Source organism: Microcaecilia unicolor, chromosome 2, assembly GCF_901765095.1.
Source record: "Microcaecilia unicolor chromosome 2, aMicUni1.1, whole genome shotgun sequence".
Lineage (NCBI taxonomy): Eukaryota > Metazoa > Chordata > Amphibia > Gymnophiona > Siphonopidae > Microcaecilia > Microcaecilia unicolor.
In genome coordinates, this window is record NC_044032.1 from 552,384,412 (window position 1) to 552,672,769 (window position 288,358).

The window sequence follows — 288,358 nt, forward strand, 5'->3', positions numbered from 1 at the left end:
GCCAGGGAGGAAAGGAGGGAAGTCCAGGGAGGTGATCAGCCATTATTGCCGGTGCAGCGCCTTCACATGGAGGTGAGAGGCGTTGTGAGAGAGACAGTTGATTGCAATAGAAGATACTGTAATCTAGTCATCTTGTGTAGCTACCAATTAATGGTTACAAAGGTTATATTGAGTCTAGCTGATCACTAAAAATCTGTTCCGTTTTTAAGCACATGGCAACCTGCAACTCTTGCCATTATTTGTGGGACTCTTGCCTAGGCATAAAAATAAAGTTACATATGGCCTAACTTGTATCCTTTTCTACAAATCTGAAAAACAAAACACAAAGCCCAGAGTGGTTTGTGTGTGTAAAAATAATTTCATGTCAATAAACTGTCATGATTGCAATGGTCAGACTTTTTACAGCATAGGCTCTGGTTCCGTGAGGCTGCAGTTAGTGGAAGTCCAGAACCATTTCTTGGTCTCTAAAGAAAGGAATCTTGATATATTAAGTCAAACTTTGCTAGGGGGGGGACAAGATGCCTATGTAACACAGATGCTTATGTGTTTTTATAAAATAGGCTTCCAAATCCAGACCCAAAACAGTACATATATGCAGGGCCAGCCCAAGACAACATGCTGCCTGAGGCGGAGCTAACATGCGCCTCCCTCTCCCCCCGAGATGCTGCCCCCCCGGGTAGCATTTACATCGTCATGTTCCAAACCTGGCAGCGATTCCCATACACTGCCCTGCCACCGACACCTGCCTCTTCCCTTTACTGCTGCTGCTTGAGCCTCTGACTAAACAGGAAGTTACATCAGAGAGGCAGCCGCAGTAAAGGGAAGAAGCAGATGCAGGCAGGGCAGCGTATGGGAATCACTGCCGCTGCCAGGTTTGGAACAACACCGTGATGAGGTAAAATGCCACAAAGGGGGAGATGCCACTCCTGAAGAGTGCCGCCTTGAGGCCCCCACCTCAGGTGGCCAAGTGGACAGGCTGCCCCTGCATATATGCCAAATAGGTACACACCTGTCTGAGGCAAGTGTAAATGTGATATAGATATGTGGAGTACAAGCACACAACTCCACCACTACTCTGCCCAAACTATGCCCCCAGGAACATCCAAGCAGAGTGCATGTAAAGACACACCATGCTGGTACATATCTGTAAATTCATATGCTGCTGTGTAATTTTATTTAAAAAGAAAAATAAAAAGCCTTTACATACAGAACAACCTTTATAACATTACCCCCAAAATAGCAACAGTAAGTTGTTAGGTTTGTAATTAAGCAAAAATCTAGCAGGCTGTTAGCAAATATGATTTTCTTAAGTTGACAACCCTGCCTGATCCAAAATGTCAACTTCAAACATCATTGAAAAGGCACACCTATAGGTCAACAGGCAAACGGAGACCTGCTATAGCTATGGACTGACAAAAGCCCAGTTAGATCCGTTTTCTGAAGAACAGTCATATCGCACATTTACAAATTCTTTCTTTCCCAAATCCAGCATGAGTGTATTCAACATCCTAGACAAACCTTCAACCTTACACCCTCCTTTAAGGCTTTAATATAAACAGGATGGAGTCGGTTCAGAGGGCGGCTACTAAAATGGTCAGTAGTCTTCTCAATATGCATATTTTGGAAGAAAGGCAGGAGAGGGGAGATATGCTGCATAGGTATTTAAATATCTCATTCATAAATGCACAGGAGGGGAGTCTCTTTCAATTAAAAGGAAGCTCTGAAATGCTGGGGTACAAGATGAAAGGGGATAGACTCAGATGTAACCTGAGAAAATGTTTCCTCACAGAACGGTGGTGAATCCATGGAAGGGCCTCCTGGTGAAGATTACAGCAGTATCTAAATTCAAGTTGAGCTTGAACAAGTACATAGGATCTCTAAGGGAGTGACAGGGAGAGTAGATGGCATGGATGGGCAGCGGTCATATAGTCTTTGTCTACCTCTTTCTCTGTTTCTATGTCATAATTAAACTGAACATAATTATCCCAATAACATTCGTCCTGTACAAATACATAATAAAAAATCATACTTAACTTTGTATGTATGGGTGTGCCCACTCTCACTTCAGGTAAAGGGCGTGCTGTTGGTCCTTTGAGTTTAGTGAGATTATCAGGACCTACTGTTTTGTTTTTGCTTTCACTGCTGCAACCCTAAATAACCGCCTAGTGTTGCCTAATGATTGAATCAGACGTTATCACTTTTTAAACTTTAATCACTACAGCGCGGGGCTTTGATCATCTGCCTGTAAACGTATTACTTTGGCAACACATGAAAAGTTATCATACTAGTGAAGTTAATTGAATACGTCTCCACCAACATAAATAGAGAGAAAGCAAAGGACCACCCTGACAAATTTAAATCCCTAGCTAGATGAAACAGAAATCCATATCATTTGCACATGCTTGGACACTGTACAGTCAAGCTTTTAATTCACAAAGATCTACAAACGCCAATATATAGGGTTGTGAACCCTAACTACAAAAAAAAAAAAAACTTCCAGCGATCGCAAGTTTCTGAAGCAAAAGGAGCTAACCATAGCCTGCTACTCACGTACTTGCTTCTTCGCAGATTCAGGCTGCACCTCTGAGGCCATATTGCTTGCTCTATAGAAACTGACGCTGGCTGATCTGGTAAGTTACTGGCAGCTACAGGCGTTTAAACGCAGCTGCAGCACCCTTGTTTATTCCAAGGCGGTATGAGCACACGCCACTAATAAAGTCGGAAGAAGAAGCTCTAGCGAGCATGCGCAGAGCAGCGAGTTCAGCTCCTTTTTATTATCCCCTCCCCTGCAAAGGTTTGCTTGGCTTGCGTGTGTACAAAGTATGATCAAAGTTGAACTACCGTGCAGAGCGGGGCGTGGCGTTTACAATGAGGACTGGGACCAGTCCAGAACTCTGCTCCGCGTACGTCCATCATGCCTGCCGGACTGGGGGGGGTTTCGAAATATTTTTTTGCTTTACTGCATTTTATAACTCTTTTTGTAATTTCATTTAACAGCCAATAGTAGTTTTTTTTTTTTTTATTCAGCATATGACAGCCAAGCTGTGGCACTAGAGAAGTACGCTAAAGATCCGCGGGATCCACCTTTTACCAGGACAAGTGTGCTTGTGCCTTCTTTGGCACACCCATCTACAAACAGCATTTTTGAAATATGAATTTCTTTTCTTCAGTACCCCCCCCCCCCCCCCCCGTTTTGCTTTCAGCAGTATATTAAGTAGAGTGATATGATAGTCATGCTACTCCACTTTTAAAGATAATCAACAGAAATAAAATAAGTCTGAGAAAAGAAAATAAGATGATACCTTTTTTATTGGACTAACAATACATTTTTTGGTTAGCTTTTGAAGGTAACCTTTCTTCTTCAGATCAGAAATAAGCAAATGTTGATAACAGTATACATAACTGAAACATTAAAGCATTCCAATGACAGTCTCTCAGGAAGAGAGTGGGGTGGGTAAGGTGAGAACCATGGGAGCTGGGTGGATGAGAGCAGGGCCGTGCCGATGCGGAAAGTGGGGTAAGCACCGCAGGGGGGCGCTATCCTCTGGGGGACGCCGCCGCTGACGTCAGAAGAAGGCGGGGCAGTGAGCAGCGAACAAGGGAAGGCTAGAGACGTCGGGACTGGGAGCACCGCCTCCTTCACTGACGCTGCGCTGCCGGAGGAAGGTAAATTTAAAAGAAAAAAAAAGGAACGGGATCTTGGGGGGGGAGAAGAGGGCGGGCAGTTCCTACATGGGAGCGGGAGGGCAGGGGAGAGAGGGGAATCGCTGCCTTGGAGCCAGGCAGGTGCGGGGGGGGGGGGCAACTGGTAGTCTGCAGGGGGGGGCGCCAACTGGTAGTCTGCAGGGGGGCGCCAGAGACCCTTGGCACGGCCCTGGATGAGAGACAGGGAGAGATGCATGGTGATAAGAAGGCAGTGGCGTACCAAGGGGTGGGGGCGGTCCGCCCTGGGTGCACGCCGCTGGGGGGGTGCTACGCGCCTGTTGGCCGAGTCCGCTCGTTCCCTCCCTGCTGCTCCCTCTGCGCGGAACAGTTTACTTCCTGTTCCGGGGCAGAGGGAGCAGCAGGGAACGAGCAGACTCGGAGCCGACAGGCACGCGGCACCCTCCCCAGCAGGCAAAAATGCACCCGGGGGGGCGTGTAATTTTGCCAGGGGGGCGTGCTGCACCCAGGTGGGGCGCATCGGCAATCCGTCCCAGGTGTCAGCCAGCCTAGGAACGCCACTGTAAGAGGGTGACAAAGCAGTACAATTTTAAGGTTTACAATGGTCTGGAAAACCCAGATCTTTGTTAAGTCCTGTCTGGTGGGTGTCAAAATATTTAATCATTCCTTGATTTTTTTTTTCTTTTAGTATTCTCACCATAAAAGCATTGATACAGTGTTCCAGTTTTGTAAAGTGCTGTCCCACAGTTTCTGTTTAGCACTGACATTTTTCATATGATGTTTATGTAAATTAAATCTCTTCTTTAGCATCTGGCTTGTTTCTCCAGTATAGCACCCTTCTTCACACTTTTTACACTGAATGATATATAGCACATTGGAAGATGAGCATGTGAAGAATTCCTTTATGTTGAATATTTTTTCTGTGAAATGTGATGGCACAATTTGCAGCTGGATATTTTGAGTTTCTATCCGGAGCTTGCTTCTCACTAGTTTGTGTTTTAAGTTGAGTGGCTGTTGGAAGGCCAACACTGATGGGGATGGGAATATCTTTTTCAGTAGTCCATCCTCCTGCAGTAGTGGCTGTAGATTTTTTATGATTTTTCTCAAATTTTCTAGCTCTAGGTTGTATGTCACTACAAGGGGGATTCTGTCTTTGGCTTTCTTTTCCTTGTACTGTAATAGGTTTTCCCTGGGTGTTTTAAGGGAAGAGGCAACATTCTTGGAGATTATTTTGGGGTTGTAGCCTTTTTGTTTGAGGATTCAGTCAAGATTTTGAGGTGTTTATTTCTGTCCCCTGGGTCTGAGCACATACGGTGATATCTTGTGGTTTGCCTGTGCATAATGGATCTTTTTGTATATGAAGGGTGGAAGCTGGAGTTGTGGAGGTAACTGCATTTGTCTGTATGTTTCCTGTATATAGATGTTTATATATAGCCATTGCTAATTTAAACTGTGGTATCCAAAAAAATTAACTTTTTCTGAGTAGTCAATTTTAAATTTGATTGTAGGATGGTACGTACTGAAAGACAGTGGCGTAGCAAGGGCGGGGCAGTGGGGCGGTCCGCCCAGGGTGTCAGCAGGTCGGGGGGTGCTCCGCTCCTGCTGCTCTCTCCCACCCTGCCTTCAAAAACAATTTGTGAAACGGAGATGCAGGCAGGCAGCACCTCGTGTCTGCCCTGCTTGTAAAACAAGTAAATCTCCTCGTCGGCGTCGGGCCTTCCCTCATTGGGTCCCGCCCTCCTCTGAGGTAACTTCCTATTTCCATGAGGGAGGGACTCAATGAGGGAAGGCCCGACGCCGACGAGGAGATTTACTTGTTTTACAAGCAGGGCAGAAACGAGGTGCTGCCTGCCTGCCTGCAACTCCGTTTCACAAATTTTTATTTAAAGCAGGGTGGTGGAAGGAGAAGAGGGCGGTCTCTCCACGGAGTTGGTGGTCAGGTCGGGTCAGGGGTGGTGGGTGGGGTTGGGTTCCGATGGGAGAAGGGGTGGGGTGGTGATCCAATGGGAGAAGGGGTGGGGTTTCTCAGATGGGAGATGGGAGAAGGGAGTGGGGTTCTCGGATGGGAGAAGGGGACTGGGGTGGGGTGGGGGGGAGAAGGGAACTGGAGAGGGGAGGGGGTTCTCGGATGGGACTGGGGTGGGGAGGAGACGGGGTTCTCAGATGGGAGAAGGGGGTTGGGGTTCTCGGATGGGAGAAGGGGACCAAGGTGGGGTGGAGAGGGGGTTCTCGGATGGGAGAAGGGGACTGGGGTGGGGGTTCTCAGATGGGAGAAGGGGGCTGGAACTAGGGTCTGAGAAGGGGCCATGCCTGGGGCTGGTGGGAAAATGGGGCATGCGTGGGTCAGGTGGGAGAATGGGTCTGGGGCTGAAAAGGGGGGCCCTAACACAAGGCATGTGGATGAAGGGGGCTGGAACTGGGGGCTGATAAGGGGGCTAGTACCGGGACTGGGGGCTGAAAAGGGACAGGGGCTGAAACTGTGGGGACCGGGGGCTGAAAAGGAGACACGGAGAAGTGGCTGGGGCTGAAGCTCTGAACTGGTGGGAGAAAAGGGCTGGGGTTGAAACTGGGGGCTGAAAAGGGGACAGGGAGAAGTGGCTGGGGGGCTGAAGCTCGGGACTGGTTGGAGAATAGGGCTGGGGCTGAAACTGGGGACTGGTGGGATAATGGGGCTGGAACTGGGGGCTGAACGAAAAGGGGCAGAGAGAGGGGACAGATCCTGGATGGAAGGGGGAGTGAGAGGGAGGGCAGACCCTGGATGGATGAGAGAGGGAGGGCAAATGGTGGATTGAAGGGGCAGAGAGAAAGGGCAGACAGTGGATGGAAGTGATAGAAAGGGCAGACAGTGAACGGAAAGGGGAGGAGAGAGGGCAGACGGACAGATGGTGGATGAAAGGGACAGAGATAGAGGGCAGATGTGGATGGAAGATACAGCAGAGAGGGCAGACATTGGATGGAGGGGGCAGACACTGGATGGCAAAGAGAGAACGAAGACAGATGCTGGATGGAAGGAAGACAGTGAAAAGAAGATGAGGAAAGCAGAAACCAGAGACAACAAACTGTAAATGAAATATATGTTTTTATTTTTTTGCTTTAGGATAAAGTAGTATTGTAGCTGTGTTAATAAATGTTTATAAAAGAACATGTAAACAAGGTAATCTTTTTATTGGACTAATTTTAATACATTTTAGCTAACTTTTGTAGAACAAAACCCCCTTCCTCAGGTCAGGATAGGATACTGTAACAGTACTATACTGTATTGACCTGAGGAAGGATGTTTTGGTCTCTGAAAGCTAAATGTATTAGTCCAATAAAATGGTATTATTTTATTTTCTATATTTGTTTTATTTCTATTTGTTAATTTGTAAAGTGGTGATTGGTACTTGTTAGTTTTTTCAAATTTACATCTGCTGTCTTTATATTTTGCACAATACTAGGGGACATTTTCTGTTTCTGTGGTGTTGCATTGTATGCAGAGTCTGGCATCTTGGTGGTTCAGTTTAATTTTTGTCTAAATAGAAATTTTATGATTACTTATTCTATAGTGGATTAGGGTGTATCTATGTTTGTAAAAAAGACATGGCTTTCAGTTGGCATTGACTGTGCAGGATCGACGATCTGCACTTTTCTGTCTGGTTTCATTTTACAATAGGTGAATTGATGTTCTAGTGCTCAATGTAGTGTTTAAGATGCTTTCCTTTTCCTTGTGTGATTCGTAGAAATGACTGCTTATGGTATGGTAGAATTTCTTTATAGGTCCTGAGTGTTTTGTATTCTCGGCATGCCTAGTACTGGATTTTGGAGGGGATGTTAAAAATGACCGGCCCCGGGTGTCAACTACCCTAGCTACGCCACTGCTGAAAGAACTGTAAAATAATTTTAGAATTTCTTCCCCCTCAGTCCAAATCATAAAAATGTCATCAATATACCGATATTATTTTAAGAATTTAGTCTATGTATTCAAAAATGTCTTTTCCAGTTCTGCCACAAAGAGGTTAGCACATTGGGATGCCGTCCTGGTGCCCATCGCAGTGATTATGATTTGCTGATATATATCGTTGTTAAATTGGAAATAGTTGTGAGTTAGAATAAATTTGATTAATTTTGTAATAGCTTCCAGTGAGTTTTGGTGGTCTAGGGCAGATGTTTTTAGAAGTTTATCACATGCAGCTATGCCATCTGCACGGGGAATGTTGCTGTATAGTGATTCTACATCCATTGTGACCAAAAGGGTACCCCAGTAGTAACTGCTTGATATTTTTTTTAATTTGTTCAAAAAGTCCGTGGTGTCTTGTATGAAGCTGTTTGTCTTGTGCACAAAAGGCTTCAGAATTCCCTCTATAAGTCCAGATATTTCCTCTGTAAGTGTGCCAGTACCAGATATGATTGGTCTACCAGGGTTTCCAGGTTTGTGGATTATAGGTAGCATGGAGAATGTGCCCACAGAAGGATGTTTTGGTATGTTTTTTTTTTCCAGACGTGGCTGTACTTGTTTTGGAAGTGTTTTGATAAGATCTTTCAGCTGTTTTGTATAATCCAGTTAGCTTCCTGTAGTATGTATGTAGTAGCTCCTCAGAAGGAAGGGATCCCCAGAAGCTTAGCCGGTGGTGGGAGGCAGGGTTGGTGGTTGGGAGGTGGGGATAGTGCTGGTCAGACTTGTACGGTCTGTGCCAGAGCCGGTGCTTGAGAGGCAGGGCTGGTGGTTGGGAGGTGAGGATAGTGCTGGGCAGACTTATACGGTCTGTGCCAGAGCCGGTGGTGGGAGGCAAGGCGGGGATAGAGCTGGGCAGACTTATACGGTCTGTGCCCTGAAAAAGACAGGTACAAATCAAGGTAAGGTATACACACAAAAAAATGGCACATGTGAGTTTATCTTGTTGGGCAGACTGGGTGGACCTTACAGGTCTTTTTCTGCCGTCATCTACTATATTACTATGTTATGTATTGTTTGAGAACTGTCTGTGTCCTTCTTTGATGTATTTTTTTGTGTGTCCATAATCACCACAGAGCCTCCTTTGTCTGCAGGTTTGATGACAATGCACTGGTTGTTTTGTAAGGTTTTTATGGCCGCTGTTTCTGGTAGAGTAAGGTTGTACAGAATTTATCAGCAGTATATTGGTATTCTTCTTGTTGAAGTTACAGCAGATTGGTGGCAACAGCCCTTTTAAACAACTAAGCAAATTAATCTGATAAGGACAGTAGCAACTAGTACCAGAATCTGGGCATGGAATTTGTTCTTTCTGTGCTGTGTAAATCTACTTTGCTGTTACAATTGTTTTTCTTTTAGTGAGGAACAATCTTGTTTTACTTCGGGTGAAAGGGCTTGGGGTATTGAAAACTTCAAGAAAAGGGAAAGACTGTTTCTCCCCACCTCCCCTCTCCCCCACCACAAGCCTTAATCACAAATCCCGCCTCAAATTTGTTTCCCACTAGTTTCCTACAACATTTTACTTTCTGAAGTTTTCCCTTTTTCCTCTAAGCATTTCTGGTACCTGTTGGAGCTGTAAGAAAGAACAAGGGTGGACTGTACAGCATGTGCACTTAACTTTCAAAGTGAAACTGTTAGTGTGATACATTCTTTTCTTTCCTCACTTTTCAGTCCTGTGCTCTGTGGAAGGATTGTGGGAGCAGGTGAGGAAAGGCTGATGTAATTCATACTCAACAAATCACAAGTCATGTGCTCTTGCATGACCCTTATTCCTCCCCCACCCCAGTACACTTGGTTTAAGTTCAAGTTCAAGTTCCATGACTTTATTTGATATACTTCCACAGGGCTATACCATCAAGGTAGGTTACAATTCATAACGTAAAATTCAAACATAATAGAAAATAAACTAAAACTGTGGAAGGAAAGTATAGAAAGCATAAAGCAAACCTCCTGTACTGTAGCTAGCAGAAGAAGCATGGTATCCTTTATGTTTATCCCACGCATGTTTGAATTCCGTTACCGTTTTTGGTGGAAACGAAAACGGTAACGGAATTCAAACATGCGTGGGATAAACATAAAGGAATTCTGCTCAGAAGGAATGGATCCTAAGGAGCTTAGACGAGATTGGGTGGCAAAGCCGGTGGCGGGAGACGGAGATGGTGCTGGGCAGACTTATACGGTCTGTGCCAGAGCCGATGGTGGGAGGCAAGACTGGTGGTTTGGAGGCGGGGATGGTGCTGAGCAGACTTATACGGTCTGTGCCAGAACCGGTGGTGGCAGGCGGGGCTGGTGGTTGGGAGGCGGGGATAGTGCTGGGCAGACTTATACGGTCTGTGCCCGGAAAAGGACAGGTACAAATCAAGGTAAGGTATACACAAAAAGTAGCACATGTGAGTTTATCTTGTTGGGCAGACTGGATGGACCGCGCAGGTCTTTTTCTGCCGTCATCTACTATGTTACTATGTATCGGCTACAGATAAAGGGGCTTATTTTCAAAAGAGAAAAACATCTCAAAAACAGCATAAAATGGCCTTTGGACATTTTTCGGAGAAAAACATGAAAATCACGATTTTCAAAACTGAGATTTGAGAGGTTTTTCTCTGCAGTGTGTGCAAGGCACTAGGGGACGTGTTGGGGGAGGGATTTGGGCATTCCCAAAACTCAGGACGTTTTTCTGCCATAGGGGAACAAAGCAAAAATGACCAAGGCTAAAAGTTAGATGGTTTGGTCTAGACATATTTCAATCACAACTAAAGTCACAAAAAGGTGCCCTAAATGATCAGATGATGATTAAGGAATGACCCCCCCCTTACTCCCCCTGTGGTCACAGACCCCCTTCCCCCAAAGATGTGAAAGAAAAGTACATACCAACCTCTATGACAGCTTCCGATGTTATAGCCAGTCCTATTAGAGCAGCAAGCAGGTCCCTGGAGTAGCCTAGTGGTCGGTGCAGTGCACTGTAGAGAAGGGGACCCAGGCCCATATCCCACTCTAACTGTTGCACTTAAGGTGGAAACTGTGTGCCCTCCAAAACCCACCAAAAACCTACTGTACCCAACTACACACTACTACAAAAGCCTTTATGTCTGCAGGTGTCACCTATATGTACATATAGTAGGTTTTTGGAGGGCTCACCATACAATATAAGTGGATAATGGTGAGATGTGTACCTGGGACCTTTTATGTGAAGTCCACTGCAGTGCCCCCTAGGGTGCCCCATTGCTCTGCTAGGATGTCTGTGTGGCCAGTCTACTAAGAATGATGCCCCCCCCCTCCATTCATCCCAATGGCTTTTTGTGTGTGTGTGTGTTTTCTCTTGGACTTTGTCACAGCCCTTTCCAAGGTACTCATTGTTCTGATGTTATTTCTCCAATCCGTTTGCACAGGCATTTTGTGGGCGGCAGAATTCAAAATGTCACCAAGTCTTCCCCCCCCCCCCCCCCCCCCGGTACAAGCAGCATTTGTAAATCCCAAATCGGTATCCAGTCTCTCCGGGCTTGTCTTTATGCCCCTTGATTTATTTTTCCAGTCACGGGGCAACCAAATTTATAATCCAAAAGACAACCCAAAATTTGTAATCCACAGGCAAAGTCCTTTCTCCACTTTTGTTCGCACAGGCCTCCCCTTCAGGCAATCAAAACTGTAGTCCTTAGATAACAAATCTCTTCCACACTGTGCTCACAATTGCCCGATATCTGGGCAATCCTTAAATAACAAGGTTTTTCCAACACTTTACTCCCAACACCCCACGTTGAGTGCCAGTTTTATGTAACCTGGATCTTGTCCCTTGACTAATTCGGGGCAGCAACAACCCAGACCTGAGTCAAAGGGAGAACTTATTTCTCTCTCAGTACTGTATTCTGTTTCCACTTAGCTCATCATTCACACAGTCACAGCTTTCACCCAACGTGCTTGAGAGTGGGTCAATGGTCCGGAATAGAGATCCGGAGTATTGTGAGGTTGAAAAAGACCCAAGATGGCACATCTCTTAGTTCACGAGCAAATGTGCTCCCTCTCTCGCCAAACATTTATGAGGTTGCTAGCAAATCTAAGAGATACTATAATAAGATGTTGCACCGTCATGGCAACTGGGCAATTTCGAACATGTACATTTGGATCATCATCCCTTCAAGGAACATATTGAAATATATGAGGTACATCGATGATATATTAATTTTGTGGCATGGCAAAAATAACACTCTTGAATCCTTTTATAACTTGTTAAATATTCAGGATGCCAATCTGAAGTTTAAGATCAAATACAGTCCAAATGAAATAAAATTCCTTGATTAAAAAAGAACGACAACCAGTTTATAACCACAATTTACAGAAAACCTACAGACCGTAAGGCTTTCCTACATTATACAAGTTATCATAATACAAGTCTCAAGAAGAATTTACCCTTGTGCCAATTTCTCTGGTTAAGAAGAATTTGCTCTGACTTTACAGATTTTACCACACAGGCAAACATGTCAGAAAGATTTCTTAGTAGAGGATATTTATTTATTGCATTTGTACCCCACATTTTCCCACCTATTTGCAGGCTCAATGTGGCTTACATAGTACCGTCAAGGAGTTTGCCCAGTCGGCTGATAACAGATACAAGGTTGTATAGTGATCGTATGAGTTATAAGTGGAGAGTTGCAAGGGATGAAGATTGCTTGTTGTCCAGTACGATTATAGTCAAGCAGTGTTGCTGGGTGAAGAGATTTACGTGGGGTCATTGGGGTAGGCCATTTTGAAGAGGTTGGTTTTTAGTGATTTCCTGAAGTTCAGGTGGTCGTGCATTGTTTTCATAGCTTTTGGGAGGCCATTCCATAGTTTTGCGCTTATGTAGGAGAAGCCAGATGCGTGGGTTGTTTTGTATTTCAGTCCTTTGCAGTTTGGGTAGTGTAGGTTTAGGTAGGATCTTGACGATTTGATTTTGTTTCTTATTGGCAGGTCTATAAGGTCTGTCATGTAACCTGGGACTACGCCGTATATGATTTTGTGGACTAAGGTACAGATTTTGAAGGTAATCCGTTCTTTGATTGGGAGCCAGTGCAACTTTTCTCGAAGAGGTTTGGCACTTTCGAAGCGTGCTCTGTTGAATATCAGCCTGGCTGCTGTGTTTTGGGCGGTCTGTAATTTTTTCATGAGTTGTTCCTTGCAGCCCGCGTAGATTCCGTTGCAATAATCTGCATGGCTTAGGACCATTGATTGTATTATATGTCGAAAGGTTGCTCTTGGGAAGAAAGGTTTTAATCGTTTGAGCTTCCACATTGAATAGAACATTTTCTTTGTTACTGAGTTTACTTGGGTCTCGAGAGTAAGGTTGCGATCACGTGTGACACCGAGTATTTTCAAACTGTCCGAGATAGGGAGGGTATGTCCTGGAGTACTTATGGTTGTGAGTTTGTAATTGTTATGTTGCGAGGAGAGGATGAGACAATGTGTTTTTTCAGTGTTCAGTTTTAGTTGGAATGAGTTATCTGTTAAAATATATCTCCACTTATTATTAAAAAGCACAAGCAAAATATAGACAAGATCTTTTACAACAAGAACCATGAGAGATACTCCAGACATTGTTTGTACCCTCAGATTTTTATTTCTGGCTCATCAGAAACAGAAAATTATATGCCGCCATTGGCACATTTTGGAAAATCACAAATGTTTTAGGAATAAAAAACTTGTTGCGTTTGCATACTCTAGACAACAAAACCTTAAAGAGAAGCTTGTGCCCTCTACTCTACCAGAATTGAAGAGTGGATCTTTTTGGGACATCAGAAGTGTGGTCATTGCAGTGTTTGCGGACACGCTTGGGAAACATCTGTCTTCATACACCCTGTAACACAGAAAACATACGAATTACATCATACAATACATTCATGATGTATTGTAAGCCACATTGAGCCTGCAAAGAGGTGGGAAAATGTGGGATACAAATGCAACAAATAAATAAATAAAATAAATACATCCAATTGCAAATCTTTACAAGTATTATACAATGCCCATGCCATCTATTATATATTGGAAAGACCAATAGGATGATCAAGACTTGCATTACAGAATATCGGCGCTGTCTCAATCGCAATATTACAAACGTGCCCATAGTAACACATTGGAACACAGCAAACCACTCTATTGATGATCTCAAGTTCTTGGTCTATAAGATTTTTACATTGAACTGGAGAAGAGGCAACTTGGATAACTTAGGTCTGAGGGAAGAACAAAAACTTAATACTACATAGTAACATTGTAAACAACAGCAGATAAAGACCTGTACGGTCCATCCAGTCTGCCCAACAAGACAAACTCATTTTACATGGTATGTGATACTTTATATGTATACCCAAGTTTGATTTGTCCTTGCCTTTCTTAGGGCACAGACTGTAGAAATCTGCCCAGTACTGTTCTTGTACTAAGTTCTGAAGCTAACATCAAAGCCCCTTAAAAATTACACTCCAGCCAATCCCTATCTATTCAGTCACGATCAGGGCGTAGACCGAAGTCTGCCCAGCTCCTGTTTTTTTCCAATTACCGGCGTCACCACCCAATCTCCACTAAGATTCCATGGAACCATTCCTTCTAAACAGGATTCCTTTGTGTTTATATAAAACAAAAAGTGAGGAGAGTGGATGAGGATATCAACAATTATATATTTATTCACTTAAAAAATAAAAAGTTAAAAAATAACAATGTACATAAAAATGACCCGACATGGCCGTGTTTTGGCCCAATGGCCTGCCTCAGGGGTCTTTGTAACCTAGGTTGAACAATGGAACAAATAAAGAATATTGTTACAAATATATCATGAACATGAATATAATGAGTATAACAACAGACATTGCCTGAAAATATAGCATAGATGAACAAACATAGTTATCTGTGACTCATTCAAATAATAAAAGTAAAACATATATGTGAAGTTTAAAAGGGTTTTTTAAGGAAAATTATGTATGGTTAAAAATTATTATTATGAATTATAAAAAATTATTATAAAAAATTATTATGAGAACGCATGATTAATACTTTGAACAATACATCTTTGTATTTGTACTAGAATTTATGATTAAAATTGTATGGAATAATATATTATAAATATTTAGACACGTAATATTCTTAATACATCAGATTGTAAAAATGAACAATGTATTTATATACAAATACTAAAAAACCTTTTTAATTAAAATTGTATGGAATAGTATATTATAAACATTAAACACATGAATGAATGCTTTGAATGCATCAAATTATACAAGTGAACAATGTATTTATGCAGATAATGAAATTAAAGTTGTATAGAATAGCATATGAATATATGTATTTACAGAAATTATCTGTTTATAATAAACATATATTAATCTTCATGTCAAAATCTAACGTGAATATAATGAGTTAATTATGCCCAGATTTTAAAATGAATGAATGAGTTATAAAGTACCTCGGAAGATGTAACATGGAATGTGTACTCCAAGGGAAATAATGAGACACGAACCTCTCAGGTCTGTATGTATAAGAAGAATTGATAAAATTCAGGAAAATGTGAGAAGATGTTAAATGAAACAATAGAAGAAGTATATATTGTGATAACATGTACCTGAAAAGGCGTAAATGTGAAACAGCACCGATATATAATAAAACATTGAACTGGAAAAACTGAGCTCTAAGTTGAGAGATATTAAATAAGTGACGATAAATGTTATAGACTCTGTAGTGAAAACTGAATGTGGTGGAATCTCTGTATATGAACAGAAAATTCTGTGTATGAACTTACTAATGTTATATTTAATCAAACATGTAGAGGCTTGGAGTGACTTACCTCCTCTCTTCAAAAAGATATATATGAAATATATATTAAAGAGCAGAACGGACTTGTAATACTGCAAAAGAGATAAAAGAGTAAAACGAACTTATAATATTACACAAAGAAGCAAAAACTAGTTATAGTGCGAGAAAGAGACGTGAGCTTATGATAAAGTAAAAAAATGACTTAATTTGGTAAAATGGTTAAAAAACGTAATTTGATGGGCACCAAAATATCTGTTCTAACATCTATAGAATCGAGTTTATTGATGATATATATATATTAAGGACGCTGGGATCTCTATTGTGACATCGACTGAATCGATGCTACTATGTTATTTATATCTTAGCAACCCTTAGAATCTGAATCATATTAAAAATATATAAAAAGATATCTGTGTCAAATTGTCGGGAGTCTATAAACAAAAAGTCGGGAGTCTATGAACAAATATGATCTTCAGTAGAAATTTTTCAAATTTTTCAAAGCGTTTATTTAATGTGTGCTACGATATTGATGTATGAGTTCTAAATCTTTAAAAAGTTTTAACTATTTCAAAGTAACAGTGGACTGTTAACCAATTTGGAAAATTATATGCGTGATAATTTAATACCGAAGAGCGCAGAAACAGTTCTAGATCTTAATGCTTACCTCCTCTCCGAAGAGATGTCTACAATTGTGAAAATATTGGAAAATGGCGGTGATGTCAGCGTCTCTTTAAATAGATGAAATGGAGGAAATGACGTTTTTCAAAAATAGGAGGGAAAGAGTAAACGTATAATTTTCAATTAGAAACAACTAATCAAATTAAGAAAATGAAGTCAAGCTAAAATTTACTTAATCACGCTTGTTTTAAGGACAATGAAATGTGTTATTGCTATTAGCAAAGTAAAGGAATGTGCTAAACAAAAGTAATTATATATGTGGGGAGTCAACAGGTGGCATAACCATAAATGTGGTCATAATGGAAAACTAAAAGATAATTATCACCCACTTTAGATGATTATTAATGAACGTATGAATGCATGGTATAAAATGGTTTGAAGTGTTAACATTATCTGACTATTGAATAATTAGTAATAAACATCATAAATACATGGTGTAAAATGGTTTGGAGTGGCAACGTTATATAACTATTAGATGATTAAGTGAAGAGACTGAAATATAGTGTATTTGGGTTGATGAAAAGGATACTATTTGAATTGAAGAAGATGGAAGTAATTGTTGAATGGAATATAATGTGGATAGGTGAAAAATAATAATCCAAGGCGTATCTAATGAGTATGATTCGGTTTGAGAATCGTTTAAACTGGAGTAATTTGACAATAAGTAAAATTGAATTTTAAAAGGACTACCTGTGTGAAGAAAACCTAAACAGACTTAACTTCTCTAACTTGCATATAATGAAAAGATGTGTGTTAAATGGGCTAATGAGGGGAAAAAAATGGGCGTGTAATTGCACAAATTTATGTACCTGCAAATGTGAAATTATAAAAGATAGGACTGGAATATACTAAATCGCATTTGTTTTATGAAAAATGATATAGCAATTAACAAAATAAAAAAATAAAAAAGGTGCCCATGATTGAAAATAAAATGAATACTGTCGTAATCGAGAACTGTCGTGATGGAAAGCTGAAAAGTAATTATAACCTACAATAAATATTTTAAATGCGTGTATATGAATTTGTAAAAAAGCTACTACTTGAATTAAAAATAATATGTTTGAGAAATGGAATAAGCATTAAACGAAATATAGTATGAACAAATAAAGCATAATTCATATCATGCCTAATAAATATAAATCAATTTGAAGATAATTTGAAAATGATTTGGAACTGGAATGGTATTGGATTTTAAGAAAACTAAACGTATGAAGAAAAAACGAAACTAACCAAACGTCTCTAACTGAAATTCATAAAACTGAAATTTTTTTTTTTTAAAGGGAATGACTGTTTGAAGAAAAAACTGTTTGGAAATAAACAGAGCGAACATGACATGTGTAGCTTAAATATTAATGTAAAAAGGCTCATAAAAGAATAATAATTTATCAAAACTATGAAAGATAGAGCTATCTATTTGTTGATTTTGAATGTGGTATAGATTGTAAAAAATGAATCCCATGGGGTGTGTATAAAATAATGAAATTATATGTGAGATAGTGCAAAAATTGTATTATATATATGTGTGAATAGAAAATTGTGAAAGGTGAGCAATCTATTTGCACACAAATCTATCGTGATGTGAAAGTGACCTGGTGGGATGGGGGAAATGTGTGTGAGTAATGTGAAGAGAGAAAGAAAATAGTAATGAAAATGTTTGAATGTAGAAAGAAAAGAAGAACTTACTAATGTATTTGAAAAAATAAAAATGTGAAGGAGACTAATGAAAAAAGGAGTGCTATGTGTGAAAAATTATGATTATGAGATAATGTATTGTAATATAATGTACAATGAAATAAAGGTCTATGAAAAATTTTTTGGAGGAATAGTGATTAAAGCTAAAATATGGAAAATCTTCCTATGAGTGTGCGAACCTCAGATAACAATTCCAGCAAAATAAACCCCATATCGCAATGACATATAGTTACAATGAAATGTTTACAAAAATACATTGTAATCAATTTCTGCATTAAGTCCATTAGGGTGTAAACTGTTGAACAGAAAAATAAGTCTTTGCTCTTCTCTTAAGAGAATTGAGTCTAAATCTCCTTTGCGCCATTTAGGGATAAATTTCCTAAGAACAAAAAATTGTAAATCTTCTATGGAATGATTGTATGAAATCCAATGTTTGACCAGAGGTGCTGATACTGTTTTACGTTTGATACAGCTTCTGTGTTCTATTATGCGCGTTTTCACCTGACGCTTGGTTTTACCAATGTAAATCTTCTTACAAGGACAGATGATGGCATAAATGACATAATCAGAGTTGCAGTTTGATTGATGATTGAGAACATATTGTTTCCCCGTCTGGTGATCCTCATAATGTGTGATGTTCAATGAGTGTTTGCATACAGAGCATGTACCACATGGATAATGACCGCTAGGTCCCCTTTGATTTGTAGATATTTCAGGTAATGTTGAAGGTACAAGAATTTCTCTTAAATTTTTGTTCCTGCTTTGTGCAAACACAATGTTTTTTTTCTCTGAAGCAGTGGTGTATCTCTAAAATAGGCCAGAATTTTTTGATGTTTTTTTTGATATCGTGTGATAAATGTGAAAATTTGAGGACACATACAAGGTCCGGGGGTAGCTTGGTCTCTGCCGGTTGTAACAAAGTCTCACGTTCTGTAAAAAGTGCTTTGTGGTATCCTTTCTTGATGGTTGTTTCTGGGTACCCTCTGTCCAAAAATCTTTTGCGCATAGTTTGTGCCTTTTCTTTAAAATCACCAAGATCTGTGCAAATTCTTCTCAGTCTGAGGAACTGCGAATAAGGAAGATGCTGCTTTAAAGTGTTTTGGTGAAAGCTTTGGTAATGTAGATATGCATTCTTGTCTGTAGGTTTACGATACAATGTGGTGGTAAATGAATAAGTGGATTTTTGGATCTGAATATCTAAAAAGGGAATTGAAGCTGAGTCGTAATGCATTTGAAATTTTAGATTTGGATTTCTGGAATTCAGCCATGTGTGGAATTCTTCAAGACGTTCTGATGATCCTTTCCATATGATGAAGATGTCATCTATGTATTGTTTGTAGAGTCTGACTTCGTTCGTAAAAGGATGTTCTGTAAGAAAAGTCTCTTCAAAGTGTGCCACATAAAGATTGGCTAAATCTGGAGCCATGGAAGCCCCCATGGCGGTGCCTTTAATTTGTTGAAAAAATGTTCCTTGAAAGGCAAAGAAATTTTTTGTAAGGGCTATGGTGGCCAATGCTAGAATGAATGTATTTGGAATACGACAAACATCAGTTCTACCTTTCAATGTGAGATCTATTACAGATAATGCTTCTAATTGCGGAATGTTAGTGTACAGAGACTCTATGTCTAGAGTAACTAAAATTGTGTCTGTGAGATCTCCATCGAAATCGTGTAACAAGTTAATCATGTGGGTAGAATCTCGGACATACGATGCAATTTTTGGTACAAAAGGTCTTAAAAAGTGGTCAACAAAAATGGACAGAGGTTCGAGTAAGGATCCATTTGCGGATATTATGGGTCTGCCTGGGGGTTTAACCAAATTTTTATGTATCTTAGGTAATGTGTAGATAGTAGGAATGGTTGGACTTTCTACTAATAAAAAGTCTTTTTCTTTTTGGGTGATGTATCCTGCTGTGTGCGCAAACTGAACTATTTCTTTGATATCTTTCTGTAGATCTTCAGTGGGATCCAATTTCAAGGGAAGATAATATTCTAAATTGTACATCTGTCTATGAATTTCTGCTATGTAATCTTCTCTATTTTGCACAACTATGCCTCCTCCCTTATCTGCTGGTTTTATTACTATTTCATGATTGTTAGATAATTCTCTCATCGCTGTCTTTTCTGCTTTTGTAAGGTTATGATATCTAGGAAATTTAGTTTTTTCTAACTTTGAAATATCTGCCAGGATACACTGTTGGAAAGCTTGTATTTGTGGATCCATGTTACCTGGTGGACACCATTTGGATTTCTTTTTAACCACTGAATTTTCTATGTATGTTGTAGTGGATTCTGAAAAAAATAACGTTGTTTGCAATTTCCTTATAAATTTATGTAAATCAATCCTAGTTTGGAACGCATCATATTGTGCGGATGGTACAAAGGACAAACCTTTTTGTAATACAGAGGTGTGGTTATTGTTGAACATGAAATACATGAAATTTGAAAGATTAAAAATGGGTAAGTCTTTGGCCACTATCTCATTGTGTTCCAACCTCTGGCTCTGCCTCTCCCCCTGCCTCTCCCTCGCATGGGGGGGTATTGCCTCTGTGAATATTGGTCTCTGTGTTGGATTGAGTCTTGATCTAACTTCCTTTTGTCTCTCGCCCATATACGGTCTAAAAAAGACGCTCTTCCATTTTCCTCATGGTTTATAGCTGGACTGCTAGGAGGTGAAGTAAAAAACTCATCGGAATCACTCCTGATGCGTTTTTTACTGCGCAACTCAGTAGTATAGTTCAATGGCTGTGTTGTGGAATTGTGTGGTCTAGCATTGTGCAAAGGAGCAAAAGGACGACTTGAGCTGCGTGTACGTGATGAGGACATAGGGCGTCTGAAAGATTTCTTTCTGTCTCTTGCTTTACCCCACGGGTATACGTTGCCCATACGGTAGTCTCTCTCATCACGTTTAAATTTGTCTTTTTTAATTTGTTTATCCCATGCATGTTTGAATTCCATTACCGTTTTCATCTCCATCACCTCCCGCAGGAGGGCATTCCACATATCCACCACCCTCTCCATGAAAAAATACTTCCTGACATTAGTCTTGAGTCTGCCCCCCTTCAACCTCAATTCATGTCCTCTAGTTCTACCGCCTTCCCGTCTCCGGAAAGGTTCGTTTGCATATTAATACCTTTCAAATATTTGAACATCTGTATCATATCACCCCTGTTTCTCCTTTCCTCCAATGTATACATGTTCAGGTCAGCAAGTCTCTCCTCGTACAGTTTGCAATGCAAATCCCAAACCATTTTCATAGCTTTTCTTTGCACCGCTTCCAGTCTTTTTACATCTTTAGCAAGATACGGCCTCCAAAACTGAACACAATACTCCAAGTGGGGCCTCACCAACGACTTGTAGAGGGGCATCAACACCTCTCCTTTCTTCTGCTGGTTTTGCCCCTCTCTACGCAGCCTAGCATTATTCTGGCCAGGGCCTTCGCCTTGTCGCATTGTTTCTTCACCTTCAGATCCTCCAACAACAACACCCCAAGGTCTCTCTCCTGAGTCGAGCTTACTAATCTCTCCCCTCCTATCCGGTATCTCTATTTTGAAGAATCGAAGAAATAGAGAATGTATTTAATTGTACACATGGTCAAGGGGAGCACCTCATGAGCAAAAAGAAAAAAAAGACAAGCAGTAAATGCAAGTACCAGTCAACCCGGGACAATAAAATAACAACAGTTACATCTGGAGAGATAAGTAACCCACTCCTACTAATTAGTCAATTGATAGTACAAGTTTGAGGCAGTAACACATGTGGTCATCAGAATGTAATATAAGTCGACAGGGAGGAAGGGAGGTATAGTGCTGTGATAGTGGTTGCTGGTGCAGGTAAAAGCGTTATTAGCTCGACAACTAAGCACCTGATACTGAGCACTATTATATATTTCACTACACAAGAGGGTTGTGAATTTTAGTTTCAGAAAAATTTGGGTTTCCATAGAATGAACAAATGAATTAAAAGGGAAACTGAACGATAATACATCCGTCTAGTATATTAATTACATTTTAACTGCCAGAACCGCGACCATTCTTCTGACGTTCGCAGATCCCTTCTCATCGTTTCTACTCCCTTCAGAGTATCAACTCTATTGGCTATTTTTGTGTCATCTGCAAAAAGGCACACCTTTCCTTCCAACCCTTCAGCAATATCTCCCACAAATATATTACAGAACTAGTAAAAAAGGCCCGTTTCAGAAAGCAATGAAATGGGCGCTAGCAAGGTTTTGAGCGATCGCTGGTATGTGAGCCTTGCTCCCCGCCCTTATGTGCTGCAGTGCACGTGCCTACCTGCACAATGATGGGCAGTTGCAGCGAGTCCTTGGTGATGCTGTGCCCGCATTTCTTGCACGAACGTTGGCCGCTCTTGGCATACTCGGCCCGGTAGAGCTTCTCGCCTGCCTGACAGTCCTCCATGGTAATGGCTGCAGGATACAGCGGAGGAGAGGAGGACGCAGACCGTTGCCCCTCGCTGGCGCAGAGCCGCCTCATTGCTGCAGGCCGCCGAGCAACGGGTTGGTGAGGCAATGCCATTCATTCAGTGTCAGTGCTCCGCCCTCAACGTCATCACGTTGTGACGCGAGGGCGGGGCAGACACTAAACCGGATATCTATGCCACCTCAAGTTTCCGGCTGAGGCTTCATTAGAACGTTGGAGGTGCGTTTTATATATACAGAGATAGGCCCCAGCACTACCCCTGAGGAACTCCACTGCTCACCTTCCTTTCCTCTGAGTGGATTCCATTTACCACCACCCTCTGCCACTTGTCAGTCAACCAGTTTCTTATCCAGTTCACCACTTTCGGTCCTAAGATCAATCCTTTCAGCTTATTCACGAGTCTTTTGTGGGGGACCGTATCATAGGCTTTGCTGAAGTCTAATTAGATTACATCTAGCGCACGTCCCTCATCTAGTTCTTTGGGTCACCCAGTCAAAAAAGTCAATAAGGGGAAGGGGACTTGATATACCGCCTTTCTGAGGTTTTTTTTGCAACTACTATATTCAAAGCGGTTTACATATGTTCAGGTACTTATTTTGTACAGGGGCAATGGAGGGTTAAGTGACTTGCCCAGAGTCACAAAGAGCTGCAGTGGGAACTGAACTCAGTTCCCCAGGATCAAAGTCCACTGCACTAACCACTAGGCTACTCCTCCACTCATTTGGCAAGATTTTCCTTTGGTAAAGCCATGTTGGGTTAACTATCCTTTCTTTCAGCAGCGACTCCATTATTTTTGCTACCACCGACGTGAGACTTACCGGTCTGTAGTTTCCCACTTCTTCCCTGTCTCCACTTTCGTGAAGAGGGACCACATCCACTCGTCTCCAATCTCGCGGAACCTCTCCCGTCTCTAAAGATCTATTAAATAAAAAATTTTCAGTCCTTTGTGCCATCGTGTACATATTTTACACTATACAAGTGCACCCTCTAGTGGCATTAAAAAAAACTGTTTCCATTTTAACAGTACCTGCACTCTTCCTATATAATAATTCTCACCTCCAACAGGATGTGCTTGGGACCGTGCCTGCCGGAAGTGGTCTGCTAGGCAGGCACGCACTGACCTCAGTGACATCAGTGACAGACAATTTGGCAAAGCAAAACAATCTGAGTGCTGGCCATTATGACACAGGGTTGATAGGAGAGTTTTAAAAGACTGAAGGAACCGAAAGTGTTAAATGGGGAGATGGGGGAGTTCTGAACGACTGAAAGACATGAACATTTGGGAAAGGAAAACAATCTGAATGCTGGCCATTAGGACACAGGGTAGATACGAGAGTTTTAAAAGACTAAAGGAAATGAAAGTGTTAAACTGGAGAAGGGGGGGGGGGGGGAGTTGTGAATGACTGAAAGACATGCAAATTTGGGACAGGAAAACAATCTCAATGCTGGCCATTAGCACACAGGGTACATAGGAGAGTTTTAAAAGACTGAAGGAACCAAAAGTGTTCAGGGGGGGGCAAGTTCTGAATGAATTAAAGAAATGAAAATTTACAAGAGGAACACAATCTGATTGCCGGGCATTTGTACACAGGGTAGATAGGACACTAAAAAATGAAGGACGTGAAAGTATTACATCTTCGGGGAGGGGTGAGGAGGAAAGAGGTGGGGTATCTGGATACTGGGCGTTAGGGCCACGGGGGTACATAGACTTTTGAAAGCCTTAAGGAACCCAAAGTGTGGGAAGGAGGAGGAAAAGGATGGGAGGGAACGGGGTGAGGGGCATTAGGAACAGGGGAGGGGGCCCTGTCACACACTCTCATTCTCACACACACACATACACTGTCACACAGACAGTCTCACTCTGTCACACACCCGCACATTCACTCTGGCTCTCTCTCTCAAACATACACACTCCCAGGAAAACCTTGCTAGAGCCCGTTTCATTCGTTCCAGAAACAGGCCATTTTTACTAGTTAATATATGCAAGCCTGCAAAGTTTGAAAGCACACGATTCATTTCCTCATGTTCAGTTTTATGTTATCTTTTTCCATGTTTTGAATACCACTGGTACTTTCTAATATTCAAGCTCACTTATTTTAGCAGTGTCCCTTTGAATTCATCAGTATTGTCGCACGATCTTTTAAAAGTTTTCTCTTCCTTCTGTCCACACACATGCGCTAATTTTTGGTGCTATTTCTGTCTACTTTAATCTTTGTTGAACACAATTTAATTTGTGTAGTTGTGGGGTAACAATTAGCCCTAATTAATTTCATCCAAGACTTCATGGGTCATATGACCTGGCTTCTTCAAAGACATATCGAAGGGCAGAAGAACTGATCATCATCGCTGCTTTCACAATCTTTGGATTTAGGTAGCTGCTTCCCTCCCCCCCCCCCCCATAAAACTGGTTATGTTTGATTACTGCCTCTCTCATTCAGGATGTGTCCGTCATTTCAATTCCCACCCCGAGGCAGTCCGTGGCCACTTCAAACTTATTAGCGTGGGAAATATGAGGCACACAGTAGACGGTACAAACGGTGCCCCGGGCAAGCAGCAACTGGTACAACCAGCTGGCGTTTCGGTTCAACCTGTTGCTGAATCCGCCCTCTCGCTTCAAACCGGTTTCGTAAAACAGGAGTGATTGCAAAGCCCCAGCGGCAAGGACGCAATATCCGTGTCAGACTATAAGACAAACAAAACCAGCCTCAGATGCAACTTGTCATTGCCGCCCTCCCATCACGCCACGCCTTGCCCTCTCTTACTGCCCATTGCGGGCATTTGACCGCCCCCTGTGGTTCTTCAGCAGAGGACCCACGAGACTCGCGAGAACTGAGCCCGACTGCAGGGGGCGCCGCTGCTGGATTACTGCACCTGTCTAGGCTGTGACGAGAGTCTCCTCCACCACCTGCTTCTCCTCAAATATACCAACCAATACGGATAACGAGGTGCTCCTTACCAAGGAGGTTTTCATTCAGTCTCCTTGCACCTTACAATGAGTGCACTTTGGAAAGAAGTCTTGCTGGAAACTCTTCTTGGTATGCTACTTTTACTTTTTTTTTTGTCTAGCAGCAATATCACGTATGGATGTGGGTTGTAGATGCAAATTGTATATAATTAAAAGCATATATTTATGTAGTTTTGTTTGCATTTAATACTTAAATAAATTAAAGAGACTTCTTTATAGGTATGAAAACTAAAAGAGAACCAAAGTTGCCGGTAGCTAGGAAATCTTTAAACTGCATTTGAAAAAAAAAAAAATTTTTTTTACAAGGGTAAAACTGCTGTTGCTTTGGAGACAGTTGTTAGATGCCGAAATAAGTTGCAGACTAAATTTTAGTGATGGTAAATCATATCGGTGTTGTATCCGCAGATCGGCAAAGGAACAAGGATAAAGTAAGAGTAACAGGGCTGAAGGAGCTTCAGATCTTCAATTACCACGTTTTACTAGACTAGGGCTTCTCAACCCAGTCCTGGGACACAGCCAGTCGGGCTTTTAGGATATCCACAATAAATATGCATAAGATTGTTATATATACACTGTTTCCCTTGTATGCAGATCTAGTTCATGGATACTTATGGGAGATAGCCTGAAAACCAGAGTAGCTGGGTGTGCCCAGAGTACTAGGTTAACAAGCACACAGTAGGAGACACACATTGTTTGGTACTGATGACCTTCTTCTTATCTACCTTACAATAAATCATTGCAAATAAGAAATATACAACAAAGCACGTTTTTTTTTCTGTTGTAAGGATGAGAACTTTCTGCAAAGAATAGAAGTGAAGACCTGCCAAATGATTTTGGACCAGTCAGGTGCACAGTGAGGGGCAGTGCAGGAGTAAGAGGATTAGGCTGTGTGAATCCAGTCCTGTGATTGGCTGAAGCTCCTTTAGTGGCTTATGGGTATGAATGAAATTAGTTGACAATAAATACATAGAGGGATAGGTCTTATCAAACTGTACCAAACATTTATTTGGCTGCTCTTAGTGCTCAAGGCATTTGGAATGCAAGACACCTGACTGATACTGCCCAAGGGTTCTTAGAGCTCGGCTTGTGGCTTTCAGGAACTTTGTTGGAAACTTTGCTAGTATTACTAAATACTCAGATTATGTTAAGGTCCTGCTAACATTGGAGACTCTGTCTAGCAGATGGTGTGCTTGCAGTGCATTTTTGTCCCAACACAAGACACAAGCCAAATATAGTTCTTTATAATGTGGTAATTTTGAGAAGGGGGTCTCGTACAGTAATGGAGTTTGTCAACTTTTTCTTCTAGTGGAAAGGCATGAAATAAGAACAGCTGTTTGTTGGCTGTTGTTTCAACTTTCCACTCTGCTGTGCTGGTTTTGTAGAAGGCTGCCAAAATGTGCATTTCTTTACATTTCCTGGAAGAACATTCCAGCCCTTGCCCCAGAAAGATGCCTGTTAAATCTAAATAGGAGTTGGTTTATTCCCAGAAAGTAGTCAAATAGAATTGAAGTATTTGTTTTTCTGCAAGGAAGTATAAATTAAAGGGCAAAGTTTTGTGTTCGTTCCTCAGAGGGGGAAGAGAGACAGAAGGAGAGAGGCACGGGGGTTGCCAGTCTAACCCACGGCTGTCCCCTGGGGCACAATGTGCCCATAAGAAGAGGGATAGATCACTGGGGAGATCTGATCTTCAGAGGAGAAATGAAACTGCTGCCAAAATACAGCCCTGATGGAGAAAGGATTAGGAATCTGGGGAGCAATGGAGCTGATGGGTGCTGATACCTTAAAAGGCCAGAAGGTAATGCCTTACTGGGGTCATTGCAGCTCCTTGTGAATCTGGGCAAGTCACTTAACCCTCCATTGCCCCATGTAAGCTGCATTGAGCCTGCCATGAGTGGGAAAGTGTGGGGTACAAATGTAACAAAAAAAACCTGCCTAAGAGAAAGGGAACACTATGGAACATAGCGCCAAGAGAGCAGGGGCGTAGCCAGACACCCAGAAGAACCCCACCCAGTCCTACAGGTGATTTGGTCTCTCCTTCTCTCGTCTGCGTGCCATATGGTCTCAAACATCCCCCCTCTCCCGCATACCTTTTAAATAGCAGATTTTCACTGGCAGTGAGCAGCAACTAATACACACTGGTCATGTTGGCCCTACAGCCCCACTGCTGCAACTTCCTGTTTCCTCATTGGTGGGAATATGTCAGAGGGAAGGCAATGGGGCCGGTGTGAGCAGTATGTATCAGTCACTGCTTGCTGTAGGTGAAGATCTGCTATTTACAAGGTATGCAGGAGGGACAGTTGTTGGGAGTTTTCAGCTAGTGGGGCTTCGGAATCCCTGCCAACCACATCATAGATATGCTGGTAGTGGGTGGGCCTAGGCCCACTGTTACCACCCATCTCGGCTGGATGTGCTCCCAGATACCTGATTGTTGTAGTCGTGGCGAATATCCAAGGAACACACACTCGCAGCCGAGGGAGTGGAAAAAATAAACTAACCTCGTCCTTTACTCTCAAAGAATAAAGGTGGAAAAGAAGCTAAATTTAGGATTTGTTCCTGAACTGGAAGAACCGCACCGCCAGATTTGCAAATTATCTTTTTCTTTATTGAATACAAATGCAAACAAATTTTCATTCAAATAAACTCAAATTCACAATTAGTGTGTGGCTTAATAGAACTACAATAACATATTCAACATTCAAATGTAGTTTTACATGTATACCCTTAACTTTTTCTGTTTCTTTCAACAAAATCACCTAAAAAGGCAGAAAAGGACCTTTTCAGATAAATATTTAAATTGTCTTTTTATCAAAATCAGATATTTGTTTTAATACTCTTTCCTTGCTATTGATGTCAGAATTTGAGTCTTTATGGGTATTATGGATGTTTGTGCAAGGATCTCACTTGAATCCAGAACACTTAGGCAAGTCAGGAAAACATGGATTTTTTTTTTTATATTTGATGTTGTTCTGTTCTTTAGTTTTCCCTTTAAGATGTTGTGAAAAAAAATAACATATTCCTTTCAACACCCTTGGCAATGTCACTTAGCTGTAGTTGAATTTATTTAGGTGATGTCTTTCTTGCGTTGGAGCTCATCTGGAACCCTTCAGAGGATGACTCCCCCAGATTTCTTCTTCCTAAACCTCACTTATAAAGAAAATAACCAGGGAAGCAAAATCTTAAACTCCCTGCTTGTCCAGGAACTGACTCCACTCTGGTGACAATTAATCAGTTCTCAATACTGTGGCCACACTCTCTAATTGAAATAAAATAAGTTAAAGGAGTACTCACTTCACAGCCTATTTCTCACTGTTAATTCCCTATTATAAACTGTTGCAGAAGAAAGCTTTTGCACTGCATTCAGGGATCTCACACAGTAACCCATTCCATATTCAAATAGTAATACAACATTCCATCTCACAGACTTCACATAAAAACATAACATTTCCCTGCAGCTATCAGATCAATCTGGAGAATACAGCACACTCATACAAAAGCAGTGCTTAATCTGCCACCTGACAAACCTTGCACTGAACTCAGAGCACTCACAAACAACACACCTTTCCCCACAGACACAGCCTAATAGCTTCTTTCTCCAAATAACAGATTCACCTTCAATTTCCCCTAAATCCCCCTTTAAATTCTAGCACATTTCTTTCCCTGACACCCTTATAGTTTCTCTCACTTAGTATAACTACCAGCAGAAATCACAGTCTCCCACACTCCTGTGTCTCAACTGTTTTTCCCTATTCTAAAAAGAGTAGGCAGCCATGTGTCCACTTAATACCTTAGTATACAGACTCTCATGCCACAAAATTGTAACTTCACTTTTTATCTCTTGGAACCCAGTTATATCTCTGAAACACCCTTCACACTCACCTCAGCTCACTTTCAATATCAAAGTACCCTTTTTCAATGTCACTTATCTCACTTTAAACTCAGAAAACATACTTTTCTTAGATTTCACACACCCAGTAAACATTTTATTCACTCTCTCTCCATGTTCAGCCCTCGTCTTCAGTTCACACATCTCCCTAGCAACTCACCCCCACCCCCTAGAGGAACATCTGACATCACTCAACCAATCAGCTTGTCAGGAAAAGACAGGTTTTATTCTCTGATCTGTTTTAGAATCTTGGCTGTCCCTTCCCCCCATAAAAGTTACTGCAAAACTTCCTATATAGAGAATTTTAAAGTCAAATTTTAACCTGACTTGTACCCAAAACAGCAAGGAACATTTTATAGTACAATCCCCACTTAATCATGGTTTATTTCTTGAAAAATAAAACCATATTTAAGAAACATCTCACACTTTCTTCAGCTAACTGCATTAACAATTCCCAAACTAACTTTAAACCTTTTCCAGCCAGCAGCATCCACCAAAACCCTGGAACTGCCCCCCCCCCCCCCCCCACCCAGAGCCCCAGGAAAAAAAACATTTAATATATGTTACCATATATTACACCACCCTTGGCTACGCCACTGCAAGAGAGAGAGAGAGGTGTGAAAGATCTATAAGCATGATACAGAGAGCAATGCTCAGAGGAAACCAATGCTCATAAATCCTTTGAAACTTTTTGATACCTTTTTTTAAATCATTTTAGTTTGTTTTTATGGATGCTTTGCCTCTTGTTTTCCCAGCCCCTCTTTTGTATCTATCTGTACATTCTTGGAGAACCTAATTAATAGGAATTTTATTACAATTAAGAACAATTTCCCAGCCATGTTTTTGCTTTTGACTTTATTGTGCCTATCTAATATTAAATCCTATTGCTGAAGCCTGTCATTAGGGGACACCTTTGATGGTCTCAGTGCATTGAAAAAGGTTTTTGGGAGATTTGATGTGCTTTTAGCTACAGATTCTAACTTTGTGCACCAACTTTTGAGGTCAGAGGTCATACACTCTACTAACCTTAGAAAAACAACGCTTCATTAAGCTGAAGGGAGAGAGATTGAAGAAATAAGGAGGAATAATTCTTTATGGAGGAAGTGTAAGCAGTGGCGTAGCCAGAAGGCTATTTTTGGGTGGGCCAATGGGTTGGATGGGTGGACACTAGAGTTGCCAACTTTTTGAAAGAGAAATAGTCACCTAATGCACCCATGCTTTGTCCCTACCCCACTCCATGCTCCACCTCGCTCCCAATTACTTCAGTGAGGGTAACAGTGCAGGCTTCAGTGGCCAATTGAGAGCTAAGGGAAATACGAGAGACTGCACTCTTCTTCAGCCCCCATTAAACCACAGTCCTCCAACACACAAGTGGTATTGAAGCCAAATACATTCCACATCTGGAGAACCTCCTGGCCTTCCACCAACAATGGATGCAGCTTAGAGCAGGGACATTTCCCCATAAAACTTGCCATACATAGAAATTTTGGTAATCTCAACAATATACATATTGTAAAGTAATTAAACAAAAAATCTATAAACAAAAAGTCACTCAGAATCTAGAGCAAATCTACCATGCCAGCACTAACTTCCAAAACAAGGATCCTACCTATGAAAAGGTAGTGCCCTAAATAGTACAGTGGGACCCTAAAATATTGATACATCCGATGTTTTTTTGTAGGAAAAAAGATGCCGATACTCATTATGGGTGGGGTCACCACATATGGCTCCACCCCTATGATAGCCACACCCCTTATACCAGCCATGGCGCATATAAACAGACATAATTGAAAATATTATACTAGTATAGGAGAAAAAAATAACGTGATTTTTTTTTCATTTTTAATTCTGTAAGCTGTTACAGCTCCAGTATACTCAGTGCAAAATAAGACAGCAGTTGTAAATTCTCAGATTGGACATACTCCAAAAACTAAAATGAAAATAAAATGATTTTTTCTACCTTTGTTGTCTGATGACTTTGTTTTTCTATCCATATTGGTCCCAGTCTCTGATTCTGCTGCTCTCCATCTGTTCTCTTAACTCCGTTTCCAGGGCTTCCTTTCCATATATTTCTTTACTTTCCTCCTTTCTTCTTCATTTCTTGCTCTACATCCATAAGTAAAGCTGGGTCCTCCTCCATGGAATTGACTGGAGGAGGTATAACGTGGATCCAGCTTTTGCCTATTTTCTCCATATACGTGCAGTTTTTCTTCTCTCTTCCCTTTCCCTCATCTCCATCCATGTGCATCTTCTTCTTCTTTTTCTTTCCTCCCCTCCATCCATGTGCAGCATTTCTCCTCGCTCTTCCCACCCCTGTATCCATATAAAGCAGTAATTCTCTCTCCCCTCGCCTCCATTCAAGTCCAACATTTCTCCTCTCTCCCCACCAACACCTCCATCCATCCATGTCCAGCAATTCTCCTCTATCTCCTGCTCTCCTCTCCATCCATTTCCAGCATTTCTCCTCTCTTCCCTCCCCTCCCATCCATGTGCATCACCTTCCTCTCTTCCCTCCCCTCCATCCATGTCTAGCATGTCTCCTCTCCCCTGCCCTCCCGTCCTATGTCCAGCGATTCTCCTCTGTCCCCTGCCATCCATGTCCAGCGACTCTTCTTCCCCAAGCCCATCCTCCTCCCAGCCTGTCTTCCTTATCCACTGCCTGACAGCGAAGCAATAGAAAGGCTGCCAGCGTCTGACTCAGCAGTGTGAACGGTGCAGCTATTGAGAGAGGCTGGCATATACAGAAATCCAAGGTTGTATTTTCCTACAGACAGCATAGGCTTTTGTTACTTGTTCTATAGCAGAAGTTCAAATTTTAACTTTTTGGAAAGGGACCCCAGAGTGGGAAGGTCCACTTTAGACGATTCTAGATTTGACTGACTGAAAATGGGCCATCTTCACCTTCGGTGGAATTTATACCCCAGTTCTCCATAATCAAATGTTGGAATGTGTCCTCTCATTCCCCTACTTGGGAGCTCTGTTTACTGATCCAGGTCTTCCCCATTCAGCATGACTATAGTGTAAGGGCTGGAGAAGGGAGTAAAGCAATGCTCTACAACAGTCTTTCCCAAGTCTGGTCCTGTAGTACTCCTTGCCAGGCATGTTTTCAGGATATTCACAATAAATATACATGAAAGAGATCTGCATATAATAGACGCAATGTATGCAAATATATTTTGGATATCCTGAAAACCTGACTGGCAAGGGGTAACCCAGGACTGGATTCAGGAAACACTGCTCTAAAATGTCTGCCCAGCCACACACTGCCCCCCCCCCCCCCCCCCCCCCAAGCAGGCAGGCAAGACTAAACAGGGAGACATTAATTATTTCTGTCCTGATGTGTCCACTTTAGCCTCCTATTCTCCTCCTCACATCTTCCCATCTTGTATCATCAGGCAGTGAGGAAAAACAGGACGGGAGGGGATGAAACAGACCCAGCTTAGCCTGTGGTTCTTTTATCCCTAGGGCTGCTTTATCTATTAGGCAAACTAGGTGGTAACCTAGGGTGACACCTTCTAGGAGATGAAAAAGAACTGAAGTCAAAGCAAAATAGACCCTTATAACCACACAGAAAAATGTCTACTTGTGCTTTTAATTCTTTTCTACTACTACTTTCATTTCTATAGCACTACTAGACGTACACAATGCTGTAAACTGAACATGTAAGGGACAATCCCTGCTTGACAGAGCTTACAATCTAATCAAGACAAACAGGACAAATAGGGGAATTTCTTAAGGTGGGAATGATAAAACAGACACAGGAGTAGTATACATCACATGCATTTGTCAAAATTAATTGATTTTGACAGGTGACTTGCCCACTTCTGGGTTTTCAGCCAATCAGAAGGGAGGACACACCAAGCCACGCCCACCCCATCACCTCAGATAATGTCTTGGCTGTCCCCAAACCCTGCCCCTTTGGGTGAAGGTAAGGATTCCACAGGTATTGAGGTAGCCTGAGTCCCCGCCAAAAGAGAGGATTCCACAGGTATTCAGGTCGCCAGGATCCCTGCTGAAGGAAAGGATTATGCAGGTATTGAGAGAGCCAATGTAGATGGCTGCCACTACTGTATCCATCATGTCACTGTCTGTTACCACAACTAGCGTCCATCTTGGACACACAGACTGCGGGCTTCTGCTCCTTTGTGAAAGGAATTGAAAGCCTAACGAGTCAGCCCCCCCCCCCCCCCCACACAGTTTCTTATGCAAGCTAAAAACAGAGGAGGAGAAGGTCAGTCGGTCTATTATTTTGTTTTAAAACCTAAAACTGCTGTTATTCAGTAAAAACAGCTTTGAAAGTAAGTACAAGGTATCCTTTAGAAAGAAAAAAAATATAAGAAAAAGAAAACAAAATGTCTATTTTCTTTCCTATCAGAAAAAAAGGTTAATCTGAGCATGCGCAACTAAATTCCACTGAGGCTACAGAGGGTGATGCCAGTTTTTCTTTTTTATGTCACTTCCCATCACATGACCCCATCCAAGATGATGGCTAGTAGTGGTAACAGGAAGTGATGTGATGCATTCAGTAGGAAGCCATCTTGGAAAATGGGTGTGGCTGTGAGGACCCTTCATGACATCACCAACAGGGGTGGGGCTTAAGGGGGCAGAGCTCTGCAAAGAGGTGGGGTTTAGGTGGGGCTATGCAAATAAGTTAGGCAAAAGGGGCATGGATTGGGCGGGGTCAAGACATCATATCTGGTAACATCATCTGAGGGAGTGGGCATGGCTTTGGCATGTCCTCACTTCTGATTGGCTGAAACCCGGAAGTGAGCATGTTACCTGTCAAAATCAATCAATTCTGACAAATGCAGATGAGGTACACTACTCACGGGTACTGAACAAGTGAATAGGAGTTAAAAGTGGCCTTAAAAAGGGTGGGTTTTATTTGAAGACAGAGCTGGAGCTTGACCTACTGATTCAGGAATTCTATTCCAGGCATATGGTGCATCAAGATAAATGGAACAGAGTCTGGAGTTGGGCAGTAGAGAAATGTATAGATAAGAGAGATTTACCTGATGAATGAAGTTCCCAGGGAGCACTGTATGGATAGATGAGAGTGGAGAGGTACTAAGGAGATGCAGAGTGAATGCACTTGTAGGTCAATAAGAGGAATTTGAATTGTATGCGTAATTGTGTACGGATACGATGAAGTGACTTGGGGAGAGGGCTAATATGAACATAATGACACTGGCGGAATATAAGTCATGCAGCAGAATTTTGAACAGATTGAAGGGGAGAGAGTAGAGTCAAAGATGACCCCAAGATTACGAGCTGATGAGACAGGGAGGACAGAGATAGAGAATGGGGGAAGAGGAGAGAGGGGTTTAGGGGGAAGATAAGAAGCTCAGTCTTGGCCATGTTTAGTTTCAGAATGCGGTGAGACATTCAGGCGGCAGTGTCAGACAGGCAGGCTGGCTCAGACTTGGGCCTGGAGTCCTGCTGAAATTTCTGGTGTGGAAAAGTAGATCTGGGAATCATCAGCATAAAGGTGATACTGAAAACCGTGGTAAGAGATCAGAGCACCAAGGGAAGAAGTATAGCTGGAGGAAGGAAGAGGCCCCAAGACTGATCCCTGATGTATACCAACTGATAATGGGATAAAAGTGGAGGAGGATCCACTAGAGCATACACTAAAAGTGCAGTGGGAGAGAGAAAACCAAGACAGAACAGAGCCCTGAAATCCAAATAGGACAGCATATCAAGGAGTAGGTTCTGATCAACATTATCAAAAGCAGCAGATAGATCAAGAAGGATAAGGATGAAATAGAGACGTTTGGATCTGGCCAGGAACGGGTCATTGGAGACTTTAGCAAGGGTGGTTTTCAGTTGAATGTAGAGGGTGAAAACCAGATTGAAGTGGATCAAGAATGGCTTGATATGAAAGAAAGTTAAGACAATGGTGCTGAACAGCACCTTCAAGTATCTTGGATAGGTGTCAGACTTGTGAGTTCTTGTACCAAGTAGAGTGCTGCTGAGCCCGGTACTTAGACCAGGTTCTGCTTGGCGACCAGACAACCCTGGGTTTCACCAGCGCTGACCGCCGTTCCCCAGAGGTTGAGCCCCTAGGTGCGGGCGTTCTCCAGGACTTACGAGATGGAGCTGGAAGTGGGGTGGTGAATGTATTGGCCAGGCAGGCAGCAGGCAAGAGAGTGATCCAGGTACAGGCAAAGTCAATAGGCAGGCAGGGGAGTAATCCAGGAACAGGCAATGGCAGCAGGCAGGGGAGTAATCCAGGCACAGGCAAAGTCAGTAGGCAGGCAGCGGTCAAGAGGGTAATCCAGGCAGCAGGCAAGAGAGTAATCCAGGCACAGGCAAAGTCAGGCAGGCAGCAGGCAAGAGAGTAATCCAGGCACAGGCAAAGTCAGCAACGAGGGACAAGTAGATAAGAAGCAAACTACAGAGCAAGTAACACCTACCAAAGTAGAAGCTGAAGCATGGAGTCCAGGAGGAGCTCAGCTGATAAAGTGCTGGCGTCTGACATCAGCAGGAACCAGCAGGGAGAAGGAGCACAGCCATAGGACATGAGCAGGGTAAGAAGGAACCGGAAGACCAATAGGAGAGATGCAAGGGAAGCCAGGCAGAGAGAGAGCAGACACAGGTACATGGAAACAAAGCAATTAAGGAGCCTTGAACCACTGTTCTCTGAACAAATCCAGAGAAGAACTACACACACATGGCTCAGGGCAGTGCCAGTCAAGTATGCGTGTCGATGGGACCCCACGCAGCCCGAGGACACCGCTTGCATTGAAGTAGGGGACATGACAATAGGAAAGGGAAGGGGGGGGGGTAATAGTTGGAAGGGAGGTAGGGTCCAATGAAGGTTTTTTGTTTTCTTTTTAATTGAAGAGTGGTGTAACTACAACATGTTTGAAGGAATCAGGAACAGTTTCCGTGGAAAGTGAAAGATTGACGATATGACAGCTAGAAGGGATGAAAGATAGTGCTGAATAGATGGGTGGGAATAGGATCAGAGGAACAGGTAGTCAGTTTGGAGGAAGAAAGAAAATGTGCAGTTTCCTTTTTAGTGATTGCAGTGAAGGAGGATTGACAGAATGGACTGGAGGAAGGAGAGGTGGAGGTGACTTGGTTGAGAATTCAAGGTTAATAATGTGATCCTTATGAAAGTACTCAGCCATAGTTTGAGGAGAAAGTGAAGAGTGGGTTGGAGGTAAAGGCACTTTGAGGAGAAAGTTCAGTGTGGCAAGGCTTTGAGCCAAGAGAGTTTGTCAAATGGATGTAGTAGTCCTAGTTGGCAAGTGAAAGAGCAGACTGGAAGGAGCTTATGTCGGCATGGGATTTGAGCCAAAGGCATTTGGCAGATCAGGCATAGGAACGAAGGTAGTGGATTCTATAGGTCAGCCAAAGGATGAGGTTTGGCACGCCTTACAGAATGGGGAATGGGAGGAATGAGAAAATATTTCTCTTCCTATAATACTGTTCTCTCATCTGCTCTGAATAAAGCCTCATGACAGACTTGGATAACATAGTGATTGAGAAGAGGGATGAAATGCTAATGGAGAGAATGCAATAGTCAACAGCCTGAAAATTTCTAAATGTATAGGTGGAGACTGGATGGGACTGGAGGGGGAAGGGTGTTTTGTGTGAAGGTTATAAGGTGATGGTCAAGGATGGGAAGAGCTGAGGTGCAGAAAATGGAGAGTGAGCAGTTGAACAGAAGACAAGATCAAGATGGTGGCCATTTTGATGAGTTGGGGTAGTGGAGCATAGCTGAAGATTAAAGGAGGATGTTAAAGCAAGAAACTGAGAGGCATAAGAGTCAGAGGGATCATTAGCATGAATGTTAAAATCCCCAAGAATGAGGGAAGGAGATGAGAGTTTGAGTATGATGGAAAGCCAGGAGTCAAAGTAGTGAGAGAGGAAGAAAGGGACTTATCGAGGGGGTCAATAAATCACTGCTACTCGGAGAAGTAGAGGAGTGAATAGACTGATGGAGTGGACTTCGAAAGAAGAAACGCAGTGAGACTAAGTGGAAGAAGAGGTTGAAATCTACAAGAGGGTGAGAGTAGTAGCCCAACACCACCTCTGTGGCCAACCAGGAGAGGTGTATGGGAGAAAAGGTAACCTCTATGACTCGGGGCAGCAGGTGAAGCAGCCTCTTCAGGGCAAAGCCAAGTCTCAGTTTGTGCAAGCAGATGGAGAGTATGAGAGGGAAAGAGGTTGTGGATGTAGAAATGCTTGTTTGAGACAGAGTGGGCATTCCATAGGGTAGAGAATGACACGGGGACCCGCAGTAACAGCGTGGATGGGGACAAAGTCCATGAGGACAGGGACAAACTTTGTCCCAGTATCATTTTCTACTTTGAAGCCTGTTAATTAACTGGACTGCTATTTATGTTTGATACAGACAACAATATTTTGATTTTTTGGAAAAACATGCTGGCCACAACTAGCAAACTTTGCATGGAGGATCCTGTACATCCTGCTACTAGCACATCTTCAAGAAAGACATCTTCTATTGCAGGAAGGACCGTGGAAGACAGAAGAGCTAGACTGAATCCTGAGATTGTTGATGACTTCTTATTCATCCACAGATTAAAGAATCTTAACAGTGCTTCATAGGGCATATTTCTTCCCTTTAGGGCATAAAAAAATGGGTTGTATTTTGTGCCCCTGGACATTTTAACAGGGTGGATTAGGATTCTTTGGGGTAGTAGAAATCAGCTATTGTTGGGGTTGGAAGGGTAGAGGGTGGTGGTGAGGAGGGTTATTATAGCTGTTCACTGTTGTTGTTTTTCTATTTGTAATTCATACAAATAGATGCACAACATATTGTTTTTATACTTTAATAAAAAGATTTAAATATAAAATCACAATGGTTTGAGGTTTCTGCAGATGAGGACAGAGCCCATGGGGATGGTGCCAGGGCCTGTGGGGATGGGGCAGGGATGGAGACAGAACCCATGGGGACAGGGACAAACTTTGTCCCCATGTCATTCTCTACCATAGGGCACACAAGAGAGGCATAGAAGAAGGAGAGAGGAGAGGAACAGAAATTAGATTGGAGACATTGCAGTGTGACCTACACAATATGAGTGAGAGCTGATTTGGAGGACCAGGATTGGGATCGATATCCCTGCAGAGAACAGGAGAAGGATTAAGAGAGTATGGAGAAGAGTAGGAGAGGCATGATGAAAGTGATGAAGATGAGATGCATTCAGACAGAATGGAGAGGGATGAAAGGAGGAAAATGTTGAGAACTGATAAGGGAGAAGACAAAAGGGAGGGTGAAGTGGTAAAAGCAGAAGGTGGGCAATGTGGTCTTGAGGCATACAGTGGTTTCAGATGGAGAAAGAGATTGGGAAGGCACAGTATCAAGAAGAGAAATAGTACTGGAGTCATTGGTAATAACAAAAAGAAAAAATCTGTAGAGAGAAATGGCACACTGCACCTACATACAGTGGTGGAAATAAGTATTTGATCCCTTGCTGATTTTGTAAGTTTGCCCACTGACAAAGACATGAGCAGCCCATAATTGAAGGGTAGGTTATTGGTAACAGTGAGAGATAGCACATCACAAATTAAATCCGGAAAATCACATTGTGGAAAGTATATGAATTTATTTGCATTCTGCAGAGGGAAATAAGTATTTGATCCCCCACCAACCAGTAAGAGATCTGGCCCCTACAGACCAGGTAGATGCTCCAAATCAACTCGTTACCTGCATGACAGACAGCTGTCGGCAATGGTCACCTGTATGAAAGACACCTGTCCACAGACTCAGTGAATCAGTCAGACTCTAACCTCTACAAAATGGCCAAGAGCAAGGAGCTGTCTAAGGATGTCAGGGACAAGATCATACACCTGCACAAGGCTGGAATGGGCTACAAAACCATCAGTAAGACGCTGGGCGAGAAGGAGACAACTGTTGGTGCCATAGTAAGAAAATGGAAGAAGTACAAAATGACTGTCAATCGACAAAGATCTGGGGCTCCACGCAAAATCTCACCTCGTGGGTTATCCTTGATCATGAGGAAGGTTAGAAATCAGCCTACAACTACAAGGGGGGAACTTGTCAATGATCTCAAGGCAGCTGGGACCACTGTCACCACGAAAACCATTGGTAACACATTACGACATAACGGATTGCAATCCTGCAGTGCCCGCAAGGTCCCCCTGCTCCGGAAGGCACATGTGACGGCCCGTCTGAAGTTTGCCAGTGAACACCTGGATGATGCCGAGAGTGATTGGGAGAAGGTGCTGTGGTCAGATGAGACAAAAATTGAGCTCTTTGGCATGAACTCAACTCGCCGTGTTTGGAGGAAGAGAAATGCTGCCTATGACCCAAAGAACACCGTCCCCACTGTCAAGCATGGAGGTGGAAATGTTATGTTTTGGGGGTGTTTCTCTGCTAAGGGCACAGGACTACTTCACCGCATCAATGGGAGAATGGATGGGGCCATGTACCGTACAATTCTGAGTGACAACCTCCTTCCCTCCGCCAGGGCCTTAAAAATGGGTCGTGGCTGGGTCTTCCAGCACGACAATGACCCAAAACATACAGCCAAGGCAACAAAGGAGTGGCTCAGGAAGAAGCACATTAGGGTCATGGAGTGGCCTAGCCAGTCACCAGACCTTAATCCCATTGAAAACTTATGGAGGGAGCTGAAGCTGCGAGTTGCCAAGCGACAGCCCAGAACTCTTAATGATTTAGAGATGATCTGCAAAGAGGAGTGGACCAAAATTCCTCCTGACATGTGTGCAAACCTCATCATCAACTACAGAAGACGTCTGACCGCTGTGCTTGCCAACAAGGGTTTTGCCACCAAGTATTAGGTCTTGTTTGCCAGAGGGATTAAATACTTATTTCCCTCTGCAGAATGCAAATAAATTCATATACTTTCCACAATGTGATTTTCCGGATTTAATTTGTGATGTGCTATCTCTCACTGTTACCAATAACCTACCCTTCAATTATGGGCTGCTCATGTCTTTGTCAGTGGGCAAACTTACAAAATCAGCAAGGGATCAAATACTTATTTCCACCACTGTAGCATCATTTAAAAAAATTAATAAAAATTCCTATCGAACATCATCAATAATTCTTAGAAAGTACAACTTAAGCAAGATAGGCTCTTAAAACATTTTTTATTTAAAAAGAGCTTACAAAGCGACCAGACCTCCAGAGGTAACAAGTTCCACAGCAACGCCACTTGATATACTTTCTGTGGTACAACCAAAGCAGTTTACGTATTTTATATACAGGTACTTTGTGTCTCTAGTGGGCTCAATCTAAGTTTTGTACTTGAGACAATGGAGGGTTAGGTGACTTGCCCAGGGTTACAAGGAGCTACAGTGGGAATTGAACCCGCTTCTCAGCCCACTGTTCTAACCATTAGGTTACTCCTCCACCAATGAGTGAGGATTAATGGCTAAGGAAAAAAAGTTGATATGTTGATATGAAAGTTCTTTCCCCATCTTCTAGGTCAAAAGCAATCCCAGGGTTATGATAATGCAGAAAATACCAGGTATACCAATCCAGTTCCAGTTGCTGGCCCAGAGCTTAAAGCATGCCATCGTGGATGTAGATGGCACATTTGCCTCCCTTGCCTCCCTTCCCCTCTCCTCTAGACCCAACCAATAGAGGCAGTAGAAGGAAGTTAGCACGGGGCCTGTGAGCACATGCACACTCACAACTAGGATGACAAGAGTGAACCATCCCAAACAGTGAGATTATTAGGTGGTGTGTGCAGGGTATAAAGCTAGAAACACTAACAGTGCCTTGTGAAAGTCTTCATGGCCTTATACAATTTTCATATTCTGTTGTCTTTAAAAAAAATTTCATTGAAAAAATGCACTACAGTAAGTTTGTTTCCCTGATTTTCACAACAATTCTACATTTTCAATATGAAAAAACAATTATGGAAATATTCATTCCTTGTCATGAAGCAGATGAAGCCATTACGTATGGGTTGTGTCCATCAACCAGCAGGGGGAGATAGAGAGCACTCAACTTTTCATAGTGCCTCATGGCCAGCTAGCTCCACTGCCTGTTCAGTATTCTCTATCTCCCCAAGCAGGGTGGCTGCAGCTTCTTCGAGCTCCATCAAAAATCTGCCTGGGGGTGGCTCCTGGCTTGCCAGTTGTTAACCGGGGTGTTAGAGGCTATAGCAGCTTCACTTTGAAGGCACATAGGTCAGCCCTTTCCCTGCCTTACCCATGCCCCCGTGGATGTGGACATATTAGCTTGCTTTTCCCTGTCCTTTCCCACTCAGTGGATGCAGGCACATTGGTTCGCCTTTCCCTGCCTTTCTCACTTATCTGAGCCTCCGGAGTGTTTTTATTTACCTCTTTTGCCTCTGCTTTCCTCACAGCGTTAAAATAAATAAATAAATAATTAAAGTCACGTCGCGCTTTAGCGCAGCGATCTTGGAAAAGAGGTTTTTTTTTCTTGAGATTCTTCTGCAGGACCGGAGCTGTAATACTCGGTCTAGTGAGGTAAGAGTGTTTTCTGGGTGGGCCCGCGATTGGGACGTTTTTGGCGTGAATCACCATTTTTGAATTTTACCGCTGTTTTTGGTGATGGCTGCGGAGACTGTAAAGCGCTGTTCTAAATGTGGCAAGCGCAAATCAGCAGCGGAGCTCTATAATTCGTGCTGTACAGACGGTAGTGCTGGCCCAAGCATGGCGAGCGGCGATCTGTTGCGCTCTGAGCTGGCAGCGGATGCCATTTTGGATTTTCCACATGGCGCAGCCTCCGTTGCGATGGAGAGCCCTGAATCCGGGGGGGGGGGGGTCCTCTGAGTGAGGCTAATAATAGAGCTGATAGCCCTGGGCAGGATCGGGGCAGTCAGAGAGCGGTTTTCTCCCCTGATTTTGTTTTAATGCTGCATAGGGCGTATATGCTTAAAAGAGCTCTTCCGCAGGGATCTTTGGCCCCTCTGCCTGCGCCCCCCCCCCCCCCCGGTGGATCCTGGCCTTTTGGAGTTGGCTTTGCCTGTTTCTTATCCTCCTGATAAACGCAGAAGGGCTAATTCCCCTTCTGAGTGTGGGCCCCCCCCCCCCCCCCCCGTGGTCTGGCTATGAGGATTCTGAGGGGTCTGGCAGAACTTCTTGGTCTGAGGAGCCAGAGTCGGGTGCAGAATTGCCACAGGAGCTTGATGATCCGTCTGTGATGAGGATTTTCCACCGTGAGGAGCTGCCAGCGCTTATTTCAGATGCCTTACTAGCACCCTCGATTGAAGATCCTGGGAGTGGCACAGCCTCCTCTGTTAATCCAAGGATGGCTAGTACCAGAAAGCCTGCTCAAACCATTCCTTTGCATGACTCCATCCAAGAACTTATTTCGGCTCAATGGGCTGACCCGTTTGAGTGAGGAACATTTGGCTCGCTTTGCAATGCCTAAAGTGGATGCCCTGGTCATGGCTGTGACAAAGAGAACTACCCTCCCTGTTGAAGGAGGTGTTGCCCTGAAGGATATTCAAGACCGCAGGCTTGATTCAGCTCTGAAGCGGTCCTTTGATTTGGCAGGTCTCGCTGTTCGGGCGTCTGCATGCAGTTGTTATGCTGCTAGAGCCTGCCTGGCTTGGTTACAGCAGGCAGTGGAACAGCCGGGGATGAAGCGGAGACCTTATCTGAAGTGGCTCCGCGGATGGAGTCGGCCTTGTCCTTTTTGGCTGACGCCCTTTGTGATATGGTCAGAGCTTCGGCTAAACAAATGGCTGTAGCAGTGGCGGCTCGCTGCACTCTTTGGCTACGACATTGGGTAGTGGACATGGCCTCTAAGCAAAGGTTGGTGAAGTTGCCCTTTCAAGGCCTTCTCCTGTTTGATGAGGAGCTGGAAAACATTGTTAAAGGCCTGGGGGATTCCAAACCTCAGCGCTTGCCTCTAAGGGTCAGGTGGTCCGCTCCTCTTACAGACCTCGCTTCCGTGAAACTAGAAGGTACCGCCCGGGGCGTGCTGCTGGGTTCACTTCGCGTGCCCGCTTTCAGCAGAGAAACTCCTTTCGCTCAGACAAACGTTCCGCAGCTGCCGGTTCAAGGCCTGGAGTTCAGGGGCGACCCTCTCAATGATGGTGCGCCGGCCCCCTCCTCGTTTCCTGTCATCGGAGGAAGACTTTCCCTCTTTTTCGAGGAGTGGGCCAAAATCTCCACAATTCAGTGGGTCTTGGACCTGATTAGAGACGGATACCGAATAGAATTCGATGCCCCGGTGAGAGACGTGTTTGTGGAGTCCCGATGCGGTTCTGCCACCAAACGGGTGGCGGTAGAGGAACTTTGCACAGTCTGTGCCAGATAGGGGCTGTGACCCTGGTGCCTCTCGCCGAACAAGGTCTAGGCCGCTACTCCATTTACTTTGTGGTGCCACGAAAAGGTGGGTCTTTTCGCCCGATCCTGGACTTAAAAGAGCTAAACAAGTCCTTAAGAGTGCGGCATTTTCACATGGAAACCCTGCGCTCAGTCATTGCGGCGGTACAGCCAGGAGAGTTTCTCACGTCTCTGGACCTGAAAGAAGCTTACTTGCACATACCAATTTGGCCCCTGCACCAGAAGTTTCTGTGGTTTGCGGTGTTGGGAAAACATTTCCAATTTCGGGCTTTGCCTTTTGGCCTCGCCACAGCTCCCCGAACCTTCTCCAAGGTAATGGTGGTAGTAGCTGCCTTTCTCAGGTGAGAGGGTATCCGGGTTCACCCGTACCTAGACGACTGGCTCATCAAAGCAAATTCAGAAAAAGAGAGTCATCTAGCTACAGCCAGAGTGGTTTCAGTCCTTCAGTCTCTGGGCTGGGTCGTCAATATGGCCAAAAGTTACCTGATCCCCTCGCAATCTCTAGAATATTTGGGAGCCAGGTTCGACACAGCCTTGGGCTATGTGTTTCTTCCCGAGCAAAGGCGGTGCAAGCTTCAGAATCAGGTCCGTCTGCTCCTGAGGATGCCCCGCCCGCGAGCTTGGGACATTGTCCAGCTGTTGGGATCGATGACGGCCACCTTGGAAGTGGTGCCATGGGCGAGAGCTCACCTGAGACCTCTACAGTATTCTCTACTTCAACGATGGTCTCCAGTATCTAAGGATTATCAGTGCAGACTTTCTTGGCTCCCTGCGGCCCGCCTCAGTATGGAGTGGTGGCTCTCGGACAGCATGTTGCGGCGGGGAATGCCACTGGCGCTCCCCGATTGGTGCCTAGTGGTGACAGATGCCAGACTGAAGGGCTGGGGCGCACATTGCCAGGGGAAGCATGCCCAGGGTCTGTGGATGCCCGATGAGTCGGAGTGGTCTATCAACCGCCTGGAGTTGAAAGCAGTGTTTCTGGCTCTTGTGGCCTTTCAAGTAACCCTGAAAGGATTGGCTGTCTGGGTGATGTCGGACAACACGACAGCAGTGGCCTACATAAATCGACAAGGCGGCACTCAGTGCAGAGCTCTAGCCGCGCAGGCCGAACAAATTTGCCTCTGGGCCGAGCTGCATCTACAGTCCCTGTCAGCAGTTCACATTGCAGGTCAGAGCAACGTGCAAGCCAACTATCTAAGCAGGCATCAGATCAATCCAGCGGAGTGGGAACTAGCAGACAATGTATTCCTGCAGATATGTGCCAAATGGGGCAAGCCAGTGATGGATCTTATGGCGACCATTTCCAATGCTAAAGTCCCGTGCTTCTTCAGCAGACAGAGGGATCCTCGCTCTGCCGGGTTGGATGCCTTGGCTCAACCCTGGCCCCTGGGCTTGCTGTATGTCTTTCCTCCGTGGCCCTTGATAGGGCGAGTGCTCCTGCGGATTTGGCTGCATCCAGGAGAAGTGGTGCTCATCGCCCCGGATTGGCCCAGGAGGCCTTGGTATGCGGACCTCCGACAGATGCTGTTGGAGGCTCCCTTTCCGTTACCTCTGGTTCCGCACCTGTTGTCACAGGGTCCGGTGGCCATGGAGAACGCCTGCTGCTTTGGTCTTATGGCATGGCGATTGAGAGGGCGCAATTGAGAGATAAAGGCTACTCAAATAAGGTAATTTCCACTCTCCTGCAGGCCTGTAAGTGCTCCACTTCTGTGGCTTATGCCAGGATTTGGCGCCAGTTTGAAGTCTGGTGTGTTTCAAGAGCGCTTTCTCCGTTGCGGGCTCCTGTCTCGCCGATTCTGGAATTTTTGCAGGATGGTGTACACAAAGGCTTGGCCTATAATTCCCTGCGGGTGCAAGTGGCAGCATTGGCCTCCCTGCTTGGCAAGGTTGAAGGCGTGTCCTTAGCTGCTCATCCAGATGTGGCATGGTTTCTTAGAGGGGTGCTTCGGCTCCGTCCTCCCGTGCGGGCACCTTGTCCAGCTTGGAACCTGGGGTTAGTATTGAAGGCCCTTCAGGGGGCTCCCTTTGAACCGCTTCGGCGTGCTTCAGAGAAAGATTTGACACTGAAGGCTGTCTTTTTAGTGGCCATTACCTCGGCGAGATGGGTGTCAGAGACCCTTTTCTGCAATTCTCAGAGTCAGGGGTCACGGTTCAGACCGTGCCTTCTGTATAATTATGGTACAGCCAGAGACCCCCCCCCCCCCCCCCACTGGAATGGTGGCGGGCCCAGTCATAGAGCTCAGGCCATTACAGACCTTGGCTGAGTCAGAAATCTGATGGCTGACATAACTGGGAGCTTACTGGAAAAGTATGGCCTAGTTTGTAGCCCGGATTGAGGCCTAAATAAGCTAAATTAGGAAAAGTTAGATCAATAGATATGGAAACAAAATGGAGGATTTCAGCACAAAATGGAAGCCGTATCTGTTACAAAGTGGAATTTTCTCTAATGTAAGTTAGAAAAACAAGTTGAGAAATGAGACTTTCCTGTGAGCAGGATTGTGGTCACCCATGGTGTGAGAAAGGAAAGGTGTAGCTGGATGCAGGCTCTTGCTTAAGATTTGTGGTCAAGCGAGCTAAAGACAAAACCATGTTAGCAAGATAGAAGCTACTCATTAGCATGAGCCAATCAGTGACAACCATGACATTAGCATAGATCCAATCAGGTATATCTACTGTCATATTATCCATATCCACCTATAAAAATCAGGGTATTTCCTGGTTTAAGTTAGAGAGAAAAGGGTTGCCACTCTCTCTCTCCAAGGGAAACCAATGTGTCCAGCAGAATTGACAAATTACCTAATTGCTTTCCCTTGTAAAACCTTTAATTGGTAAGAGAAATTATAAAAGATTAGGAACTAATTAACACCTGTTTGCAGCTGGATTATTATATTCCTATAACTAATTGATTGTACGTGCCTGTTGTCAATCACTGATTTGACTTGTACCTTGGCAAATAAACTCCTCATTCCAAATGATGATTTGTGGACTTCAATTTATGATCAGAGGCTGTAAGTATAAATGCTTTTGCTGTATCAGGCTGTCTTTCACTGCATTGTATAACTTGTGACATAAATCCAGTTTGTCATAAGGCTGGTATCTTTTCCTTAGACCTAACGTCTCCCTTAGTGGCAATTCCTTTTAGAACTTCACAACTCCTTGATTACCCCAGTACTAGTGCTATTTAGAGATGGAGTCAGATTTAAGGTCACTCCAGCCTTCTTGGGGGGCTCGGGACCCCTCAATTCACAACATTGGTGACCCAGCGTTAGATTTAAACACGCCACCAGAATTTTTGTCAAAGTGGGGGTTGATTATAGCTCTTGACTAAAATTCTGTTGTTGTTTTATCTTCCAATTGAATGTTGCCCTTACTGACATGACTTTTGGCTGAATTTATAAACTGCTGTTTTATTTTTGCTTTCTAGTCTCTTTCTAAAACTGTTTCTGAGACTCTCAGAATTAAGATGCTATATTTGGCAATCTAATCTGTTGCCCGGTTTCGTTAAAACTCAGAGACAGATTTTTTTTTTATGCTGCAAAAAACAGCCTGGTAGATCTTATCGTGTTCCACAATGTGGTTATAAAGTTAAAAAAAAAAAAAAAAAGTTTGCTTCTTTTCCCTTAATAGAGGAGTTCTCAGTACTAAATCTTATCTCTATTTCTCCTGCGTAGTCCCCTTTTTTTTTTTCCTTTTTTTACTGCGACATTTTTTCACTTCCCCTTTTTTTGTTTGGGCGGTTCCCTCCCCATATCTAGTAGGCATCTCCGTGATTTTTTTTTTAGTGACTCTACACTGTTCATTGCCTGTATTTAAAATTGGTTTCCTTTTAGTTTTTTTTTTTTTTTTGCAGCCCTATGTTACCTAACTTAATTTCTAAACTTTTTTTGTTGTACTCTGTAGAAACTGTTTCTAAGATGCTCATTATTGCTTGGCAACAGTTTCCGCTACTTGTTTCCTGTTTCACTGAATTTGATGATTGCTTGTAACATTTAACCCTTGGCTGGTGATTGTTTTAGCAGTTTTTTCAGCAGGTACCTAGCCGTCCTTCATATTAAAACTTTCTTCTCTTACTTACTCTCCTCCAGCACTGCCCCTCCCTTCCTTGATGGTTGCTCTGTCTCACAACTCTCACTCTAGTGGTTTTACACTTCTTTCCCTTGCTATTCCTTAATTCAGCTTAAATAAGACTTGCTCAACAGGGCTTTCAAACTTTTTTTGTGTCTCTTCTCTCTACTTATGGACTACTTATTGATTGGTATGTCAAATCCTTTTCTCTGGGCTATCTGCCAGCTTTTTACCCATCGTTAGGTTTAGCTCAGCCCTATACAACTGCTTACTCATTGGTTCGCTACGGTTGTCTGTCAATTTTCTTTTATCCCGCCCACTTCCCCTCTTACAGTGTGTCATTTCTCTTTGAGACTTCAATGCTAGAATAGCAGTACTCACTTTTGAATTTAGATTTGTTGCCAAGCTGCAAAACTTTTTTCTTTCCTTATTTATCCTACATAGTTTTCTTCTTTTACTATAAGTATAACTGCATGAATGAATTTATTTGTACTGTTTGCCCTTGCATTGCAGGCTTCCTTACTGTCGGCTGTTCCATTCTAATGTTTTTGAGTTTCCTTCTCGTGGTTTGTTGAATTGAAAAATATATTGTCTAGTGAATGATGAACGTGGAATTTTTCACATTTTTTTGTTCTGGCTAATGTGTTCCAACTAATGGCTCCTTTATGGTTGTACCTTCCCCCATGAGCTTACATGTGTTTAGTTTTGCTTTAAAATATTTCTTTTTTATCCTCTTTTATTTTACCACCTCTGAAGTAGGTTTCAGGGGCTCTTCCCTGGGATATGCTATACTTTTATTATTTTCTTATGTACCAGTGTTACGCTATAACCATTGGCTTTGATACCGATGCCTGGGGCTTACACCCATCTGAGGGTCAGAGACCCTTCGATGGATGATGGTATCTCAATTGCTAGATTTTGAGCAGAAATTCCATTCCATTTTTCGGAGTGGCCTGCTTCCACTATTCTGGATTATTGCCCACATAGGAGTTACCTAGTACAGATGCGCACTGGGGATATAAAGAGACGTCTAAAATCCTTAAGTTGCAATTGTGGACTGGTTGACTAGGGCCTTTTAAATTTTTAGACGTATATTTAAGCATCTATTGGGGGGTTAGTGACAGTCTGGCGAGTGTATTCCCATTCTCCTAACCGGTGAAGACCCATCAGATCACTGCCCTTCGATTGTAGGGAACTTATTTTCGCCGTTCTCTGAAATCTTTCAGGGCAGTGGCGTACCTGGGGTATTTGACACCCGGGGCCGATCATTTTTTAACACCCCCTCCAAAATCCAGTATTATACATACTGAGAATACAAAACACAACAAATGTCATTCAGGACCTACATTGCAATTCTACCATATCTTAAGCAGTAACTTCTACGAGTCACACAAGAGTGTACCTAGGAAAAGGCAGCATCTTAAACATTGCAGTGAGCAGTAGAACATCAAACATCTGTTGTAAAACTAAACCAGCAAGAATTGTACAGATCATCGATCCTGTATAGTCAATGCCAACAGAAAACCATGTCTTTTTCACAGATACAGATACACCCTAATCCACTATAGAATAAGTAACCACAAACTGGTTTTAATCATTGTGAACGCCAAGACCTGCTAGCGAGCATTAGCAGTATAGAAATTTTTAAATAAAATATAAACAATATAAATATTTAGACAAAAATTAAACTGAACCCCAAGAAGGCAGAGTCTGCATACAATGCAACACCACAGAAACAGTGATAGTGATGTATGTCCCCTACTACTGTGCAAAATATAAAGATAGCAGATGTAAATTTGAAAAAACTAGCAAATACCAATCCTCACTTTACAAATTAACAAATAGAAATAAAACAGGAAAACAAGACAATACCATTTTATTGGACTAATACATTTAGCATTCAGAGGCCAAAACCTCCTTCCTCAGGTCAATACAGTATACTGCTATTACAGTATCCTGTCCTGACCTGAGGAAGGGGGTTTTGGTCTCTGAACGTTAGTCAAAATGTATTAAATTTAGTCCAATAAAAATTACCTTTATTTCCATTTTCTATTTATAAACATGTATTAACACAGCTACAATAGTACTTTAACCTAAAGCAGAAAAAAAATAAAAAATCTTTTATTTACCTTTGCTGTCACTGGTTTCTGCTTTCCTCATCTTCTCTTCACTCTCTCCCTTCCATCCACCATCTGCCCCTTCCATCCAGTGTCTGCCTTCTCTCTCTCCCTGCCCCTGTAATCCAGTGTCTGGCTTCTCTCTTTCTGCCCCTCCATCCAGCATCTGCCCTCTTTCCCTTCCATCCAGTGTCTGCCCCCTCTTTCCCTTCCATCCAGTGTGTGCTCTCTCTGTCACTGCCCATTGCATCCACCGTATACCCCTGTCTGTCCTCTCTCCCTGCCTTCCAACCATTGTATGCGCTCTCTCTTGCTTCCATCCTGGATCTGCCCTCTTTGTCTCTGCCCTTTCATCCTTTGCCATTTCTCTGTCTTCCATCCAGGGTCTGCCCTTTCTCTCTCTGCCCAATCCATCCACTATCTGCCCTTTCTCTCTCTCATCCATCCATGGTCTGCCATCCCACCCTTTCCCTTCCATCCAGGATCCCTCCTCTCTCTGTTTCTGCCCCTTCCATCTGCCCTTCCTATCCCTTCCATCCAGAATGTGCCCTTTCTCTCTCTGCCCCTTCCATCTACCATGTGCCCTTTCTCTCCCATCCATCCAGGATCTGCTCTCCCTCTTTCTCCCTTACATCCAGGATATGTCCTCCCCCACCCCCATCTATCCACCATCTGTCCTTTCTGTCCATTCCATCCAGGGTCTTTCCTCTCTACCTCTCTTTCTCTCTCTGCTCCTTTCATCCACCATCTGCCCTTTCTCTCCCTTCCATCCAGGGTCTGCCCGCTTCCCTCTCTCCCCCTCTCTCTGCCCCATGTTCCATCCACCATCTGCCCTCTCTATCTCTGCCTTTCTTCAATCCACTGTCACAGTCTGCCCTCTCTATCCTTTTTACCGGATCCATTCACACCCCCCCCCCCCCCGATGCTGCTCCTCCCGCTTCAAACTATTAGAAAAAAAATAATAAACCAAGATCGCGGGGCCTTACCTACTCGTGGCTGCCGACTGTGCTCCAGAACTGGAAATGACGTCAAAGGGGCGGGATCGGCAGCCACGGGTAGTTTAAACCCAAACCCTGCAAGCTTCCTGCTTTTTCTACCGCTACGCTACCGCTGCTAGGTGAGAACGAAGCAGCAGCAGTGGCGGTGTTAACACACAGGGCTAGAGGCTGCTGGAGGAAGGCGCGGGACCATCCTGCTAGAGGAGATGGAGAGGCAATAGCGGCAGCAATTTGACAGGGGTGGAGCAGAAGAAGGGTGCGCCGCGCGGAACCAGCCAGAAGGGAGGCAGGGTCGATGGCCCAAATGGAGGGACTGGAGCAACGCGAGCAGAGCACCCCCCGCTGATTTGCACCCGGGGCGGACCGCCCCCACCGCCCCCCCCCTTGGTACGCCACTGTTTCAGGGGTTTTAGCTTCCCCCGCTTTTTGGGGTTTCATTATGGCGAGTGTAATCCCATACCATGGCGAGTGTAATCCCATGCCAAATTCATGGCGAGTGTAATCCCATGCCAAATTCGTGGCGAGTGTAATCCCATATCATGGCGAGTGTAATCCCATATCATGGCGAGCGTAATCCCATGCCAAATTCATGGCGAGTGTAGTCCCATGGTCAATTTCTATAGAAGCATACTCTGGAGGGCAGTATTTTTAGAGTAGGATACATATACTAGCTGACACTGAATACTTTGTAGTTTTTGTTTCTCTGTTAATGTCACCTGCGGTCAAAGCGTGGAGCTTTCCGCCAATTGGTAATTTTTATTTTGGGTCCCTTTGTAGGAGCACATTAGCAGATGCGTGAGTATGATTGTGTTATGTCTCTGCATGTTCTACTATCAGGATAATCATTGCATGTTTTTGTAAACTGTTAGCACATTATCATTTCTAGGTCTCCCTGCTATCCCTGAAGCTGCCTTTTGAACCACTGACCTTGTACCAGGTTCTAGGACTGGTCAATATATATATTATTACTCCAGTTCATTTTTCTATAGCAAATTACAGGTCTGAAGCTTATTTGTAGACCACTTGCTCACTAGGTCCCGTTATTATACATATTGGGTGATGTTGTTCACTACCCATTATATCATATCTTCCTCTCCGCACCCAACACCAGATACTGGTGATCTGACATCTATTCAGATCTCTGGTAAGGACTTTCTGAAACAGACCTTTCTATTTTGCGGTTGACCTCCCTATGCCACCGAGAGTTCGGAAGGGCGTAGTGATCCCGCCAACTGTCCTCTTTCTCAATTGATTTTCTGCGCTGGAGAGTACATTGCACGAATCGTGAGTATATTTTCATTTATTGCATGTGTTACTATTAAGCTTGCCGTTGTATACTTTCATGGCCTGTTGGATTAGCTCTAATTTAAATGTTTTATTTTACCAAATTTAGGATTAAGATTTTGTCCTCAATACACAGGGACACCTCTGTATGTGGGACAATAACTGTGTGTGTGTATGCGTGTGGTTTTCCTTTTCTGTCTGTGTGCTGTGACTTGTGATTGGCTACTGGAATATTTATTTTTATGTTTTTTGTTTTGAAACCCTAAACAATTCCTTAACCGTGCACAATTCCAATGATTGGTTTTGAACTACATTTAGAAATATCTCGCTTCATCTTCTAAGCTTTAAGTTTTCTACGTATCAGGATTAGGTTACTGTTTTAATTTTATGTCTGTATGTTCCTGTGTGTCCTGTGGTAAATGGCATAAACTAAACCAGCTAGATATTAAGGAATCATCTCTTTAGTTTTAAATTAGTGCTTTAAGGTTACTCCGCGAGATTGCCTATCAACTGCAGTGGTAGTAAATCTCAAAGGAGTGTTTTTTTTCCAGGATTGTATATTATTTCATTTAAGCAATGTTTGTTTGATTTGTGACATGATATTAAATAGATTGTTGTTATTTACTTCCGGTAAATTGCTTTCACTAGAAATGCAAGGACTTTTTAGTTATAGTAGCTATAAATAGATTAAGGGTTTTCGATAATTCATCTTTGTTAGCTCCGGTACTCACATCCGGATTCTAAATCTGGATAAGACAGATAAAATAATAACCTTCTCCTCTTTCCTCTCCTGAAGTATTAATTCTATGAAGACTAATTAAACCAGCATGAAGTTTTAATACGAAAACTTAAACTTAGTTTTTATTTTGATGTATAGACCTATTTTCAGTCACCATAATATCCAATGCTTGCAGTGAGCAGTAAACTCAAATTAGACACAGGAAGCACCGTTATTTCGTGATTTCCTTAGGACCGAATGACATAGATTAACCCTTGTAGTTCTTATTTTCTCTAAAGTTCATTTTTACAAAAGCTTTGAACTCAGTATATGATACAGGAATTCATTACGTGTTTCAGATTTTTAATAACTAGAAGGGTTTTTCTATGATTCTGTGTTATCCTTGCTACTCTTTGTTTAGAATTCAATTTACAATGTAGGCTTACAAGCTGTTCCATTTATTATACTGGTCTATATGAACATATCCTACTGGTCAATTTGTGCATTTATTGCATTAATAAAAATTATTATTATATCCTTGAATTTTGAATTTTACTAAATGTAATACCGGAAGACTGGAGGGTAGCCAATGTTACTCCGATTTTTAAGAAAGGTTCCAGAGGAGATCCGGGAAATTATAGACCGGTGAGTCTGACGTCGGTGCCGGGCAAGATGGTGGAGGCTATTATTAAGAATAAAATTGCAGAGCATATACAAAAACATGGACTGATGAGACAAAGTCAGCACGGATTTAGTGAAGGGAAGTCTTGCCTCACCAATCTAATGCATTTTTTTGAGGGGGTAAGCAAACATGTGGACAATGGGGAGCCGGTTGATATTGTATATCTAGATTTTCAGAAGGCGTTTGACAAAGTGCCGCACGAAGACTCCTGAAGAAATTGCAGAGTCATGGAATCGGAGGTAGGGTATTATTATGGATTAAGAACTGGTTGAAAGATAGGAAGCAGAGAGTAGGATTGCGTGGCCAGTATTCTCAGTGGAGGAGGGTAGTTAGTGGGGTCCCGCAGGGGTCTGTGCTGGGTCCGTTGCTTTTTAATGTATTTATAAATGACCTAGAGATGGGAATAACTAGTGAGGTAATTAAATTCGCCGATGACACAAAATTATTCAGGGTCGTCAAGTCGCAGGAGGAATGTGAACGATTACAGGAGGACCTTGCGAGACTGGGAGAATGGGCGTGCAAGTGGCAGATGAAGTTCAATGTTGACAAGTGCAAAGTGATGCATGTGGGTAAGAGGAACCCGAATTATAGCTACGTCTTGCAAGGTTCCGCGTTAGGAGTTACGGATCAAGAAAGGGATCTGGGTGTCGTCGTCGATGATACGCTGAAACCTTCTGCTCAGTGTGCTGCTGCGGCTAGGAAAGCGAATAGAATGTTGGGTGTTATTAGGAAGGGTATGGAGTCCAGGTGTGCGGATGTTATAATGCCGTTGTATCGCTCCATGGTGCGACCGCACCTGGAGTATTGTGTTCAGTACTGGTCTCCGTATCTCAAAAAAGATATAGTAGAATTGGAAAAGGTACAGCGAAGGGCGACGAAAATGATAGTGGGGATGGGACGACTTTCCTATGAAGAGAGGCTGAGAAGGCTAGGGCTTTTCAGCTTGGAGAAGAGACGGCTGAGGGGAGATATGATAGAAGTGTATAAAATAATGAGTGGAATGGATCGGGTGGATGTGAAGCGACTGTTCACGCTATCCAAAAATACTAGGACTAGAGGGCATGAGTTGAAGCTACAGTGTGGTAAATTTAAAACGAATCGGAGAAAATTTTCTTCACCCAACGTGTAATTAGACTCTGGAATTCATTGCCGGAGAACGTGGTACGGGCGGTTAGCTTGACGGAGTTTAAAAAGGGGTTAGATAGATTCCTAAAGGACAAGTCCATAGACCGCTATTAAATGGACTTGGAAAAATTCCGCATTTTTAGGTATAACTTGTCTGGAATGTTTTTACGTTTGGGGAGCGTGCCAGGTGCCCTTGACCTGGATTGGCCACTGTCGGTGACAGGATGCTGGGCTAGATGGACCTTTGGTCTTTCCCAGTATGGCACTACTTATGTACTTATGTACTTATGTACTTATGTACTTGTCTCCTGCTTATAAAGCTGCTCCTCCTCTGTAATTTAAAATATACTCTAAATTGTAAATTGATTCCTGGGAATATATAAGCTTATTTTTAGCTATCCCTCTGAATGTGAATCTTGATATGCTGTCATAATTTAGGGCCCAAATTGTGAAAGCATAGAAAGGATCAGTTTAGAATTTAATATAAATTTCATTTTCCAAATTGGGTCTGAACTATTACAGAGGACTAGAAGTTATTGTCCTTCTCATTTGACCTATTTAAACCTTGTAAAGGTCACATGAGGAGGCCTCATAGAAATATATAGTTTTTACATCTTTCTTTTCTGATATTGGCTTTTCTCTATCTCTCTAAATATCATATTAAAAGCTGTATTTTCCTGGAGCAGACTCTGACCACAATGTTTCCTCAGACTCTGCTGACTTCCTGTGCCAGCAAAGTCTAATCTACAGAGAAAATTGTTTTCTACTTGTAATTTGTGATTTTATATATTAAGTAGAGAGGTGTGGTAGCCGTGTTAGTCCACTCTTGGGGGTTGTCAGTGGAGGTCAAACAGAATGAAACATGGAGAAGAGGGTGGGATGATGCCTTTTTTATTGGACATGGCTTGATGCATTTCTTGACTGGCTTTCGAGGGTTGCCCTTCTTCCTCAGATCGGAATATTGAAACTACGCTCCACCTACTGGTGCCCCAGAGAGCTACTCACATCTATGTTTCTCTGTCTAGTGTTATTGCTGATTATTTTAATGCTAAACATACTGAGTTTGGGAAGGTTCAGGCAGTACACTGAATCTTGATCATTGTTATCCACCAGAAATATGTGTTTTCAATTTAATGATCCTGTGCTGAGATTTGACTACTAGATATTACTTCTTATATCAGCTCTATTTATTAAGTACTGTAGGTTGACTGAAGACTGCTAATCCCATTCCTGATCTACCGCCTCCATTCCAGTTTGGTACTTCTGCTACCACTGACCTCTGGCAAGAAAAAGAAGCGCCAACTTCTCCAATGAGAATTTTCTTTTGTCCAAATGATGTCATTAATTTAGACCTTCTTGGTTATGCTCTTAAATATTCTATTGTATTAAATATTTTTGCAGGCTGCTCATCTTTTCCAGAACCTACATGGCACTTTACGTATGAGCTCTCTGTTACAACAGACAGCGACCGTGATTTCAGAAGATACTTCCATCACCTGGACTCGTTATGAGTTTTAAATTTCTGCACATTAGTCTTCTACTTTGACTATGACTATTTCCTAAGCTACCCTTCTTTCTGAATCATCTAACTCGTAAGTCCTGCTGGCCTCCTGCAGCTAAGGGCCCAACCCTTGGTGAATGTTAGTCATCACCAGGGGCGTATCTGCGTGGGGCCTCAGGGGCCTGGGCCCCCGCAGATTTTGCCCTGGACCCCCCTACCGCCATCAACCCTCCCCCGCTGCCGTTCTTACTTTTGCTGGCGGGGGACCCCAACCCCCGCCAGCCGAGGTCTGCTTCCACCTGCCGCTGCCGTAAAAACTTCTTCTTCAGCCGGCGGGGGACCCCAAACCCCCGCCAGCCGCCCCGCGGTGTTTAAAATTCATCTTCGGCCTCCGTGGCCGTGCTGCTGTGATAGGCGCTGTTGAAATCCACTTCGGAGTCTGACGTCGTTGTACGTTGTAAGTGCTGCGACGTCAGACTCCGAAGTGGATTTCAACAGCGCCTATCACAGCAGCACGGCCACGGAGGCCGAAGATGAATTTTAAACACCGCGGGGCGGCTGGCGGGGGTTTGGGGTCCCCCGCCGGCTGAAGAAGAAGTTTTTGCGGCAGGTGGAAGCAGACCTCGGCTGGCGGGGGTTGGGGTCCCCCGCCAGCAAAAGTAAGAACGGCAGCGGGGGAGGGTTGGCGGCGGGAGGGGGGTGGAGTCATTGGTGGCGGTGGGGGCTCGGCGGCGGCGGGGGGGGGGGCTAAAATGTGCCCCCTCCCTCTGGCTCTGGCCCCCCCTACCGCCGGAGTCCAGATATGCCCCTGGTCATCACAGGTGAAGATTCCATACCTACTGGCGATAGATTGCAACGCATTGCCTGTGCCTTTTGACTATTTTTGTGCACCATATTCCTGACCCTCCATACATCAATAACTTTTTATTGTTGTTTTTTTTGGTACCCTTTTCTTTTGTTCCATATACTTAACTATTGTTATTTGATCATCTTAGTAGTACTTACCAATCTGTCTTGCACATTATGCAAGCCAGAAGTGGGGATACATTCTGCAAATCCCAATTCCTAGTATTAAGACTGTCACTTCTACTGATTCCTTGCCCAAGTCGCTGTGAAAATCCAGCCCTGTTAGATCTTCCAGATCTCCGTCCAGATTCTTCAGCGCTTCCACCGCCTCAACCATGATCGATGAAAGAGAATTCAGAACCAACTGATACTTAATTAGAGATTTACTGTTGCTGTTTATGGACATTATAGACTCATATTTTGTTTTATTTCCAGTTTAGCAATAATCCTGATTGAAAAGTTCAATTTTATTTTGTTTTTTTGTTATTCCCTTTCTAGCTAATGACACTCTCTCTATTATGAATGGACAGTCAGAATTGGACTATAATTGTCTTTATTTTCTCTTGTTGTATTGGTTTTGAAACTCTTTTCTGCCATTTCTGTTTATGTAATTTAAATTGAAGTTGATATTGCTCAGATACAAGGGTAACATCAAACCCTAATACTGGCTAAGATATCATAATGTAGGTGTAAACCCTGTTAGTATCAACTAGTTATGCATTTGTTTAACTTTGGTGTAGGCATGTCTTTCTGTAGGTTTGACTAAGCTCCAAGTGGGGTAACGGATAAATAAAATGCTTCCCATACTTCCAGGTCATTATGCATATGTCAAGATCCATGCATGACCTTTGTTAATATAAATTTTCCTAGGATTGACCATTTTTGCTGTATGAGGCAACCTCATACTTGCTATCCACTTTTTAGTGCTCATGATTGGATGCCAATGATGAGTAATAGTAAGGTCCAGGAATTCCGACCTGTTTAAGGATTCTGAATACCTACAACCTAAAACAGCCTGCAATCAGAGTACTAACCATATATTTGTTGAGCCCATAAGAATGCTTAATCAAAACCACTATTCCTTCTCAGGACCACTGAGATAGATACATTAGATTATCTCCCCATGCACTATGCAACAGATACAATAGAAGCCATAGAAAGACCTGAAAGTGTTTATTAGTATGATCCACCTGAAATTGCTATTACCCACATACCGATACTTCATGAGATTTTGTAGATGAACTCATGGATTTGTCCCATTCATAAAACCTTTTTTACTACAGGTTTGAGCAAGTCTCAAGAGAGGTGACATCAGGATTAAGGCCCAAGGGGTTGGGTAATATAAAGGGAATTCCATACACCCCAAATAATATATCACCTGAGAATGAAGTTTCCTATCTTGCACCATACCTTCTACCAATTTGTAAGACCAAAACTCGCCCTCTCGTTTGATAGCTTGCCACCTTCTGGAATGGATGATGACAAGCTTGACGAGCTTTGTGTCACCCCTCCCCAGATGGGGTGACAAGTGGGGAATGTATAATTATGGTACAGCCAGAGACCCCCCCCACTGGAATGGTGGCGGGCCCAGTCATAGAGCTCAGGCCATTACAGACCTTGGCTGAGTCAGAAATCTGATGGCTGACATAACTGGGAGCTTACTGGAAAAGTATGGCCTAGTTTGTGGCCCGGATTGAGGCCTAAGTAAGCTAAATTAGGAAAAGTTAGGTCAATAGGATTGCGTGGCCAGTATTCTCAGTGGAGGAGGGTAGTTAGTGGGGTCCCGCAGGGGTCTGTGCTGGGTCCGTTGCTTTTTAATGTATTTATAAATGACCTAGAGATGGGAATAACTAGTGAGGTAATTAAATTCGCCGATGACACAAAATTATTCAGGGTCGTCAAGTCGCAGGAGGAATGTGAACGATTACAGGAGGACCTTGCGAGACTGGGAGAATGGGCGTGCAAGTGGCAGATGAAGTTCAATGTTGACAAGTGCAAAGTGATGCATGTGGGTAAGAGGAACCCGAATTATAGCTACGTCTTGCAAGGTTCCGCGTTAGGAGTTACGGATCAAGAAAGGGATCTGGGTGTCGTCGTCGATGATACGCTGAAATCTTCTGCTCAGTGTGCTGCTGCGGCTAGGAAAGCGAATAGAATGTTGGGTGTTATTAGGAAGGGTATGGAGTCCAGGTGTGCGGATGTTATAATGCCGTTGTATCGCTCCATGGTGCGACCGCACCTGGAGTATTGTGTTCAGTACTGGTCTCCGTATCTCAAAAAAGATATAGTAGAATTGGAAAAGGTTCAGCGAAGGGCGACGAAAATGATAGTGGGGATGGGACGACTTTCCTATGAAGAGAGGCTGAGAAGGCTAGGGCTTTTCAGCTTGGAGAAGAGACGGCTGAGGGGAGATATGATAGAAGTGTATAAAATAATGAGTGGAATGGATCGGGTGGATGTGAAGCGACTGTTCACGCTATCCAAAAATACTAGGGCTAGAGGGCATGAGTTGAAGCTACAGTGTGGTAAATTTAAAACGAATCGGAGAAAATTTTTCTTCACCCAACGTGTAATTAGACTCTGGAATTCGTTGCCGGAGAACGTGGTACGGGCAGTTAGCTTGACGGAGTTTAAAAAGGGGTTAGATAGATTCCTAAAGGACAAGTCCATAGACCGCTATTAAATGGACTTGGAAAAATTCCGCATTTTTAGGTATAACTTGTCTGGAATGTTTTTACGTTTGGGGAGCGTGCCAGGTGCCCTTGACCTGGATTGGCCACTGTCGGTGACAGGATGCTGGGCTAGATGGACCTTTGGTCTTTCCCAGTATGGCACTACTTATGTACTTATGTACTTATAATAGATATGGAAACAAAATGGAGGATTTCAGCACAAAATGGAAGCCGTATCTGTTACAAAGTGGAATTTTCTCTAATGTAAGTTAGAAAAACAAGTTGAGAAATGAGACTTTCCTGTGAGCAGGATTGTGGTCACCCATGGTGTGAGAAAGGAAAGGTGTAGCTGGATGCAGGGTCTTGCTTAAGATTTGTGGTCAAGCGAGCTAAAGACAAAACCATGTTAGCAAGATAGAAGCTACTCATTAGCATGAGCCAATCAGTGACAACCATGACATTAGCATAGATCCAATCAGGTATATCTACTGTCATATTATCCATGTCCACCTATAAAAATCAGGGTATTTCCTGGTTTAAGTTAGAGAGAAAAGGGTTGCCACTCTCTCTCTCCAAGGGAAACCAATGTGCCCAGCAGAATTGACAAATTACCTAATTGCTTTCCCTTGTAAAACCTTTAATTGGTAAGAGAAATTATAAAAGATTAGGAACTAATTAACACCTGTTTGCAGCTGGATTATTATATTCCTATAACTAATTGATTGTACGTGCCTGTTGTCAATCACTGATTTGACTTGTACCTTGGCAAATAAACTCCTCATTCCAAATGATGATTTGTGGACTTCACTTTATGATCAGAGGCTGTAAGTATAAATGCTTTTGCTGTATCAGGCTGTCTTTCACTGCATTGTATAACTTGTGACATAAATCCAGTTTGTCATAAGGCTGGTATCTTTTCCTTAGACCTAACATCTCTCTTGGTGGCAATTCCTTTTAGAACTTCACAACTCCTTGATTACCCCAGTCCTAGTGCTATTTAGAGATGGAGTCAGATTTAAGGTCACTCCAGCCTTCTTGGGGGGCTCGGGACCCCTCAATTCACAACACTTCCTTCATGCCTAAGGTGGTTTCAGCGTTTCACCTAAACCAGCCTGTTTTTCTTCCCTCCTTTGTTGCGGAGGAGTTTCCAGATTCATTTGGGCAGTTGCACCTTTTGGATGTGCGCAGGACTCTGTTGCAGTATCTGCGAATTACAAATTCTTCAGGACCTCTGATAATCTTTTTGTGCTGTTTGCAGGTCCTCTCAGAGGGTCTTCAGTGTCTAAAGCCACTATTGCCCGTTGGCTCAAAGAAGCTATCTTTTCAGCATATCTGCTGTCTGGCCGGGCTCCGCCTGAAGCCTTTAAGGCACATTCCACAAGAGCAATTTCCTCTTCCTGGGCGGAAACTGGAGCACTATCTCTTCATGAGATTTGCAGTGCTGCAACATGGGCTTCTAAGCTCTCTTTTGCCCGACATTACAGGTATCGGCCTGCTTATCCGACATTGCTGCCTGGATGTCCAACCGCCACCTGAAGCTGAACATGTCCAAAACCGAGCTCCTCGTCTTTCCACCTAAACCCACATCTCCTCTTCCTCCACTCTCCATCTCAGTTGATAACACCCTCATCCTCCCCGTCCCATCTGCCCGCAACCTCGGAGTCATCTTCGACTCCTCCCTCGCCTTCTCTGCGCATATCCAACAGACTGCCAAGACCTGTCGCTTCTTCCTCTTCAACATCAGCAAAATTCGCCCTTTCCTATCTGAGCACACCACACGAACTCTCGTCCACGCTCTCATTACCTCTCGCCTTGACTACTGCAACTTACTTCTCACCGGCCTCCCACTTAGCCATCTATCCCTCCTTCAATCCGTTCAGAACGCTGCCGCACGTCTTATATTCCGCCAGAACTGATATACTCACATCACCCCTCTCCTTAAGTCACTTCACTGGCTTCCGATCAGATACCGCATACAATTCGATTCTCCTCCTTACCTACAAATGCACCCGGTCTGCAGCTCCTCATTACTTCTCTACCCTCATCTCCCCCTATGTTCCCGCCCGTAACCTCCGCTCACAGGACAAATCCCTCCTTTCAGTTCCCTTCTCCACCACTGCCAACTCCAGGCTCCGCGCATTCTGCCTTGCCTCACCCTTTGCCTGGAACAATCTTCCTCAACCCCTATGCCAAGCCCCCTCCCTTCCCATTTTCAAATCACTGCTTAAAACTCACCTCTTCAATGTTGCTTTCGTGAAATATAGTATTCCCTATCAGACAGACTCTACACTTGTCTTTAGATTGTACACCTGTCTTTTAGATTGTAAGCTCCTTGAGCAGGGACTGTCCTTCCATGTTAAATTGTACAGCGCTGCGTAACCCTAGTAGCGCTTTAGAAATGTTAAGTAGTAGTAGTAGATGTGGCTGCCAGGAGGGATGCGCATTTTGGAGCACAGGTGCTAGCGCGTGGTGTGGCTTGTTGCCACCCTATTTAGGGATTGCTTTGTTACATCCCATACGTAATGGCTTCATCTGCTTGATGACAAGGAAGGGAAAATTAGGTTCTTACTATGATAATTTTCTTTCCTTTAGTCATAGCAGATGAAGCCATGAGCCCTCCCTGTATGATTGTCTGTATTGCAGTGATTCTGATTTTAGGTGCTGTTCTTGTTTCCTGAAGTTATATTCGTTCCAGGGCCGTGCCAACACAGTAAGCGAGGTAAGCAACGCAGGGGGGCGCCGACCTCTAGCGGGCGCCACTCACTTGCAAAATCTTTTACCTGAAATTGTGATTCTCCTCTCTCCCCTGCCCTTCCTGCATCAGGAAGTTAAGGTAATCCAGCAGTGCTGAGACAGACACACTGCTCTGCTAAAGCTGCTTCAAAGAGTACAACCAGCAGCTATTTATGGCTTTGGTGTGTGAACAACTTTCATTCAGGGTGAGCTGGAACAAAAGGTCTTGACTTTATGTGTAACACCCCCTTACTGGGCACTCCTGGATTTGGGTCCGATCTGGCTGGAGCCTCCCAAAAGCAGTCTCTTGTCAGTCCCTTACCCGCTTGGCACTCGGTGCCTCCACCTGAGGAAGAAAAGTGTTAGCGGGTAGGAATACCCTCTTCTCCCCCCAGGAAAAAAAATGGCTGTGAACAGGACTGGCTAATAAATTCAGCGAGCTTTATTTATTTACACATTTTTATATATTCAGTTATTATGCACAAACACCAATAGTATTGTCACTTAAGCTCTTAAACCATACACACTCTAGTATTAACAGTTAGTCTTTGACTTAGGTATTCAGAAATCGGAGGCATAGTTCTTCACATACAGTTCAGACCCTGTCAGTCTTGCTTGCCAAGATAGCAGATACTATATACCGTATTTTTCGGACTATAAGACGCACCGGACCATAAGACGCACCTAGGTTTTAGAGGAGGGAAATAGGAAAAAATTTTTTTTTCCTTTTTCCCTCCTCTAAAACCTAGGTGCTCCGGTGCGTCTTGTCCGAGTTCGGGATCGCCCTCCCCTACTCACGTCAGCGATGTTCCCTGGTGGTCTAGTGACGTTGGGGCAGGAAAGAGCCCCCTCTTTCCTGCCCAGCGCGCTGCTCTCCGTCCTCCTCCGTCCTCCTGTATGCTGCCTGATGGTCTTGGCGATATTCAAAATGGCCGTCTCGGCGGCCATTTTGAATCTCGCCGAGACCGTCAGGCAGCATACAGGAGGACAGAGGAGGACGGAGAGCAGCGCTCTGGGCAGGAAAGAGGGGGCTCTTTCCTGCCCCGACGTCACTAGACCACCAGGGAACATCGCTGACGTGAGTAGGGGAGGGCGATCCGGAATCGCTACCTTCGGACTATAAGACGCACCCCCCATTTTCCTCCCAAATTTTGGGGGAAAAAAGTGCGTCTTATAGTCCGAAAAATACGGTAAGCTCTTCCCTGCTGCTTAGTCAGACAGATTAGTGTATGGGTGTGGCTGTGTGGCCTAGATCCCTCTTCAGTGAAGGTGTGCCTAGATGGAGGAACACTGAGATCCCACAAAGAAGCAAAGGAAACAAAAGGAGAGTGAGAAATGGCCCAGGCTGAATCTTAATTTTCTTTCTATGGTCTTTTTCAGGACCAGTCTTCATCTGTTTGTACCAATGTTTGTTGTCCAAGTTATTGTTTTCATATGTTTTATATATATAAAGACTCCTGAAGCGAGCCCACTCCTGAAACACGGTGCTGTGTCGTGTCTTCACCAGTAAACGTTTTACCAGCAGTTTAAGTCTCCTCATTTGTTCCTGGTCAGCCTGGTCCATTTCCCACTCTCCTTTTGTTTCCCTAGATCCATCCTCTCCTTTCCTTGTACCCTGGAGGCCTTCACCCTAGCTAGTCCTCTGTTCAAGAAGGCCTTTTTCTTCTGCCCTGAGCCACACCTGCTCCCAAGGCTGCTGCTTCTCTTTCTGCCCTGAGCTGCTCTGCTCCCAAGGACTTTTGTTCTCTATGTCTTCAGAGAAGCCCTAAAAGGTACTTTCTCTGCTGGAATTCAGACTTACCAGCCTTTATCAAGGCTTTGTAATCAATCACCAGTTCCAGGGTATCTCCTAGAGAGCAATCTCCACACCCAGCCAGCAAACTGACAGCTCACCTTAGAAAAAATAAACCTGTTTGTGTTTTTAAAAGCACTTTAGTAGAATTTCTTCTCTCCCCATATTCTTACTCAAAAACCACCTACAGGTGTTGGGGAGAGGGTCATCAGTTTCCACACTCTCTGCCGTAACAATCTAGATTAGCTCCATTTCCAAGAACTGCCTTGACCCATAATAAGTTAAATGGAGTTTATCTGTGTGTAGTCACAGTAGCTGAACTGATTCAAATACTCCTGGATGTTGCCCATGGTTACCTGACTTCTTGTCATAAATGCCTCCATTCAACTTAGATTTGTCAGGGCAATCAACCTCAGAAAGTTAATGTGTAACAAAAGTTTGAAAGTAAAACCTGATTTGGAAAATATAAATGAGGTGTATGAGAAGTAAGCTTGCAAACTAGTTTGGACCTGTTCCAGATCAGACTTGGGAAGGGCACTATTTCTGCAAAGTTTCCCTCCTCCCCCCCCCAAGGATATCTCTAGTAAATAGGATTCAAGTAGAGTTACCATATGTCCGGTTTTACCCAGACATGTCCTCTTTTTGAGGACATGGCCGGGCAACTGGGCGGGTTTTGCCAGCCTGCCCGTTTGTCTGGATTTGCGGACAAATGGGCAGGTGGGCAGGCCTAGTCCTGTCCTATCCTCCCCTCCCCTTACTGTACTGCCCTGGTGGTCTAGTGACCTCTTCAGGGCAGGAAAGAGCCCCCTTTTTCCTGCCTGGAGCTCTTTCCTGCCTGCAGACTGTTGTTTGCTGACTCCGGTCGTGGCGCCGATTCAAAATGGCTGCTGAGAGTTGAAGCGGCCTCGTGAGACTTCTGCAGAAATCTTGCAAGGTCACTCTCGGTGGCCATTTTGAATCGGCACTGATACGGGAGGGAACAAGACAGTCTCTGCAGCTGTTCTGGGCAGGAAAGAGTCACTAGACCACCAGAGCAGTACAGTAAGGGGAGGGCAGGATAGGACACCCTTAGGGGTGGTGTGAATGGGGCGGGGTGATATGTGACAGGGGGCGGGATGTGTGTTTGAAAGGGATGGGGCAGTATGTGACAGGGGCAGGGGCGGGGCATGTGTCCTCTTTTTGGGGGGAGCAAATATGGTAACCCTAAATTAAAGGGAATGATCTATTTATATTTATCTCACCTTTTCATTGATAACTCATTGCAAGTTACATGCAGTTACAGTAGGTATTTCACTACTGTATTGGAGAAGACCGATAATTTAAGAGCTCCATTTACTAATCTGTTTTTAATAGATGTTAGGGGGATTTGGATTTGGCTCATGCCTTTTCTCAAGGTGAGTGTTACATCCAGGTACAGTAAGTATTTTCCTGTTTGCATAGGGTTTACAATTTAAACTTGTACTGGGGGCAACAGAGAGTTAAGGGATCCTTTTTAATAAGTAACATAGGGGGTCTTTTACTAGAGTTATCTACAGGAGAACCCATAGGAATAAAATGGGCCCTATTGCAGATAACTCAAGTTAATCTTTAGTAAAAGACCCCCATAGTAAGTGACGGCAGATAAAGACCTGAATGGTCCTTCCAGTCTGCTCATCGGTCACACTCATTTTTTTTTAATTTTTATTACATTTGTACCCCGCGCTTTCCCACTCATGGCAGGCTCAATGCGCCTTACATGGGGCAATGGAGCTCCCTGTTCCTGAAGTGGGAATTGAACTCAGTTCCTCAGGACCAAAGTCCACCACCCTAACCACTAGGCTACTCCTCCACTTAACAATGAATGTGATATTGTATACTTTATCACGTCTTTCTTTGGTGTTCTAGCCTTATGTTCCACCTACTGGATTTGCCATCAAAGCCCACTCCAGCCTATCCAAATTTGTCTTGTCATTTGCGGGACCCAGCCCTGTCCTTGGTGCCAGCTACTGAAGCTGCCATTGAAACCCTTTCCAGCTTATCCTAAACCAGATTGCCATATACTGTGATAAATATAGAACATGCCTCAACAGAACCTAGCAGCCATAGGGAGCTCTTATGGTGGAAGACTGCTATAATGACCTGAAAGGAGCCACTAGAAGGGTGCTCAGGAGTAGAAGAAGCCTGCTTAGAGGGGTATCGACCACTAGAGGGCATTCTAATGGTGGAGGCCCTTGTGTTATTTTGTAGAGGCCACTAAGGGGAGCCCTGCTTCAATGATAGCCCTGACTCAGATAGCTGGGGAGAGAGAGGGGTGGAGGTTACCCTTGTGCTAAATAGAAAAGGGAGGGCCCATGACAGAAGGTGGGAATAGTTCCGTTTAGAAGGCAAGCCCATTGGATAAGGTTCTGTACCTTTTCCAGAATATAGGAGGAGCCCAGGAAGGGTGGGGTTGGTAGAAAGCACCCTTTTAAAATGCCTTTCCCCGAGAAGAGAAGAAGGAGTCCTCCAAGAAGAATGACGGATGCCAAGTAACTGATGACTGGATAGCAAAGGAAATGATCTCTAAAGAAAGACAAGGTACTTACCTGAAGTCCAGAATAATGGGAAGGATAAGGAACTTTGATTTGACCACAGTGTGGAGGTAATACTTTGGGCCTTGAAATAAGACTGACAGGATTGTAAAGTTGAAGTGAAGTCCTGTCCAAGGGTGGTGGCTGTTTTTATCTGAGACCCTCATCTCCCAGTGGAGGACTCAGTTGAAGAGAGTGTAATGAATTGTTTGCTGAAAGAAAAGTAAATCCTACAGAGTGGTTAGCAGAATAATTGGAGTGCATTTGGGTTTAGAATGGTTAATTTGCATATCCTGGGGAGCCGCCTAACTGAGTATTGTATGACTGACCCACATGTTCCCCAGTGGAGGGCTCAGTTCAAGAGTGCTTGTTAAAGTGTTTAGTAAATCTAGCCCTGAGTGTGTACCAGTGCCCATGAAGTGACTTGCAAAAAGTCACAAAGAGCATTAATGGGAAAAGTAGGATTTGAGCCATGGCTTCCCAGGATTTCGGTTCGCTGCTCTATCCTTCATTCCTGGTTTATAACTGTTCACACTGATGAAAAGTAGGTCCAGGCAGTAGCCAGCAGGACTTTCAAAATAAAAGTATGCAGTACTTTTAGTTTGAACATAATCCCAGGAAAGGTACCTGTATACCTTTCAGAGCCAACAATTTGGCCAGGTCCAGGAGGGAGATTTTAGGTCAGTGCTGGATTGCTGACAATTATGGAACCTGAATCCTGACTTCAATGAATAGGAATCAAGAACTGCAAAGACAAGATGTGGGGTGCCAGGGAGCTATGTGGAAAAACGCATGCTTGGAATGCTCTCCATTCCAGAAACTTGGATATTTGCTGCTTTTCTAAAACTTTTTCAAAGATTAATCTGGCAACATGGCTGAAAGTAATAATGCTAAATCAGAACAATTGTAATATTTTCCGACATAAAATGAGCAGAAAAGACATCACTGTCCTCAGTCAAGATAACTAAAAGAGACAATAACAAAATATAAGACCTGATACTTGTCAAAATCTAAATCTTAAACATGAGATATGCAAAAAGAACTGGAAAATTGAAAAACTAGATACACATGATTTCATTTTGAAACCTAGAAAAGCTTCCGAATGAAAATTAAGCCGATGTCTAAAAATCACAACTTACGTTGAATATACTATATTGCCTTTATAATTTCTTGGCTGCTGAAAGTTCTGGACATATCTTTTGATCCACCTTTAGAACTTGAGAGAGCGTACAGAACCCCCTCAAGGAAGCTTACTGATAATAAATACCCGGGACCAAGTGTTGCCTAGTCACTGAGGTATCAACATGCTCCTCAAATAAATATAAACAGCAAAAGAATAAGGGCTTTGTTTACTAAGCCGCGCTGTAGGCGCGTAAACTTTTTAGCATGCGCTAACGTTACAGACACCCATAGGAATATAATTGGTATTGTTAGTGCACGCTAAAAAGTTAGCGCACCTACAACGCGGCTTAGTAAACAGGGCCCTAAGATTTCTTCTCTAAGTTAAGAAAGTTAATTCACCTGACTTAGCAAAACACAAACCTTTTCTAGCCATGAGAGCAGATCTAAAAGAACCAAATTTGGTTTCCTTTACCCTCCTAGAATGATAACATCCTATATAATAAAACGCACCTCCAACGTTCTGAAGCTGTGAAAGTGAAGCCTTGAAGCATTCGTGCTCTCTCTAAAGCTGTATCCATCTCCTGAAGTGACGTCCGCGTACTTCCGGGTACGTCACACGCAGCACTGACCAACCACAGGTGGGAGGGCGGGCGCACGGCGGCGATTGGCTCTACCGTTCAGTGGGCGTGCACACTGAGCTGTGCACGGCAGCGGAGGTTGGGCGATTGGCGAAGGGGCAGAGATTTGGGTGGTGTGGTGCTTTAAGGGAAGGAGAATCGCTGGGTGGCTGGAGGGGGGGGGGGCAGGGGAGAGAGCACAATCGCTGGGTGCCTGGAGGGGGGGCAGGGGAGAGAGGAGATTCGCTGGGTGGCTGGAGGGGGGCAAGGGAAAATGAAAATCGCTGGGTGGCTGGGGGGGCAGAGGACACAGGAGAATCACTGGGTGGCTGGAGGGGGAGCAGGGGACACAGGAGAATCACTGGGTGGCTGGAGGGGGGCAGGGGACACAGGAGACTCGATGGGTGGCTGGAGGGGCAGGGGACACAGGAGACTCGGTGGCTGGCTGGAGAGGGGGGGCAAGGGAAAAAGTAGAATCGTTGGGTGGCTGGAGGGGGGCAAGGGAAAAAGGAGAATCGCTGGGTGGCTGGGGGGGCAGGGGACACAGGAGAATCGCTGGGTGGCTGAAGGGGGGGCAGGGGACAGAGGAGACTCGCTGGGTGGCTGGAGGGGGAGCAGGGGAGAGAAGAGCATCGGTGGGTGGCTGGAGGGGGCAAGGGAAAAAGTAGAATCGCTGGGTGGCTGGAGGTGGAGCAGGGGAGAGAGAAGAATCGCTGGGTGGCTGGAGGGGGGACAGAGGAGACACACTCGCACCCAGCAGTCTCACTCTCTCTCTGTCACACACACACTCTCGCACATTCTCTCTCTCTCTCTCTCTCTCTCTCACACACACACTCTCGCACATTCTCTCTCTCTCTCTCTCAGTCAATCTCACACATACGCTCTCAATCATACACACTCCGAGGAAAACCTTGCTAGGACCCGTTTCATTTATGTCAGAAACGGGCCTGTTTTACTAGTATGGAAATAAAACAGCAATGTTCTGCATTCAGAACAAGGTTGCGCAGCATTTAATATGTTAACATACATCGCATTTTCAGGTCAGTATTCCCCCCCCCCCTTTTTTTTCTTTTCCTCCTCCTTAATGATCAGTAAATATAGTACTGTTTTCTCCAGTAGTTGCAAGTATATGCTATGGGCTCTGATATTTAGTGCAGATTGTAGATATTACACCTGTGTATACAGTGTTGCTATATTTGTTTATTACATTGTTGCTTTCTGTGTACTAGTCTGCCTTATTCCTTAAGCATTTCTAAATGCCTGAAATTTAAAACTAAGTAGAGCTGCACCCACATATTTGCATCTGCCAATCCAAAAAGAAAATCCAGTGTCGGCGCTTGGGGCCGATTCTGTTCAATATATTTGTGAGTGACATTGCCGAAGAGTTAGAAGGTAAAGTTTGCCTATTTGCGGATGATACTAAGATCTGTAACAGAGTGGACACCCGGGAGGGAGTGGAAAACATGGACACCCGGGGGAGTGGAAAACATGAAGAAGGATCTGAGGAAGCTAGAAGAATGGTCTAAAGTTTGGCAATTAAAATTCAATGCGAAGAAATGCAAAGTGATGCACTTAGGGAATAGAAGTCCACGGGAGACATATGTGTTAGGCGGGGAGAGTCTGATAGGTACGGACGGGGAGAGGGATCTTGGGGTGATAGTATCTGAGGATTTGAAGGCGACGAAATAGTGTGACAAGGCGGTGACTATAGCTAGAAAGTTGTTAGGCTGTATAGAGAGAGGTGTGACCAGCAGAAGAAAGGGGGTGTTGATACCACTGTATAAGTCGTTGGTGAGGCCCCACCTGGAGTATTGTGTTCAGTTTTGGAGGCCGTATCTTGCTAAGGATGTAAAAAGAATTGAAGTGGTGCAAAGAAAAGCTACGAGAATGGTAAGGGATTTGCATTACAAGACATATGAGGAGAGACTTGCTGACCTGAACATGTATACTCTGGAGGAAAGGAGAAACAGGGGTGATATGATACAAATATTTTAAAGGTATTAATCCGCAAATAAACCTTTTCCGGAGATGCGAAGGCGGTAGAACGAGAGGACATGAAATGAGATTGAAGGGGGCAGACTCAAGAAAAATGTCAGGAAGTATTTTTTGCATGGAGAGAGTAGTGGATGCTTGGAATGCCCTCCCGCGGGAGGTGGTGGAAATGAAAATGGTAACGGAATTCAAACATGCGTGGGATAAGCATAAAGGAATCCTGTGCAGAAGGAATGGATCCTCAGGAGTTTAGTCGAGATCGGGTGGCAGAGCCGGTGGTGGGAGGTGGGGCTGGTGGTTGGGAGGCAGGGATAGTGCTGGGCAGACTTATATGGTCTGTGCCAGAGCCGGTGGTGGGAGACGGGACTGGTGGTTGGGAGGCGAGGATAGTGCTGGCCAGACTTATACGGTCTGTGCCAGAGCCGGTGGTGGGAGGTGGGAGGCCGGGATAGTGCGGGGCAGACTTATACGGTCTGTGCCAGAGCCGGTGGCGGAAGGCGGGGCTGGTGGTTGGGAGGCGGGGATAGTGCTGGGCAGACTTATACGGTCTGTGCCAGAGCCGGTGGTTGGGAGGCGGGGATAGTGCTGGGCAGACTTATACGGTCTGTGCCCTGAAGAGCACAGGTACAAATCAAAGTAGGGTATACACAAAAAGTAGCACATATGAGTTATCTTGTTGGGCAGACTGGATGAACCGTGCAGGTCTTTTTCTGCCGTCATCTACTATGTTACTATGTTCATTTTAATAAATGAAATACCTCAATTTAAATGTACTCAATAGACTTGCTAATCCAAATGGAAGATGAGTTTATACAACACTAAACTTCTTATACTAAACTAGTAAAACAGGCCTGTTTCTGACACAAATGAAAAGGGCGCTAGCAAGGTTTTTCTCGGAGTGTGTGTGTGAGAGTGACTGTGTGTGAGAGTGTGAGAGAGAGTGAATGTGCGAGTGTGTGTGTATGACCAGAGAGAGAGTGAGACCACTGGGTGTGAGTGTGTCTCCTCTCTCCCTCCTGCCCTCCCTCCAGCCACCCAGCGATGCTCTTCTCTCCCCTTCCCCCCCTCCAGCCAACCAGAGATTCTCCTCGCTCACCTGTTTACTTTCGTCGAAGCGGTTGTGTCTTTGAAAGTCCTGCCCGTCTGTAGCCTTCCCTTCGACTTCGTTCCCTGTGAGTCCCGCCTGCTGACGTCATTTCCTCTTTCTGCAAGGGCAGGACTCTGAGGGAACGAACTCGAAGGGAAGGCTATAGACGTTGAGGTTGTGCCTCGTGCTGCTATCCTGTGGTTGGTCAGTGCTGTTTGTGACGAACCCGTAAGTACATGACGTCAATTCAGGAGATGGATACAGCGTTAGAGGCAGCACGAACCCTTCAAACTTTCACTGCCACGGAGTCAGCTTCAGAACGTTGGAAGTGGTTTTTATTATATAGGATATAGATGCTACAAATAAAGACAAGTCAGATTTCTTAAAAAAAAAAAAAAACAACAACAACCATAAAATAACAACCAACCAAAAAAAAAAAAAAAAAAACCCCTCACACAATTACTATTAGAATATTGGTATTACAAACAAAGGTATTGCTGGTGACTTGAATCTCCAGCATGATTTCACACTTGATAGACAATCTAACTGCCATCCTTCAAGATCTAAATCTTGGCTGGCATTACTTGGTTTGATATTAAACCTTAGTGTATTAGATCTGTGGAGAACCACCCATCCAACAGAAAATAAATTATTTTTTTCTCTGCCTTTCATAACACACATACAAGGATTGATCATTTTTTTTATCACAAAAGATTTAGGGGTCTTTTTACTAAGATGCGTTAGTGTTTTTAGTGCGCCTACATTTAGCGCGCACGCTAACCATGTAGGTGCCTATAGGGATATTGTAGGCACGTACATGGTTAATCCATGTACATTGTCAACACGCATTAAAAATGTTAATGCGCCTATAATGCTGCTTAGTAAACAGGGCCCTAAGTTCGTTAAGCATGTATGTGCATGTGCGCACACTACCCATGCACTAAAAAAAAATGTCTTTTTTAGCACTGAGTGCAGAGAATTGGTTAGTGCAGCTGCTTTGCCATGCACTAACTGATTAATGCATGAGCCCTTAACACAAAATAGATGTAATTAGTGCTCACGCGCTAATGGCCATGCACTAATGGGAAAATGAGCGCATGACCATTAACGCTGGAAATAGAAACATTAGCCATTTTACTCATGCTAAGACCACTGAGGGGGAGATATGATGCAGGTCTATAAAATGAGTAGAGTGGAATGGGTAGGCATGAATCGCTTTCCAAAAATACTAGAACTAGGGGGCATACAATGAAGCTACAAAGTAGTTAATTTAAAACAAATTGGAGAAAATATTTCTTCACTTGATGTGTAATTAAACTCCAGAATTCGTTGCTGGAGAATCCTGTAAAAGCCGTTAGCACAGTTTAAAAAAAGGTTTTGGATAACTTCCTAAAAGAAAAGTCCATAAGCCATTATGATGGCCTTGTTGAAAATCTATTGTTGATTTCTAGGATAATCGGCATAAAATGTATTGTACTGTTTTGGATCTTGCCAAGTACTTGTAACCTGGTTTGGCCACTTTTGCTAATTGGATGTTGGGCTTGATGGACCTTCGGTTTGTCCCAGTATGGCAACGCTTGTGTTCTTACGTTCTTACTGTAGCTTAATAAAAGGGCCCCTGAATGACCTCAGTAGCCAGTACCCACATTGCTTCAATACTAGTATCTGATCATGCTGCTATAAATATCTATTTTCTGACTGGACAACATGATTCAATAAAGAAAATCAGTGGAGATTTAATAAGATTGAAACTTTTACAAAATACTTTTTGAATAATAATCCTCCAGGACTGTATGATCCCATTTTTCTATGAGAAACACACAAAACTACTCTAAAAGGTGAATTTATGTGCTTTTCATTGTGGAGTTAAAAAGTGACTTGGTTAAAAATTGGTTGAACGTTAAAAGACAAGGTGGTGGTAAATGGAGCTTGCTCTGAAGATAGGGATGTTATTAGTACAGCAAGGATCGGTCCTAGGGCTGGCTCTTTTTAACATCTTTGTGAGCGATATTGTAGAAGGGCTGTCTGATAAGGTTTGTCTCTTTGCAGATGATTCCAAACTCTGCAACAGGGTGGATACTCCAGAAGATGTGCATGACGTGAGGAAGGACCTAGCGAAGCTTGAGGAATGGTCCAATATTTGGCAACTAAGATTTAGTACTAAAAAATGCAGGGTCATGCCAGGGGCATAGCCAGACTTCGGCGGGAGGGGGGTCCAGAGCCCGAGGTGAGGGGGCACATTTTAGCCCCCCCGCCACCGCCACCAACTTTGATAACCCCCCCTCCTGCCGCCAACCCTCCTCCACCGCCGCCATCTCCGCCGTGGGCTACCTTTGCTGGCGGGGGACCCCAATCCCCGCCAGCCGAGGTCCTCTTCTTTCTGCGAAAGCTTCGTTCTGTTTTTGACGTCCTGCATGTTGTCCATGCAGGACGTCAGACTCACAGAAACAGAGCAAAGCCATCTTGCTCATTGGAAGTCTCCTAAGGTTCCTTTGTTGGCACAGTGGTTAAATAAGCTGTGGTACATTTGTGAGATGGAGAGACTTTGGTCCGCACGCCATCATCCATCTGCCGTTGCCTTCGCTCGCTTCTGCCCGCTGGGATAGCGTGTTTTTATTTTGGCAGGTTTATCGGATGCCCGTTTGCTCACCGAGCCTTCTCCTCTCTCTGACGCCTGTGAGATATGCTCCACACTGCTTGCCTGTGCCGGCAGCTGGTTCTTTTCCCGCTCGTCGTTCCCTGCCTTAGGGCAGCCCCAGACAGCGATGAGGATACGCAGGTACCGGGGAGCGCAGCCACCTGCACCGGAGAAGGAGGAGCGCAGAGCCCGTTGGTGAAGCGGAAAGCAGCACTTGAGCAATCCGGTCCAGTGCCAGAGGCTTTGACAGGGCTCCTCCACTACTGTTCAGAAAACCCAGTACTCCTGGCCTATTTTCTGCGTCTGGGAAAACAAAACTGCACCGTCGCCTTGGTCAGGATGCCTGCAACCAGTGGTGGGGTAGCTTGGCCAGCTCTCTGTCAGGGAAGCAGCTACTTCCCGTATCGAACAGTATGCGCAGTGGTATGGACAATTGCTATGGCAGCCTACTACTCTGGTTCGACTGTGTAGCCTATCTCTTGGGCACCCTGCGCCATCTCTGACTGCTGGCCGCTTCCTACTTCTTCTGCACTTTGTCTGTACCTCCTGGTACTCAGCCTGCCGCTGTTCGCTCCTGCCCGTTCATCAACCGTTGCTCATTACAGGGGCGTCGTTGAGCCTTTTTGAACTCTGTCTCCAGATTGCTAACGTCAGTCGTCTAGGGAGCTGGTGTGGCGGTTGAAGAGCAGCATTCAACGCCATTTGCATTTTGTTGTCCGGCTACTTTACATCTCTTCTGCCTCAAGCGGTTTTAATCGTGCCTTGTTGCTTTCTACGGGTTTGGACGGGTTTTACAACTGTTCCCCATTGTGGATTTCCTAGCCGATAGCTGTTCCAGTCACTCTGTTCCATCCCGGCATCTGGAATTTCCCTCAGACCGGCCTCTCTAGGAAAGCTAACTTCAGAACTGCCACATACTACCTACAGTCCATCCTAACAACATGTCCATGGACCTTTTTATTCTCTAATACCCTTTCCCACTTCCTTCTATCCTATTTTATGTAATTGTAATTGTATATCCACTGGTCTGGCGATTGCCTTATCGGTACATTGTAAGCCACTTTGAGTCTGCATGCATGTGGAAAAAAGTGGGGTATAAATATGCATAAATAAATAAAACTTTGTCCAAGTGGGAAGCTATTTTGGATCCTTTTGTGTCACATTGTTCATGTTGAGCCATGGGCTGCGAGGGGGAGAGTGGTGGGAGGGGGAGTTTAAAGGGGGGGGGGAAATCTTGTTATAAATATTAGGAGAACCTTGTTGTCTAACCTATGTACTGGGAGAGTTTGTACAGCATGTTAATTCGACTTAGAGCTATACGCAATACAAGTTTATTTACATAGGAATGCAACCTGCTTTTTGCATTTTGCTGCACTGTTTGTATTTGAATTGTCTTTCTCAAATCCAATAAAGTCTTCTACAAATAAAAAAAAATGCCAACGCGCCCTAGTAAACATACCCCTTTTGTTTGTAATGTAAAGCATGGCTTTTCTAAAAATTTGTTTGGGGATATACATGTCTTTTTTATTATTTTTTTTTAAGTGCCCTGCTTGATTAGGTAAAAGTAAGCTCAGTCTTCATGTAGTTGTTTTTGGGCATAGTTAGGGCATGGATGGAGATGCAATCTACATGTGTGTTTTTTACATGTAGATGTTTACATCTTCTGAGTAGGTATAAATTTTATACAAAAGAATTTGATAATGGGTTTCACTGTAGGGTCCTATTTTATACTGGATCATAAGTGCTTATAGGGCCTCTTTAAAATGTTGTGACATTTCAGGGTGGCACTCCATTATGTAATTACCCACATAACATATGATACGGTATGTTACACTGTTCGTTTTTGTTCTGTTTTAGGCTATATTTCTTGGTCTTTATACCACGCCTTGGGGCCTATGATCTGGTACTTTCCGCTGCAAACCTTGGGACTCACAGGCTTTGAAGTTCTGGCTATTGCTTACCTTTCTCCCGTAGTATTAATAAGTGGCTCCTTTTGGAAATTAGCCAAACACCGGTATGGCCTTGCTGTGTTAAGGCTAGTTACAGTTGGTAAGTTCTTTATTGGCTTATCTAATAATGTGAGAGCACTCAAATGTACTAATTATAAGAAACACCACCTTCTCTGTCACTGCTTTTTGTGTGGTAAATAATGTTACATATCACCTGTGCTTGTGACGAAAATGTACAAAAATACTTTTCAAACCTTTTAAATAATTGCTTTGCTTAGAAATACAGTCATGTAGTAGATGACGACCAAAGGGTGGAAGTTATCAATGTGGGCTACTGTTAAGGGAAATGGGACTTGATATACCGCCTTTCTGAGGTTTTTGCAACTACATTCAAAGCGGTTTTACACATATTCAGGTACTTATTTTGTACCAGGGGCAATGGAGGGTTCAGTGACTTGCCCAGAGTCACAAGGAGCTGCAGTGGGAATCGAACTCAGTTCCCCAGGATCAAAGTCCACTGCACTAACCACTAGGCTACTCCTCCACTCGTTAAGATGTTAACCCCAGTTATTAAAATGAGACCAGTGCTAAAATAGCCTGTGCTAGTGGTAAAATAAAACTACACTATGAGGAGTGAAGTTACCAAATCAAAATAAACACTAGTATTGTGTTCAGCTATATTCAGTGAACTAAAAAAAAAAAAGGGAGAGGAAAAAGCCTCAGAAAATGCAGGATATTTTAATTTAACGTTTTGTTGAATGAACCAGCTGCATCAATCATCGGCATAAAAACCTCATTCCCAGTTAAGAGTTAGCATATTTTTTTATTTGAATTTTATATCTAAATTTTTTTAAATGGCAAATTCCACTTCATATTCAATTCAAAATACTAACTACTTAGCTTTAATGCAGCATAATAATCACCCTGACACTGGCCACCATTTCGCGGGCCACTCCGCTGCTTCACGGGGTACAGAAAAATCCAGCGTGCTCATCCTGCTTACTGTTTTACTATTTGAGCTGTGCTGTGAGTTGTACTATTTGAATATGCTTAGCTCAAATAAACAAACATATAAACAGCAGCCTGATCTATCCGTGCTGCTGATCCATTACTAGCATTCTCTTCGTCTTATGTTTCCTGATGAAGGAGCTGGCAATACACCTCCCTTTGACCCACCCATAATGGCATCATCTGGAAGGGATTTAAGAGCTTCGGCAAAGTTACCATCTTGACCAGTGCCTCATGCTCTAGTAGTAAAATTGGGAATGCCTTCATTTCAGACAAAGTTGGTGTACTGCTTCCAATCACAATCCTACAATATAACATCAACATGTCAGCACTGAAGTACAATCCCAGGTACTTTAGTCCCATATCTGCCCAAGTCAGTGGAAAGTCGCCTTGACTTTTACATGCACATGGTCTAAACACTGGTAATCTCTTTGACTTTCTGAAACTTATTTGCAATCATGCAAAAGTTCCAGTTTTACATTTCATAATTTTCTTTAAATTTCTGCTAGTATTATTAATACATAGCAGTATATACTGTCTGCAAATAAATTTATCACGTGTCCATGCTTATCTACCATGATACTCTCTAAGGTCTCATCTTGTTGAATCTTTGTGGCCAAAAGCTTCAGGATAGTACAAATATTAGAGACAAGATGCATCCCTACAGGGTCCATTGATCTAGATGTATAGTGTCCACTAGCGTACAACTGATTAATAATTGGGCTGTTGGATTTTTGTATAAAACTCTAATCCAGTTTAGAAAGCTGCCTTCAATTCCAAACCTATGTAGTATCCAAAAAAAGATAGTAACAGAGGACTTTCTTGGGGGAACTTTTTGGCATCCAGGCTTGGTACAATGGCATCTCCCAGTTCTTTACACTTTTCCTGCAATACCCATAAGACTTTAAATGCATTAGCCAAGGTGTATCTTGCCATCATAAAGCCTACATGGTCACCATGGACCAACTCTAAAAGAAGTCCAGTTAACCATTTTGCTAACACAGTTTCTATGATTTTAATGTCCTGATTAAACAATGAAATATGTCCATAGGACCCAACTTGCTCCTTATGTTTTCCAGGTATTGGAAATGATTCATGCTATTTCCCAAAGGGAACCTCACCTTCAGAATTGTGTTCAATTCTGGTCACTGTATCTCAAAAAAAGATATAGCGGAATTAGAAAAGGTTAAAAGAAAGTGCGACCAAAAATCTGCTTACATTGGAGATTATAGCTCACATTTACTTACTTCATGCTTGGATCAGAAATAGCAGTGTTTTATGATGCAGCTGGTAGAAGCTGTACACAAGTAACCAAGCTTGTGAACCTTGGGGCAGGGTATCTGTGACACAGGATAAGAAATGCCCTTCCACCATCCTCAGGGCCAGATTAAGGCCAACTGATGCCCTAAGTAGACACCAACAGTGGTGCCCCTTGGCCCTTCCATTGTTTAACTGACAAGACATTAGACTCTTAAGTGCTGAGAAATATAGTGTATGAAACAAAACATCATATTTACAATGATTAGAAAAATACTGAAATTCACATATGGCAGACGACACTGAAAGAGTTAAGGGCATGATAGCTAGGGGACAAAAAATCTGTGTGGTCCTTCATTCCCACGGTGCCTTAAGTATGTGCCTATTTTGCTTAATGGTTAATCCAGGGCTGAATCGAAGCAAAAGGGAAAAAGCAACTTCCACAGTAGTCAAGCAACAGTCACAAAGTGGAAGGGAAAAGCTTTTTTTTCCCTTCCACTTTGTGACTGTAGACCATGGCTGACCATCCTCCAGATAAAAGTATAGCACATGAAACCTGGCATATAGGAGGAAGATAGGAAAGAAATATAATTTTTATTTGGAAATTAATTTTTGCTTATTTGCTTTGTTTATTGCAGGAAGCATTGCCTCATACCAGGCTCCCTATGCCCTGGTTCGGCTCTTAGCCTTGGCTGCCGGTGTCTCCTCTGCGTTACTTGTTCAGGCTGTGACCTGGTGGTCAGGAACTAGTGTACAAAGGTATTGTCTGTGTATTTATTCATTTATTTATTTATATTCTGCCTTATTCTAATGCAGATTAAAACCGAATATAATCATAAAAACAAATATACAATCAATTTATGAGACAAAAAAGCACAAATATGTATATCAACATAATATAATAAAAAAAAGACATACTAAAATAAAACATAAATGCCCTTCATACCCAAGATCATATACTACTATCAATAATTGGTTCACATAAGTACTTTTCAACCAGCACCCGAACAAAGATCAAACATTCTTACTCTGCTTGTTTGGGAACTGATCTCATTTGGGATCGATATGTCAAGGTTTTATATGGTTGAAAATACTGGGAACAGTGACGCTTCCTGCAGGGTTCAGCTTGGGGTGACAGGGTGAGTTTGGGAATGGGGGTTCTTAAGGGTCTGGGTGGGGCTTGGGAGGTCAATATGTTGGAAGGTGGGGACTAGCCCTTTAGAACGCCCTGAAGGCAGTGGAGACTGGTGCTTGGAGAACACTCTCTGCTCAGTGTTCTGCGGCGGCTAAGAAAGCAAATAGAATGTTAGGCCTTATTAGGAAAGGAATGGAAAACAAAAGTGAGGCTGTTATAATGCCTTTGTATCGGTCCATGGTGCGACTGCACCTCGAATATTGTGTTCAATTCTGGTCACCGCATCTCAAAAAAAGATATAGTGGAATTAGAAAAGGTAGAGAGAAGGGCGATGAAAATGATAAAGGGAATGGGACAACTTCCCTATGAGGAAATGCTGAAGCATCTAGGGCTCTTGAGCTTGGAGAAAAGATGGCTGAGGGGAGATATGATAGAAGTCTATAAAATAATGAGTGGAGTGGAATGGGTAGATAAGAATCGTTTGTTTACTCTTTCCAAAAATACTAGTACTAGGGTGCATGCGATGAAGCTACAAAGTAGTAAATTTAATACGAATCAGAGAAAATATCTCTTCACTTAACATGTAATTAAACTCTGGAATTCATTGCCAGAGAATGTGGTAAAGGCGGTTAGCTTAGCAGGGCTTTAAAAAGGGTTGGACAGCTTCCTAAAGGAAAAGTCCATAGACCATTATTAAATTGACTTGGGGAAAATCCACTGCTTATTTCTGAGATAAGCAGCATAATGTATTGAACTTTTTTGGGATCTTGCCAGGTATTTGTGACCTATATTGGCCACTGTTGGAAACAGGATGCTGGGCTTGATGGACCCTTGGTCTGTCCCAGTGTGGCAATGCTTATGTACTTATGTAACATTGCATTAAGTGTAGGGAGGTAGAGGTCTCAGGTGATACTGGGGTTCTTTCAGGTGATAGGAGGGAGGAAGGTGGATCAGGGCTTATGGAAGGAAGGATAGTGATTTGTAGAGCAGAGGGAAGGAGGGGGTCTGCTGGCATTTTTTGCCTTGAGAGGACTTATGAGTTGCTCAAAACTGGGGTTGTTTATTAAGGAGGAGTTAACATAATGGTTAGTGCAGCAAGTTGAGAACCAGAAGTCAGGGTTTAATACCCATTGATGCTTCTTGGGATCTTGGGCAACTATCTTATTCATTTCCTCAGGTGCAAATTTAGACTGGAAACCTCTGCGAACAGGGAAATACTATAACTTGATTGTAACTCTTCTGGAGCTAGTACTGAAAAGTATGACCTAAATCCAAATCTACAAAAGGAACACACATACTTCAGAGACACACAAACACATTTTGTAGTCTGAAGGGAAAAGGTGAGCCTCCTGTATACCTAAATAACAGGTGAGCAACGAGCAGGACTACACACAAGGAATCAGAACCAGAGGTGTTAAGGGAGATCAGATTGCAAAAGTTAGCGCCATACCATTTTGGTCACTTTTCCTCTGACCTGCTTTCAATCCTTTTATGTTGTTGGCTAGATACAACCTCCAAAACTGAACAAGGAACTCCAAGTGTGGTCTCACCAACAACTTGTGCAAGGGCATTATTGCCTCTTTCTGCTGGTTATTCCCTTTCTGTTGTAGATGAGTATCTGAGTATCCTTCTGGTCTTGGCCTCCACCATATTTTTAGGATAAGCAGCATAAAATCTATTTTCCTTTTTTTTTTTTGAGGAGGGGGGGGGGGATCTGGCTGGGTACTTGTAACCTGGATTGGCCACTGTTGGAAACAGGATACTGGGCTTGAAGGCCCTTTGGTCTGTCCCAGTATCACAACGCTTATGTTTATATATACATTGTTTTACCACCTTGAGGCCCTTGGACACCCTGAGATACCTTTCCTGGTCTGTGCACATCAACTTCTCATTTCCTGTCACATACAGCTCCTTTGGATTTCCGCACCCCAAATGCATCACTCTACGTTTCTTCAAAGTTTAATTGCCAAGCATTTGCCCATGCTTTTAATTTTTGTAGATCACTTTTCATGCTTTCCACTCTGCAGAGTAAAAAAATATATATACAAATGTACTCCTTCCGGGGAACTTCTCCTTGCTCTTTGTCTGGCCAAGCCATTGCATCATGAGCAGATGGTCAGCCGTACAAGGGGGCATAATAAATTTAGGCCTAAATCCCACATCAGGACTCCTGTACTGACTACCCCAACCACAAAACTTGCTGCTTGAAGGAAGAGAAGAATTGTTGCCAAAGAAGGGAAGACATATGAGGTACTCAAAACGGAGTCTGTTCACTAAGGAAGTTAGTCCCTTACCAGGAAGGAGACATTCCCCAGAAAAAATAATGCATTTGTATTCTTTTATTCTGCCGAGTGTGGACATTTCATTGTTATATCTGCCATCCACTTAAGTCTTTAAGTGAAAAAGGTTCAGAACAAACCCAGGTCGATCTTATTTTTGTAGAAGTGGTAGTGCATAGATAAGAGAGAGTGGATTCAGATTCCAAGGGCCTCCCAGTATAACTGGTCCTGACCTGGAACCCTAAAAATTCCATAGAGGTAGGCCTGAAGAACAGAAGAGAGAGAATCCAAAAGCACAGCAGAAGGAGTACTATGGGCCTCAAGAGTTGGTGTAGAGGAACAAATTTTATTAGACCCTTGGTGAGTACGTCTCCATCAGAGGTCAGCTAGATGAATGTTCCAGCAATATTCAACTCAATCAAGTCAAAAATAAATTAATTCAGCATATGTACTGGTCACAAATCCAGAGAGCACCAATATAACATTTGTCAGATGAAACCGATCAGAATGCTTGGCAATGTGAGCTGTCTGAACTCGCAGAGAGAGACCTGAACATTAAAGTAATAATTCTCTGAGTCCATGATGATGCCCAGATCATTTGCCTGGGTGGTGACTCCAAATGTAGTACCTAACATTGTATAGCTATAATTTGGGTTGGTCTTCCTTATGTGTATCACATTGCTTTTTTCTACATTAAACATCTGTCATTTGGAAGTCCAATCTCGCAAAAATCCTGCTGTGATTAAACTACTTTAGAAATGTTATGTTTGCAGATTTTTTTTGTTACGTTTGTACCCCGCGCTTTCCCACTCATGGCAGGCTCAATGCGGCTTACATGGGGCAATGGAGGGTTAAGTGACTTGCCCAGAGTCACAAGGAGCTGCCTGTGCCTGAATTGGGAATCGAACTCAGTTCCTCAGTTCCCCAGGACCAAAGTCCACCACCCTAACCACTAGGCCACTCCTCCAGGTCAGGACCAGTTATACTGGGAGGCCCTTGGAATCTGAATCCACTCTCTCTTATCTATGCACTACCACTTCTACAAAAATTTGGTCACCTTACTTATTGTTTCCATTTTCAGATCATTTCAGGATTGTTAGATTTATAGTTTATAATTAATTGACTGTCAGGTCTATTATTATAAAGTGTAAACATTTAGGCACTACCAAGATACTACCTCAATCAAGCCAACTCCACTCTGTCATCTCACTGGAAAGCTGACTGCGGAGTGCCACAAGGCTCCCCGCTATCACCTACCCTGTTCAATGTGATGTTGATCCCCCTGGCAATGGCTCTCTCCAAATTGGGGCTAAACCCGTTCATCTACGCAGATGACATCACTATCTACATCCCGTTTGAGAAGAACCTGAATGAAATTACCAGTCGGATTCATCACGGCTTTAACACCATGCTTGACTGGGCCAATTCTTTTCGATTCAAACTCAACGCCGAGAAAACGCACTGCTTGATCCTCTCCTCTCCTTATTGCAAACTCTGGCCTCCTGTGCTAATTTCTCCTGAGCTCACCCTGCCTATCTCGTTATCCCTAAAGTCCTAGGTGTCCTGGTTGGTCGAACTTTGTCGTTGGAGCAGCATGTGAACTCTACAGTCCAGCAAATGTTCTACTCTCTCTGGAGACTTAAGCGTATCAAGCCATACTTCCCTCGGGGCGTTTTCCGCAACCTAGTCCAGTCCCTGGTGATTAGCCGTCTTGACTACTGCAATAGTATCTACGGAGGATGTGCAGGTATGCTCCTAAAAAAATTGCAAACGGCCCAGAATACAGCTGCCCGGCTCGTCTTTGGGAAATCCAGATTTGAAAGTTCGAGACCATTGTGTGAGCGGCTGCACTGGCTTCCTGTGAAGGACCGCATCGCGTTCAAGACCTGTGCATTGGTGCACAAAATTAGCTATGGAGATGCCCCTTCCTACATGGACCCTCTTGTTAACCTACCACCCAGGAACTCTCGAAGATCGGCCCGCTCGTACCTTACTCTCCATTACCCTGCTCCCCGTGGCCTCAAATATAAGGCCATCTATGGCTCCTCTTTTCCTTATCTCAGCACTCAACTGTGGAACGGGCTGCCTTGTGAGATCAAATTCACTTCAGATCACCCGACCTTTAAGAAGCGTCTCAAGACCTTCCTTTTTGGCGGAGCGTTTACCGCCTTTTAGCCCACAGCTCACTCCGTGATACCCTATCACACACCCCCTCCTCCTTTCCCTCATCAGTCATCTCTTTCTCCCTCTTGTGGCCCTTGTCCACTGTACTTTATGTTCTTGTATTATGGTTTGTTTATTAACTATTGTACGCTACATTGAGCCTGCCCATGGGCGGGAATATTGTGGGATATAAATGTTATAAATAAATAAATCAGGCTGGCTCTTTCTAGGTCAGGAGTGGGTAATCAGCGGCCTACAAGCAGATCTACCCTCTCCCTTCTGGTCCCACAGGATGGAAAAAAAGTACTTGGCCTAGCTCGTTCAGTACCAGCAATTAAGTTCGATGCTGGTCCCTCCACCAGTTACGCAGATACAATATGTACGGAACACATCAAAGGAGGCATCACCAGCAGGACCTTCGCACATGTGGCAGCAAGGCTCCTTTGCACCGACATTAATTGCTGGTACTGAGTGAGTTGGGCCAGATATTTTTCTTTGGTCTTTCGGGCCTGTAAGAGAGAGAGATCTGGTTATAGTGAGTAAGGGAAAGAAAAACAAGGATTGATGTTGGGATTAGGGGAGGAGGGAGATAGAGATTGGAACCGCAGCACATAGATTGTGGGGCAGGAAAGAGAGCGGGGATTTAGAGAACTCTCTAATAAGTTACATCAAGATTTATTGAACAAACTTAATACGTTCAGGAATACAGTTAAGCAAACTAAAATAAATATAAACGTGATGAATAGGACTACAATCTTAACAATGTTTTGGTCTTTATTCATCCAAAAATATTCTCAAAAGGGGGATCAACAGAAAGCATTTGCTCATTAGGGGATTCTGATTCCAAGTTATAAAGCTTTATGATAAAGGTGGAGCAACCACCATTCAATGTTCAAGGACTTCTACTTTTTTTTTTTCCACTGCGGGTTTAATGCTGGCATCATCAATTCAAATTGAAAACCGTATAAGCCATTCTCCACGTATGCTCCACTTTGTTTTTGGTGCCATTCTAACACAGATGCAAAATTCTCAGATGCATTCTCAAGCCTTTTCAGACTGGAACCTCGGTAAGCTGTTGGAGAGGAAGGGTAGGAGGGAGATGGGGCGGTAGTTAGAGGGACAGGTAGGGTCAAGTGAAAGTTTTTTGAGGAGTCCCTATATAACATTAGCAAAATCAGCCCTTTCCTCTCTGAGCACACCACCCGAACTCTCATCCACTCTCTCGTTACCTCTCGCCTTGACTACTGCAACCTACTCCTCACTGGTCTCCCACTTAGCCACCTATCCCCCCTTCAGTCCGTTCAGAACTCTGCTGCACGTCTTATCTTCCGCCTGAACCGATACACTCATATCACCCCTCTCCTCAAGTCACTTCACTGGCTTCCGATCAGGTACCGCATTCAATTCAAGCTTCTGCTACTAACCTACAAATGTACTCGATCTGCAGCCCCTCCTTACCTCTCAACCCTCATCTCCCCTTACGTTCCTACCCGTAACCTCCACTCTCAAGACAAATCCCTCCTTTCAGTACCCTTCTCCACCACCGCCAACTTCAGGCTCCGCCCTTTCTGCCTCGCCTCACCCCACACGTGGCACAAACTCCCTGAGCCCATACATCAGGCCCCCTCCCTGCCCATCTTCAAATCTCTGCTTAAAGCCCACCTCTTCAATGTCGCCTTCGGCACCTAACCTCTACACCTCTACCCAGGAAATCTAGACTGCCCAACTTGACATTTCGTTCTTTAGATTGTAAGCTCCTTTGAGCATGGACCGTCCTTCTTTGTTTATTTTGTACAGCGCTTCGTAACCCTAGTAGCGCTCTAGAAATGTTAAGTAGTAGTAAGCTGTTTTGATTCTAATGATTTTACTCCTGGGGGGGGGGTTGTTTTCAGATTTTTATAAGTAGTATTGGATGCGGTAGCTGCTAAGAAGGCATATTTTAATGTATTGGACTACACTTTTTGGTCCCTGCAGTCCCCACCTTGGTTTGAGGTGTGTTATTTCACAAGACACAGATTTTTTTTATATTTATGAATAGCTGTCGACAAGAGGCACATAGCTTGTCTACCCAACATTCTAAAGGAAATCAGTCCTGATTAGAGTGTTCTTTTATGTAATACTAGTGTGAAAGGCCCGTTTCAGAGAGGAATGAAACGGTCGCTAGCACCGCTTCCCCCCCCCCCCCCCCCCCGTTGTCTGCGCTGCCACTGTCCCCCTCGCCTTCACCAAGTCGCCGCCGCTGCTCCCCCCTCTCCGTGCGGCCAGCAACTGTCTCCATCCACAGAGGCGGCACGGCACGGTGGTCCAAAATCTTCAAAATCAGCATCAGGGGGAGCGGGAGCAGGCCCAGCAACACAGTCAGCAGGAGAGCAGCAGATTGGAGCTTGTGCTTTGAGATCCTCAGCCATGCCCTGACAATACAGCAGGGGGGGAGGGGAGCAGATCGCAGCTTGCTATAGATATGTGTGGAACTACTTGTTTAATCAAGAGACAGGCAGTTATTTGTGTGTGTTTGCTTTTTTAATTGGGTTTCTGCCAGGTCCTTGTGACCTGGCTTGTTCACTGTTGGAAACAGGATACTGGGCTAGATAGACCATTGGTCTGGCCCAGTATGGCTATTATGTTGCACAAATTGGTGATGTTTTTAACCCTGTTCATTCAATCTTGTAATGCTTTTATTTTCTGACCATTTAATCTATTTACATTTATATTTTAAAACATTAATTTTGAGGTCTAGTTGTAGTTTTATGTGCGCACCCTCCAATTGTTTTTATTTTTTTATATTGTTTTTAGCTCTTCTTTTTGAAGACAAGTACTGTTTGTGATTATTTTGAATAATTTTACTCTAATTGGTAATCAATAGAAATCAAACAAAATTAAAACATGGAAAAGAAAATAATAAGATACCTTTTTTATTAGACATAACTTAATACATTTCTTGATTAGCTTTCGAAGGTTGCCCTTCTTCATCAGATCAGAAATAAGCAAATGTGTTAGCTGACAGTGTATATATCAGTCCCTCATAGATGGTCTAGCAGGGTGGGTAGGAGATGTGTATGGGGACTTCAAAGCATTCCATAGTCTAGCAGGATGTTTGTGGAGAGGGGAGGGGAGGGGACTGATATATACACTGTCAGCTAACACATTTTGCTTATTTCTGATCTGATGAAGGGCAACCTTCGAAAGCTAATCAAGAAATGTATTAAGTTATGTCCAATAAAAAAGGTATCATCTTATTTTCTTTTCCATGTTTTAATTTTGTTTGATTTCTATTGATTACCTTTAAGAGTGGACTAACACGGCTAACACACCTCTTTACTCCAATTGGTAAAATAGGCAGATTTTATTCCTCACTTTGCACTTTTGATGCTATTTTTTGTGTACTTGTACAATTCAAATGTTTTTATTATTAAACACTTATTTGTATATCACCCTCTTTATGGATTATTATCCTTATTTATGTAATATATACATATACTATCTAATTGTATAATAACAGTCTCTGCTTTTTGCCACATTTTATGCTTGTATCCACAGTGCAGTAATTTTGTAGTAGTTTTTCAAATATGTATATATGTTGCCCTTCACTTTCTATATGTATTACCATTTTTTAAAAAATTTTTCTTTATTGAATTTTAATTTTTACAAAGAGTAAACTTTGAACAGATATACCAACATATCCATACCAATATTCCACAAATATATTTCAAATAGACAAAATAAACATTGTCCACTCAAGATAATGTCTTTATATTGGATTATAGTCCACAATATGGAGGAAGGAAGCAAAATTATAAATGCCATTGGAAGATATATATTACCATTTTAGGCACAACTTTTCAGATATACTATTTTTAACATCAGTTCATCATTTAGATATATTTTTAAATGAATGGACAGTCATGTATGTTATCATTTTGAATCATTTTTATAATGTAGTTTTTGTTTTTTTTGTTAGACCCCTGATGCAGGCATGTGTATGCTGAAACACGGCCCTTGTCAGGTCTTTGAATTTAATCTCTTGATTGTTCCAGTCCTGAAGGGCCTGTTTGTGCTTTCTTGTGTTGTCTTTGCTTATGTACTTCCTGACCCTCTCTTGCTACCTTACTTATGTTTGCAACATCCTCACACACCTAGAATTTACTTTGTACTTAAAATAAACAAGAATACTACATCTCCTCCTGGATGTCCTATTGTCTTGTTGAGAGTCAGAAATTATTTAGGTACTCAAAAAATCTATTACTTCAAGCAAGTACGCTTTATCTTAAAGAGGAAAATGCCTCGAGAAACCCCTTGACAGCTGAAAAAGTCAAACTGGGGTTGGACTTCCTCATCATCGGCCCAAAAACCTCTCTCCCGCTGAAGCTAGTGGAGGAGTGGCCTAGTGGTTAGGGTGGTGGACTTTGGTCCTGGGGAACTGAGGAACTGAGTTCGATTCCCACTTCAGGCACAGGCAGCTCCTTGTGACTCTGGGCAAGTCACTTAACCCTCCATTGCCCCAGGTACAAATAAGTACCTGTATACAATATGTAAGCCGCATTGAGCCTGCCATGAGTGGGAAAGTGTAGAGTACAAATGTAACAAAAAAAAAACAAACCTGGGTCCCCAGCGTCAGCGCTAACTCACAACTTCGAGGAGGTGCCAACGTTCCAAGCAACGGGGAACTCGCTGCCATTGGTTGCAGGGGTGGAGCTCTGACCTCGGGACTCAGTGTTGTCTCGAGTTCGAGGGAAGCTGAAAGCTCCTTAATCACGCCAGCGCCCAATCTCGAACCAGTCCCGGAAACCTCACTAACCCTCTGTTGCACCATGAACCGATCCATCGGTCCAGGTATCTGAGAAGGGGTCTGGGGAACTCGGGCAGGCGCCCTTCCTCGTTGTTTAGGCATTGAAATAGAACGATGCAGCAGCAAGCCGCGTTAGTGTGCAGCCATCTTGGAATCCTGAGCCTCTCACTTTCCGTATTTTCAATAGCTTCCACCCCTACCAATTAAGGAAAACCTACCCATAAGTCAATTTTTATGAATACGCCGACTATGCTCTACTGAAGAAAATGTTGAAACATGTGCTATGGACTCGTTTATAAGATTCCAAGATCGTGGTTACCCTAGGTCGGTGATCAAACAAGCTTATTACAGGTTTAAATTTGCTCAATGGGAATCATTGTTGGATTATCAAAATTCATCTAAATCTTCAAGATTCAAGAGACCATTATTATACAATTAGATAGTATATGTACATATTATATAAATAAGGATAATCCATACAGTGTGATATGAATCCCAGGGTGCACCAGGTGGGACAGGGTGCCACCATTTTGCAGATGGTGGCACCCGGAGGTAGGCACGAGTAGGCATTGCTCTTGCCCCTTTGAGATACAGGGCTGGGGAGGCTAGGCCTGAGATGAGTGGGGGGTCCCTTGACAACCAGGGCTTTTTGGGACTTAGAGGGGGGAGAGAGGGGCTATGAGAGTGGGGGGCCGGGAATCCACTAGACCACCAGGGCTTTTTTTTTTTTTTTTACTTTAGAGGTCATTGGGAGGGGGCAGGGGTTCATTAGACCACCAGGTCATTTTTGTAATGTTTGGAGGAAAGGGGGGAGGGTTAGGTTACATTGTGTTGGAAGGGGGGCTGGATTTTTAAGCTGGGTCCGGGGCAAGGAGGCAGGGTGGTTGGGTTGAAGGGAGAGAAGGGTGCCACTAGACAAGTCGCCTCTCAACCAACTTTTCTACAGTGCCCTGGACCTGGCACAAAGTTTCTTTCACTAAATGTGGCTGAGAAACTTTTTATTTATTTATTTATTTATTTATATATATTTTTTGAGCATTTAAATACAGTCTGCAGTAATGGTGTCAGCAGTCACATGGATACCATTTGAGCATTCAGCTCAAAATAATCTGCACACAAACCTGACATTAAGAGCATGTTAACACTGGTGGTACTTTTGAGCATTGTCTTCTGGGCCCCTATCTCTCCATGTGTCCAACTTCACCCCACCTTTGTTCCCCCTTCTTGCCTTCCCCTGCTGTGGTTTGCTAACATCCCCTTGTTCCCTCCTTTCTCCAGCCCATCCCCTCCCTTCAAACTTTCTGCCTTCCTTTGCCACCATGTCTTCACAACAATGAAATGGATCAAGTCATGGACCCTGTTACTTAAGCACTCCATCAGGCTCTGCCAGTCTGCCCCCTTAGCAGCAGGAAGTATGCATCGGAGGGGGCAGGATGTGCAGGTTCTGATAGTGCTTAAGTGTGAGGATCTGTGATTCGATTTCCTTTTATTATGGTGGAGACATGGTGGTGAAGGAAAGTAGAAGTTTTGAGGGGAGGGGCTGGATGGGTGGAGAAGGAGAGATGAGGGGCTGTTAATGGATTGCAGTGAGAGGAGGCAAAAGGGGAATAAGCTGGACCATGTGGGAGGAGGAGTCAAGAAAAGAGAAAGTGGAGAAGCTGGATACAGGGAAGGATAGGGATAAAGAGAGCAGGTTGGCAGCTCTAAGAATGGTGCTGTCAGCAACACTGAGTTCGATTCCCACTGCAGATCCTTGTGACTCTGGGCAAGTCACTTAACCCTCCATTGCCCCTGGTACAAAATAAGTACCTGAATATATGTAAACTGCTTTGAATGTAGTTGCAAAAACCTCAGAAAGGTGGTATATCAAGTCCCATTTCCTTTCCCTTTTTGCAGATGGAAAATAAAGGTGCCAGCTTTCTGTCCTTGTGCATTCCAAAGTGGAGGATTTTAGTCTCAATACCTTACAATATGTGTGGTATAAAACAATCATAACACCATGAGCCTACTAATGCCATTGCTCCATTAGTGGTAGCATTAAGTTTTGGTGAGGCTTTGAAGCAGCAGGGAGGAGGGAACTTATAAAGATCAAGGGAAAGATGAAAGTTGGAAAGTACAACCAGATCTTGGCGGAAATCTTCTAACCACAAAGTAAAAGCAGCAATGGAGTGACTTGTAAAGAAGAAAGTGAATGTCCTCGAGTGGCCTGATTTAATGGCAGTAGAAAATCTGTGGCAAGTCTTGATCCCCAGCCAACTTGAAAGAGCTTAAATTGTTTTGCCAAAAAGAATGGGCAAAAACCATGCCATTCTGCTGTGCAGAGTTGGTAGACACTTATTTTAAATGACTCAAGACTGTTCTTATGCAAAAGGGGTTTCTACAAAGTGTTCAGTGAAGAGTTACGCAGTCAAGACTTTTCAATTTCTTATTCTTCATTGCTTTTTGAATATTTTTACAATTGGTCTTTCATGTTGAAAGTGTAGAGTGTGATGACTTTAACAAGGTACTGAGGGGGCAATTGTATAAATGGAACCTGGGCACTTAGGTTTCATTACGGAACACTAACATAATCTGGTATTGGTGTGCCTGACATTTAGGTGGCTGAAATTACACCAGCCACAGAAATGGCATAAGTGTGGACACCTAAATGTGGAAGCTGCCCATGTAACTTAGAGTATTCTGTAAGTTGCACATGTAGCTGAGAGTCCTACTTATGTCCCACCCCTGTGTACACCTTGTAATGAAATAGTACTTGGGCAGAATATTAAAATATTGGCTTTAATGAACATATGTGTACACGTGTATCAATGTCGGTATTCTGTACGTTCAAATAAATGAACAGAAGAACCAGTTCTCCATCAGGGATGACCAAGAAGAAAGCATTGCTTGATGTTTGTTTTACATACATACACATCTAATCTGGCACAAGAATTCTAACCAGATTTGTGTCAAATTCATGTTCATTCCTTGATGCATCCCATCAGAACCTAGGACTCCTGATGCAGGCATTGTTCTTGAAACATGATCTGTGTTGAGTCTTTTGAACTGCTTTGTTTCTCACAATAAAAGATTCTCATTGAGAATCGGGTCTCCTCGGTCCTTTCTTCTTGGTCATCCCCCTGCGTTATTTCTGCGTTATGCATGATGTGGGCATAAATATAGATGCACTGTTATAGACTTGCTTTTTGAGTAGTTACTTAAATGTGAGTTGACATGTTCACAGATGTTTAAAAAATGAAGTTAAACTAAAATTTTGTATTTTTCTGTTACAGGTATTGCCGTATCTGGGGACACATATTAAGTCAGATTTTACTTGTTTCCCTTCGGATTTGGTATACATCGCTTAATCCCGTGTGGGCTTCTACAACTGCTAATACTGTCATACTGATATTGGGATTCATAGCAACAGTTGATCGCATCAAGGCAGGTAAATGCAAGTAATATGTCATCAAAATCATTTCCTGTTCAGAGTTTGTGTGTGGCCACCATTTAGACATCCCCAGTGCAAACAATTCTATAAAGGGGTGCGTATATTTAGGCGCCTGTAGGGTGCATATATGAATCCTATTGTATACAGGAAAGTTGGTGCCTACTAGTCTAACAGGTAAAATACAAGCATGTAATTTTGGTGCAAATACTTATATCAACCATAGAGCTGGTGTACATGTTCGTACCATAGATTGCTGAAAACTGCATGCAAATTATAATAGTCTCTACTGTGCACCCTGACCATACTTTGCCCAGATTCCACCCACATATATGTCCATCTTCAAATTACACTAGCACGTTTAGGCTTCATTTCATAGAATAGTGCATGGCTGGAATATTGACATTAATGAAAATGTGTACACATATGTGCGTATATGCTGGTATTTATGTGCATTCTTGATGTCTCCTTTATAGAATTACCCCCACTATACAGCCATGTATAACAAAGAAGTCTTGACATCTCCAAGTCACTGAACATTCATTGAGCATTCATTCAAATGTCCTAGAAGTGTTCACCCAACTCTTATTTTAGAACATATCATGGTCATTGTCTACTCTGTCTGTTATAGTGAAGTCTTCTGATAACTACAGATAAACACCTCTAATGTGTAAACTGAAACACCACCTGCCACTTCCTCTAGTACCTTCTCATCTCTCCCATTGCCTATATTGAATCCTCCACTCAGTTTTTGTGCTTTTCTTCTCTGATGCTTCAGCTATACATAATTGATTGAACTGGAATAGTTATCTATTAATAGTACCTGTGCCACAAAAACAAATAAATCTGGGGACTAATATTCAGTAGCTTTTCATTTAAACACCAGTTACTGCAGAAGATAAGGGTTGAAAGGCAAAGAAGAGGTTCCTTAACATTTGGCACCCATACTTGAGCATCCTAACAGCATGGATTCCCGCTGCTCAACTGCATAATTTGGAATTCTAATGCTATAGGAGAGGGGGACCACCATTATTTGAGCCTGCAAATCGGTGGGAAAATGTGGGATACAAATGCTACAAATAAATAAATTATTGACCTCACAGGGGTTGGCATCAAGTATTTAGACTGAACTGTGATCTGTTTGAAATCTAGGAATTTGGTGGTTTAGGAAGTTGATGGGGGATGGGGAAGAAGTCTGTAAAATTGTTTTTTCTTTGATATATGTGTGACATTCTGCTTTGATAGCAGTTTGATACAGTTGCATGACAATAAAGGTATTGAAACATAAATACCAGTTACTGCATTTAAATTAAAACATCTTCAGCACTGATATGTTTAGTCATTGGTGCTGTATGTATTTGGTAAATGCTGACTGTCATTGTCGCTATAATATATAAATTATCTGAAAGCAGTTGAATATCACTTAATGCGTAACTGCAAGGGTGTGTGCACTGGGGGAGGGGCATGAGCATGTGCAGCATTTATGTGAGTAACTTACAGAATATAGTAAATTTACGTTCTAAAATGCCTCATTTTTAGGTGCGTGCATTTATACCTGCTATTGACGTGGAGTAGGTGGATGCCCCTAAATATAGGCATGTAGAGCCGACTTACTCTAGTAATCCATAACAGATGCCATTATAAAATTAGCACTCAATGTACTGCATCTAAGCACCTAACTTTAGCACCCAATAATCATAATAACTCCCTTTTAAAACTTACCTGATAGATTTCTTGTACCCTACAAATAGAAGCCCTACTTATAATCCATTTTGAAAGTAATTTGTACAGAAATCAGTCCTGAACCCCAGACCTCACAAGCCTATTAGTTATCCATTGTGGAGAAGGGCATAGAAAATGGAGATAAAGGTCAATATGTGCAAAATATTTTCCCCATAGACACAAAATGGGTCTGATATATTAAGGATTTTCTTCCATTCTCGGGGAAAAAAGGTTTAGTAAATCAGGCCCAATTGGAACCTAATAGTATAGCTGTCCAGTTTTTCATTTCTACGTTTATTCTTGTTAGGCAGCAATAGCCAAATATTCAGCAGTACATGAACTTAAGGGTCCTTTTACTATGCTAACAGATTTAGCATGCGCTAACTGATAACATGCCCATATGAATATAATTTATTTTATTTATTTATTGGAATGTATTAACCACCTTTATGAAGAGGTTCACCCAAGGAGGTATACAGCAGGTACAGTTTAAAATAAAACTTAGTTTTGTTAACAGCATAACAATAGTAAAATAACCAAGAATAAACAATAAAAGATAAACTTGAAAACAGCAAATTGAAACCTAATAATAGAACTACTGTGAAACAGTATCAAAAATATACACATTTACCTGCACTGGGATTCAAATACCAGAGAGGTAATACAATGTTTGCATAATACTAATGATACGCCTAATAAGCAGGCATTAGAACACTCAACTAACATAGATATGATGCTAAAGATTTTTTTTTGTGACTAGCAAGACAACTTCAGGAACAATAGGACGACAAAGTAATGGAAGAAAAATGTTGCCTTGCTGGTCACACTACTCTTTTGTTTGGCTTCTGCTCCTGTGGCTTCCTTACTGCTAAACATTTTCTACAATATGGCTTACCATATAGTTGAGGAACCAAGAGCAGATATATGATGGGAACAAGGTACTGGTAGCCAGTGTAGCTTTTGCAGGAAGGGGATGATGTGGTCACGCCACTTGCAGCCTTCTATCAGTCATGCTGCAGAATTTTTGAAGGTTGTTTGAATTTGAGGGATCAGAGTGAGAGATGAGTAACACTATCCCAAGATTCCTGACCTATGATTGTAGGGGGAGTTCATACTTTCCAATTTGACGTTAGGTATTTGTCCACAACAAACTTTGACTGAACCCAAATAAAAGGGAGGTTCTATGGGTACCAGACAAAGAATCTCTGTTTTATTTGGCTTCAGTCAAAGTTTGTTGTTGTTTGCCCATTTCTGAGTTGTGGTTAGGCAGGCAGTCAGTTTACTCAGAGCTATGGGTAGATTTGTTACAATGAGTATGAGTAGTTGCACATCATCGGCATAGATGTAGAATTTTGTGTCCGTTGACCAAAGCAGCTCAGCCAGAGGCTTGAGATAGATATTAAATAAAATAGGGAGACAGTATGGATCCCTGTGGCACCCCACAGCCCAGTGCCCAAGGTAATGATGTGCTGTTGCTAAGTTGTTGTCTAACAGGATTTGAACCAAGTAAATACTACGCCACTGATACCTGTTTCTGCCAGTCTTATAAGCATGATGATATGATCAAAGGCTGCTGAGAAATTGAGCTACACTAGTATCGAGGCAGATCCCCTGTCACGATTTCTGTGTAGATAATCAAGAAGGGACACAAGAACTGTCTCTGTTCCATACTCGGGTCTGATGCTAGACTGACATGGGTCTAGCCAAGTATTTTCAATTAGCTAGTTGTTGAGTTGACTGCAGACTGTTTTTCTATAAGTTTTGCCAGGAAAGAAATGTTAGAGGGAGTGTTCTCTTCATTAGCTGGTAGGAGATTTGATGGGACTGTCTGTAGTCCCGATGGAGACCTTTAATTTTGTTGGCAAAATGAGTGGCAAAATCGTTTCTGGTTAGTTGTGAATGGGAAGGCTGGTTCTGTTGCGGAGTTTGCAGTAAGCTGTTTACTATTTTAAATAGCTGCTTGATTGAATTTGCAGCTTGTTCTCTGTGGCATCTTATCATTTAGCACACGCTAAATTCATTAGCGCACCTTAGTAAAAGGACCCCTTGAGTTGTGCTGCAGTTTTCATTTCCAGAGTCACATATTCCTTTACTATGGAATTTAGGTATGAATGCAATTATTAATTGTACTGAATTTCAGATATAGATGGGGAAGAACAAGGAGGAAACAAGCCTGAAGAAATGAAAGAAACGATACCCAGGCCAAACTGGGCTCTGTCAGGAGCAGCCTACGGTAGTTTGATGTTCCTCACGCATTGGATTTTTGGTGAGATTTCACTCGTTTCAAGGTGGGCCGTGAGTGGACATCCTCATCGAGGGCCAGATCCTAATCCATTTGGGTAAGATTTGAGTGAAGTGGTGGTGATGACATTTTGCAAAGACTTTCAAATGGCTCTAACTCAGAACTGAATTCTTACAGGTAGAGCAGTGGGGGTCAGACTTCAACTGGTTTCCTTGTGCAGAATGTCTGATAGATGCAAACCATGAAAAGCAACTATGGCACTTAACATGCTCCCTAATTCTATAATCTTGCGCAGACATTTTCTTGCTTAGTGCGTAGAATAGTGTGGGACATTAATAGAATAAGAGCAGTTATGTACATAGCTTAATTGTTAAATTAGGTGCTAATTAGCATTAACAAACTAGCAATAATTGGAGTTAATTTGTGCAAATTAGCATTACATAAGTATTGCCATACTGGGAAAGACCAAAGGTCTATCAAGGCCAGCATCCTGTTTCCAACAGTGGCCAATCCAGGTCACAAATACCTGCCAAGATCCCCAAAAAGTACAAAATATTTTATACTGCTTATCCCAGAAACAGTGGATTTTCCCCAAGTCCATTTAATAATGATCTATGGACTTTTCCTTTAGGAAGCCGTCCAAACCTTTTTTAAAACTCCGCTAAGCTAACCGCCTTTACCACATTCTCTGGCAACGAATTCCAGAGTTTAATTACACGTTGAGTGAAGAAACATTTTCTCCAATTCATTTTATTTATTTATTTTTTTTGCTTCATATTTTTATTAATAATTTTGCGTCAAACATAAAACAGACAATAAACAAACTATAATAACAATCCATGGCATATACAATAAAAAATCAGAGCATTAGCAGCGTTCCATCCCTAGAAACCAGCAGGAATACGCAAGGTTAGGTAATGACAGGAGATTCTTGACAAAATAAATCCAAGCAGGCCCAGGTCTTTAATACTGACTTAACTCTATGATGTTTGCGAGCCAAAAATCATTTCATACTTTCTGATCACACATACATAGCTCCACCATTCATTGTAATTTAAATGTACATTATTTTTCCAATTGGAGACAATTAAATGCAAGGCAACATCTAATAGGATGTTGAACAATTTCTTATCCGATTCCAAAATAGTGACAGAAGGAGAAGAGGCTCTTAAAATCACTATTTCATAAGAGATTGCTGTGGTCATTGGCAGATGAAAAACAAGACACATTTTTGCCTAAATAAGTCGCCAGTATGCTCTAACGTTCTTACAGAAGAAAACCATGTGTGCTAGTGACCCATCAGGGCCTTGACACGACCAACATTTATAGGTAACACTTTTAGTGATCCTAGCCACTCTAGCAGGGGTCCAGTAGGCTCTGTGGAATATAAAATAAGAGGATTGGGATATCGCCGCTGATTTAGTAGGTCGCAGTGAATTAACCCAAAAGGTATTCCAATCAAAGTCAGTTGTGTCAAAACTCAAATCCGCTTCCCAAGTCAGCCGCAAGGGAGCAACAGCATCCACATAGGAATCTTGAAGTTTCTTATACAAAAGAGATGCCTTCCTTCTACCCGCTGCAATGCTACGACCATAGGCGTAGTTTGACTGTTTCATTTGGGGGGGCAAAGGATGGGGCGGAGCATATTAGCATATTCATTTGCATATATACATATGCAAATGAATATGCTAATATGGAGGAAGGAATTGAAATTTACAGGCAAAATATCACAGATGCACATTTCAAAAAGCTGACATTTCAATTAATATATTCTGAATAAAATACTTTTTTACCTTTGTTGATCATTTAGTTTTTCTATTCGCTTTGGTCCCAGTGTCTTCTGTTTTATGCAGTGTCTTCTTTCCAGTAGGCTTCCCTCTGCTCCCCACCCCTCCCAGTCCCATCCATCTCCTGCTCCTTCCCTCTGCTCACCTCATTTCCCAGTCCAATCCAATTCCTGGTCCTTCCCTCTGCTCCCCACCCACCCCTCCCAGTCCCATCCATCTCTTGCTCCTTCCCTCTGCTTCCCACCCCTCCCAGTCCCATCCAATTCCTGGTCCTTCCCTCTGCTCCCCACCCACCCTTCCCAGTCCCATCCATCTCTTGCTCCTTCCCTCTGCTTCCCACCCCTCCCAGTCCCATCCATCTCCTGCTCCTTCCCACTGCTTCCCACCCTCCCAGTCCCATCCATCTCCTGCTCCTTCCCTCTGCTTCCCACCCTCCCAGTCCCATCCATCTCTTGCTCCTTCCTTCTGCTTCCCACCCTCCCAGTCCCATCCATCTCTTGCTCCTTCCCTCTGCTTCCCACCCCTCCCAGTCCCATCCATCTCCTGCTCCTTCCCTCTGACCTCCTTTCCCAGTCCAATCCAATTCCTGGTCCTTCCCTCTGCTCCCCACCCACCCCTCCCAGTCCCATCCATCTCCTGCTCCTTCCCTCTGACCTCCTTTCCCAGTCCAGTCCAATCCAATTCCTGGTCCTTCCCTCTGCTCCCCACCCACCCCTCCCAGTCCCATCCATCTCTTGCTCCTTCCCTCTGCTTCCCACCCCTCCCAGTCCCATCCATCTCTTGCTCCTTCCCTCTGCTTCCCACCCCTCCCAGTCCCATCCATCTCCTGCTCCTTCCCTCTGACCTCCTTTCCCAGTCCAGTCCAATCCAATTCCTGGTCCTTCCCTCTGCTCCCCACCCACCCCTCCCAGTCCCATCCATCTCTTACTCCTTCCCTCTGCTCTCCACCCTCCCAGTCCCATTCATCTTCCCTCTGCTGCCCCCCCCCCCGCGAGGTCCAGGATCGTGACTCCGTTTACCCCCTCTCTTCCTCCCTCCCTCCGGTGCAGGCAGCAGTCTTCTTCAGCCTTTCTGTGTTCCTGGCAGCGGTAGCGACGTACACGCTGCCTTCGGTCTGCCCCGGAAGCCTTCTCTTCAAGTTCCTGTTCCCACCTATGCGGGAACAGGAACTTGAAGAGAAGGCTTCGGGGCAGAGCTGAAGGCAGCGTGTACGTCGCTACCGCTGCCAGGAACAAGAAAGACTTAGAGAAGATTGGTGCTGCCTGCGCCGGAGGGTAGGAAGAGAGGGGGTAGATAGACACGCTCGTCTCCGTCCACTTCGCTGCTTCCCTGCCCTCTCTGTCTGCGTCCCGCCTTCCTCTGATGTCATTTCCTTTCGGGCGGGACGCAGACAGAGAGGGCAGGGAAGCAGCGAAGCGGACGGAGATGAGCGCGTGCCTGCTTGTTTTTTTTTTTTTTTTTTCACTTCTAGCGCCAGTCCACGTCATCGTCGTTTGGGGGGGCATTGCCCCCCCTCGCCCCCCCCCAGTCTACGCCTATGGTTACGACAGAAGGAGACAAAATCGGAAGGAGTAGACAAAAGAGAGTTAGAGACCTGAAAGGACAAAATACACTGAGCTATTTCCCTCCTTCGCTGTGGATCTATTAAGGAGACATCATATAATGCTGATACAGCATCCGGAGATAACAGAGTACCAGCAAGAAATAAGTGAGATAACAACCATATTCCCTTTCCCATCCACTCCTCCCTTAGAGACCGCAGAAGAACCGTGGGGAAGGCAGAGTTATACCAGAGAGAGACATCCTCCAGCGAACTAACGGTATATCCAAGACCAGTTCTAAATGTACGGATAGTAGAAGCAGAGGCTTTTAACAGCCTAAGACGTTTGGTGTATGGATACAAATCCGTGCAAGGGAGAACACTTAACATAGTAACATAGTAGATGACGGCAGAAAAAGACCTGCATGGTCCATCCAGTCTGCCCAAGACAAACTCATATGTGTATACCTTACCTTGAATTTGTACCTGTCCTTTTCAGGGCACAGACTATATAAGTCTGCCCTGCAGTATTTCCCGCCTCCCAACCACCAGTCCCGCCTCCCATCACCGGCTCTGGTACAGACCGTATAAGTCTGCCCTCCCCTATCCTCGCCTCCCAACCACCACCCCCTCTTCCCCCCAACTGCTCCGCCACCCAATTTCAGCAGGGCACGGATGGACCAAGGTCTCCAATTCATTTTAAATGTACTACATTGTAGCTTCATTGCATGCCCCCTAGTCCTAGTATTTTCGGAATTGTAAACAGACGCTTCACATCTACCCGTTCAATTCCACTCATTACTTTATAGATCTGTATCATATCTCCCCTCAGCCGCCTTTTCTCCAAGCTGAAGAGCCCTAGCCGCTTTAACCTTTCCTCATAGGGAAGTCGTCCCATCCCCTTTATCATTTTCGTCGTCCTTCTCTGCACCTTTTCTAATTCCACTATATATTTTTTGAGATGCGGCGACCAGAATTGAACATAATAGTTGAGGTGCAGTCGCACCATGGAGCGATGCAAAGGCATTATAACATCCTCATTTTTGTTTTCCATTCCTTTCCTAATAATACCTAACATTCTATTTGCTTTCTTAGCCGCAGCAGCACACTGAGCAGAAGGTTTCAACGTATCATCAACAACAACACCTAGATCCCTTTCTTGGTCTGTGACTCCTAACGTGGAACCTTGCATGGCATAGCTATAATTCGGGTTCCTCTTTCCCACATGCATCACTTTGCACTTGCTCACATTAAACGTCATCTGCCATTTAGACTCCCAGTCTCATAAGGTCCTCTTGTAATTTTTCACAATCCTCAGGCGATTTAACGACTTTGAATAACTTTGTGTCATCAGGAAATTTAATTACCTCACTAGTTACTCCCATCTCTAGGTCATTTTATAAATATGTTAAAAAGCAGCGGTCCCAGCACAGACCCCAGGGGAACTCCACTAACTACCCTTCTCCATCGAGAATACTGACCATTTATCCCTACTCTCTGTTTTCTATCTTTTAACCCGTTTTTAATCCACAATAGAACACTACCTCCTGTCCCATGACTCTCCTACAATGTAACAAAGAGAGGGAACCAAGTACAAAAAAAGAAGACCAAACAAAAATACAGCACAAAGGGTCTTTAAAAACAAAAGGGAACACCGTTTTTTTCATTAAAAAAAATCCTTTAATAGTGAACTTTGAATGAAGAGAGACCCGGGCCGTGTTTCGGTGCTACTGCACCTGCGTCAGGGGTCTGCATTAAACATATTACAATAAACAATCAAAAAAATAAAAACACTTAGATAGGAACCAAGAATATCAATAAAAATAGATCTAGATACATACATAAAATATTGTGTATTTCGAACTTGTACCCACTCATTAACAAAGAAATAAGGCAGATGTAAATTGTTTGTTTAAAGATTTTTCATATAAAAATATATTTCATTTAATAGTAAGAACACACATGCAAATAAACTTAGATCAAAAAAAGAAAGTGTGTCTAAGCCAAAAAATTAAAATATGTACACATATAAAAAAAAATATATATATATATATATATATATATATATATATATATATATATATATATATATATATAATATAAAATAGTCAGAACTGCAGTTTAATTATCATCAAATCAAAGAGAATATTATAACGAAAACCTAATAAAAAGGCAGATTATAATGCAATGAAAAACTGTTGTAAAATAATCTACCAAAAAGCTTCTTAAATTAGAACATCACCATCGACAATTAAACCAGCGTTTGAATTAATATTGTGCAATAATAGGAATCAAAAAATGCCGGTAGTTGTCAAAGTATAATTTATGATTAACGTTAAACAAGCAAAAAAGCTGCTTAAATTAGAACATCACCATCAGCAATTGAAACCAACAATTGGATTAATATCATACAATAATGGGAATCAGAATCAGCAGTTGAAACCAGCGTTTGAATTAATATTATGCAATAATGGGAGTAAAAAAAAATGCCGGTAGTTGTCAAAGTGTAATTATGATTGACATAAAACGAACATAATTTAAAACAGTGCAGACAGACTATTATTTGGTTGCCGTCAGTTCAAAGGAAACAAAATGAGGCCGGGTATAATAACGTTTGATATAATGTTAGAATGAAAACGGGACAAAAAACTATTAACTTACCAAAACTAATAATAAAAAGACTATGAACTCGGTCCTGTGTCTGGACATTAACAATATAGAGCAGCGTAATTCTCAAATGAAACAGTAGGCTGCAATTTAAATATATACATAAAGTGTCTATAGTCATATTACGTGAAAAAATGGATCAACGGTGATTATCAGGTTTAAAGAAATAATTAAGATAAGCATGAAACAAAACTTTTGGCATTATTGAATGCAAACATTATATGGGACATTAAAAGATACTATTATTATTATAATGCCTAACCAAATATTTGAATTTTTTTTTAAATTTTTGGAGCACAAATGGAATTGCATCAAATAAAAGAATTGCCATATAACCATTGGTTGTCAAATTAAAAATAAAAAAAACGCATTTGACTAAATAATCAAGATTGACACAAAACGAGCCATTGACATTTTAAATAAAACTGAAATGTGGGGGCGCCAGAAAATACTGTGTTGTCACCGTCAGAGGAAAGCTATCTAATAGCGCTATTGAAGATAAATTTTTCAAAATAATTTTTGGCAACAAAGCGATAGAAGATACTATTAAATAGCATCAAAAAGTGTAAAAAGTCACTGTGATCTAATAGCGCTATCACCGTCAGTTTTAAAGAGACGGTAGTTATCAGGTTTGAAGAAATAATAATTAAGATTGGCATAAAACAAACCTTTGGCATTATTGAATGCAAACATCATATGGAACAATAAAAGATGCTATTATCATTATAATGCCCAACTGAATATTTAAACATTTTTAAAACACAAATTGCAAATAAAAAGATAACTACCGTATAACCATTGGTTGTAAAAAATTTTTAAGTTAAAAAACACATTTGACTAATTAATGAAGATTGACACAAAACGAACCTTTGACATTTTAAATAAAAACCAAGTGTGAAGCACTAGAGAATACTGTGCTGTCAACGTCAGTTTAAAGGAAAGCTATCTAATAGTGCTATTGAAAATGAAATTTTCAAAAAAAATTTTGGACACAGAGCGATGGAAGCTACTGTTAAATAGCATCAAAATAGTAAAAAATCAGTAAATGGTGCTTACCTCTGGATAAGATGTAATGTGAAACTCACACAGCAGCAGCGTAAGTCGTAATGAAAAAAAGAATGCAAAGGCTACTATTTAACTGTGAACTACATAATGACGTCATTTTTACATAGAACGTTTATTGTACTATCATATGAGTTAAATAAAAATATGAATGTGTGGAATTATTAAGCAGATGTATTTCGAATGTAAATTTTGAAAACAAATGGTGGCTCTCTTCAATCAAAGTTCACTATTAAAGGATTTTTTTAATGAAAAAACTGTGTTCCCTTTTGTTTTTAAAGGCCCTTTGTGCTGTTTTTTTGCCATGACTCTCCTCTGCCTGATGTATATTTTTTACCCTCGCAGCTGCTCCTCTAAGTTTTTTTTTTTCCCTCTGTTCTTCTCATTTTATCATAGTCTCCTTTTTTAAAGTTAAACGCTAACATATTTGATTTCCTATGTATACTTACGTCAAAGCTAATATCAAATCCGATCATAATATGATCACTGTTATCAAGTGGCCCCAGCACCATTTCCTCCCGCACCAGATCATGCGCTCCACTAAGGACTAGGTCTAGAATTTGTCCTTCTCTGGTCAGCTCCTGTATCAGCTGCTCCATAAAGCTGTCTTTGATTTCATCAAGGAAGTTTACCTCCCTTGCTTTGCAGTTAACCACGTAACTGCCCTTAGTCTGTGTTCTATAAACTTAGTGCCTAATTTCTTTAGCGTGCAGCTGCTAGGAGGGTGTGGAAATGGGAGGGGCATGGGCAGGTCAGAGGCTGGTCTAGCACTTATGTGCTAAGGTTATAGAACACTGTCAGTTCAGCATGAGCATTTACACCAGCCTTTGACATGGCGTAAGTGCTGATGATTACAGTTAAGCACTAAAATGCAGACTTAAGCTAATATTCTATAGCAACATTTTGCACGCACCTGCTTAGCACCCAGCATTTTAGCACCTAACTTTAGGTGACCTTTATAAATTATTCGGATATATTCTTCAGCTCACACTGAGAAGATTTTAAAATAGAAGATGTTCTGTTTATTTATATGCTTAGCAGTAGCTCAAGGTGAAGTGCATTCAGTTTACTCAGGGGGTCTTTTATGAAGGCGCACTAGTGTTTTTAGCATGCTAAACTCTAGAGACACCAATGTATTTCTGTTGGCATCTGTAGCATTTAGCGCATGCCAAAAATGCTAGCATGCCTTAGTAAAAGACCCCCTTAATATCTGAAGTTGAAACATGTTATTACTACATCTTTCTTTCAGCTTCTGGTATTGAATAAATTGAGGGGGATGGTGCCACCTCATGATTTCTGAACAATCGTGCAGAGCCTGGAGCTAACAAAAATTGATTATTGTAGTTCTTTATATTTGGGTATGTCTTCCTATAGGTTCCGGGTTCTGCAGGTTGTCCAGAATGGGGCAACACATTTTGATTACTGGAATGTCTAGATCAGAACATACTACTAAGTATTTAAAAAAAATAAATTACACTGTCTGCTTGTCATGTTTAGAGTTATGTTGAAGGCTATGGTGTTGATTCATCAGTGTGTATATGGGATTGTTCTTGATTTATTTTTATTTATTTATTAGGATTTATTTACCGCCTTTTTGAAGGAATTCACTCAAGGTAGTGTACAGCAAGAATAAGTCAAACATAAGCAATAGACAATTACAGCAGTAAAAATATTGCAACAACAATACAAAGTATGGCACAGTATGCTACATACAGACTATTGCAACTTGCTTCTCACAGGTCTCCCACTTAGCCATCTCTCTCCTCTTCAATCTGTTCAAAATTCTGCTGCACAGCTAATATTCCGCCAGTGTCGTTATGCTCATATTAGCCCTCTCCTCAAGTTACTTCACTGGCTTCCTATCTGTGTCCGCATACAGTTCAAACTCCTCTTATTGACCTATAAGTGCATTCACTCTGCAGCTCCTCAGTACCTCTCCACTCTCATCTCTCCTTACATTCCTCCCCAGGAACTCCATTCATTGGGTAAATCTGTCTTATCTGCACCCTTCTCCTCCACCGCTAACTCCAGACTCCGTTCCTTTTATCTTGCTGCACCATATGCCTGGAGTAGACTTCCTGAGCCGGTACGTCAAGCTCCATCTCTGGCCGTCTTCAAATCTAAGCTAAAAGCCCACCTTTTTGATGCTGCTTTTAACTCCTAACCCTCATTCACTTGTTCAGAACCCTTATTTTATCATCCTCACTTTAATATTCATTTATCTCTTGTTTGTCCTGTTTGTCCTAATTAGATTGTAAGCTCTGTCGAGCAGGGACTGTCTCTTCATGTTCAAGTGTACAGCGCTGCGTACGTCTAGTAGCACTTTAGAAATAAGTAGTAGTAGTACCTCCTTCTTCCCCCCCCCCCCCCCAAAGATGTGAAAAAAAGAGTATATACTACCCTCTGACAGCCATGCCTATTAGAGAGCAAGCAGGTCCCTGGAGTAGTCTAGTGGTCAGTGCACTATAGATAAGGGGTCCTAAGTCCATGTTTTACTCTTACACTTGTGGTGGAAAGTGTGAGCCCTCCAAAACCCACATATGGGTGACACCTGTAGCCATAAGGGCCATTTTAGTGGTGTACAGTTGAGTACAGTGGGTTTTTGAAGGGCTCACAATACAATTTGATGGTAACGGTGAGATGTGTACCTGGGACCTTGTACGTGAAGTCCACTACAGTGCCTCACTGCTCCGTTGGATGTCTGTATGGCCAGTCTAGTAAGAATGCTGGCTCCCTATACATCCCAATGGCTTGTTTTTCTGTATTTTCCCCTTGGACCTTAATTTGTTTCAAAAACGATAGATGCTCAGAGCATAAAAACATCTAGCAAATGGTCATTTTCGAAACAAAGGTAAGACTTTTTTTTATTCGAAATTCGCTATGTTTGCCACTTGATTTGTGGACGTTTTTAGCAAAACGTCCAAAATCGGATTTAGATGTCATTTCAAAAATGCCCGTCTAAATATTTTTGTTTTTTTATTCAGTTTTTCTGGGATTGAATTTCTAGAGTATATCTGTTTTTCTACTAATGTGTCACTTTCTATGCAAATAACTTTGTTATTCCTATAATAATTATAAAAGGCCAGAATAACATAAAAATGTGTTTTGTTTCAGAGGCACCGTTTTCTTAAGCCTTTCTCAGGGAGTCCTGCTCTCTCTCTCTTCTGTTTCTAGGAGCATTGGATGGCATTTTATTGGTAAGTGCAAATTTGCAGCTATTCAGGTCCTGGAGAAAGTGTTGTTGCTTAGAGCAGGGGTTCTCAACCCAGTCCTCGGAACACACCTAGGCAGTCAGGTTTTCGGGTATGGACAATGAACATGCATGAGAGAGTGCATGCAAATCTCTTTCCATTGTATGCAAATCAATCCCGTGCATATTCATTGTAGATATCCTGAAAACCTGACTGGCTAAGAGGCAGATGCACTAAAGCTTAATGAGCCTTTAATGACCCTCCAACGAGGAAAATTTGATCCGTTGCATGCATCAAAGGGCTTTTACCGAGGAAGCTAGCAGCTAACGAAAACGGAATGGAGACGAGCAATTAGTGTAAAAACCCCATTGAAACGAGATGCACTAACCTTTTCCGATTGCCTTTACGCAGGAAAAAGGCAGGAAATCTAACGAGAGGTCTGGACCTCTCGTTAGGACAGCTCTGTGCCAGGAAAAATCATAAAGTGAAACTTTGAGCCAATCCCAGCGCATTAGCAGAGCTAAAAGCGCTGTGATTGGTCCAAAGGACATCAGAAAACACATCAAATAAAAAAAGGATCGGGAGGGGGCAAGGGCGCTCATCAGGAGCGTCCTGTATGGACGGCCATGCCCCCCCCCCGCTGCTCCCCCCTGTCCGCCACTCCCCCCCCCCCCCACGAGAAAGCGAAATTCTAGCAGCCCCGGTTCCCCTCCCTTCCTGTTCTTCTGTTTTGCAAAAGCTAACTCCGCCTCCCATCATTCCTCCGCCCCGTGCACCCCCCCCCCCGCTGCTCCCCACTTTCCACCGGCAGAAAGTGGGGGGCAGTGGGAGGGGGGGGGCAAGGCCGTCCATACAGGACGCTCAGGACGAGCGCCCTTGCCCCCTCCTGATCCTTTGTTTTTGGATTTTGCTGACCGGGTAGCCACGTGTATGTGTTGTGGCTTTTTTGTTTGTTTGTTTTGACGTTTGCAGCATGCGCAGAGCAGCCAGCAAAACGCTTGGCTGCTCTGCGCATGATTTAGGGGCCGATTACCGATGTGTATTGTGATTCTTTGATACATTGTACGTTTCAATACCGATCTGAGCATGTGTGACTTTTTTTTTTGGTGCATTCTTCGTTTTTTAAAAATCGTTAGGGACTTTAACGATTTTGATTTTTTTAAACTTTTGGTTGCTGCATCTGCCTCTAAGTGTTTTCCGAGGACTGGGTTGAGAATCCCTGGCTTAGAGACATTTTCAAATGTGTAGTTTATAGTTAATTTTGGGAAAGAGTCCTTAATATATATACATTTTCTCCTACTGGATTTCTGGATTTTCTTCTTTAAACTACATGTATACAGTATTGCTAATGACACTTTTTTTCATAGGTTCATATCAGATTCTTTGGAAATGCTGATCAGATGCAAAAGCAACATGTGACCTAGAGAAGTGATGCATTTCAAACTAGAAATAAGTCAAAATTTGAAAAAGGGTAGACCTACTAGAAAATATAGAAAATGTGAGGTCCCAGGCGATATTTAAGTTGGGACCTGCATAAGATACTTATATGGGTTCTGGCTGAATATTGGAAGATATGGAAAACATGAGAAGGGGTCTAGTAAAGCAAGAGGAAGGGTTTAGAGGTTGACGGATGAGATTTAATGCTGCTAAAATACAGGGTCATGCATTTAGGCTGATGATGCAAATTCTCCTGTGCATGTAGACCTATCATTTTCTCCCCCCACCCAGCTTTCTCTTTTCCAAGCTGAAGAGTCCTAACCTCTTTAGCCTTTCCTCATATGAGAGGAGTTCCATCCCCTTAATTATTTTGGTCGCCCTTCTTTGAACCTTTTCTAATTCTGCTATATCTTTTTTGAGGTATGACCACCAGAATTGCACACAATACTCAAGATGAGGTCACACTATGGAGTGATAAGAGGCATTATAATAATCTTTGTCTTATTTTCTATCCCTTTCCTAATAATTTCTGGCATTCTGTTGGCTTTTTTGGCTGGTGCCACACACTGGGCAGAAGATTTTGGCGTATTATCTACGATGACACCTTGCTCTTTTTCTTGGGTTTTGACTCTGAATGTGGATCTTGGCATCAAATAACTATGATCTGCCCAGTTAAGCCCTTTTGAATATTGACGCCATAATTATTTTGAAAGTTTTGCCATCATATTTTCTCGCATATCTTTGTATTTCCAATTAAATTTTGTTACTGGGGAGACATCTTTGATTAGAAGCCATTTTTATTCTTCGATGTGTGAGAAAATTATCAGCAGTATAGCATGGAGGACTTCGAACGGCAAGCTGAGAACCATGGAAGTCTGGCTTTAAATCCCACTGATGCTGCTTGTGATCTTGGGCAAGTCATTTAAAGGGTAATTCTGTAACAGAATGTCTAGAATTAGATGTCCAAAGGACACATGGTATAAGCCTATACTATAAAGGAATGTAGGTGCCTAACTAACTTGGCATTAATGTGCCTAACATTAGGTGTGAGCAGCTATACCAGCCATAGATCTGATGTAAGCAAGAGCACCTACATGCAGCAGGTACACGTGTAACTTACGGTATTCTGTAAGTTATGTTCATAAATGGGAACCCCCCCATTGCCTTGCCTCTGTGTATGCTCCCCTTGCAAATACAGTATATGCTATGTAAATTAAGTACATATTTTCAGAATAGCACTTACAGTAGGGGGGTATACTGGCATACAGATGCTCGGAATGTGCATTTGTTTGAAATGGCCAAGGAAATGTGAATGATATATCCCATGTTTCATGTTTAAAACTACCAATAACTGAGCTCTTTTGCTGTGAAGAATATAGCTCATGCACAGAATGGTGGCATAGCCACCTACCCAGTGGCGATGCACATTGTTGGTGCAGCTGGCGGAGATCCCTGGGCCCCACCGGCTGAAGAGTCCTTTCTGTATGGAGTTCCCTCAGCTGTCTGAACCCTGCAGCAGTCAGCAGCATTCTTCCAGTCGCTGATGCAGGCACTGCCTCCCCCCTCACTTGCATGTATGCTCAGTTCAGTTGGCACCACCACACATGCATGCACAGGGATGCTGGTTGAACTGAACATGTGGGGGTGGGGCAGTGTCAGTGGCTGGATACACGCTGGTGACTGGTGTGGGGATGAGATTTCTCAGGGGACTCCAGAAGATTCTTCACCTGGTGGGGCCCGGAGATCCCCGCTAGCCAAGGTATTATCTTTGTGGGGGGGGGGGGGGTGGACAGAGAGAAAATGCATGGGCCATTCCCACCCAGTCCACCCCTAGGCCAACTCAAAAATTGAGGTCTGGCTACACTACTGGCATAGAAAAATGTACATTAAATACTCACTGAATAGCAACATTATTGGCAAATGAAAAAGAAAACATGAAATTTAATAGTGCACAGTCTTATCAACATTGCTGCTGTGATGACAGAATGAAAAAAGAAACAACAACAAAAAAGAACATTCCTGGAAATAACGCCAGAAATCACACAGAATGAAATACACCCCTAGCACATGTGCAAGTGCACGCATGGGTATGTATATGCCAGTTATTCTGGACACATGCCTCGATGCTCAGAACCAAATGTGGGCGCTAGAGACTGTTAGCGCAGAATGCTTAGAGGCTCTATCACAGGAGAAAATGAGCACGCCAAAGATTAGCTCATTTCCTATTCCCTCCCAATGCTCAGAGAACGGCGCACAAAACAAAGCGACCTTACCACTGATAAAAATAACACCAGCTCAGAGCGTTAGGGTGTTTGAAGAGAGAATTTCTCATGATTCTTTCTTTAACCTGCCAGGTTTTTATATAATTTGGAAGCAGAAGGAAGCCCATGCCAGCCCCTAAGCGCTGGTAGTGAGAAACGAATGTGTGTGAGTCAGAGGAAACCCAAAAGTGAAAGCACACATTGGCACCTGTTTTCTGCATTTAAATATGTGTTCTAAGTTTTCAAAAAAAAATTGAATCGCTTATTTAAAGGCGCAGAAAACAGATGCCAATATGTGCTTCACATTCGGGTTTGCCAGGCACATGCGCACAGGAGCTGAGCTTACCGCAAAACTCTTCTATGCATGCGTCAAGCATGTCCCCCCTTCTTGCTTTCGCTTTTACAGTGCTGTTCTGGCGGTATGGTTTCTGCGCTGTTGGCTTACCATGGCAGTTCTGAGCATTGGCCTGACAGTGAACTTGTAAATGTTAGTGCCTTTTGTTTTAGAAGTACTCCCTTTACTCTCCATTGCCTCAGGTGCAAGCTTAAGATTTATGAGCCCTCTGGTGACAGATAACTACTGTTCCTGAATGTCACATGCCTTGATTTACTACTGAAAAGGTGTAAGCTAAATCCAAATCCCCCTTCCCCTTTTCAAATGCTCACTACAGTTGCATTATTTGCTTTGTTCTCCTTCCAGGGGCAGCATCTGCAGCTGGTCTCCTGTTCTTACAGCGAGAAGGAGCTTTCACCTCGGGCAATGTTCTGGCTGTCTTTACCATGTCCTTGTGGCTACCCTTAACCAGTCGACTGGTGAGCTCAGGCACTCCTGGGAAAGCACTGGGCACAGCCATGCTTTTTTACCTGCTGGAAATATTCTTCTGCGTCTGGTGCACAGCCTTCAAATTTGTTCCTGGAGGCATTTATGCCAGAGAGAGAAGCTACCTTCTTCTAGGTATGTGTGCAGAACCAAAACTGGGGGGAAATATAACTGTTTTGTCCACATTGAAAGGTAACATATACTCCAGGGAAAGAGTTCGTAGCACTGTGGGAGAAACACTGAGACAGGGAAAGCTGTCATAGATGCGATTGTGACTCCACAGAATTACTACATTTTGAAGATCCTTTTGGTATCAGCATCCTTGGCACAGCGCAAAAAAAAAAAAATTCTGAACAAAATGTTAAACCCAATGTTTTAGTGGACGCTGATAGTAATACCAGCTTGAATTTCAATAAACATTTTGGTTGTTTCTTGGAACTGTAACATCTTTGTCAGATCTTCTTCATTGGTCTCAATTCTAGTGTTTTATTTTTTACCTTTTTATTATCTATTATTATGTATTTACTTTGGGAGTAAAAGATATGTATCTTGTATTACGGCCATAAGCACAATTTAAAGAAATACCTGCTTTATATTTTAATCAGTGGCGTTCCTAGGGGGGCTGACACCCGGGGTGGATCGCCGATGCGCCCCCCCTCCCGGGTGCACGCCGCTGGGGGGGGGGGGGTGCCGCACTTGCCTGTCCTTCATTCGTTCCATGCTCCCTCTGCCCCGGAACAGGAACCTGTTCCGGAGCAGAGGGAGCATGGAACAAACGAAGGACAGGCGCGTGCGGCACCCCCCCCCCCCAGCGGTGTGCACCCGGGGCGGACTGCCCCCACCGCCCCCCCCCCTTTGTACGCCACTGATTTTAATTAGACACTTGCAGGATGCTTCTGGTAAAGATCATAATGACAGGAATAGGTGTGTATATGAGAAGTTTGTGATAATCATTTGGGAGTGAAATGCAAGACAGACTGGGATTCTGAAGTGCTTCTGTGATTATAAATGTCACTGCAATAGAATGCAAAGGTCAGAGTGATCTTTCAGGATCATGTTGTTTGATTTGATTTATTCACTTATTATTCCACCTTGCATTAAAATAGTATACAGTTAAAACAATTTATGTAAATTCCTGAAGAATCACCCCAATCTTTTAAATGTATTGTGTTCTTGGTAATCTCTGGTTTCTCAGTTTATTACCAGGGAAATTCTATGCAAAAAAAATTTGGAAATTCTGCACATAATATTCTAAAATTCTGCATTTTTTGTCATCTCCCTCCTTCCTTTTCTCTCCAAATTACTTGAGCGTGCTGTTCACCGCCGCTGCCTTGATTTTCTCTCCTCACATGCTATTCTTGACCCACTACAATCTGGTTTTCGCCCTCTCCACTCAACCGAAACTGCGCTTACTAAAGTCTCCAATGACCTATTATTGGCTAAATCCAGAGGTCAATATTCTATCCTCATTCTTCTTGATCTTTCCGCTGCTTTTGACACTGTCGATCACAGCATATTTCTCGATACCCTGTCCTCACTTGGATTCCAGGGCTCTGTCCTTTCCTGGTTCTCTTCCTACCTCTCCCTTCGCACCTTTAGTGTTCACTCTGGTGGATCTTCTTCTACTTCTATCCCTCTGCCTGTCGGCGTACCTCAGGGTTCTGTTCTTGGTCCTCTCCTCTTTTCTATCTAACCTTCTTCCCTTGGTTCATTAATCTCATCCCATGGCTTTTCCTACCATCTCTATGCTGATGACTCCCAAATCTACCTTTCTACCCCTGATATCTCACCTTGCATCCAAACCAAAGTTTCAGCGTGCTTGTCTGACATTGCTGTCTGGATGTCTCAACGCCACCAGAAATTAAATATGACCAAAACCGAGCTTCTCATTTTCCCCCCCAAACCCACCTCCCCGCTCCCCCCGTTTTCTATTTCTGTTGATGGCTCTCTCATTCTCCCTGTCTCCTCAGCTTGAAACCTTGGGGTCATCTTTGACTCTTCTCTCTCCTTCTCTGCTCATATCCAGCAGATTGCCAAGACCTGTCGTTTCTTTCTTTACAACATCCGTAAAATCCGCCCCTTTCTTTCCGAGCACTCTACCAAAACCCTCATCCACACTCTTGTCACCTCTCGTTTAGACTACTGCAATCTGCTTCTTGCTGGCCTCCCACTTAGTCACCTCTCCCTCTCCAGTCGGTTCAAAACTCTGCTGCCCGTCTTGTCTTCCGCCAGGGTCGCTTTACTCATACTACCCCTCTCCCCAAGACCCTTCACTGGCTTCCTATCCGTTTTTGCATCCTGTTCAAACTTCTTCTACTAACCTATAAATGTACTCACTCTGCTGCTCCCCAGTATCTCTCCACACTCGTCCTTCCCTACACCCCTTCCCGTGCACTCCGCTCCATGGATAAATCCTTATCATCTGTTCCCTTCTCCACTACTGCCAACTCCAGACCGCACCTTTTGTCTCGCTGCACCCTAAGCCTGGAATAAACTTCCTGAGCCCCTAAGTCTTGCCCCATCCTTGGCCACCTTTAAATCTAGACTGAAAGCCCACCTCTTTAACATTGCTTTTGACTCGTAACCACTTGTAACCACTTGCCTCCACCTACCCTCCTCTCTTCCTTCCCATTCACATTAATTGATTTGATTTGCTTACTTTATTTATTTTTTGTCTATTAGATTGTAAGCTCTTTGAGCAGGGACTGTCTTTCTTCTATGTTTGTGCAGCGCTGCGTACGCCTTGTAGCGCTAAAGAAATGCTAAGTAGTAGTAGTCATTTTCTGTGCAGAAGTTTCCCAGTCATAAGCCCTGACCACTTCCCCATCTTATTGCATCTTCAACCATATTGCTCTCCATGTTCCACCCCCCCCCCTCAGTTGTCTCTCACCCTGACTTATCTTGAACCCCTTCCCTTACCCTTTCAAATTCGGCCTCCAGTTTTCTCTGTCCCTTCTCCAGGATGGACATCTCCCAACTTTCTCTCTCTTTGTCCTACTTCCTTATCCCCCTTTAGTCTCCTTCCTCTCTCTCTCCTTGCTATCTGTGGTTCTCGCACCATTCCTCAGCCTTCTGTCTGTGTCCAAGGTGTCTCCCCTTCCTCCCTCTCTCAAGGCACATACCCCCAACTTGCTCTAGCTCCATCCCCAGCCCCCCTCTCTCATGGTACACAGCCTTGATTGCATTGAGCCCCTTATCACACCTGCCCAGGTTGCTCCTCTCACATCGCATGGCAGAAATATGAGGCAAGTCGTTTACATCAGATGGCTTCCCCTGCCGATCTGCTTATTTGAGCCATATGGTCTTCCATATATCCATATGATTTCAAATAAGCAGTTGAACCCAGGCCGACAGATGATGAAACAGCCTGATGCACATGATCTGGGAGGATGACATGGTAAGTTGGTGGTGGCTGGAAGTCTGAGCAATCTGTGGCTCTATGCGGGGGGGGGGGGGGGGGGGGAGAGGAGAATCTGCAAGGCCAGTGAATTCTTTGCAAATTCTATATTGCACAGTGGAACAGAATTCCCCTAGGAGTACCAGGTGGAGGATAGCTAATGGAAATGCTTCTAAATGCCTGACATATAGCTGGCAATTTTAGGGTTTCAGATAGGCACAAATACTAGAATGAAGTTCAGCCAAGGAAGAGTTCATCACAAATGTATCAGTACCTGTCTTTACTTCTTCTGTAAAGTTGGAGACCATGGGACAGAATGTGAGGGATTCATTTGAGGAAGGGGAGGGATGAAAAGCAATTTAACAGAAGAATTGTTGAAAGTTAACAGGACTAGTGTATAAACTAACGGTTGCCAGTTCCAGAAACTTACAGGAACAATAGTCCCTAACCTGATCAAAAACCATAAAGACTCCATCTTATATGATCTATTCCTCTCACCCTTCCTGGATCCCTTCCCTCCACTCAATCCATAAAAAAGATGGTAGGAGGTGCAAGAGGTCAATTGCAACCAGATTAGCTCTTGTGTCCAGCCCCCCAGCCCTCCTCCTGGAATCAGTTCATCAAACAGGGACAGAATGAGAAAACTCTGGGCCCTGATTTGAGAGAGAGCTTAGGCCTCTTCACAGAAACGGGACACACCCCCCTCTACTGCCCCTTACTTGGCAAGCTAATATGTGTAGAAGTACTCTGGCTAAGGCTAAATTTGGCCTTTTGGGCCTTCTGCTGGGTAAGCACTCAAGCAAATACCAGGTTGTGGACTTTCCTCCTCGTAATAATTGTACAATTATTAAATTTCTTGGTTCCATCCTATTGTTGTACATGGATGACTATAAAGTTACCTTTTTGCGTCTAACATTTGTTTTCATATTACGTATTGTTTGTAAATACTCGATCCTCATTTAATTTATTACTACTTAATGTATACTATCCCGCATCACTTTTTATATTGTTAATCACAATATGTTGCTAGCCACATTTAACCTGATCTTTTGGGATAATGTTGGGCTATAAATGAAATAACTATAAGAGTTATATGGCTCCTTCGGTGATTGTGCACCTAGTATTTATTTAGGCTAGTTACATTTGATTTCTCACCTTATTCAGGAATGGCAATGTGAATTGCAAATAAAATGAAACAAACTGCCAGTTTGAAATATTGACAAAGTTCAATGTAAAATACCGCATGATGGCAGGTAAAGACCTGAATAGTCTGTCTAGTGTTAAAAAACAAATTCCATAAGAAATAAATTTCCACACAATAAGATCATTCAGTCTCTGCCTCGATGCAGAGACAAATTGCTAACAGAAATGAAAGAAAGCAAGCCTTGAAAATAGGTAACTCTTCCTGAGAACATCCATAGGTTCATGTCTTTTTAACGTTACTCAAAAGCCTCTGAGAAGTACTGTGTCTCTGTTTTCTAAAGGTGAGAGAATTTATTTCAAGATTAATTTCTAAAAGCACAGTATTCCAAGGTGTTGAACAAACATAACTGACTGCTGACTGTCGAGTATAAACTAATTTTATCACTGAAAGGTAAAGAACCAAGAACAGAGCTTGCTGTGCAGAACAGAGTGTTCTAATACAATGTTTCCCCAAGTCAGTCCTGGAGTACCCTTTGCCAGTCACGTTTTCAGGATATCTACAATGGATATGCATGAGATTGATTTGCATATACTGCCTTCATTGTATGCAAATATTTTGCATGCATATTTGTTGTGGATGTCGTGAAAACCTGACTGGCAAGGGGGTACTCCAGGACTGACTTGGGAAACACTGTTCTAATAGGATTATAGGGAATCAGTAAATCAGTCAAATAAGAGAGACCTATATGATTGAGGCATTGTATCAGCCACTAGAATAGCATCTCCAGAACTGGAGTAATGTTATCTCAGCTATTAACACCAGTTAGAATATGATGGCAAGGATTCTAGAGGAGTTGAAGCCATTTTAAAGCACTTTGTGGTAGCTCTGGTATAAAGAATTAAAATAGTCAATGCTAGTGGTAATCAGGGCATGAATAATGGTGATCAAATCTGGGCAAATGGGGATGGAGCTGTCTAATGTTTGGGATATAAGGGGATACCTAAATTTCAGTTGATGACTTTGGGCTTCAGGCCAGTGTGGATTGCCACAAATAAAGCAGACAGAATTTAATTCCTTTTAGAAACTGGAGTAGTTTCGATTTCAGGGGATTAAGCTTTAACCTGTGGGAGTTCAGCCACACTACAGCCATGTCCAGACAGCTGTTCTGGAGACTACTATAGTGTGGTTCTCAGCAACTGACATGCACAATTGGACATCATCTATATAAACATGGCAGCCAAAACCATAGTGATCAACTTCTGCAATCCTGTTCTTTTTTTCTGAAACACTGCAGAGTGAATCATCCTGCTGCCTCCCACCTACTCATTGGTTTATGACATTTACAAGAAATTATTTACAAGAACTCTTCACATTCCCTTTATTCTTCTGTTCCATCATGGACATGGGCTACCACATCAATAACTCCCACATCCATCCCCTGGGGAAACCCCTTCATCAGAATGTTCTCCAATATAACAAATACACATTCCATTCTCTTTGTGAGTCTCTAGGGTTCTCTACATTCTCCCTCCCTCACATCTAAGTGGAGGAGTAGACTAATGGCTAGGGCAGTGGGCTGAGAACCTGGAGAACTGAGTTCAGTTCCCACTGCAGCTCCTTGTGACCTTGGGCAAGTCACTTAACACTCCATAAACTTTGATTTTTGAGCCCATTAGAGACAGAGAAAGTACCTTCATATATTAAATATAAACCACATTGGCTGTACCACAGAAAGTCTATCAAATCCATGACTCCTTTCTCCTTTACCTCTCACAAAAAACAAGAGTTACAATCTGGAGTAAAACACATTCACAGAGTAAAGCAAGCAGTCCAGATAGTGTTCATAATGCATTCTATCTCAATACCTCTATGGTCTTCGGTTTTCCTCTAATTTCAGTGCTTATCCTATCCTTGTTTTGTTATTGTCTCTGCCCCCATCATTTCTCCTGGGAGGCTGGTCCACTGTTTGATGTAGATCATAAACAGCAGTATAAATAAAAGAACATGTCACTTCCAGCAGGATTTCTCTAGCTTATGATTTATAACTGCTTGGATTTATGAGAGAGATGTGTGTGTTTAAACCTGCTTGAAGGGACAGATGCTTGATTTTTTTTTTTTGTGTGTTACAGGTGGAATAATGTTTCTTATGGGACTGGGTACATTTCATGGTCCAAGGAGTACCTTTGACTCTGCTCTTCAAGCAAGAAGTCGTCACAAGTCATCTTTTAAACTGTGTGAAAAGTACATAAAACTGTGTAAGTGACAACATTCTCTTAGAAGTTTAATCCTCTGTTTCCACAAATGCGTTGTGGAACACTCAAGACAATAATAATAATCTGGAAACTCAAACAATTATAATGATTACACAGTTACTTTTTATTTGATCAATTCAAGATCATTGTAAAGCATTTATACTTACACAGTTAGATTATTGGAACATATTTTATGTAGGCTGTTTGCATAAATCAAGTTTATTGGATATACCGCTAAATCAAAAGCTTTCAAGGCGGTTACAGACTACAGTTGAAAGAAAGTAACAGCAAAACATAATTATTAGACATAAATTTGTATAAGAGGCTGTAGATGTTAGAGAATACTTCAGCCAGAATATTGTGTAATACACAAAATTTGATTGGGTAACCCCACTATTGCAAAAACCTACATTGGTTATCATTAGAGGCCTATACAATTTTTAAATTATGCACATTGGTATTCAGGATATTATATGCCAAGTTCCCTTGTACATGGCTCATTTATTCATATTCCCTACTACTACTTATTATTTCTATAGCACTACTAGATGTACACAGCGCTGTACACTGGACATGAAGAGACAGTCCCTGCTCGACAGAGCTTACAATCTAATTAGGACAGTCGAACAGGACAAATAAAGGAATGATAAAGCTAAGGTAGGAATGATAAAACATGGATACTGAACAAGTGAATAAGAGTTAGGAGTTAAAAGCAGCATCAAAAAAGTGGGCTTTCAGCCTAGATTTGAAGATGGCCAGAGATGGAGCTTGACATACCGGCTCAGGAAGTCTATTCTAGGCATATGGTGTAGCAAGATAAAAGGAACAGAATCTGGAGTTAGCAGTGGAGGAGAAGGGTGCAGATAAGAGAGATTTACCCAGTGAATGGAGTTCCCGGGGAGGAATGTAGGGAGAAATAAGAGAGGAGAGGTACTGAGGAGCTGCAGAGTGAATGCACTTGTAAGTCAAGAGGAGTTTGAACTGTATGCGGAAATGGTTAGGGAGCCAATGAAGTGACTTGAGGAGAGAGCTAATATGAGTATACTGACACTGGCAGAATATAAGTCGTACAGCAGAATTTTGAATGAATTGAAGGGGAGAGAGATGGCTCAGTCGGAGACCTGTGAGAAGCAAGTTGCAATAGTCTGAGAGGCAATAAGAGTGTGTTATAAGGGTTCCTGGTATTGTGCTCAGAAAGGAAAGGATGAATTTTGGTGATATTATAGAGAAAGAAATGAAAGGTTTTAGCAGTCTGTTGAATATGTGCAGAGAGAGGAGTTGAAGATGACCCAAGGTTATGAGCTGATGATAGTGTTATCCACAGAGATAGAGAATGGGGAAAGAGGAGAGGTTGGTTTAGGGGGAAACATAAGAAGCTCAGTTTTGGTCATCTTTAGTTTCAGATGGCGGTGAGACATCCAGGCAACAATGTCAGACAGGCAGGCTGATACTTCGGCTTGGATTCCTGCTCAAATTTCTGGTGTGGAGATGTAGATCTGGGAGTCATCAGCATAGAGGTGATACTAAAAACCGTGGGATGAGATCAGAGTACCAAGGGAAGAAATATAGATGGAGAAAAGACGAGGTCCCAGGACTTATCCCTGAAGTACACCAACTGATAGTGAGATAGAAGTGGAGGAGGATCCATCAGAATATACACTAAAACTACAATGGGAAAGATAACCAGAGAAGAACAGAGCCCTGAAATCCAAGTGAGGACAGTGTATCAAGGAGTAGGTGGTGATCAGTAATGTCAAAAGCAGCAGACAGATCATGAAGGTTGAGGATAGAATAGAGCCCTTTGGATCTGGCCAGGAACAGGCCATTGGAGACTTTAGCAAGCAGTGTTTCAGTTGAATGAAGAGGGCAAAACCCAGATGGAAGTGGATGAAGAATAGCTTGAGATGAAAGAAAGTGAAGACAATGGTGGTGAACAGCACATTCAAGTATCTTGGATAGGAAAGGGAGGAGTGAGATGGGATGATATTTGGAAGGATATGTAGGATTCAGTGAAGGTATTTTTGAGGAGTTTTGCTATGGCATGTTTGAAGGCATCAGGAACAGTCGCAGTGAAAAGTGAAAGATTGATCCTGTTCCCACCCATCTACTTAGCACTATCTCTCCTACTGTCATCCATTTTATCTGTCATATCCTCAGAGGAACAGGTAGTTAATTTCGAGGCAGAAAGAAAATGTGCAATTTCCTGTTCAGTGATTTCAGAAAAGGAAGAAAAGAAGCCAGGGGTTGAAGGACGGTTGACAGAATAGACTAACAGAAGGAGAGGTGGAGGTGACTTGGTTGAGAATCAAATTTAATCTTGTGAGCCTTATGAAAGTACTCAGCCAGAGGCTGGGGAGAATGTGAAGGGGGAGTTGGAGGTGAAGGCACTTTGAGGAGAGAGAGTTCAGTGCAGCAAAGAGAAGAGGTTTTGAGCTGAGAATTTGCCAACTGGATGTAGTAGTCCTATTTGGCAAGTGAAAGAGCAGACTGGAAGGAGGTCAGCAATGAAGTCAGCATGGGCACAGGGTTTCAGCCAAAGGCATTCGGCAGATCGGGCACAGGAACGTAGGTAGTGGATTCTAGAGCTCAGCTACGGCTGGGGTTTGGTATGCCTTACAGAACGGGGAATGAGAGGAGCAAGAGTATTCCAGTGCAGAGGAGATAGTAGTATTATAGGAAGAGACAGCCTCATTGACAGACTTGGATAACATAGTTGTTGAGAAGAGATTTGAAACACTGGAGGACAGAGTAAGAAGGGTCAATAGCCTGAAAATTCCTAAATGTATTGGTTGAGAGTGAATGGAACTTGGGGGAGGGAGTGTGTTTAAGTGTGAAAGTTATCAGATGATGGTCAGACAGGGGAAGAGCTGAGGCGCAGAAACTGGAGAGTGAGCAGTTGGAGAAGAAGATAAGATCAAGACAGTGGCCATTCTGGTGAGTGGGGGTAGTGGAGCACAAGATTGAAAGAGGATGTTAAAGCAAGAAATAGAGAAGCATAAGAGTTAGAGGAATCATTAACATGAATGTTAATCCCCAAGAATAAGGGAAGGAGATGAAGGTTCAAGAAAGAAGGAAAGCCAGGCATCAAAGTCGGTGAGAAAAGAAGAAAGGGACTTATCAGGGGGTCGATCAATGACTGCTACTTGGAGAGGCAGAAGAGTGAATATGAATAGATGGATGGAGTGGACTTCAACGGAAGAAAAGCAGTGAGACTGAGGTAGAAGAAGAGGTTGAAACCTACAGGAGAGTGAAAGTAGTAGCCCGACACCACCTCCGTGGCCAATCTGGCTAGGAGTATGGAAGAAAAGGTAACCGCTATGACACAGGGTTGCGGCTGAAGCAGAATCTTCAGGGCAAAGCCAAGTCTCAGGGCAAGCAGATGGAGAGTACGAGAGAGAAAGAGGTCGTGGATGTAGGAAAGTGTCACGTCTGTGGCCGTGACCCCTCTGACTCACCATATTTCCGGCGGTCAGTTTCTGAGCTGGCTCTTGTCTGTTCTTCCTGGTTTAGTTCTGTCTCTGTGTGCTGGCTGCATTGGATTGTCTGTGTGCTGTTTCCTGTTCCAGACTTCAGCCTAGTCCAGTCCGGATCTTCCGGCCTGCCAGACTTGCTTGTTTTGTTTGAACCTACACAGCACCCATAGTTGCCTGGTGATTGCTGCAGCTGAGCCTCAGCTGCTGCTGGGCTTATTAGCCATTTTGAAACTCTCTGCTTTGCCTTTGCATCACCTAAGGCCCTGGTTTGTTGGTGCTTGCTGCACTTCTGCCTAGTCCAGTTTATAGTCTGTATTCTTGCCTGATTCTAGTTTAGTCTTTGTGTAGCTTTGTGTTCTGTACTGCTTGTTTGCTGTATTGCTTGTTTCCCAGTCTTGCTCTTGTTTGTATATCTTTGTCTAGTGCTAGGTTGTCTGTGTTTCTTGTTCAGGGACTGCCTGGTAGCTTTCAATTCTGTCCCTTGTCTGTCTGAGAGTCCTAGTCTAGTATTCTGCCTAGCCTCCCTGTGTGTTCTAGTCCCTTTGTGTATTCTGCTGGTATCCAGTTTCTGCCCTGTCCGGTAATCCCTGCCTTCCACCTGCACTCAGGGGCTCAACTCCTGAGGAACGGTGGCTAAGTGCAGGTGTAAGTCTAGCTGGTCCTGTCAGAGTTCTGCCTTATCCCTGTGTGGGGTGGTTTTGCCTGCCGCTCCTCAGCAGTGGCCCAAGGGCTCACAATCCCAGTTCCTGCTTTTGAGAAACGTGACAGAAAGTTTGTTGCAAACTGAGCAGGCATTCTACAGAGCACATGAGAAAGGCAGGGAAGAAGGGGGAAGAGAGGAACAGAAATTAGATTAGAGACATCATGGTGTGACCTGCATCGAATAGGATGAGAACTGATGTGGAGGACCAGAATTGGGATTGATATCCCCAGCGGAGAGCAGGAGAAGGAGCAAGAGAGTACAGAGAAGAGTAGGAGAGGCATGACAACAGCAACGAAGGCAAGATGGAGATAGAATGGAGATGGTGGAATAGAAGGAAGGAAATGTTGAAGGCTGAGAGCTGAGAAGGGAGAAGACAAAAGAGATGGTGAGATGATGAAAGCAGAAGGTGGGCAATGTCAGGGCCGTGCCTAGGGTCTCTGGCGCCCCCCCTGCAGACTATCAGTTGGTGCCCCCCCCCCCCCCCCCCGTCTAGCATAAAATGCCATAAATAAGTAAATAAATATAAACTTTTAACATTGAGCACCTGATTATCAAAGGGGACATATTCCAAACACTATAATGAAAATAAAATGATTTTTTTCTACCTTTGTTGTCTGGTGACTGTTTTTCTGTTCAAGCTGGCCCAGTACCTGATTCTGCTGCTATTTATTTATTTTAGTTACATTTGTACCCCGCACTTTCCCACTCCTGGCAAGAGGTGAAAAAAAATCCTTGGTGATCTCTCTATACAAATACAGCACCATCTCTTAACACCTGCAGATACAAAAAAACACAAACATTTCAATAGTCCATGGTTATGAGCTCTGTGGGCTCCTGCAAGGGGGGGAGGGGTTGCGGTTTGTTTGTGTGGATGGAAGCAAATAATACTAAAAACTCCCCGCCCCTCAGGAGGCATGTTGCAATCAAAAGACTCTACCCCAGGCCAGGAAGGATCTTGAGTCTTTACAGCAACCATTTAAAAAAGCGTTAATAAATCAGAAATCTGAGTGGTAGAGCAGAGCCCCTTCCTACCCATGCTGCATAAACTTACTGGGCTGGCAAAGCACGCCCTTGTCAGTGTGTGCATGCTGCTACAATTTTAACTCACCTTGTGGGTCTCAGCTTGACTTTTTTTTGTTGTCCACAACAGCAGGGACACAGTTTGTCACTCAGGTCCATCCAGTCTGCGTGCAATCCACAGCTCCAACTGGTTGAAAACCGGGAAAACAACCAGGTCTCTTTTTTCCCTGGTCTGTGGCAAGTGCATTTCTTTTGGCCAGCTTTACACTCGCAGGGCTGCTCCAGCTGGATGTTCCTGACCAGATGGCGACCAGAAGCAGCCCTCTTCTCCTGCCCCTCGCTTCTGCCCTGCAGCTGCTTGTAAAAGAAACAAATTTCCTTCTCCTCATCGTCTTCGTCGGGCCTTGCTTCTCTCACTATGTCCCGCCCTCGCGGAAAGAGGAAGTTACCTCAGAGGAGGGCGGGACATAGTGAGAGAAGCAAGGCCCGACGAGGAGGAGAAGGAAATTTGTTTCTTTTACAAGCAGCTGCAGGGCAGAAGCGAGGTGCTGCCTGCGACACTGCTTCACCGATTTTTCTTTAACAGCAGGGTGGTGGCAGGAGACGAGCAGCAGGAGCGGAGCACAGCACCCCCCCCCCCCCCCTCAGTGACACCCGGGGCGGACCGCTCCGACCGCTCCGCCCTTGGTATGCCACTGAAGGCAGGGCTGCTGTCAGGGTCCGGAGGTAAACGGCGAGGGTAAGCATGGCACGGCGGCGCCCTCCAGAGGTCGGCGCCCTCCTGCCATGCTTACCTCGCTTACCAGGTTGGCACGGCCCTGGGCAAAGGGTTCCTGCAGTGTACAGTGGTTTCAAGTGGAGAAAGAAATTGGGAAGGGAGAGTACCAAGAAGAGAAAATGTACTGGAGCCATAAGAAGTAACTGGGCGAAAATACAAAGTGTATAGAGAGAATGCTTCGGCACGCAGCATCTGGAGCGAAGGCCCTGAGAGGATCAGAGTGGACCTTGGAGTCACGCCGGAGAAGGCTGTGACGATATACAGATGGGCTGCAAGTCCTCCACAGCACCTGGAAGGCAGCTGGTGGGGAGCACTGGGCACTTCCACCACGCATCTCCCAGCCAAGAAAAGGCTTACCAGGGGTTAGGCGAAGCCAGCATTCCTCCCCCCCCCCCCCCCCCCGAGGGTCACCTGATCTTAGCCAAAAGACACCTGGAAGTCCTGGGCACCTGGAGTGTGAAGGCCCTGGGAGGATTGGGGTGGACCTGGGAGTCACCCTGGAGAAGGCTGTGAGGATATGCAGATGGGCTGCAAGTCCTCCACAGCACCTGGGAGGCAGCTGGTGGGAGTGCTGGGCACCTCCACCATGCCCCTCCTAGCCAAAAAAAGGCTTACCAAGGGTTAGTCCAAAGCCAACATTCCTCCCTCCTGATGGTAGAATCCTGCATTATAGGGAACAATTAGCCTTACAATTTCTGACTGCAACGGATTGAGATACAGTGGATGGGGTAAATATTCAGCTGCAGGGCGGCCCAAGGCAATTTGCCACCCGAGGCAGAGATGAGATCCTCCTCCCTTCCCTCCTCAACTCTCTTCTCCGTGTTTACCTTATTTTATTCTTTTTCAAAAGGCGGCAGCAATTCCCATAGGCTGTTGTGCCACCGGCACTGGCCACTCTACTGTGTCCCACCTCTGGGGAAACAGGAAGTTACGTCAAAAGGTGGGCGCAGTAGGGAGTAGAGGCCAGTGCTGGTAGCAGGGCAGCCTATGGGAATCACTGCCACCTTTTGGAAATAAATAAGGTAAACGTGGGGAAGAGGGTTGAGGAGGAAAGAGAAGAGTACCACTAGAGTTCCGCTTAAGTCCCCCACCTCAGTTGGCCTAATGGTAGGGCAACCACTGTTTAGCTGCCAGTGCTGAGCATTTTGCTGACCACCAGCAGCATTATTCCTGGATACTCAATGCTGGGCCATGTCCAGGGTTCAGCATTGAATATCCGGTTTATGCAGAGCTGGCTAATGCGTAGCTAGTTGAGTCAATATTCAGAACTTAAGCATCTATGGGTTACTGTATAAAGTTAAGACTGTGTTTTATGTGGTTACCCTGGCCAAGTGCTAAGCCCCTGGAATGCCCCCAAAATGGCTGGCTAGTTTTCACTTAGGTGCTAGTGGCGATAACTGGTTTAGGTGCCACTGAAAGTTAACAGATGGCCAGTTAAATCATTTTGAATATCAACCAGGATGTTTCTTATCAAGCAGCAAAACTTTAGAATAGTCTACCTCCTGATTACATGATGGTTTGTAAGAGACTGAAAAACTTTTGTTTCAGTAGTTTTTGCATGTATAATCTTAGAAAGCAGTATTTTTTGTACATCCTATAAATAGCTAGTTTTTTCTTTTTTTGTGATCTGTATTGAACTAATCTGATAATTGTGGAATATAAGTATTAGAATCATATTGTACAATGGCTAGGGAGCTGCAGCCAAAGACAAGGTTATTCCCACTGGTATTTGCACCAATGTAGTTTCTCTCTAAACAGTGTCTCTTCCTACCACCATCAGCCATAGGTAGGATAGGTAGCCCTCTTTTTAGAAGCTGTGAGAGATTCTAAGTCAAAAGATCACGTATGTTATGCTGGTAGAGTCATTAGAAGTCTTTATGAAGCTGTTTTTAGCAAGCAGAACCTGAAGGTCTCTACACCTCAAAATTACTAAATTTGAAGAGGTGGCCAAAAGTCTTGCAGTGCTCTTTGGTTGACCTGCAAGTTTTTGTTGTGCAAGCAGGGGGCTTCCGGTGACGACATCAACGAGATGGCTGCCTCAGCCTGAAGCTCCATCGATCATCCCTGTTTAAAGGTGAATTTTTGTGGACATGGTGTCCCCTTGGAGCGGAACCTACCTAAGCGTGTCATCTGGAGCTTGGAATCCTTCTCCTTCTTTTGATCATGTCGTAAAGAAGGACAAGCAAGATTAAGCAGTACTTCCAGCTGCTGAGTTCTGGAAGACTCGAATAGACCATGTTGCATGGGTGATCAAGAGGTCACGGGACCTGACAGATTTACACAGTACTTCTGATGCGGAGGAGTCGCCCCTGCAGGATATCCCTGACTCGCTAACCAAACGGGATTTACAGCTCATGTTTAACGATTTACGCTGTGGTTGCATAGCGATGATGAGGTGAGATATAGTGAGCTGAAGTCTGTGATTAAGGATCTTCGGGGCATGTTGGAGGATTTGGGCACGAGAGTGGAGGAGGCCGAAAAACATTTGGAAACTCATGCAGACCGATTAGGTGTACTAACACCCGCCTAACGGATCAGGCTAAGGTGATAGAGACTCTTGCAGAAAAGATTGATGATATTGAGAATTGAGTGCACTAGCACAATGTATAATTTTGGGGTGTACCTGAAACTGAGGGTGATAGGACTGTCGCCGTATTATCTTGGACATTTGTCACCAAATCTCTTTGCTGCTTGCATCCCACAGCCCCAGTCCATAGATGAGCAGGCACCGCTGTTTTGATCAATAAAACGATAACTTTTGAGGAGTATAAATTTTGTCATGATGACCAGGGGTGCTGGGTGGTTTTGCATTGCACATTGTATGGAATGCCTTATATTTTAGTTTCTTTATATGGCTCCAAAATTTACGATAGATTCTTTTATCCCGCACTTCTGAAAGTATTGCTCAATCTCCCCCATTGTCCTATTTGTTGGGGGGGGGGAATTTTAATTCTTTTCAGATGTTACTCGTGAGGCCTGTGGTTCCCCTGGAGTTTCCCGCTGGGGAAGGGGGCATCCTTCTCTGTCCAAATTTAAATCTCTTAGTTACATGGCGGGTGTTTAAACCTGGGGGAATTGGGATATTCTACCTATTCCGGTTTTTTGAATTCAGGAATTGGGATTTACCCATATTTTGCAGGCTCATGTGTGTGAGCCACTTAGATTATCTTTTAATCTTGGAATGTGTATGTACAGCTGTACACTGGGTTGAAATAGAGCATTGTGGTATATCTGATCATGCCCTAGTTCTTTTGGAATTAGAAATGGCAAGAAAATCCAGCTCTCCCCCTTATGGCGGATGCCTTTCCATTTGATAGATGATGAGGCCTTTCAACATCATTTGCTTTCTAAATGAGATGATTATTGCGCTAATAATCAGCATGCCACTACACCAGGTCTATTCTGGGAGGCTGAGAAAGCTGTTCTACAAAGGGTGATATCCTATATGTGTCACCGTAAGAAGCAACTCAATAAGTTCATTTTACTTCTTCATTCCTAGTTCCAGGAGGCCCAGCGGGAGCTTGCTAGAACCCTGATGCGGGAGGCTCAAGAGCATTATTTGAATGTCCACCACTCTTTCAATGAGTTGCTCCATCAGCTCACTTAGAAAAACTTTAAATATAGGAGACATCATTTTTTAAAAATGTATGGCAATCAGATGAGTAGTACGTGCTTGGCCAGACTGATTAGAGCAGAGGATAGGCCTCATTTTATTCCCCTACTTAAGGATCCATGGGGTGAAAGAATAGCGCATAATGCATTTATTTGTAAGATGTTAAATTGCTATAACTCCCTGTATGCACCTCAAGCTGACCCTCTGATGGGATGTGGGCTTTCTTTGATAATATCCAGCTCCCCCACTTGACCACAGAGGATTTGGATTTGTTAAATGCTCCTATTCATGAGAGAGAAGTTAAATATTCGATCTGCAGTGCTGCACCCCAGAAAAGTCCTGGGCCTGATGGTCTTCCCCTAGAGTTTTATAAGATCTGGTCCAGCAGGTGATGCTGACTCTACATGCAGTCTATAAGGAGGTCTTGCAGACAGGCCATTTCCCAGTTACCATGCGGGGAGCAACAGTTATACCCATTCTGAAACCGGGCTGAGATCTTCTGTTGACTACATCTTACCACCCTATCTCCCTGTTGAATGTTGATCTCAAACCTTTTGCGAAGTTCGTAGCTACCTGGTTCTTAAATATTACCTCCCCCCCCCCCCCCCCCAATCTGGTGGGTGTTCCACAAGCAGATTTTGTGCTGGGGTGGAATGCAGTCACTAATGCCTGTCACTTACTTTACGCCCTGGAATCAGTCCGAGCGCAGGAAGTGGAGGCTTTGTGGTAGGCTTTGATATAGAGAAGGTCTTGGACACAGTATCCTGGCCCTATCTTTGGGAGGTGTTGGAGAGGTATGGATTCCAGGGCGTAATAGCTATGCTCCTCTTACTTTGTACTGATCCCTGGGCTCAAGTGTTAGTGAATGGCATGCTTTCCCTGAGGTTTCCCATTTACTGGGGTGCCCCTTATCTCCCACTCTTTTTGTTTTATGTATGGAGCTTTTGTCTCTTGCCTTGTTGGGGGGGACCCTATTATCATTTATTGTTCATTTACTTGATATACAGCTCTGATTGAGAACAAGTTGAAGTGGTTTACAATCACTAAAAACAAACAATAAACAGGGAAAATGATCTCCATTATTTGATAGGCTGGTACAGCCATCAGAATCATTCAAAACAGGACAACACACCCATACCTCATTCATCACAAACTTAAAAATATACAATTCAAATAACATCTATTCTATGTTCAGAGACTTCTTGCCCATCACAGGCACCAAACAGTATATTATTTTAAGTCAAATGCCAAATTAAAAAGAGTTAGGAAACCTGGAAAAGACAGTACGATTTCTCCAACTGAAGATTCTGCAGGAATGAATTCTACAAAGCAAGAGGGGGAAATAAAAAGTGGATGATCTAATAGACTTCCATCTAGCTTTTGAAGGGTTCAGGAGCACTAATCTATTATCCATGAGGGAACGGAGGGTACTTGCTGGTGTATAAGGTGTGGCCAAGGAAACTAGATAAAATGGTAAGGCAGTGTATAGGACCTTGTGAGTTAAAGCAAGAACCTTGAATATGACTCTCTGTTCGACTGGGCGATAAGATGGAGCCTTGAGGAACCCCACATAACAAAGTATGGAGGGAAGACTTCATTGTTGCCTGCACTACCTGGAAAGAGTGATTTTTCTAGAAAGGAACTGAGCCATTTAAGAACTGATCCTGATATCCCCAGAGCTGATAAACATTAGACAAGACTGATTGATCAAATCAAACGTGGCTGAGAGATCTAAAGGTACCAATTGTTCTATCTTCCACATTCCATGTGAAGATGCAGTTCACTCAGGAGCATCATGATGACTGTTTCTGTACTGTACCCTGTCCTGAAGCTTGATTGACACAGATGTAAGGCATTTATATCCTCAATATGAGATTGATGTTGCAAATGTACTACTGATTCTAGCATCTTTGACAAAAACAGGGCGATAGTTACTAGGTTGCAAAGGATCTTGATTGGGTTTCTTCAGAAGTAGTTTAACGCTTTCTTTAGGGGCAAAGGAACAGTGGCAGAGATGAGACTATTCACAACCATGGTATAAAGAAATGGTAGCAGTCCCAAAGAAGGGATTTTCAGCCAGTTTGATTGAAATGGATCCAAAAGAAGCTAGGGTTAAGATGTGATAGTATTTTGACAAATGATTCAGAAGAAGGAATGTTGAATGAATTCCAGGATGCTGTTTGAACATATGTAATAGGGTAAGAGGGGGGTAGATAATGTTAGAATACTAAGAGGGGTAAAAAAAAAAAGAGGCCTGAAGTTATATTACCCAAATGGCTATACCCGCTTTAACGTTTGCCTATTATTACTAAGCCAAAAGATTTTGTAGCTTGGAATAAAATAATTTTCTCTTGTCTGGGGTACGAGGAAGCATCAGGCCTCTCTCCATCCACTTCATTTGCTGTGGTTGCTGCAGAGGGATAGTGGTCGTGGATTACTGGATCTCTGAGCTTATAACCTTGTCTGTCACTTGCGTTATTCTCGGGATTGGGTGTTCCACACTTCTGAGTTTTGCAGTGTGGCCTATGAAACTGAATTGGTCATCCCTTTGAGTTTGGCATATATTTTGCATGCTAAACCTGTTAAATTGGCCCCCTTTGTTAAGAACCAGTATGATGGGCTTGGACTCTATTTTGCATGAAGTTTGGTTTGCATTCCCATTGTTCCCACTATTTACCTATAGGGGGCAGTGCTGATTTTCCTCCAGGTTTGATGTCCACTAATATCCCCCACTGGATACTGCGAGGCTTGATGTTATTGAAGTATGTTGATGAAGATGATGAGCCCACATTGTTGTCCTATGGTGCCCTAAAGCGGAATAAATGCTCTGGGCCCCACTGATTAGTATTCATATCTCCAATTACAGCACTGTGTTCATTCTTTGTTTTGGACATGTTCTGCAGACTTCACTGAAACCCCTTTTGATGATAGCTGGCTCTTACCAGCGATTCATAAGGGCTTGGTGCGGCGATATTATGAAACTTTTAAAAAACATCCTGAGAATAACCAAATGCTTGAAAGGTTCCTAATGGCATTTCCAGCATAGCTGGTCCCATCACTATGGCTCTGAGTGTACCACAGCACTGTGAATGCTGGTTGAGCTGGCATAATCCTTCAATATAGCATAAGTAGCTCGTGCATCACCCCAGGAGGCCATGGGAAAAGATCTTTTTTTTTGTTCCTAAAAATATGTAAAACTATATATGAATGTTTTTGGAAATATGGTTGTGTAGTGTATGTCCTCTACTGATACCTGTTTATACTGGGTTGTTATCCATTTGCTTGCTTTGTGCAACATGCCCAAGGGACCTTGCGTCCTATGTTCCTGGGCCTTTGCATTGTTTCCTTGAGATGCCAATTGTGGAAAGATTATATCAGCCAGGGATTTTTTTTTACCTTCCTGTGTTGTAACTGCTCTCTTCTCTTTTTCAGTGTTGTGTCTGTTTGTTGGTGTGGGTTTGCTGGGGTTAGGACTGCGCTACAAAGCCTATCAGAAGAAATTGGATAAAGAGGTGAGTACAGTCTGTTAAATAAAACAGTGAACCTGTGCAGATAACACTGTGCAGAGCTTTATATGCCAGCATTTAAAAGCTGGATTCAGCCTGGTCCAGCATCAGTGACCTTGGGATCGCCTGAGTATTTTTCAGGCCTGGCTAAAAGGTAGATGCTGGGCAATGCAAAACGTAATAGTAAACCTGCTGTGATGATGTAACTAATGGCTTCCAGAAATGGTTAGAAAAGAAGACAGCCAACCCTCCCCCCCCCCCCCCCCCCTCAAACAAACACAGTTCACGCAAAGACACTGATTTGGGAACAGTTGCTCTAAAAAGTGACTGTGGTGCCAGTTACTATACTAGATTTACTTTGGGGAAAGAAGGCTTCATTTTTTTAATTACTTAAACTGGGTTGGTATGGGCCAGTGGCGTAGCCAGACTGCCAATTTTGGATGGGCCTGATCCTAAAGTGGGTGGGCACAAAATTTTCTCTCTATCCCCCTTCCCCAGCAAAATTTAGTCACACTAATCAGATGCATTTGTCACATAGGGGTAAAGTGCTGCTTTTCAGTGCATCAGGTTTCAGAAAATTTATTTAAAAGCCTAACACCCTTTTCAATGAGCTTTCAGAGGCCAAAACCTCCTGCCTCAGGTCAACATAACGCTGTTATGGTATCCTCTCCTGACCAGTGTTGCCATATAAAAAAAAAAATTCCCACCCAAAACAGCCCAAAACCCGCCCAAAAATCGCACTCACCCCGCCCCCGCCGTCATCAGCCCCACCCCCGCCGTCATCAGCCCCGCCCCCGCCATCATCGCCCCGCCCAGTACACCTCGCCCAGTACGTCACCTCGCCCCGCCCAATACGTCACCAAACCCCGCCTCTGTCGCCGTTAGCCCCACCCCCCGCCGGCCAAAAAAAACCGCCCAAAACCCACGCGAAAAAAAAAAAAGCCCAAAAAACCGCAACCCGCCGCGGGCAAAAGTTTCCTGCGGCGGGTTGCGGAAAACCGCCCAATTGGGTGGGAAAACCGCCCATCTGGCAACCCTGCTCCTGACCTAAGGAAGGAAGTATTGGTCTCTGAAACTTTATTAACACAGGTACCATATTACTTTATCCTAAATTAAAATAAAATTATTTTCTTTACCTTTGTTGTATGGCCATTTACTTTTTCTCATTGTGTTGCTCCCAGTCTCTAGATTCTGCTTTCCTTCGTTTTTCTCTTGCCAGGGTTTCCTGTCCATTCACCACCTATGGCTTTTCATCTTTTCCTCACCCTTGTTCTCCACATGCCCCTTCCTCTTATTCTCCAGTCTTTCCCTACTCTGTCCTCTCCCTCTTTCCATCCAGCAGCTCCCCTCTTTCTTTCCCCATCCTTCCAATGTCTCCCCTCTTTCTTTTGCATCCAGCGTCTCCTTTTTCTCCCTACCCTTCCATCCAGTGTCTTCCCTCTTTCTCTCCTCATCCTTCCACCCATCTACCCCCTCTCCTGATCCTTCCATCTAGTGTCTCTATCTCTCTACCCTTTTCTGTTCAGTCTCCCCTCCCTCTCTCTCTCTCTCTCTCCACATCCTTCCATCCATCTCCCCTCTTTCTCTCTCTATCCTCCCATGTCCAGCGGCTCTCTCCCTTCCCTCCAGTCCCTTCTTCCTCTCCCTCCCATGTCCCAGCTGCTCTCTCTCTTCCCTCCAGTCCCTTCTTCCTCTCCCTCCCATGTCCCAGTGGCTCTCTCTCTTCCCTCCAGTCCCTTCTTCCTCTCCCTCCCATGTCCCAGCAGCTCTCTCCCTTCCCTCCAGTCCCTTCTTCCTCTCCCTCCCATGTCCCAGCAGCTCTCTCCCTTCCCTCCAGTCCCTTCTTCCTCTCCCTCCCATGTCCCAGCAGCTCTCTCCCTTCCTTCCAGTCCCTTCTTCCTCTCCCTCCCATGTCCCAGCAGCTCTCTCCCTTCCTTCCAGTCCCTTCTTCCTCTCCCTCCCATGTCCCAGCAGCTCAGCCATTTTTCCTCCAGGTCCGCCCATCCGCATCCTTCGCGCTATCTCTATCCCTTTTGTCCCACGGAGGCAGCGCTTCCTTCCTGCCCTGTCTTCTCCCCAAGCTCCGCTGGATCGGTCCCCTGCAAGTGGAATCCTCCTTCGCCGGTCGCGCTTCGCTGCCATGCACACGCAGCTTCGCTCCTCCCCCTGCCGCGTTCATCCGGCCCTAAACAGGAAGTGCATCACAGAGGGCCAGATTTTGGGCATCCTCAACTGCTTTCCGTCGTGGGGACGACCAAAGTTCACAGGTGCGTGTCGGAAGCATAGCGAAGGCGGGACTGGGGCTTGCTTAACACATGGGCGTCCTCGGCTGATAATGGAAAACAGAAGGGCATCCCTTACAAGCACTTGGCCGACTTTACTTTTTTCTTGCGACCAAGCCTCAAGGTGCCCGAACTGACCAGATGACCACTTACTCCCCCAGTGGTCATTAACCCCCTCCCACCCTAAAAACAAAACTTTAAAAATATTTTTTGCCAGCCTCAAATGTCATACCCAGCTCCCTGACAGCAGTATGCAGGTCCCTGGAGCAGTTTTAGTGGGTGCAGTGCACTTCAGGTAGGCAGACCCAGGCTCATCCCCTCCCTACCACTTGTGGTGGTAAATGTGAGCCCTTCAAAACCCACCACAAACCCACTGTACCCACATGTAGGTGCCCCTCTTCACCCCTTAGGGCTATGCTAGTGTTGTATAGTTGTGGGGAGTGGGTTTTGGGGGGCTCAGCACCCAATGTAAAGGAACTATGCACCTGGGAGCAATTTCTGAAGTCCCCTGCAGTGCCCCCTAGGGTGCCCAGTTGGTGTCCTGGCATATGAGGGGGACCAGTGCACTACGAATGCTGGCTCCTCCCACGACCAAATGGCTTGCATTTGGTCGTTTCTGAGATGGGCGTCCTCGGTTTCCATTATCGCTGAAAACCGGGGACTACCATCTCTAAGGTCGACCTAAATGTTAAGATTTGGGTGTCCCTGACTGTATTATCGAAACGAAAGATGGACGCCCATCTTGTTTTGATAATATGGGTTTCCCCGCCCCTTCCCGAGGACGTCCTGCAAGGATGCCTTCAGGAAAACTTGGGCGCCCCGTTCGATTATGCCCCTCTTTGCCTCCAATTATACCCCCATCTCTCTCTGCTTCTAACCTCTTCAGTTTCTCTCCTCCTTAGATCTCCTGTTCCTCCTTCTCCTTCCTGAATACCCCTCCCACCTCCCCCTGCCCAGTCAAGTGGTACTGCCAAAAAAGGCAGCAGCGTGGTGACAGTGTGCAGTATCTGCCTGTCTTTCATCACACACTTCCTGTCTAGATGAAGAATTCATGGGGAGGGAACAGCCACCATGGTGATAAGACCAACAGTACACTATACCCCAGCAGAGGCTGAAATCTACCCTCACGGTTGTGACTGCAGGGGGTGAGGGAAAGAGGTTACCTTTCCTGTCCTCCTATCTTTTATAGTTATATTCTGCCTTTCCAGTTCCACTGGACTGCCCTAAGCAGCTTACAGTATAAATACAAATTGCAAATAAAAGTACCTTGAAGTTAAATATAATTCATCCAAAACAAACAAAATAATTCTTAAATAAATCTCAATAAATACCAAACTTAAAATTTCATCTTGCTGGCTACTTTCACTGGAGGAATAATCAGTACTCCTACCCTGCTGCACATAGTTTGCAGTGTCTTTTCCTTCCACCTTTACAGGTCAGGCCACAGTGACATTGTAGGGAGGGATGAAATCAAGGCATCCCTCTGGCAAACTGAATATTGGTGGTAGCCATTGGAAGGTCTCGGGGAGAATCAGGAGGGTAAGAGGAAAAGAGAGGAATCTGAGGGAGATAAGGGAGGAAAGAGAAGAGAAAAGCATGCTGGGCTTAAGGAATAAAGGAGGAACTGAGAAGGAGACTGATGAAGAATCCAGGAGATCTAGGGAGGAGAGAAACCTGAAGAGGTAGAGAGGGATGGGGTATATAATAACATGGAGAGGGGATAAAGAATTTTGAAAGGAACAACATATAATTTTACACACAGTAATGAGGGCAATATTGAAAGAAAGATGCTGGAAATGTCTTTGAATATTGCTGTTCAAGGCTTTTCTCTCATTCTATATTTGTGGAAACTGACCTTGACCTTGAATCAGGGCCTTTGTGTTCAACAACATGAGCATATTCTCTCCTTTAGTTGACTTTTATGGCAACAGTTCAAAATTGCCTTATTTATTACATTTTTTGAGACCTTAGAGGAATATACTCATTATCATGCAAGCTGGTTTTCAAAGAGAAACTCTTTGCAGAGTTTCAGAGTAAAATCCCTGTGAATATTGTCCCATCCCTTGCCCAGACCATGTTAGGGCCAACACTATTCATGTTGGGGAAACAATATGCAAACATTTGGCCACATTGAGGATGGGGGGAGGGGGGTATGTTACAGTTTTCAAATAGGGCAATTTAGCTACGTAAATCATAATTCATGTGGCTAGATGTCTTTGAAAATTGTGCTTGAAATGCAAGCAAATTTAGTTTCTCTCAGATTATGTACCTGTGTGTCTAAGCCCCATTTTTTAAAATCTCTTAGCAACCAGTGAAGAGAGAATTTTCTGCCATGATCTGGTCGTTCAGGTTTGCTTATGATAACGAAGGATGGCCTAGTCTTGAACAAGCAGCTGATTTGCTTAATCAGACCGGTATGTTAATTTAAAGCTTTTTTTAATGTTTTTTTTCCAAATTTTGTTTTAGCTTCTTGTATTTTCCTCTGTTCTTTTAACGTGTTTTTTTTAAAGTTTAATCAATTTGATATACTGCCTCTTTTGAAGCACAAATTGAGGCGGTTTACATATGACTATACTAGTACTTGCGTTGTCCCTGATGGGCTCACAATCTTGTACCTGGAGGACTGACTTGCCCAGGGTCACATGGAGCTGCAGAGGGAATTGAACCTGGTTCCCAGGATCTTACCCACTGCCAACCGCTAGGCAGCAGTGGGAATTGAACCTGGCTCCCCAGGTCCACAACCTGCTGTACTAACCATTAGGCCTGATCATTTTTCCTACCTCTACGCATCCTGCTTTTCTTCCACTTTAAATCTTTTTCTACCCAGTCAAAAACCCCAACAACTGAACTCCTAGCATCACTCATCCACCAGCAATACCAGTGACCACCTTTCCTCCCCTGCGGATCTGGAACTGATCAACTGTGTGGTATGCCTGAGGCTCACCAAGGTAGTGGTACAGTAGAGCTTCCAAATTACCCAGTTCCAAGAGGGAGACTTTTTGGCCAGTCCTGGTTTTAAACTTGTATCCCAAAGCAATGTGGTATGTGTAGTCCCTGATTCTGTTCTCTGAATTATGTGCTGCAATTTTCATAATGCACCAGGATGAGGATGGCAGAAATTCTGGACTGCCCTAAGATCTTGCTCCTGGAACTGAGTAACCTGGAAGCTCTGGTACAGTACTTCTACAGACTACGCTCAGTATTACAGGAAAAATAGTTCTCAAACTATTGACAATGAAGTCTGTTTTAAGATAGGGTAAAACAAATGGAGGAGGAGAGAAGATCAAATTGTTTAGTTCAGCAGTGGAATTGTGGTCAATCATTTTTTTTTTGTAAATAAAGCTGTCTGATTCCCAAAAGGAAGAGGTATGTTGACTAGCCTCTTGGAAGAAAGACTTTGGTATACTTTCAGATGTAACTGAGAGGGAGAGAGGTGACTTACCACTTCTCCAAACCTGTATTGTAGTCTGACATGGATATACTTCTTAGCTTAAGACATTCAAAATAAAGAGTGATCTTTAGCAGGTGGTAAAACTTGTGTGACTAACAGCTGGGAGATAAAATGATGAGTGATGGCAAGGGAAAGGAAGGGCATTGACCAGAACTTAAGAGTAGGGTAGGCAATCAAGCGTATATGGGTGACCATGACCTGCGCTAGGGTGGTGCAAACAGGGCAGATGCCCCAGGCCCCACAGCTACAAGGAGCCTTTATAGTTTGGCATCTCTTCCTCCACCTGGTCTACTTTAAAATGTGTCTGCCCTTTTGGGGCCACTGGCAGCATTAGCGATTCAGATACACTGATGGCAGCAGCTGACCCCAGAGGCTTCCCTCTGCTGCATTGTGCCCATGCAAAATTCTCATTACTGTTACCAAAAATGCAAGGACTAGGGGGCACGCAATGAAGCTACTTAGTAGTAGTTCATTTCAAACAATCAGAGAAAATATATCTTCATTCAATATGCAACTAAGCTGTGAAATTTGTTGATAGAGAATGTGGTAAAAGTAGTTGACATAGCAAGGTTTTAAAAAATGTTTTGACAAGTTCCTAAAAGAAAAGTCCATAAACCATTATTAAGTTGGATATGGGAAAATCCACTGCTTATTTCTGGAATAAGCAGCATAAACTTTGTTTTACTCTTTTGGGATCTTGCCAGGTACTTATGACCTGGATTGACTACTATTGGAAACAGGATACTGGGGTTGGTGGACCTTCATTGTGTCCAGTATGGTGATGCTTATGTACTTAAGTACTAGAAACAGCAAGTTGCATCAGAGTGGGCAGGATGTGGCAGAGGGAAAGCTCAGAGACTGGCCGTAAGCAGCATATCTGAATCGCTGCCATGTACAGTTACCCCTATAAAGAGACTTATTTTAAGGTAGACCTGCGATGGGGATGTGTTTAGAAAGCGGGGAGAAGCTGAACCATGGGCCAGGGGGAAGAAGGAGAGTGGAGGGAGGGATGCTGTACTTAGGGGCAGAGGGGAGGGAGGAAGAGATGATGGACAATGGGAGGGAGGGAGGGAAGGAAGAAAGAAAGAGGGAGGGAGGGAGGGAGGGATGGTGCACCTAGGAGTGGAGGGAAGAGAAAGGGAGAGATGTTGGACCACAGGGGCAGAGAAGGAGGAAAGGGAGAGATGCTGGATTATAGTGAGGGGGGAGAGAAGGAGACTTGCTGGACCACAGGAGGAGCGAGATTGAAGAGAGATGGGACAGGAAAATGCTGAGGGATGGGAAGAAAGGGATGAGGAGATGGGTTACAAGGGTGGGGGTAGGGAGAGGAAGAGGAAGAAGAGATGCTGGGAATGGTGGAACCATGTGGGAGAAGCCAAGGAAGGTAGTGAGGAGATAAATGAGAGGAGGCTTGTAGGTATAGATGGTAGAAATGTGGTAATGGAGAGTAGGAAAGGAACTAGGAGGCTCAGGAAGGAGTGATGTGGGCTGGGGATGAGAAGGAGATGGAAAGATGATAGTAGGTGAAAAGTAATTAGAAGGGTGAGAAATAAAGTGAAATTTGAGTGGACAGGGAGGCAGAAAATTGGAGGAAAGAACTAAAAGGGAAAGAACAGTGTGTCAGACACAGATGTAGTGAAGGAGTGGAACAAGACAGGATGAGACCGGAGAGAGAAGACAAATAGAGAGCATCCACTGGAAAGAGAATTGGCAGAAGACAGGAAAGCAGAAAAGAGAAACTGGGACCAACATGATGGAAAAATAAAATGTCCAGACAACAAAGGTAGTAAAAAGTGTTTTATTTTTAATTTAACTGGAATATGTTAGCTTTGGGAAATGTGCATCACAGATGTCTTTTGTATTGTGTTCAGAACAAAAGGAAATGCATTTCAGTTTTTACAAATATTTCTCTAGTGTTGCAGTACATGCCGAGTTTAACTTCTTGGGTTCCCAGTTCAATTTTTGTCGTCTTATTTCTATATCTAATTTGTGATCCTTTGCTCTATATTTGGTGAGGGTCTGTCTGTATTTTGCATATGAAGAAGTCATTTAAAAATGTTTTATATGTGGTAGTAATGGTGAGTGAAGGGATTGGGAGTCCCCCTCCACAATTTCTGCCCTGGACCCCAGCATGTCTATCGCCAGTCATGTGGGTGATAACTAGAGCAATATAGGAAAGGCCAGCCAGACTCGGCTTGATGCACAAACTTACCATTCTGGGAAAGTTTACTTTAGACTGGTTGTAGCCAGTCTAAAGCAAATGTTATTAAGCGAGTAATGCATAAAGAGGTTTTTCATGGCTCTAACGTGTGCCATTAGCAGTCACCGAGAACCCCATACAAATGTATTATAATGAGCTCATTAGTATTCTAATAAGCATTCCAGGCGATGCACAGCTCCAGAGCACCTAGCTTTAATGAGCAAATTTTATGGCTGCTCTGGAGCTGTCAGAGATGAGGGAAGCACAAGCAGGCAGCTATAGAGGCTGCCTGTGCTCCCTACCTCTCTGCACCTCCCCCGCCGGTCCCTCCTAGCAAAATCACCCTGGTAGTCCAGTGGAAATGGCACCCTCCTGCCCCCCAGCAAAGATCACCCTGGTGGTCTAGTGCTTCCCCTCCTCTCCTGCCCTGCCCTGCCCATACCTTAAACATTTGGAGGCAGGAGGGCAGGAGCAACACCTCCTGCCTCTTCCAAAATGATGACACTCAGCCCTTGCCCAGTGCATTCTGGGATGCACTGGGTAGGGCTAAGCACCAAACTCCTTATATGGTGCTTACCCCCACCTAGTACATCCCAGAATGAACCAGGCATAGGCTGGATGCTGCCATTTTGGAAGCGGTGGAGCCCAAGGCAGGAGGTGTTGCTCTTGCCTCCAGCTTTTTAAGGTGCGAGGAGGAGGGAAGGGGGTGGGTAGATCTTTGCTGGGGTGCAGGGGGGGGCCAGATCCTTTGGCCCACCAGGGTAATTTCATGGGAGGTGCAGGGTCCTCTGGACCACCAGAGAATTGTGTCGGGGGCTGGAGGTGTCCACTGGACCACCAGGCTATACTTTAAAGTGGGAAAGTTGGGGGGGGGGTCTAATGGACCCCACCCTGGAGGTTTTTCAATTTTGGAAAAGTCTAAAGCTTGGAGGGGGTCAGGGATCCACAAGACCACCAGGGAGTTTTTGTGTTGGGGATCGGGAGGTGTTGGGGAAGGGGGTCAAGAGGCAGTCCACTGGACCACCAGGTTGTGCAAGCTGTTAAATGCTTTTGACAGCTTCGAGTCGCAAACAGTGACCGATGCACAAAGGGGGATCCGTGCTTCTCATTTGCAAGCGATCCCCTTTGTGCATTGGTCACTGTTTGCGCCTCAGTAAGTTTTACGGCAGCCTTTGTGCATTGAGCCTTCAGTGCTGACAGGAGCTACTTCATTTGTTCTGTGTTAGTTTCTTCTGCACATTTCTATTTCCACCAGGTGCTGACTTCATTACCATTTTGGAGAGCGATGCTTCAAAGCCATACTTGGGCAACAATGATTTAACAATGTGGTTGGGAGAAAAGTTGGGCTTTTATACAGATTTTGGTCCAAGCACGAGGGACCACACCTGGGGGTGAGTTTTCTTTGGGTGTAATATAGTGGATAACACATTGTTAATTTAAGCTTAAAGGTCGTGAACCATGCGAGCAATTATTTCGGAAACTAATTCTTGCACCAACCAGTTTATTTATGGAAATTCAAGGAATTAATGCATTTTGCTTCTTTCTGCTGCCTAGATCTCAAATAGACTGTGGGAAGATGAATGGGCAGTTTTTATTGTTTGTCAGTTATGAATAATTGGTTTGCAATCTTTGGTGAGCAGATTCTTAGTAACTTTCAAGCCACTATATAGATGCAGCTTTTAAAATAAGCATGTGCAATATCCAAACTACTATAATAAGCACTCAATAGGGGAACCAGTTATATTAACACATAATTATAAAGCACAGCTTTGTTTATTTATTTATTTATTCTTTGTTACACCTTTTCATTGATAGCTCAAGATGAGTTGCATTCAAGTTCAGTAGGTAATTTCCTGTCCCCAGAGGGCTTTCAATCTAAGGCCTACATTTTCTAGTCTGTGTTAATGTGTGTTAATTTGCTTTTAAAGTATGTTGTGATTAACCCAAATAATTAGAAAATGGAGCTTGTATTATATTCCATTAATGCACATTAGCACAGGTTGAAAAATCTAACACAAAGTTTGTACTTGATGCAATACAGGGTGAAATGACTTGCACCAAGTCACAAGGAGCATCAGCAGGAATTGAACCCTGGTTTCTCTGATCCTCAACCTACTGCTCTAACTACCAGGCTACTCTTCCACCTGCAAACTGAGCATAACATCTTTCTGACCTAAACCTTAATATCCGGTGAAGTGATGCTGAACTCAAGTTCTGAGTGCGGAATCTGGTCCGATTTTCACAATCCAAACAGATTATTTCCAATCTGATCTTTAATCTTTGGGTGCCAAACCAATGTGTAACACTGATTTTAATACAAACAGACTGCTGGACAACCTAACTTTCTGCATTTAATAAAACATGAAATAATGCTCACAAAAAAACCCCCACAACCATTTGAACATTGCACATTTGATAAACTTCTCTGCTAAAAATGTGTAGTAGTGTGAATGAATTTTGTTAGAACTGTAAAATTGTAAAACAAATTGTAATTCCATCATTCATAATGTATTGTAAGCCACACTGAGCCCGCAAAAAAATGCAATAAATAAATAAAACAAAATCTGTTTATTTCAATGTAGGATTCTGGTCCTGTCAAGATACCCAATAATGAATTCACAACATCACCTTCTCCCATCGCCTGAGGGTGAGATATCACCAGCTATCTCCATGACGGTAAACATCTCAGGCAGACCTGTGGATTTTGTTGTCACCCACTTTGGAAATGAGGAGTAAATATTTTGTTTTATTTTAACTTAATAGTATTTCAAAATATTAATACATGTAACCACCCTAACCCCTTTTCACTCCTCCTTGTGGGGCACACCCCAGATAGAAGTTAAGACAAAATACAAAGGTGTCTACTTTGAGAGATTGCAGCAGTTATCCACTTCTGCAGCAAATGGAATGAGTTCTTTGGTGTGGGACTAGCAGGTGCTGGAAGGAGTTTGGCCATATAGGATCATGTATACTTCACTCTGCTCACAAAAATATAGTCCAGGCTGGGTTTTTGTTCCAGACTAGAGACGTTTACGTAGGGACCTGTTTACTAAAGTATGGTAAAGTTTAGCAGTTGCAATGCATTAAGTTGCAAAAATTGATGTGCTGTAACTGCAGCCTTCTGTGGGGGCGTGTCCAGCATGCAGTTAACGCACAGGGAGACCTTTACTGCATGATATGGCTGCATCCATGCTATCGGCAAAGCACTAAGAGGTGCAGAACAGAATGCCCCCAACATTCCCTAAACATCCATTAAAGTACTCTGCCATCCATCTACAGCCTCCCAATATCTATTAATGTACTCCTCGCCCCTCCTCCCTCCCAGCATCTGTTAGTCACACCAAGGGTTCCCCTGGTGTCTAGCGGGGCGCAGCAGTGATCCTCAGATGTTTTGTGACATCCATCAAAGTATCATCCCCAACCATGTGCTGCTCCCACTAGTGGGTTCCCTGATGCCCTTTTGGGGGGGGGGGGGGGGGCAGCAGTGATGCATGGATGCTTTTGCCCTGTCCCCAGCTCATGGTCAAAATGGTGTCTCTAATCCTTAGCAGTATTCTGTTAGGGGTCACGCTGCCAAATAAGGGACGCACACCCACACAACCACGTATTCACACAGTGTAATCTGATCAGCACTCGGTGACACAGTTTAGTCAAAACAGCGCAGCCACACTGCATCTCTTGGGCCTGATTCACTCCCTGTCCCCCAAAGGCAGAGACCAGGAAAACAGGTTCTGCAAATCAAACCCTAAATGTATAATAGAAGCATTATACACAGAGCTGCTTATAAATAATAACTGGAAGATAATTTTCATAACTGAGATAAAAACATGAGGATTTTATACTGTACTATCATATATTTGTGTTTTTACTTCAGCTGTTTGAAGATTGTTTAAATGTACTTTTCTCAGGGATGACTTGGACCGGAAGCTACAGGCCGTGTATGTGTCTGAGTTACTGAAACGCAGCTCTGAGCAGGTTGTATTTCTCGGATATATCACGTCCTCTCCCGGATCCAGAGACTATATACAGTTAATTCAAAATGGCAATGTTCAGGTACTGGGGTATCTCTCACAACTGGATATGGGCAGATTGAAAATTCATGGTCCATTATTAGCAGGGATGGGATGTGACCCAGTGTTTGAAGTTCGTGCGTAGAAATTGTTATATTCCTGTTTCTTCACTTTTCAGTTGGCATTTTGGGTACCACAGTACTTTGGGGGGGGGGGGGGAGTGGAAGGGCAAGGGTGCCAAATCTATAATCCTCAAATAATCACACAAATGATTTAGATACAAAGTTATGGAACAAATGGAGGAATGTGTAAAAGTAATATTTTTGCCTTATTTGAAGTTAGTAGCTATTCAACAAGCAAACAGCAAAAAAGTTTTTTTTTCTCTTAGCCCTCTTAATATTGTGGACTAAAATTACAAATAATTGTGTGTACATTTTTTGTTTTCCTGGTTCCTAAGTCACTTGTATTATACTGATGGAATATTGAATGTGTTAATAAAAAAAAATAAGAGTGTCAAGGTGTTTGAGTCACTCTCACTGTGGCATGCTGGCACCACCTGTTGGTATATTAGTGTCACTGCCGCTAGTTGGTATAAATCAGATAAAGACCAGAATACAGTGGTTCATTTAGTCTGCTCAGTGAAGTGGCTAGAGTCATACTCCTTGCAGCCAGGTTACTGCCCTCCATGCTTTTGTTTAGGGTTGTTTGTGCCACTTTGTGGAGGTTACCCCCATATTCCTTTTGTTTAAGTTGTTTTAAGTTTTGCTTTGATTCCATCTTCTTGCTGTATAGGGATCCCTTGTGTTGATCCCATGCTTTTTTGTATTCCATCACCAGCACCTCCACCAGGGAGGGCATTTGAGACATCCACTACCCTTTCTGTGAAAAAGTATTCCCTGATATTACACAGCTGGTGTACAGTGCTAGTCACCTCTGTTTTCTAAGGATTGTGCATAGGAAGTTTTAGTTGCCTTCACTGGAGACGCACTGTGCTTGTCAGGAACTGGCTGAATTCCTTTTTCCAGCTGTCTCAACACCCCTTTCTCCTTTTCAGTTTCTCGCCCCCTTCTTTTCCCTCTGATCTTGGTTTGGTAGCAATGCATTCTCACATTGCTCACTGTCTGCCCTCCTTACCTCTCTCTCTCTCTTTTCCCAGTCTGACCCCCTGTGCTGAACACTGCTCTGAAATGGTGGTGGGGACTGGGTAGAGCTTGTGCTGAAGGCTGGGAGACGTATATACCACAGGAAACAGGAACACCTGAGAGCATTTCGTCAGGTATCCAGGACTGGAAACAGAAGCTGCCCAGTTAAATCACTTTCAATATTCACCTGATAGAATTCATATTTGTTTTGAAATTGTAACTGTTTTGTGATTTGTATTTTATGTGTTGTAACTTGTCTTAGGCTAAAACTGTAACGGTGTGAAGATAAATGTGACCAAATAAAAAATAAAATCAGGAGCTCATCAATCCCATGCTTCATTCCGCAATTCTACAGAAGTCTTGGGGGGAGGGGGAGGGGAAGCAGTGAAGGCTGCAGTCTTTGGGGCTGAAAATTTTTGTCTCAAGCCAGGGTAATGCCTCCGATAATGAGCATAGACCCCAAATCTGTAGCTGGAACTGCAGACTGCTGAATGAGGAGTGCAATGGAGGGAACACCTGAATATTCTCCTCATATTTCCCCATCAAAACAGGGTAATTACAGCTGAAGGAGAAAAAAAAGAAAATTTGGAGATCATACTAAGCATTTTTCTTTCTGGGATATTTAAAAACTTAAATTATTAGGGGGGGGGGGGGGGAGGGAATTATGGTGTACTAAAATGTCAGCTTTTATCACACCTTGATTTACTATGAGAGTCGGCAACCTGCAGTTTAACAGCCCCACAGGTTGCTGACTTCCATGGAAAATGAATAACATTGCTTGTGAGCCACCTTGCAAGCAGTATTATTCTAACAGCTTGAGAGCATTAGGCCTCAAAGCTATGGCCTAATGCTTCCGAACTGCAGCCTTCACAGCCCTTTTCTAATTTTCCTCACCTCCCCCTCTCTTCTCAGTATTTCCTACATCAATCACCCCCCTCCCCCCATCAATCCCCCTACCTCCACCTTCCGAGTAGCCTCTCCACTATGGTAGAGGACCTATCATGTTAGTCCCTGGTGGTCCAGTGGTCATTGAGAGGTGGAAATCCCTGATCGCTCCTGTCTGACTGTGCCTTCTTCAAAATGGTGCCGCGGAAGTCTCATTTTTGTTTTATTTTTATTTATTAACCTTTAAAGTGAACTAACATGGATTCTTTTTTTCTACCTTTCTTGTCTGGCCATTAAATTTTTCTAGTCGTGTAGATTCCATTCTGTAGTTACCGGTTTCATGTCTTCTTAACTTTCTTTACAGGGTCTCCTGTCAATTTGTCATTTTTCTCTCTCCTCATGCCTTCTCCATCTCATTCACTACATTCATAATTTTCTGCCCTTCTGTCCACTCAGATTTCATTCACTGTTACTATCTAATTTTTAATCTCTCTCTTTTTTTTTTCACTTCAACTACCTACAGATTTTCATCTTTCTCTCACCTAGACCCTCCAATTTCAACATTTCACCAACTCTTCCTTCCTTCTTTCCCTCCCTCTGCCATCCAACATTGCCCTTCTCTCTCTTCCCCCACCCTGTCATCCAGCATCTCCTGGTGCATGCACTCTCTTCCCCATATCCAGCATCTCCTGGCATGCGCTCTGTTCCCCCATATCATCCAGTATCTCCTGGCATGTGCTCTCTTCCCCCTCCCATCATCCAGCATCTCCTGGCATGCGCTCTCTTCCCCCTCCCATCATCCAGCATCTCCTGGCATGCACTCTCTTCCCCCTCCCATCATCCAGCATCTCTTGGCATGCGCTCTCTTCCCCCTCCCATCATCCAGCATCTCTTGGCATGCGCTCTCTTCCCCCTCCCATCATCCAGCATCTCCTGGCATGCGCTCTCTTCCCCCTCCCATCATCCAGCATCTCTTGGCATGCGCTCTCTTCCCCCTCCCATCATCCAGCATCTCTTGGCATGCGCTCTCTTCCCCCTCCCATCATCCAGCATCTCCTGGCATGCGCTCTCTTCCCCCTCCCATCATCCAGCATCTCCTGGCATGCGCTCTCTTCCCCCTCCCATCATCCAGCATCTCCTGGCATGCACAGTCTCCCCTCCATCCATGATCACTGTACCCACTCCCTCCTGTTCTCTTGCTTGCCAGACCCGCTGCTTTCTAGGGTCTGCAGTGGTGACAGCAAAAACAAATGGAAACCAGGTGTCGTATGTGCACTGCCGCCAGCTCTGCTGATTCCACTCCCTCTGATGTAGTCTGTTTCGGAGGGGCGGGACTAGTACATCCAGCAGCAACTCTCACAAGATAATGGACCTGCATTTGGTTTCCTTTCCACCACCACCACCACCATTACTGCTGCTGCCACAGACCCATGGAGGCAGTAGATTTGGCAGGAGAACGATCAAGCAAATGGGTAGATTGTGATTGGGACTGGAAAGACTTTGTTTCCCCAGTTATACGGAGTGACAATGGGTCTGGGCTACACAAACATGAATTTGCAGTTATTGGAAAGCAAATCATTTCATTTCTCTTTTTAACTTGTATTGTCCACTGGCAATCCTTTTATTTATTTTATTTATGACGATTTATTTACCACCTTTTTGAAGGAATTCGCTCAAGGTGGTATAGGGGCGTAGCCAGACAACAGATTTTGGGTGGGCCTAGGCAAGAAGTGGGTGGGCACCAAGTGTTCTTCCCCTCCCCCACCACCCAAAAAAATATCTCAGCTGGCGGGAAAACGCTTCTTTCCACCTTGGCAGTCTGCAGCAGGCATGTGCTGAAAACTGAGCATGTGCAGATGCCGTTATCATGGAAAGTAGCATTTTTGTTACCTTCGGGTGGAAGTCTTCAGCTGGTGGAGATTGGGAATCCCACCAGCTACCACTAAATGTGTGCTACTTTTGGGTGGGCCTGAGCCCTAAGTGGGTGGGCCCTAGCCCACCCAGGCCCACTTGTGGCTACGCCATAGGTGTACAGTAAGACTAAATCAAATATAAGCAATGGACAATTACAGCAGTAAAAATATTCAAATACCAATACAAAGTATGACATAGTATACTACTTACAATGTCAACACAATATGTAATAAAACATTTTAATAGGTAGGGTATAAGCAAAGATGGAACATATAGATAGGTAAGAGAGTAAGAGGAGTTAGAAAATAAGTGGACTAGTTTAAAGAAAGTTGCACATGAGGTCAGAGAGGTGATTAAATATTATTTTAGCTAGGTTAGGAGTGGTTAAACGTGTCCTACTTCAGTATGTGCAGCCCGTATCACTCCTTGTTAGTTACACACACATAGAGATCGTCTTGTGTTAAACGGAGCCTTTCAAGGAGTGCATTCCAGAGTGTGGCGGCTACTCCGGAGAAGGCTCGCTTGCGGGTATCGCATCATGTTAATACCATAACAAGCATGTAAAAAGAAATGATTCTAGGAAATCAGTGGAAGAAAAAGCTCCTCATACTGTAGGGAATAGGAAGTGAGTGGAGCAATTCATGGCAGAGTATGTCTGATGGATTATTTGTCAGATTGAGATCCAGATTTGGAACATCAGGTGCTGCATACCTAACAGCAACCAAAGATAGATTAGAGCGGAGGTATACATTACTCTTACTAGTTTGTGAAGGCCCAATAAAAATGAGCAATAGCTACGGCATATTCTAGATTTTCAAAGTTATTGTCAGAGTGCTAGGATATCTTATTATGTTTGTTTCTAATATTTAGATATATTTATTTGTGATCATGTTTATTGTTTTTAAAGAAGTTTCCTCTTTCTCTCTTTTGCTTGTTTAGGACATTGACAGCACTGATCCCGACAGATGGTGTGAATATATTATGTATCGTGGTCTTGTAAGGTTTGTTAAAATGCCATTTCTTTTAGATGAAACTGTAAACTATTGAAGTTCATTCTGTAAATTCTTGAAATAGAAGAAAATATTATTTTCAATAGAGAAAAACAGACACTGTGGACTGGTGTGGACAGAGTACTCATACAGAACTTTCAACAGGCTGCAGCAGTTATCTTTGTAAATTGTTATGATGTGAACCCAAAGTTCACCCAAGAATATGCACAGCCAACACGATGCAAAATGGAGTTACCAGCCGACTACCACATGGCACTTGCGGTAATTCCATTTCTGGCATGCGTCCGATACGTGCATATTAAAAATATTTGTTATTTTCGTGTGCACATAACTGATGCGCACCAAGTGGCATTTGGTGCGTGTAGGTCATTACCGCCCGGTTACCGCGTGAGTCTTTTTACCACTAGGTCAATGGCTGGCGGTAAGGTCTCAGACCCAAAATGGACACGTGGCAATTTTCATTTTGCCGCACGTCCATTTTCGGCAAAAATGTTAAAAAGGCCTTTTTTTACAGCGCACTAAAAAATGGATCAGCACACGCCCAAAACCCGCGCCTACACTACCGCAAGCCATTTTTCAGCGCTCCTTTGTAAAAGGACCCCTGTATCTTGGGTTACCTCTAGGTAAAATCCGTCCTTCACAAATTGCTCAAAATGCTGCTTCTCGTTTGCTCACAGATACCTCTCGCTTGGCTCATATTATGTCAGTACTTTAAAGAGTTGCACTGGTTACCCATCCAGCGGAGAATCAGATTTAAAATCTTGTTGCTAATTTTTAAGGCTTTAAGCAACAATGTGCCTGTTTCTGTGGCTAGTTCTTTGAAGTTCTATTAGCCTGCTCATGCTTTACGTTCTTTAGACAATCTTTTCCTTGATAGTCCTTCCTTTTATCGTATTAGGCTGAGTACTGTTTGACTTTTATATTGAGGGTACGAGGCAGTGGAATTTGTTGCCCTTTAAGAGATATGATTTCACTTATTCACTTCCATAAACATTTGAAGGCTTTCTTTTTTGCCCAAGCTTTTATGGTAGTTTAAAGCTGGGTGTTTAAGATTCTTATTCTTTTAGTGACAGGTCTGTTTTAGTCCAGATTCTTTTATTGCATGTGAGTGTGTTTATCTTCTTTTAAAATTATATTATGTATGTTATGCTGTGATCCGCGGAGAGTTGTAGGATCATGTGGAATAGATATTTTAAGAATAAAGAATTAATGGTGACTGTCAAGTAGAAATTGGGACTTATTGTATAAATACTGTGCATCCGATCCTGAGTTAAACTTCTAGCATTTCAAATGTATACTTCCCAGGTTCTCAAAAATATCAATTCAATCATTACAATAAATCATATAGAGGCATATTTTCAAAGCACTTAGCCTTCCAAAGTTCCATAGAAACCTATGGAACTTTGGAAGGCTAAGTGCTTTGAAAATATGCCTCATAGAGTACTTAAGTATTGCCATACTGGGACAGATCAAAGGTCCGTTAAGCCCAGCATCCTGTTTCCAACAGTGGCCAATCCAGGTCACAAATACCTGGCAAGATCCCAAAAAAGTACAAAACATTTTATACTGCTTATCCCAGAAATAGTGGATTTTCCCCAAGTCCAATTTAATAATGGTCTATGGACTTTTCCTTTAGGAAGCCGTCCAAACCTTTTTAAAACTCTGCTAAGCTTAACCGCCTTTGCCACATTCTCCGGCAGCGAATTCCAGAGTTTAATTACACGTTGAGTGAAGAAACATTTTCTCCGATTCGTTTTAAATTTACTACTTTGTAGCTTCAGTGCATGCCCCCTAGTCCTAGTATTTTTGGAAAGCATAAACAGACGCTTCACATCTACCCATTCAACTCCACTCATTATTTTATAGACCTCTATCATATTTCCCCTCAGCCACCTTTTCTCCAAGCTGAAGAGCCCTAGCTGCTTTAGCCTTTCCTCATAGGGAAGTCGTCCCATCCCCTTTATCATTTTCGTCGCCCTTCTCTGCACCTTTTCTAATTCCACTATATCTTTTTTGAGATGCAGCGACCAGAATTGAACAAAATATTTGAGGTGCGGTCGCACCATGGATTGATACAAAGGCATTATAACATCCTCATTTTTGTTTTCCATTCCTTTCCTTATAATACCTAACATTGTATTTGCATTCTTAGCTGCAGCAGCACACTGAGCAGAAGGTTTCAACATATCATCAACGACGACACCTAGATCCCTTTCTTGGTCCGTGACTTCCTAACGTGGAACCTTGCATGACGTAGTTATAATTCGGGTTCCTCTTTCCCACATGCATCACTTTGCACTTGCTCACATTAAATGTCATCTGCCATTTAGACGCCCAGTCTCCCAGTCTCATAAGGTTCTCTTGTAATTTTTCACAATCCTCCCGCGATTTAACAACTTTGAATAACTTTGTGTTGTCAGCAAATTTAATTACCTCACTAGTTACTCCCATCTCAAGATCATTTATAAATATGCTAAAAAGCAACGGACCCAGCACAGACCCCTGGGGAACCCCACTATTTACCCTTCTCCATTGAGAATACTGACCATTTAACCCTACTCTCTGTTTTCTATCCTTTAACCAGTTTTTAATCCACAATAGAACACTACCTCCTATCCCATGATTCTCCAATGTCCTCTGGAGTCTTTCATGAGGTACTTTGTCAAATGTCTTTTGAAAATCCAGTTACACAATATCAACCGGCTCACATTTATCCGTATGTTTGTTCACTCCTTCAAAGAAATGTAGTAGTTTGGTGAGGCAAGATTTCCCTTCACTAAATCCATGTAGACTTTGTCTCATTAATCCATGCTTTTGAATATGTTCTTTATAATAGTCTCTACCATTTTGCCCGGCACCATTGTCAGACTCACCGGTCTATAATTTCCTGGATCTCCTATGGAACCTTTTTTAAAAATCGGCGTTACATTGGCCACCCTTCAATCTTCCTGTACCACACTCGATTTTAAGGATAAATTACATATTACTAACAATAGCTCTGCAAGGTCGACCTAAAAGTTGAGATTTGGGCGTCCCCGACCGTATTATCGAAACGAAAGATGGACGCCCATCTTGTTTCGATAATACGGGTTTCCCTGCCCCTTCACCGGGACGTCCTGCGAGGAAGTCCTCAGGAAAACTTGAGCGCTCCGTTCGATTATGCCCTTCCACATCTCTATTTGCTGCAGTCCCCCCCCCCCCCCAATTGAGGAACAATGCTGCATTGTTACTGACAATCCTTTCAGTTAGAATACAGTGCTAAGAGTGAATAGTAACCTGTGTAACTGTTGACTGTATGTATGGTTTCTGATGTGCTGCAGTTCTACATACTCTATCCTATTACATATATTCCGTTTTTTAATGTAACTTGATATTGATCTCCTATTCTTAGTGATCACTTTCTATTCCCAGTGTAATTTGGAAAACAAAAATGTTTGGGTACAATAAATGCATTTTAAATTCTTGGGCTTTCTCCCCCCCCCCCCCCCCCCCCCCACACACACACACACACACAAACAAAACTAAATGTGCTCTTGATAAATAGGATGGCCCTTGGCTATTCCGTTTAATAACAGTGTAAAATGATTATCTCCTGTTTTGTTATTCACTGTTTGTGAAAGGTTTATCAAAATTTACACCAGAACTACACAAAACATAACTCTTTGTTCCTGACTAGCCGTTAAGCCCGTTAAAACGGGCGCATATTGGAATGTTTTTTTTTCCCAAGGCCCCCCTCCCGTTGCAGCTGCAAGGCCCCCTGCCATCCTCCTTTCCTGCCAGCTCCAAGGCCCCCTCTGTCCCTCCCTCCCAGCTCCAAGGCTCCAGTCCTCCCCCCTTCCCAGTTCCAAGGCCCCCTGCTCTCCTTCACAACTGTAAGGGCCCCCCTGCCCCCCCCCCCAGTTCCAAGGCCCCCTGCCCCCCCCCCCCCCCGTGCCTTCTTCCCAGCCAGCTGGAAGGCCCCCTTCAGTCCAGCCCTCCCAGCTCCAAGGCCCCCCCTCCTTCTGAGACCTCCCATGTCCCCTCCCCCCCAAGGTAGCCGCTACCGCCCCCCCCCAACCCGGAGTCGCCCCCGCCCCTCCTTCACCCGGCCCGGGCCCTCTCTTCGTTATTCAACTTACAGCAGCACCAAAACAGCAGCAAGCAGCAGCTCCCGTTGGCCTTCCTTCACTGCCTGTGCCTCGCCCTCGTGTGACGTCACGTCGGCGAGGGCGGGGCACAGGCAGGGAAGGAAGGCCGACGGCAGCTGAAGCTGAGCTGCTTGCTGCTGTTTCGGTGCTGCTGTAAGTTGAATAACGAAGAGAGGGCCCGGGCCGGGTGAAGGGGGGGTGGTGGCGACTCCGGGGGGGGGGGGGGGGGCGGTAGCGGCTACCTTGGGGGGGGGGGGAGCGGTAGCCTATGGAACTTTGTAAGTCTAAGTACTTTGAAAATGAGCCCCCTAATCTACTACATTCTCTTTTGCAACCTCACTATCAGGATACCTTATCTTCCCTGTTTTGGTGATATCTTTTAAAGATACCTGTCACGTCTGTGGTCGTGACCCCTCTCAGGCTTACCTTACTTCTGGCGGTCAGCTTCTAAGCTGGCTTCTCTCTTTTCTTTCTAAGTTTGCTCTGTCTCTGTGTGCTGGCTGCTTCCAGCATGGCTCTAATTACTCCACTATACTGCACTTGTGGGTGTTGCCTGAGTTAGCTCTGCCTCTGTCTCTGTGTGCTGGCTGCTTTCAGCATGGCCCTAATTACTCCACTATACTGCATGTGTGTGTGCTGAGCCTCTCTATGCTTCAGTATGCTTTCTGCCTGCTTCTTGGTTTGTGCTCCCCTTGCCCTCTGGTGGCCAGAGCCGGTGTCTGCCATAGACTGTCTTGCTGGCCCTACCCATTCCAGGCTTCAGCCCAGTCCAGTCTGGATCTTCCAAGCTGCCAGATTTGTTTTTCTTGTTTCTGCCTGAACAGCACCCGTAGTTGCCTTGAGATTGCTGCAGTGCGCCTCAGGTGCTGATGGGCTTTATTAATCACCTAGAAACTTCTGTATTTGCCTTTGCATCGTCTACGGTCCCTGGTATGTTAGAGTGCTCTGTGCACTTCAGCCTAGTCCAGTTCTAGTCTGAGTTTCTTGCTTGTGTCTAGTTAGCTTGTATATAGCTTATTCTTGTTAGCTTGTGTGTAGCTTATTCTAGTTATTCTGTGTGTAGCTAGTTTTGGTTCTGTTGCTTTTCCTAGTCTTGTCTCTGGTCTGTATTCCTGTCTTGGGTTTCTTTCTTAGTGGCTGCTTGGCAGCTTTCAGTATTGCTCTGCTTCCTGCCGATATTTCTCAGCTACTGGAGCTCCAGCCATAGCTCTGCTCCCTGCCTGTATTTCTCAGCTACTGGAGCTCCAGCCCTAGCCCTGCTCCCTGCCTGTATTTCTCAGCTACTGGAGCTCCAGCCCTAGCCCTGCTTCCTGCCTGTATTTCTAAGCTACTGGAGCTCCAGCCCTAGCCCTGCTTCCTGCCTGTATTTCTAAGCTACTGGAGCTCCAGCCCTAGCCCTGCTTCCTGCCTTTATTTCTAAGCTACTGGAGCTTCAGCCATAGTCCTGTCCTCTGCCTGTACTTCTCAGCTACTGGAGCTCCAGCCATAGCCCTGTTCCCTGCCTGTATTTCTAGCTGCTGGAACTTCAGCTATAGTCCTGTCCTCTACCTGTATTTCTCAGCTACTGGAGCTCCAGCCATAGCCCTGCACCCCTGTCTGCCTTGCTTTTATCTAGGTGCCTGTGGGCACTTCTGAATCCTGATTCCTGCTGTTCCTGCCTGCTAGTTCCAGTACCAGTTTTCCTCCAAGTCCTGTGGGCTGCCTGCACCCGGGGGTTCAACCCCCGAGGAACGGTGGCTATGTGTAGGTGAAGCCTAGGTCCAGTCTGGTGCGTCCAGTGTGTTCCAGTTCAGTACTCCAGTCCGGGGTTCCAGTCCTGTTTTGCCTTGTCTCTGGTTTGGAGGTGATTTTGCCTGCCACTCCATGGCAGTGGTCCAAGAGCTCACAACCCAGTGCTTCCGGGAGAAGCGTGACAATACCTTATCCCGAGCCATGCGCTTTTGAGCGACTGTTGGCCTCCCCCCGTTTATAGTTTAAAAGCTGCTCTGTCTCCTTTTTAAATGCCGATGCCAGCAGCCTGGTCCCACCCTGGTTAAGTTGGAGCCCATCCTTTTGGAATAGGCTCCCTTTCCCCAGAAAGTTGCCCATTTCCTAACAAATCTAAAACCCTCCTCCCTGCACCATCGGCTCATCCACTTAAATATTAAATTAAATAAATTGTGTAAATTGTGCTCAGAAAACAAATGTGACCTTAACCCAAATGGCCACTGGGTAACATAGTCCAATGATCAAATATATGTTAGCCAGAAACCACTTATCTGTATATTCAATGTTGTCCTTGTACTTCCAGTTGTCTTAGTTCCCCCCAAAAAAACCCATAGGTAAGTGATCACAGTTCTTCTCAATGTCACCATTCATGCAGATAGATACACCACCATCAAATCTGTTTAATCCCCGATTTGGATCCAGGTTTTGCCACAGTCGGATTCCTCAGAGGATATCTAAATACAAAACTTTCTATCATTAACCACTGTGTTAAAAAATCATCAATACAAAACAAATCAAAAACTACTCTGGCTTACTGGCGAGATTGAACAGTCTCTTGCTTCAAAATGGCGTCTAAAGGAACCGCCAACACAGAATATCCATTTGAATCACAAGCATATGCATATCATTCATATCAATGACCAATCAATTTCTTTGTTGAGCCCCTCAGGGTGAGTGGTTGCCTACTTAAAAATCAGTCTTTCTTCTTTTTGTATCAAAAGTTGAGAAACATCTCACCCTCTCGGAAGTTGTACAATCTGTAATACTATGAATCTTAAATGTTGTATTCTATGTCGAGCTTCCAGTCAATATTGAACCAATGGTGTCTCCTTATGCGCCAACCACAGATTGCTTAAATGTTCAGCTATACACTGCTTGATCTTTCTTTTAGTCTGCCCATTATAATATTTTGGCGTTACTGTTTAGTGGCACGGCACATTGAATGTGGAAAAGCTCATTCAGTTCCAATGGGCTTCTTTGCATTCAGTGCACGCTAAGTGGTAGTACTGCTTTGTAAAAGGAGCCCTGAATTAAGTTTATCTACTATAAAGGTATTACCTTGTTTTGTTCTTTTAATTTGTTAAACTCTGTTTCGGTGTATTCTCTCTTATGGAAAATTATAAATGTCATATTACCATTGAACACTAGATGGCAAGCTTTACCACAAAATGTATTTTTGTAATCAGATTCAAATTATAATAACACAATCTTGACTAATACAAATTAGGGGTGGGTAGGGATTAAAAATTTTAATTGCGTGATTAATTGCGCTTAATCATGGCGTGCATCCAGCCTCTTCCCGGCTCCCCCCTCCCTTGGAAGCCAGGCCTGGGGAATTTTGCCCCCCCCCCCCCCCCGGCAGCCCTGCAGTGTAAAACCAGAGTAAAGGACAATCAGACTGAGCACCCAAAATATAAGGAAATAGGGGTTGAACTACAATCACGATAGGAAAGTAAGGAAGAGGGAAACAAGAGGTAAGCTAGCCTGAGTTCCAGAACTCCACAGCCAGATATGATTATATTTTAGAAATTCTGGTTCTCAATTTTGTAGCCAACGTATTTGGTTGTATCCAGATGTAACAAAAGCTCTGAAGTAAGTACAAACAGGAAATCCAATAGGTTAGCATTTAACTTTCAAAAAGGGGAGACTATGATAAAATGTTTAGAAAGGTTCAAAAAAAAAAAACTTAGAGGAGCAGCTGCGAAGGTCAAAAATTTACATCAGGTGTGGATGCTGTTCAAAAATACCATCATGGAATCCCAGGCCAATATTCCATTATTCAAAAAGGAGGAAGGAAGGCTGGCCAAACGACAGCTGGCATTCTTAACAAATGAGGTGAAGGAAGCTTTTAGAGCTAAAAGAAAATCCTTGAAAAAAATAGAAGGATCCAACTGAAAATAATAAACAATTTAAGGAATGGCATGTCAAATGCAAAGTGCTTGATAAGGAAGGCAAAGAGGGGCTTTGAAAAAAGATTGCATTGAAGGCAAAAAAACATAGTAAAAACTTTTTTAGGTATATTAAAAGCAAGCAGCCAGCAAAAGAATCAGTTGGACTACTGAAGGGGTGAAAGGGAAACTCGGGGAAGACAAAGCCATAGTGAAGAGATTAAATGAATTCTTTGCTTCAGTCTTCACTGAGGAAGATTTGGGAGAGATACCGGTGCCACAAAGCTGATGAGTCAGAGAAACTGAATGAAATCTCTATAAACCTGGAAGATGTAATGTAATGCCACAATTTGACAAATTGAAGAGTAGCAATTCGCCTGGACCAGATGATACTCATCACAGAGTACTGATAACATTGAAAAATGAACTTGCAGAACTGTTGTTGTTAGTATGTAATTTATCTTTAAAATCAAACAGGGTACCAGAAGATTGGAGGGTGGCCAATGTAATGCCGATTTAAAAAAAAAAAAAGGTTCCAGAGGTGATCCAGGAAATTATAGACAGGTGAGCCTGATGTCAGTGCCGGGCAAAATGGTAGAGACTATTATAAAGAACATATTCAAAAGCATGGATTAATGAGACAAAGCCCACATGGATTTAGTGAAGGAAAATCTTGCCTCACCAATCTACTACATTTCTTTGAAGGGGTGAACAAATGTGTGGATAAAGGTGAGCTGGTTGATATTGTGTATCTGGATTTTCAAAAGACATTTGACAAAGTACCTCATGAAAGACTCCAGAGGAAATTGGAGAATCATGGGATAGGAGGTAGTGTTCTATTGTGGATTAAAAACTGGTTAAAGGATAGAAAACAGAGAGTAGGGTTAAATGGTCAGTATTCTCAATGGAGAAGGGTAAATAGTGGGGTTCCCCAGGGGTCTGTGCTGGGTCCGTTGCTTTTTAGCATATTTATAAATGATCTTGAGATGGGAGTAACTAGTGAGGTAATTAAATTTGCTGACAACACAAAGTTATTCAAAGTTGTTAAATCGCAAGAGGATTGTGAAAAATTACAAGAGGACCTTACGAGACTGGGAGACTGGGCATCCAAATGGCAGATGACGTTTAATGTGAGCAAGTGCAAAGTGATGCATGTGGGAAAGAGGAACCTGAACTATAGTTACATGATGCAAGATTCCACATTAGGTGTCACCGACCAGGAAAAGGTTCTAGGTGTCATAGTTGATGATATGTTGAAACCCTCTGCTCAGTGTGTGGCGGCTAAGAAAGCAAATAGAATGTTAGATATTATTAGGAAAGAGATGGAAAACAAAAATGAAGACGTTATAGTGCCATGGTGCGACTGCACCTTAATACTGTATGCAGTTCTGGTCACCGCATCTCAAAAAAGATATAGTGGGATTAGAAAAGGTTCAGAGAAGGGCAATGAAAATGATAAAGGGGATGTGATGTCCTCCTTTATGAGGAAATGCTAAACAGTACATACCAGCCTCTGACAGCAGATGTTATGGCCAGGCCTATTAGAGCAGCAAGCAGGTCCCTGGAGTAGCCTACTGGTTGGTGCAGTGCACTGTAGAGAAGGGAACCCAGGCCCATATCCCACTCTAACTATTACACTTGTGGGGGAAAATGTGAGCCTTCTAAAACACACCAGAAACCTACTGTACCCGCATATAGGTGACACCTGCAACCATAAGGCCTATTGTAGTGGTATACAGTTGGGTACAATAGGTTTTTGGTGGGTTTTGGAGGACTCACCATACAGTGTAAGAGGGTGACAGTGAGATGTTGACCAGGGACTTTTTATGTGACGTTTACTGCAGTGCCTGCAAGGGTGCACCACTGCTCTGCTGGGATGTCTGTGTGACCAGTCTACTAAGAATGCTGCCCCCCCCCCCCCCCCCCCCAGTATATCCCAATAGCATGTTTTTGTGTGTTTTTTTCCTTGGACTTTTTAATTCTGAAAATGGTCCAAAAAGATAGATGCATTGATCAAAAAAATATCTAGCAAATGGCCAGTTTCAAAACAAAAACATTGACATTTTTCTGGTTTGAAAATTGTTATGTTCGCCACTTGATTTTTTTTTGTGGATGTTTTCAGTAAAATGTCCAAAATTGGATTTAGACGTCATATCAAAAATGCCCCTCCACATCTTTTGAATATAATACAGTATGGGGTGATTTCATGACAGAGTACCTATGACAAAATTTCCAAAAAAGGGCTTATTTTATAAAAGCAAAACAAAAACCTAATTCTATATTGTGTGCTGAACCTTCAAACTTGGGAGAGCATTTGAGATATAAACTCGGTGGCTCATTTTGATCATGTTGATCAACATCTTAACAATCTATATCGTTAATTCCAGCAGACTGAAAGAACAATTGATTTTAACACCACAGTTCTGTAGGGGAATCCAATTTCAGAAGATCTTTAAATCACTCTTCCCTGTATCAGGAATCTCTTTATGGAATTCACTCCCCCTTGCCATTAGAAAGAGATTAACTACCTCAGCTTCCGGAAGAGGTTAAAAACATTCCTTTTTCCAAAGTCTAACACATAACAAAAGTCTTTCCCTTCTAAAGACTGTTATATAACGACCACTACTTCTACAGTTCCCTTAACTGGTAACAAAACCATCAAAACAAAACCTTTACAATTTTCACACTTTATAGTATTATATAAGATTGTATTCACCGAACAAGACTGTAAAACTGTATTCAACTAATTTCCTTCTTCTAACGTCATATCCATCCATGTCTGACTTATGATGTAAACTTGCACTGAATGGGGGACATTAGTAGTATATAAGATTGGAATTGAATTTTCAAAGCGCTTACACATACAAAGTTACATAGACTACTATCAGGCTTATTTTTGAAAGAGAAGGGCGCCCAAATCGGCATAATTGAAAGCCGATTTTGGGCGTCCTCAACTGCTTTCCGTCGCGGGGATGACCAAAGCTCACGGGGGTGTGTTGGAAGCGTAGCGTACGCGGGACTGGGGCGTGCCTAACACATGGGCATCCTTGACTGATAATGGTAAAAAAAAGGGCGTCCCTGACGAGCACTGGGCAACTTTACTTGGTCCATTTTTTGTTATGACCAAGCCTCAAAAAGGTGCCCGAACTGACCAGATGACCACCGGAGGGAATCAGAGATGACCTCCCCTTACTCCCCCAGTGGTCACCTACCCCCTCCCACCCTAAAAATAAAACTTAAAAAATATTTTTTTCCAGCCTCTATGCCAGCCTCAAATGTCATACCCAGCTCCATGACAGCAGTATGCAGGTCCCTGGAGCAGTTTTAGTAGATGCAGTTCACTTCAGGCAGGTGGACCCAGACCCATCCCCCCTCTACCTGTTACAGTTGTGGTGGTAAATGTGAGCCCTTCAAAATCCACCAGAAACCCACTCTACCCACATGTAGGTGCCCCCCTTTACCCCTTAGGGCTATGGTAGTGGTGTACAGTTGTGGGTAGTGGGTTTTAGGGGGGAGGGGGCTCAGCACACAAGGTAAGGGAGCTATGCACCTGGGAGTTTTTTCTGAAGTCCACTACAGTGCCCCCTAGGGTGCCCAGTTGGTGTCCTGGCATGTGAGGGGGGACCAGTGCAATATGAATGCTGGCTCCTCCTACGACCAAATGGCTTGGATTTGGTTGTTTCTGAGATGGGCGTCCTTGGTTTCCATTATCGATGAAAATCGTGGACGACCATCTCTAAGGTCGACCTAAATTTCGCGATTTGGGCGTCCCTGACTGTTTTATTGAAATGAAAGATGGACGTCCATCTTGTTTTGATAATACGGGTTTCCCCACCCCTTCGCCGGGACGTCCTGCGAGGACACCTTAGGAAAACTTGGGCTCCCCTTTCGATTATGCCTCTCCGTGTAATTTTGTAAGTCCTATATCTATTGTAATGTTCTTCACTCATTTCAGACCAAATAACACAGGATTCATAAAAAGTGCACGTGGAGGGGCATTTTTGAAAGAAACGTCCAAGTTGCAATTTGGATGTCTTTGCAAAACGTCGAAATCCAGGGGTGGGGAAAACTGTATTTTCAAAAAAAATGGACGTCCATCTTTCGTTTTGAAAATACTGTCAGAGACGTCCAAATCCTTAAATTTGGACGTCCCTAGATTTGGACGTTTCTGACTTTCACCGATTTTCGAAACCAAAGACGTCCATGCCAAAAACATCCAAATGAAAGCCATTTGGATGTGGGAGGAGCCAGCACTGGTCCCCCTGACATGCCAGGACACCAACCAGGCATCCTAGGGGGCACTGCAGTGGACTTCATAAAATGCTCCCAGGAACATAGCTCCCTTACCTTGTGTGCTGAGCCCCCCAAAACTCACTACCCACAACTGTACACTACTACCATAGCACTTACGGATGAAAGGGGGCACCTATATATGGGTACAGTGGGTTTTGGAGAGCTCGCTGTTTCCTCCACAAATGTAACAGGTGGGGGGGGGGGGTATGGGCCTGGGTCCGCCTGTCTGAAGTGCACTGCAGTACTCACTAAAACTGCTCCTGGGACCTTCATGCACTGTCATGGACCTGAGTATGACATCTGAGGCTGGCATAGAGGCTGGCACGAAATATTTTTAAAGATGTTTTTTGAGGGTGGGAGGGGGTTAGTGACCACTGGGGAAATAATGGGAGGTGATCCTCGATTCTCTCCGGTGGTCATCTGGTCATTTTGGGCACCTTTTTGTGCCTTATTCGTAAAAAAAAATACATCCGGGTGAAAACGTCCAAGTCCTTGTGATGGACTGCAGTTGTAGACGTCCAAACTTGGGTTTCGATTATACCGATTTGGACATCTCTTTGAGACGGACGTCCATCTTCCGATTTATGTTGAAAGATGGACGTCCTTCTCTTTTAAAAATGAGCCTGTTAATATACCACCATGTTTTGATGAGAGCATCAGGGATCTCCATAGAATAATCAGCATATATCTAATGTAATACATCGCCGTGGGATCAAACTTTATCACAGCACTGCAACATAGGTGTCTAATTGCACACTTTAAAAAGCTCTTAAAACTATCCCTAATAGTGCACACATTCTCTTGCACAAATTTGTACCTCTCAGAAGGTCACAGTTCCACTTCTGCTCCATGTGAACTAGCTCCCCAAAACACTTTGAGCAGTGTGCATACAAGTACATGTGTATTTGGCCACAGAGTTTTTTTAGATGAGCTCCATTACACATTTCTTTGATTTATATCCTGCCTATGATCTAAGTGAGTTACAGATAAAACATAAATAAAAATCATACACAAATAACATGCAGCAATGATGTATTTCTAACTTAAATCTTAATTACCATCATGCTTTACATGCAGCAAATGCTTTAATCAAATATCCCCTAAATGTATACTTAATGTTTTTGGATCACGTTTCTTGGACTTTGGGGAAATCTATGCAAGTCTAATCCAAACTTAAGGGCCCTTTTACTATAGCACGGTAGGTTTTGCCTAATGCCAAAGTCTTTGCAATAAATACAGGGCCATGTTCAGTGTCTCCTTGCATTTACCACAAAAGGCCAGACACAGGTGCTCACAGCTCAAATGTGCTATGTGACAGTAATAAATGAAGAGACCAGCTTCTGGTTGAAAAGGTTTATTCCTTAGTGTCCCTCCGGATCGGTCCAGGAACTGACTTGTGGGTTGTGCACTCCTTCCAGCAGGTGGACCGGTCCGGAGGGACTAAAGGAAAGCAAATTAGCAGGTAAGATCTAATTTCTCCTTCTGTTTCTCCTTAGTCCCAAAAATCAAATTTCTGAAAACAGTTTTTAAAATGACATAAAAATATACTTTAAATAAAAGTCACACTGTTCAGGTGAAAATTCTCAATATTTGCCTCCAGCTACTGAGAGAATTCTTTAGTTACTCATGAAGCATCCTTTGCCTTGGAGAGTGGGCAGCTATCCATTTTACACCAAACACATTTTCAGTTTATACAGTTGTATGGTTTTAGGGGCCCTTTTACTGAGCTGCGTAAGTACCTATGTGTACTCAACATGCATTAATTTTGAGTTACCGCCCCGGGCTACCACATGGCCCTTATGGTAATTTCATTTTTTATGCGCGTCCACTACGTGCATCGGAAAATATTTTGATTTTCTGGCATTCAGGCAGTACTCTGCATTTTAAGCGCGTAGACCATTACCACCCGGTTACCACGTAAGACCTTACCGTTAGGTCAATGGCTGGCGGTAAGGTTTAAGGCCCAAAATGGACGCACGGCAGTTTTTATTTTGCTGCACATCCATTTTCGGCAAAAAGTTTAGAAAGACATTTTTTATAGGTGCGCTGAAAAATGGTTCTGTGTGCGCCCAAAACACACGTCTACACTACCACAGGCCATTTTTCAATGCACCTTTGTAAAAGGGCCCCTAACTTTGTTCAATATTTCATTTTTGTTTTATTTTTAAAATTTGTTTTTGAAAGATTGAGTTTGTTCCTCTATTTAAGATTAATTTCTGAATTCCCATTCTCATAAGTATTTAGTGAGCTGTAATAACTTAGCCAAGATTGGGTGGCAGAGCCGGTGGTGGGAGGCGGGGATGGTACTGGGCAGACTTATATGGTCTGTGCCAGAGCCAGTGGTGGGAGGCGGGACTGGTGGTTGGGAGGCGGGGATAGTGCTGGACAGACTTATACGGTCTGTGCCCTGAAAAGGACAGGTACAAATCAAGGTAAGGTATACACAAAAAGTAGCACATATGAGTTTATCTTGTTGGACAGACTGGATGGACCGTGCAGGTCTTTTTCTGCCGTCATCTACTATGTTACTGAGTTACTTACTGCTCCACACAGCACTGCATTACATGTTGGCACAGATAGTGCTTGAGCAGCTTGATGCAGCAGCGCTCTTCCCTCCTCCCAATCCCTCCATCACACTTTATAACCTCCCAATAGCGCCCAATCTCTACCCTGCACCTCTGATGCAAATGCCAAGATCCCTCTGCACCCCAATTCTAATTCCAAGACCTCCCCACACCCCTGATGCAGATACAAAGACACGTCCCTCCCCCAACAACCCAGCCCCACCCAACACAAACCCTGCCATCCCCCAGAAAAGTCCATCTCGTGCCATCCAAACCCTGCCCTGGTTTACCCCCTCCCCCCAGAACTCACCTAGGTGGTTCCCCAAGTAGCAGTGATTCCCCTTTACAGCCTCTCAGGTAGGTGCCACAATCCAAAATGGCACCAATTTCCCTTGGTGGTACTGCCAGGGGTCATTGGTGCTATTTTGGATTCCTGAGCCTAACCGGGTAGCAGTGATCCACTACTGGCCACTGCTGAAAACTCTCTAGTTGAGCCCTGGGGGTGGGGGAGGGTAGACTGGAGTTTGGATGGCAGGGAGTAGAGTTTTGCAGGAAGGGTTGGGGTTTGGGTTTGTGTTGAAGGGGGCCTGGAATGTTTGAGGGAGGGGTATGAGATTTGCATTGGAGGTGCAGGAGGGTCTCTTAAAATTAGCATCAGGGGTGCAGGAGGTCTTGGAATTTGTGCTGGAGGTGTGGGATAGGGATCAGATGCTATTGTTTGTGAACCAGCTTGTACCATTTTTTCATTAGGGCAGTATATCAAGAACTCAATAAAAAAGATTGTGGTGAGAGATGTGGGAGGAGGAAAGTGTGCACTGCAGCTCCTTTGCTAGCATGCTGCACTACTGCACTGCCAGTAGAGCAGCTGTACTTCCACCTCCTTTTGAGGCGGCAGTAAGTTTGGCAGCACTATCAGCAGTGCACAGTATTCAATTCTTGTATACCACTAACAGGGCCGCCAAGATGGGGGGGCAGGGGGGACAAAATTCCCTGGGCCCAGGCCTCCAAGGGGCCGCAGTTCCCTCCACCCGCCCCCCTTGGGGCGGGACACAGGGAGGGAAGGCCCGAAGGGAGGCAATCTGCAGACTACCGCTGCTGCGCTTCTTTCACACGGAGTGAGATTGAGGTGAGGCTCTATGATTTTAGTTCAGGGGGGCCCGGCCCGGGGGTGGAGGGGGTGGCAGGGGCGGGGCCCTGGGGGCAGCCTTGCCCCGGACCCGGCCCAGTCTCTCAGTGGCCCTGACCACTAATATTACCTTTCCAGGGTTCAGTCAGGTTTACATTCTAGGTGAGACAAAAGCAGATAGTGTCAGTGTGAGGTATTGACCCAAATGATAGCTGTCACACCTCCACCTGCCCATGTCTTGCCCAGATTCCACCTACTCCTGCGTTAGGCAGCTAATGTGGGATTTTTACCACATTGGCCTGCCTTTTTAATGCAGGATATCTCCAACTACTCTTCACCAATCTAAGTATCGCTTCATGAGCCACAAATCCACAATGTATTGACTGAAACCTTGTACATAATAAGAAATATAAGTGTATAAAGAAATCACTCAGTGTGTTGAGTGATTTCTTTATACCACTTATATTTATTATCTGCAAGGTTTCAGTTAGTCTATTGTGGATTTGTGGCTCATGAAGCGATATTTAGATCAGTGAAGAGTAGTTGGTGATATACTAGTGATATTCTTTTCTCACAGACATATATATTTATTCAAATGTTTTTAATGCTCGTATCTGCACCATTATCTATGGCGTGGTAAACCCCGTGTTAGCCGTTTAGCTTAGTAAATTGACCCCATAGTGTGTGTTTGTGTTGCAAAGCTATTCCTAATAATTTTCTTAAATGACATTCTCCTCTTACAGACTGGGCTATGCACGCATCTCTCATGCTGGACTAAGTGATACAGAAGTTCAAATTGCCAAATTTAGGATCCCTGGTGACTCATCTGCCTACGTAGACAATAACAGAATTATCATTGATCCTGACCAGATCTCCAAGGAAATCCATTTCAGTTCCAGGTTAGTGTTCTACCACAGGTAATTTCAGATAATGGTCACCATTTACTAAGCTGTGTTAAATGTTGCTGAAAGTACATTTTAATACAAGTAAAATTCCTTCAGGTACAAAGTGAAAGCCCCCTTACTTCCTTTCCCATCAAAAATCTTCCATATCCTTCTATCATCCCCATCTCCCAGATTGTCCTTCACTTGTCTTGCCCCATAGCTGTGGGGTCTAAAGAGGGCATTAGTTCTCCCACAGTCACTCTTGCCCTATTGACACCCTACTCTAAAAGGGCACTGGCTGACCCCAGGCTCTTCTTTGCCCAGCACAAGGATGGGGTCCATCTACTCCATTTTGACTTTTGAGACCAACAGAGCAAGAGCAAGTGGGGATCACTCTTATCATTTGTGTTGTAGTGGCACACTGGAAAATTGTGTGTGGGTGGAGGGAGGTCAGGTAGATAAGGGGATTAAAGAAGTTGGAAGAATTTCCAGGTGAGGGTATCCGAAAAGCATTCGAGGGAACCAGTTTTGGAGTTCTGGAAGGTGATTGTGGGCAAGATTAATGGTCAGGGCAATTATTATTATTTTAAATCTTTATTTTTATTTGAATTTTCTTATATTCCAAAACAAGCAATCATTTCAACTTTGGATAGTGCCATACAGTACCATTCTAAAGTCCATATAAGCCAGCGAATAGACTAGCTGCAGTAAGACTTGAAGATAGGTTGGAGTGTGTACAAATTTATATACCCGCACAATAGTCTTTATTTGTAATAAAATGTTATTTGCAATGGTCTGGACAATTATGTATATGCTGACTTGGTTAAAGGAGGGAAGCATGGTACCAAATACCAGGATTAATTTTTGTGTGGGCCTTAGCAACCGAGTACATTAGGGTTTACAAATCCCCTATCACAATATAAATACATTCTAAAAGTCCCACAAATGGGAGTGTTGCTGATTATAAATTGAAATCTGGAAGAGGAGAAAGCACTAAGTAAGAAACACTGCTCACTAGTTGTTGCCAATTGGAAGACAGTGCCAGAGGATGGATAGAAAAGACAGGCCAGACCTCTGTGGGCAGCAGTGGCACTTTTCCTTTCTCTTTCACTCCTTTTTGCCAACAGTTGATTGCCATGGCACAACTTTGCCTTGGGAGCCTTTGGAACTACACATCTGAGAGGGTCCCCTCTAAACATTTGGGCCTTAGGCCAGTGGTATAGCCGCAGGTTGGCCTGGTTAGGCAGGGGCCCACCCAGTTATGGTTGAGGCCCACCCAGCAGTGGAGCATATTGTTAGTGTAGCTGGCAGGGATCCTCAAGCTCCACCAGCTGAAGAGTTCTCTCTAGAGCTCCCCAAAGCTCTGAACCTCAGCGCAGTCGGCAGTGCATTTCCAGCTGCTGATTTCTGCACCCCCCCCCCCCAGTATGTTCAGTTCAACAGGCACCCCACGCACATGTGTGCATTGGGGGGGGGGGGGGTATGCTGGTTGAACAGAGCATGTGTTGGGGGGGGTGTTGGCATTGGGGTCTGAAAACACACTGCTGACTTCCCAGGGGTTATGACAGCTTGGGGGCTCTGGACAGGATTCTTCAGCTGTTGGGGCTTCTGCCCTGGATTGAGACAGCTTCAGGGGTGCTCCAGAGAGGACTTTTCAGCTGATGGGGCTTGAGAATACCTGCCAGCTACATAAACAATGGTCACAACTGTTGGGGCCAAACAGAAATTGAGGTCTGGTTATGCTACTGCCTTAGGCATCTTCCTAGTTTGCTTATGCCTTAATCCTGCCCTGGCACCAGGCATTCTTTGGACATACAGAACTGGAGGAGGAATTCAACAGGGACCTTCAATTCTTTTAACTTGGTGGCCTGGGAAAATCAGGCACCTTAGCCTGGCATTGCTTCAGAGTGAAAATTAGCTGCACCCCTTGAAGTATAGCTAAGTTTTTCCAGGATGAGCACGATGCATGAGATTTTTCGCAAGCCATGCCAATTAATTGCCTTGAATACATTTGTTATGTTTAATATTTATGAGGCCCTATTCCTTTTTGTCTTAAGCTGTAAAATCCGCAAAAGATAGGTGCTATAAGTAAATAGTGCATGTCTAGTAGTATATGGCATAAGTTATTAGCTGATATTGCAAATTATAGTGATTTTACAATTTGGCAAATAGGCTTCAGTTTCTGTATTGAGAGTAAGGAAGGAGCACATATCTAGTCTTTAAATAGAAGAGTCTCTATTTTGAAAGTGCATCTGCACCTTTTCTTTATTTTGTGCTCACAAAAGCACAGGGAATAATTTTCACAAGGCTGCTTAAAGTGAAGCGGCATAAATTACACTTGTAATTGCCATTATAGTATTCAGAACAGACTATCAAGAAACTTCAAACAGCCCAAAATACCGCAGCCAGACTCATATTTGGAAAAACAAAATATGAAAGCGCAAAACCCCTAAGAGAGAAACTTCATTGGCTCCCACTTAAAGAACGTATTGCGTTCAAGATCTGCACGATTGTTCACAAAATCATCCAGGGAGATGCCCCGACCTACATGCTAGACCTCGTGGACCTGCATCCCAGAAATGCTAAAAGATCAGCCCGCAAATTCCTTAATCTACATTTCCCCAACTGTAAAGGATTAAAATACAAGCTAACACATGCAACTAGCTTCTCTTACATGAGCACGCAGCTGTGGAATGCACTACCAACTAACTTGAAAACGATTACCGAAATAACTAACTTTTGCAAATCTCTGAAAACCTATCTCTTAAACAAGGTCTAAAACGAGAATCCATAGCTTAATTATAACACTTCACCACTTCACCTTATTCGGAAAGGCATCTTTCTATAATTGACCGCTTAGATCTTTTTTTTTTCTCATCCTTGATCTTGTTGTAACACCAATTGTATCTGTTCCCTGGAATGGTGATGCCATAACAGGTCTTTGTAAGCCACATTGAGCCTGCAAATAGGTGGAAAAATGTGGGATACAAATGCAATAAATAATAATAATAATTATGCACCTAACTTTAGGAGCAAGCATTTACGCTTGCTCAGTGGCTGGTGTCAATGCTTGCACCTGTTGGTAGTTAGGCGCATAACTGCTAGTATTCTAGAACCCACGTATGGAAGTGACAGTCACGTCCCCTTGCGGTTGCGCACTGTGGATTTTGTGTTCATACTTTATAGAATACCAACAGCTCAGCACGTGTAACTGCAAATTAGCGCCACTTAATACCAGTTAAAGCCAATTATTGGTTGTTAATGCCAATTAGCCACTTAAGTTGCGCACATAGTGAACCCTACTGTATAAATTGCGCATACAACTGTGCATGCTAAGTGCAAGATCGTGCATGCAATTTTATAGAATTAGGGGGACTATGTCTAAAATAGTACCCAACAGATAAAGTGTTTTGACAAAAATGCTACTAAGACAAAAGCACCAACACAATACAAGTTACCTCCCTAGACACGATGAAAGGGTGCTGAATTTGTGGAACAGCCTCCCAGTGGAAGTGGTGAAGACGAAAACAGTATCTGAATTCAAGCGAGAGTGGGACAAGTACATAGGATCTCTAAGGGAGCGATAGGGAGAGTAGATGGCATGGATGAGCAGACTGGATAGGCCATATGGTCTTAATCTGCTGACATTTTTCTCTATTTATATGTAATTGTGAGGGGGTTTATTGAATACTGCCCCTCACCCTTAGGAAAAGTCCCTCTGGTAGCCTGGACCACCTTAAGAGCACTGGTTCCACCCTGGGAGGAAGTGATCCAGGAGGGGCGGAACCAGTGCACTTTTTCTAGTGAAAAAGGTGCCAGTACTCAAATGCTAGGCCACCCTTCAGGGCTGGGGGTAATCACTGAGGGACCCTCCCCACAATAGCCAGGCCCCCTGCAACCAGTCACAGAACCTATGACAAGACAGAATTGGTGTGTAGAGCCTGAGCTCTTTAATTAAAACTTGGGGACCATGGGTCAATTTTAGCAGCCAATGGAAAAGGTGCTGGTACTCAGTACCCACAAGTACCCCCTCAAAAAAAGCCCTGGGCGGAACCCATACCGGGGTAGTATAAAAGACAGAGCAAGGATGAGGTTAAGGAGGTCCAGGGAAGGAAGAACAGAAGCCCCAGTCTATACTCTGACTAAATACGTCTAGTTGCTATGACCTGGCTGAGGTAAGCCAACTTTGTTTTTGTTAAGACTCACTAGCTTTGCTGAGATCTGGCTGAAGCCAGACCTGGACCTCTGATGGAAAACAAGAACTATAGGCTGTGTTTGGGGCGTGGCAACCGTGGCAGTGACAACTTGTGTTAGACCTGCAGTTAGAGGCCTGCTTAATAACTGTGTTAACTAAACCGCAGAGGCTTACCTACAGGGCCCTATGAAGGAACAGGCCCAGGGAGTTCTTTAAATAAATACTTATTTTGTGTTCATCCTTTTTGTCCGACTGCATTATTTCTCCGGCCTACTCCCAACCCTCACTTGGTGTCTTACATTAATGTTTGGGGTGCTCAGTTCACAGAGATGGCTCCTAGGCTGAGCAATTTATTTGAATATTAATACTCCCTTGCAGGGTTGACTCCAGACATACAGGGACCTGGAGCAGACATAAGGAGAGAGTGAGTGCAATCAGTACCAGGCTCTCTGAAGTTGTGCTCCAGTGACATCACTCAGCTTCAGCAGTTACCCTGTTTACCCTCCTCTGAGATTGACTGTGTACATGTGTCTGCTCCATCAGCAGGAACCCCAACTTAACTGCTTTGTAAATGTTTCTAATTTGTGCTGGATGGAAGGACCTTAGTATGGTATATTATTTTCAGAAGGAGTGACGCTATAATATGTTTGTTTGTTTCATTCTGCTTTTCCTCTGGCCTTTCAGATTTCCTCCAGATTCTTTTGGTTTTTGGTTCAATTGGAAGCAGCCTCTAATGGATTACAGAGCTATGAGACCAGGTGTTTTTGATCCCATTTAGATTAGGCATCATATAAGCAGTCCTTTGCCAGATGCCACAGGTTGTGGCTCCTTCTGCAATCTAATGTAGGTAAACTCTGAGTCTGGCCACTAACCCCCAGATTCTGTAAAGGTCAGCCAAATGTGGATGTGGTTCCAGATCTGTGCATAAACTTTAGTCATTTAAGCACTAAATCAAATCCTGGTCTTAAGTACTTAATTGGCAGTAATTAGAACTTAACACACTGATCTGTCCCTACACACAATCCTATAACATGGATGCCTAAATTTCATCATGTGCAACTCAGAGGGGATGTGGCCATGGCAGGGACATGGGTGGGTTGGGAGCATTCTCAGAAATTAGGTACGATGTTATAGAATACTGTTATTTGCATGCCTAACTGCCATCAATTGGGTAACAGCATTTACATCAGCTTTTGGCAGGCATAAGTGTTCAATCCCCAAAGTTAGGGAGGAGAAGTGCATCAAGCTAGTATTCTGTCTAGGGCACTCTGCACAGAACGCCCTTTAGATAATAGTAGCTTGATGAGGATCATAGCGGTGCCTAACTTTGGGCCCTAGTTACAGAATCTGGCCCTTAAGTTCACCATTGTGCGATGGCTGAGTTTCCCTTCCCCAAATTTGCTGTGAGCGATATCTATGTTGTATCCATTCATCATACCCGCACATCTCCTGACTTATTGGTCTAGGTTTGCAAGGCCACAGCACAGTTGCCAACCCTCAAATTAGAGATGACTAAAGTGGCATAGTAGGGGGGGCAGGTGGTGGACTGTCCTGGGTGCCGTCTTGGCAGTGGCATGGTGGGCGCCCCAGCCCCCCCTCCAAAAAAAATGAGGTGCTTGGCTGGCAGGGGTCCCCAAGCCCTGCCAGCAAAGCCCCCAAGCCCTGCCAGCAGAAGCCCTCCTGCCCATGCACAACTCCATCCACTCCCCCAACCTACCTGCCACACAATGCTCGGTTGTACAAAAAGTAAGCATTGCGTGTGTGGGGGGTGGATGGTGGGCAGGAAGGCCTCCACTGACAAGGCTTGGTGACCCCGCCAGTTCAGGTATGTGGTGCACGCCGGGGGAAGAGCAGAGTCAAACGGTGTTGTAGCAAGGGGCGCCGTCCTCACTTACTACATAACTAGATAGCTAGAGATGGTTGAAGCTGTGCTAGCTACTAGATAGCCTGTGCATGCTGCTATTTCCAATACCTCTCGTTTCTCTTATTTCTTTTTTTCCTTTGCTCCTCTTCTTACAACTGCTTCCATCATTTATCTCTTCACTATTGCCTGGATGCATGTTGGTTCAGGTCCAAGTGAAGCCACAGCAGTGACTTCTGCACAGCACTGTACGCCACACAAATTGTTACTTTGACTGCAACTGTTCTTTTGTGCCCCCCAGAAGCTGCTGTCCTAAGTGACTGCCTAGTCCTGCCTGGGCCACAGTAGCTGCTCTTCTTTCTCGGCCTCTATTACTGTTTCACTCAAACCAAATAATAATAAACAAACGGCCCAAACCAAACCAGCACCCACTCAGCCCTGCTGCCTGAGTTTGGGTGCATCACCTCTGTGGCATGCTAAAACCATGCTGACCCTCTCAGTGTGGGCAGCATACCGCATTGTGACCTGAGCCACAGGGGTGGCATGCTTTCACAATGACAATGAGCTCATACACCAATCGATGGGTGTGAGGGGGTATACAGAACAGTGTTCCTCGCCCTTAAGGATAGGCCCTCAGATAGCCTGAGCCACCTTAAAACCACTAGTCCTGCCCAGGGAGGAAATGAGACAAGAGGGGTGGAGCCAAAGGTACAGGAACTAGGAAGTATAAAAGGTATGGCCAAACTGGGGTTAAGGAGGCCCAGGGAAGAAAAAACTGAAGCACCAGCATATGCCTCCATAACCTATATCTAGCGACTGTGACCTGACTGATGTAAGCCAAACTTTTGATTTGAGACTTGTAAGCCTTGCTCTGAGGTCTGGGTGGAGCCAGACCTAGAAACTCAGAGAGAACTTTCAGGTTGTGTTTAAGGCATGGCAGTCACCAGTCACAGACTGTTTTGGGCCCTGCCAGCCAGAGGCCCTGGTTAAGACTGTATTCACTGAACTAAAGAAACTTTTCACCTTTTGTTTCTGGCCCTGTGGCATAACAGGTCTCAAGTTTTCATAGGCCCACCATCAACCCTCGCTTGCAGTATCACATGTTGTGGCCGCAGTTGGGTCTGTAGCTTATCCTGCCTAAGGAAGCTGGATCCGGGCCTATCAACGATGCTATACTGGGACATCAGGCAAAAGGGATTAACCCTGCCCTAGTTAAGGGGGGTGGAGAATGTATAGTTAGTACCGTACAGATAGGTTTGTTTTCCTCATGCAGTATGTGTTTCTGGATGAGGCTGCTATAGCAAAACTGCAAAACATGGAGAGGTTACTCCAGGCCCTAGTGGAAGGCCAGCAGCAGCTGCAGCAAGTAGTACAGAGGCAATGGGAGCACCAGCAGGCCTCCCAAAGATCTCTGGAAGCCCAGCAGAGCTCCCTGACCCAAGAGAAACAAGCTTTGCAGTCAGTATTACCGAAGATGGTATTGGAGGATGAGCCAGATATTTCCTGATGAATTTTGAAAGATCTACCCACCTTGCTAGTTGGCCAGAAGTGTGCTGGACAGCTTTTCTAGGGAATTTACTGATCAGTAGCAGCCAGACGGAGTTCCTGGATGCCAATTCTGGTAGGCCGGCCACCTATGCGGAAGTAAAAGCCACCATTTTGGAGAGGGTGGGCTGTACTCAAGGGGCCTTCTAGCTGCATTTCTGGAGGGGGTCCCTGCAAGTTAAAGAATAATCCTTAAGTTTTTCTACTGACTCAAGGGGATGGCCTGGAGATGGCTGCAACTGGAAGGCAAAACTGGCCTGGAGATTGCAAGAGTCATCCTCCTGGAGTTGTTCCTTGAAGGGTTACCCCCGCCTATGGCGGCACCCTAAATTGACCGCAGAATGCTTTAGAAGCAGCCGAAGCCTTTTACCAAGCACAACCAGAGTCAGAACTCTATAAAGAAGAGAAACGGACTGGAAGTCCTGGGAGGAAAAGAGAAAAACCCAGACAGGACAAACAGAGGGATCAGAAATGACCCTCCAGCCCGGGGGTCTCCAAGGAAGGGGTCAGAGCAATGGAAACCCTTGTCCCGGTTGCAGGACCCCTATTCCCCCACCTGTTTCAGGTATGGGAGAATAGGTCATATAGCTATAGATTGTCAAGATCTAGCTGAAGATTCCATGGATGTGAATTTGGTTGCCACACACGATTGCAATTTCGTGGAAGCTTTCCATCCAGAAAGCAAAAATTGCTTATTATAAGTTGAGCTGGAAGGACATCCATACCAAGCACTAGTGGACCCTAGCAGTGCCTTGTTCGGAGAGAAATAATCAACCATCTGCAGTTGAATCTCAAGCGGACTGTGACTCTGGCATGGGTACATAGTGATCAGAAGCAGTACCCAACCTTGCACACATGGTGACTCTACCCAAACCAGGCAAGGATCCCACTAGGGTGGAGTCCTATTGACCAATTTCCCTGCTGTGTGTAGAGACCAAATTATTTGCAAAAGTGTTGATCAATAGCCTGGCTTCCTGTATACCTCTCCTGATCACTTCTACACAGGCTGGGTTCATATGTGGGCATTATGCTACTATGAACCTTTGATTGTTCCTGGCCTCATTGGAAGAGATGCAGATGTGCAGACACCTTTTTTGCTGGTGAGCTTTGATTCAGAGAAGGCGTTCGACTGGGGGGGGGATTGGCAGTTTGTTCATGGGGTTTTAGATTGCTATGGCGTGCAAGGATGGTTTTGAACCCCTATCATGACCCCCCCTTGCTTATGTGGTGGTCAACGGTCTTCACAGCAAACTGTTCCAGATCCAGCGGGGAACATGGCAGAGTTGCCTCCTGTCTCCCCTGATGTTTGCGTTGGTAGAGGATCCTCTGATTTGAGAGGTGAAGGGAAACCATGAGATTCGGGGGGGGGGGGGGGGGATGTCCACCTGGGCCCCTACAAGTTTAAAATTGCCACTTTTGCAAATGACTGACTTGTTTTCAGTATCATCTTTACGCTGATGACTCCCAGATCTATCTCTCCACACCAGAAATCTCAGCCGAAATCCAGGCCAAAGTATCAGCCTGCCTGTCTGACATTGCTGCCTGGATGTCTCAGCACCATTTTAAACTAAACATGACCAAGACTGAGCTTCTTATCTTCCCCCCTAAACCAACCTCTCCTCCTCCCCCATTCTATATTTCTGTGGATAACACTCTCATCCTTCCTGTCTCATCAGCTTGTAACATTGGGGGTCATCTTCGACTCCTTCTCTGCACATATTCAGCAGACTGCTAAAACCTGTAGTTTCTTTCTCTATAATATCAGCAAAATTTGCCCTTTCCTTTCTGAGCACACTACCAGAAACCTAATCTACACTCTTATCACCTCTCGCTTAGACTATTGCAACTTGCTTCTCACAGGTCTCCCACTTAGCCATCTCTCTCCTCTTCAATCTGTTCAAAATTCTGCTGCAAGACTAATATTCCGCCAGTGTCGTTATGCTCATATTAGCCCTCTCCTCAAGTCACTTCACTGGCTTCCGAGCCGTTTCCGCATACAGTTCAAACTCCTCTTATTGACCTATAAGTGCATTCACTCTGCAGCTCCTCAGTACCTCTCCACTCTTATCTCTCCCTATACTCCTCCCCATACTCCTCCCCAGGAACTCCATTCACTGGGTAAATCTGCACCCTTCTCCTCCACTGCTAACTCCAGACTCTGTTCCTTTTATCTTGCTGCCCCATATGCCTGGAATAGACTTCCTGAGCCGGTACGTCAAGCTCCATCTCTGGCCGTCTTCAAATCTAAGCTAAAAGCCCACCTTTTTGAGGCTGCTTTTAACTCCTAACCCTTATTCACTTGTTCAGAACCCTTATTTTATCACCCATACTTTAATATTCCCTTATCTCTTGTTTGTCCTTTTTGTCTGTCCTAATTAGATTGTAAGCTCTGTCAAGCAGGGACTGTCTCTTCATGTTCAAGTGTACAGCGCTGCGTACGTCTAGTAGCGCAATAGACATGATTAGTAGTAGTAGTAGTAATCTCTTGGTGCCTGAGTGGTCCCTGCCAGTCCTCTTGAAAAGTTTTATGGAATTTGGTGATTTTTCTGGTTTTAAACTTAACATGCAGAAGTCGGAGGCTCTGGCTACCTGTCCTCTGTTGCGCCAAAACTGAGGAAGAGACTTCCCGATGCGGTGGGCTATGGGACATTTTCACTACATAGATGTCCAGCTCCCTGAGGACCCAATTGCAGCTATATGAGGTCAACATTCCAGTTCTGTTAAGTTTTACTGAGCGGAAATTGGCTGCTTAGCAGTCTCTGCCCTTGTCCCTTCTTGGCCGTATACATTTTGTAAAGATAACCCTCTTCCCTAAATGGCTCTGTTTTTCAGACCATCCTCTTAACGCTTAACCACAAAGATTGCTGCTTATTGGAAAGGATTTCATGATTTGTGTGGGCAGGTAAAAAAACAAAGTTGTCACTTTGCTGTTTTTATAGACCCAGGAGATGAGGAGGGCTGAGATTGCCGGATGTGTTGACATATATTCAAGCATGCTATCTTTGCCACCTTTGTGATGGGTATTGGATGTTGAATGCTTTACCCTGATTGCAGTGGAAAAGGTGTGGATTGCCACATTTCATTTAAATTTTTTGCTTCATGCCCCAGCAGCTTCATGCACGGATCTCTTGCCCGCCTTCTCTCCTGTGATGGGTGGGGGCTCCTATCAGTCCTGGGCCAATTCTGGCTTCACCTTACTGTGACAAAATGTGTTTTAAACCTGTAAAATTGCCTTTTTTTTTTAAACTCTGGAACAGCATTTCTCTAGTTTGGCCAGCAGGTGGTGCATGTTTTATGTTAAAGCTGTTGTAGAAAAGTGCATGCCCTCTTTTAGTTTCACTTAGTGAAGAAATGAATCTACTCAGTACTGTGAGCAGTATACTCTTAAAACTTGTTCACAGGGCTCTTATTGGCCTGGAGTTTGAAATTACCCCAACAGTTGTTGCTGGTTGTTGCTTCAGTCTTAGCCCAGGAGAAAAGAGAGACAGATCTATTTGCTGAGGCTCAGTGAATTATGTGTCCTGATCTTCCCAGGTACTGTTTAGACAGTATGCAATTGTTTAATTAGCGTTATCATTGATCCATATTTCAGTTACCTGTTACTGTTTGCTATTTGCACTATTTTGTTCCGCTGTTCAATGTTGTTAAGAGAATAAACATAATTGTTCGCCCTGCTTGTCTGGGTTGATAAAGAATCCTGGTGATTTGTGTGTTGGGTCTGTGAGTGCTTTCTGGGAACTGTGGGACCACTGGGAGTGTGTCCCCAGTAACCTAGAAATTACTGGGGATAATTTGAGAGTGGGAGACTTGCCTAAAGGTGGTTGTGACCCAGTCAGTGGGAGGAGGGTGCTAGTGTAGAGCACAAGTGGCAGGTTCAGGCTGACCTGAGCTGTGCTGGGGATAGACCCTCTAAGTGGCTGCAGGGTAACACCAGGCAGGTGGCTAGGTGTTCCGTGACACTTACTTCATCATGTTCTGCGGGAGGATGGGTCTCTCCATTCTCTGGCAGATCTCTCAGGAGGGTGGGAGTCTTGAAGTCTGACTTTCTTTGCATACTATCAGCTTCACTCACTGTGTTACTTCTTTATGTCAGCTGGGCCTTGTGAGGGGCACAGCTGCTCACTTGTCTGCCTTTTCTAAGGCCAATCTCCCTGACCCTTTAACCGTGGCTAAGCTTCACAGGATTTGCTTCCCCCAGTGGATTACTCTGCGGTGACCCAAAGCTAGTTTCATGATTTGGGCTCCGAGTCACAAATTCAGATTTTATCACCTTGCTAAGTCATGCATATTCTATTAGCTGCAGTGCAGTCCTACAGGAATGTAATTATTCCAAGTGCTCACTCAAGCATATTTCTCCCGTGACCAAGCTCATCATGCTGGGCTTCTAACATTGTCTTCTTCTTTGACATGTCAAACCACAGTGGGAGCAATGGCTCATGTTTTTTTGGAGATGTCCAGCCATACAAGTTTTCTGGTCTCGAATAACTCGTTATCTGAGTGATTTATTGAGGAGAGCTTTTCACCTCACCCTGAATCAGTATATTATTTGGATAATGTTTGGCTCTTGGGCCTCTATACAAGGGGGCTCACCCCTTTCTGGCTAAGGCTAGTGGGTTTTGGGATTGGGAGTAGGATTGTTCTTGTAAACAAAAATGTTTGACACTGTGATATATTGGGAAATCTTGTTTTTTGTCTGTACTGTTCCTTTATTGTGTCAATAAAGTTTGAACATAAAATTATAGGTCTGAAGTTGTAGAATGAGCTGCCACTGAGCTTATGCACATTGCAAAATGTCAATCAGTTCAAGAAAGAATTTTAAACGTTTTTATTTTGACAGGCTTTTGATAATTAGGTTGTTTTGTTTTTGCTGTCTTTTTATAAATGTCATGTTAGTGCAATGAATGTATTATTTATTTATATTATGTATAACTGATTTGTTTTGTATGTTATAATGTTTTATTATGATTGTTCTATTGTACACCGCTGAGTACACTTAGATCATATGGCTTATAAATGTTTTAATTAAATAACTACTCGGCAGCTACTTGTGGCACAATTCAAATTTGCCCTGAACAAGAGAATGGCTGTGAGTAAATCAGGAGCATAGCAAGCCCAGCACATGCCCTGTGCAACCCCCCCTCCCCCCCCCCCCCCTGCCCTTCAAACCAAATTGCTGCTGGTGCACCCCTGCCCTGCCCACTTTACAAGGGAAGCCATTGGAAGGGATGTGATTTTCACGCCCAAGCTTCCCTTGCACCCTCTGCAGCCGCACCACCCGCACATAGCTTGCTGTGGCCCAGGAGTGAATAGCCATTAAGGGGTGTGTGTGAGGGGATGTTCCCATGAAATGGTCCTGCTTAAGAGGAATTATATTCACTTTTCAAATTTACTGAGAACCAAGAATATAGCAGAACCGTTCCTAGTTCTCTCTTTTGTATGCCATGCCTGCAGGAGTAGCCCAATTATTAGGCATAACTAGGCAGTTGCTTAAGGTAGCAGCTTGGGTTTTTTTTTTTAACCAAAGAGCAGTTGCCATGAAAGTAAAACAGTAGATCTTTACTACACAGTAAAAGAAACAGCAAGGGTACTTTTACCAGCAGGGAGGGTAGGCAGTTTCCAAATAACCCATTTACACAGATTATTCTGGGAGGGGTGGTGTTGGGGTGATTTGGAGGGGGGGGGAGAGGTTGAGGGCCCTGAAAATTAATTGGATGGGAGGTACAAGACAGAAGGTTTACCTAGGGCACTGAATACCCTTAGGCTGGCTCTGCATGCCTTCAATCTGTTCAGTATTCATGTGAAGGAGAAGGCCAATGGTTATACAGTAGCCTGCTGAGAACCAGGGCAGAGATTTAAAGGTTGCTGTTTCAAGTCCCAGTGCATCATTTAGTTCAATGCCATTACAGAAAACGCAGTTGAAGACCTAGATCAGTGGTTCCCAAAAATGTCAGTCAGGTTTTCAGTTGTCCACAATGATATTCATGAGAGATTTGCATGCAGTAGAGGCAGTGTATGTAAATCTTTCTCATGAATATTCATTGTGGATATCCTGAAAACCTGACTGGTTGGGGTGTTTCCAGGACCAGATGTAGTAACCACTGACCTAGATCATAATAATCAGAAGAGGCAGGGAGGAACAACTTTGTTGATTACTCTTGTTTTCAAGTTAATTAAGGAGTGTTTGAGCAATATTCAGCCCTGACTGTGTTTTGTGCTTACCAGTGTTGTAAGTTTGAGCTTTGCCAGAAAGAAGAGGCACTGCTACTTTAAAGTAAAAACCTAGGGAGAGAATGCAATTATTCCATCCTACAGATTATCTATAATAGTCTTTTGGAAATTAAAATAAGCAGAAGTTATGCATTCTTGTCCTGATACTATGCTTAATTATTTTCTGTTTAGGTTCGGATCCTACAAAGCTGGGCACAATTATGAACATATCCATCATTTTCACATGAATACACCCAAATATTTCACACGTGAAAAATGAATGGATACAAAATATTGAATACATGGATGAAACCAAACAAAAAAATGTGTTTTAGAATTTTTTTTCGGATAGGAGGCAACAAGTGTTTCAAAAGAGGCACAACTGAAAAAAAAGGCATCCACCCACATTGTCTGCAACTTCAAACATCTTCATTTTATTCAGAAACACCTGAAGGACTCTTGCCGAAGCGTGGAGGAAGTGCAAGTTGATTGGATCTGTTCATTTGCGGCTGCAGGATCTTCTGCCTTTTTATCCTGCTTTATGATTTTGTAGCTAGAATAATGATACCTGAACTTTTGGAGAATTTTGGATGAAAGATTTTTATTTTTCAATGGTTTTTGACTGTTGGGGACTGGCAGGTGCTCCTTTTCTGTATTTACATTTATGTTGCTTTTTGTATCAAGTGTTGGTTTAGGGTTGGCATTTCAACAGAAAACAAAGCAGGCTTTTACAGTTGGCCAATATATTATTGGTTTATATAATCTGGTAGCATTATCATTCAACTGCAGCAGAGTATGATAACAAAATGAATGTCACGTTTATTAAATGATTTCTTTATAAGTTATCACAGTGGTTCAACCAGTGTGTTGGGACACACTGATGTGTCACTACAAGTTTAACACAGACAGCAAACCCATGCTTTCCTTAACAACCACATGTGCCTGCAGATGGGGAGAGCCAAAGTAGGAAACCGTAACCACTCTTTTTGTTTCCCTCCACGTCCAATGACCATTGTTGACACCATCCCAAGCTGGAAATGTTGCAGGTCTTCTTACCCCCTCCTTTCTACCAGCAACTAGCGTCATTGTATCCTAAATCTACAAGTGCTTCCACCAACCTGGGCTGGAAATGCTGCTTACTGCTTCCTTCAATACTTCTAGCCTGGCCCAGAAATGTGGGGTCCTTCTCCCTACCTTGTAGCTGTCATCACTGCTGCAAGCCTGGTCCAGAAATGTGGGGTCTTGCTCTATCCCTGTAACCATTAGTACTGCCAGTGCTTGCTGTGAAGGAGGAGGGGGGGAGGAAGAGGAGGAGATGGCCTGAAAATGCTCCTACCCCTTTGAGCTCTCTGTCCTTCTGCCAACTCATATTGTAGAGTTCAGTGTGTCGCACACATGAATATGGTTTGTCAGGTGTGTCACAGCAGATGAAAGGTTAAGAACCACTGAATTATTATACCTTTTTTACTGAACAAAGATAAATATCAAGTAGGTAATTTGAAAGTTTATCACATGTAAAATAATGTTTTGTAATTCCTATGTTGATCCAACAAAATATATCTTAACCTACAAAGAAACTAGTGTTTTTTTTTCCCCCAGGAAAAATATGGCCCCTAGTATTTACTACTTGTGATATGTAAGTGTAATAGTCTGCTTGTATTGTCTATCCACCAATCCACTAGGTTACAAGGTTCTTAACAATCACTCAGTCTTACAGGTTACAGATGAGGACCTTGGGTGCTTTCCTCAATGCCAAGGAAATGTGTTTATGTTGTGCAATCGAATAACTGTGCTGTACTCCTTATATTAGGTAAAAACTGCCTTCTTTATTCATAAAACACACAGGACAGCAAAACGGAAGCTAGTCTTAATTCTCTAACGGTGATCATTTTGAAACTGGTTCACAACAAATGATGTAGATGGTACTTAACCTCTGTGCAGCTCTCTGTCTTGCTCTCATTATCTGTTGCTCAATACTATATGCTGAACACTTCCCAGATGTTGCATTGTGGGCTTTAAGTTGGATTGTCCAACCAAGGTTGATTATATTATACTACGTTTTGATTTATGTGCTATGTCTTCCCAAGTGAACTATGTGGATGAAGACCTAGCAGCAAAAAATAATATAAATGCAATATCATACATCAAAATAAAATGAAAGCAATTGGCACCTCTTTCTCTTGCCCCTCTATATTCAATGCAAGAGTTTTAAAGCAGGAAGTGATGTCTGGTAAAGTTTAAATGTGCTTTACAAGTACACCAGAATGCCAACATTTCAAAATAATTGGGGGTGCCAAACACAATACACATTACCCATCCCTGAATAAAATGGAGGAGCTTGCTCAATATTAGAGTGCTCAGCACCCTCTGGCACCCACAGAGTTGGCTGCTGTGGTTCCAGTCTCTACTTTGGTTATTGGGTTTTCACTTAGTCTCAGTTGAGCTGATGGTGTAGTGGAGGCCGAGGTGAATTCTTTATTCCAGACCCTCTAATTCAGGTTCTAATGAATTTTTGCCTTGTAAAGCTAGTTGCATTGCTGAGTGTGGTTTTTAGCTCATCTACCTGTTACCTGTACTTGTCTGTTTAAGTTCTGTGATAGACTCTTGTGCCTTGGTCAAGCTGGTTGAACATGCAGTTCACAGGAAGATGCTGCACATGTCTGACAGAAAATGCTAGTAGCCACAGTGGTGGCTCCATTGTCTGCGCTAACCCCAGGACGGCCATGAGACAAAGCCGGGCCTGGGGCAAACACCTCCCTGGGTCTGCCCCCTTCCGGGCTCGCCCTCCCTCTCCAGGAGGGGGCCCACCCACCGTCGCCGCCCCACTTACTTGTTCTGCACTCCTGCTCCAGGCTGTCATTGTGCACAGCAAACTTCTCCAGGGTCTGGTGCTAGCATTGCTCTTCTGTTCCTAGGCATGCCACAGAGCAGATTCCTTCCTTTCTTCCTGCTGCGTCCAAAGAGGCAGTTTGGACGTGGCAGGAAGGAAGGAAGTACTCTGAGCCACTGCTGCGCACAAGAACAGGAGAGTAAAAGAGTAATGCTAGCGCCGGGCGGGCCCCCCTCTTGGATGCCGGGCCTTGGGGAATTTTGCCCCCCCCCCCCCCCCCCCCCGGCGACGCTGGCTAGCCTATAGAGATAATGAGTCCATAACAGCTTTGTCACTCATTGAGAGGTATAGTTATTAATGTGGACTACCATTAAGATGTGTTATTTTACCACAGGTCCCATTTTATGCAATGAGATCTATTTACGAGAAAGTTCAATTTGGTCTCTCAAAAGCTTTAATGTTGATAAAGATATTTCACATCAGGTACATTGACTCCTGAAACAGTTCCGTGTTGAGTCTGTATCCTTAATATGTCTAATAAAACCATCGTAATTTACCTCTGGACTACATCGATTCCTTGGTTGCCTTTCTTTTGACTTCTGTGGATTTGGTTTTGTAGGGAATTGTCCTTTTTTGTTGGTTAACAGTAAAATAACATGTCTTACCAGTAGCCCACATTGATAACTTCTCATCTAGTGGCACAAAGGTAAGAGCCACAGATTTGATATACCTCCTTTCTGTGGCCAGTTATATTCCATGTATTAAAAAAAGGAGAAAGGAAGGCCAAACAACAGCCGGCACTGTTAAAAAGTGATGTGAAGGAAGTTATTAGAGCTAAAAGAAAATCCTTCAGAAAATGGAAGAAGAAACTGACTGAAAATAACAAGAAACAGCATAAGGAATGACAAATGAAATGCAAAGTGCTGATAAGGAAGGCAAAGAAAGACTTTGAAAAAAAACAAAGATTGCATTGGGGGCAAAAACACAGGACTTTTTTTTTTTTTTTTAGATATATTAGAAGTAAGAAGCCGGCAAAAGAATCAGTTGGACCGCTAGATGACCGAAGGGTAAAATGGGTATTCAGGGAAGACAAAGCCATAGTGGAGAGATTGAACTAATATTTTGCTTCGGTCTTCACTAAGGAACATTTGGGAGAAATGTTATTTCAAATAATAATAATAATAAAAATAATAATGGTATTCAAAGCTGATGAGTCTTTTGCAGTAGGGACTGTGGAAGACAGGAGAGCTAGACTGAATCCTGAGATTGTTGATGGTTTCTTATTCATCCATAGATTAAAAAATCATAACAGTGCTTCATAGGGCATATTTCTCCCCTCTGGAGCATACAGAACGAGTTGTATTTTGTACCCCTGTACATTTTACCATCCATTTGTTTACTCCTTCACCCCTCTCTCCCCGATCTCCCTCCTGGCTTGTATTCTGATAGCCCTGAGAGATCCCTTCCCCCTCCCTCCCCCCCCCCCCTGCTGTCTTTGACTACAGAATATGTGTGATCAGAATTATCTTTAACCTTCAGGGTGTCGCATTATGCCAATTAAGTAGTATACTACGTCCTCTAGGGCTTAATACCTCCAAATAAGGGCCCCATATCTGTTTAAAACTTGCATATTTCTTCGGGGAGCCCCTAGCCTCCCGTGCTTCCCATGTGGCTAAAAGGTGTACCTGATTTCTCCAGTGCCAGTAAGCCGGCGGCTCCGGAGCCGTCCAATACTGCAGAACAGTCTTCCGCGCCACCAAGCTAAGCTTACGGCATAAGGTACGTGCCCCCGCTGAGTGTGTCCTGAAGGCCCTTTTTGTGTCCAATACATAGTGATCCCAAGTTCCCGTTACTGATGAACCTAGCATCCGGGACAGGAATCTCTCAACCTGTGTCCAGAAAGCCCTTACCCCTGGACATGCCCAAAACGCATGAAACAATGTATGTGGGGTTTGACTACACTTAATGCAACTCGCTCCTTGCGGGGAGCCTATATGTGACAACTGTTGCCCTGACATATATGCCCGCATGATTGTCCTATAGCCACACTCACGTAACCTTTCATCTGACGTAAGGGTTGCTATTCCTTTCAGCATGGTTCCCCCTTCCCAACCCACCAGGGTTCTCCCTGCCTCCTGTTCCCATCTATCTTTTATAACTTCGTAGTTCTTTGCAGGAGGTCCCCCATATGATTTCCTCTCTTTGTTGCATATGACCCAGAAACAACTTCCGCGACAATTTAGAAGATGTGTGATACTCACATCAATGAGGGAGGTATGGAAAGGGTTGGCGAGGAAGTTGGGGGGGAGCTATACAGTGTCTGACCAACTGGCAATAAGGGGGAATCCGACTTTCCAGTCAGGCACAGATAACCCAGTATTCATAAAATGGGAAAGAGAGGGTATTAGGAAACTGGAACACCTCCTGGGGAGAGAGGGAGACCTAATAGGTTATGAAGAACTGCAGAGACGAGTAGGAGTTTCTTGGGGGAATAAGTTCGCGTATGTCCAAATTAAACACTATATATCTGCTTTAGATCAACCTATGCTGAGACGGGGTTTGGGGCAAAAGGTAAGGGACTTTTTTCAAGAGATAGAAGCAACAGGCCTTTCAGTGTCGGCACCCCTGTACATTTTAACAGGGTGGCTTAGGATTCCTTGGGATAGTAGAAGTCAGCTATTGTTGGGGTTGGAAGGGTAGAGGGTGATGGTAGTGGGAGGGTTTATTACAGTTGCTCATTGTTATCGTTTTCTATTTCTAGTTTATACACAACAGTTGCACAGCATATTCTTTTTATACGTTGTTAAAAAGATTTAAATATAAAATCATAAATGTTTAAGGTTTTTGCAGATTAGAACAGAGACCACAGGGACGGGATGGAGACGGGGCCTTGCAGGGACAGGATCAGGGTGGAGATGAACCCACGGGGCAGGGACGGGGACAGATTTTATCCCCGTGTCATTCTGTAGAGAGGACAGAGAGAGGGAACAGACAAAGGTGCGGGGGCAGTGGCCCAAGTGGGGGAGGGGGTGGTAGCCCAGGTGGGGAGATGGGTGCACACAGCATTTCAGTCTAGCCCTGTACCCGGGTGTGTCGCTTGGCAGCCCTTCTCATTTCTATAATGACCCTGATTTTCACATATTTTTGCGGGCTAAATGGCTGGAGTATAGGACAGATAATGATACCCTGGATGTAGGACCAGTTAGTTTTCGGTATGCATTAAATGCATTACTAAGGGGGTCACATTATTTCTTATATGTTTCATGTGAACAAAAAAGAAAGGGAGAGAGAGAAATTCTACAGCTTGTCACTGGACATTAACAGCTTCGGAAGCATCACATTAAAGACATGGATTCTGCTACCAGAGCATAATATCAGGCATTGAGGACACGGATAGAGGAGCTTTGAAACAAATGGACAGAACAGTCCCTCTATTATCAGAGATATAAATTGTTCCGCTCGGGTGGAAAGACAGGTAAGGTTTTAGCTAATCTGGTGCGCCCTTCCAAAAAACTTGTAATCGTGGTTATTAAGGATGTCCAGGGATTGAACTTTGAGACAGCAGAACAGATAGAAGAGCAGTTTGTTTTATTTTATAGGATATTATATGATAAACAGGACCTCGGTTATTAGGAACTTGGTCACTTTTTTGAGGGCCTTTTCTGAGATTACGGAAGACCAATTGTGACAAATGCCCCTTTCATGGAAGCAGAGTTGCTTAATAGTAACATAATAACATAGTAAATGACGGCAGAAAAAGACCTGCACGGTCCATCCAGTCTGCCCAACAAGATAAACCCATATGTGCTACTTTTTGTGTATACCTTACCTTGATTTGTATCTGTCATTTGCAGGGCACAGACTGTAGAAGTCTGCCCAGCACTAGCCCCACCTCCCAACCATCAGCCCCGCCTCCCACCACCGGCTCCGCCACCCAATCTCGGCTAAGCTTCTGAGGATCCCTTCCTTCTGAACAGGATTCATGTTTATCCCACGCATGTTTGAATTCTGTTACCGTTTTCATCTCCACCACTTCCCGCGGGAGGGCATTCCAAGTATCCACCACTCTCTCCATGAAAAAATACTTCCTGACATTTTTCTTGAGTCTGCCCCCCTTCAATCTCATTTCATGTCCTCTAGTTCTACCGCCTTCCCATCTCTGGAAATGGTTTGTTTGCAGATTAATACCTTTCAAATATTTGAACGTCTGTATTATATCACCCCTGTTTCTCCTTTCCTCCAGGGTATACATGTTCAGGTCAGCAAGTCTCTCCTCATACGTCTTGTAACACAAATCCCATACCATTCTCGTAGCTTTTCTTTGCACAGCTTCAATTCTTTTTACATCCTTAGCAAGATACGGCCTCCAAAACTGAACACAATACTCCAGGTGGGGCCTCACCAATGACTTATACAGGGGCATCAACACCTCCTTTCTTCTGCTGGTCACACCTCTCTCTATACAGCCTAGCAACCTTCTAGCTACAGCCACCGCCTTGTCACACTGTTTCGTCGTCTTCAGATCCTCAGATACTATCACCCCAAGATCTCTCTCCCTGTCCGTACATATCAGACTTTCACCGCCTAACACATACGTCTTTCATGGATTTCTACTCCCTAAGTGCATCACTTTTCATTTATTCGCATTGAATTTTAATTGCCAAACCTTAGACCATTGTTCTAGCTTCTGCAGATCCTTTTTCATGTTTTCCACTCCCTCTTGGGTGTCCACTCTGTTACAAATCTTAGTATCATCTGCAAATAGGCAAACTTTACCTTCTAACCCTTTGGCAATGTCACTCACAAATATATTGAACAGAATCGGCCCCAGCACCGATCCCTGAGGCACTCCACTACTCACCTTTCCCTCTGAGCGAATTCCATTAACCACCACCCTCTGGCGTCTGTCCGTCAACCAGTTCCTAATCCAGTTCACCACTTTGGGTCCTATCTTCAGCCCGTCCAGTTTATTTAAGAGCCTCCTGTAGTGAACTGTGTCAAAAGTTTTGCTGAAATCTAAGTAGATTACGTCTATAGCACGTCCCTGATTAAATTCTCCGGTCACCCAATCAAAGAATTCAATGAGATTCGTTTGGCACAATTTCCCTTTGGTAAAACCATGTTGTCTCGGATCTTGCAACTTATTGGCTTCCAGGACATTCACTATCCTTTCCTTCAGCATCGCTTCCATTACTTTTCCAATAACCGAAGTGAGGCTTACCGGCCTGTAGTTTCCGGCTGCTTCCCTATCACTACGTGAAGAGGGACCACATCCACTGTTCTCCAATCCCTCAGAACCTGTCCCGTCTCCAAGGATTTATTAAACAAATCTTTAAGAGGACCCGCCAGAACCTCTCTGAGCTCCCTCAATATCCTGGGGTGGATCCCATCCGGTCCTATGGCTTTGTCCACCTTTAGATTTTCAAGTTGTTCATACACACTCTCTTCTGTGAAAGGTGCTATAGCCACTCCATTCTCAAATGTACTTTGCCAGTCCATTGCGGTCCTTCTCCAGGATTTTCTTCTGTGAAAACAGAACAAAAGTATCTAGCAAATTTGCTTTTTCTTCATCATTATCTACATAGTGGTTTGCAGTATCTTTTAGTCTCACAATTCCCTTTTTAGGCATTCTCCTTTCACTAATATACCTGAATAAATTTTTGTCACCCCTCCTTACATTTCTAGCCATTTGTTCTTCCACTTATGCTTTTGCCAGACGTATCTCTCTCTTGGCTTCTTTCAGTTTCATCCGGTATTCCTCCCCATGTTCCTTTTCTTGAGTTTTTCTGTATTTCAGGAACGCCAACTCTTTAGCCTTTATTTTCTCAGCCACTTGCTTGGAGAACCATATCGGTTTCCTTTTTCTCTTGCTTTTATGTACTCTCCTTAGATAAAGGTTTGTGGCCATATTTATAGCTTCTTTCAGCCTGGACTACTGTCCTTCCACTTCTCGTACATCCTCCCAGCCCATCAGCTCCTTCCTCAGGTATTCCCCCATTTTACTAAAGTCAGCACGCTTGAAATCCAGGACTTTGAGTTTTGAGTGGCCGCCCTCCACTTCAGCTGTCATATCAAACCAAACCGTTTGATAGTCACTGCTGCCCAGGTGGGCACCCACTCGGACATTTGACACACTATCCCCATTTGTGAGCACCAGATCCAGCGTTGCTCAATAGTATACAGGCCCTTAAACTTACAAAGGCCCCGGGACCTGATGGATTTGGGCTTGAATACTATAGGATTCTCCAGGATCTGGTGACCAAGCCCTTATGTACTTTATGTAATTAATTAATGATAGAGAGGGGTGGTGGTGCAGGATAATGTGGCTTACATGCTATTACTTCCAAAGCCTGGGAAAAATCTTGCAATTAACAGGTCACCTTCTATCGGCCTACTTCTCTTCTAAATGAGGATATGAAACTGATGGCGGCAACCATGGCAAGGAGACTTCATGCTTTTTTTGCCTGGTGTAATTCATCCAGATCAGGTAGGATTTGTTTCCGGGCGATATGCTGTTATGAATTTGATGAAAGTTGTAGGAGTATTGCATGACCATCGAACATGGGCGTAGACTGGGGGGGCGAGGGGGGGCAATGCCCCCACCAAACGACGACAACGACGACGACGTGAGACTGGCGCCAGTAGTAAAAAAAAAAAAAAAAAACAAGCAGGCACGCGCTCGTCTCCGTCCGCTTCGCTTCCCTGCCCTCTCTGCGTCCCGCCTTCCTCTGATGCAATTTCCTTTCGGGCGGGATGCAGGGAAGCGAAGCGGACGGAGACGAGCGTGTCCGTCTACCCCCTCTCTTCCTCCCTCCGGCACAGGCAGCAAGCGTGCTTCTTCGCTTTTCTGTGTTCCTGGCAGAGGTAGCGACGTATACGCTGCCTTCGGCTCTGCCCCGAAGCCTTCTCTTCAAGTTCCTGTTCCCGGATAGGTGGGAACAGGAACTTGAAGAGAACGCTTCCGGGGCAGACCGAAGGCAGCGTGTACGTCGCTACCGCTGCCAGGAGCACAGAAAGATTGAAGAAGACTGCTGCCTGCGCCGGAGGGAGGGAGGAAGAGAGGGGATAAACGGAGTCACGATCCTGGACCTCGCGGGGGGGGGGGGGCAGCAGAGGGAAGGTGGATGGGACTGGGAGGGGTGCGGAGCAGAGGGAAGGAGCAAGAGATGAATGGGACTGGGAGGGGTGGGGAGCAGAAGGAAGGAGCAAGAGTTGGATGGGACTGGGAGGGGTGGGGAGCAGAGGGAAGATGGATGGGACTGGGAGGGGTGGTGAGCAGAGGGAAGGAGCAAGAGATGGATGGGACTGGGAGGGGTGGGGAGCAGAGGGAAGGACCAGGAGATGGATTGGACTGGGACAGGAGGGGAGCCGAGGGAAGGAGCAGGAGATGGATGGGACTGGGAGAGGAGGGGAGCAGAGGGAAGGAGCAGGAGATGGATGGGACTGGGAGGGGTGGGGAGCAGAGGGAAGGAGCAGGAGATGGATGGGACTGGGAGGGTGGGGAGCAGAGGGAAGCCTACTGAAAAGAAGACACTGCATAAAACAGAAGACACTGGGACCAAAGTGAATAGAAAAACTAAATGATCAGACAACAAAGGTAGAAAAAAGTATTTTATTCAGAATTTATTAATTGAAATATGTCAGCTTTTTTAAATGTGCGTCTGTGATATTTTGCCTGTAAATTTCAATTCCTTCCTCCATATTAGCATATTTATTTGCATGCAAATGAATATACTAATATGCTCCGCCCCATCCTTTGCCCCCCCCCCCCCAATGAAACAGTCAAACTACGCCTATGCCATCGAAAGAAGAGTGCTACATCAGCCATAGCGAGATTGGATATGGAAAAAGCATTTAATAGCATATCCTGGGAGTATCTCTTTTGGGTACTGGAGAGGTATGGACTTAAGGGTAATTTTTTGGGTTGGGTTAGGACATTGTGCACTAATCCCCAAGCCCATCTTTTGGTTAGCGGGCGACTGACAGATCCATTTGATCTTCAAAGGGGCACGAGATAGGTTGCCTACCGTTGCCACTTTTATTTCTGCTGGCTATAGAACCTTTGGCTATCAAGATTAGAACCTCTGCTTTGGTTCAGGGTTTGGTGATGGGGGGTCAGGAAAGTAGGATTAGTTTTTTTGCGGATGACATTCTCCTCCGTTTAACAGAAGCACACATGCACCTTACACCAGCTCTGCAGATAATACGTGCATGTGGGAAATTAGCTGGACTCCGAGTAAACTGTGTTAAATCAGAGCTACTGTTGCTAGCAGGGGCGAAGCCCTAGCAGGATGGGTTAGAAATGCGGTACTTAGGTATTTACTTGAGCACCAATCCTTTGGTTATCTACCAAATAAACATCATCCACCATTTAAAGGCGTGGAGTAGCCTAGTGGTTAGTGCAGTGGACTTTGATCCTGGGGAACTGAGTTCAATTCCCACTGCAGCTCCTTGTGACTCTGGGCAAGTCACTTAACCCTCCATTGCCCCTGGTACAAAATAAGTACCTGAATATATGTAAACCACTTTGAATGTAGTTGCAAAAGTCCCATTTCCCTTTCCCTATAGGGTGGCCATGTCAGGCCTGGTATGATCTCCCTTTGTCCTTGTTTGGCCGTGTGGCCTTGGTGAAGATGGTTATGGTGCCTAAACTTTTACACCCTTTACAGACTTTGCCCATTTGGCTGACCAGACGGGATGAAATTAAGTTTAAATCTGATATCTCTAAATTTATATGGCATTCCAAAGCACCTAGAATTAGTATGGATAATCTACATTTGGAAAAATCCAGGTGGGGAATAACTATACTAGATATCCAAGCCTACAGTATGGCTGCCCTCGTGCGATGGATACATGAAAGCTACATGGGACACCTGAAATATTTTCCACCAGGGTAGAGTAATCCTTTTTGGTTTCTTAATTTGCTTCATGCACAGGGGGGAAAGGCTGGAACCCTTTGTGATGACTCAGTTTTTGGTCCCCATGCATAGGACTTGGAGATGGTGGCAAAGACTTCAGCATAAATCGCCAGATGTGTCTCTTTTTTTTTGACTCTGGAGGGCAACTGCAATTTCCCACCAGGTTGGGGGAGATCAGTATTTCATGTTTGGGATACCAAGTGTTGTAATCTTTGGAGAACTTGATGGAATTGGGGGAAGGGTTTATTCCTTCTTTTGCTCAGGGTCAAGCTAAGTGGGAATTTCCTTCCCAATATTTTTTCTCTTATTTGCAGTCCTGACATTATTGGGAGCTGGTGAACATGCAGACACTGGATGACTGGGATAAGGGGTGCCTGGATCAGTTTTCTAGGCTGTCTGGGATGACCAAACTTCAGGAGTGCTGGCAATGGGACCTTTCCCAAATCGTCACTGAGAAACAGTTTTTTCCATTTTTTTTATACGATCATGGCTTTTACTAAATCAGCTGACATGCAGGAGACCCAGTTTAAGATCCTACATACATATTTTCTCACAAGGGAGCGAAGGGCTAAATTGGGACTCTGATTTGTGTATCAAGTGTCGGCATTTAGCTGGTTCCTATATTCACTCTTTCCTGGAATGCCATACTCTTGACATTTGGCCTAAGGCATTGAAGGTATTCTGCAATGTCCAGTTGATTGGGATTATGAAACCTTGTTACTAGGCAGCCAGACCTCTTTGCAGACCCAGGGTCTGATTGTCTCTCAATATAGCTTTATTTACAACACCCTGCTATTGGTTAAGAAATTAATTTTGGCATATTGGATATCAACTGAGCCTCCTCTGTTTCCACAGTGGCTGGCTCAACTGAGAGAACTTGTTAAATTTGAGATGCTTACATATCGTCCTTTCCACAGTATTGATAGAAAATTATATGTAGCTCGGTGGGAGTAGTTTTTGATGCAGCATGTTGGAGATGGGTCCTCATAACGAGTTCTCTTTCTTCCTTTTATGGGGTGGGTGAGCGGGCCAAGGGAGGTACCAGTTGGGTCAAGTGAGTGTTTGCTAGAGCAGATGGATGGATGGTTGTGAGGAGGGGAATTAGACTTCATAGTATTGGGTTTGCGTGTTGAGTGCTTGATGGTATGTGTGGGGTTGATTCTGGGGGTATGTGAACATTTTTTCAGTGGAGGCGGGTGCACTTCTAGGGGTACCCTTAATGAAATTGTTTAGTTTTACCACTGTTCTTGGAAGTCAATTCCCTGTAGTTTTTGGCCTTATTGACACTTGATGTTGTATGGCATTTGTTATGGTTTGTGCTGTTCCTTTTTTTCCACTGTCAATAAAAAAAAATATATATATATAAAAAAAAAAGAAAGTTAATTGACTTCTAAGTATCTCTAGAGGAGTACTGGGCTATGGTTGAGCAGTCTGATACTCTCGGGGAGGAACTGTAACTGCATCTCATCTTTCCATTTCTTATCTACTGAAAAAAAGGTCTCTGACTAGAATAGGCTATGATCCTGAAGTACTGGGAATAAATACCAGCCTAGAAAACTACTAGGCCACTTCTGGAGAGACCAGAACAGAAAACCTGTCCATTCTCACATCCTGTTGAGAAGAGAAAGCAAAGCTAGTGCTAGGGTTTCTGGCAGCCCCCTGCTACTAATCAGATGGCATCCTCCTTCCTTTTCCCTTCCCATCTCCATCTCCCTGGTTCAGCATCTCCCTTTTCTCTAGCCCCCCCTCCCCCCAGCCACTATCTCTATTTTGTCTTCTCTCCCCCCCTCTTCGGTCCAGCATCTTTCTTTCCTCCCCTCCCCTTTCATATTTCTCTTTTCTTCCCTCTCTCCCCAGTCCAGCATCCCCCTTTTCTCTTTCCTCCCCTTCTCCCACTCTGTCATCTCTTTTTGCTCTTATTTCTCCCACACCACAGTCCAGCATCTTTTTTTCCATCCCCTTCCTCTACCTCCCTATCCAGCATCTCCTTTTTCTCTTCTCTCCCTTCCCCATGGCCAATATTATTCATTCTCTTCCCTCCCCATCACCCATCTCTCCTCACCCTCCCTGTTCAGCATTGCTCCTACTCTCTTCTTTTACCCTCCCCACTATCCAAGACCACAGCCCCAGTCCAGCATCATTCCCTCTGCCCCCCCTTGATACAGGATTTCCTCTAAAACCTCCCTCCCTCCCTTCTACTACAGCTACCATGCCCCTGAGCACACAGAAACAATGAAGATTCAGGGAGCCTTCAAGCCCATATGGTCTTGAAAGCCCTACTTGTTGTACCCCCTCTAATGTCTACAGAACATGTTAGATGGAGTGGAACCAGGAAGGCCTTCATGAGTGCATAGGTGCCAGGGAGCTTTCAAGACTATTTTTGGTGCTTTGTTCATTTCTGCCATAGGCCCGGATATATGTCTGTGGCAGCAGAAGGGAGGGGGCATCAACAGGCGTTCTCTTGCCGTGCATACTACATTTACCAGGTTGTGTCAGGTACAGAGCTTGGTCCACAGCAGTGGCATAGCCAGACTGGTTATCTTGCATCTCTCTCTCTCCTCTGTCCCCAGCAACCTGGCAACTCCCCTTCCCTGGTGTACCACAGCATGTTTGTGGGTGGCAGCAGCAGCACACATCCACTGCCTGCGCTAGTCTCTGCAGCCTTCCCTCTGCAGCATCTTGCCAAAGGAAAAAGAAAGTGATGTCAACGAGGGCAGGACCCAGCTGAGGGAAGCCTGCAAAGAACAGTGCAGGCAGTGGATGTGCATTGTTGCTATCGCTCGCAAATGTGATGAGGTAGGTAGAGAGGAAGTTGCCAGGCCGCTGACGGATCCGGGAAAGAAAGGAAGCGAGGTGGCCACCGCAGATGTATGTTGGGAGGGTGGGCCTGAGTCAAGAATGGGTGGGCCTGTGCCCACCTAGGTCCACCCACAACTATACCACTGGTCCACAGTCACATCCTACAGAGAAGAGAAGGCAGAGCCAGTGCTAGGGTTTCTGGCACACCCTAATATCCATACGAGACAACTTTTCAAAGTGATTGAGAGTGCTCAACTCTGCACACATTACCTGTCTGTAAAAAAGAAGACTATGAGGCTCATTTTCAAAGCACTTAGCCTCCCAAAGTTCCATAGAAACCTATGGAACTTAGCCTCCCAAAGTGCTTTGAAAATATGCCTCAATGTGTGGCAGGGTCATGGACTTAACTGGCCAGACCATATTTAGATGTAGAGCACAACAGGTGGTGCACACACTGGAAAGACTGATAGCTAAAAGAAGAGTTAGGGAAGCACTGAATGTCTTGCCAGTCTCTCTTTCTCCTCAGTCTCAACTTTTCCCCACCATTTACTCCACTTTTCTTCTCCTCCCACCCACAGCCTATCTATATCACAGTCATTTTCCTTCTAGTCCAGCCTGGCATATCCATACCACCCACTTTTAACCAGGATGATTGTTTAAGTTTTGTGAAAAAGGAACATTATCCTCTCCATTTTTCTTTCAGTTTGAGGCTTGACTATATGTCCTCTCCATTACAAAACTTTTTCAGATCATGGCTTCACATACTGCCAAAACTCCATCTTCTCCCCCTTGTCCCTCAGTAAAATAACTTGTATATCCTGGTAATCAAAGGGCTGAAGGAGAATGGCAAAATACCAGCTATTCCCCACCCTTGACCCAGTCCTTTGTTCTTCTTGTAGTTAATTTCAGCTAAAGAAATACTCTCTTCTTCCTTCCCAACCCATATTCAGATCTACCTCATCCATATGGAAGGGGTGGGAGTCGGGACCAGCATAGCCTTATAGAGAGCTTGAGCATGAGGTTCTGTGGTCCACTCTCTTTCATTTAGTGATGACACTTGTGGTCACTATGGAATACAGGAGTGGAGGAGGGGGCAATCCTACTGCTGATTAGGTGATTTGGGCCAGGCAGAACCAGGGCCCATGACTGTGCAACCACTGGTTGCTCCTGAATTTCCCTGCTGCTGCAGCCCCCCCTTCAGTCCATAGGTCGTGATCCTTCTCAACCCCGTCCATCCCAGTTTCTTACCAGTGCTGTCCCTTGGCTCTCCTCTATCCTATACCTTTGGTGTGGGGGTGGAATAGAGTCGAGCCCCATAATTGCCTAACATCCTAGTTCTCCTTTTTACCATGCACCCCCATTCTGGCAGCCAGGGCCAGTCTTAGCAATTGCAGAGCCCTGTGCAGACTAGTTTGGTGGTGCCCCCTGCCCCACCTAGCCCCGTCCCTTGTTCACAAGATGTGTTTTAATTTTTTTTTATTTAAAATAAAGACAAATCAAGCAAAACATGTACAGAAAAACTAATTCAAATAAACACAATGCTATCATAGGAAACCTTTGGGTTAAAAAAGCAAAACCATGTGCATGTAAAGACTGGATAAATGAATTAAAACAAATGTTCTTAATATGTTATACTGGGTAGCAAAACTGAAACAGTGATTGAATATTCACATACCAAGCAGCCTGAGCCAACAGATTTATTTTCCACTGAACATAATTAACATTGTATGAACTCGGTGGCTAATAGCATGCTGAATTGGACAATGTTGGCACATTTAGACTGACTCTGGACAGTTCTGCACGAAGGAAACCCTTCCCTCATTATTCAATATCTTCTCTGTGAAACAGTAGTAATTAAAAAAAGGCAAATTTTCTCCAATTCGTTTTAAATGTACTATTTTTGGAAAGCGTAAACAGACGCTTCACATCTACCTGTTCAACTCCACTCATTATTTTATAGACCTCTATCATATCTCCCCTCAGCCATCTTTCTCCAAGCTGAAGAGCCCTAGCCGCTTTAGCCTTTCCTCATAGGGAAGTCATCCCATCCCCTTTATCATTTTCGTCGCCCTTCTCTGCACCTTTTCTAATTCCACTATATCTTTTTTTGAGATGCGGCGACCAGAATTGAACACAATATTCGAGGTGCGGTCGCACCATGGAGCGATACAAAGGCTGATTGTTAAGCACATGATACTCATAATAACTGTTTTGGTGGCCCTTTACTAAGTGAAAACATCAGAACAGAGTGAGTCCCTATAACCAGCCCCTCCAAATGACACAATGATTATGATTTAAAACTAATTAGATGAAACCAATACATCCTCTGTGTACATCCGTTTTCAAGCAGGCATCTTTGAAAATATAAGTGAGGTCCAATAAAAATGCTACTAATGATAAAGAACGACAACATGGATAGAGCAGCTTATAGATTTGTTTGCTTTGTTTGGGTAAGGGGATGAGGGGTGCATGGAGGAGAGGGAAAAGGAGACCAACTTCATGGGCTTCAGCGTCTGTCTCCTACTTGTTCCCCTAGTTCCGGCTTGCAGCACTGCTGCCTTCTTAAATTTTCCGGGCCGCCAGCAGCGTCAGTAAGGTAAGCACACTGCTTTTGGAAGCCCCAGAAGTTCTGCCTCTGTTTCAGCATCCTGCCTACATGGGACAGGAAATTGCAGCAGAGAGAAAGCTTCTGGGCCACTGAAGGCAGTGTGCTTACTTCACTGATGCTGCTGGCAGCCCAGATTGAAGAAGGCAGCGATGCAGGGAGCCAAAAGGGAGTAGGAGAGAGTTGACCAAGGCAGTTAGATTGAGAACAGGAAACAGCAAGGACGCCTGAAGCAGGGAGCGGAAGGGAGATGCAAAGGCTGCTACGGGGCCCCTGGGAGTGCAAGGCCCTGTGCAACCGACCACCCCAGTCTAAGACCAGCCCTGCTGGCAGCAGGAGAAGACCTTAACTGTAGATATCTCTTATGAGATCTCATGACTCTTACTGAGCGGCTGGTCTTACAGCAATATGAGATGACATGTGATTGTATGTTTTTCCTGCTGCTGGACCAGGGCTGTGTGGTGTGGTAAAGAGAAAGATTGCTAGAGGCAAGGAAGGGCACCCAGTGGTGATGTGGGTCACACCAGGCCTGGTGAAATATTCGAGGATGGGAGAGACTAAACAGGTAGGGCACATGTGACCAATTATGTTCCTATGCTTATGTTTAACTATCACTGCTATCTGGATAACTTTTAGACTTGTCCCACTTTATCCACATAACCCCTGTCTGTATGTTGTCTTATATAATCAAAAGCTAACTGTTCAGAGGGCCACGAATTTGAAAGCAAAGGACGTATCCGTGTAATGTAGGAGGTTACACAGATATGTCTATTTGAATACAGGCCAAAGAATTTTAAAATGAAATGAAACAGTCTGATTAAATCCAGAATGGGGCATAAAGTAGGTTTGGAAACTTATCTTATTGTGCAAGTCAGGGCCCATCTCTTATTACTGTCATCAGTCTTGTGAGGCAAGCCAAGTGTTTACTAGCTCAGACTTCAAAGCAATACTGTATTAGTCTGTGCTTGCATGATGGTGCAATTAGCTATAGCTCTCTGGTAGTCAGTGTCCCTATCAGCAACATGCAGAGACCTTGAGCTCCTGAATAAATCTGTATTAATCATATCGCTCACTCTCCTCACTCACAGTTCCAGAACACAAAATATCATAAGGCTTCATCAGTACAATGCACTAGCCTGGATTAAAAGACCAAAGAGTGTTTTTTTTTGTTAATCATTAACGGTTTGTCTTCCTAATACCCAATCCAGCTTAGAACTGGCCACAAACAGGTAACATATCATGTTTAGGACTTAAGTACCTAGCCCTAAATGATCTCAAGGCACCTGATAAGCCTGAAAAAGGGACCTTTAATCATTCAGAAAGCTAAGACAGTTAGTGTTTCATGAAATTTGTATTAATTTATACAGAGATAAAAGATGCGAAGTACAAGGCATAATCAAATAGTCAAATCAAAGAATATCAATATACATGTAACAGAGGAGGAAAAGGTAGGAAGGTAAAGGGGGGGGGGGATTGGGGAAAAGCAATTTATAAATAAATTCAAAACAGAACCTGCAATTTACATCGAAATTGATAAAATTAATAATTAAAATTAGAAAGAACCAAAAGGATAGGTACAAAAAATTACAATCAAATGTTATGGAGAACACTAGTTTAAAGACAGATAAGTTTTAAAAGGCAACCACACCTTTGTCAAAGTATAAAGAATTTCTAACTTTGATGGCTAAAGATAATTCAAATTTGTGAAATTGTAAAACAGAATGCCACCAAAAGTGAGAATTAAGAAAGGAATTATCATTCCAATTTGTTAAAACCATTTTTTGACCTATAGCAATTAACATATCATACAATTTGGAGGAATATTTATGTAAAACCATTTCAATAACAGGCGAACCAAATATAATTTTGCTGATTGAAAGCACTTCAGATAAATGAAAAATATCAGAAAGCACACACCAAATATTATTCCAAAATTTGAAGGTTTTAGAACAATCAAAAAGAATATGATAATGTTCCTATAGCTGATTTACAAGAACAACACACGTTATTATCCAAGAGACCAACAATTTTAATTTTATGAAGGGTCCATAACGACCTGTGATGAGGAAAGAAGAGAGATTGCAAATAATTTGCAGATGCTATAGGTCTACTGATTCTGGCAAACTGAGACGTTTAAACTACCTATGAACCGTTATGCCTATCAGTTTTACTTTAACACATTTTATTTCGGGAAATTCCACCACCACAAAACAAAAGCTCTAATTCTTTGGTTACGTTTACACTTTTTACACATTTTGGATGCTCCTTCCTCCTCCTGCCTATGATCCTTAGCCTGCCAATTGGCGTGAGCCCCGCCCTAACCTGGGCGGAGGCAAGCAGCTTTGTTTATATAAAAGGAGGTTCTCAATCTAACCTCCTTGTTTTTACAACACCGACCAGTCCCCGCATGTTGAAGGCGTGGCCTTCAGGCCACTCCAGTCCAATCAGATGCCTTTGCACAGTGTTGCCTGGCGCACGCGCTCGAAGGCTGGTGTAAGATGAGCAGCCCCAGCAGCCAACCCGCCGGGCTGAGAAGGCGGACACCATGGAGCTTATTGATCAATGAAAGGACTTCCGTAGGAGGGGCCTGTCTACTGGCACGAGACAAAGAAGAAGGAGGTGGAGCAGGTTGCCAGCTCCGCCCAATCTAGTGGGAGGAGGAGGTGGGATCATGGTTGCCGGCTCCAATGAGATGGCGCGGCGGGCGGGGCGCTGGGGATGAGCGTGTGAGCCTGTGTGGGATCGGCCGTGAGCTCTCGCTGTGTGTTAGAGACGGAGACGGGAGATCGGAGGTAGCGGTAGAGAGCTGTCTTCGTTACTTGAAAATGCACTCGGATGCTGTCAGTAAGTGATGGGATTATACTGTGGTGACCTCTCTTGAAGGGAGTGCAAATATAGAGGTCTAATTTGTGTCTTTTTAGTAGGACCTTTGTCCAGTGGTCTGTAATAAACCCTTTCCGTCCCCTCCCCCATTTCATAAACCAGATAGTACTGAAATTTCTCTCCCCTTCCTCCTAATCCCACTGAGGTGAAAGCCCTGAATTAGTGTGATTGGCACCGGAGACACGCCGGAGATGCTATGATTGAGATTTAGCCCTAGATTCCGAGGGTTCCTCGGAGGTGGGGGGTACCCCCCCCTTTATTTTTTCTCCGTGGCTGATGCACTTGCTCTATTTTCGCATCTCGCCGGTACCAGGACGTTGCGGAGAGGGGGTCGGTCTTTTCCGATTCTAGCAGGCATCCGCAGATGTGGCGAAGCAGCTGTGACGCAGTTTCCTAAAAATGGGAGGAAAATTGGCGAAACATGCTGGGGTTTTTGTCTTGGTTTTTGCAGGGACGAAGCTGCTTAGAGGGTGGACATTTCTATTCGGGCTCTGCAGGGTGGACTGTATAATTTAACGGATGCGCTCCATGGTCGGTAGGAGCGGAGACATCGGTTTGGGGGGAGGGAGGTTGGCATAGGGAATTGTGGGAACTGTAGTTGGGGTGATTGAGGCATCTGGATGGCTGTCACGAAGCTGTATCCTATACATGCCAAGGAATTCTATATCTAGTCTGGTAGTCCTATGAAGTCTGTGCAACTTGCAGTGCTATTCCTGCGAAGCTTGACAGCCGGAGATGCCTGCATGAAAAGATACGAAATCTGCTGCATAAGGAGCATAAAAGTTGTTATCCTCCCCACCCCCAGCAACTTATGGTTATAGTGCGAAAGTAATTTGCCTTACAAGATTGATAAGGACAGAGGTTACAATTTTTTTTTTACAATCCTGTTAATATTTAATAATTATTTACAGTAGATATAGAATGTTTTACATTTACTTAGAGTAGTACTAAATCTGGTTAAAAAAGGCATTGAATATACCCAAAATGAGCAAAACATTGGGAGTAAAGTTTTTGGTAGATAGACAGGATTGTGAAATTTCAGTAGATCAAAAGTGTCAATGTACCAGTAATTCTCTTGGCTTATTTTCCTTTCCTGAAAATGCAAAAACAGATATGCAGATTTTCAAAGTACCGATCTGTTAATGCGTGGAGATGGCAGACTTTCCATCTGTGGAATCTTGTAGAAAGTCCATATTGACAATTTGTTTTGTCTCCAAAAGAAAAGCATCTGCAAAAAGTGCTTGAACAGTGTAAAAGGAGTATTTATACAGATTGTTTAACTTTTTTTATATTTCTATCCATGTTGGTAACTTAAGAAAATTACCAGGTCATGTTGGTAACTTAAGAAAATTACCAGGTCAGGACCAGTAGTAGCCACCTTCCATTCAACTTGTAAGAAAAACAAGTCTAGAAGGTTTTGGGTTAGTGACCTGGTATGACTTAACACTATTTTTTCTGATACATTCTTTTCTAGTTTGAATACTTCTATTTGTGCTTGGTAATGTGTGCAAATTTGTGTGCTTGTTGTATGAAACTGCATGTGCAGTTTAGAGAATAGTGCCAGTTCTGCACACAAGTTAATTGTTTAATTAGATACAAATTGACACAACCAATAATTGGTGATTATTGGAGTTAATTGCCAAGAATTTGCCCTAATTTTCAGTTACCCAGGCACTGCAAGATGTGGATGTGAACAGGGCACGTTAAGCACTTTTGATGACGGCAGATAAAGACTTATATGGTCCATCCAGTCTGCCCAAGAAGATAAACTCATTACATAATACAACATACATGTACCTGATCTTGATTTGTCCATGCTATTTTCAGGGCATAGAATATAGAAGTGTGCTCAGCACTATCCTTGTTCTAAAACTTCTGAAGTTGTCATTGAAGCCCTTGAAAAGCTTCATTAGGTTCGAGCATTTATGACTGCTATAGAGTTAGTGTAAATGCTTGCTCCTGAAGTTGCACGTATAACTGTGGACTTAGGCTAGTATTCTACCATGATAATTAAGCACTTGTTGTTATAGAATTTATGCTTAGCACATACACTTTGGATGCTTATCTTTAGGTGACCTGCACAGAATTACCCCCTGCATTTGCAGAATTGCACAGACGTTTTTTTCTATTGAGCATAAATGTAAATTGCTGTCTAGGTTTTCTGCAAAATCATGTTAATGGCGAGTTCTTTTTTTTTTTTTTTTTTTTTTTTTGCTTAAAGTTAGCTATGCATTGCGGTCCCTTGTCTGCAAACTTAAATACAATTCCCAACTGGGTGGGGAAAAATAGCAAATTTTTGTGCCACAAATAATACAGTTTTGCAAAGTGGAAGGGCATAGTGCTTTCTCATTTAGAAGAATGCCCTTTCACCATGCAAAGCGTTTTGAGCAATTTAAGTAGCCATGTTTCAGAAACATCATGAGGTGTAACATATTTCTGTAAGATTTCCTTTTCTTAAAATTATTTATATAATAGCAATGCTACACACAAGATAACCTTGTTCAAGCAACACGGAGCTTACGTGTAATGGAAAAAAAAGTATTTCCATTTAGTACAGAAAAAAAAGAAAAATGTTAGATAATCGCTCTTAATTATTATTTGTTACATTTGTATCCCACATTTTCCCACCTTTTTACAGGCTCAATGTGGCTTACATATTACCGTTAATGGTGTTAGCTGGTTTCGGTCTGAACAAATACAAGGTATGAATGAGTACAAGGTGATATGGTAGATAAGGTATATGTATGATAGGTAATTGGGGGAGTTTAGAGAGGGAGAGGGGAGGATGAGTCAGGCAATGTCCATTACGGTCTTTGGTTATATTGTGACGCAGATGTCCAGGTATTTTTTATGTTGGGCCGGAGGGGTATGCTCTTCTGAACAGGACTGTCAAAAAAAAAGGGGGGGGGGGGAGAAGTGAACAAGGAGTAGGAAAAAAAATAGAAACAAATATACAAGAAAGGCTTAACATGAGAAATAACCCCACATTTTCATATAAGCAAGTCCTTTTTCTAAGTAGGCCCAGCTGTAATCTTCATATGCAAAAAAACGTCTTCAGTTATTCAGGGGCAAAAAAAATATATATTTGACCTCCGAGTACCGTGCAAAATGTTTACATGGATAGCTTAACAAAAAAGTTGGCTATCAATGCTAAAAAGGCTTTTCTTCTCTCCTGCATCACTTGAGTAACATCTGGGTAAACCCATATCTTTTGTCCCATAAAGCCTGAGAATGACAAAAGTATATTTGCAAGAGCGCATTTAAATCTTGTTCAAAGATGAGAGACCAGCAAGGCAGATCTTTCCAAAACCTCCATTGATGATTCTTCCAAATTAGCTATTAAATTGTTCAAATCAGCTTCCTGATCTTGCTGATGAGGTCTTTTCCCGAGGAATTCAGAGGCTGTATGTAAAAAGTAAACCTTATTTAAAGATGGAATAACTTCTGATGAAAATTTCAAAATGCCTACCAAATATTTCTTGAACTTATCCCTGGGGTATAATCTCAAGGAGAAGTTTGAATTTATGTTCAATTTCCTATTTTCAAATTGCTCTATTTTCTTATATATCAATATCTTATCTTTAACCAGTACAGATGTAGTTTCTTGAAGTACTTTGACCTCACCCTTTAAATGCTGTACTTGGCTTGAGCCCTCTGTCTTTACAGTTTCTTGCTCACAAGCGATGTCAATTCTTCGAAAAACTTTGAAATAGAAGTTTCCAACTTGGTTAATACTTCCACACACCTTCAAGTGTGACCGCCTTAGGAACCTGTGATTTGTGAAAATGCTCTAGATCTTCCTTCCCCCGGCGACGCGATGGAGCAACTTCTGCAACTGACGAAAACCTGTAACCACCTCCATCAATTTTCCCCGGGCATGGAGGCAGATTACGAGTCGGAGGAGATACAGATGACTCCAAGCCCAAGTGCCTTGATGCCCCTTCATCGGGGGACACAGCAGGTGCTTCGACTCCAGTAGAAATGGGAATTCTAGTGGCATATTGCTCTGGTTTTTGCTGCACTGGATAGAAGTTGTATTTGCAGGGGAAGTGAGTTCAACAATCCCCTTTCGCTTATGGAGTATAAGGAGAAGAAAGAAATATTACTGCAAGAAAGAGTAGCAGCATTCAGGAGTGACACTAGCATAGTTCATGCTGCCATTATAACCATCCCTCCCCCTACTCCTGTGTAAGATTTCCAACAGTTTTTTTTTTTTTTTAGGAACTATGCTTGGGATTAGAGAGCAGAAGGGTATGTTCTCAATTGTACTGAGGAAATATTTTAATAAACTATTCCTGCAGCCATCAGCAGTGCATTTTAGTTGCATTTTAGAGCATTTAGTTTAAGTGCTTTAAGGCATGGACTAAATGAACATAATGCTGGAAACTGCCTTGAGCTAAATTTGGAAAGGTGATCTATTAATACAAAATTACTATTACATTTAGGCGGTTATGATTTCCAAAACAAAGGCAGAGTACAACAAATTGTGCCATTGGGATCAGAATTTATTTATTAATGATATAGAAACAAGAGTAATGAATGAGGTTATCAAATTTTATGGATGAGTCAAAAGGGGGTAATTCTCTCAAAAGGTTCAGTAAAGTTAGGCGCTAGGATGATGAGTGGTAAACACGAATTCTGTTTTGGGAATTATGTGCATAATTGCAGTTATAGAATACTAGGATAAGTCCATGATTATGTACCTAACTTTAGATGTGAGCATTTACACCAGCCAATGCTCATACTAGTTAGGTGTTTAACTGCTAGTGTACTAGAGCCCATGCTGTCTATGCCTCTGCGCAAATGCATGCTATGAATTTTGTTTCATACAATTTGTAGAATACTGACTAAGGGAAGTTATGCACATATCTGCAAATTACTGCAAGTTAACACCAGTTAAAGCCAATTACTGGTTAATGGCAATTAGGTGCTTATTTTAATAATATACTGTTATTTGCCATTTTTCTATAAATTGCGCAGATAAATTTTGTGATCTAAGTGCAAAGTTTTCTGTGTAAGTTTATAGAATAGGGGAGAAAATGGCCACAAGGAATTGCAGGAGGACATTACTAGGTGGGAGAGCAGAGCATCTAAATGGTAGATGAGGTCTGATGTGCATAAGTGCAAAGTTATGCTCATAGGGGAACTAATCTTAGCTACATTTATTATTCCAGGGGGAATTCTGCGCAAACACATTGAAAATTCTGCACACTTTGTAACTTTTTTGTGTGCAGAATTTCCCAATTATAAGGGCTGGCATCTCCCCCAGTCATGAAATACCCCCCCCCCCCCCCCCCCCCACAGTTTTTCATGGTCTTTCTTTCAGACCGCCACCCCATTCCCATGGTGCGTGCACACATCTCATCCACCTTTTTCCAACCCCCACACTCATCCACTTTTTTTTTCAGCCCCCTCCCTGCCTCCTTGCCTCCACACACCATACACCTTTTCCAGCCCCTACACTCCATCTATTTCCAGTCCCCCCCCCTGCACACACACTCCATCCACCTTTTTTCCAGCCCCCCTCCCCCCGCACATAGTAACATAGAGGGGCATAATCGAAAGGTCGTCCAAATCTGAATTTGGGTGCCATCACGAAGTCCGCCAAAATCAGGTAGGTATAATCAGAAAATAATAGGGGTGCCCTTAGACATTCCATTATCGCGGTTGAAAGCGCCCAAAATATAGGAAAAAGGACGCCCTTAGACATTCCATTATTGCAGTTGAAAACGCCCAAATCAGGGGCGCCCAAAGTATACGAAAAATGTGGCAGTTGTGAGAAATGTGTCCTTGTTACTGTACTTTATACTCAATGTTCCTTATATTTTCCCTGTACCTGGATATCCGCAACTACATGCACTGTACTTGTGGAACATGCAGCTATGGGAAATATAAGGAACATACATATTTTATTGTGTATATATGAAGTTCACACACTTGATAATGATCCATATAAGGAAAACTCCCCACGCAGGCCCCGCACTCGTGACGACAGTCCATGAACGTCCATGCATCACGGCCATCCATGTGTGCAGCCATTATAGATGCCAAGATGTGCAAGTACTGACCTGTCCATGTATGGGATGGTCGTCCATATATAGAGCTGTACATGTGAAGACTTTCATCACGCATGGGCGTCCATATAAGGCGATGCACGCTTTCCAACTGTTATTCACTGAGAAACATGGCACTCCGGAGAGAACCAAACTTTAGTGAGCAGGAGACTCTGTGCTTAAAGCACAGAAGAATTCTGTTTAGGCACCACCACCTAGCCCCCTGGACTCTCTCCATCCAAGCCTGGGGTGAGATAAGGGACAGGTTGGAGAGGTAAGTGTTTGCTCACCCCCTCCCCCTCCTCCTTGGCTTTCAGGGCCCCTTCCTGTAGCTACACATATAAGAGCGCCCTCAGCAATGTAAGCTCAAACTGTAGTCTGCATTCAAGGATAATCAGTGATATGTGATGTACTAGAAAGCAACATTCCCACATCCCTACAATACTGCACACAAACGGTACTCTCTGTCCTCATGTCCACCTCAATGACATCATCTGTACCAAATCAGTGTTGTGAGTCTCTCCTATTTGATTTCCAAATGAATTTGTGTGCTGAAGGCAAGAAGGGCCATCCCCTGACTCCTGGTGTACAAACGTATATCTTGCAGAAGATTTGGCAATCGGAGGGACTTCGAGTCCCTCTGGCGGAGGTTCCGCCGAACCAAAGGAGAGAGCCCTGACATGATCAGGGCGGTGAGACGGCACCTTAGGGCTCGACGTAAGTATTATAAACAGGGCACCTGTACTCATTTGTAAAAGTATTTAATAATGCAGATGTGCTGTACAATATCAGTTTCCATGTGGTTAATAGGCAACTAGTAAGTCATAACACCTCTGTCCCAGATCAAGGCCTGAGGTTGCAGCTATCCTTCCATGAGTGTGGCTGCAACTTCCAACTAACCTCCTCTGAGATGAATGAGATGACATGCCTCACTTCCCCCTTTCTGGGGTGTATACTGTATCATGGTATTCCTGCCTGAGGTCTTAATCTTAGTGTATGTCATTGCCTCATATTAAAGGTATGTGCTCACCCCCCCCCCCCCCCCCCAAAAAAAAAAAAATAAAAAAAAATAAATAAAAAACCCAAAATGGTCAGCCAACCATAGTCACAAATCATATTGCAAACATGCTGCTGAGCAATGAGTGTGGTCTGCCTGTGTACTCTGTGTCAGACCAGCATCCAGGGTTCCTTGTCATGTCATCTCATGCATCTCACACCCCATGGGTATAGCCCAGGGCTCACCACACCTTTCCCCATCCCCCGCCTCAGGCCAGCCAGCTCCTGCACTATGCAAGCCATGTTGGATGTGCTGATCTCAAAGACAATCCTGTTACATACACAGGGCGGCAGCAGGAGGAGCCGAGGAGGTGGAGGCTGAGGCATGGGAAGATATGCCTTCTCTGGTGGGGGAGGAGCATCCACCAGCCCCAGCAACACCACCAGCAGCTCAACCCACACCAGCAGCTACAGACAACAGTGCCGCAGTATGGCAACTCCTGCAGCATCTGGTTGCTGTAGGAGGTGGCAGCACTGCGGCACTCTGGAGGGGAGCGGCAGGAGACCCACAGCGGGCTCGTGCTGCTGGTAATAGAGCTGTTGTGGCGGAATTTGCACAAAGCACTACTTATGTGTTATCAAATGGTGGGGTTGATGGGAGAGGAGGCAGCAATCTGGGTTGCATGACAGGTGACCTGTGACAGAAAATCTTTGGTATACACCCTACGCCTGGAATAAACTTCCTGAGCCCCTATGTCTTGCCCCATCCTTGGCCACCTTTAAATCTAGACTGAAAGCCCACCTCTTTAACATTGTTTTTGACTCATAACCACTTGTAACCACTCACCTCCACCTACCCTCCTCTCCTCCTTCCTGTACACATTAATTGATTTGATTTGCTTACTTTATTTTTTTCTATTAGATTGTAAGCTCTTTGAGCAGGGACTGTCTTCTATGTTTGTGCAGCGCTGCGTATGCCTTGTAGCGCTATAAAAATGCTAAATAGTAGTAGTAGTGTAAGTGTGGCCTTACAGAAGGCCACATGTTCCTTCCAAACTACATGGCTGTATGGTAAGGGGGGGGGGGGGATTTCTTTTGAGGGACACAAATGCCCATCCACCCTTTCCCCCCCCTTACCATAGAGCCCCACAGCACAGAGTTGTGTAACTAATAGGTATGTTGTCTAGCACTAGTGATCTGCCAAGTAGAAACTTGGAGATAACCCATAGGTAGCGCATAGACAATGTTTGTTCTCTGATCATTAGACACCCTTACCCACAACCAAACCACATTGGTGAGGGCCAGGAAGGAGCTACAAACAGTTGGGTCATCTTTTCACAATGAAGGTACGAACAATGGTATATAGTGCTGAGGAGAAAAGGGAAAACAATGGTAAAAGCATTAGATGGATGTTTACTTCATCACAATTACAATATACTACGTCAGGTACAGAAGGGCAAAGGCTAGGGGAATTATTTAAGGCACCAGGCTGTAGCCACCTGCAGGTAATTTTGAATAGGAACTGTAACTAGAACCCCTCTCCCTCACCATGACTTAAGGGCTCAAGGCCATGGTAGGCACGCACCTGTGGCCACCTTGAAAATAGTTTGCAGTATAGAATTTAGAAATGTTGTTCCAGAACTATGGAGGATTGTAGGACTGTGTTGAATGATGTGGAAAAGACATTCAGTGCAAATATGCTTCCTCCCCTCCCCACCCCCAACAACCTTGAGAATGGGTGGGCACTTCATAAAAGGGGACTGGGGTTCACCACTTAAAGAAGGGTGGAACCTAGCGGGGGAGACACATGAGGTGCAAAGCGGGAGAAAATCTACCAGCTGTGGATACCCGTGAGCCTGGTGATAATAGAGGTAAGATTTGAATGCAGAGAACATACAGAGAATTGGGAACACTTGACCATGAGGGACGCACACATCCATTCTCAGGGCCTCCTCCCCTCCCCCACCCCCCAGGCAGCCACAACTGAATGTGTCCAATAGAGAACAAGACATCTGTACAATGAATTGGGTAGAAACAATCATGGCTCTCAAAGTGCAGTGTATTACAGTCCACTGCTGTCTCTTGCAACCCTCTTGACCAGCTGTCCTGCAAGATGCAAGAAGTGTTTGTTTAGCACCTACATAGCAGAAAGGGAAGAGGTGGCTGAGAGGTATGAGCTTACCTTGAACTTTTGTGGTACAATGGCATCAAAGCAACCACCCACCGGCAAGAGTAATTTCAGCGACCCTGAAATTGAACTGCTGGTTCAAGAAATACAGAGGAGACACATGCATCTGTTTGCTCCTAGGGGACAGAGGCTAGCTGCTACAACAAAACAGAGAGAAAGGGAGGCAGTAAGGGACCGACTCAATCGGTCTTCCACTGTGGCAGGAATGTGGAAGACTGCAAACAGAGGTGGCTGTGATGTCAGGAGGAAGGGTGGCGCCAATCCCCCCCCCCCCCAGTAGATGACACTACAACAAAAACCCCCAAAATCAAATAGGTGTACAAAAGCATACAGTGGCAAAAACAAGGTTTGCTAAAACGCTTGGAAATACCACCCCATAAAAAACCTTCTAAAGTGCAAGCACAGGGAAAGCTGTTTTAAAGAGCGCCAATATAGGGAATGCAAACTTCCAAATGGGAAGAGCATCTGGGGCCGCTTATCATTATCACTCATAATCGAAATGAGGGCACCCAAAACACAGAGCAGCTGGGGCCTCCCATAGTTCCCTACATATAATCGAATTGAGGGCGGCCAAATCGGCGAAGCAGCTGGGGGCGTTTAGGGATTTTGTCAATAATCGAAATTAGGCCGACCATCTCAGAAACGCCCATCTCATTCTCACATGGGCGTCCCTGAGAACGTATTTAAGTGCCCTTCTTTGTATTTTCGATTCTTTTCATCGCATTGGTACAATGGCACCAAAGCAAGCATCCACCGGCAAGGGTAATTTCAGCGACCCTGAAATTGAGCTGCTGGTTCAAGAAATACAGAGGAGACGCATGCATCTGTTTGCTCCTAGGGGCCAGAGGCTAGCTGCTACAACAAAGCAGCGAGAATGGGAAGCAGTAAGAGACCGGCTCAACGCGGTCTTCCACTGTGGCAGGGATGTGGAAGACTGCAAACGAAAGTGGCGCTGGCTGAGGCAAGATGTCAGTAGGAAGGCTGGTGCCAATCCCCCAGCAGATGACACCGCTAACTTCACCCCCATTGAGCGCATTATTAATGGGCTCTTGCCCCAGGAGGGGATCCATGGCATTGGGTCCCTTGATAAATCAGCACAGCCTGAGGGCTCAGGTAGGTGGTAGGTTCACCATTAGGAAGCTGGGGTATCTGTTGTGCTGGACTACACTCTGTTTTACATAAGTGGGGGATAGTGTGGTGCTCCTCAGTAGGGAAAGGGGGGAGAACACCACATGCAATGCAAATCACTATTCATTACAGACCATGACACAGGGAGTTGGAAGGGGGAGGGTTTTCTGCAATGTATATAATATATGTACATAATATATTTAAAATCTAAATAAAATAATTAAACTGTGTATAGGTTAGCACTGTTTCACAGCTTTGGGGGCCTTCCCCATCACCAAACTCTGCATATCTCCTTCCCACACCTCTGTGCTGTAGCCACTGTGTGTGCACTCCTTCCACAGTTATATGTCTACCCACCTGCCTGTGTGGCTCTCTTGCACATCAGTCTCTGTAGTACACTGCGCTCCTTGTCTCCAGCTCTGTACCATGTACAATGACATCTGTGGCTTGCCTGACAATCCCATTCTTCACCATCTATTCACCATCTATTTGCTGGGTCTTTGCCTGTGGAGCTATGTATATGAATGCTGAAAAACAAAAGTGGGTTATTTTGACCAACACACTTCCTCCCCTTTTGCTATGCAGGTGATGACAGCCAGTTAGAGGAAGAAGCTGGCCCTAGTGGCCAACAGCCCCAGCACACAGAGCAGCAAACCAGTGGGCCTGCACAAGAAACTACACAGGACCATGGGGTGGAACCACAGGACCCAGCAGCAGCAGCAGCAGATGCTCTCCCTCCACCACCTGCAGCAGAGGCTATCCCTTCGTCACCCGCAGCCTTTGCTGGTGGTGGCACTGAAGAAGAATCTGAAGATGCAGAAGGGGAGGCACCTCCTCAGCAGAGGCCAGCCAGCCAGAGGAGGCAGCTACTGTGCCTCGCCACACAATTGCTGGGCCAGAATGTGCAGATGGAAGACTACCGGCGCCAGAAATTGGAGCTGCACTGGCAAGTGCTCCAGGCTCTGCATCCTGTTCCTCTGGGGCCTGCTGCTCTGGTGGCTGTGGCTCTTTTGGGAGGGCCTGTCCTCTGCGCATTGCCAAATTATGTAGCATGCAGCAGGCAAGGAATGTCTTTGCCATTTTTGGGGGCTGTACAGGAGCTTCCCTCCAGAACGGTCCAGACATTGGAACCTGTTCTTAAGTTGTCCGAAGGTGCCCTCGATGATGCCACGGGTGGTCTGATGTCTACTGTTGTAGTTCTTGTCTGACCTTTGTGAGTGCACTATGGGGGTCATGAGCCAACTCCACTGTGGGTAGCCTCTGTCAACTTTGGAGAGAAGCAGGATGAGAAAGATGAGTGTGTATTGTTTGGAGCGGGTATCTTGTGGAGGGGGGGGGGGGAATAGTGGGTTGTGGAGTGAGCTGGAGGGAGACAGTGCTGAGGGCTGCCTGTTGGAGGAGGTATAGTTTGGGCAGATCCATGCTGCACTTACCTAGGAGCCATCCGCCGGTGATCTCCCCTCGGTCAAACCTGCGGAAGATTCCTGAATGCTGCAATATATAGGCGTCATGGGTGGAACCAGGGTATCGGGTACACATGTCTAGAATCTCCCCCTGGGCGTCACACACAACTTGCATATTGAGTGAGTGGAATTCTTTCCTGTTCCTATAAGTGGCCTCTTGTGCCTGGGGGGGGGGGGGGGGGGGGTCTGAGTGCGACGTGTGCAGTCAGTGGCGCCTATGACCGAGGGGAAGCGAGCTACGGCGTAGAAGTCAGCCATGTTGTTCTGCAGGGCCTGGGGGGTGGTGGGGAAGGTGATGTACTCAGAGGTGTGGGTAAAGAAGGCATCAAGGAACTGGGTGAGGCAGTTAGAAATGGAAGCCTGGGTGAGACCTGTGTTCACAGCTAGGACAGACTGGAAACTCCCAGTAGCCAGAAAAGAGTGAGAAACAGTGATCTTTAGGTGCACAGGGATGAGGTTGTTCCTACGGGTCCCGGCCTGCAGGAGGGGTTTGAGCTGGTCACAAAGGTACTGAATGGCAGCCCTATCAAAGCGGTACCTAGTGAGACACTGCAGGTCAGTGAGGTCTAGGAAACTGCTATGGGGCCTGACAACTCTGGTGCGTGCGTTCCTCCTGCGGTGCCTCCCCTCTTCCTCCAACATGTAAGCCACCTGTGCATTTAGTGCCTCCATTTCCCCACACTACAGGTGCAATGCAGTGCCACCAGTGCTCACCTCTCCCTACCAATTTGGTGAAACACAGCAGCAACAAACAGAAGCTGACACTCACTCTGCCACCACCAACAAACAATGCGGTCTCACACAGCAGAGCCACACTGCAAGCACTCTCCAAGCAGTCTTCACAAACACGGTGCGGCAGTACACAGGACAAAGAGACAAACAGAGACTACAAACAGGTAAGGGAATGAAATATGAACTTGGGGACAGTGAATGGAGAGGGATGGGGGAGATAGAGGAAGGAGTAGTGGTGTCTGGGTTTGGGGGCTAGAAGGGGTAGGTAGGGAAAGGTGAAAAGGTAAAACACAAATGAGGTACATAAGTAATGCCATACTGGGAAAAGACGAAGGGTCAATCGAGCCCAGCATCTTGTCCACGACAGCGGCCAATCCAGGCCAAGGGCACCTGGCAAGCTTCCCAAACGTACAAACATTCTATACATGTTATTCCTGGGATTTTGGATTTTTCCAAGTCCGTTTAGTAGCGGTTTATGGACTTGTCCTTTAGGAAACCGTCCAACCCCTTTTTAAACTCTGCTAAGCTAACCGCCTTCACCACATTTTCCGGCAATGAATTCGAGTTTAATTACACGTTGGGTGAAGAAAATTTTTCTCCGATTTGTTTTAAATTTACTACACTGTAGTTTAATCGCATGCCCCCTAGTCCTAGTATTTTTGGAAAGCGTGAACAGACGCTTCACATCCACCTGTTCCACTCCACTCATTATTTTATATACCTCTATCATGTCTCCCCTCAGCCGTCTCTTCTCCAAGCTGAATAGCCCTAGCCTCCTTAGTCTTTCTTCATAGGGAAGTCGTCCCATCCCCGCTATCATTTTAGTCACCTTTCGCTGCACCTTTTCCAATTCTACTATATGTTTCTTGAGATGCGGCGACCAGAATTGAACACAATACTCAAGGTGCGGTCGCACCATGGAGCAATACAACGGCATTATAACATCCTCACACCTGTTTTCCATACCTTTCCTAATAATACCCAACATTCTATTCGCTTTCCTAGCCGCAGCAGCACACTGAGCAGAAGGTTTCAGTGTGTTATCGACGATGACACCCAGATCCCTTTCTTGGTCCGTAACTCCTAACGTGGAACCTTGCATGACGTAGCTATAATTCGGGTTCTTTTTTCCCACATTCATCACCTTGCACTTGCTCACATTAAACGTCATCTGCCATTTAGCCGCCCAGTCTCCCAGTCTCGTAAGGTCCTCTTGTAATTTTTCACAATCCTGTCGCGAGTTAACGACTTTGAATAACTTTGTGTCATCAGCAAATTTAATTACCTCGCTAGTTACTCCCATCTCTAAATCATTTATAAATATATTAAAAAGCAGCGGTCCTAGCACAGACCCCTGAGGAACCCCACTAACTACCCTTCTCCATTGTGAATACTGCCCATTTAACCCCATTCTCTGTTTCCTATCCTTCAACCAGTTTTTAATCCACAATAGGACATTTCCTCCTATCCCATAACCCTCCAATTTCCTCTGTAGCCTTTCATGAGGTACCTTGTCAAACGCCTTTTGAAAATCCAGATACACAATATCAACCGGCTTCCCTTTGTCCACTTGTTTGTTTACTTCTTCAAAGAATTGAAGTAAATTGGTCAGGCAAGATTTCCCCACACAAAAGCCGTGCTGACTCGGTCTCAGTAATCCATGTCCTCGGATGTGCTCTGTAATTTTGTTTTTAATTACAGCCTCTACCATTTTCCCCGGCACCAACGTCAGACTCACCGGTCTATAATTTCCCGGATCTCGAGCCTTTTTAAGAAAATGGGCGTTACATTGGCCACCCTCCAATCTTCCGGTACCACGCTCGATTTTAAGGATAAGTTGCATATCACTAGCAGTAGCTCCGCAAGCTCATTTTTCAGTTCTATCAGTACTCTAGGATGAATACCATCCGGTCCAGGAGATTTGCTACTCTTCAGTTTGCCGAACTGCCCCATTACGTCCTCCAGGTTTACCGTGAAGTCAGTAAGTTTCTCCGACTCGTCCGCTTGAAATACCATTTCCGACACCGGTATCCCACCCAAATCTTCCTCGGTGAAGACCGAAGCAAAGAATTCATTCAGTCTCTCCGCTACGTCTTTGTCTTCCTTGATCGCCCCTTTTACCCCTCGGTCATCCAGCGGCCCAACCGATTCTTTTGCCAGCTTCCTGCTTTTAATATACCGAAAAATTTTTTTACTATGTTTTTTTGCCTCTAATGCTATCTTTTTTTCGTAATCCCTCTTGGCCTTCTTTATCTGCACCTTACATTTGCTTTGACACTCCTTATGCTGCTTCTTGTTATTTTCAGACGGTTCCTTCTTCCATTTTCTGAAGGCGTTTCTTTTAGCCCTAATAGCTTCCTTCACCTCACTTTTCAACCAGGCCGGCTGTCTTTTAGAGTTCCGTCTTTCTTTTCTAATTCGCGGAATATGTATGGCCTGGGCCTCCAGGATGGTATTTTTGAACAGCGTCCACGCCTGTTGTACAGTTTTTACTCTCTCAGTTGCCCCCCTAAGTTTTTTTTTTTTTTTTTACCGTTCTTCTCATTTTATCATAGTCTCCTTTTTTTAAAGTTAAACACTAACGTATTTGACTTTCTGTGTACAGTTACTTCAAGGTCGATATCAAAACTGATCATATTATGGTCACTGTTATCAAGCGGCCCCAGTCTGTTAAATTATTAGCTGGGAATGGATCTTGGTCTTCTTGGACGTGCTCAGTAGTTCAAATGACACAAGTGGGCCACTGTTGGAGACAAGGTGCTGGTCTCAGTGGACCATTGCTCTGATTTCAGCATGGCATGTGATAAAGCATTTTAAGCTGTGGTAAGCACGTACTAGCGCTAACTGCAGCTTAGCAAAGGGACTCCTTGGTATGTAACTGAAATAATGGGGGATATGACTTGCTTAAGGTCAACATGAATATGTATGACAGAGGCAGGACTCGTATTCATGTCTCCTGCTTTCCAGATCATCTTATTCACTGTGCCACTCCTTCTTTGCTTGGTAACTCTTTAGCTGTTGCAGGTGAAGGTTGTTGCTAGGGAATTTGGTCGCTTTTGTTTCTGTCCTCTTTAAATTGTAATGTACTGTGCTGGTGAAGGGCGCACAGCTAACAAAAACAGTTACAAATGGATTTAAGTTAATCCAATAAAAACATATCTCCTACAATTCGTTTTTTTGTTGACCTTTTAATTTGTATTTATTCAAGTGGACTGACCAGCAACCACGCCACTGATTTCCAGAGAGGAAAGGTTGCCCTTTTTTTTTTTCTCCCCCCACCCCCTTTCAGTTTTCTGATGTGATCAGTTAGAAGTAGCTTGAAGTTTAAATGGGAAATACATAACTTCCAGTGGTCAAGAAAATCTGTTAGGGTAGTTAGGATTGAGAAAGGAAAGATCTGAATGTGCAGAATATGAAGGTTGTGGAGGAAAATATATACATTCTGGATTCCAAACACGAGCAGTGGCCAAAGAGTGTGGGTGCTCTTGCCTGTTGGAGGTTTGTCTTTGAGCTCTACTTCTGTTATTATCTTGCTGTATTCCTGAAATAGGCTCTGAATAGCACATCTGCACATAAGACTTCTAAAGTTTTATCACTTTTTTTTAAAGTTATACCATTCATTATTTTAGAATCTGCTCTTGTCTTCCCTGCAGATGCACTTTTGTAATTTCTTTGAATTGTCATCTTGGTTCCTTTTGGAAGGGTCAGAGAGTGATGGCGATGTCATTGTGCTTTGTCAAGTTTGTATGGTTCCATTGAGGACATCTGCAGAGAAAAGGGATGAGTAGATTGAAGGCAGGCAGCAGGTGCTAGCTTAGTCCAGTTTTCGTGGCTGAAGTTGATTGGTGGGTGAGATGCAGGCAGCATGGGGAGGGAAGAGGCTGTTTCTTAGGCTAGCATTAGGAAGGGAAGGAGAAGAGTGACTGCAGGGATCAGCCCAAAGTTTAAGGGGGTTAGGTATTCGGGAGAGGTGAGAAATGATGGCTGTAAAACAGGAGTGAAGCCCTTGGGGAGGGGGGCAAGCTTTGAAGAAACAGTAAATGCATGCAGGTAGTAGCATTGGTACAGTTTTCTGGTAAACTGAACACTGCCACTTGGAAGGCTCGTGTCACTGGGAGAGGTGCATCATGGGATACATTCCAGCAGAGAGAAGGCTGCAAAATACATGCAAGCCTGCTAGTCCCAAGGCTTAGAATAAAGTTGTTTTTAAAATACAGCCCAGCAGAGGAAAGAAGTTTGCCCTTTAAGTAATACCCAGATAAAGGTCATACTGTGTAGAATCTGTACTGAAATCAAGCCTCCTTAAATATATTAATAGTAGCTTGAAACATATTATAACTTTGAGCTAGTCTAGATCTCTGTTCTGCAGCCCTTTTGAGTTATATGAAAAGTCTAACTAATCATGTTACACTGCAAGATACCTTCTGACATGCCCTTTAGATTTTTCTCTGCCATCTGTTTTTTTTTTTTCTTTTTTGCAAGCTTGTATGCATTCTTTGTAATTTGCCCATAATTCTCTTAACTAAAATGCTTTGGGTCAAAGAGAACTGTGTGTGAAAAATCTTGGCAGGGGGAAGGGGTCATCCATTTTGAATGAAACCCTGTTTGTATAGTTTTGGAAGATGAATTTGTGGCGAGTTTTATTCTGCAGGATTTTTTTTGTAGACGGCAGGAAAGCTGAGTTGAAGGCTGTTTCTAGGTCAGGATTGTCCATCCTTGGACTTTGAGGGCCGCAATCCCGTCTGGGTTTCAGGATTTCCCCAATGAATATGTATGAGATCTATTTACATGCACTTCCTCCATTGTATGCAAATAGATCTCATGCATATTCATTGGGGAAATCCTGAAAACTCAACCTGGCAAGGGCTGAGATTAGACAACCCTGTTCTAGCTTAAGGTTTTCTTCTTTCTGTTCCTCTTTTAAAATAATATAGACAAGATCAGGAAGGATGCAAAAAATGAGGTGCCCTTTCCATTGCAAGGGAAAAAAAAAAGTATTTTTATTCAGTAGTAATGATTTAAAGTTTAGGTGTTGCTGCAGAAAAGGAAGAGATCAGCTTGCTCGATGGTACTTCTCCTCCAGGACCTACTAATACCATTGGCAACTTTTCTTTTCTCCTGTTCTGGACCTGTTGGGTAGTGCTGTTCTATATGTCCAAAATGTTTTCGATTCGTACACATATGAATTTATATTTTTCTATTTTGCTTCAATTTGCTTCAGTTCTTTAAGGCTACTATCTGCGTTACTCAGTCATCTTTTAACTCTTTTGCAAGGGTCTCCTTGTCCATTTGTCATTTCTTCTCTGTCCATTTGTCATTTCTTCTCTGTCCATGTCCATCATTTAGCAGCCCTCTGTCTCTATCTCTTCCCCCCCCCCCCCCCCCAATATCCAGCATCACATCCCTGTCCCTATTCCTCTTCACGTTCAGCTTCTCCCCTTATTCCTCTTTCTCTCCTGTTCCCCCCCCCCTCCGGTCCTTCGTCACGCAGCACCAGCATCTCCTTTCCTTCTCGCTCTCTTCTCCTCCCCCTTCCATCCAATGTCTGCCCTCCTTCTCTACCCTCTTTCCATCCAGTGTCTGCTTTTCTTTCCTCTTTCACCCAGGAGGTGTTATTGCTTTGCTAGATGAGCAGTAGCATTGGCAAAGGAAGCTAAATTCACTGTGGAGCCAGACTCTCTGCTGTTGTGGCTTCTGGTCCTACCCCCTTAAATGTCACTTCCTGTTTCTGGATAGAGCCAGCAGCCTGTGCCAATAAAGAATCCGGCCCATGATGAGTTTAGCTGCTTCTGCCACCGCTGCTGCTGCTCTAGAGAAGCAGCAGCAATGACTTCGCTGACGGCAGTAGGAAGATAGGGAAAGTCAAATCGGCAAATTGGACCATACTACTGCTGAGGAGAGGACCCTAAAAAGGAGAGTGACCCCGAGAGAAGGAAGTGGAAGAGGATACTGGAAGGAGAAAGAAGATTCTGAAGTGGTGGCAGATATAACAGGGGAGAAACAAAGAATGGGGTAGCAGTGGGGAAGAGAGGAAAGTACATTTTGAGAGCGTGAGGAGCAGGGGTGGAAAACTTGCATTTGGTAGGATTAGGTTGTCACTTTGGTCCAGTCTACATGGTTGGCAGAAAATGCTGATGCCGGTAGGTGCTGAAAGGGGAGGAAACAGAGTAGGGGGAACAGCTGTAGGAAAGGGGAGTGCAAAGCAGCAAGATTGGAAAATGTTTAAGTAATGGCGATCTCCTTTTCCAAAGGTGTAAATATGTTTTTAACCGGAAACAGGAAAAATGCTTAACTCCCCCCCCCCCCCCCCCCCTCCCGTGTTATAGTGTGCTCTGTTTTGCAGGAGGGTACCTGAAATGGAAAAAAAATGAACAAAAAGAAAAATCCATAAGCAATACAGAAAACTAAATAAAATGAAAACGTTTAGCTTGTACACCTCTACTGATAAATGCTGTCACTGGTTGCGTGACATAAAATCATAGAAAATTCTGTGCAATATAGAACTTATGAAGTGTGGACTTGCATGAGCTCAGCAGGTTGGCGAGCTGGTGCAGTTGTGTTTGACAAGCACCTGGGGGAGAGGAGATGGAGCTGCTGCAATTTGCTGACTGCAGGAAGAGCTGCCTCAGAGGGGCAGATGCAGAAAGCTACCTCAGGCAGCAGCACTTAGTTAACGATAGGAGTATTTGCATGTTAGTGGACCAGTGATGCAGAAACAGGTTCGGCTTGGGAGTTGGTTCTTGTGGTAACCCTGCACAGCATATTGAAAGAAAAGGTAGCTATGCTGTGATGTGGAGAAGTTTTATTAAGGGAGCACAATGCAAGAGAATTACCACAAGGTCTGAGGCAGTGTATAAGGGTTAGTTCGCCCTCTGGAACGGGGCAGAAATGCTAATAAGCCCTCCTGATCAACATCCCCCTACTTCTGCATGCTCTGAAAAAATAGCTCTGGTGTCCTTACCGCCAAATCAATAGCAGTGGTCGTCTAGTGGCCTCCTTGCTCTGACATTAAAAACAAAATTCCCTGGTGTCTAATGACAGTCCCTCTCCCCCCCCCCCGGCTACCTTCAAAGGGAAGAGCGATGCCCACCGTCCTGGAAAATGGTGGTGCCTGAACCCATGTGGTGCATCCTGATAAACACTCAGTAAGGTCAGTCTGCCAAATAAGGGAAGGCGGGGACTGCTAGACTACCAGGGATTTTGGTTTTATGTTGGGGATGGGGAAGGGGGCTGGATTATTTTGGTGTGGGGGAGGGGTTGGTCCACTATCCTACCAGGGATTTTAGGGGACAATGCAGAAAGCTCTGTTAGGGTGCAGACTTGGCAACTTGTGTTTCTCCCTGTTGTGTGTGAACCAGCCAGTCACCACTCCCATACTGGAAGCATGGGGGATATTTGCAGTGAGCTGTTGGCACTACAGTAATTTGCATGCTTATTGATCACCGTGTCACTGAGCTCAACTATGGGCTTCTGGCTCTACCATGTAGCTTCATCAGCCCCAGAGGAAACAAGAACAGGAAAAAGAGCAGTTGGATGAGGATCTAGCAGAAGCACTTCCTGTGAGCATAGGAAAGGATGTGCTATGAGGGTGGGCTGTCTTTTTCAGGAGGCCTTAGTCTGCAGCCCCTGGTTTTGCGTGTGCACTACAGCCAGCTGGCTGTCTCCTGTCTATATACTGGTATTTTGCCTTACTGGAACTTCTGATAGAAGTGTGCATATTGTTGGGGTGGTTTTAGGGGGGAGGAGTGTTGCCATGAAATTCTAGTTCTTTCCATTTCTCCTGCACATGTTTTCTTCCTGCTGACTCCTCTTTAAATAATGACTCCTTAAATAATGAATTTTCTGCATTTTTTTGTTCCTTCCCTCCCCTGGTCCCAGTTCCTCTGCATCTTCCTCCTCACTCTCACAGGGTTCTCTGCTCTCTCTCCCGTACCATACCATTCCCTTTCAACTTTCGTACGGTCTTCAATGTCCAGCCATTCATATCCCTGTCTTTCTGCTCTGTTGCGTGCTGCTGCTTTGATAGTCCTGCGAGACAACAGGGAGCTACACAGTTCATACAATACAGGAACTGTGAAATAAAGGAAAGGCTGTGGCATTTATAGCTTGAATTACAAGGTCCTATCAGTTCTGTTCTTTGACCCAGAACTTGAATACACTGAACAAAGGCAGGCTAAGAGCTTGTAACTGCTTACATCAACACAGGCTACTTTCCTGTTTCTGCAGAGAGTTTTAAAGGTAGTGTGATCAGTATTGGCAGTATACATTTACAGATTTGGCATCCACACCCTCAGCCCTCACACAGCTCTTTAGTTCACTCATGCAACAATGAACAAGGTCAAGAGGACACACTAATGGTTCATTTTAACATGACCTCTGAAGGCAAATGTAGGAAACAAGAGTGGTCTTAATGGTTCTGCCCATGAAACATCTATTCAGTTTTTCCAATCTTCCACATTTGTCAACAATTTTTCTTCACTAATAAGCACTAATATACCTCTTTGAGAGTATGAGTTGGACCTCAAATAGAGCAAGTATTCTTGTGCCCCAAATCCATCTATTGATGTGACTATTTTCATGTTTTGTTTTTTTTTGTTCAACCTGTAGATTGGTTTGAGACTCTGCTGGTGGGTCTTTGCTCTGGTAGAGCCATAAGGTCTCTCTCTAGTGAGAGAATGTGCTGGGATAAGTGGCTGTAGCTCCCCAGCATCATAAGCGAATCGGTGATCTGGCTTTAACTACAACTTTATTTCTGTAAAGACTCTGGGAATCTCTTAAATGAGGTGCCTTGCCCAATATTTTCCTTAAATAGTTTTCTTCTGTACGTACTTTCTTCAGAATCATTCCCACAGGGCAACTCTTGCTGAATTTTATTTATTGGGATTTAACAGCTGCCTTGATGACGAGGTTCACTGAAGGAAGCAAATTTATCTTTGCAGTGTTACACAACCCCATCTCACTTTAAACCTCAAGCAAGTAAAGTCTGTTCTGTAGTCTAATCTGAGAGGAGCTCTAAATTGGTGCTTCCCCCAACTTCTATCCAGTATGATCCCATTTAAGCTGATAACACAATACTTCCAGCAAAAATGTACTTAATAGAACATTTCAAATAATTGCTACATATTGAAAATGCTTCTTAATATAAAGTAGAATTTTTTTGGACTGTCAGTTTGCTGACCCAAGCCTGGCCTGTATGTCGCCTCTCATACCTGCAGTGCCACTTTTGAGGTCTTCAGACAGCTTTTTAGTTCTATCCAGGACAGCAGGGTTTCCATTCCATCTCTTGCCCAGAGTCACAAGGAGCTGCAGTGGGAATCAAATCCAGTTCCTTTAACATCCATCATTCATCATTGCATGGCAATTTAACCGCTTCCCAGCACTTTGCATGAGTTTCATTGTGGGTGGGTAGACAGTCGGACTAAGATTTATCCAGTGCTTTTTTTTTGTGCCGGTACGCAACGGTACGGCGTACCGGCACCTTTTTCTCCTCTCCTCCCCTCCCATGATATCCAGCGATTCTCCGCCTCTCCCCTGCCCTCCCATCGACGTGCAGCGATTCTCCATCTCTCCCCTGCCCTCACCTCTCCCATATCCAGCGATTCTTCGTCCCCCAGCCGTCCTCCTTCACTGCCTGCCAGCCAGTCGGACTCAGAAGCGAACGGTGCAGGCAGCGATTGGCTGGCAGCATCGTAGCTTCCCTCTGCGAGTCCCGCCTATGCATAAACAGGAAGTTGTAGGCGGGACTCGCAGAGGTGAGCTACGACGCTGCCAGCCAATCGTTGCCTGCATCGTTCGCTTCTGAGTCCGACGCTGGCTGGCAGGCAGTGAAGGAGGACGGCTGGGGGACGAAGAATCGCTAGATATGGGAGAGGTGAGGGCAGGGGAGAGACGGAGAATCGCTGCACGTCGATGGGAGGGCAGGGGAGAGGCGGAGAATCACTGGAAATCATGGGAGGGCAGGGATGAGATAATTGCTGGCCATCGATGGGATGAGAGGGAAGGGCAGGGGAGAGAGAATTGCTGGGCATGGGATGGGAGGGAAGGGCAGGGGAGAGATAATTGCTGGACATCGATGGGAGGGCAGGGGAGAGGAGGGCAGGGCAGAGAGAATTGTTGGACATGGATGGGAGGGCAGGGGAGAGAGGAGGGCAGGGAAGAGAGACTTGCTGGACATGGATGGGAGGGGAGGGGAGGGCAGGGAAGAGAGAATTGCTGGACATCAGTGGGATGGGAGGGAAGGGCAGGGGAGAGAGAATTGTTGGACATTGATGGGAGGGCAGGGATGAGATAATTGCTGGACATGGAGGGGAGGACCGGGATGAGAGAATTGCTGGACATGGAGGAGAGGACGGGGAAGAGAGAATTGCTGGACATGGAGGGGAGAGAGGAGAATCGCTTGATGGGGAGGGGAGGACCGGGATGAGAGAATTGCTGGACATGGAGGAGAGGACGGGGAAGAGAGAATTGCTGGACATGGAGGGGAGAGAGGAGAATCGCTTGGTGGGGGAGGGGAGGACAGGGATGAGAGAATTGCTGGACATGGAGGGGAGGGCAGGGAAGAGAGAATTGCTGGACATGGAGGGGAGAGGACAATCGCTGGACGGGGAGGGGAGGACAGGGATGAGAGAATTGCTGGACATGGAGGGGAGGGCAGGGAAGAGAGAATTGCTGGACATGGATGAGAGGAGAGAGAGGAGAAATGGATGGAGAGGAGAGCAGGAGATAGAGGAGAATTGCTGGACATGGATGGATGGAGGAGTTGGCTAGGAGAGAGGAGAAATGCTGACTTGGATGGAGGAGAGGGGAGAGAGAATTATTGCTTTATATGGATACAGAGGAGGGAAGAGAGATGAGAAATGCTGGACATGAATGGAGAGGAGGAAAGAAAAAAGAAGATGCACATGGATGGAGATGAGGGAAAGGGAAGAGGAGAAAAACTGCACATGGATGGAGAAAATAAGCAAAAGCCGGATCCACGTTATACCTCCTCTTGTCAATTCCATGGAGGAGGACCCAGCTTTTACTTATGGATGCAGGGCAAGAGAAGAAGAAAGGAGGAAAGTAAAGAAATAAATGGAAAGGAAGCCCTGGAAACGGAGTTAAGAGAACAGATAGAGAGCAGCAGAATCAGAGACTGGGACCAATATGGATAGAAAAACAAAGTTACCAGACAACAAAGGTAGAAAAAATCATTTTATTTTCATTTTAGTGTTTGGAATTTGTCTTATTTTGCACTGGGTATACTGGAGCTGTAACAGCTTACAGAAATTATTTATAATGAAAAAAAATCACATTATTTTTTCTCCTATACTAGTATAATATTTTCAATGATGTCTGTTATAAAAGTTCCATGTAATAACTTGAATTGCATTTCTTGTAAATTTGCACTAGGAGTAGCTTTAAAAGCCTAGTCAAAGTATTTGGAGAGCATCTCCTCCGTAATCTCTTCCCCCAGCTGCTCTCCCCACCACCTGGCTAAACCAGCAAAAGAAGATGTCGCCTGATTTACTCTGCCTAAGGCATACTATGCTGCCAATTTATTTGCCTGCGTGGGTACCTGACAGAAGAGTTTATCCAGCAAAGAGAAAGCCGGATCGCAAACCCTTCTGGGGGTCAGCAACGCACAGTAGTGTCTCTATTGTAAAAATGGCAAAAAAATCTGCGTGTGTCAGATGCCAACTCTACTGTGCTTATTCAAAAGTAGGAAAAGTGCCCCCCCCCCCCCCCCCCCCCGGAGTTGTGAAATGCCCCACATAACGACAACCACCTCGTGTCCAAGCTCAGAAGCGTGTTGCGCCCTTCCCAGCAAGAAAATGAGGATTATCAATTGCCGCTTAAGGGAAAGAACCATCTTCCCTGATTAGAACATGGCACAAATTTAGAAGCCCCCGTGTGCAGCTCATGAACCCATCTGAGCAGAGCCGCCACATTATACAGACGGAGGTCCGGTAGGTTAAGCCCCCCCCCCCCCCCTCCGGGGCTGACACAGTTTGGCAAATCCAATCCGTGCCCTTCTGCCTGCCCAGGTAAAGGTTCCAATAATTCCTTTTATAAAAAGCTTCATCCCATTTCGTGATCCAGAGAGGCAGCATCTGTAAAGAGTATAGTATCTTAGGTAACATAATCATTTTGACTTAATGCTACTGTGCCCAACAAGGAGAATGGTAAATTGCGCCAGCGGTGACATAGCGAATTAATATTATCCAATTTGTCCTGAATGTTTCTGCGATACACCACCCCCAAATCTCTGTGAAGGTATGCTCCCAAGTACTTTAGAATACCTGAAGACCATGCAAGGGGGAAAGCCGGCAGCTGTTGACACCTACACGGAGAGGAGACAGGTAAAGCCTTGGATTTTTCAAAGTTGATCTTCAACCCCGAGAAGGACCCAAAATGGAAAAGCAAAGACACCAATTTAGGAACAGACTCTGTAGCCCGATCTAAGTAAATAAGCATATCAGCGGCAAACAGGTTGATTTTATATTCTTGAGATCCGATCTCCCTAACTTCATCAGTCTGTCTAATTTTTATGGCAAAAGGTTTGAGCGACAGTACAAAAAGCATAGGTGATAGTGGGCAGCCATGTCTCGTGCCTCGTTCTATAGTGAAAGCCGGGGTTAAGGCTCCATTTATCAAAATCTGAGTGGTAGGATTACTATATAAAGACCGAACTCCCCCCAAGAATTCTCCCATAATCCCAAATTGAGGGAGCACCCAAAATAGGTAATCCCACAGAATTTTGTCGAAGGCTTTCTCTGCATCCAGACTTTGCTATTATCACAAGTCTGGATGCAGAGAAAGCCTTCAACCAAATTCTGTGGGATTACCTATTTTGGGTGCTACCTCAATTTGAGGGATAATAGCATCTCCTGGGATACCTCCAAGCTTTTGCAGGACTGTCAGTGCCTTTAAAACGTTGGAAGAAGCATACCTGCCTGGTACAAAGCCTGCTTGATCTGCATGGACCAACTCAGGTAGAAATTTTCCCAATCTGTGAGCAAGAATATTCGCAAAAAGTTTTATATCTTGATTGAGGAGTGAGATGGGGCGATAGGAGCCAAGCAGCTCCGCATCCCTCCCCGGTTTAGGGAGCACTACAATATGAGCATGTATTAGTCGTCCCCCCCCCCCCCCCCCCCCCGCCTTCCCCGTGGTACATAAGGGATGACAGAGTTCCTGGAAGGGCGGACTAATTTTCTCACCCAAGATTTTGTAAAACTCAGGCCCTAATCCATTTGTCCCGGGCGCTTTCGCCAGCTTTAGACGCTGGATAGCCTGACATATTTCTGACCCCATGACAGGGGCATTCAGAGCATCCTGCTGGTCCTGCGTCAGCTGAGGCAATCCAAGACCCTGGAAAAAAGACTCCCTCTGCTCCCTGTCAGCTTCCCCTTTGTCGTACAGTGCCTTGTAGAATTTCACAAAAGCATTCTGTATCTCCTCTGCTGCAGTTACTACTCTACCCTCCTGCGATCTTACCTTAACTATAGCCTGCTTCGTCCCCCTATGTCTGACCAATGTGGCCAGCAACTTCCCAGCCTTATTTCCCCATCTAAAAAGATTGTACTTGTACATATGGATGTCTTGAGATGCCCTGTCATTCAAAAGGTCACTAATTTGCCTGCGTGTGGAGTAATATTCCCATCTCACTGCCTCATCCCTTGTAAGCAGGGACTGTCCTTCCATGTTAAATTGTACAGCGCTGCGTAACCCTAGTAGCGCTTTATAAATGTTAAGTAGTAGTAGTAGTAAGAATATGCTTCCCTCTCAACTGCTGTAGCTGGTCAGATAGGGCAACCAGTTGGCAATTGCGTTCTCTATGGGTTTTTGCTGTACAGTGGGGGAAATAAGTATTTGATCCCTTGCTGATTTTGTAAGTTTGCCCACTGACAAAGACATGAACAGCCCATAATTGAAGGGTAGGTTATTGGTAACAGTGAGAGATAGCACATCACAAATTAAATCCGGAAAATCACATTGTGGAAAGTATATGAATTTATTTGCATTCTGCAGAGGGAAATAAGTATTTAATCCCTCTGGCAAACAAGACCTAATACTTGGTGGCAAAACCCTTGTTGGCAAGCACAGCGGTCAGACGTCTTCTGTAGTTGATGATGAGGTTTGCACACATGTCAGGAGGAATTTTGGTCCACTCCTCTTTGCAGATCATCTCTAAATCATTAAGAGTTCTGGGCTGTCGCTTGGCAACTCGCATCTTCAGCTCCCTCCATAAGTTTTCAATGGGATTAAGGTCTGGTGACTGGCTAGGCCACTCCATGACCCTAATGTGCTTCTTCCTGAGCCACTCCTTTGTTGCCTTGGCTGTATGTTTTGGGTCATTGTCGTGCTGGAAGACCCAGCCACGACCCATTTTTAAGGCCCTGGCGGAGGGAAGGAGGTTGTCACTCAGAATTGTACGGTACATGGCCCCATCCATTCTCCCATTGATGCGGTGAAGTAGTCCTGTGCCCTTAGCAGAGAAACACCCCAAAAACATAACATTTCCACCTCCATGCTTGACAGTGGGGACGGTGTTCTTTGGGTCATAGGCAGCATTTCTCTTCCTCCAAACACGGCGAGTTGAGTTCATGCCAAAGAGCTCAATTTTTGTCTCATCTGACCACAGCACCTTCTCCCAATCACTCTCGGCATCATCCAGGTGTTCACTGGCAAACTTCAGACGGGCTGTCACATGTGCCTTCCGGAGCAGGGGGACCTTGCGGGCACTGCAGGATTGCAATCCGTTATGTCGTAATGTGTTACCAATGGTTTTCGTGGTGACAGTGGTCCCAGCTGCCTTGAGATCATTGACAAGTTCCCCCCTTGTAGTTGTAGGCTGATTTCTAACCTTCCTCATGATCAAGGATACCCCACGAGGTGAGATTTTGCGTGGAGCCCCAGATCTTTGTCGATTGACAGTCATTTTGTACTTCTTCCATTTTCTTACTATGGCACCAACAGTTGTCTCCTTCTCGCCCAGCGTCTTACTGATGGTTTTGTAGCCCATTCCAGCCTTGTGCAGGTGTATGATCTTGTCCCTGACATCCTTAGACAGCTCCTTGCTCTTGGCCATTTTGTAGAGGTTAGAGTCTGACTGATTCACTGAGTCTGTGGACAGGTGTCTTTCATACAGGTGACCATTGCCGACAGCTGTCTGTCATGCAGGTAACGAGTTGATTTGGAGCATCTACCTGGTCTTTAGGGGCCAGATCTCTTACTGGTTGGTGGGGGATCAAATACTTATTTCCCTCTGCAGAATGCAAATAAATTCATATACTTTCCACAATGTGATTTTCCGGATTTAATTTGTGATGTGCTATCTCTCACTGTTACCAATAACCTACCCTTCAATTATGGGCTGCTCATGTCTTTGTCAGTGGGCAAACTTACAAAATCAGCAAGGGATCAAATACTTATTTCCCCCACTGTATATGTCAGGATGTTCCCCCTTAACACTGCCTTGCCTGCTTCCCAATAAGTAGGGGGATCAACTGGCTCGGGATCGTTATCGAGGCATTAATTATCCCACGTCTGAGTCAGGAAGGATCGAAAGTCCAGATCTAAATGTAAGGTAGGATTCATGCGTCATAGCCTCATTCCTTCTTCCTGATGCCAACGCACATCTACCCAAACCAGGCAATGATCTGAAACTGCTCCGTCCACAATGTCAGCAGCCACCGCCTGAGAGAGGAAAGAAGGGTCTAAAAGCAAATAATTAAATTGTGCATGTACACTGTGCACTTGGGAGAAAAAGGTATAGTCATGAGACTCTGGTTGTAACAGCCTCCAAATATCTAAAAGCCCCAGTTCACGTAAAAGAAAGTTCACCCCCCTAACCTTCCAAGCAGAAGGACTAGTTCTTGCTGGCCTACATTCTATAAGAGGGTCTGCTGTAATGTTGAAGTCCCCTCCCACTACTAGCTGATATCCGCTGACCGACACCAACTGCGTGAGTAGTTGAGAGAAAAAAGAGTGAGAATAAACATTAGGGGTATATACTGAACAAAGAGCAACTTCCTTACCCGCCACTTCCCTCATCCATAAAACAAAACGACCTTCTGGATCTTGAACCAATTTATGCATGATAACATGATGTTTCTTATGGAACAAAATAGCTACTCCCCTCTGCCTACTGTTAAAGGAAGAATAAGCTAATTCCCCCACCCAATTTTGCTTCAACTTTAAGTGTTCCACCTGCGAGAAATGTGTCTCCTGTAGAAACTGATTGTTACATTTGTACTCCGCGCTTTCCCACTCATGGCAGGCTTAATGCGGCTTACATGGGGCAATGGAGGGTTAAGTGACTTGCCCAGAGTCACAAGGAGCTGCCTGTGCCGGGAATCGAACTCAGTTCCTCAGTTCCCCAGGACCAAAGTCCACCACCCTAACCACTAGGCCACTCCTCCACATCTACCTTCATTTTAGAACAATAAGACAAAATCTTTGTGCGCTTTATAGGGGAATGAATACCATCCGCATTCAGTGAACCAATTCTTAGGTTATTCCATATATTAGAAAAACATGGTCATGCATCTAGCCTATCAGAAAATATGGTAGCTCCGGAAGCAACGTCCCAGCTTCGCCACCCCCTTCATGTCCCCAAGAACACCAACAATTCTGTATAACACCCAAAGGAGTCCACAAGTTTTCAGGAGAACTGCCCCAGCCCTAGGCCCCTCCTTAAGCCCTCCCCCCCACACAGACACTCATAAGATGCCAATCACACCCCCCACTCAAACAACCAGACCCTCTCCTTCCCTTTCCTCTTGGTGAAAAATCTTGGAACAGCAGCACTTTGGTTCCCTGATAAGCTAGATCTCTGTGCTGGTGGAACTTGACCATCAGTTGGGCCTTGTCAGCATAATTAAGAACGTGGGCGATCACAGGGTGCGGTCTACTATTCTGGTCTTTTAGCACTCCCACGTGGTGCACCCGCTCAGCCCACATCCTCTGCCCTTCCACACTGAGGCCCAACTCCCGAGGAAGCCATGGCTCCACCAGGTCCCAAAACTCTTTATCTTTCACATTTTCAGGTAGGCCAACCAACCGGATATTATTGCGCTGGCTCCTGTTCTCTTGGTCATCAACTCTGTCCTTCAAAAATTTGCACCGCTTCTCCAATGCTGCCAGCTGAGAAGTCATATCGCTAGTGAGATCCTCCTAATGCGAGAGCCTATCTTCCGCTTGCTGAATACGTGTGTCCTGCGTTGTCAGATTTTCTTTAATCTCATCCATGAATGCATGCAATGTCGACAGTTTATCATCTAATATAGCTGCCATGTGCCGCATTATTTCTTTGATCGCTGCCTCCTGTAACATGATCGCTGGCGGCTCTTGAGCTTGAGATTCCCCTGTCTTTTCCTGTACCGACGCCATCTTGGCCGTGTGTCTTTCTCCGCGTTTCCTGGGCGCTCGCAGGGTCTTACCTGGCATGCCCGTTATACCGCACTACCTCACTGTTGCGATTTCACCAGCAGCTCCGCAAGTGTTTGCTAAACTCGAAAGCAAGTAAATGGGTCCCAAATGGGGCAGGGAGCAGATATAAAAAGTTGTTTTTGCAGCAAAGGCGAGAGCAGCCTCCAGGCGTCTGCTCAGGTCCCAGCCATCACGTGACCCCCAGTTATTTACTATAAAATTTGTCTAAACATGAGCACATCCTTTTTAGCGGTTGTGATGGTTATCCATACAAGGTAAGATTAAGTTCAAGCTTATGGTGATGGTTCCATCAGCATTTATATTACGAGTTATCGCAGTCTTCACTGGTACCATCTAAAGCGGGCACTTCATTCTGACAACTCCTGTATATTGGAGGTGCCTGCTTTTCAACTTTTTTGAGTGGAATATACCAGCAGGAGGACTTTTTTTTTTTCCCTGTAGCAGGCCCAACGGAATGGAATAAACTCCCAGATGTCCTTAGGAGCCAGAAGAACTCAGGACTATTTAAACAAAGAAAAAGAAACTGTTGAAACAGCATTATCAATTTGACTTTGATATAGCAAGGATGCGGCGCAGTGATGAATCTGCTTGTATTGTTTTTGTTATTTCCTTGTATATGTTAATAATTGATGTTTTATTTCTATTATGCCAAATGTTCTCCCACCGTCACATCAGAAACATTCTCTCTGTTTGTAAGCATCGGGTCCAGAATTACTCCGTCCCGCATCGGTTCCGTTACCCACTGCTCAAACAATTCTTCCTGTAGGGAATCCAAAATCCCTTTGCTTCTTCAGGACCCCACAGCAGGGACGCCTCAGTCAACTTCCTATCGTTAGTACTTCTCCTTTTGTAGCTATCGTTTGGATGTCTTCAATTAAGTCTCTGTCAATTTTTTCTGACTGTGAAGGTGACCAATAGCATAGGGTGGGAAAAAAGGGTGGAGGAATAGCAGTATATGCTAAGAGTAATATTAAAGTGTCAGAACTGCAGGACACGTGGGGTACAAAAGAAGCACTGAGGGTTAAACTGGAAAGAGGGAAAGGAAAATGTATTTAAATTGGAGTAATATACAGGTCACCTTCACAGTCAGAAGAGACTTATTTGAAGACATCCACAAGATAGCAGTGAAAGGGGAAGTACTACTGATAGGTGATTTCAATATGCTGGATGTCGATTGGGGTGTCCCTGTTCCAGAAGCAAAGGGATTTTGGATTCTCTACAGGAAGAATTGTTTGAGCAATAGGTGACGGAACTGATGCGGGTTGGAGCAATTCTAGACCCGATTTCTTATAAATGGAGAGAATGTTTCTGTTGTCACAGAGGGAGACCATTTAGCATGTTTCTGTTGTCACAGAGGGAGACCATTAGCATCTAGTGATCACCAAATGGTATAGTTCAATATTAAGACAGAGGAGATGGCTTATTTGAGATTAAAGGTCCTGGATTTCAAAAGAACTAACTTTGCTGAGATGGGGGAATTTCTCAAGAAAGAGTTAGTAAGATGGGAACAGCTGAAGAAAGTAGAACAGCAGTGGACAAGACTGAAAGGAGCTATTTTAAATGCGTCTAACCTTTTATGTTAATAAATTACATAAAGGAAAGAGGAAAAGAAGGTTCGCTCTGGTTCTTGAATGTAGTAGCCGAAAAGGAAGGGAAAGGAGGTTAGACTTCATACGTTATAAGACTCAGAAAGAAGAAGTCAAGCGAGAATAACCAGAGAAGCTGGAGAAGCTGTCAGGAAAGTGAAGAGGCAAATGGAAGAAAAGATAGTTAATCCAGTAAAATTGGGGGATAAGATGTTTTTCAGATATGTAAGTGAAAAGAGGAAGTGCCATAATAGCAAAAGCTGAGGGGAAGGAATCTGTGGAAGCTTATAAGGATAAAGGAACTGCTTAATTATTTCTGTTCTGTGTTCACAGGTGAAAGGTAGGACTGCCGAAAACAAATGCAAATGGGGATGGATGGTACACCAAGACCTGTTCTTAAAGGACTGTGTTTGTGAGGAGCTAGCTAAAATTTAAAAGTAGACAAAGCGATGGGGCCTGATGAGATACATTCAAAGGTGCTCAAGGAACTCTTAGAGGTTCTGGCAGCTCTGCTGATGGACCTCTTCAATGCTTCCTTAAAGTCTGGAGTGGTCCCGGAGCACCAGAGAAGGGCGCAGATGTGGTCCCTTCGCACAAGAGTGGAAGTAAGGAGAATGTTGGGAATTACAGCCCTGTCAGTCTGACCTTGGTGGTGAGTAAACTAATGGAAACGCTTCTGAAGCGGAGGATTATGATGTTTCTCGAATTGAATGGAATGCAGGACCTGAGGCAGCATGGTTTCACTGGAGGCAGGTCGTGTCGGATGAATCGGATTGATTTCTTTGGGTGACCAAACTGACGTGGAAGGAGTGCTAGATGTGGTATACTTAGATTTCAGCAAAGCCTTCAACATTGTATGGGACCTAGAGTAACTGACTGGGTTAAAAATTGGTTGAATGGAAGTAGACGGAAGGTAGTGGTGAATGGAGTTTGTTCTGAAGATAAGGATGTTATCAGTGGAGAGCCGCAGGGATCGGTCCTAGGGTCAGCTGTTTTTAACATCTTTGTGAGTGTTACGAAAGGGTTGTCTGGTAAGGTTTGTCTCTTTGCGGATGATACCTAACTGTTTAACATGGTGGACATCCCGGAAGGTATGGATGACATGAGGATGGACCTAGTGAAACTTGAGGAATGATCCAATATTTGGCATCTGACAACTGAGATTTAATGCAAAAAAATGCAGGGTCATACACTTGGGTCACAAGAATCCGAGGGAATGGTACAATATAGGGGGTGAAGTGCTTCTGTGTACAATGGAAGAGCGGGACTTGGGGGTGATTGTATCTTAAAATTAACAAACAGGTGGAAAAAGTGACGATCATAGACAGAAGGATGCTTGGGTGCATAAGGAGAGGGATGACCAGCAGGAACAAAGAGGTGATAGTACCCTTTTATAAGTCTCTGATGAGGCCCTATTTAGAGTCCTTTTATGTTAAATTGTACAGCGCTGCGTAACCCTAGCAGCGCTTTAGAAATGTTAAGTAGTAGTAGTATTGTGTGCAATTCTGGAGACTGCACCTACAGAGGGATATAAAAAGGATGGAGTCTGTTCAGAGGGTGGCTACAAAATTGGTAAGCGGTTGTGGACAGGCTCAGGATCCTCAACATGTATACACTGGAAGAGAGGAGGGAGAGAGGAAATATGATAGACATTTAAATATCTCAAGTGAGCCTTTTTCAAATGAAGGAAAACTCTGGAATGAGAGGGCACACAATGAAGTTGAAAGGAAATAGGCTTAGGAGAAATCTAAGAGAATATTCATTCACGGAAAAGAAGGTGGAAGCATGGAATGGCCTCCCGGTGGAGGTCTTGGAGACGAGGACTGTGTCACAATTGAGCGTGGGACAAACACGTGGGATCCCTTACGAAAAGGAAGAGTTAGTGTTCACAGGGGATGGGCAGACTGGATGGGACAAAGGATGGGCAGACTGAATTGGCCATTTGGCCTTGATCTGCCATCATGTTTCTATGTTTCTATATATGTTTACTTTGTACTACTTTCTGTATAAGAACAATATATAAGTGGTAATGAAATGAAATGGTGGTTGCTCTCTGTTCTAGGTGGCAATGAAAAATTTGTAATGTAAAATGAATGTTCTTTTTTTCTGGACAGAAAAGAGGATGAGGTGGATTTTTTTTTCTCTCTGTACAGATTTTCAGCTGAACTCTCATCTATCAACACTGGCAAACATTCACAAGATTTACCACACCCTCAACAGGCTGGTAATGTCTGCACACTTTTCATTTTAATCGTAGTTAGTCTTTATATACTACTTGCATTAAAGAGTGTTCTTAGAATTTTCTAAATCTGAAAGTGAACACCTAAGCCAGTTGACTCCTGAGAGCATTAATTAGTGAAGTGGCCAACCATAGTTTGCTGTTTCAGGTTGCATTCTTTTTCAGGACTCAACAAAACTACTTGCAAAGTATCTATGATGCTAACCTTTATCTTGGTTCGTTTATCTGGGTAAAAAGTGTGTGCAATGCATGTACCAAATATAAATGATGACAGTGGTCAGATTAAGGTATAGGTGAAAAATGAAGAATAGTTGCACATTGGATCCTTCAGTCTTAAAATTTGTACTCTAAAGAGACAATATGGATTGTGCACATTCTCCTTACCCAGTCTGTTTGACATAACCAAATGCAAGGTCTTTGATATGTTTGTTTTATGGGCCCTTAAAATACTACTTACATAGTAACATAGTAGATGACGGCAGAAAAAGACCTGCATGGTCCATCCAGTCTGCCCAAGACAAACTCATACTGGCTGTGATTAATTTCCTTAACAACAGGCATTGGTTTTGCAATTGTACTGCTTCTCTGGGCACATTCAACAAAGAAGGGGGAAAAGAAAATCTTAGCAACAGAAACCAGTGCAAAGGAGAAAGGAATGTGGCTGCTGTTTTGAGGAGTTAAGGGATTTTCATTTTCCATCTTTAACGCCAATTTTTTTAAAAGTCAATGGGCAATATTCAGTGCTGTTTAACCGGCCAAGAATGGCTCCTGGATGTTTTTTTTTTTTTTGTTACATTTGTACCCCGCGCTTTCCCACTCATGGCAGGCTCAATGCGGCTTACATGGGGCAATGGAGGGTTAAGTGACTTGCCCAGAGTCACAAGGAGCTGCCTGTGCAGGGAATCAAACTCAGTTCCTCAGTTCCCCAGGACCAAAGTCCACCACCCTAACCACTAGGCCACTCCTCCACTCTATCTTGCGCTAATATTCAGCGCAAGATAGCCGGTTATCTCCGCTGAATGTTAGTGCTTGACGGCTAGCTGGTTAAGCATGAATATTCAAACACTAACTGGCTACGTTTAGTAGCTAAGATAGGCCAAATAAATTGTGGGCCTATCTTTAACCACTAAGCGCTTAACCGGTTAAGTTGCCACGAACAAATGAATATGGCCCGGCATTGAATATATGGGGTCATCGGCACCAGCAGCAGGCGAACTGTGCTGCCTGCCGCCGTCTGAATATCAAGGGAGTATATATAACGAGCAATCCATGAAATCAGAATGTCTGTGTAAAAAAATTCAAAATGTCTAAAGTACTAGGGATCCACATTCAGATTCTTATTCAAAGTTAGCCTGGGTGCACAGCAGATGTGATATTCACAGATCTTGGGACAGAAGGTGGCTGCTGATTCAAGTAGCAGTTTGTACTTGCTAACTGGTTATGCAGAAGGTATGCCTTGGAAGAGGTGCCCCTCTAGGCCTGGGGCCTGGTAAAGGTTAAATCAATACTATATGAAAGCTCCAGCCTGAACTTATTGGTGTTGGATTGGTGTAACAGAGAAAAGCCCTCAGAAACCGCTGGCAAAATGCCTGCGGTTTAGTGCATGGTTATATATTGCTCAAATTATAACTCACACAGCGTTCCAACACCAATAAGTTCAGGCTGGAGCTTTCATATAGTATTGATTTATACGTTTTTGCTCCAGCGCACTGCATTTTGTTCCAATAATTGCCTGGTAAAGGTTATCTGCACCTTCTAAGTAGCCCCCTTAGTAGTAGAAAAGACCAAAAACAAGTTGTAGGTGATTGCTCCTGAGCTAGTCTGAGCCCAGAACAACATTTTTTTAAAAGTAGCTGGCCACATCACTGCAGGTTACTTCCTTTGTGTTAAACTAAAGAAGGAACAGTCTTTAATCTGTAACAGCTTTAAGTATAAAACATGCGCACCACTTGCTGGCCAAACTAGAGAAATAGACTTCATGAAATATTCTTACAATTCACGTGCTGGAAAATTCACTATTTCGCCACAGGGGTCAAGTCTGTTCAGACAGGCATCCATCAGGACTGGCTTCTGGCTCTGGCAGGCCTTGCCAGCAGGATTTATTTTATTTATTTATTGCATTTGTATCCCACATTTTCCCACCTCTTTGCGGGCTCAGTGTGGCTTACAATAAGATATGATTAATGGAAATACATTTGTTACAACTTGGTTATGGGTTACATTGTACAAGTTATGCGAGACCATCGAAGTATCGTTAGGAATATAATAATGGGACATCAACATTGAAACATTGGAAGGAAACAATGGGAAGCTTAAAGGGCAGTATTAAGACTGCCCTTATCCTTATTGGAGTCCAAAAGAGCAGGCAACTTGGGGCCCTCTTGCACAGCTGGAGGCCCCAAAGATGCACTGGGCCCCTCTCTGGTTCAGATAAGGGGCAGGTTGTCCCTTTTTCAGCCACAAGTGGGCCTGTATCACTTTGGATCAATGGGTCCTGGAGATGATCAACTGAGGCTACTCATTGGAGCCGGTCCATCCTGTGCCAGATTCTTTCATGGCCTCACAATGTGGATTGGAGGTAAAGTGATGGGCTGTTGTGCTCATACTGCAAAACCACCTAGAGCTGGGAGTGGTAGAGCCTCACCTGCTTGTGGATTAGGGGCTGGGGTATTACTCTATTTCATGGTCCCAAAGGAAGGGGGATCCTTTAGGCCTATTCTAGATCTCAAAGAAGTGAACGTTTGCCTCTGTCCAGTGGAGGCTCTTCACTGTGCGATGGCCTCGGTCAGGCCGGGTGAATTTGTTGACCTCCCTTGATCTTTTTTGAGGCTTATCTCCATAATACAGTCGAGGAGGACCACAAGCGCTATCTCCATTTTTGTGTGCTGGGATATGATCTAAGTTTCAGGCCTTCCTTTTGGGATTGTGACTGCTCTTCCCACCTTATCAAAGGTAATGGTGGTGGTTGTGGCCCACCTGCGCTGCCAGGGTATTTGGGTCCAGTTTTACCTGGACAATTGGTTGATCCTTGCCAACTTGACAAGGATTTAGTGGGCACTACTGCTAAGGTCACTTTGCTCTTGGAGTGCCTAGGTTGGGTGGTGACCCAAGCAAACTCATCTGTCTCCCACCTAGACCCTGAAGAAGCAAGGGAGTAGTGTGTGCAATGAGACAGTTCCGTACTCAGGGTCAAGTGGCGATAATCAAGATATTCACAAATGATTGCAAATGGTTTAAGAGCCAATAACACATGTATTAGGGTGCATCCTTCTTTAAAAAGACTAAAGTGCACTTCTGCGGTGTGAGATACTGTACTGATGCGCTCTTATAGACGGGGCATTGCAAAAGCGGAGGGCCATGTGTCACTACGTAGAAGGAAACTAGCTTAATTTTGTCCATCTGATTTATTTTATTACATTATTTGATCACTATATTTGATTCTTTACATGTAATCATATATTTTATACGACTTCTTTTATGTTATTTATTTATTTATATATTTCAAAATACATTCAAGCATGATATCTTGAGTACAGATAAAGACGATTTAGTATCTTGGTAAATTTCTAGAAAATACATAAAAAAAAAAAGAAAAGGAAAATTATAATAACAAGAAGATCATTACTCGTCTATAGTCCACAATATTGGGGAGAATTATCACAATTTTCAGGAAAATATTTCACCTTTTTGAAGACAGCTTCAAAATCTAACAAATGGAGGCTGATATAAGCATACCAAGCAATATACAATATTTATGGAGTTGAAGTTATTAATGTTCCTGATAATGGAGGGTGTAAGTCTCTCAGCTTTGCCTCCAAAAAAGAATTTAATTGATTAGCCTCAAAAATACATACTTAATTGAATTAAGTTTTATCACGCACTTGCAGGGGAAGTTCAGCCAAAACAAAGCTCCAAGTTGTATTGCCTTTGGTCTCAGTTTCAGAAATTCCTGTCTTTTCTTTTGGGTGTTTCTTGAGACATCCGGATACATTCTAATTTTACAGTCTAGGAAATCAGGTCTCTTATTCAGAAAAAATTGTTTGAGTATCCAGTCTCTATCCGGTTGAAGTATGAAAATCACTTTAAGCGTTGCAGTTGTTAAACCCTCATTGTCTCCTTCAATAATTTGAATCAAATTTAAATCCAGTGATTGAGCTTTAACTTCCTCACTTTGTAAAGAATCTTTCTTACGAAACGGTTCTATATAGAAAATCTTTGAGATAGGTGGATGTGTTTTTTCTGGGATTTTTAAAGCTTCTGTTAAATACTGCTTGAAGGTTATCAATGGGGAAATAGCAACTTGCTTAGGAAAATTTATCAGTCTGAGGGCATTTGAACGTTGATAGTTCTCTAGTACTTCAATCCTATTTTGAAGATACATATTCTCTTTAATTAAATTTACTTGTATTTGTTGAGAGTTTTTAATTACAGAAGAATTAGTTTCAACTTCCTTGCCCAAAGACTTTAACGTCATGTCCATTTCAGTGATCCTTTCATTGTCTAATGTGAATTTCTTATTTAACTGAGTAAATTGTTGTATAAATGAGGCTTCTAAGCCTACAAGCGCTTCCCAAATATTATCCAACGTTATTTGTTGAGGCTTTTCAGGTAAAAACGACTTACTTGAGAAATCAGTTGTGAAAATTGGAGTTAAAGCTGATTGACCTCCTACTGCTCCGGGTTCTTCCACAAGAACTGCTTCTCCACGCTTTACTTCTGCAATCTCCAAAGAAGGATTCCCCGGCTTCTCAGGCGTCGACTCAGGGCCCGTGCCAGAAAACCCCGTCGCGACTTGCGCACCAAGGGGTCTCTGGTCCGAAATCGATGTCGTAGCCGGCATGGGAGGAGGAAGCCTCATTTCGGGGCTGAAAGATATCTCATGTTCAAGCTGGGGGAACGGCAGACCTCTCCCTAATCCCTCCAGCAGCGAACCAGTCCCCATAGATGTGCCCGGTACGAGGAAGTGATCCATCGTTCCAGCTCTAGGTAAAGAGGGAGTAATGGGACTTGCTCACGATTTACCTCTCCTCTTAGGCATATTATTAGGATTTCACAAGTAGTCAAGGCAAAATATTCCAGGAGTAGAGCAGGTAACAGCGGAGCTATCTTCCTTACGTCTTACTCGGCCGCCATCTTGGAATTTCTCCCTTCTTTTATGTTTTATATGCATATTTGTCCTTTATACCTGTCCTATTTTTAGACCCCTGATGTAGGCTTTATGCCGAACACAGTACTGTGTCGGACTTTGAAGGATAAAGATTTTGTTCTTTATAACTCTTGTGGAAGAGCCCTGCTACCTTCACTATCCTTCTGCTGTGTTATTGGCTTTTATACCATTTGCAATAATTTGAAGACTCCTGAGGCAAGCATCTTGCCGAAACACATTGCCGTATTGAGTCTTTTACTCTCTGAATAAAGTCTGTCTTGTTATCATCTTGACTGTATCGTTGTTTGTCCCAGAGTACTGAAGTGTCTTGTTGCACACGATACTCCCTTGCTGCTTCTTCGAGAGTGTAGTGTTTCTGTTCTTCCACTTCGGTGGTTTTTCCCTTGGGATTCCACTCAGACCCTAGCATACCTGGGAGTTCAGTTCAGCACGTCACAGGGAGTGGTTTTCTTTTTTGTAATGCCGATTTTTAAAAAAGGTTCCAGGGGAGATCTGGGAAATTATAGACCGTTGAGTCTTATGTCGGTGCCGGGCAAAATGGTAGAGACTATTATAAAGAACAAAATGACAGAGCATTATTAGAAGCATGGATTAATGAGACAAAGCCAACATGGATTTAGTGAAGGAAAATCTTGCCTCACCAATCTTACATTTCTTTGAAGGGGTGAACAAACGTGGATAAAGGTGAGCCGCTTGATATTGTGTATCTGGATTTTCAGAAGGTGTTTGACAGAGTACCTCATGAAAGACTCCAGAGGAAATTGGAGAGTCATGGGATAGGAGGTAGTGTCCTATTGTGGATTAAAAGTTAAAGGATAGAAAACAGAGAGTACGGTTAAATGGTCAGTATTTTCAATGGAGAAGGGTAGTTAGTGGGGTTCCCCAGGGGTCTGTGCTGGGACCGCTGTTTTTAACATATTTATAAATGACCTAGGGATGGGAGTAACTAGTGAGGTAATTAAATTTGCTGATGACTCAAAGTTATTCAAAGTCGTTAAATCGCGGGAGGATTGTGAAAAATTACAAGAGGACCTTACGAGACTGGGAGATTGGGCGTCTGAATGGCAGATGATGTTTAATGTGAGGAAGTGCAAAGTGATGCATGTGGGAAAGAGGAATCCGAATTATAACTACGTCATGCAAGGTTCCACGTTAGGAGTCACCGACCAAGAAAAGGATCTAGGTGTTATCGTTGATGTGTTGCAGCGGCTAAGAAAGCAAATAGAATGCTGGGTATTATTAGGAAAGAAATGAAAAACAAAAATGAGGACATTATAATGCCTTTGTATCTGTCTATGGTGCGACCGCACCTCGAATATTGTGTTCAATTCTGGCCGCCGCATCTCAAAAAAGATATAGTGGAATTAGAAAAGGTGCAGAGAAGGGTGACGAAAATGATAAAGGGTTGGGACGACTTCCCTATGAGGAAAGGCTAAAGCGGCTTGTGCTCTTCAGCTTGGAGAAAAGATGGCTAAGGGGAGATATGATAGAGGTCTATAAAACAGAGTGGAGTGGAACGGGTAGACATGAAGCATCTGTTTACGCTTTCCCAAAATACTAGGACTAGGGGGCATGCAATGAAGCTACAAAGTAGTAAATTTAAAACGAATCGGAGAAAATTTGTCTTCATTCAATGTGTAATTCAACTCTGGAATTCGCTGCCAGAAAATGTGATAAAGGCAGGTAGCTTAGCAGAGTTTAAAAAAGGTTTGACCAGTTTCCTAAAGGAAATGTCCATAGACCATTATTAAATTGGAATTGGGAAAATCCACTATTTCTGGGATAAGCAGTATAACATGTGTTGTACGTTTTGGGGATCTTGCCAGGTATTTGTGACCTGGATTGGCCACTGTTGAAAACAGGATGCTGGGCTTAATGGACCTTTTGGTCTGTCCCAGTATGGCAATACTTATGTACTTTTCAGAGGAATGCATAGTGAAACTCCATAATTAGCCTGTGTGGCCTTGGGACTTCCCTTGTCTTGGGACTATATCAGTTCTTGGGCTTCATGGCGATGACCCTGGAGGTGGTTGCCTTGGGTGCAGGCACAGATATGCCCCCTTCAGATAGCTCTTTTTTTTTTTTTTCTCAGTGAGTGCTGGCCTATCAGGATTTTGACTGCTGACTACCACTTCCTCCCAGATTGTGGTGCAGTCTGGACTGATGGGACAATACCAGTCATCTTCTCCAGGGAGGAGTCCCAGTGGACCCACCATATTGGGGGGTGGTCAACACTGATTTGAGTCTCTTCAGATGGGGAGCTCACTCTTTGGGCAAAGTCATAGGCAATCGGTGGCCCAACTGTTTGAGGAGGTTAAAGAGGGCCGGGTTAGGTTGGTACCAGGGTGGGGCTTACATCCATAATTGTCTGACAACACACAGAAAAACAAAATAAGTAAAAGTAAAATATTTGCAATAATACCTTTTATTAAATTTAGATATTAGATAAATATCATATGTCAAAGAATAAAGTGGTTGCTGAAAGCATATATTAACTAATGTATACAATTCAAAAATGTTATCAGTTATTAAACACTGCTATTTCCATCCATTTCAGTAAGGCCAACACACATCCCTGAACCGCAAACACTATGCACAAACTTGTGCAAAAACACACTCGGAACCTTACTGTACCATAACAGCACTAACTCCGAGGACTCAGAGCTCATTTTATTAATGACCAGATAGAGATAAGAGTTTTCAATTTTGGCACAGTTTAAGTCATCACAAGAACAAAATATAAGAAAACCAATGGACTTCATTAGGGGCTTATAGCCCATTTAGTTATGTTTAAACAAAAGAGATCTGCATGAAATAAAATATTTATTTTTATTTTGACTTAAAAAACCTCTCTGCCCCAAACCAACATTGCCCCATTATCTTGCCCCCCACCACCATCCGACATGTTTCCCCATCTCTCTCTCCTCCCTTCATCATCCAGTGCATCATCACCCCTCTGTCTGTCCTCCCTCACCAGTCTCCATCCAAATTCTGTTCATTTCCTATTTCACAAAAAAAGTCTTAAGAATTGCTGAATGAAGCATCTATATATTTTCATAATCGGGTGACCAGGCATACCATGCACTAATGCATTTCTAAATCTCCTCCTAGGACTTTGTTTACAACCACCCTCTCCTGTTAAGCAAAGCAATAAGAGACCCAAATACTCCTCCCACTTCCCCCACCCTCAACACTTACCCGCTTACTCGATCCTCTACCTCTCTCCCTGGCTCGGTCGGTGACTGACTGACTGAAAAGAGATGCGTGCTGCAACACTCAGGGTCACAGTCACAGCCCCAGGCTCTGCCGCCGGAACAGACGGTGCAGGAAGCGTGTTACAGGGGGAGGTTCTGGCAGATCCGGAACTGCTGGGGAAGGAGCTGCCTTAGGGAGATAGCAAGCAGGTAGCTGGTAAGAAAAGAAGTGAGAGGGATCAGCGGGGGGTGGACGCCGGCTGAAGATACTACTTTGTTTCTGGCTGCCCCGGAGCCGAATTCGAGGATGAGGCAGGTGGGGAAGGTCACGATTGGGCTGGGGAGACTTAGCATCCCCAAGCCTCTTATACGAGGTGCCTATGGGCAAAGTGGTGCAGGAATGTTGGTACCTGTTGGAGGCCTCTTGGTCCATCAGTCGCCTGGAGATCTGGGCTGTCGGGTTACTGCTGATGGAATTCCTACCCCTGGTTCGGGGGAGAGCAGTCTGAGTGATGGTGGACAATGCCACAGCAGTTGGTACCCGTTCCTAACACATGTTGTATTACACCCCAAGGAGTACACAAGACATCAGCAAGGGGGCTTAGTTCCCAGAAAGATAGAAAATGAGCCAATGTAAGTACCAGTTTTGGTCACTCTCAGTTTTGCTCCCTGGTCCTCTCTCCACAGTTTGTCATCATAGGTATACTGCCCTAGCCTGAACTGTGATGTTCCTCTTCCCTCTGCCTCCACTGTCATTCCAGGTTGGCAGCAGTGGCAGAAACAACGTAAAGACGTGGTGAGACCATTTTCCTTGTACATGCCGCTGCCAGCTGTACTGGGTCATGTCCCTCTCCGATATAACTTCTGTGTTGGAAGAGCGTGACCAGCAGAGCTGGCAGCAGCATACGCAGGGAAATAGTCCTGCGTATCTTCACATTGATAATACCACTGTTGGCCTGCCGCTGACCTAGAAAGGCTGTGAGAAGTTGAGCAGGAGAGAGGGGGAAGAGAGAAAAGGGGCAGTGCTGAATGGGGAGAAGAGGCAAATGGGCTGATGCTGGAAAGGGGAGACAGAGGAGAGGGATGTATAGCAGGGGGAAGAGAGAGAAAGACATCTGTTTGATATTTTTAGAAGTTATTCTTTTAGATGAATTTTTGTTTTTATTAAGATTATATAGCTGTGATATCTGTTCTTCCCTCCATTATTATTGGAACTTTTTTCTATTATGTAAACCGCTTAGAATCTCTCAGGAAAGTTATCGGTGTAGAAAACTCCAATAGAATAGAGAGGGAAGATGATTTTGAGGTGGGGGGAAAGATGCTGGACCATGTTGGTGTGAAAGAGAAGGGGAGAAGCAAGACACATGAAGGAATAGGGATACAGAGTGGAGATACCAAGGACACGGAGAAAGAAGAAATGTCAAATTGGTAAGAGACCCTGGCAAGATTTACGAGAAGGCAAATTAAGCAGAAACTAGATACTGGGACCAACATGATTAGAAAAATAAAATGAAGTCCAACAAAAATGGAAAACCAAACAATCCCACAACAGTCAAGACAAGCAGCAGAAGGGAGTGGGAATGACCAATGCGATGAGTCAAGGTAAAAGCACCAGTCCTTTATTAGCATTTGCTTGAAGACAGTACATCAATGAAAGCAGCAGGCTTCACTTGAAGGGGGATTCAACGTGGTCAGTGTTTTCGGCCTATGCATCCATCAAGAGTTCAGAGCTTGGTCAATGTGAAAGTGTGCTGAAAAGAAGGCACAAATGCTATTGACTTGGCATAAGATGCTCAGTTGTTTATATGGTTTAAGCTCCAGTTGGGCAGCTCTTATTTTCTAAGCAAAGTCCTGGGGCTTTTGCTCACCAAACATGGGGACACTGCTTGACTTCTGAAGGGAGTTACACATTTGCATTATCTTGTGTGTCTGTCTCTTTCCTCGTGGGATTTAAATTTTGGTGCTGAATGTTCGCTCGAGTTCACCCTTTGAGCCTCTGAGGTCAGCCTTGACTAAGGACCTCACTCAAAATGGTTTTCTAAGTAGCAATTTTGTTGGCACAGGAGGGTGCTGGAGCTTCAAACTTTGTTTTGTTGAGACCCCTGTCCTTCTCGGAAGACTTTTTCCCATTTGTACTGTTTTTTTCTTCAATGGTGATCTTCCCCTTTGATGTGAATTAGAGGATACGTCTGTCCTTTTGTGGTTGGGGGATCACTGTCCAGCTAGGAGGTGTCACAAGCTTAATGTCTGCAGAGTCCTGTTCTGGTGCTTGAGGGAGATGAATGGATTTTTGTTGTTCAGATCACCTTTTTGTTTTCCATTGCCCTAAGAGGGGTCAGGTGGTGTCCAAAGCCTCTAGTGGTGTCCAAAGCCTCTATTGTTCATTGGATCAGGGTGGCCATTGAGGCTGCCTTCGTTTGTAGGAATTAGGATATCTCCAGGTTGAGAGTTCACTCAACTCAGGAGCTGATGATGGGTCCTAATCTGTGGAATGCTCTTCCTGCTTACCTAAGATTGCAAGATTCTCTAACTCAGTTTAAACTGACAAAGATTTATTTGTAGATGCATTCCCTTTAACCACCCTATCCTTTATTAAGTGAGGGGTTGAAATACAGATGCAGTAGGAAGCCCTGGACAGCACAACTATGACTTATTTTCTATCTTTCAAATTCCCTGTCTAAATGGAGTTCCTTTTGTTTCTGCATTATAATATTCTGTATATGTAAACCACTTGGTCTGAGTGGTTTCCCTGCTGGGTATCTTGTGGGTAGCTGTTGCTCCATTCCTTTGTGAAGCATTGCAGACTTACTAGAACCTGTTCAGAGTTTTTGGCAGAGCAGTCATTTAGGGGGTCTTGTCTTTCTCCACCCAGTGAGTCTGCTTGTGTACAGGATAGTACAGCCAATTCACTAAGGAAAGTGAAATTTAGGATTATCTGTTACTTTCTTTTCCTTTAGTGAGGTTTGTACCATCCTAAGACTCTCCTTCGGAAGACTGTGATTATTGGGACTCTTGGTTAAATTGTCTTTCTCTCCAGTAGTGGTCCAAACTTTAAAAAACCCAAAAGGAAAAATTGCCATAAATGAAGTGGTAAGATTGGCATGAGTATACTGCTTTGGACCTTCTGCATTGGCAGAGGCATGCTGGAACTTTCCAATGATCACCAGCCCTCAGCAGCCCTCCTTATATCAGTGATGTCACTGGAAAAGATCAGTGTCTCGACAGTCTGCTGGTAGGAAGGGATAGCACTGCTTGCTCAGGATGGTACAGCCCAAGTAAAGGAAAGTAAATTACCAGGTAAGACTAAATTGCATCGTATTCTATATGCATAAAATTTTCTTTGCAGTATATTTGTCTTTCCTTCAAAATGTTTCTCCCCTTTTCATTATAGTTAGTCTTACTAGCTTCATGGACTAGCTGTTCCCTGGACAGAAAGTTTTTCAATCCAGAAAAGTTTTTTTTTTTTTTAATTAATTGGGAGAGCTGGCCATGAGGGGCATAATCGAACGGGGCGCCCAAGTTTTCCTGAGGGCATCCTCACAGGACATCCCTGCGAAGGGCGGGGAAAACCCGTATTATCGAAACAAGATGGTGTCTTTTCGTTTTGATAATACAGTCGGGGCGCCCAAATCTCCACATTTAGGTCGACATTAGAGATGGTTGTCCCTGATTTTTGGCGATAATGGAAACCGAGGACACCCATCTCAGAAATGACCAAATCCAAGCACTTTGGTCATGGGAGGTGCCAGCATTCGTAGTGCACTGGTCCCCCTGACATGCCAGGACACCAACCGGGCACTCTAGGGGGCACTGCAGTGGACTTCAGAAAAAGTTCCCAGGTGCATAGCTCCCTTACCTTGTGTGCTGAGCCCCCCAAAATCCACTCCCCACAACTGTACACCACTACCATAGCCCTTAGGGATGAAGGGGGGCACCTAGATGTGGTTACAGTGGGTTTGTGTGGGTTTGGAGGGCTCACATTTACCACCACGTTTAACAGGTAGGGGGGGGGATGGGCCTGGGTCCGCCTGCCTGAAGTGAACTGCAGTATCCACTAAAACTGCTCCAGGGACCTGCATACTGCTGTCATGAAGCTGGTATGACATTTGAGGCTGGCATAGAGGCTCGAAAAAATATTTTTTAAGTTTTTTTTTTTTTTTTTGAGGGTGGGAGGGGTTAGTGACTAATGGGGGAGTAGGGGGAGGTGGTCATTTAGGGCACATTTTTGTGGCTTGGTTGTAAAAAAAAAAAAGGAACAAGTAAAGTCAGCCAAGTGTTCGTCAGGGATGCCTTCTTTTTTCCCATTATCGGCTCCGAGGACTTACTACTACTACTATTATCGTTCTATAGCGCTACAAGGCATGCGCAGTGCTGTACACCATACACAACAAGACAGTCCCTTCTCAAAGAGCTTACAATCTAGATAAGACAGGTAAACCGAACAATTAAGGGTAAGGGAATAAAGATGGTGAGGATAAAGGACTAGGCAAGTGAGTAGTCGTTAGGAGTCAAAAGCCGTGGTAAGAGGGTGGGCCTTAAGTTTGGATTTGAAAACGGCCAAAGACGGGGCTAGACACACCAGGCTCAGGAAGTATATTGCAGGCGTGAGGTGCAGCAAGACAAAAGGAACGGAGTCTAGAATTAGCAGTAGAGGAGAAGGGGAAGGATAAAAGAGATTTATCTACAGAACGGAGTACCTGGGGGGGGGGGGGCGTAGGGAGAGGATGCCCGTGTTAAGCACGCCCCAGTCCTGCCTTTGCTATGCTTCCAACACGCCCCCGGGAACTTTGGTCGTCCCTGCGACAGAAAGCAGTTTGATGCCCAAAATCGGCTTTCGATTATGCTGATTTGGGCAACCCTGGGAGAAGGACGTCCATCTCCTGATTTGTGTCGAAAGATGGGTGCCCTTCTCTTTTGAAAATGAGCCCACATGTGTTCCTTTGTCAACTGTCTAAGGGAAATATGAAATGTTTCACTTGAACAGAAAGCATAGTTCTTCTTTATTGCTGTTGAGTTAGAGCAAGTTGCTTGGTTTTGTAGTTCTGCAAATATTTCAGAATGAAACTTAAGCTGTTAAGAGATAGCTGTACCTATGTTGGGGAATGTAAATACTTGTGGTCTGCTTCTTATTGACCCATGAAGTAGCTTTTTGTTTCTAATAATGTGTTTTTGTACAGTGGTGCATGAAAGTGGATTGATGGCCTTTCTTCCTTGTGGTAGTATTGTGTTGATTCATTTGTTGTCCCTTTACAGAATTTGACAGAAGACATCGGTCAAGACGATCGCCAAACAGGTACTTTGTACTTATGGCATATTTTTAGTAGGAATGAATGAGTCTTTGTGTACAGGAATAAGCTTTTATAGCAGTCACTGTAACACAAGCATTCTGTGTTATACAAAGTGAAAATGTTTGGTTATTAACTTCATAGTCTGTCTTTTTGTTAGCAATATGAAGGCAGTGTAAATGGCAAAAAAATAAAAACCACAGATATGTAAACTTACATGTTTTTGTTTATATATATATAATATATTATATATATATAGTTACATTTTTACCCTAATCTTCCTTTCTAGTATTTTGATTCCACCCCCCCCCCCGCCTTCACCAGCACACACATTTTATTCAGTCCTTTTTTTTTTCAATTTGTAAATTTTTTTATTAAATAACCAGTTTGACAACAGACTCCGAAACCATTCCAATACAAAGAATCTAACATTTTCCACAACCACATTTTCTCCCCTTACCCTTTAGTCCCTATAACCCCCTCCCCCTCCACCCCCCAGTCAGTCCTTTTTTAATCCTGTTGGTAGTTTTTCTTTTGTTCTTGGTTCTCTTCAAGCCTTAAGTTTTATTTTTTCATGCTATTTCTTTACATTATTTTTTCCCCAAACCATGCAACTTTTGTTTTCTACTCTGGGTCATTGCCTTCAGATGTTTCCAATGTAACATAGTAACATAGTAGATGGTGGCAGAAAAAGACCTGCATGGTCCATCCAGTCTGCCCAACAAGATAACACTATATGTGCTACTTTTTGTGTATACCTTACCTTGATTTTGTACCTGTCCTTTTCAGGGCACAGACCGTATAGTCTGCCCAGCACTGTCCCCGCCTCCCGCCACCGGCTGTGCACCAATCTCGGTAAGCTCCTTAGAATCTATTCCTTCTGAACAGAATTCCTTTAGGTTTATCCCGCGCGTGCTTGAATTCTGTTACCATTTTCATTTCCACCACCTCCCGCGGGAGGGCATTCCAAGCATCACTACTCTCTCCGTGAAAAAATACTTCCTGACATTTTTCTTGAGTCTGCCCCCCTTCAATCTCATTTCATGTCCTCTCGTTCTACCTCCTTCGCATCTCCGGAAAAGGTTCGTTTGCGGATTAATACTTTTCAAATATTTGAACGTCTGTATCATATCACCCCTGTTTCTCCTTTCTCCAGAGTATACATGTTTCAGGTCATCAAGTCTCTCTCATACGTCTTGTAACGCAAATCCCTTACCATTCTCATAGCTTTTCTTTGCACTGCTTCAATTCTTTTTACATCCTTAGCAAGGTACGGCCTCCAAAAACTGAACACAATACTCCAGGTGGGGCCTCACAATGACTTATACAGGGGCCTCAACACCTCCTTTCTTCTGCTTGTCACACCTCTCTCCTATACAGCTAACAACCTTCTAGCTACGGCCACCGCCTTGTCACACTGTTTCGTCGCCTTCAGATCCTCAGATACTATCACCCCAAGATCCCTCTTCCCATCCGTTCCTATCAGACTCTCCCCCACCTAACACATACGTCTCCGGAGGATTTCTATTCCCTAAGTGCATCACTTTGCATTTCTTGCGTTGAATTTAATTGCCAACCTTACACCATTCTTCTAGCTTCCTCAGATCCTTTTTCATATTTTCCACTCCCTCCCGGGTGTCCACTCTATTACAGATCTTAGTATCCATCCGCAAATAGGCAAAACTTTACCTTCTAACCCTTCGGCAATGTCACTCTGAAATATATGAACAGAATTGGTCCCAGCACCGATCCTTGTAGGCACACCACTACTCACCTTTCCCTCCGAGTGAATTCCATTCACCACCACCCTCTGGCTTCTGTCCGTCAACCAGTTCCTAATCCAGTTCACCACTTTGGTTCGTATCTTCAGCCCATCCAGTTTATTTAAGAGCCTCCTGTGGGGAACCGTGTCAAAAGCTTTGCTGAATCTAAGTAGATTACGTCCATAGCTCGTCCTGATTCAGTTCTCCTGTCACCCAATCAAAGAATTCAATGAGATTCCGTTTGGCCCGATTCCCTTTGGTAAAACCATGTTGTCTCGGATCTTGCAACTTATTGGCTTCCAGGAAATTTACTATCCTTCCTTCAGCATCGCTTCCATTACTTTTCCAATAACTGAAGTGAGGCTTACCGGCCTGTAGTTTTCCAGCTTCTTCCCTATCATCACTTTTGTGAAGAGGGACCACCGTTTTCCAATCCCTCGGACCTCTCCAGTCTGCAAGGATATATTAAACAAATCTTTAAGAGGACTCGCCAGAACCTCTCTGAGTTCCCTCAATATCCTAGGGTGGATCCCGTCCGGTCCCATGGCTTTGTCCACCTTTAGCTTTTCAAGTTGTTCATACACACTGTCTTCTGTGAACGGTGCTCTATCCATTTCAATCTCACTTGTACTTTTTCCAGTCCATCACGGTCCTTCTCCAGGATTTTCTTCTGTGAAAACAGAACAAAAGTATCTATTTAGCAAATTTGCTTTTTCTTCATCGTTATCCACATAGCGGTTCGCAGTATCTTTTAGTCTCACAATTCCCTTTTTAGTCATTCTTCTTTCACTAATATACCTGAAGAAATTTTTGTCACCCCTTCTTACATTTCTAGCCATTTGTTCTTCCGCTTGCGCTTTCGCCAGACGTATCTCTCTCTTGGCTTCTTTCATTTTCATCCGGTATTCCTCCTCGTGTTTCTTTTCTTGAGTGTTTTTGTATTTCTGGAACGCCAACTCTTTAGCCTTTATTTTCTCAGCCACTTGCTTGGAGAACCATATCGATTTCCTTTTTCCCTTGCTTTTATTTACTTTCCTTACATAAAGGTTTGTGGCCCTATTTATAGCTTCCTTTAGCCTGGACCACTGTCCTTCCACTTCTCGTATTTCCTCCCAGCCCATCATCTCCTTCCTCTGGTATTCCCCCATTTTACTAAAGTCAGCATGCTTGAAATCCAGGACTTTGAGTTTTGAGTGGCCGCTCTCCACTTTAGCTGTAATATCAAACCAAACCGTTTGATAGTCACTGCCGCCCAGGTGGGCACCCACTTGAATATTTGACATGCTATCCCCATTCGTGAGCACCAGATCCAGCGTCGCTCCTTCCCTCGTGGGTTCCGTCACCATTTGTCTGAGCAAACCGCTTTGGAAAGCATCCACGATCTCTCTACTTCTTTCTGATTCTGCAGACGGAACCTTCCAATCTACATCCGGCAGATTGAAATCTCCCAGCAACAGCACCTCTCTCTTGTTTCCCAACTTTTGAATATCTGCGATCAGGTCTTTATCTAATTCCTCCAATTGTTTCGGAGGTCTGTAGACAACACCCACGTGTACAGAGGTTCTATCCTCTCTTTTTAAGGTGATCCATATCGCTTCTTCCTTTCCCCAGGTCCCTGCCATTTCGGTCGCCGTGATATCATTTCTCACATATAGAGCTACTCCTCCACCTTTACGATTCTCTCTGTCCTTCCTAATTAGATTATAGCCTGGTATGTTTGCATCCCATTCATGGGAACCATTTAGCCACGTCTCTGTGATTGCAACAAGGTCAAAGTCTGCCTCCAATATCAGGGCTTGAAGGTCATCAACTTTATTGCTTAGACTGCGAGCATTTGTGGCCATCGCTTTCCATGTACATTTCCTGGGATGTGCTTCAACATTTGTGATTTGGGGTTGTCTTTTCTCTCTGGGTACCTTCGTATCCTTTTGTTCCAACTTCATTTCTTTCTCTTCTGCCTCAGTTCTATTTTTAGGATCATCACAATGCTGTAATGGAGCAAAAGAATTCTGTAGGGGCAACATTTGTGAGGGCGGATGCCTCTGTGTCACATATCGAAGTCTGCCTGAGCCTACTGTGAACCATCTATTTCTAAAAACTGGAACTATGCATACCAGTATATACAATAAGTATATCAATCCAAACACACTCTAAATTAATAGTTAATATACAGTGGGGGTATATGTTTCATTAGGACATATTAGGAAGGTGAAGTTTCTAGATGCTGTAAGTACTTTAATAAAGCAGTTGGTTCATCAATCCAAACACACTCTAAATTAATAGTTAATATACAGTGGGGGTAAATGTTTCATTAGGACATATTAGCAAGGTGAGGTTTCTAGATGCTGTAAGTACTTTAATAAAGCAGTTGGTTCTGGAACCAACTGGATGGTTGGAGGTGGGGGGAGGGGGAAGGATACTACTTTAGAACTCATTCTACTGGATTGCAGGACTTGGTGCAAGGGTTAATGGTGATAGAGGTGCTTTGCAATAGTGATCATACCACCATCAAATCTGTGGGTGTCTTCCCAACATCCTCATCAATAAAGACTGAATAAAGAATTCATCTACCTCCCTGTTTACTAAGCCATGCCAGCACAGCCTGTTCACTTTGAACGGGCTGTGTTGGCATTCTTGCTTCTAATACTTGAAAAAAAATTATGAGCGTCTGCCTATGTAGCTAATTTGTCAGATTCTCTTGTCCTGTTTGATCTTTCTTTATAGCTAGTGCTCATGTTTTTTTCCTATTTTCTTCACTGTGGGTAAGCTTTCCATTTTTTTTTTAATTCCATCTTTTTGGCTTTAGTAATCTCTTTAATTGCTTCTTTAACTATGCTGGCCAGGATCATGGTCTGTCTTGAATGTTTTCTAATGCATGGATGCATCTAGTCTGGGTTTCGGGATAGCATTTTTAAACAGCAGCAATGTTTCATGTAATTTTCTTTTTTACTTTTGTAACCACTCCTTTTTAAGAGATCTTTTTCTAACCCATTTGCTCATTTTATTGTAGTCTCTCTTTAAAAAAAATTAAATACATTTCCTTTCAGTGATTGTATGACAGATTTGATGGTGGTATGATCACTATTGCAAAGCACCTCTATCACCATTAACCCTTGCACTAGGTCCTGCAATCCAGTAGAATGAGTTCTAAAGTAGTATCCTTCCCCGTCCCCCAACCATTCAGTTGGTTCCAGAACCAACTGCTAAAGTACTTACAGCATCTAGAAACTTCACCTTCCTAATATGTCCTAATGAAACATGTACCCCCACTGTATATTAACTATTAATTTAGAGTGTGTTTGGATTGATATACTTATTGTATATACTGGTATGCATAGTTCCAGTTTTTAGAAATAAGAAAATCCATTATGAAACAGGAATTTAAGCAGAAAGTTCCCAATGACACTTGGTTGAGTGGCTTCTCACAGCGGCAAAGTCTACGTAGATGCTTGCTAATGAAATGCAGCCTTTTTTCACACTTATACTTATTTTTTCATTACTTCTGAAGGGCTGCAGCTGGTGACCTGTTTCACTGCAGCAATATATTTTGAGTTGTAGTAATTTTTTTTCTCAGTCCTTGAATGTCTGAAATAACAATTCTCAAATAGCTAGGACTAAAGCCTTTCAATGCTACAAAACAAACTAAATGTTTGTGAAAAACTTTGATCTTTGAGCCAAAAAAATTTGGAAAGATGTTTCAAAATGTTGGCAGCATTTGAAAAAAAGCCAGTGAGAGTTTCAGCCTCTCCAGTACTAACAAGACCACATGTGATGTTTGAGTTTAGGATTCTCATTACTCAGTATGTATACTTTATTAATTGTACTTCCAAAGCAGGGATCAGTACTGGGACCGGTGCTATTTAACATATTTATAAATTATGTCAAAACGACAAGTGCGGTAGCTAAATTTGCAGATGACACAAAACTGTTCAAGGTTGTTCAAAAACACATGTGGACTGCAAAATATTATTATTATTAGGATTTATTTACTGCCTTTTTGAAGGAATTCAGATAAGGTGGTGTACAGTAAGAATAGATCAAACATGAGCAATGGGCAATTACAGCTGTAAAAATATTCAAACAACAATACAAAGTATGGCATGGTATACTACTTACAATGTCAACACACTATCGGCCTTATTTTCGAAAGTGATGGGCGCCCAGATTTTGACCCAAATCGGGAGATGGGCGCCCATCTCGCAAAGGCGCCCAAATTGGTATAATCGAAAGCCGATTTTGGGCGTCTTCAACTGCACTCCGTCGTGGGAACGAACAAAGTTGACAGGGGCTTGTCGGAGGCGTGGTGAAGGAGGGACTGGGGCCTGTTTATCGGCCGAGGAGAGATGGGCGCCTTCGGCCAATAATCGAAAAAAAGAAAGGCGTTTTACCGCGAATTTGGGTCACTTTTTTGGACCCTTTTTTTTTTCACAAACAAGTCCCAAAAGAGTGCCCTAAATGACCAGATGACCACCGGAGGGAATCGGGGATCACCATCTCTGACTCCCCCAGTGGTCACTAACCCCCTCCCACCAAAAAAAAAAAAAAAACAACTTTAATAACTTTTTTTTTCCAGCCTGTATGCCACCCTCAAATGCCATACCCAGCTCCATCACAGCAGTATGCAGGTCCCTAGAGCAGTTGTTAAGGGGTACAGTGGACTTCACCCCGGTGGACCCATTCCCATGCCCCCCTACTTATTACACTTGTGCTGGTAAATGGGAGCCCTCCAAACTGCCCCCAAAACCCACTGTACCCACATGTAGGTGCTCCCCCTAAGGGCTATGGTAATGGTGTAGAGTTGTGGGCAGTGGGTTTGGGGGGGGGGGATTTGAGGGGCTCAGCACCCAAGGTAAGGGAGCTATGGACTTGATAGGTATTTTACTTTTTTTTTTTTTTATTATTGTTACAAGTGCCCCCTAGGGTGCCCGGTTGGTGTCCTGGCATGTGAGAGGGACCAGTGCACTACGAATCCTGGCCCCTCCCACGACAAAATGCCTTGGATTTGTTCGTTTTTGAGCTGGGCTCCTTCGGTTTCCATTATCGCTGAAAAACAATTACGCCCAGCTCAAATCCGCACAAATCTGATGTGGTGGGAGGCGGGGCTGGTGGTTGGGAGACGGGGATAGTGCTGGACAGACTTGTACGGTCTGTGCCCTGAAAATGACAGTTACAAATCAAGGTAAGATATACACAAAAACTAGCACATATGAGTTTGTCTTGTTGGGCAGACTGGATGGACCGTGCAGGTCTTTTTCTGTCGTCATCTACTATGTTACTATTTGCCCGGCGCAAACCATATTATCAAAAAAAAAAGATGGGTGCCCATTTTTTTTCGAAATACGGTCTGTCCCGCCCCTTCATGTACCCGTTCTCAGACATAAACGCCCATGGAGATGGGCATTCGCGTTTGATTATGCCCCTCTATGTAACAGAACATTTTGATTGATAGTGAAGGATAAAGCAAAGATGTAACATATAGATAGGTAAGAGAGTAAGAAGAGTTAGAAAGTAAGGTGACTGATTTAAAAAAAAAAAAAAAAGTTGCACGTGAGGTTAGAGAGATGGTTATTATCTTAGCTAGTGTAGGAGTGGATAAACATGTCCTGCTGTAGTATGTGCAGCCCGAGTCACTCCTTGTGTGTGAGTGAGACTAAGAAGTTAGTTTCTTCTTCCATTAAAGATCTGGTTGAAGAGCCAAGCTTTCACCTGCTTCCTGAAGTAGAGATAGTCTTGTGTTAAGCGGAGCCTTTCAGGGAGTGCTTTCTAGAATGTGGGGGCTACTCCAGAGAAGGCTTGCTTGTGGGTATCTCATCGTGTATGTCTTTTGGAGAGGGTGTAGTTAGTGATAGTCCTTGCGAGGACCTTAGTGTCCTTGGCGGGGTGTGTAGGATCATCTTATTCCTCAGGTACTCGGGGTCATTCCCTTTCAGGGCCTTGAAGATCAGACATAGAGTTTTAAATTTAGCCCTGTATTGTACTGGTAGCCAATGAAGTTTTTGCAAAAATGGTGTGATGTGGTCACGTCGCTTGCAACCTTCTATGAGTCTTGCTGCTGCATTCTGAATCAGTTGGAGCTGGTGCAGGCCCTATGTAGTCAGACCGTTGTATAGTGCATTGCAGTAATCCAGTCAATTTTATCCTGGCATGCACAACTGGGATAAGATTTACCTTCTCGATGTAAGGAGCAGGGCAGCGTAACTGTTGCAGATAGTAGAAGCAGCTCTTGAAGGTTGCTTGGATTTGGGGAATCGGAGTAAGTGTTGAATATAATTGTATTCCAAGGTTTCTGACTTGTGATTTGAAGGGGAGTTTGTACTTTCCAAAAGGGATTTTGATGTCAGGTATGTATCCACTTGTGTTAGGGACCCAGAGAAGCTCAGTTTTACTTGGGTTCAGGCAAAGTTTGTTGTGTTTAGCCCATTCTTGAATTGATGTTAGACAGGAAATCAGTTTATTCAAGGCTGTAGGTAAGTCAGGTTCAATGGGTATGAGTAGCTGCACATCATCTGTATAGATGTGGAACTGAGTGTCCATTGACAGAATCGGCTCAACTAGTGGCTTGAGGTAGGTATTGAACAGAATAGGTGACAGTATTGATCCTTGTGGTACCCCTCAGGTCAGTGTCCATGGTGGTGATGAGTTGCTGCCAAACATTATGAATTGTTGCCTGTCTGATAGATTTGATCTGAAGCAGGCAAGTACTGTTCCATTGATACCTGTTTGTCAGTCGTGCTAGCATGATATCATGATCCACAGTGTTAAAAGCTGCTGAGAAATCTAGCAGTACTAATATCGAGGCGAATCCCTTGTCTCGGTTTCTGTGAAGATCATCTAGTAGGGATACGAGGACTATTTCTGTTCCATAACCAGGTCTGAATCCAGATTGACATTGATCTAGCCAGTTTCTCTCTTTTAGCCAATCATTAAGTTGAACACAGACTGTTTATTCTATGAGTTTCTCTAGAAACGGGATGTTGGATACTGGCCTGTAACTTTCAAGTTTGACCGGATCAAGGTTATTTTTTCTTTAGCAGAGGGCGAATCACTGCCCTCTGTTGGTATTCTGTTGGTAGTTGCCCATCAGAGAGGTTTTCACAATTTTTGTGGTGCCTTCTATAAGGCCCATACTTGCCTGCTGCACTATCTTTGATGGGCAGGGATCGAGGGAGCAGGTAGTTGGTCGAAGGTCTCTTAGGATTTTTTCAAGGCTCTCCTCTCATTGGGTTAAAAGTGTCCCATCTGTCTCTGTCAGGAGGGGGCAAGTTTGTGCACCCCTGGTTGACTGGTTGGGGACTGGGTGGGATTGCCTGTTAATCGTGGCGGAGACTTTTATTTTTGTTGGCAAAGTATGCAGCAAAATCATTGTAGTTCAGTTTAGACTGGGCAGGCTGGTTCTGTTGTGCAGTCAGCTGTTTACTATACTGAACAATTGCTTGGTTGAATTGGCAGCTTGTGCAATGCATTGAGAGAAATACTGTTTTTTGGTTGCTGTTAAGGCTTGGTGGTACTTTGCCATATGCTTCCTGCAGTTTACCTTTCTTCATCCAGGCGAGATTTACGCCATCTCCTTTCTAGTTTTCGTCCTTTGCGTTTAAGGATCCAAAGTTCTGGAGAAAACCAAGGTGAGCGTTTGTGAGTGGAGGACAAGACCTTTTTTAGTGGTGCTGTTTTCTCTAAGGTCTTATTCCAGATGTCAACTTGTTCTGACACTGTTGTTTTCTTTTCATCCACATGTGGATAGTGCAAGGCCTCTAGGAAATTCTCTGTGGTCAGCTTTTTATTTTTTTTTGTCTCTGATCTCCTTCTAAACTCTGGGAGGTGCCATTTTTTTCAGGTGGTCACTTAGGGAGAATTTAATTAGAAAGTAGTCCAACCATGATAGCGGTGTTATTTCAATACTGTTATTTCAGAATTCTGGGCTGTCCACCCCTTTGTAGAATACTAGGTCTAGTATGTGACCCTTTTAATGGGGTTGGAGAATTGATCACCTGTGTAAATCCTAGTACTGTCATCGTGCCCAGAAAGGCAGCTGTAGTGGTATCTGGGGTTTCGATGTGTAGATTGAAGTCTCCCATGATCACCAGCCTAGGGTAATTCAGGGTCACTTGAGTAATCAGGTCTAGGAGTTCTTGTACAGATGATGTGTTACAAGGTGCTTGGTATACCATGAGTAGCCAGATTGGTTTCTCCTCTTCAAGTTGGATTAAAAGAGATTCTGATTTATGTAGCTGGGGGTATGGATATTCCGCACAGTTTGATTGTATCCCGAATCAAGACTGCTACCCCTCCACCCCATCTTCCTGGTCATGGTTGATGTTGGATGTTGAAACCTGTTGGGCATAGTTCAGCCAGTGGTAAACCCCCACTTTCATCTAGCCAGGTTTCACTTATTCCTAGGATGCCAAGGTGCTGCTCATTTATGGCATCGTGGATCACTGAGGATTTCTTTGCAGCTGATCTGGCATTCACCAGTCCTATAGTTCCCAAGGGTGGTCTGGGGGTGCTGGGTGTAGCTTTGGTGTGGCAATGAGGTGATCTTTTAAGTACTGTTATGTAGGTGTTTGACCTCTTGCACTTTTGCCTTCTCTTTGGTTGGTGGGGATTATGGTTTCCTCTCCCACACACCACTGGGAGCATGGTGTTTGGAACCAATGCACATTTGTTTTGTGTCAGAAGCTAGTTAGGCAAAATTTCACTGGGTGGCACTGCAGTCCACCCTGTGGAGTTCAACCTGTAGATCAGCAGTCTTTGTAGTTGACAATGGAGGGTTAAGGCTTTAAATAATCTAAAAGAACAGACCTTTTTAAGGTTGTAAATTCAGACCAGGCCTATGAGATCAGAGGCTTCCAGCAATAGAGATACAAATGGCTGTATGTAGCACTTCAGTGTAAATTTCTTTGCAGAGGTTTTGATATTTGCCTTTAGTTTTAAGGAATCTAACAGATTCAGAATTTTAGAAATAGATTATACAGTAAAAATAAATTTTTAACTCACGGATTGCAGGTATGAACTTTAGAGTTTCTGGTTCCGATATCCTTGGATGGTCCAATTTATGCAGGTTGCTGTAGGAGTTTTCTTTGTTGTCCAGAAGGAGGGTTAGATATAAATAAAGATCCAGCTCCGATCACAGTACATAAGGAAGACCTTAGAAAATTGGAAGACTGGGCATCCAATGGCAGATTAACTTTAATGTGGACAAATGCAAGGTGATTCATATTGGAAAGAATAATCCGAATCATAGTTATGTGATGCTAGGGTCCACCTTGGGGGTCAGCACTCAAGAAAAAGATCTAGGAGTCTTGGTAGATAATATGCTGAAATCTTCTCAGTGTGTGGCGGCGTCCAAAAAAGCAAACAGGATGCTAGGTATTATTAAGAAAGGGATTGCAAATAAGACTGAAAATACTATAATGCCTCTATATTGCTCCATGGTGCGACTGCTCCTTGGGTATTGCTTTCAGTTCTGGTCACCATATCTCAGAAAAGATATAGTGGAATTAGAAAAGGTTCAGAGAAAAGCAACCAAAATGATAAAGGGATGGAACTCCTCTCGTATGAGGAAAGGCTAAAGAGGTTAGGGCTCTTCAGCTTGGAAAAGAGATGGATGAGGGGAGATATGATTGAGGTCCACAAAATCCTGAGTGGTGTAGAATGAGTAGAAGTAAAAAAATTTTCACTCATTCCAAAAGTACAAAGACTAGGGGACACTCAACGAAGCTACATGGAAATATTTTAAAAACAAATAGGAGGAAACATTTTTTCACTCAACTCAAGCTCTGGAACTCTTTGCTGGAGGATGTGGTAACAGAGGTTAGCGTATCAGGGTTTAAAAAAAGGTTTGGACAAGTTGCTGGAGGAAAAGTCCGTAGTCTGTTATTGAGACAGACATGGGGAAGCAACTACTTGCCCTGGGATTTTTTAGCATGGAATGTTGCCATGATTTGGACTTCTGCCAGGTACTTGTGACCTGGCTTGGCCTCTTTTGGAAAAAGGATACTGGACTAGATGGACAATTGGTCTGACCCAGTATGGCTACTCTTATGTCCTTATTTACTCTGAATGATGTACATCAGTGTTTGTAGTCGGCTGTATACCGAAGTGATGCACAGGGTGTGGAGATGGGTAAATATGGATTGTTGTGAGGGACTTCTTTAAATTTGTCCAAACATATGTTTTAAAGCTAATAAAGCATGGGATAAGTACAGAGGGCTCTCAACGGAAGAGGAAAGGATAGGAGAGATAAGTAGTTGATATGGATTGGCAGACTGGATAGGCTGTATGGTCTTTATTGGCAGTCATTTTCTGTGTTTCTATATTTATATGCATGGTTCTGGCCGTAACTTCTTAAAAAAGGTATCGTGGATTTATAAAAGGTACAGAGAATGGTGATAAAAATGTTAAAGGTATGGAACAGTTTCATTATGAAAGGCTAAAAAGGTTAGGGCTCTTCTTGTTTTGGGTTTGCGACATCTGAGGAGGGGGAATAAGTTCAAGATCTCTAGAATGAATGATTAGTATGGAATAAGTACATTAGAAGCAGTTTAAAAATCCTTTTCAAATAACACTAGAACTGGGGCATACTGCATAGAATGAACTAGTAGTAAATTTGAACCCAAATTTTTAAGTGGTTGGTGTTTTTTTTTTTTTTTTAATGCCAGTCAGCACATAGCCATTTCTGCCAATTAATTCAACAACTAAGAGACCTTTTTTACTAACTATTGTTAAGAATTTGCCTTTAATGCGTGTTGTTGAAAAATTATCTCCTAACTTTGAAGATTACAGTAACTTTTCAGAGTGTACCCTGCATCTGTCCATGCAGTTAGCACAGAGATAATATATTTACCACGCATTAACTGCATTTACATTTGTCATTCATTTAATGCTGCCTGCTGAGGTGGTGTTGATTGATCTACGCAATCTGGTTGCAGTTACCATGGGTTAACTTAAGTGCATAGCATGGCATATGTCTTTTAATGCAGGAATTAGTGTGCACTGTCGAGTCACGATGTTAATGCGGATATGATTGTACTCAAATGGTTGTAAGTTAATCATTTTATTAATAGGGCCCCTCAGGCAAGTAATGGAAGTTTAAAAGATTTGGACATATTTCTGGCAAACAGATCCAAATGTTTAGTTGGGTCTCTCCACCCCTTGCTTTCAGGAGATAACAATATGGAACAGATTTTCATATTGGGATTTGCCAGGTATGTCCAAGACTGGCCACAGTTGGAAGTAGGGCTTCATAGTGCACTGGTCTGACCCTTTAATGCATGTGTTCTTAAATGTTAGAAATATGATAACTTTTTAGCATGCTGTTACTAAATGTGTCAGAGAATATAGTGCGAGAATTCCATATATTTTGTGGACCTAGCTTCTCCTTCCTGGATTAGCAGGAGCTCTCAGTGAGGTAATGTCAACCAAGAGAGTCAGTTTTTACCATTGCACAATAGCAGTATCTATGGGTGAGATCCCAAGTGAAGAGGTGCTGTGTTCAGGTGGGAATTCTAACATAGTAGATGACAAAGATAAAGACCTGTATTTCCAGTTTTCCCAACAAGGTACACTCATAAGGTATGATATATGATGTGATATTACATATGTATACTTGATCTCGATTTGATTTTCAGGGCACAGACCCAAGTCTGCCCAACACTGGCTGCCTTCTCCAGCTACTGAAGTTGTCATCAAAGCCTCACTCTAGCCCATCCAAATCTGTCCAGCCACGATCATGGCACAGATTGTAGAAGTCTTCCCCCACACTTGCTTTGCTTCCCAATTACTGGTGTTGCCATCTAATCACCACTAAGCTGGTTTGGTTATATGCCTTCTATACAGGATTCCTTTGTGTTTATCCCATGTACGTTTGAATTTTGTTACCATTTTCATCTCTTCCACCTCCCGCAGGAGGGCATTCCAGGTATCTACCACCCTCTCTGTGAAAAAGTACTTCCTGACAATATTCCTGAGTTGTCCCCATGCAACCTTAATTCATGTCCTTTAGTTCTACCACCTTCCTGTCTCTAGAAAAGGTTTGTTTGCAGATTTATGCCTTTCAAATATGTGAATTTCTGTATCATATCACCCCTGTCTCTCCTTTCCCACAGGGTATACATGTTCAGGTCCTCGTCTCTCCTCATACATCTTGTGACACAAACCCCATAGCATTTTTGTCACTTTTCTCTGAACTGCTTCAAGTCTTCTTACGGCCTCCAAAGCTGAACATGATACTCTTAAGTGGGGCCTCACCAACCTCTTGTACAGGGGTATCAACACCTTTCTTCTGCCGGTTATAACCCTCTCTGTTCAGCCTGTCATCCTTCTGGCCATGGCCACTGCCTTGTTGCATTGTTCTGTCACCTTGAGATCCTCTGATACCATCACCCCAAGGTTCCTCTCCTTAGCTGTGCTTATCAGTCTCAGCCCTCCTATCTGGTACATATCTGGATTTCTGCATCCCGAGTGTATCACTCTGCACTTCTTGGCATTACTGCACTCCAATTATGAATATACAAACTTTTTAATATATCAACACATACATTATATCTCACTCAAGTTTTGCAAAGTTCACATGTACCCATATACCAACCCCTATAATACCACCTCAATGGATTAGCCCTCGGTCAATCCTCGCAATATATTCAGTTGTTTAGCTGTAATTAGTCCACCAGGCGAATCTCATAATTGTCCAATATCACAGTCAAAAGCGGAACCTAAAGCCGTTGATTGTATCCTCGATGCCAATAAAGTAATCCAACGAGAAATTCTCGCCTGTAAGGATGTCCAAACCTGCAGAGGCACTTGTATTTAACTTTTGTGTTGACACGGGTGCTGTTTCGTTGCCCTTCTCTGCACCTTTTCTAATTCCACTATATCTTTTTTGAGATGCGGCGACCAGAATTGAATGCAATATTTGAGGTGCGGTCGCACCATGCAGCAATGCAAAGGCATTATAACATCCTCATTTTTGTTTTCCATTCCTTGTGAGATATTCAGGTGAAGAACTTGGGAGTCCCTTCTATGTGTCCCTTCCTCCCCAAGAAGATTGACACCATATATTTAATCCAGAGTTCCCCTGGATTTGATGGGCCACAGTTGCTTATCATTCCCTGGTGATGGAATCCATGCTCAAGAGAGCCAAGAGTTCTAGAGTCTGTGCTTTGGCACCCCCAGGCAGAGAAGCATAAACCCTGGACTCTTTTGGGTGGAAGATATATCAGACCTCTATGCTCTTCTCCCATATACAGTCAAACCAGCTGTACAGGAGCTTTTAGTTGCAGAGCCCAGTGCGCAGTATGACTGATTTGGTGGATTCTCTCCCACTGGAGGAGGCCTAATCTCTTCACCAGCTGGACAAGTAGCAGAAGGTGTGGTGTATGTTTCTGTCCAGGGGTGCTTATGATTCTTTTGATATGGTATCCAGGATGTCTTCCCAAAGTACAGCAGTGTGCAGACTTTCATGGCTGAGTGTTTCTGACTTAGACCGTGCAGTTCAGCAGAGATGAGCAGATGTCACGTGCCAGGTGGATAACCTTTTTGCAGACCTCATAAAGAAACATATTGATATCATTGATACTCTCTCCAACTGGACACATTCTGCACCCTACTCATCCAGGAGGTTTTGGGGAAGACGAAAAGAGGTCCCTACTACCCTGAGGCATAGGTACGCACTTTCGCCAGCCCCAGCATGCTTAGTCTCATCAACAGCGTGTGCCTAAGACCCTGCCGGCTCCCCCAGTCAAAATAGGAGGTCGTTTTTGGTTGGCTCCAGCAGAGCATAACCACAGTAATTGACATTCCAGATGACCTACAGGTGGGAAGGACGCAGAGGTTTTTTTTACTACTACTTAACATTTATAAAGCGCTACCAGGGTTAGGCAGCGCTGTACAATATAACACAGAGGACAGTCCCTGCTCAAAGGAGCTTACAATCTAAAGGACAAAGAAGTGCAGTCAATCAAATTTGGGCAGTCTAGATTTCCTGAATAGATGTATGATGGTTAGGTGCCGAAAGCGACATTGAAGAGGTGGGCTTTGAGCAAGGATTTGAAGATGGGCAGGGAGGGGGCTTGGCGTATGGGCTCAGGGAGTTTATTCCAAGCAAAGGGTGAGGTGAGGCAGAAAAGGCGGAGCCTGGAGTTGGCGGTGGTGGAGAAGGGTACTTAGAGGAGGGATTTGTCCTGTGAGCAGAGGTTACGGGTAGGAACGTAAGGGGAGATGAGGGTAGAGAGGTAATGAGGGGCTGCAGATTGAGTGCATTTGTAGGTTGCCAAGAAAGGTGACCCCTTGTAATATCCAACCAGTGGGTTCTTCAAATTGTCCGTCTCGATTACGTCCTACATTGATGTCCAAGACCACCAAATTGCCCTCCGAGAGTGTCTTCTTTTGGCTCTCAGCACAGGGAGGTATTTGTAGAGGAACTCTCCATCCTTTTGTAGGCCCATGCAGTCAAGCCCGTTCCACCAGGGAACGAAGTGAAAGGATTTTATTTCAGGTACTATTTCAGAAGTTCAGGATGGGTACCTTTCTCCTGATGATTCAGGCACAAGATTGGCTATGCTCTCCGGACTTAAAGGATGCCTACACTCGCATCCCAATACTTCCAGGCCACAGGAAGTATCTCAGATTTCAGGTGGGAACCTGTCATTTCCAGTACCACTTGTTGCTGTTGGCCTCCATCAGCTCCCAGGGTTTTCACCAAAGAGTCCATGTATTTCCCTACCTGGACAGTTAGCTGGTGAAGAGCATGTCGAAGGACGGTGCTCAGGAGTCCATGCAGAGAACTATTCGGTTGTTGGAGCTACTAGGGTTCATTTTAAACTACCCCAATTTCCATCTGCTCCTGGTTCAGCAATTGGAGCCATGCTAGACATGTATCAGGCACGAGCCTTTCTCCCTATTCCAAGGGCGGACGCTCTAGTCGCATTTGTCACTCGGGTTTATGCCAGCCTGCAGGTCACAGCTCAGCAGATGTTGAGGTTACTAGGCCATATGGCCTCCACTGTGCATTTCACTCCTTTGACACATCTTCACTTGAAAACTACCCAGTGGATCCTAGCCTCCCAGTGGTGTCAGGCCTCCAGGAGCATAGAGGATGTCATCTAGGTAACACTGGAGTTGATTCAGTACCTCTGGTGGACAATTCGATTCAATTTGACTGTGGGGCTTCCATTCCAAATTCCTCAGCCCCAGAAGGTGCTGACAACAGATACATTCACCTGGGATGTGGAGCTCACTTGGATGAGCTTCACACTCGGGGCGCTTGGTCAGGTCAAGAGACAGATCTTCAGAACAACTTTCTGGAGCTGTGGGCAATCTGGATCGCTCCTAAAGGCTTTCAGAGATCAGCTGTTCAACCAAATTGTACTCATTCAAATGGAAAATCAGGTTGCAATGTAGTAAACCAACAAGCAGGGGGGTACTGGATCATACCCTCTGTCTCAGGAGGCTGTTAAGATGTGGCAATGGGCTGTCCAGAACAGGATAATTTTCAGAGCCACATACTTGGTGGGGCAAATCTAACAAGCTGGCTGACAGACTGAGCCAGGGTCATGCAACCGCACAAGTGGTCATGTAGCATGGGCGATTCCTGTGAGATCTTCTGAGTGTGAGGTACCTCCTCGGTGGATCTCTGTCACTCCATTGAATCACAAAGTCTCTCAGTACTGTTCCAGGGTGAGGGCACATCACAGACTAGTGTTGGATGCCTTCCTCCTCTGTTGGGGGAATGGTCTTCTGTATGTGCATCCTCCCATCCCTCTCATAGAGAAGATTTTGGTGAAATTCAAGCAAGACTGTGGAACCATGATTGTGATATAACCCCTTATCGGCCCACGCAGATCTGGTTCCCTCTTCTTCTGGAGTTATCCTCTGAAGAACCTTGAGGATTGGAGTATTTTCTGACCCTCATAACACAGAACGGGAGATCTCTTCTGCATCCCAGTCTCCAGTCTCTGGCCCTAACAGCCTGGATGTTGAGAGCTTAGAACTTGCTTCCTTGCATATTCCTGAGGGTGTCTCCAGGTCTTGCTGGCTTCCAGGAAAAATTTCACTAAGAGGTGTTAGTCTTTCAAATGGAGGAGGTTTGCTGTCTGGTGTGAGAGCAAACCCTAGATTGAATACCTTATACACCTCTCAGAGTCTGGTCTTAAGACTCACTCTGTAAGGGTTCACCTCAGTGCAGTTAGTGCTTATCACTGAGTGGAAGGTAAGCCTATTTCTGTATAGCCTCTAGTTGTTTGCTTCTTGAGAGGTTTGCTTTTGACAAAGCCCCCTGTCAAATGTTTGCTTGTGTCGTGGGACAACATCATTCTTGCCCAGCTGATGAAAGATCCTTTTTGAGCTGCTGGATTCCTGTCATCTGAACTACTTGACCTAGAAGGGTTTGTTTTTAGTGGCTGTTACTTCAATTCACAGGGTCAGTGAGCTTCAGGCCCTAGCAGCGGATCTACCTTACACTAAATTTTATCATAACAGAGTAGTTCTCCGCATGCCCTGAGTGCTTCCTAAAGTTGTTGGAGTTCCATCTAAACCAGTCTTATCATACTTCCAACATTCTTTCTCAAACCTCATGAAAGCGCACTGTACACCTTGGACTGCAGGTGAGCATTGGCTTTTTACTTGGAGCAGACAGTCATTTGGGGGTTACCATCAGGGAAATGGACAGTCTCCAGTTGGCTGACAGATTGCATTTCATTCACGTATACCCAAGCTGGGCTGAGGGTTGTCAAGGCACACAATGTCAGAGCCATGGCTACGTCAGTAGCCTACTTGAGATTAGCCTCCATTGAAGAAATTTGCTAGCCTTCATCATTGTCTTCAGTTCTCACATTCACATCACACTACTGCCTTGAGCAGGATACCAGATATGATAGTCTGTTTTGACAGACAGTTCTGCAGAATTTGTTTAGGGTCTCCACCCCCTAGGCCTGTTTGGTTCTGTTCCAGGCTGCACTCACACAGTTGTATATAGTTTCAGGTTAATTGCTATTTTGCCCTCATTGTTGCAAGGTCCAGTTGACCAAAGGTGTGGTTGTTTTCTGTGAGCCTGATAGCAAAGGATTCCCACAAGTGAGAATATGGCCTGCTTGTCCTTAGAGAAAGAGAAGATACTTACCTGTAGCAGGTATTCTCCGAGGACATCAGGCTATTTATGCTCACATACCTTCCCGCCTCCCCTTGGAGTTATCTCCTTTTTTCTGGTATGCTATAATATTGTACTAGCTTGTTTAAGTTCCTTACCAGGTGACATGGATGACATCATCCACATGTTAGAATGAATGACCTGCTTTTCTCGGAGAATACCTGCTACAGGTAAATATTTTCTGTTTATCTGCCTCTCATTTTTCTGTTTCTATTTGTTTGACTAAGTTGAGAACCATTGCTGTAACATGATCACTTAGTTAATATTTACCTTGTACTAATGAGATACGTATTTATTACTCAGATTTGTTTGGAAGTCAGTTTCTAAAGATACCTGTGTAACTTTAGATGCACAGATTTCACAGTTGTTTCACAACCTATTTGTGTGTGAATTCTTGGTTTTTTTTGCTCTGGAACACCTTTGCCCTCCTCTTGTTAAACTTAATGGGCCTCTAAAGCACAGATTTCACTAGATGTTGAAGGATATACTTTTAGGTATCGTTACTGTATAATTGTCACCTTTTAGTTTGGTTTAGCTGATGGGTGTGCATGAAGTGAAAGAGTTCAAGGAAACTTTTGTCTCTGTTTTGTTTTACTTTTTTTATCAGCAGTTACTGTGGAAGAGCTCTTTGGTAAGGTTTGCCTCTTTGTGGATGATAACCAAAATCAATGATTATCTATTCTAGATCTTCCCCCCCCCCCCCCCCCAATAATGTATAATAACCTAGGTATTCTCCCCCCTATAATCTTAGCACCAAATGTAAGCACCATTTGCACACTTAAGCTTATAGAATACTATCACTTGCATGTGTGAATGTTACATTCATGCCCAAAAGTGCCGGGTGGGCGTTTTGCTGTTCTGCAAGCCTAGTGTGAATCCGCATAACACACCACTTCAAGGGTGGCATAAACGGAGGCAAGCATGGTCAGATCCCACACTTAGGCGTGAAAGTTATAGAATACTATAAGGTACATGTTAAACTGCAACAGTTGTGCCTGCCTTTTACATGGCATTTATTTATTTGTTGCATTTGTATCCCACATTTTCCCACCTATTTGCAGGCTCAATGTGGCTTACAATTTTCCGTCATGACTTATGCCATTTCAGAGTACAGATACAATTGGTAATATATATAGAACATGGATGATATAATGAACAATCAGGTAAAAAAGGGGAAAACAAACAATTGGTATCACATATTGAACATGGATTATACAATAAAAATTAGACGATGCGATATAGGGAGAAAATAATCCGATTGTTAAGTAAATGATGGCATCTAAATGTTGATGCACAAATGCAGACTTGTTTTCTATTTATAATGGTAATCATTAGAAACAAAATAAAACATGGAATAGAAAATAAGGTGATACCTTTTTTATTGGACATAACTTGATACATTTTTTGATTAGCTTTTGAAGGTAGCCCTTCTTAGTCAGATTGGAAATAAGCAAATGTTGGTAGATGACAGTATATATAAGTGAAATATCAAAGCATTTCAGTTAGTCTAACATGATGAGGGGGGATAGGTGAGAGACAGGACGAATCGGGTGGATGAGGGACAGGGAGATATGCATGGAGATAGGAGGGTGACGAAGCAGTACAATTTTATGGTTTATAATGGGCTAGAAAACACAGTTCTTTGTTACACCCTGTGTGGTGGGCGTCAAAATATTTAATCATTCTCACTTCCAAGGTCTTACGTTCCTGTATTGTTTTAAAGTTCCCTTTTAGGATTCTTAGCATAAAATCACTGGTACAGTGTTCTGGTTTTGTAAAGTGTTGCCCCACAGAAGTGACATCCTGGTTGGTACTAGCATTTTTCATATGGTGTCTATGTAAATTAAATCTCTTTAGCATCTGACTTGTTTTTTCCAATGTAGCAGCCTTCACGGCATTTTTTACACTGAATGATATATACCACATAGGAAGATGAGCATGTGAAAGATTCCTTAATGTTGATTATTTTTCCTTTGTGAATGACTGTGGGGTCCTGTGAAATGTTTTCGCATAGTTTGCAGCTGGATATATTGCAAGGATGTGTGCCACTCTCTTCTTTTTGAGTTTCTATTGGGAGCTCGCTTCTCGCTAGTTTGTGTTTTAAGGTTTAACAATTTTTATTGATGACATATTTCAAAACAAGTATACAATTTCACTGTATCGCATACAAAAGCATTGTATCACAAACATCATTAATATATATCCATATTGATTGTCATCCAAATTAATATTTTAGCCCCTCCCTACGACATCTTATTCTGCAGATGCGTCAAATATTCCCGATCCTCTTCTCCTCTCTCCCCCCACCCTCCCTCCTTCCCCTAGAAACAATGTGTGTTTTAAACATTTCAATCAACTAAAACAATTTAACAAGCATAACTATATAGGAGCATGTATATTCAGCTCACAGTTATCTTCAAGTTTCCAGCTCCCACTCCACCTCCTCAGTCGCCCATCCTCTGGGCAACATTTAGCCCATGGTGGGCTCAAGGTTACGCTGGAAACAAAATGAATATATACGTAAAACTCCCCTCAATGTCTCTATCTTAGAATATGTCCAGTATGTTTTCCATTTCCCATCCTTTGCCTTTCCCCTTATTCCCTTCCCTCCCTCCCATTTCCGCCCAATCGCCATCTCTTCGCATCAATTTTATTCAACATTAAACCTCCAATCCCTACTGTCTACGACACATCACAAACCACCAAAAAAAAAAAAAAAAAAAAAAAAGAGGAAGGCGGGGTGGGGGGGAGTTTTGCCTTCCTGGAGTGTCCTCTTTTTAATCCTACATTTCTCAACCCACATTTAACAGCAAACTTCTTGCTCTATGTGGCAGAGAGTCCACGTATGCTCCCCATACTTCATGAAATTGCTTCAACCTCTTGGGTATGTGTTTGGCATATCTGTGTTCAAAAGCCATTAAGGCATGAAATTTATTTCTCCATACCCAATAAGATGGGGCCTCATCTCCCACCCACACTCCTAAGATCACTTTCTTCCCTAAAACTCCTGCTTTTCTCATTAATAACTTGTGTGCTTTTTTCCTTAAATGATAATCTTCATAGCAATCTAGCAATATGGCCCTTGGTGAAAGTCTAACCACACACCCAGTCAACTGTGCTAAGTATTCAAATATCTTTTTCCAAAAAAGTTTTGTTTGAGAGCATTCCCATAGGGAGTGAAGCAAAGAATTAGCCTCTCTTTTACATTTTTGGCATATAGGTGAATCTATTGCTCCTATTTTAAACAATCTCTCCTGCGTGAAGTAGGCCCTATGTACAATGCGAAATTGACATTCCCTCAGGGTTGCATTAGTCGAAATCTCTGGAATTCTCTTTATTAGTTTCAAGGGTTCCAGTCTCCCTGCCACTTCTGGAGTCCATCTGGCGACAAGGTCCCCAAATGTCCTTTCTCCAGTCTCCCTTTGTATTGCCCTATGCAACCCTGATATTGAAAGTTCCCCGTCTTGAAATATGTCAAAGAACCCCCGTAATTTTAGTCCCAAAGACGGGATCAAGGCCCCTCCCTCCAGAGTCCTTATGTAGTGCCTTAATTGCAGATATGCCATCAAATCTTTATGCTCTACTTTTCCCGTGTCCAATAGAGCCCCCCATTTATATAATTTCCCTTCCTCGTCTATCACATGTTGTACCAAAGTGAGGCCTCTTGCTGCCCATCTAGCAAAGCTACTATTGTCCTTTCCCGGTATGAAATGTACATTTCCCCGTATCGGGAGTTGATCTGATACATCTGCTCGTCCTCCCAACAACGTTGTCAAGAATTTCCATGTCTCTCTCATTGCTCTAAGTAGTCTACTCCGCCGGAGTCTACTTGGCAAGGATATTTGTGGGCAGTGCAGTAATGAGTTGAAGTGCCATGGATAATAATATGCCGCCTCAAACTCCCTGGGCGTGTACTTTTCCTCTCCCAAGATCCAATCCCCTAGGTGTCGAAGTAGGCACGCGTAGTTATATAGGGATAAATCTGGAATTCCTATTCCACCATATTTCCACGCTCCTACCAAATATTTAAATTGCATACGTGGTTTTTTCCCCGCCCAGCAAAACCGCGAGATCAACCTCTGAAATCTCTTTAAATCTTTCTTCAGTATCTTAAAGGGTAACAATTGTATAATGTATAGCCATTTCGGAAACAGCACCATGTTGAACAATTGAACTCTGCCATGTAGTGAAATAGGTAACTGCTGCCAAGATGTCAAAACCCTTCCGCAATGCTCCAATAGGATATCTATGTTTATTCTATATAAATTCCAAGTGCACCTCGATAATTGAATTCCCAGATATCTAAACGATTTGTATTCCCACTTTACTGGAAAAGATCCTACCCAGCTCGCTTTCATGGCATGTTCCGTGGGCATGGCTATAGATTTATCTAGGTTCAATGCGAACCCCGAATATTCACCATATTCCTTGAAACACTCCATCAGCGCCGGAAAGGACACCCGGGGGTCTACCAGATGTACTAACAAATCATCTGCATATGCAGAGACCTTAAACATCTGATTCCCTATCTCCACCCCTTTGATTTCTACATTATTCATAATTTCTCTAATCAGGGGGTCCATTGTTAATATAAAAAGCATTGGCGAGAGGGGACAGCCCTGTCTAGTCCCCCGGTATATGTTAAATTCAGGTGATAACAGTCCATTCACCTGAACCCTAGCTCTAGGAGATCGGTATAACACTCTTAGGGCATCTAAGAATAATCCTGAAAAGCCATATCTCTCAAGTATTGTAAACATAAAGTTCCAATGTACACGGTCAAACGCTTTTTCAGCGTCAAAGCTGACCAACAAAGATGGCTGTTTTGTTGCTTCTACATGTTCCATGGACAGCATTATTTGCCTCATATTATGCGCTACCGTGCGACCCGCCACAAATCCCACTTGCTGTTCTAGAACTAGTTTAGGCAGCACTCTGGCCAGTCTATTGGCCAGAATCTTCGCATATAATTTCAATTCGACATTTAACAGCGATATTGGTCTATATGATGATGTTTTTTTTGGATCTCGCCCTGCTTTCAGTAACAATACTATCTGGGCCACTTGAAGTGATTGTGGTGCCTTGCCATCTATCACAAATTGCTTAAAATATGCTTGCAATGTCTGCATAATCCGGGGCGCAAGCAACTTATAAAATTCTGCTCTAAAACCGTCTGGCCCTGGTGCCTTGTATAATGCACTTTGTTTAACAACCAGTTCTACTTCTTCTATAGTAATATCTTCATTCAATTTACCTATTTCCCTCTCTCCCAGCTCCGGCAAAGTTAAATTATCCAAATACATATTTCCATCCATGGGTTCCTCTTGGGTCCTACCATACAGGTGTTGATAATATCTACTGAATACTTCAGCTATTTCTTTATCAGTTCTCACCAATTCCCCGGTTGTCTTTTCTATGTGAGTAATAATCCTTGATCCTCCTGCCTGCCTTATCAACCTTGACATAAGCTTGCCTGCTTTATTACCATGCAAGAACAATTGATATTGATAATATTTGACAGATTTCATTGTCCTTTCATGGAGAAGCTCATTCAAGCTAGTCTGTTGTGTCAGTAATAGAGCACGATTCACTGGGGTGGGATATCTCCCATATTGAATTCTAGTAGCTCTCACCTGCTTCTCTAATCTTATAATTTCCTTATCTCGCATCTTCTTTTGGAAAGAACAGTATGCTATTGTCTCCCCTCTCAATACCGCTTTAGCCGCTTCCCAATATAGTATCGGTTGTTGCTTATGTTCTTCATTATAGAATTGATATTCTTCCCATTTTTTGAAAATATGTTCTCTATAATGGGGATCCCGATACAGTTGTAATGGGAATCGCCACATGTATTGCTTATCTTTAATCTCACCAAATTCTAATGTATACCATATAAATGCATGATCCGATATGCTATACGGCCCAATGCCTGCCTCCCCTACTCGTGAAAACATCTCTCTAGATATTAACCAATAGTCTATTCTAGACTGTGTGCCATGTGCTCTAGATAAGTGCGTGTAGTCCCGGTCAGTTGGGTGCAAGATCCTCCATACATCTATTAATTCTAATCTAGTGCAGAACAATGCAATACCTTTATCTAGACAATTACTAGCCTTCAGGGGTCTCCTGGATTTATCCTGAGTGAGATCGTGTACCATGTTGAAATCTCCGCCCATTATCAGTGGCACCTCCCCTAGACTAGTGATCTTACCAATTAGTCCTCGCACCCATTTTTGATTGTATGTATTTGGCCCGTATATATTACAAAGCAGCACAGGCCTCTTATTAAGTGATACCTGCAATATCAAATATCTGCCTTGTGGATCTTTCCACGTCTGTTGTATTACTACATCTATACCCTTCCGTATCAGTATCAGTAAGCCCGCCTTCTTACCTATTGCTGGCACCTCCGCTATTTGTCCCACCCACCATCCTCCAAATTTAAGATGTTCCGCCGATGTTAGGTGCGTTTCTTGCAAAAATGCAATATCGGCCCCATGCCTATTCAAATCCCTCATTATTTTTTTCCTTTTAATTGGTGAGGACACTCCACTAATATTCCAGGAAACAAACTTTAACAGCCTCATGTTATCTCATCCCTTGCACGTTTGTTTCCTTTCCATAGTATTATGGTTGGTCTAGAGCTGTCCCAGCCATCAGCCCCCGACCCCTTCTTTTTCCATGATTTCTTTTCTCTCTTCCCCCCACCACAACAAAAAACACAAAACATTATCACACACAGCATATTGGCACGGAAAACCCTCTGACTTTCTTCTCCCCTCTCCCCCCCTCCCCCCCTCCCCCCTCCCACCCTACCACTATCTGGTGAAACATACTCATTTTGTGCCCTCCCTCTTGCTCCCTTCCCTGGAGTTCCCCTTATTTCCTTCCCTTCCCCCCCACATCTATCCATTAGCTATAATGGACATGGCCCGTGTGAGTGATCTCCCAGCCCCGACCCCCCTCCCACCTCATTTATCTAATCCCCGTCTGCCCAACAAAGCAAAGCATGATTCATCTATGAGTACTTTTTATCCAGGTGTCTGTTCATATATCCATACTTTCATAACCATGCCATTTCAAAAGACACGTGTTTACCACGTAAAACTTTCCTATTCCTTATCCTTTCCAAATATTACAAGTATATCACATCTCTGTCCTTTTAGCACAGGGGAATACCTCCAGCGCACCCAGCCTCCCAGAGCCCCACAGACTTCCATGGAACCCCAGAAGGCCAGGCGCTCCGAAAACACCCCCAGTCGCATCCCTTCTAGTGAAGTTTGTGGCTTCTTTCTCCATGTTGAGCCTCTTACCACCATTTTCATAACACTTCTATCTTTGTATATGTCTTTGTAAGTTTCCAATGAGTAGACGCAAAATCTGTTTTGTCGCTTTTTGTAATCCACAAGAGCATTTATGCTTCCATATTCTGAGGTTTTATTCCAAATTTTCATGCACATCATTTATTGTCTTCCAGACTAATACATCCTCATTGTCTTATTTTATTTCCTTTTCCCGCTGCTCCGATTTTTAATTCAAAGTTTCCTCTAGTATTTCCCCATTTCAATTGGCTGCATTATGGCGGCTTGTGCTGGCATCACTCTCTGACAGTCCCTGAAGAAATATTTTTGCAGATTCTGGGGTGTCATAAAACTGTGCCTTGCCCTCCTGGAACACTTTTAATCGGGCAGGATACATTAATGCAAATTGAATATGGCGCTTGTGTAACTCTGTACATACCGGCGCATATGCTTTCCGCATACTTGACACTCTTGTTGAAAAATCTTGAAAACACAGCACCGTTTTATTTTCATATTTCAGAGGCCCCTTTGCTCTAATCGCCCTCAAGATGTCCACCTTGTGAGCATAATTTAGGATTTTACAGATGACCACTCTGGGTCTGTCCTCTGGTGCTCTACGAGGCCCCAGTCTGTGTGCTCTTTCAATTCGAAGAGGCCCCCCATTCTGCGATAGCCTTAAAGTAGTTGTCAGCCAGTCCTCCAAAAACTTACCCAGATCCGCTTCTGGGAGCGATTCGGGTAGACCCACAAATCTCAGATTTCCCCTTCGGGATCGATTTTCCATGTCGTCTGCCTTGTCTTCTAAATCTCGCACTTTACTTTGCAGCTTCTCCGTCAACGTTTCCAGCTGTTTCATTTTATCCTCTAAGTCAGAGACACGTTGTGTGCACGTCGTAAACTCTCCCCTGAGCGCCTCCACATTGCCGTCCACATTGTCAAGCTTGGCGGATAAGGTTTGTAGTTTTTTGTCCAACGTTACATCTATGGCCTGGGTGACCTCTGCCACGATCTCGGCCACCCACGCGGAGCTGACCGAAGTCGGGCCTTCGCCACTGCTCGCCGCCATCTTGGATCCGCTCTTAGCTAGCTTTTCTTTGTCTCTACGAGTCGCACGTGCGGTCATCGGCGCTGATCCGATCTCCTTCCAGGCACACCAGATGGTCTTTTAACGTTCTCTCCGCTTTTCATGTGCGGGACATCCGTTTTTTGTCTTTATTTTAGGTAGAATCGACGGTCGGGACCGGGAGCCTCACCCACCGACGTCTGCTTCTCTAGCACGACATCACGTGACCTCGCTAGTTTGTGTTTTAAGTTGGGTGGCTGTCGGAAGGCCAGCACTGGTGGGGATGGGAATATCTCTTTCAGTAATTCATCCTCCTGGAGTAGAGGCTGTAGATCTTTTATGATTTTGTTAATTTTTCCAGCTCTTGGTTGTATCTCACTATAAGGGGGATTCTGTCTGTGGCTTTCTTTTCCTTGTACTGTAGCAGATTTTACCTGGGTGTTTTGAGGGAGGAGGCAGTATTCTTGGAGATTATTTTGGGGTTGTAACCTTTCTGTTTGAAGGATGCCGTTAGGATTCCGAGGTGTCTGTCTCTGTCCCCTGGGTCAGAGCAGATACGGTGGTATCTTGTGGCTTGGCTGTAAATAATGGATCTTTCTGTATATGAAGGGTGGAAGCTGAAGCTGTGTAGGTAGCTGCAGTAGTCTGTGAGTTTCTTGTATATGGTTGTTTGTATATAGCCATCGCTGATTGAGACTGTGGTGTCCAAAAAATTGACTTTTTCAGAGGAGTAGTCAATTTTGAATCTGAGTGTAGGATGGTATGTATTGAAGGAACTGTAAAATTGTTTCAGAGTTTCTTTCCCCTCAGTCCAAATCATAAAAATGTCATCGATGTATCGGTAGTATTTTAGAGGTTTGGTCTGGTATGTATTCAGAAATGTCTCTTCCAGCTCAGCTATAAACAGGTTGGCATATTGGGGTGCTGTCCGGTGCCCAACGCAGTGCCCATGATTTGTAGATAGATATCATTGTTAAAGCAGAAATAGTTGTGAGAATAAATTTGATTGATTTTGTAATAGTTTCTGGTGAGTATTGATGGCCCAGTGTGGATGTTTTTAGGAGCTTCTCACATGCATCTATGCCATCCGCATGGGGAATGGTGCTGTATAGTGATTCTACATCCATTGTGACCAGAAGGGTACCTGGTGGTAATTGCTTGATATTTTTCAATTTATTCAGAAAGTCTGTGGTGTTTTGTATGAAGCTATTTGTCTTGTGCATGAGAGGTTTCAGAATCCCCTCAAGTCCAGATATTTCCTCCGTGAGTGTGCCAATACCTGATATGATTGGTCTGCCAGGGTTTCCAGGTTTGTGGATTTTGGGTAGCATGTAGAATATGCCCACAGAAGGCTGGTTTGGTATGAGTTTCTTCAGATGTGGCTGTACTTGTTTAGGAAATGTTCTGATCAGGTCTTTCAGCTGCTTTGTATAATCCTGTGTGGGATCCTCAGTTAGTTTCCTGTAGTATGTATTGTCTGAGAGCTGTCTGTGCCCTTCTTCAATGTATTTTTGTGTGTCCATAATCACCACTGAGCCTCCTTTGTCTGCGGGTTTGTTGATAATGTGTTGGCTATTTTGTAGAGTTCTTATGGCCGCTCTTTCTGGTGGAGTAAGATTGTACAGAATTTTCTTTTGTTTACTGGAAAGTATCCGTGGACTAACACGGCTACCACATCTCTCTATTTATAATGGGGTATAGGTACCTAGACACTGTTACAGAATTTGCTCTGTGCCCTGCATTTTAATACCCAAATTTGGGTGACCTTTTTAGAATTGCCCCCTGTGTGTGTGTGGCGGTGTTTTTTTGTTTGTTTGTTTTTTAAATTATTGCCCAAAACTTAAGGTACATTGAGTCACAGATGTTCATTTCTTCTTTGTACACCTTTGGTGCCTGTACTTTAAATAGTATGTGAATGGCATCCTGCTTCCGCTCTCATGTTTGCCTGTACAGCACTCCCACCCCAACCTCTGCTGTTACACAAGAAAACAAAACAAATATATTTGGCCTGGGTGTAATTCATTAAATACCATACTTGCCAGCTTGCAGAATGCAAGTGGTATTCCTTCATTTACCTTGATAATCACTCCTGTGTCTGCACAGCTAGTGAGCACCCTGGCAGGCAGAGTGCTACTTCCAACAATGGCATGGGGCTGCAGCATTTCACAGGGCATGGGCCTGTAACTGGCATGCGCTCATAGTTCATGTGGTAACTCCTCTTTTCTTGTCGGTTTCCTGTTTCAATAGAGTGGTGTGGTAGCCACGTTAGTCCACTTTTAAAGGTAATAAATAGAAATAAAACAAAATATAGAAAAGAAAATAAGACGATACATTTTTTGATTAGCTTTCGAAGGTAGCCCTTGTTCTTTAGATCAGAAATCAGCAAATATTGACAATGAGCAGAAATGTTTGTCAATATTTCCTCATTTCTGATCCAAAGAACAAGAGTTACCTTTGAAAGCAAATCAAAAAAACGTATTTTGTTAAGCAATCTTATTTTCTTTTTTTTTTGTTTCATTTCTATTTATTACCTGTTTGAATAGGAAAATTACAGGAGGGAGGGATTCCTAAAGAAGTTTATACACCCTAGTTCAGTCCCTTACTTGGTGAAACATCATTGCCAGTTCTGTCCTTGGGACTTACCTTTGCATACCTCCTGCTAGAGCACAGATAAGCTTAGAATGGAAGGGATTTGGTGTTGGTGAGGTGTCTAAATGCCTTTTCTCTTTAAATGAGTTTGGCCAGTAGGTGCCTTGTGTAGTTCTGAAGGTTTGCTTAGTGGCATTTCTCCCTCAGTTTCTGGTTCGCTGGTTAGGCCTATTTACTTAGGTTTCCTGCATCCTGACCATAAAGTACAAAACTGTTTCTGTGATCCTTAATGATAGGCAGATGTTTGGACAGTAGCCGTGCTAGTGTTGAACTGTTTAGATTATTGCATGTTCTCTGGTGTGGGAAGGTAGAGGTGTTGTGTCCTCTAAATAGGAGGTCTTGTAGCTCATCTTATATTTAGGGGAGTATTGGCGGTGAGTGTGGTGATATTTGTGGTTGAAGGGGTTTCGTAGGGTGGGGAAGAGGCATTTTGTTTTTACTTGTGTTTTAATGTGATGTTTGGTTATATTAACTGCTTCAGTATAAATAGGATTTCCGTTCTTAAATGTATAAATGTAGGTGTTTTGTTTTCCAGCTAATTAAGGGTTCGTTGAGGGCACTAAACATTGGTGTTCTTCGGTGTTTTCACACCATCCTGCTTATAATCGAAAGAGAAAAACGCCTATATTGCGACCCAAATCGGGAGATGGGCGTCTTTCTCCTGTGGGTGCCCAAATCGGTAGAATCGAAAGCCAATTTTGGGCGTTTCTAACTGCAATCTGTCGCAGAAACAGGTAAAGTTGACGGGGGCGTGTTGGAGGGGTGGTGAAGGCGGAACTGGGGCGTGGTTATCGGCCAAGGAGAGATGGGCGTCTTTAGCTGATAATCGAAAAAAAAAAGGCGAAAAGGCGTTTTTACCGCGATTTTGGGTCACTTTTTTTGGACCCTTTTTTTTCCACGAACAAGTCCCAAAAAAGTGCCCCAACTGACCAGATGACCACTGGAGGGAATCGGGGATGACCTCCCCAGACTCCCCCAGTGGTCACTAACCCCCTCCCACTAAAAAAACTCCACTTTACAAACTTATTTCCAGCCTGTATGCCAGCCTCAAATGCTGTACCCACCTCCATGACAGCAGAATGTGTTCTATCCTCTGACAGCCTTTCCCTGGTTCTGATGTGGCTCTCGGGTGAGTGTGACACCTTTTCTGTTAAGGGCACTGCAGAGTCACATCAGCAATGCATTGTGGTGGGTGTAGGGTATTGGGCTCCGTGATTCCACTAGCTTGTGCCACATGCTCACGATGTTGGTAGGCTCTACTCCCATGGTGCTTTTCCCTCTGCTGGGTCAGAGTGTGCCCTGTTTTGTTTCCGGTAGTCCATGAGGTAGTGGCTATTTTTGTAAGCCAGTTTTAGATCCCTTTCACGTGTTAACCACATTAGAGAACTTAGTTCTTACCTTGAATGTGGCTGAAAGAGGGCATTGTACAGCATTCTGCCAGCTCTGACCTACTGCTAATCTCAGTACCAGGGAGACTCGTTGCCAGTAGGGCACAACCTCTGATCTGCAGTTAACGGTGAGTAAACGTGCTTATTCCAATAAAGGACGTTTTCGGAGAGATTAGTCTTCAGGTGTCAACTGGTGTGCCAATGTTATATAGCAGCAACCAGTCCTAGAGGCCTGCGTGTATGCAGGTCCCTGGAGCACTTTTAGTGGGTACCGCAGTGCACTTCAGCCAGGTGGACCCAGGCCCATCCCCCCCTACCTGTAACACTTGTGCTGGTAAATGGGAGGCCTCCAAAACCCACTGTACCCACATGTAGGTGGCCCCTTCACCCCTAAGAGCTATGGTAGTGTTGTACATTTGTGGGTAGTGGGTTTTGGGGGAGGGGGTTGGGTGCTCAGCACCCGTGGTAAGGGAGCTATGCATGTGGGAGCGTTGTCTGAAGTCCACCGCACTGACCTCTAGAGTGCCCAGTTGGTGTCCTGGCATGTCGGGGGGGGGGGGGGGGGGGAGAGTGTACTATGAATCGTGGCCCCTCCCACGACCAAATGGCTCGGATTAGGACGTTTCTGAGCTGGGCGTTTTTAGTTTCCATTATTGCTAAAAAAAACAAACGCCCAGCTGAAAAACGTCCATTTTTTCAAAAATACGGTCTGTCCCGCCTCTTCACGTACCCGTTTTCGGACATAGACGCCCATGGAGATAGGCGTTCGTGTTCGATTATGCCCCTCCATGCTTACTACTGCTGAGTACCTTTTCTGGTTGAATCAAACGTACGTTTGTGTTACTGAAAGTAAGCTAAACAGAAAAGGGACAAAAAGAGGGCTCAATATAGTCAGGGGAAGTGGTGATTTTCCAGTGTGTATCCAGTAAAACACTTGTGTTCATTTTTTGTCATCGGGGATATTGAATCCTAAAATCAGAAGCCCTAAATGTGTATTGAAAGGTAGTATATTAATGTTGTTAAATAATGAAATGACCATGAGAGCCATCTTGAAAAGAAACTGTCATGTTGTATGGCTGGCAGCTGAGATATATCCTTAGCAGGATGGATAAGGAGAGCTATGCAGGCGGGGCTAGCAGATATTTTTCTGCCATTGTGGTTATTTTCCAGTGCAGGTATGATTATCTGCATGTAATTCTACTGTTTCAGTTAGCACAGAAGCATGGAAAATGATGGCATGTAAAGACCATGTAGCTTATCCAGTCTGCCCATTCACACCAACTGCTCATCTCTACAGTCTGTTCTCTCTCAAATCTGTGCCTATGCCTTGCTTCCTTGAATTCAGATACTGTCCTCATTTCCTCTATCTCCACTGGGAGGCCACTACTTGCATCCACCATCATCTCTGTGAAATACTTGAGAATAATCTAAAGCAGTGATCTTCAGTATTTTTCTAGCATGGGCCATCTTGGCAAAAAAGGTCAACTTGAGAGCCAAGGTCATTGCTAGACAAAGAGAGTACACTGGACATGAGGTAGGGGGGAGTCCTGCAATGACACAACTATCCTGAGAGGTTCCATATAAGGTACAGTTGGAGTAATTTGCGTAACAAAAATAACGCCTCCCCTCAACACATTTTCTTTCCCTAAGCCCATCACTCATACAGTCCCTATCCTTGTTCCCCAGCTTCTCTCCAACTCCATCTCAGCTAGTTCTAATCCCCATCCCCACCAGCTGGCCTTCACCAGCTTCTTCAAGCTGGTTCTCCCCTCCCAAGGTGTTTTAATCCTCCTATATTCTGGTTGTTTTGTTTTGTTTTGTTCTGTTTTCTTCTGGCACCACATGACTCTCAGGAAGTTTGAGCTGCTCAGTGCACAGCTTCACACACTACTATGAGAAGAGTGAAGAGGTTTAGGCAATATATGGCTCAAGCATATATCGTTAGCAAATAGATTGATGCGTTTTATTTGTTACATTCTTGATAATATCGCCTTTACAATAAAATCAAAGAGGGTTACAACCAATATAAATTAATTTAAATGAAATAAATTAACTCCATAAACTAACAGGATATGCATGTAGTTCCATTAGCAAGATTCTGGAGAGGGGGAAGAGTAAGAGGGCCATCACTGGCCCTTGAGCCTTTCATTGTCGTCCTATTTATTTATGATATTTGTATCCTGCATTTTCCCAAACAAGTTTGGGTTCAATGTGGCAAACATTAAACTGTGTATTACAATTAATAAATGTTTGTAGTAGAATTAGAATTGTGCAATTAACATTGCTATTTGTAAATAACATGAAGAACGTAATGAGTGTGCTAACGAGTTAACAATTACTAGCTTTGGTGAAAAATTTAGTAAATAAAAATGCTTTTAACAGTGTACGAAATTTAAGGCAATCTGTAAAGTATCTTAGTGGTTTTGGTAAAGAATTCCATACCTTTGTACCTTAATAGATGAAGCCTGCATTGTGAATTGATTTGTAGTGGATTTTCTTGCAGCTTGGAAAGTGAAGGATGAGATAATCTCAAGACATTGGAAAATCATTTCTTAAAGGCAATTCTATGAGACTTGAATGTAGCAAGGTGATAAATCATACAAAATTTGATAGACAAATATATTTTGAAGGAGATTGGGAGCCAGTGTAATTTAGTCAGGAGAGGAGTTGCCTTAGAATAACTAACTTTACATACAAGATGGGCTGCAGTGTTTTGTGCTGTCTGATGTTTCTTGATTTTGACTTGAGGTTCAGATGACAGATATTGGTCAATGGTTATTCCTAAGATTTTCATAGTGGTTGATAATGGGTAAGTCGTATCAACTATGGTAGTTTTTATTAGCTAAAGGGTGGTAGAGTTTGATTAGGTTTAAGTACTTGGTTTTATCTTTATTTAATTTTAATTTGAAGGGAGCAGCCGTAGCTTCCATCAGATGAACCTAATTTAATACTAGTGAGGATTTCTCCTATGTTTATGAATGGAATGTAAATGGTGACGTATGACCCACTCATCCCAGAGATTCCTTTCTATTGGAAAAAGGCCTTCCTCATGTGCATTTATATCTTGGAGGTATTTAAATGCCTTCATTAAATCTCCATTATTCTACCCTTCTTACAAGTCTCTCTCTGCTTCATGATCAAGGCCATTGATCATTCTAGTAGCCACCCTCTGGACTGATTTGTCCTATTTATATCCTTTTGAAGGTGTGGTCTCCAGAATTGCATACAGTACTGCAAATGAGGTCTCATAAGAAACTTGTACAGAGATATTGTCCCCAACTTTGTCTGTTGACCAGCCTTAGTACTCGGGTCATCCTTCCAGCTTTTGTTGTTGCCTTTCTACCTGTTTGATCACCTTAAGATTATCAGATATGGTGTTACTATACTCCTAATTTGATTGTGGGGTGAAATGTAATGTCTGTGTGTTGGTTTATTTTTTGTTTATAATGACAGTGCTTGCCTTATCTTGTTCATTATATTTAGGAAGTCTGCGGTCCTGCAGTTCATCGGACTGCTTTAGTAAAGCAATGCCACCAAGGAAAAAGAGGAGACCTGCTGCAGGAGATGACCTATCTGCCAAGAAAAGTAGACATGATGGGTATGCTTTCACTTTTAAGAATATATCATCTAGTTATGAGAATACTAAAATACCCTGTATACTGAAACAGTAGGAAAATGGTGTAGAATTTTTTTTTTCTGTGTTGACATGGCCAAAGGTTTTAAGCCATGTCTGATTTTTTTGGGGTGAATGAATTTCCAAGGCATTTTAAAATTCTGTTTTATCTGTTTCTATAGTAGTACTGTTACCACCAGAATCTTTGCTCTAAGGCTTGATGTCTTGTCTTTTATTAGCTGATGTTATATTGGTAAAAGCATATGCCTTTTTGGAGCCATTTTGTTAACACAAGGTCAGAGTGTTAGGAAGACCTGGTTGCCCTGGCTTCACCTCTGCCCTTCAGTTGTTCAGATGGTTATCAAGAACTTAAAGCTTAACTTGGCTATGTCCAGCCTTCTCCCCAGAATAACGCTACTTGATCAGGATTTGTGTAAACTAGAATTGAAGATATTATATTGAAGATATTATATGGAGTAGCCTAGTGGTTAGTGCAGTGGACTTTGATCCTGGGGAACTGAGTTCGATTCCCACTGCAGCTCCTTGTGACTCTGGGCAAGTCACTTAACCCTCCATTGCCCCTGGTACAAAATAAGTACCTGAATATATGTAAACCGCTTTGAATGTAGTTGCAAAAACCTCAGGCGGTATATCAAGTCCCATTTTCCCTTCCCTTCAGTAATGATTCCATTAATTTTCTCATCAGCAGGTTGAAATCTGACCTTCTTCATCAATACAGTGATATTCAAATTTCCTGTCTTAGTTGTGGTATACTGTGTTTAATACAAGGAGGTTGGATGGAAACAGGAGGTGGGATGACACCAAAAGGTCAAAGCCAGTTAGGATAGTCTCTCTTTTGCCTCCCTCGCACAGCCGTCATCCTAGTCCACTCAAAAAATAGCAAACGCACCTATTATTTATTTATTTATCTATTTATTTTTATTTATTTTTTGTCTATTAGATTGTAAGCTCTTTGAGCAGGGACTGTCTTTCTTCTATGTTTGTGCAGCGCTGCGTACGCCTTGTAGCGCTATAGAAATGCTAAATAGTAGTAGTATAAGCTGCTGCATCATCATCTATATTGTCGTTCTTTATTGGTGGTTGCATTTTAATTTGATCCCACTTATATTTTCAAACATGCCGGCTTGTGCGGCATATGGCTGTACATAGAGCAAGTATAATAACAGAATAACTTTTCATAGGTAGAGTAGTAATTTGTTATAAATTGTAATTTGGAGGGGCTGGTTAGAGGGACACCCTAGCGGATGTTATATTTGTGCAGAGATTTTTTTTTCACCTGGTAAAGGGCCACTAAAACAGATATCATGTTATGAGAATCAGGTGCTCAACATTCAGAGTTTTTTTAGTTTTTTATTTTTTTTTAATTTTTTGTATTTATATATGGCATCCCACATTAGTGAATTAGTTCGAAACCTGGGAGCATTTAAAATAATATTCTTTCTTTTGTTTTTTTCCTGTGCCTAGGTCAAAAGAAAAAGATGGCATGTGGGAACTTGCTTCTTTTGTTTTGTGCATTGCAGTGGTATATTATAAAAATGCCCTTGATAATTTTTATTACTACTATTTAAAAGACAGATATTGAATAATGAGGGCAGTGTTACCTTCATGCGACGTCCAGGCAATCTAAGGATGTCTTTTACTAATGCTTACCTCGAGTCATCTGCAGCAGGTCCTATTTTATTCCTATGGGCTCTGCTGCAGATAACTTGAGCTAAGCTTTAGTAAAAGACCCCCTAAATGTGCCAGCATTGACCAGTTCTGCACACTTTGGCCGCCAAGTTCATACAAAGTTAATTATGTTCAATGGAAAATAAATCTGTTGGTTCAGGCTGCATGCTGTGTGAATATCATTATTGCTACCAAGTATTATATATTAAGGGCATTTGCTTTAAACTTTATTTTAATTTGTTTATCTAGTCTTTGCATGTACATGGTTTTGCTTTTTAAAACCAAGGGTGAATCTTAAGGGTGGTTGAACAGTTAGGTGTAAACTGTGTGCTATTTCTGCCTTTACTTGTTTTGGACTGCTTTGGGTCCTACTGATCTGTACATCTGCTGTCTGGAATTTAGGAAGATGGAAACGAGAAAATATAAATTTTCAGATGTACTCAGTAGGAGGAGTTGTTTACTTTTTTGAATAACTGTTTATACTTATGGCTATGATTTATGAACACGCGGTATCATTAAACGACAGACTTTTTAATGCCCAGTTGGGTATATATGCTAATCTCAACTTTGTTAAATGTTTCAGACATATCCATCTGTTTGCTTCCATGATATAATTGAATTCTGTTATTCTGTCTCGCTGTATTTTCAAATGTAAGCCACATTGAACCTGACTTTGCTTGGGATAATGTGTGATATAAATGTCCAAAAAAATTCCTTCATTCTCCACCTTTTAAGACACTGCCTATCCAGCTGGATGATGATGGCACAAGGAAAGCAAGTTTGGTCCAAAATAACCTATTCCTTAGCTGGGCCCTAGTATTACCTTATTGAAAATGCGACCATACCATGCTTCCATGGTTATGTTTCACTAAAAAGTTAAATGATTACTGGCGTTCTTGAAAGGATTATATAAACTTTGGATGCAGGATTAGGGACACAAACATACATTTATTTATTCAATATCACAATTTCTCATGTCTAGCCACAAAATAGCCTTTTAGGGTGTATAGTGTTCACCATAAGCTCCTTTTATTATTGACTGGATAGAGATAAGAGTTTTCAGTTTTGACACAGTACAAGTCGTCACAAGAGCAAAATATAAGAAAACCAATGGACTGCATTAGGGACTTAAAAGAGATTTGCATGAAACAAAATATTTATTTTGACTTATGAAACCACTTGTCCCTAAAACATGTTCAAAACAGAATAATCCATTTCTGTATCTAAAATGTAAACTTGAACAAAACAGATGAAGATGTGATTCCATGTTCCCCAATGAAAGGAGAGTTTAATTTTACTTCCATTTTAATTTCAGTATATTCCATCTTTATAACACCAGGCTTTCCAAGGCAGATTACAACAACAGTTAAGACGAACCCATTAGGAAACAGGATATCCTCACTGAAATTTGGCCATTTGTATTGTATAAGAACAGTGTAGAAAATGAGCACAAAATATAGTGTTTATAAGTGCTGTTTCTAGCAACTACAATAATTTTTAAGCTGTTTCATGGTATTTATATGTACATATGGGAAGCTTTCAAATTAAAAAGCTGTCAAGTAAATATAAGAAAAGAAAAATATTTTGTCCCTGCAGCTTTTAAGACACTGCCTATCCAACTGGAACAGGTTTAGACTTTTTACATAAGGACCATGCATAGGTAGTCCATTATTTTTAATAATCTTGCTATTGTTTTTCAGTAGCGTTTGCTATTGTTTTGGGTGAACTAAAATGCCTGCAAACTCCACCTACTGGCTTCAGCTCATTGAATGGACTAGATAGCTCACCCTGTCTCCTGTTTTCATCTAACCTCCTTGGCTTAATAGTAGGTGAAGGGTTAGAATTCTGTTATGGTAAATGTCATTTCCATGTGCTAAATGTAGGGTCTTTATGGCACAGTTTTCAGCCTGGTATCTTGTAGGGTTTCACTTTTTTCTTTTCTAATTTGACAGTTTATCCTCGGCTTTTGCATTAGATGAGGTAGCTGTTGAAAAATGAGAATTAGATCAGTGGGGGCTATTTTTAGGAGTCAAAATAAGAAGAGGGCTTGCAAGTTTGTGAGATGCTACTGTTTTCTTTCATCTCTTCTTGCCCCATGAAAGTCTTGATATATTGAAATAAACAGACTAAATGATCTTTGACACCCAGGCAAGCCACTTCCTCACCACTCATTAACTTTATAACCATTGCAGGTTTGAAAAAAACAAGGTGTGATATTGTCTGATTACTTTATTCTAATGTTGGTCTTAGCTCATCTCGTACTGATGATGAATGAAGTGCTGCTCTCCAGAGCAAGACACAATTACAATGTATTACCAGCAAATTGTTTGGCCTTTTATTTCTACTAAAGATAAAAACATGATAATAAGTGGACTGCTGTAATGCTGTAGTATTAACATTTTTCAAAATGCATATATACTTGGTTTTTTTTTATAATTTTTGGTCAAAAACCCAAATAGTTCTTCCAGTTTTCTTTTTTTTTTTTTTTACTTCTAGCATGTATAGAAAATATGATTCATCTAGAATAAAGACAGAGGAAGATGTGTTCTCCAACAAGCGGTGCCTAGAATGGTTCTATGAGTATGCAGGTAGGTGACCTGTGGGGAACCTAAGAGTAAAAGTGCTCTTGCTTTCTCGCCATTTCCTGCAGTTCTAGGTAACATAGTAACATAGTAAATGACGGCAGAAAAAGACCTGCACGGTCCATCCAGTCTGCCCAACAAGATAAACTCATATGTGCTACTTTTTGTGTATACCTTACCTTGATTTGTACCTGTCCTTTTCAGGTAGTTTACAAAAATAAACATACGTAATAAGATGTGACAGTACAAAATGTAAAAACAAATACATAAGGCATTCCATAACATGGAAATCTACAAACTAAAAATAATCATGAACCTAAGGCTTAATCAAAGGCATAATTAAAACAGCTTTCAAATATTTTCTAAATTGCAAATTTGAGGTCATCTTACACAAGCCAAAGGTAGCATAGAAATGTGCACCTCCACCTTATCTGTCTGAATGATGGCACATTTGAAATGATCATTTCAGCAGAGCGTAGATTAAGTGAGGGTCAAATTTTTAGTAAAGATGCCAGTGCAAGAGATGCCTCATTATTCAGTGCTTTAAAAATCTATGTCTGTGCCTTGAACCTGATTCTTCAGTACACAGGCAACCAATGAAGTTCTTTTAAAACCAGGATTACATGATCATATTTGGAGAGTCCTTTCAATAGTCTTGTAGCAGCATTTTGAGTCAGCTGCAAGGAATGAATTAGAGATTGGGCCAGACCGAAATAAAGGAAATTACAATAATCTATAATTGATAAGACTAACACAAGTGGCATATACCTAACATCAAAATCTCTTTTGGGAAATATGAACTTCCCCTCAAATCACAAGTCAGGAACCTTGGATTACAGCTCAATTCAACACTCTGATCCCACAAATCCAAGCAACCTTCAAAAGCAGCTTCTATCACTTGTGACAACTACGCTGCCTGTCTCCTTACATTGAGAAGGTAAGCTTGACCACAGAGGGTCTGCACCAGCTCCAATTGATTCAGAATGTTGCAACTAGACTGTTAGTGACGTGACCACATCACTTGCAAAAACTTCACTGGCTACCAGTACAATACAGGGCCAAATTTAAAACTGTTTGATCTTCAAGGCCCTTAAAAGAAATGGCCCAGAGTACTTGAAGAACAGGATTACCCTGTGCACCCCTCCAGGGTCACTAAGGTCCTCAATGAGTATCCCTAACCTGTGATACCTGCAAGTGAGCCTTCTCCGGAATAACACGCACACTCTGGAATGCACTCCCTGAAAGGCTTTGCTTAACACAAGATTATCTATATTTCAGGAAGCAGGTGAAAGCTCGTCTGTTCAACCAGGCCTTTAATGGAAGAATAAATTGTGCTGGCTGCATATTATAGCAGGACGTGTTTACTCATTTCTACCCTAGCTAAGATAATGTTCAAGCTCCTTTCTGATCTCATTTGCAACTTGCTTTAAATCAGTCCTCTTACTTTCTTACTCCTGTTACTCTAACTTATCTGTCTATAAGTTCCATCTTTGCTTATACCCTAGGCAGTCTTTTATGAAAATGTTTTGTTATGTATTGTGTTGACATTGTAATGTAGTATATTATGCCATACGTTGTGTTGTTGTTAGAATATTTTTACTGCTGTATTTGTCTATTGCTTATGTTTGACTTATTATTGCTGTACACCGCAATAAGTGAATTCCTTCAAAATGGCAGTAAATAAATCATAGATTTTATCTGATATTAAGTTAAAACATTTCTTAAAAAGAAAAGCCTTTAGTTGTTTTCTGAAACAATCATGTTTTGTAATTGTTTTTAGTTGAATGGGAAGGGCATTCCATACATGTGCAGCAAGATAAGTAAAGTAGATGAAAAAGGACTTTTTGAGCAAAGGCCCTTTGGTCTAGGAAACTGTAACAGTGGTTTCCTAGCTGTAGCTGATCTGATTGATGATGGTAAAACCATTCAATTCTAGCATATAAGATGGAGCGTTACCATATCTGTGTTTAGCTAATATGAAAAGTTGGTTTTTTTTTAAATAGTTGTATTCTTGTATTAATATTGTCTTGTAATGCATCTTCTTAATTTGTTACATAAGCCGCATTGAACCAAAGCTTTCTTGGGAAAATGCGGGGTAGAAATGTAATGGTAATATAATATATTAAAAATTGTAGTGTACAATTTAAACTGAATGTGAGCTTCCACTGGAAGCCAATGTAATGTTTGCAGGATGGGTTTTACAGGCTCATAAAAATGAGAGAGTAAGATTACTTGAGCTGTTGTACTGTGAATACTTTGGACTTTTTTCAATAAGAATTAGGAGAGAATAAATGATATACTGTTCAAGTAGTCCCACTGACCTAGGATAAAACTGCATGATTATTCTAAAAGCCATTCCTCAATTTTCTTAGTATAAGAATGCCTTAGATATGTCCAAGGGAGTGATATAGGGGCTGAAGTACTTCTGTGTACAAAAGAAGAGCGGGGACTTGGGGGTGATTGCATCTTATGAACCTAAGTTGGCCAAACAGGTAGAAAAGGCAATGGTCAAAACCAGAAAGATGCTTGGGTGCATAAGGAGAGGAATGGGCAGCAGGAAAAGAAAGTGTCCTTGTATAAGTCTCTAGTGAGGCCATATTTTAAATACTGTGTAAAATTCTGGAGGCTGTACCTTCAAAAAGATATAAACAGGATAGCGTCAGTCCAGAGGGTAGTTTTGAAATTGGTCAGTGATCTCCGTCAAACTGTATGGGGATAGATTTATAGACCTCAATATGTATACTCTGGAAGAAAGATAGGATATAGTAACATAGATGACGGCAGTATGGTCCATCCAGTCTGCCCAACAAGATAAACTCGTATGTGCTACTTTATATGTATACCTGACCTTGATCTGCCCTTGTCATTTTCAGGGCACAGACTGTAGAAGTCTGCCCAGCACTAGCTTTGCTTCCCAATTACTGGTGTTGCCACCCAATCTCCGCTAAGCTTCTGCAGATCCATTCCTTCTAAACAGGATTCCTTTGTGTTTATCCCATGCATTTTTGAATTCCATTGCCATTTTCATCTCCACCACCTAAATATCATTGTTTAATAATTTAAAACTTGCTTCGGTAGTAAGGATATTAGACTAATATAAAAGAGCCTTTAGATTATATGGTATATTGTGTGATTTATTTAGTGTTTGCTTCTTAGAAAGTAATGAAATGTAATTAAAACTCTGCAGACTCCTCCCTTGTTATCCTATTTAGAATAACAGACTATAAATGAAGAATTGTTCTAGGGGTGGGCAGGAGTTGGGGAGGCTGGGTGGGAAGGAAGACTGAATTAGGTCCTTATCTGTTGTAGGCTGTGGCAGAAAGCTCAATTGTTAAAACTGTAGGGAAAATAGTTTTATACTAATGGGGGGGGGGGGGGGGGGGGGGAAGCTGTGCTGCAAACTAAAGTTAAAACTCTAAACTGGGTTTTCCTGTGACTATCAGCTCTGCTGTACACTGATGTGGTAAACTCTAGTTCCTTAACTGCTAGCCTATGGAGCAATAATAGACTTTAAATGCTAAACAAAGAAAACCCTATTCCTATGGATAGTATCTGGCTCTTCAGCAATGTAAACAGTCCAGTATTTTATAATTAAAAAAAAATATATATGGATGTGGCATTATGCACTGGCCACAT

The 288,358-nt window shown here is 43.5% G+C and overlaps 3 protein-coding genes and 1 long non-coding RNA gene across 6 annotated transcripts in view; 3 read left to right on the forward strand and 1 right to left on the reverse strand.

Annotated features, from left to right (window-relative positions):
• Window positions 1-2,750, reverse strand: part of OCIAD2 (OCIA domain containing 2) — a 24,862-nt gene extending 22,112 nt beyond the window's left edge. Inside the window, exon 1 of the mRNA XM_030191365.1 lies at window positions 2,555-2,750. Within this exon, the coding sequence (XP_030047225.1) occupies window positions 2,555-2,593 (39 nt within the window). The 5' untranslated portion in view covers window positions 2,594-2,750. The remainder of the gene's footprint in view (window positions 1-2,554) is intronic.
• A 22,118-nt stretch (window positions 2,751-24,868) lies between these two features.
• On the forward strand, window positions 24,869-181,111 carry CWH43 (cell wall biogenesis 43 C-terminal homolog). Of its 2 annotated transcripts, none has more exons than XM_030191366.1 (16): window positions 24,869-25,205; window positions 75,700-75,891; window positions 78,695-78,815; window positions 91,692-91,846; window positions 95,709-95,907; window positions 105,981-106,063; window positions 110,456-110,710; window positions 117,246-117,371; window positions 130,388-130,467; window positions 135,049-135,157; window positions 139,650-139,785; window positions 140,977-141,126; window positions 142,303-142,447; window positions 147,285-147,346; window positions 164,084-164,239; window positions 178,225-181,111. In XM_030191366.1, the coding sequence occupies exons 1-16, from the start codon at window positions 25,163-25,165 to the stop codon at window positions 178,310-178,312; spliced, it is 2,100 nt and encodes a 699-aa protein (XP_030047226.1). In that variant the 5' UTR covers window positions 24,869-25,162; the 3' UTR covers window positions 178,313-181,111. The 2 variants fall into 2 exon arrangements, with proteins under 2 accessions (XP_030047226.1, XP_030047227.1); XM_030191367.1 differs by having other exon boundaries at window positions 95,715-95,907.
• A 16,795-nt stretch (window positions 181,112-197,906) lies between these two features.
• The window catches only part of DCUN1D4 (defective in cullin neddylation 1 domain containing 4), a 126,842-nt gene continuing 36,390 nt past the window's right edge, over window positions 197,907-288,358 (forward strand). Inside the window, exons 1-5 of one of the 2 annotated variants that reach the window (XM_030191368.1) lie at window positions 197,907-198,028; window positions 231,803-231,873; window positions 245,503-245,542; window positions 280,322-280,436; window positions 284,637-284,728. In XM_030191368.1, coding sequence (XP_030047228.1) covers window positions 198,010-198,028; window positions 231,803-231,873; window positions 245,503-245,542; window positions 280,322-280,436; window positions 284,637-284,728 — 337 coding nt within the window. In that variant the 5' untranslated portion in view covers window positions 197,907-198,009. Of the gene's footprint in view, window positions 198,029-231,802; window positions 231,874-245,502; window positions 245,543-280,321; window positions 280,437-284,636; window positions 284,729-288,358 lie in introns of those variants that run through there. The other variant, XM_030191369.1, reaches the window with a different exon arrangement.
• Window positions 264,187-279,375, forward strand: LOC115461515. Its single transcript, XR_003940723.1, has 3 exons — window positions 264,187-264,198; window positions 266,825-266,830; window positions 279,297-279,375. It is a non-coding gene; the product is annotated as an uncharacterized LOC115461515 (long non-coding RNA).

Excerpts from the sequence above, each read along its gene's own strand:
- CWH43 (XM_030191366.1), top strand. The coding sequence starts at position 25,163 with ATGAGTGCACTTTGGAAAGAAGTCTTGCTGGAAACTCTTCTTG. Across the intron at positions 110,711-117,245 it reads GAGAAGCTACCTTCTTCTAG|GTGGAATAATGTTTCTTATG; the intron begins GTATGTGTGCAG and ends TGTGTGTTACAG. Across the intron at positions 135,158-139,649 it reads TGATTTGCTTAATCAGACCG|GTGCTGACTTCATTACCATT; the intron begins GTATGTTAATTT and ends TATTTCCACCAG.